The sequence below is a fragment of the Panthera leo genome, chromosome A3, assembly GCF_018350215.1.
Source record: "Panthera leo isolate Ple1 chromosome A3, P.leo_Ple1_pat1.1, whole genome shotgun sequence".
In the NCBI taxonomy this organism is placed as follows: Eukaryota; Metazoa; Chordata; class Mammalia; order Carnivora; family Felidae; genus Panthera; species Panthera leo.
The window spans coordinates 6,376,126-6,659,287 of NC_056681.1; the positions used below are offsets into that span (position 1 = coordinate 6,376,126).

The 283,162-nt window shown below is 48.9% G+C and overlaps 8 protein-coding genes and 1 long non-coding RNA gene across 24 annotated transcripts; 3 read left to right on the forward strand and 6 right to left on the reverse strand.

The window, feature by feature from the left end:
• Positions 1-22,726: 22,726 nt before the first annotated feature.
• On the reverse strand, positions 22,727-24,572 carry LOC122215379 (protein FAM209A-like). The gene is made up of 2 exons (XM_042930616.1): positions 24,244-24,572; positions 22,727-23,074 (listed from the first exon to the last, which is right to left on the reverse strand). Exons 1-2 carry the CDS (start codon positions 24,490-24,492, stop codon positions 22,811-22,813), a joined length of 513 nt encoding a protein of 170 aa, XP_042786550.1. The 5' UTR covers positions 24,493-24,572; the 3' UTR covers positions 22,727-22,810.
• A 91-nt stretch (positions 24,573-24,663) lies between these two features.
• LOC122215376 (beta-1,3-galactosyl-O-glycosyl-glycoprotein beta-1,6-N-acetylglucosaminyltransferase 7-like) lies at positions 24,664-102,353 on the forward strand. 13 transcript variants are annotated; one of them, XM_042930603.1, is made up of 5 exons: positions 24,664-24,886; positions 31,268-31,337; positions 43,903-44,929; positions 46,020-46,115; positions 100,235-102,353. In XM_042930603.1, exons 3-5 carry the CDS (start codon positions 43,963-43,965, stop codon positions 100,546-100,548), a joined length of 1,377 nt encoding a protein of 458 aa, XP_042786537.1. In that variant the 5' UTR covers positions 24,664-24,886; positions 31,268-31,337; positions 43,903-43,962; the 3' UTR covers positions 100,549-102,353. The 13 variants fall into 13 exon arrangements, with proteins under 13 accessions (XP_042786537.1, XP_042786534.1, XP_042786536.1 ...); XM_042930600.1 differs by lacking the exon at positions 31,268-31,337 and having other exon boundaries at positions 24,664-24,956; XM_042930602.1 differs by lacking the exon at positions 31,268-31,337.
• Positions 28,277-69,511, reverse strand: RTF2 (replication termination factor 2). 2 transcript variants are annotated; one of them, XM_042930615.1, is made up of 9 exons: positions 69,366-69,511; positions 65,479-65,573; positions 64,707-64,800; positions 62,573-62,712; positions 59,307-59,385; positions 33,167-33,280; positions 30,123-30,177; positions 29,918-30,013; positions 28,277-28,766 (listed from the first exon to the last, which is right to left on the reverse strand). In XM_042930615.1, the coding sequence occupies exons 1-9, from the start codon at positions 69,432-69,434 to the stop codon at positions 28,588-28,590; spliced, it is 921 nt and encodes a 306-aa protein (XP_042786549.1). In that variant the 5' UTR covers positions 69,435-69,511; the 3' UTR covers positions 28,277-28,587. The 2 variants fall into 2 exon arrangements, with proteins under 2 accessions (XP_042786549.1, XP_042786548.1); XM_042930614.1 differs by lacking the exon at positions 69,366-69,511 and adding an exon at positions 67,646-67,936.
• Positions 76,223-115,114, reverse strand: CASS4 (Cas scaffold protein family member 4). The gene is made up of 7 exons (XM_042930599.1): positions 113,721-115,114; positions 90,852-91,274; positions 84,564-84,665; positions 83,482-83,562; positions 81,258-82,583; positions 79,708-79,785; positions 76,223-77,447 (listed from the first exon to the last, which is right to left on the reverse strand). The coding sequence occupies exons 1-7, from the start codon at positions 113,754-113,756 to the stop codon at positions 77,037-77,039; spliced, it is 2,457 nt and encodes an 818-aa protein (XP_042786533.1). The 5' UTR covers positions 113,757-115,114; the 3' UTR covers positions 76,223-77,036.
• Positions 115,115-121,513: 6,399 nt separating this feature from the next.
• CSTF1 (cleavage stimulation factor subunit 1) lies at positions 121,514-133,005 on the reverse strand. Of its 2 annotated transcripts, none has more exons than XM_042930618.1 (6): positions 132,849-133,005; positions 129,279-129,479; positions 127,062-127,339; positions 126,713-126,910; positions 125,510-125,900; positions 121,514-122,332 (listed from the first exon to the last, which is right to left on the reverse strand). In XM_042930618.1, the coding sequence occupies exons 2-6, from the start codon at positions 129,445-129,447 to the stop codon at positions 122,073-122,075; spliced, it is 1,296 nt and encodes a 431-aa protein (XP_042786552.1). In that variant the 5' UTR covers positions 129,448-129,479; positions 132,849-133,005; the 3' UTR covers positions 121,514-122,072. The 2 variants fall into 2 exon arrangements, with proteins under 2 accessions (XP_042786552.1, XP_042786551.1); XM_042930617.1 differs by lacking the exon at positions 132,849-133,005 and adding an exon at positions 132,674-132,751.
• Positions 133,006-133,024: 19 nt separating this feature from the next.
• Positions 133,025-154,069, forward strand: AURKA (aurora kinase A). 2 transcript variants are annotated; one of them, XM_042930619.1, is made up of 9 exons: positions 133,025-133,236; positions 137,259-137,305; positions 140,313-140,592; positions 142,134-142,188; positions 143,500-143,691; positions 144,799-144,937; positions 149,330-149,478; positions 153,125-153,299; positions 153,432-154,069. In XM_042930619.1, the coding sequence occupies exons 2-9, from the start codon at positions 137,264-137,266 to the stop codon at positions 153,615-153,617; spliced, it is 1,218 nt and encodes a 405-aa protein (XP_042786553.1). In that variant the 5' UTR covers positions 133,025-133,236; positions 137,259-137,263; the 3' UTR covers positions 153,618-154,069. The 2 variants fall into 2 exon arrangements, with proteins under 2 accessions (XP_042786553.1, XP_042786554.1); XM_042930620.1 differs by lacking the exon at positions 133,025-133,236 and adding an exon at positions 133,253-133,327.
• A 2,083-nt stretch (positions 154,070-156,152) lies between these two features.
• FAM210B (family with sequence similarity 210 member B) lies at positions 156,153-165,628 on the reverse strand. Its single transcript, XM_042930621.1, has 3 exons — positions 165,408-165,628; positions 158,948-159,123; positions 156,153-158,493 (listed from the first exon to the last, which is right to left on the reverse strand). The coding sequence occupies exons 1-3, from the start codon at positions 165,591-165,593 to the stop codon at positions 158,277-158,279; spliced, it is 579 nt and encodes a 192-aa protein (XP_042786555.1). The 5' UTR covers positions 165,594-165,628; the 3' UTR covers positions 156,153-158,276.
• A 7,473-nt stretch (positions 165,629-173,101) lies between these two features.
• LOC122215386 lies at positions 173,102-224,892 on the forward strand. The gene is made up of 2 exons (XR_006200342.1): positions 173,102-173,461; positions 224,482-224,892. It is a non-coding gene; the product is annotated as an uncharacterized LOC122215386 (long non-coding RNA).
• Positions 224,893-238,659: 13,767 nt separating this feature from the next.
• Positions 238,660-239,646, reverse strand: MC3R (melanocortin 3 receptor). The gene has a single exon (XM_042930062.1). It carries the CDS (start codon positions 239,629-239,631, stop codon positions 238,660-238,662), a length of 972 nt encoding a protein of 323 aa, XP_042785996.1. The 5' UTR covers positions 239,632-239,646.
• Positions 239,647-283,162: the final 43,516 nt, after the last annotated feature.

Here is a 283,162-nt window from a genome sequence, read left to right on the forward strand (position 1 = left end):
TCAGGCATTCTGGGAATGGCATGCCCAGCATGGCCCCTAGCACTTCCTGCGAGGAAACACTTGCGCCTGAGTCCATCGTTCGGTTCAGCATAGCTGTCGGTCACACCACCCCCTCTCAGGATCGCTTGGTCTGGGAGAGGAGCGGACGACCCGGATCCGGCCAATTGTGGCGCCCCATGTCACCAGCCAAGGGGAACGGCCCAGGGCTGGGACATGTGAGCCAAGTGAAGCCCGTCAAATTTCTTGAAACGGGAGGAAAAGGGGATGTGACTTTGAGGTAGAGACCCGGAAAGATCGAGAGGTGGAACCTTGGCACTCCGTCTGGGCCCATCCCCTGTCCTGTTGTAAGCAGCATCACCTCGTGAGCGTGTGAGAAAACACAGGTTCCCAGGTGAGAGTTGCTGAAGCAGAGTCTCAGGCGAGGAAGGAAGTGGGAATCCAGAAGTTTTCATCAGCAACATGAAAAAAAAGTGGTTTTCGTGCAGCCTGCCTGGGTTGACCCGGGAATTTGGAATTTATGATACAAAGAAGCCTAGATATAAGGCGAAGAGTTCCATCAGCTGGCAGAATAGTTTTCTTATCAGGCACTGAATATCCGTATATCCCAGAACATGCTGTGTCTCCTCCTCGTTCGTGTTTTATTGAATAATAATTTTAAAACGTTTGCATGCAGGTTGATTTACGCGGGTTGCTTCTCAGGCACACTTTGCGCTGACAAGAAATAATATATCGGCTGTTTTTAATGAGTCTTAGGAGACTCTGTGTCTTTCAGTGTCACCTTGGGGCCCCTGGGTGGCTCGGTCAGTTGAGCAGCCGACTTCAGCTCAGGTCACCATCTCACTGCTTGTGAGTTCGAGCCCCACATCCAGCTCTGTGCTGACAGCTCGGAGCCTGGACCCGGCCTCGGAGTCTGTGTCTCCCTCTCTCTCTGCCCCTCCCCCGCTTGTACTCTGTCTCTCTCTCTCTCTCTCTCTATCTCTCTTTCAAAAATAAATAAACATTAAAAACATTTTTTTGAATGTCACATGACATGGAGAATGGATGATATGGGGCCCAACTTTTTATTCAAGTTTGGTTTTATTTATTTATTTACTTATTCATTTATTTAGAGAGAGAGAGAGAGTGAGCAGGGGAGAAGGGCAGAGGGAGAGAGAGAATGAGAGAGAATCTCCACGCTCAGCACAGAGCCTGACGCGGGGCTCGATCCCACAACCCCAGGATCATGACCTGAGCCAAAATCAAGAGTCAGATGCTCAACCGACTGAGCCATCCAGGCGCCCCTGTTCAGGTTTTGTATCTATATTTTCTGTATTTCCCTCACAGCCCGGGGAAGTGAGAGGGGCCTCGCTGGCGACCAGACCACTGTGTTTCCACCACACCATAGACGGCACGCGGAGCAGGTCTCGGACGAGGCCACAGAGACACCATAAAGATAATGAAACAGCCCTCTCCTCTCTCGTGAGTAACTGCGAACTCATCAGCCTCCGATCCGACCCTGCTTTGCTCCAATCTGGTCCTGCTTCACTTGTTAACATAGATGCCAAATGGCCCAGCGTTTCGGCAGTGCCCGGGGGGCGGAACCAGCCTGTTTCTCACATCCCTCCTTAGAATCTTCCAGGGCAAGCTCCAACTCCCCCCAGCCCCCCTTTCCTAGAATCTCCCGAAGCCTCCTCTGGTCCTTGCAGCAGCAGTTAAAGGAGCCCGTCTTTATTCGACTGCAGGAATGGTCCTCGCGGGGCCCGGTCGGTCCGCTTCGACGACATACCACACACACGCGTGTGCGCACACACACGAGCTACTCGGTTCGCACACAGTGACAGAATCACAAGTCGGCCTGGCTTAGAATTTGGGAGCGTCTTCTGCAGGGACGCGGCAGGCACGAGGCACTGGGGGCACCTGCTCTATTTCTGACTCTCTGGGCTCCATTTCTTCCCCACGTGCTCTTCCTTCTCAGGTTGAGGGCAAGCCGGCCATCGTGGTTGCAAGTGTCCTGTCTAGTCTCCCGAAAGAACAGCAGAAGGGCATTTCCTTCTGTGCGTCTCACTTAGGAGGAAGGAAACCTTCTCCAGGAGGAGCCCCTCAGCAGATAGCTGCCTTCTTACCTCATCGCCCATAGTTGCGTCCCTTCCCCGGGCCCAAGCCACCTGCCGGGAGGGAAATGGCCACCATGACAAATTAATCTCAAATTGATAACCCCCCTCAAAACACTCGTCCAGAGGGGTGCCTGGGCGGCTCCGTCGGTTAAGCATCCGACTTCGGCTCGGGTCATGATCTCCTGGTTCTTGGGATTAGGCCCCGAGTCGGGCTCTGTGCTGACAGTGTGAAGTCTGCTTGGCATTCTCTCTCTCTCTTCCTCTCTCTCTGCCCCGTCCCCACTTTTGCTCTTTCTCTCTCTCAAAGTAAATAAATAAACTTAAAAAAAAAAAACTTGTTCCAGAGCGGATGCCAGAACAAAACCAAGGGTCTCTTAGGGAAGGGGGAAGAGAATGGATGTTGACTGGACAACCTGTAGAGCCCGGTCGGGCTGAGGGCTGGAGGAGTCTCTCCTATAGAGAGTTGCTTGTATGTACCTCCTTGAACATGGGCTGCTGGCTAAGACAAGACAGCACATGTGTCCAGGCTAAGATTTCTCAATTCTCTAATGGCCATGGATCATTTCATAATAAGAAAAAAAAAAAGGGTTTCAAATAAATTTCAAATAAACTTCAAAGTCCAGAATTTAAAAAAAAATTTTTTTTAATGTTTATATTTGAGACAGAGACAGAGCATGAGCGGGGGAGGGGCAGAGAGAGAGGGAGACACAGAATTCGAAGCAGGCTCCAGGCTCCGAGCTGTCAGCACAGAGCCCGACGTGGGGCTCGAACTCACAGACCGTGAGATCATGACCTGAGCTGAAGTCAGACGCTCAACCAACTGAGCCCCCCCCAGGTGCCCCCAGAATTTTTTTTTTTTGAAGGAAGTCCTATCAATTTGAAACATGAGCAGACTGATTGCCTCTTATTTCTTTCTGGCTTTTCCAATTCATCTGAAAGTTGGTTGGAAAGTGACATGTGCATTTGGAGTGTTGAATGTGATAAACCCAGGGATACAACCAGGCTTGAGATGGGTGGCTTTTCAAACTCCACTATTGGTACATGAAACACCCTCCTGGCTCAGGTTCATATTGATCAAGTGAAAAATACCAGCAAGAAAACCTGGCAGAAGTCCGAGGTTATAGGGAGCAAAGACTATAATTCCTCTTTTATAAAAAAGGAAAAGCCTAGGAGGCAACACTTTTCAAATGATTGACTTCTTCAGGGGTTCCTGAGGGAACTCGGGTGACAAAGAGCCCCATGTCATCTGCAAATCCAGGCAGGGTTTCTGCCTGAGAAAAGAAAACCCACAGAAGGATCTGGAGGGTGCTTGGAACCAGAGAACCTGGCTCAAGGCTCCGTCTCAAGTCCTCTCCGTTGATCCAGCGGGAAGACCCCCAGCCCGGCTTGATGTACAGCGTTACCCAGCAAGCAGGGAATCCTTCGCCCCCCAATAAGACAAAGTTTAAGCTGCAATTAAGCAGGGGAGGGAAAGATTTCAAGATGCTCCTTGTATACTGCTGAAAAATAGCTCGGTGTGAATGAGACCATGTTTCGGGGAACCGAGGGACCGTCCTAGACTATCAGGTCAGGGTCAGCGGGTGTTCCTCAGCAGGGGGCTTAACTTGTGGGTTTGCAACGTTGCAAAAAGATCCAGAGGAGATCAGAGTCATGAGAAGTGACTCAGAAAATGCCCCCTTTTCAGCCCGTCAGAGCTTAGACACCAGGGCTAGGCTACCCGTCGCTTCCCAAGCTCAGAAGGGAGCTTCCCCTGGCAGACTCAGTTCCCAGGACGTTTTGCCAGGGAAACGAACGGCCTCAGTAGAGGAGCTTTGGAAACGTTGGTGGAAGGGAAGCAAAATACAGTCATTAAAAAGTGTGGTAAGGAAGGGTATGGATTGACTTGAAAGATATTCATAGTACAGGACGAGCTTGGCAAACTCTGTAACGGGCCAGATAGAAATTTTAGGCGTTGCGGTCCATATGGTCTCCAAAGCAGCCACAGGCAATATGTAAATAATGTGGGCGCTGTCACTGCAACAGCAGAGTTGAGCAGTTGTCACAGAGACCATATGCCCACAGAGCCCCAAATATTTACTATTTCTGGCCAATTAAAGGAAAAGTGTGTGGACCTCTAAGTATATCGGGTGGATTAGGAGCCTGTTGAAGGAAGGAACTCAGGACCAGCAACCTCCTCGAAGAATCCGAACCCTCATCATCATCAGAATGAGAGAAGGGAGCGCCGGGGTGGCTCAGTCGGTTAAGCATCCGACGCCTCAGCTGGGCTCCAATCCTGAGCTCACGGTTTGTGGGTTTGGGCTCCATGTCGGGCTCTGCACTGACAGCACACGGCCTGCTTGGGATTCTCTCCCCCTCTCTCTGCCCCTCCCCCCCAACATAAATAAATAAACTTAAAAAAAAATGAGAGAATGGACTGAGAGACAGAAACCGCCAGTCGCGCAACCACGTGAGCCAGGGAGTTCTGGCAGGTGTCCCTTCACGGGAAGAAGCTTAGATCTGGGGCCAGGCGACCTTGGATGTGACTTACTCCCTCTGGGACGCTGATTCATATTCCCCAGCTGCCTCTAAGCAGCAAGCCTGTCACCCTTCGAGTCCTCTGGGATCTGGTCAAAGTCACCCTTTGAGCCCTCTGGGATCTGGTCCCACCCACCTGATCCTGAACCCCACCGATTCAAGCTGTCATGTACATTCCCATAAAGACAGCGTTCGGTGTTCCCCTGCTCCAATTTCCATTCATTCTTCCCCTAAAGAGGAGCGCCCCCCGGTTCTCTCCCCAACCCCCGACAGGTGCCTCCCCAAGTTTACCCACCCAGAGGAAGGATGGGGCATGGGACCTCGGGCTCGGCCATTCAGCAGTCTGCAGCACCTTAGCTGCAGTGATGGGTCCGGGATGGGCAGATGATCTAGAAAGGGCCAAGGAGAGGTCAGGAGACATTTGACGAGGAAGTCGAAGGAAAGCCTCCGGGGCTGTGGCCCCAGGGGCTCCTGGGAGCCAGCTTGCAAGCACAGGGGGACCTGTCTGAGAAGGGTGTCGAGAAAGTGAAGCCAGCAAGAGAGAAAGAAAGAGACCCTGAGGACATCATTTGATAACTTAGCCACATGCCTACCCCCATTTGAACTTCTTCGTCTTTCTTTAAAAAAGATTCTTTTTACTGTTTATTTATTTCTTGAGAGAGAGAGAGAGAGAGAGAGAGAGAGACACGGAGTGCAAGCAGGGGAGGGGCAGAGAGAGAGGGAGACACAGAATCCAAAGCAGGCTCCAGGCTCCAAGCTGTCGGCACAGCGCCTGACGCGGGGCTTGAACTCACAAACCGTGAGATCCTGACCTGAGCCAAAGTCGGACACTTAACCGACTGAACCACCCAGGTGCCCGTCACCTTCCTTTAAAAAATTTTTTTTTAATATTTATTTATTTGGGGGAGAGACAGAAAGAGACAGAGCATGAGCAGGGGAGGGGCAGACAGAGAGGGAGACAGAATCGGAAGCAGGCTCCAGGCTCCGAGCTGTCAGCACAGAGCCTGATGCAGGGCTTGAACTCACGGAGGGTGAGATCATGACCTGAGCCAAAGTCGGACGCTTAACCAACTGAGCCACCGGTGTTGTGCAAAGTGCTCAAGGCAGTGGAAGGATTTTAGATGTGGTTTAAACACACACACACACACACGCACACACACACGCACACACACACATACACACACACAGACACACACACGCGGCTCTTCGTCAGCAGAAATGGTCTCTGGTTGATTTAGGCCAGAAAGGAATGTATTTGGAAGGCTAAAAAGTATCAAAGGAAAACTTCACTAGCTGGCCTTAGGCAGGACGTCGGCCAAGGTGTCAGGGTTCCGGGCCGTGTCGTCTGCGGGCTCCAGGCTCCGTGAGCAGCCAACATGTTGGGCCTTGGACTCGAGAGTCAGAGTTGGAGGGGAGCCCCAGCCTGGCCGCCCGGGCGCTCGGCTGCCGTTGCCACGGCAGGGCAGAGTGTGAGGATGGTGCCACCAAGAAGATGCACAGTGCGGGTGTGGGCGGGGGCGGCGAGGGGCCGGCTGTGGCTCCCCGGGGCAAAGTGGGCTCTGCCATGAAACGGACACGGATGCCGGCGAGTAACCCCCCAAACACGACTGTTTCCTCTCACCAGGAGCCAGAGGTCCTCGCCGGGCATCCTCCAGGCCTGGGCCATGTCTCCGCACCGGGGCCCGGCTTCGAAAGCCACACCGGCCGAGTCTGAGCTCCTCGCTTGTTTTTGCGTTAAGTTTTTGCCTTAACTACGTTCGATTGTATTTGTGAGTCGTACTTCAATAAAACCTCCTCGGTGCGGCCTCTTCTCTGCCGTCAGCGTTTCTATCAGGCTTCGGGGCGGCGTCTCCCCAGGGATTCACGCGGATGAGGGTGTCAAGCCGGTTGTCTCCGTGGGAGGAGGTGAGCTTCGGGCCCCCATCTCCCGCGAACTCTTCTGTTTTTGTGTTGACTTAAAAAATTAAGTTCCTCTGAACATGCCCAGCAAATATAAATGTAAATATACACATTTGTATGTGTGCGCTTGCCTAAACGTGGCTGTGCCATAACGATTTTGGATTTGGGGGAGAGTCTTTCTTCTTTTCTTGCTTGAATGCCTTCGGCCCTCCTCCCCTCTTGCCTCCACGTTGACCCCCGAGCCTGGAAGCGGCCCCGCCAGGCAATCTAACATTCTGTCCCTCCCTGTGACCGTAGAATCACGGCTCACGTGTGCCCTCATCCGCACTTACTGCCTTCTTCCTCATGCTTTTCCCAGACCGAGATTCCATTCCTCATCCGCACGTCTTATTCTCCTCACTTAACACTACCATGTGGGGGGCCGCCTGGTGGCTCAGTCGGTTGAGCGTCGGCTCTTGGTATCGCCTCAGGTCATGATCTCAGGGTTCACGGGTTCGAGCCCCGCGTCGGGCTCTGTGCTGACAGTGCAGAGCCTGCTTGGGATTCTCTCTCTCTCTCTTTCTCTCTCTTCCCCTGCCCTGCTGCTACTCTCTCTCTCTCTCAAAATAAATAAACACTTAAAAAAAGAGAGATTTTGTTTAGGTGGCTGGGTTCAAGATAAATACATAAAAATAAGACATTCCACAAAATAGGAACAAAGAAGGAGACGTGCCATGTGTTTGAGTAAGAACAGGTAAAAAAATTGTCATATAAATTGAATACAATTCCAATTAAAATTCCAATAAGGTTTACTTTTTCTCAGAGAAAGTGTGTTGTGAGTTGAATTCCGTTTCCCAAGAAGATATGTTGTGATCCTAGTTCCCGGCACTTGTGACCTTGAGAACTTGTGACGTTGAAAACAGAGTCTGGGCAGATGCCATTGGGTTGTAAGTGAAGATGGGGTCCTAGTGAGTAGGGTGGGCCCTTGATTCAACCTGCCTGGTGTCCCTGTAAAATGGGGACCAGAGGGGCGCCCGGTGGCTCAGTCGGTTGAGCATCTGCCTCTTGATTTCGGTTCAGGTCATGATCTCCTGGTTCGTGGGCTCGGTGCTGACAGCATGGAGCCTTCTTGGGATTCCCTCTCTTCTCTCTCTCTCTGTCCCCCTCCAAAACAAAAACAAAAGCAAGGGAAAGAGACCCAGGGAGGAGACCACCATGTGAGGTAGAGAAGATTGGAGCGCCTGTCTACGAGCCAGGGAACAACAAGGATTTCGCAACCACCAGAAAATGGGACAGATTCTCCCAGGGAGCCTGCAGAGAGAGCACGGCCCTGCTGACTCCTTGGGTCTGGACCTCTGGCCTCCAGGACCATGAGAGAAATAAATGTTGAATGAATGAATAACGTTTAAGGTCATGACTCAGAAGGGCAGATAGGAATTTCCTTGGCCAGGAGAGGGTGTACTTGGAAAATTCCCCCAAACTGCAAAAAAAGACAGATAAGATGATAAGATAAGATAAGATAAAAAGCTGGGCCGAGGGGATTGGGCAGGGAATCAGTTAAGATAGGGAGCTCTCTTGGGGCACCTGGCTGACTCAGTCCGTAGAGCATGTAACTCTTGATCTTGAGGTTGTGAGTTCAAGCCCCATGTTGGGTGTAGAAATGACTTAAATAAAGATTTTTTTTAGAGTTTATTTATTTTAAGACAGAGAGAGAGAGAGAGGGTGTGTGCGAGCAAGGGAGGGGCAGAGAGAGAGAGAATCCCATCTGAGCTGTCAGTGCAGAGCCCGATGTGGGGCTCAATCCCATGACCCATGAGATCATGACCTGAGCTGAAATCAAGAGTCAGATGCTTAACCAACGGAGCCATCCAGGCACCTCAATAAATAAATAGTTTTTTTTGGTTTTGTTTTTTTTAAATCTCCCCAGGGTAGCAGCTCTTAGACCTGGGGAGAACCTGCATCTGGCTGGAAGCTCGGGGTCTCAGGAATTGGTCCCCAGAGGCTGGTGGCTCCTCCCGCGCCAGCTGCCCTATGTCCCCTCACACACCCACCTCCACCACCTGTCCCAACACCCCCTTTCACGTGAAAGATTCAGAGGTGGATAGAGTTGACCCCACAGGCTCTCAGAGCAGAGAGCTGTGGTCAAGAGGAATGCAGCCTTCCAGGCCACACTAAAGGGTTTTTCCTACCTGGAAACTTTGAGAACCTTCTCCTTCTGCTCATGAGGCTCTGACTTCCCGGGGCCTGAATCCGTGGGAAGAAGCCCATTTCTTACCACTCTCTCCTCAGCGGTGGGCCAGGCATGTGGCAGTAGGATGCCAGGTAACAATACAAAATGCCTGGTTAAATTAGAATGTCAGATGAATAAGGAATACATTTTTAGCATAAGTATATCTCAAAGATTGCATGGGATATACTTATGCCAAAAATTATTCATTGAGCATCTGAAATTCAAATTTAAGTGGGCCTCCAGGCCTTTTATTTGCTGATTCTGGCGCCCCTAAGTGGAGGGCCACTGGAATCTAGAATCAGCTCCTGGTTCAAAGCCTCGTTCACACAAGCTCCAGATGTGTGACCTTAGACTTGCTAATCACCCTCAATCCTGGTGACTAGGATGGGATCACACGCCTGGGGCCCTGGGGCATCTGGAGTTTTACCCCACAGCAGATCAGAAACAGCAATGTGCTGGTGGTGTGGCCACGTCAAGCCTGTCCTTGTTTCTACAAAGAGTGGCTGCTGGCTGGGCTTCAGTCATTCTTTTTTTTTTAATGTTTATTTTTGAGAGAGAGACAGAGCACAAGCGGGGCAGGGCGGGGGAGGGACAGAGAGAGAGGGAGGCACAGAATCCGAAGCAGGCTCCAGGCTCCGAGCTGTCAGCACAGAGCCCGACACGGGGCTCGAACCCACGAACCATGAGATCATGACCCGAGCCGAAGTCAGACGCTCAACCGACTGAGCCCCCCAGGTACCCCCCCTTATTAAAAAATTGTTGAAACTACAGATGAGGTAGAACCTCCCCCCCCCCCAGGGGCCTGGAGCCCCTCAAACAAGCCGGGAACCTGAACCCCGGTCCGTGGGGCTGGTCACCCCTCAAGCCCGAAAGCACGGAGCCACCGTGATTGGGCTGCATGAAGATACGCAGGCAGGAGCGAGGGGCAGGGCAGGTCCTGAGGGCCCCTGCCATCACCTCCATTTCAGCCATGATGGAAGGCAGATTCGAGAAGGTGGGTCGCTAGTCCCAGGTCCCAAGGCAGGAAGTGATGGCGACCCAGAGCCCAGGGCTCTTTGCCAGAACAGCTGTGGGGTGAGGTCAATGGGATGAACTTTGTGGAGCCCGTGAGCCTGGCTCGCGGGAGGATGTGAGTAGATGGTGATGACGGTGTGTCAGCAGGGAGCAGGGGCGGGGAGGGGACACTGGGCGGGTCAAGGGCAGCCATGACTTCGGTGGAATGGCTTTTGGCGAGTGAGACGAGCAGAAGCCTGTGGGACATTCCCGTTCCCTCCACACGCTGACCACCCGGGAAGCTGCCAGTTTCAGCGGCGGCCTCAGGATGCTGCTGGAGGGGGTGCTGAGCTGACCACCAGGACACTTTGGCGAAACGGTCACCGAGCCGCACTTCCTGGGCTGCTCCCCAGACCGTCCCTTGTGAAGGCATCCCCTCTCCCAAACCAAGAAGAGGAGTGATGCCCATCCCCAGAGACGGAGCTGGCATAGAGGTGAGTCTGCGTGAACAAAGTTCACTAGCCTGACCTGTACCTTCCGTCAGTTTCCCCCATAAATCCCCGGTGCACATCCCCGTCTGAGCCTTGCTCGGAGCTCAGACCTTCTCTGTCTTTTGTTAAAATGGCATCTAACCCCCAAGTCGATACTCGCCCCTGACTTTCACTTTTTTCCCTGTGAACTCCAGTACATGCAACTATTAATAAGAATCGCATGCCTTTCCCCCTGTTGAGCGATCTTTTGCTAGTTTAATTCACAGGCCCACATGACTAGAACCTAAGAGGGTGGAGGAGAAATTTTTCCCTCAAACAGGGATCATGTACCAGGTGGTCATTTGCGCCTGGCTTCTTTCACTCAGCATAGCTTTCCAGGTCCATCCATTCTGTAGCGTCTGTCAGGCTGCGTTCCTTTCTATGGCCGAATAATGTCACGGACGGACCACATTTTATGAATCTGTGTATCGTTTGTAACGGGCATTTGAGTTGTTTCTGCTTTTTGGCTGTTATGAATAACAGTGCTGTGAGCATTCATGTGCAAGTTTTTTTTTTTTAATTATTGTCTATTTTTTAGAGAGAGAGAGACAGAGATAGAGCGAGCAGGCGTGGGGCAGAGAGAGAGAGAGGGAGACACAGAATCTGAAGGAGGCTCCAAACTCCAAGCTGTCAGCAGAGAGCCCAATGCGGGGCTTGAACTCACGAACCGCAAGATCATGACCTGAGCCGCAGTCGGACATTTAACCGACTGAGCCCCCCAGGTGCCCCCATGTACAAGTTTTTGTGTGGACATTTTCTTTCCTTTTTCTCAGGTAAACATACAGGAACGGAGTTGGGGGATCATATGGTGACTGTACGTTTAACACTTTGAGGAAACGCCACACTGTGTTCAAAAGTAACTGCATAATTTTACGTTTCCAGAGGCAGTGGGTGAGGGCTCCAATTTCTCTACGTTTTCCCCAGCACTCGCCATGGTCTGGCCTTTTAATCCTAGCCGTCCCCGTGAGTAGACACGGCGTCTTATTGTGGTTTTGACTTGCACTTGACGGCTTAATGATGTCGAGCATCTTTTCACGTAACTACTGGCCATTCGTACATCTTCTTTGCAGAAAGGTCTATTTATGTCCTTTGCCCATTTTCAGTTGGGTTATTTGTCTTTGTATTGTTGAGTTGTAAGGTCTTCATAGATTCTCAGTATTAGACCCTGGTCAGATATGTGATTTGCAAATATTTTCCGTCCTTTACCCGGGATCTCTTCTCGCTTTCTTATCGTTTCCTTTGAAGTGCGAAAGCTTTTAATTTTGATAAAGTCTTAATTTGTCTATTTTTCTTCGGTTACTTGTGCTTTGGGTTGCTTTGCTTTCGTAATCAGAAAAAAAGACAGGGGCACCTGGGTGGCTCAGTCAGAAAAATATCTGACTCTTGATTTTGGCTCAGGTCACCGTCTCATGGTTCATGAGTTCGAGCCCTGCGTGGGGCTCTGTGCTGGCATTGTGGAGCCTGCTTGGGATTTTCTGCCTCCCTCTCTCTCTCTGCCCCTCCCCTGCTTGCTCTCTCTCTCTCTCTCTCTCTCTCTAAATAAACACTAAAAAAAATTTTTTAGGAGCACCTGGGTGTCTCAGTCGGTTAAGCGTCCGACTTCGGCTTAGGTCATGATCTCACAGTCTGTGAGTTCGAGCCCCGTGTCGGGCTCTGTGCTGACAGCTCAGAGCCTGGAGCCTGTTTCGGATTCTGTGTCTCCCTTTCTCTCTGCTTCTCCTCTGCCCATTCTCTGTCTCTCAAATATGAATAAATTAAAAAAAAATTTTTTAAAGGCATTGTTTTACAGAAAAATAGGCCCAGATGAAATGCAGTTTATTTATTCAACCATATCCCTGTCCTCAGGGAGCTAACACTCAGCTGACATTTCAGAGGGACTTCCCCTCAGTGGTTAAGAACGTTTTTTTTTAATCTTCTTCTTGGGTTCTTTTCTAGGTTGCTGGGCAAAGTCTTTCATATTCTGATGAACCAGATGGCCCATTAAACAGCTTTGAATTTAAGTGGGATGAGTCATCATATAACTGTACTTAGGAGTTCTAAAATTAGTGACACGTAAGCCATTTCAGGCTTTTTGTTTTCCGCGTCTTGACTGGCTCTGGCGGCAGTGTTTGCTGACTGTAGAAGAAACCCAAACACTGGCAGATGGTGAGTTGTGCTGATTGTTGTGAACATCACCAAATCCTGCCCAATCTGGAGCTGTGTGTTCGTAATAACAAAACACTGGGGAGAATCTAGGCTTCAGTACAGAACTGGTTAAATTATGATACATCCAAACTCTAGAATGATAAGAGCCAAAATGTGTTGAGGGTAGCGAATTGAAAATGTTGAGGGAGGAAAAGCTTTTCCTCTACCCTCTTCTGTTATGTGCCTGGGGGCTGTGAATTAAACTACAAAGGACAGAATAACAGAAGAAAAGATGTACGCTTTTTATTAATATTTATGCGCATGGGGGTTCACAGAAAAGAAGGGAAATTCAAAGAAATGGTTAGAATTGAGACTTACACAGCATTTTTGCAAAAGTAAAAGGGTTTGGAGCTCAAGGGGTAAATTGTGGGGAAGCGGCTGGGACATCTGTAGGGCACTGATGGAAGAAGAGAACTATGTTATAAGGTCTGTGTATGCAAAGTCATCCTGGTTTCAACTTCTGTCTCTGGTGGCTTAGAGTCCCTCTTCTCTCCCTGGAATGGGGCAGGAGGGGACACCTTCGTCATCAGGAAATTTATGTCCTGCTTTGAGGCAGAAAAGGGGAGAGCAGAGAAGTCTTTCTGCCTCAATTGCCTTCAGCTCAAAATAGTCCTTAGGCCAAAGCAGCATATTTAGGTGATAACCTCCTGATGGCCTTCACGGGGATCTAATTATAGCACCGGGAAGCTATAAATAAGGATGACGATCCTCCGGAGGGAGGAGTGTTTCTAGGAGAGCTTCGGGACTTTGCACCTGCTGTTCCACCGGCCCAGAGGCTCTCCCCATAGCTGTGCCCTCACCTCCTACAGATCCAAAGTGTCCCCTGAAAAGTCTTCCCCGGCCACCGCCCCTCCTCTGCTGCATTTTTTCTCCCGGCGCTTGCCCACGCCCGACATTCATGTGTTTATTTCCATGTCTCTCCCCCGTAATCGTCTATAGCCCCCAATCGAACTGCAGAATTTGATGACCTCTGTGCTCCCAGGGCCCACACGGTGCCGGCCTTTTGAAGTCTAACGCGCCAGCACGCACCAGCCCCGTTTCGTTCACCCAGCCACCCCTCTGTGGACGTTTGGTTGCTTCTGCGCCCTGGCCGTCGTGAATCGCGCAGCGATGAGCACGGGTGTGCGAACGTGTCTCCAGGGTCCTGAAATTGCAATTCTTTTGGGTTTACTCTCCGAAGAGGAGTTGCCGGATCGCACGCTAATTCTGTTCTTCAGCGTCTGGGGAACCTCCGTGCTGTCGTCCGCAGAAGGTTCCCACGAGCAGGACATGAGGTTGCAGTTTCTCCACAGCCACGCCAACGCTTGTTATTTTCTGGGGTTGGTTGTGGTGGTGGTGGTTTTTCGTTTTGGTTTTTAATTTTTTTTAATGTTTTATTTTATTTCTGAGACAGAGCATGAGCAGGGGAGGGGCAGAGAGAGAGGGAGACCCAGAATCGGAAGCAGGCTCCGGGCTCTGAGCTGTCAGCAGCTGGAGGCTGGGGGTCACGATCTCACGGTTCCTGAGTTCGAGCCCCGCGTCGGGCTCTGTGCTGACAGTGTGGAACCTGCTTGGGATTCTCTCTTGCCTGCTCTCTCTGTTCCTCCAAGGCTCGTGCTCGCTCTCTCTCTCTCAAAAATAAATGCACTTAAAAAAATAAATAGATGCACACAGGGAGGTCATGGCGCAGCCTCCTGGCCCCCCAAGTCCCTCCTCAGCCTTGCAAGGTCTTCCCAAGCCCAAGCCCCATTGCCCACCAGGGGCTGGGCTGCTTCCTGAGAGGCCAGGAGTGAACCTGGCGGGGCCTCTGTCTCACAGAGACCTCAGGCCTGGGGGGAGAGCAGAGGAAGGACAAGGGGACGCAGGAGGGGGTGGGACCCCAGGGAGCTTAGAGCCTCCTGAGAGCCACCTCCCCAAGCAGAAGGGCATCCAGCTCACCTCCCAGAGCAAGGTGCAGTCTCCGCGGAGGGGACCTGAACCGGCACGACGGGTGGTTGTCCCAGATGTCAAACGATGATGTGTTAAAGATTCCCCCCAGCTCATTAGTCAAGGAGGAGTCCGGGAGGCATTCCGGCAGGTTCCAGAGACACCTGGAAGAACCACGGCGGGGCCTGCAGTGGGGACGGCCGCAGACACAGCTGCACCAGCGAGCCCATGCGTGTTTAGGAACAAGGGTGCTTCCGTATTATACATTTCGCAACAGTTTACAGGATCGTTAAGTAGCTCGAAGACAGGGAGGCAGGGGTGACCCGGAAGGGCCCTCTGGAAGATGCCTGGTTTCCCAGGGGAAGGCTGCTCACAGGGGTTTCCGGGCAGCAGGATCCCAACCCGTCCAGGGCCTAAAGTATGCGCCCCCCCCCCCCCCACCGTGGTATGACACCGGCTGCCCACAGATATCTGGGGAGGGGTGAATTACTGGCTTGGGGGGTGGGGAGGAGGGAGCCCTCTCTCCGGGGCCCTGAGCATCTGATATTCTCTCCCATGGCTCTCATCTATCACGGAGGAAAAGTCCAGATCCTGTGGATGGCCTGCAAAGCCTCCATGGCCCGCACCCTGCCGTCTCTTACCTCTTCTCACTCGCTGGGCCCCCCCCCACCCCCCAGTACACTGAGCACCCCTCATCCTGCCGCAGGCGCCTGCCTCAGGGCCTTTGCACTTCCCGTTATGTCTGTCCTCCACACCCTTCTGCCAGATTGCCCTCAGCGAGTTCCTCCCCGACCTCGACCGTAAACCAACCACCCCGCTCACTGACCCCACCCCTGCACGCATACCTCCTCCCTTACTTATCTGTCTCCTTAGTACATGCGTGCACCTGACAGGCTATGTGTTGGGCTTATGTATTTGTTTATTGCCTCTCCCCCCCGAGGCGGGATGTTTGGGTTGTTTTCCATTTTCACATCCCCGGGGCCCCAACAGGGCACAGAATAAGCCCTTGAGTGAGTAAATAGTCACACAGCAAATGTCACTTGTTGCTAAAATGATGGCATTGCTCCTGCTAGTACCGTGAATGCTGGTTGCTGTTAGCAATAAAAACATCAGGGCTACCCTTCACCTTCCGCGGTGTTGTTGCCAAGGGCCCTCGAAGACAGAAATCGTGGAAATCGAGGGCGCCCTGTTCTCTGAGGTGGGCGTTGTCTGCCACCTGGTGGTGATCTCTGGAACCGCAGGCCGTACAACAGGTTCCAAGAGGCCTTTCAGCAGCCGTTGCCCGCATTCGTTTATAAATCTGCACTGGCGTCCCCGGCGAGGGTGCGAACTGGCACAACCACCCCCCCCCCCGCCCTCCCTGAGGGAAATCTGGCAAGACCTAACACAACTACATGTGCACTGCCTTTTGACCCAGCAATCCCACGTCTGGGCATCTACGCCCAGCTAACCCTCCGACAGCACAAACATGCTTCCGTAAGCCAGGTTATTCATTGCACCACTACTTGTCTTTGCAAACTGTTGGAAACCACTTATATGTCCACATGGAGTGGCTGGACAGGCTACTCTTGGCTTTCGCATGCCCACCCAGTGGGGTACTCTGCGGGTGGAAAAAAAAAATGACGAAGGTCTCTGTGAACCACCACAGAGCCATATGCAGGGCTCGCTGTTAAACAAGAAAAGCAAAGCCCCGAAGCATATTGATAACAGGGTATCCTTCCGTGAGAAAGAGGGGCTACAAGAAAACACACGTCTCTGTTCATTTGTGCAAGAGACACGCAGGAAGGGTAAAACAGGAACCGACGAGGCTCCCGCCACGGGGGTCTGGGGGCTGTGACGGTCCGGGGCAGACCAGCACCTTCCAGCTGCCAGAGCCTGGTTGCTGAGTGCCGGTCTCCAATCCAAGGAACGAGGGCTCTTTGGAGAAGTGGTTGATCCCGCCCCCCCCTCCCCGGCTGAGGCAGGGAATAAACAAGATGATCCTGGAACGTCTTGGGTTTCCAGACAGTAAGAAACCACTCAAAAGAAGATGGGGCTTGTTCAAGGTAGGAGGGAGCCGACCCGGGGGCACTGGCAAAGTTTGAGCAAGAAAAGAAATACAAAAATACTGGAGTTTAGCACGAGGAAATAAGTACCTATGTGTCTATCCTGATATAAATAAATAATCAAATAAACGGGGGAGAAAACACAGGTCTTCCTTCCAGTAGAACTCCAGTGAATAACAGTAGAAGGAAAGAGGAAAATCGGCATCAGGCAAATACCAACACCACGGAAATAATTATCGCAGGAAACACCCACTGATCGGGGCTCACACTAGTGGGTGAAAGTTTGAAGGGCAGATTGGCATAGACACCATAGTATCCTCTAAGATATTTATTTATTTTGGGTGGCGAGGGACGGAGAGAGAGAGAGGGAGAGAGAATCTCAAGCAGGCTCCCCACTGTCAGCCCAGGGCCCAACCCAGGGCTCAAACCCACGACCGTGAGATCATGACTTGAGCCGAAATCAAGAGTCAGACACTTAATTGACCGAGCTCCCCCCTCCCCGGTGCCCCACATTTCTGGTGTTGTTGCCAAAAGCGCATAACCTTATTCCTATCCTGAGAAAACAAACACCCAAATGGATATCCTACTAAACAGTTGATCGCCATTCTTTAAAGTTGCCAAGGTCACGATAGATGAAGCTGTTCCACTTCGGAGGACAACGAGGCAGATGGCCGCATGCGTGGGCCGCTGGCCGGGATCCCAGAACAGAGAGAAATGAAATGAACTTCATAGTGAACAAACAGTATTGCAGCCCTATTATCATTTTTGGTTGTCACGATTCTCCCACGGTTACTAAGAGGCCAACGTCCTGGGAAACGGGGGGGAGGAGGGAACTTTCTGTGCTACTGTTGTCTGTAAATCTGAAACGAGTTCCAAGTAGATTTTTCGAAATCTGTGTGGAGTGCCCACGATGTGCCAAGCTCCGTTCTGACGCTGAGGACACCGCAGTAACCACAGCAGACAACCACCCTTGTCCGCATGAAGCAGGACAAACAAGAAACAGGTCCGTAAAAAGCATAATGTCACGCAGTGGTGGTATTGCAGAGAAAATAAGTGAAGTGGGTGATACGGCTGGAGAGGTAGGGGAGGTCAGCCGAGCGGTCAGTGGAGGCCTCCCCGAGCAGGTGGCCCTCTGGGCAAAGACCAGAAGGACGAACATAGCAGTCAGCGCTGTGACATCTGGAGGAAAAACTTACCCCAGGGAGAGAAGCCATGTGCAAAGGACCTGAGGCAGAAATGGGCTTGGTGTGGCATAGCTGGGAGGAGACAGGTCAAAGGGTTCAGAGGCCGGTTGGCTGCCTCTGTAGGTTTCAGGGGAGGGCACACGTCCAGCAGATTTACGTGTAAGAGCCCAACCTATAGCGGGTGGACGGTTCCAGATCCTCAGCAGGACGTGGGCGCAGAGAATCACGTGGAGGGAACTCAGCGCGTTATGCTGAGTGAAAAAGCCAACCTCAGGGGCCACAGGCTGGACGACTCCAGTCACGTGACATCTTCAAAACGACCAAGTCCTAGAGATGGAAATAGATCGGTGATGGCCGGGGGGCGGGATGGTGGGGCAGGCCGTTCTGGTGCCCTTGCAAGGAAGCCTCCCAAGCTGGGCCAGCCCTGGGTCTTGGCTGCGAGGGGGCTTCCTGCAAGCTGCACGTGGGACAAAGTGGCACAGAACTGTCCACACACGCGGTCCCGACGTCAGGCCCCTGGTTACACCCGCCGCAACCACCGGGGAAACCGGGTGAAGGGTACGAGGAGAGTTTCTGTTCTACCTTTTCAACTTCCTGGGGATCTGTCATTATTTCAAAGTAAAATCTTCAGAGGATGACTGGGGGCCAAGCAGACGTGACGGGGGGGGGGGGGGGGGGGGGGGGGGGCGGGGCAGGGAGAGGGTTGGTCCCCGAGCCAGCAGATTGGATCCTCTGGTGTCAGGGGACGGGACATTCGCATGCCGGATCCTTTGGCCACATGCCTCTGGTCCCAGCTCTCCGATTCCGAGGCCGATGCCGAGGTCTGACTGCGGGCATCAGAAACGGCAGGTGGAAAAATGCAGCTGCGTTAACGCTCTATTTCTGTGTAATAAATTGCTACCAACTCAGTGACCGAAAGCTTAACACGCATTTATTACCGCACGCTTTCTGCGAGTCAAGAGCATGAGTTCGGGCAGCAGGCTTCTCTGCTCAGGGTGTCACCAGGCTGAACTCCCAGCGCCAGCTGGGGTCTCGTCCGACGCGGGGGGCCTCTCCCAGGCCACTGGTTGCTGCTAGAATCCGTGCGGCCGCGGTGTGACCGCGAGAGCCCGAGGAGGGCGTCTTGGCGAGGACGGAGCCTCACGGACACGCCGCGACCATGGGGTGACCGCCCCGTCACAGTCCTGGCCCCCGTCCACGCTCGAGGGAGAGCCTGACCACACGAGCCCCTCTGGGTTCTGCCCACCAGCCACGCGCAGGTCCCCAAGAAAGGCCTTGCGGTGACCATGCCAAGCAGGGCACTGGCTGTCCTCTCACTCCTTGGTTAGTGTCCCCGTGAAGTCCCCATCCCCTGCGCGGGAGCGGCCTCCCTCTCTGCGGCGGGGTCTGCCGTGGGGCCCGTGCCTGGTGTCATCCCCTCCCTTGCAGGGACTTGTTTGTAACCAGTAGGTTACGTGGCTGCTGTCGCTCCTCTGATTTCCTTGCGTCACGTGAGACTGGACGCTTCCTCCTCCTCCTGCTGGCCTTGAGGAAGGAAGCCACCGTGAGTCCCACAGCCACGACCCCTGGGGGGCGAGCCCCTCTGACCAGGGTGTCAGCGATACGTGACCACGGTGAGTCGGCATTTACAGTTGGCCTGTCGACTCCTCTTTTCACACCCCAGAGCGTAGCGATGCTAGGAGTTTATGCCGTAACAGCAGAATTCAGGGGCGCCCGGGTGGCTCAGTCGGTTGGGCTTCCGACTTCGGCTCAGGTCATGATCTCACAGTTCGTGAGTTCGAGCCCCGCGTCGGGCTCTGTGCTGACAGCTCGGAGCCTGGAGCCTGCTTCGGATTCTGTGTCTCCCTCTCTCTGCCCCTTCCCTGCTCATGCTCTGTCTCTCTCTCTTTCTCAATAATAAATAAACATTAAAAAAAAATTTTTTTTTTAAGAAAAAAAAAAACCTAGCAGAATTCAGTAGCTTCCTTAAGGTCGAGTTCCTGAATCTACTGCATTTTTACATGAAAATATTGCATGGAAATGACTGGGCTGAGAAAATACTGTTGTCTAGGCAAAACCGTGGGCTGCAAAGCTCTGTATGAGACTAGGCAAAGACTCAGAGACGCTATTTTGTAGAAATTGCTGAATCCAAATGCAGAGCAGATTGTGCTCTAATTTATATCCTCTGCCAACTTGCTATCTATAAGGAATTGTGATGTTTTGCCTTTTCTTACGGTCCCCATCTCTAATGGCTAGTGACCTGGGCAGAACTACAATAAATAGGAATTATAAAATTACATTTTTGGGGGTGCCTGGGTGGCTCAGTTCGTTAAGTGTCCGACTTTGGCTCAGGTCATGATCTCACAGTTCGTGAGTTCCAGCCCCGCATCGGGCTCTGTGCTGACAGCTCAGAGCCTGGAGGCTGCTTCAGAGTCTGTATCTCCCTCTCTCTCTCTCTCTCTCTGCCCCTCCTCAGCTCACGCTCTCTCTTTCGCTCTCAAAAATAAATAAACCTTAAAATTACATTTTTGCCTATCAGACAAACGTGGGATGTTTGTGAGGGTTACAGGTGACTATATCTACTCCTCTTGAACACTCTTCCTGGTTCTTAACATGTAACTAAGATTAGAATAAACTAGGGGTTGGCAAACTTCCTATAAAGGGCCGGTCAGTAAACATTTTCAGCTTTGTGGGTCATAGGGTTTCGGTTGCAATAATTCAACACTGCCATTGAGCACAAAACCAGCCCTAGGCGATATGGAAATGAACAGGTGTTGCTGTGTGCCGATAAAAGTTATGAACGGAAATTTGAATTTCGTGTTAACTTCATGTCATGAAATATTACTCATCTTTTTTTCCATCATTTAAAAATATAAAAACCAAGAGCGCCTGGGGGGCTCAGTCGGTTGAGCGTCCGACTCTCGATTTCAGCTCACGTCATGTTCCCAGGGTCGTGGGATCGAGCCCCACATCTGGATCTGCCCTGAGCGTGGAGTCTGCTCGAGGTTCTCTCCCTCTCCCTCTGCCCTTCTCCCCAGTTGAGCGCGTGTCCTCTCTCTCCAAAAATTAAAAAATTAAAAAAATGTGAAAGCCAGGGGCACCTTGGTGGCTGAGTCGGTTAAGCTCAGGTCTTGATCTCAGCATTGTGAGTTCAAGCCCCACATTGGGCTCCATGCTTGTGTGAAAAAATGAAACAAAACAGAACCCCCCCAAAAAGAAAGGTGCTTAAAAATATAGCAATAAATAAACAAATAGATAAATAAATGCCATTATTAGCTCATGGGTAGTATGGAAACAGGCAGCAGGCTCGATTTGGCCTGTGAGCCATGGTTCGTTGACCCCTGGCTTTTTAGATTACCTCCACAGTCTGTGCCATATTGAGATCACAGGTTAAAACCCAAATATTTTTTGCTTATCTGAATGTCCTCAGTGTGCCACGAAAATAACTCATATAGTCCCAGTTGCTTGAAAAACTCAGACTACTGGAGTCATCCCAGCTCCTTCCATTTCTCCCCGTCCTGTTAGGTCAAGACGAGAAAAGTAAAGTGTCAGGAATGACAAGACGGGAAGACATGGGCGGGCAGCTTTTGTCTGAGGTCTGACTCCCACCTGAAGAGCCTGAAGACTTTGCCCCAACGATGGGGATTCACTGATGGAGATTCAGGACTCCTCTGTCAGGCACACATTAATTTGGACTGAACTAGGAATACAGAATCTCCATGGTCTTCCCCAGCTAGCTTCTCTCTCCTGGGCTGCACCTGCACATCTATAAAACTATGTGCTGACCTAGATTAGGGGGTCAGTAAGCTAACTGAACAGCCTCAGGTACATGTAGTTTCCATTAGCTACCCTAACATGCGAAAATATCCATATTTTTAATAAGTATCATAATTTTTTTTCATTTATCAAGTTTTGAGAGACAGAGTGAGACAGCAAAAGTTGGGGAGGGGCAGAGAGACAGGGAGACACAGAATCCAAAGCAGGCTCCAGGCTCCGAACTGTCAGCACAGAACCCGACGCGGGGCTCGAACTCACGGACCGCAAGATCGTGACCTGAGCCGAAGTCGGACGCTTAACCAACTGAGCCACCCAGGCGCCCCTAATAAGTATTATAAACATTCATATCAACTAATTTGGGAATCTCTGCTTAGCTCGTCTGAAGCTTATTCAAATTACCCTGAAAATATAGATCAATTCTCTGTTTTTCTTAACCCAATTAGACATATATAACTGCTAGTTTGGTAGAAGAAAAAGTCAGTATGTGTAATCCATGAGATGGAATGAATAAAAAGACTTTTCTGGTGGTAAGAAAATCAAATGATTCTAGAATCCACCATTCCCTGACATATGCACGCACACACACACCCCCCTTAATTCAATCACGTTCTTTTTTTTAATGTCTGTTTATTCATTTATTTATTTAGAGGGAGATTGCGAGGGGTGGGGGTGGGGCGCAGAGAGGGAGGGAGAAAGAATCCCAAGCCGGTTCCCCGCTGTCAGCGCAGAGCCCGACGTGGGGCTCAAACCAAGGAACCGCGAGATCATGACCGGAGCCGAAATCGAGACTTGGACTCCCGGCCGACTGAGCCCCCCGGGCGCCCCCCCAGCACTTTCTTTTACACCCGTAACTGAAGTTGGACTTTGTAATAAATTAGGAAGATAAAGTTTGGCTCCGTCTTTCGTGCAAACAGCTCCTGGAAAGACAGCAGCTCTGAAAACGGTATCGGCAGCTCATTCCACATTTCCCCCAAGCCCGTCATCCCATCGGGGTCCCAGCGACGCAGCCACACACGCCACCCTCTGCTGCCACGTCGCCGTGTTCTGCCTGCTCTCGAGGAGGCGAGGAGAGCAAAAACAACACAGGAACTGCTGTGGCCCCTGGTCTCACATTTATTCCCCCCCTCCCCAGTTTAAAAAAAAAGAAAGGAGGGGGGCGCCTGGGGGGCTCAGTCAGTTGAGCGTCCGACTTCAGCTCAGGTCACGATCTCGCGGTCCGTGAGTTCGAGCCCCGCATCGGGATCTGTGCTGATGGCTCGGAGCCTGGAGCCCGCTTCGGATTCTGTGTCTCCCTCTCTCTCTGCCCCTCCCCAACTTTTGCTGTCTCTCTCTGTCTCAAAAATAAATAAACGTTAAAAAAAAATTTTTTTTTTTAAAGAAAGGAGGGGGGAAGGTGTCACATTCGAGAATATCCTTTTTCTTCAGAATAGTTTTATTAGTTTGCATAGGGTCTGCCAACACTCAGCTTTTTCTCTCCTCCTCTGACACATAAGTCCATTCATTCAGAGTCTTCTTCCCCCCATATCTCATAGATGGTGATGTTATTGTGAGGGTCCGCAGGCGCCTCCAGGTTCTGAAGCTTGGGGTTACCGCCAGCTGCCATGGCGACTTTCAGGTTGCGCACCTTGGACACAAATTTCACAAGGTCCACCTCGAGCTGGGTTAAGGTATTGAACGCATAGTCTTTGCTGGGGGAAGTATTTTGAGTCTTCTTCAGCGGAGAGCGAAATGAGCAGCCTCGAAGCCCAGAAGGATTCTGCTCCTGTCAAGAAAGAGATGCGGGGTGAATGATACCGTTGACTTTGCTGGCTTCCACTCGGTTCCAAGAGAGTCGGGCTGGCCTCAGTAAGGATGGTTCCAGCATGGCACTCGAGGCCAGGGATTGGCCAACTGGGGCCCAATCCGTACCTCCCGTTGTTTTTGCTTTGTTTCTAAATATGTGAAATTTATTGTCAAACTGGTTTCCATACAACACCCAGTGCTCATCCCAACAGGTGCCCTCCTCGATGCCCCTCACCCCCCCTCCCCTCCCTCCCACCCCCCATCAGCCCTCAGTTTGTTCTCAGTTTTTAAGAGTCTCTTATGCTGTGGCTCTCTCCCACTCTAACCTCTCTCTCTCTCTTTTTTTTTCTCCCCTTGTTTTTGTAAATAAAACTTTATTGGGACACAGCCTTGCCAATTTAGTTACACATTACACAAGGCTGCTTTCAGGCCAACGCGGCAGAGTTGAGGAGTTACGACGGGGACCGTACAGGCTCCGGAGCTGAAAACATCGACCAGCTGGCCCTTTCCAGAAAAGGGTTGCCAACCGCTGCTCTACCGGTCTGGACGCAGTGCGACGAAGTGTTGGGGCTGTCTAGCAGAGAACGTGCCGTGTTTCCGTCCTTCTCCCCGACTGAGAGCTAGCTGTTCAGCCACTGTAGGAAGGACCTGTTACTTCTTCACAGCTTTACCCCTTCACGACCGGCCTTGTCCTTTACTGGGGACAATGACGCCACCTGCCCCCAGCTCAGCAACTTGTAAGAAGTCAGACGCTAGGGAAATCAAGAATCAGGGAACGAACCCGGCGGTGAAGGTGTCTCTGAGAGTAACTTTGACCCGAAACACGCCAAGTTCCCGACTCTATCCTTACTTTGAAAAGACTCACTTGACCCGATGAGTATCAGGCCAAGCTTTCATTCGCCCCATGAGCAGGAGGCCGTCCTCAATCGGTAGCCCATCCCCCCGGGGGTCTGGGGACTGCCATCCTCCCTAAGGACACGTCAGGACATGGATGTGCCCACGTCTAGCAGGACCGTGAGGGGGGCGCCCCGCCTCCGGCTCGGTTCCGCCTCACGACCCGGAGCGGAACCTACTAGAAGGCGTGCCTCTCCGGGGCGGACGCGTCTTGAGACCGAATCGGTGCGATGGAAACCCTTCCCACCCTTTTACCTTAGTCTTCTCGCGATCCCCTCGAAACTTTAGTATCACATACAGCACGACGACAAAAAAAAGCCAGAGCCATTTTCTCCCAAGCCAGCCTTGGGCGTGCTCTGGTAGATTCTGCCTGATCCGGAAGTGCCCTCCGCAAGGCACCTTGCCCTGGGGTTCCTTGGCTTTCTCTCTCAGAGACGTGAACATGAAGGCACAGCCGCAGGAGAGGCACAGAGGCAAGAACAAGACCCATGTCAGCGTCCGCATGGTGAGCAGAGGCGGGGGAGGGAATAGCTCATGGTGGGTCTGTGTGCCTGCACCTGGAGACTGGGTGCCCAGGGCTGGGCCGTTGGTGATGTCACAGAGGCGGGGGCCGCCCTGGCCATTGTGACGGCTCCAGGCTAGGCGATGAGGAGGCTCGCAGCGGTTGCCCGGGAGTGAGGCCTGAAGGAGGCGGGGAACTTTCCGAGGGGCGGTCAAGAGCGAGAAGACGGGCAGCCGGGGGACGCCAGCTCCCTGCCAGAACATTCCTTCCGAGCCCGGGGCTCCACCGGGAGAGGCCCTCACCTGTTTCTGTCTCTTGCCTCGCGGATCCAGACGCGGTGGGGAGCAGGGCAGACCCAGCACGTGCCCCTGTGGCACCGAGAGGCGACCGGGGAAGGTATTGAACCAGAGGCCACGAACTGGGGGCCGCTGATGTGTTTCGTTTGGCCTCCGCGGCGTTTCTAGCAGTATTTGCCACTATTTAAATGTTGGGAGGGGCTCCGCTTTTAGAGCCGAGATTTCTGGCTCCCTTTGAAAATAGGGATGATCTGGGAACACGGGGCCGCTCGAGGCTGGAGCCAGATGGTGGCCACACTCAGTCCCCGCACCCCTTGTCTCTGCCGCCCGCCTCCACTCGTGGATCGCTGCTGAGTGCGCACCGCTTGGGTCAACCAAGAATATAAAGTACTTCATTCCAAAGGTGATAAGAACAGAGTACTTTCCGAGGACAGAGCGAGGGGCCCGTGCTGGGTTAGGTTATGCGGGAAGGCTCTCCCGAAAAAGGAGGGGGTGGCCGGGTAAGTGGGGGAGGGGACTGAGGACGCTGAGGTGACAAGGACCCAGCCCGTGCGACAACGGAAGCCATCAGGTTTTAAAATGACACGAACCCCCAAAATCTCGTGCAACGCAACACGAGGCTGGCACCTGTTCCCCCGCGTCGTCGGACTCACGGACTCATTGCCTGGGAATGAAATGTTCTGAATGTCATCAAGGGATCCCCTGGGAACCGTCCCGGTGCCTCAAGCCGGGCTGAGCTCTGGGCAGTGACCGAGAGGTTTCGTCGGGGGAACCACGGGGGGAAGACGGCGCCTACCTGCGCACAGCCCGCTGGAGAGGCGGGGGCCTTCCTGCAGGAGGCGGTCTGCGCTGGGCGGGCAGAGGTGCAAATCCAAAGGGCTGATTAGAAGGCGGGCAGTGAAGGGAATCCACTCCTCACGAGGGGCTCCTTCGGGGAGCGGCTGGCCGGTGTCTGGCCGTGTGTTAGAGGGTGTGCCCCGTGGCCCTCAGGGGCTCATCCTGGGAACAGTCGCTCCGTCCTGTTCTCTCCTGAGCAGCCTCATGTGGCTCTCGTGGGAGAGTCACCCCCGTTGCTCAGTTATGGCGGCCGAGTATTTGGGGTGGCCCCGTGTCTGCGTGCACCCCGTGTTCTATGTCACCCGCCCCCCCCAAAAATCTTATGGTGTGATGTAGTGAGGGGCAGAGAGACTTGATTTACACAGACGACACCGAACAACGGGAGTGCTCAGCAAGTTTTGTCCCAGGCGGTTTCTGATTTGAAAACGTTCATGGACATTTGATGACAGGAATCACACTGTTGGGGTTTGTATCCTGGTCAGAATCTAAAGCACTTTTCAGTAAAAGACAAGTAGAAAAGCAGGCAAGGTATAGGCATCTTTTGTTTTAAATGTTTACTTGTTTTGAGAGACAAGGTGTGAGCAGGGGAGGGGCAGAGAGAGAGGGCGACACGGAATCCGAAGCGGGCTCCAGGCTCCGAGCTGTCGGCACAGAGCCCGACGCGGGGCTCGAACCCACGAACCGCGAGATCGTGACCGGAGCCGAAGTCGGACGTTCAACAGACGGAGCCCCCCAGGTGTCCCCAGAAGATCTTTGAGCCAAAATGCTCGTTGGGTCAAAGGGCAAGAATAGGTTCATGGCGTTAAGTGGGCGTTGTCTCAGTTCATTCCAGGGAGGCTCTAACTTTAGTTCTTGGCAAGAAGAGTTAAGCAGCCTGGAGACTTCCCCTCCCATGGCCCTCCTGGCTACAAAAGTGGCCGGGGCCGGGGGCGGGAACCCTTGCTCGGCTCCCACTGAGTTGACCCCTCTGAGCCGACTTAAGCGCTTGGCAAGTACTGGTGGGAGACAAAGGACCTGACAGATGAGCTGTGCCCACGCGTGCGGTGCTGTGGGAAGGCACGCTGGTCACCGGCCCCTCTCTCGGGTCACTGAGCCCCGAAGATAGACCGTCAGGTGCTCAGCCCTTCGGGTGAGCGCTCAGGACCACGGTAGCCCCGAGCCAGCTGGGAGCCTGCTCTCCTTCTCCAGCAGATCAGGCGTCCCGCCCAGGGGGACAAGGTTACACTGTCCCTGCCTTAACCAGGGGCAGGTGCGTCTCCTCGGGCCTCTGAGGACTCGATGCCTTGCTAGACACTCAAGGAATCTCCAAAGCAAGCTCTTCTCTGGGGGCTGCGGGGCTCTCTCGGCGGGGCAGCCTCAGGGGACCGAGACTGCAGAGTATAGCAGAGGCCAGAGGCAGGTGGGGGGAGGCTGGGGCACCCCGGGGAGGGGGGTGGGGGGGAGGGCGGGGGGAGTGACCTGCAGAGCTGGGATGTGACCTTGATCGAGGGGAAGCAGGGCGGGCTGAGACGCTCAAGTTCTGATGCTGGGGACACTGTGACCGGGTCACCGGGAAAAACCGGACAAAGTAATCGCTGCAAAATAAAATTAAGGCTAAAATCAGGGGAATCGAAGTTGGCAGAAACAATGGCTGTTAACATAAAATGCCTCGTGATGACTGAAGCTGTAATTAGTGACACCTGACTATAAGAAGACCAATGAATCAAGTTTTCTTCGTGAGATGAGAAAACTCCTTGTGATAAAAGAAATCTTAACCAAATAAGAAAGGTGCCGATTGTTAACAATAACAAAAGGAAAAAGGAGACAGGCAATAACTAAGAAATGGATTAACTGGGCTCTGTGGAACAGGGGCAACGGGTAGAAGACGGGTAATGCAGGTTTGTTCTGGAGAAGTCCACAACAAACCCGATGTTGATGGAATTCCGATGAAAATCCTTCTCTATTCACAGTATGGATGCCTCCTCGGGGGCTAAACTTCCCACCAGGTAGAGGCAGAGAACTTGGGGACAGGACCCTCCGTCCCGGGGCCTCCCCCAGCGCGGTTTCCTCCCTTTTAATGGAAGCCGGGCCCTGGACCAGCCGTTAACCAACCAGCCGATCACGTCCACGCTACAACCGGGTCCAGAAGGCCAGAAGGCCGTGTTGAGACCTGGATACTCACGGCTCCTCATCTGCTGTCTAACGGGAACTTTCAATGACTGATGTCAACACAGAGCACAGGTAAAGGTAAAACGCACCGATTTTACATAGAATTCCCTTCATCTTCTGGGAGGAAAAGGAATTCGTAGGACACGGGATTGCTCTGATCACCATCAATGGAAAGGCTGCAATTCCCTTACCAGAACATTACGGAAGACAGAAGACAGAAAACACAGACAGATGGAGGAAAGGCAGAGGTGTTTCATTCTGTGGCAAAACATCAGGTGTCCTAACTCCCTTCTGTCTTGAAACCGATAAAGGAAGCTGCCCTGAACCTCGAGGGCCAAGGCCCCGCTCCCCTCTGCCGGCACGGACCAGTTCCCTCAACCACACCTGCGGCACAGTGCGTTTAAAACTCGCTCTTTCTTTGTAAAGGTCAGTTTCTCTTGGCCTGTTTAACTGTTGGCAGCAAAAGCATGAGAATTTTGGTCAAAATGAGCCACTCACACACCCATGAGGAATCGGGAGTCTTTAATGATTTTCAGCATAGAAAGTGCAGCCCATGCGTCTTTCTGGGCGGTGGGGGGACAGGCGCATCTACAGGGCGAAGCGGGCGCGGGGCCTGCGGGAGGGGGCGGGCAGGTGCCGGCACGGCCACCCGGGGAACCCGCGCCCCTCGCTAGCAAGGGCGAGCACGCCGGCTCCGAGGTCTGGGAGGGCGACTTCACCACCGCACACACGCCAACGGCCGGCAGAGCACAAGGGACAGCGCCGCCCCCGCGGAGACCCAGCAGGGCCTGCGGGGCGCCTGGTGCGGTAGGGGCTTCAGAAGCAGTAGGACGTGTGGGTGACCCAGTGGGCCGACTCCTCCTTGGAGCGCTTGGCGGAGCTGTGGGAAGTGAAGAGGGACTTGTAAGCTTCAGATTCTTCACTGTTGGCGATGGACCTCTTTGTGGCTCCGCACAGAGGCTTCCCGACTTTTCCGGAAGAGCTCCCGTTTGCCGCTGGAAGAACGAGAAGCCAGATTCGTTAGGGTCGGGACCACAGGTCACCCCCAGCTTACACCACACTCTTACAGGAAACACGTGTGTCCGTCTGGGGAATCTGCCGCCACCTCCTCCGGATACGGTGGAAGCCGTCGTCCCGATGCCCGCTCCTTAAAGCTGCTGGGTTCACATCTACCACGTGAAACCGCACCAGTAACCGTCTGCTGCCTTCTCAGCTCTGGCCCCCGCCCCGTGAACGATGTGAACCAGATCGTCCTCCCAAGGGGGTGCTCTCTGCCTCCTTCAACGGGGGGCAGGAACGGAAGTCCCAGGAGGCGGGGCCACCTACGGCAGGCCAGGTGGCCGCTACGTGTAAGGCGGGGACTGGATCCGCTAACCACCGTGGACGCTACTTACAGCACAAGACTGCACATTCTTTTACCTGATAATCAATCTGTGTTTCTTTTTTTTTTTTTACATTTTGTATTTATTTTTGAGAGATGGAGTGAGACAAAGTGAGAGTGGGGGAGGGGCAGAGAGAGAGGGAGACACAGGATCGGAAGGAGGCTCCAGGCTCTGAGCCGTCAGCACAGAGCCCGACACGGGGCTCGAACCCACCGTGAGATCGTGACCTGAGCCAAAGTCGGATGCTCAACTGACTGAGCCACCCAGGCACCCCAATCTGTGTTTCTTTTTTGGTGAAATACATATCTTCTCTTAAAGGCAACGAGGAGAAACACACTGAATTCTGGACTGTGTGTTAAATAGCCCTTTGACACTTGGCCAAGAGGCAGGAGAAGGGCTGGCTCTGAATGCCACGCGGGATGCACATAAAACCCGAGCCTGAAAGGGATCAGGAACATTCCCGCCCAACACCCTGAGCGCCGGGCCACGACCCGACCCAGTGTCCGCAGCAGGGTCCTGCTCTCTGTGCGGGCTCAGTAGCTTGATTCCAAAGGCACACCCGGCAAGAAGACAACTGGCTCGCGTGCCCAGCCTCCCTCGGGCCGACCCTGGGGTAGAGGGGCTGTTTCTTCGCCTCTAAGAGGGCTCAACGAACTACTCAGAAACGTGACTTCGGACGACCCTGAGCTTTCCAACTCACTCCAAGAAAGACCGTGACATAACCAGCTGGCTGAACAGCGCCCTGTTGTCTCCACAGGACCCACCTGCACTTTTGGGAGCTGAGCTGGCTTTCTTCTCTCTAGAATCGAGGCTGGTTTCTTCGGGCTTCCCTGTCTTAATTTTTGATGGGCCTGGGGATTCTGTTAAAAAAGAACAGTCAGGCAAACAAAAACAAAAGCATATACTTTTTAAAGGAACAGCGCCACAGCCTTATTTTTGCTCAAATAAGGACCTTTTTAAGCGTCTTACCTTCACTGACATCTGGTTTCGAGACAGACTCTACCGCCTTGGGTTTCTTTGCTTTCTGTAAAAAGAAAGAGCAGACTGGAGCTGTGCTTGGATTCAGTCTACTCCGGCGCTAGTGTGGCTGTGCCCCGGGACAGGCCGCTGCAGTGTGTGGAGGGCGGGTGCACGTTCTGAAGGAGACTCGAGACCACGGTAACGGTGTGTGTTTCCAGCCAGGCACTTCTGCGTCACTCGGGAATACACCTGGAGACGCCTGCCTAGCTCTGCATTTATATTCCAGAAATCACATTCTCAAAAGTCTCAGATGCCAGATTTCAGGGCTAACACCGTCAAGGGTGGCTACAAATAATACCAAAGTACAGATGGGAACATCAAGTCCCACCAGCAGAAACATGGACCGAATCGAACCCATTCCAGTAACTTCTTCAAAGTTGTCAAACCGCTTTCATATTTGTTTATTTAACTATAAAGACTTGAGGCTGGGGGCACCTGGCCGGCTCAGACGAAGACTGAGACTCTCGGTCTTGGGGTCTTGGGGTCATGGGTTCGAGCCCATGTTGGGTGTAGAGATTACTAAAGTAAATAAACTTAAAAAAAAAAACAGCTTGAGGCTATACTAAAAGGCATGTTAGCCAAATCTCAACTCTGGATTACCCGTTAGATTTTTAGGCACCAAAATTCCATCACTCATAATAATTATACTGGGCAGCAAAAATTTTCCAAATGAAACTCACCATTCTAAAATCACACAGCCGTGTTAGAACTGAGTCACAGGAAGCACAAACAGAACTGTGTTTATTCAGAGAATTTAACACGCCATTTTCCAGAGCATCCAAAAGGTGGCACTAGAGACACACAACCCAACTACTTCAGAAGGCTCCCCTCAGTAGAAAACGTGGAAAAGGGACCCTCCTCGGGCACTGGCCTTGAACTTGTAATATATACGCGCAGAGGGACTTGTAATGCTGTACAAAATGTAAAAACTTCCTGTTCATTTCACACGCTCAAAGCATGCATTCAAATCCGTGAAGGTAACACCTAGTCTTTAGAAAAAGACTGACAACTGCCGATTTTGAAGCCTTTCGTTCACAGCTGAGGCTTTATATAAAAAGCAAGAGAAGTCAGGACGTGCTCTATCTTGTTTTCAGCTGTGAGCATATTTGGGAAACATTCTGGTATCCTGGTAGCAGTATCTCAGAGGCATTCCCAGAAGCTGCGGTGAGTATTTTGCAGAGAGGGGTGTGCTGGCTCCACTGGGCTTTGAACACCTTGGCAGGAAGCCTGGGACAGGAGACGACTCACTGAAGTGACATGGTTAACGACCATACAAACACCGGAGCTTCCTCTGAAACACATTTTCTTCCCTTTTGTGCTTTTTAAAAACCGAGCTGGGTCAATGATAGCAACGAAGAAAACGAGCAGCTCCTTTCTGGAAATCGTCTAAAATATCTCGAGCCTTCTGTGTTCTCTTTTTGTTCTCGTGATGACGAAATCCTAGTTAATTCAGAAAGCCAGCGCAGAATGCGTGCACTTACATGCCAGAGTTCCTTTCCCTTTTATGATTAAAACAACGGCAACTCCGAAAAATCTCTAACTATTACGTCACTGGTAAATGCACGCCACACAGAGGGTTTCCCCCATTTTATGCACTCGGGCTACTGCAACAAATTCTCTAATACTTCAAGCATTCCTTTGACTTAGTTCTAAATGGTTTTTTTTTTTAACGTTTATTTATTTTTGAGACAGACAGAGCATGAACGGGGGAGGGGCAGAGAGAGAGGGAGACACAGAATCGGAAGCAGGCTCCAGGCTCTGAGCCATCAGCCCAGAGCCCGACGCGGGGCTCGAACTCACGGACCGTGAGATCGTGACCTGAGCTGAAGTCGGACACTTAACCGACTGAGCCACCCAGGCGCCCCTCCTTTGACTTAGTTCTAATCACAAAATTTCTCCCACATTTACCCTGAACCTCACTTAGTTTTTTATTATTTTTAACTTTTTAAATAAAAATTTTTTTTTGTTTCTTTTTTTTTTTTTTGTAATCTCTCCACCCAGCGTGGGGCTTGAACTCATGACCCCCAGATCAAGAGTCGCACACACGACCAACTGGGCCAGCCAAGTGTCCCCAACGTTTTTTTTAAAGAATGAAAAATTTGCTATTCGTGAAAAGCCACAGGGATCATCTGCAAACACTTTAAGAAATAATAAAATTTACTGCTGGAGGCAGAATGGATGGCACATCGAAAGACTTCTTAGCCTATAAACTGTTTTCAGCCCGGTCGTTATGGCAGCTCATTAAGCAATGAATCCACTGCTTGTGGAATGTGATTTTAAGCCCAGGGTCACAAAACAGAGCCTTCACGTGGCACATCCACCCAGAGCTTCGGTCGCCGCGGTTGGGCACACGACCGGCCTCCGTCCCCGCGAGCGGTGGTACCACACTCCCAGCCAGTCCCCCGGCACAGGGCACAGGGAGGCCAGGGGGGCTCTAGTTGTGGGCAGGCTGCTTAGTTCCCTGCCACCCGGAAGTGCCTCGGTGGAGGGTGGGGATCGCAGGCTTCCAGGGTCGGGCCCCCCACCCACACCTCTGGGGGACTCCCGGGACCTGCAAACCTGAGCAGCACGGACTCTCCAGAGGTGCTGGGGTGACGGTAACTTTCCGCTTCTATTTTACGAACTTTGCACACCCAGCACGGACTCTTACCATCAGTGACGGCGCAGCGACCCTGGCGGCTGCCCCTCCCTCGGGCATCACCTTGTTGGCCCTCTCCCCTCCTGACGACACCTGTCCTATGCAGGAGCTACCGCCACCCCCAGGTCACCGATGAAGAAGCTGAGTGCAGGAGAGCAGAACCGCCCTGCCCGCACCGCGAGCCCCGACGGGAGTCCTTCCAGAGCCCCGGCCCCCGTAGGTTGCGAAAGCCACCTCGATCGCGGCACGCCCACCAGAGCCGCCAGCAAGGCCGCTCGGTGGTTTGCAACTGGCCCCGAAGCCGAGGCGGCCGAAGCCTCCGGAAGGTGAGGGGCAGACGCGAGGGCCGCATTACCTTCCCCAGCTTCGCCTTCTGCCGTCTCTCCTCCATCCTTCCCTTCAGCGTCTCCACATCCTCCTTGGTGCCATTGAGCACGATGACGTCGTCTTCCTGGAAGGCAGCCCCGCACTGGAGAGGGCAGGAAACAGGACATTCCGTCACCACGCGGAGGGCAGCTACCCCTGAGACCCTCGCCCGTGCCCAACCACCGCTCTGCAAACCCCCGGGAAATTCCTGGAGTGTTCTGCCTGTATCTCAGCTGAGCCAGCTTTTGAGTCAAGCTCTGCTTTGCCAAGTTCTGCGTGTGGAGCTAGCGTGGCAGGCCCGGGAGGGCCGGCTCGGAAAGGGCCTGCCTGCAGGTCAGCCTCCCTCTAGTCTCTGGTGTCTGCGAATCTGGATTTCGGGAGGGTTCCCAGCATTTTCTGTGTCGGGCCGCTTGCCACACAGGTCTCCCCGCCGGACCTCTACGTCCTAGAGGGACCGGACCTCCAGGTGTGCAGGAGGAGGGCCCCGTACACAGCCCCTAGCACGTGGGGGGCGTTCGGGAAAAGCCTGTGTAAGGACTCATCAGCCACATTTATGCAGCACCTGCTGGCTTGTCTCACGATGACTGACTTCACGAGAGCCTGTGATGTGCCGCTCGCCGCTGAGCCCGGCCTGGACGGGAAGCGGCCCGCAGAGCTCCCCTTCCAGGCAGAGCCGAGGGCTGTGAACTCGACCTTGCGTCAGAATCTCCAGGCCTCATGGGACCCCGGGCCGGTGTCCGACTCGGGGTCTAGGGTGGGGCCCAGGAACCCGCATTTCTCACGTCTTCTCAGGCGATGCGGACGCTGCCTGTGGGGAACCCTGCTTTGGGCAGCCTGCTCTGGAGTCCGGGAACAGGGCCAGTGAGGGGAGTGGGCTCCGTCCCAGCAGGAAGCTGGGGTGGGGAGGGGCGGGGGGAGACCCGTCTGGGGGCACAGGCTGCTGCCCATTGTTATTGCCACAGGGGGTCTGCCTGGGGAGCCCGCCCTGCTCGGGGAAGGATCCTGGCCAGCGTCTGTTTGGTGGCGTCTTCCTCTTCGTGTGGGTCCCAGGCAGAGAGAGACACTGGTGGCTTCTCTGGGCCTCGGTTACCTCCTCCGCTAAATGGGAAGTAAAACGAGCTCCCGGCGCGGTCCGGGCTGGGGCGAGACTTCAGGGTGACCACGCAGGGGATTCAGCACAGGGCTGGGCACCCACCGGTCAACCAGCGTTGGCCGCCGCGGCCGGTGCGCGTCTTCCCGTGGGAGAGCTGCCCGCACCAGCACAGGCCCTTCTCCGGGACACATGTCCGTGTCTCCAACGAGCCTCCCGGGAGAAGCCTCGCACGCGTGTGGCCGCATGTGCTTTGCTGGGGAAGGTGCCCTTTCGCGGAGGGGAGAGCACGGGCTCCTCCCGACTCTGCCTGAGTCTCTGTCCCTTACCGCCTGGCGACACAGCCTTACCGGACCGCCGTACGCGGGAGCCGTGAGCACGAGTCTGCGCAGACCTCAGGGGCTCCTGGAAAGCCTACCCCGCCCGGAACGGGAACCGGGACGGCCCCACGGCACCCAGAATGTCCTACGGGACACACTGTCAGCGAAGCCCTCTTCCTGAACGCTGCCGAGCCTTCCCCAGCTCCTCCCGACACACGGGAGCCGGCCAGCCCGTGCTGAGCCCTCAGCTGCTGCCCCAGCTCGCTCTTTACTGTGCTGCTCGCCTCCAAAACCACACAGGACCACAGCAGCTCCTTCCCTAGGGGCATCTGGGAGGTGCCACGACTGAAGAGACCCTCCTTTGGCCCACAAGGCGTGCCGTCGAGGCCACAGGGAAGCCACACGAACGACACAAGGGGGTGCCGCCAGAGCACCGGGCTGGGACGGCCTCGAAGAACAGGAGCTTGCTTTTCGCCGTCAGTGCAGGGAGGCCTCCAGGCTCTGCAGGATGACCCCCGGGAAGCCCCAACACCGTGGGGGATTTGGCGAGAGGATTCTCTTGGGGGGGGGGGGGTCCCCTTCTTGGGTAGGAAATAAAAAGGGATCCTCAGGACCAGAATCAGGCGGTGGCATAGGGCTCAGCGGTCTTGGGGCCACAGCGTCAAGAACCCTCCCGAGCGCACACAGGAGGCGAAAGGAGTCCCCATCTGTCCCGCTAGCCTTCCCCCTCCTCCTTCCCCCATCCAGGCTTGGTGCGCCTGCTTTCCACTGTTCCTCGGCAACCCCCTTCCTGGCGTGTCGGCAGTCAACCGTCTCTTTCCTCTACGTGTGACTGGTTGGTTGTCTAGATAGGACTGTGGACCCTGTGCTACATACAGTTGTGGTGGGTTGTGCCCCGAGTTGCATCTTTAAAGTTGAATTAGCCACTAACAATAAAAAGTCGGGAGCCTTTCATACTAAAAATCTTGCTTTCTCTTCCAAATTCAAAAGATCCATTAATACCAAACCCATGCTCTCAAGGCCTCAACTGCTGGGACCTGAGCAGGGCTGTCCCCTAGAGCCTGGGCACGGGACCCTCCCACTGGCTACAGGTCCTGTCACTTGCTCTTGGGGCATGCCTGACCTTGGCAGGCTTCTTCCCGGCCCCAGAAACTTAGGCGAATGGTCTACCCCTTGGGGACAAGTGAAACCAGGGCAGGAAGACTTCCATCCACAGTGGATGTGGCTGTGGCCGTGGACTGAAGGGTCTCTGTGGACTGAAGGGTCGAGGGAGGGTCACTTTTGAAAGGGAGGGGAGTTGCAAAGACATAGGTGGCTCAAAGGGACTGACCCTCTCTGCTTATAAAGTAACACATAGTGTAAGTAAAAAAACAACCATATTTTCCTTCAAATGCATTTTTCTATGTGTACAGTTACTACACAGCTGACATCATGCATTTTATTTTTTTTAAGTTTATTTCGAAAGAGAGAGAGAGTGCGCATGCGCAGAGGAGGGCGGGGGGGGGGGGGGGAATCCCAAGTAGGCCCCGCCCTGTCAGTGCAGAGCCCGATGTGGGGCTCGAACTCATGGACCGTGGGATCATGACCCGAGCTGAAATCAAGAGTCAGACGCTTAACTGACTGAGCCACCCAGGCACCCCAATCATGTATTTATCTTAAATTTGCTTCCTTTTATCACTTATAACTTAGATGTCCAAAAAATGGGGAAAATAGATAAATCATAATGCATTCTTAGAAAGGAGCAGACAATTATTTTAGAGTTTCTGACAACGTAGAAAGTGGTTTATGCTGCAAGAAAAAGACTACAAATTGTGTAACCATATGATCTCCGGATATTACCTTTTTTCTAAAGCACTGGGGGAAAAAAGCCAGTAGGAAAGTGCCGCAGAACAGAGGTAGAATGACGGGTCATGCGCTGCTCTGTCTGTGTATTCAGAAGACGAACAAACGGAAGCCGTCCCTCAGTCACTGTCCTTCCAAACGGCATTTGCACTGAGCGACCGATGGCATGCGTCTCTGGCCCAGAAACCCCACTTGTGGGACTCGCTTTGTCTCCATCACACAAGCCTCTTTCCCGCAGCAGTACTCTGGGGAGTGTAATGAATGAACATGTGCCTGTGTGTGTGTACTGACTTTTAAAACAGTGCTTCCCTCTGTCACGTCTGACCGAGTAAATCGAGCTCAAGTGTCTGGACACGGGCCAGGGGAGAAGTAGCTACCGTGTACGATTCCCATCTCGGCGTCCCTGTTTTTTTTTAACGTTTATTTTTCACAGAGCGCAAGCTGGGGAGGGGCAGGGGCGGGGGGAGAGGATCTGAAGCGGGTTCTGTGCTGCCAGCAGAGACGTGGACGCGGGGCTCGAACTCACGAACTTCGAGACCATGACCCGGGTGGAAGCCAGACGCTTAACTGAGCCACCCGGGTGCCTTGGCTTCACTCTTCTTGATAGATCTGCCTGTCTGTGGTAAGCCTGAAGAGACAGCAGCGAAAGAGAGAAGCTCTGAAACCAGAGGAGGGAGAGGGCTTAAGGGCACCGGCATCCAGCGGCGGAGAACGGAAGCGGCACCGACGGCGGAGCGGTGGTACGGCCCCCCCGGAGGAGCCGGAGGACAGGGACGGGGCACAGGCTCGCCTGCGTCCCTGAACTCAGGCCCTCTGGAGAGCGGGGCTGAAACACCTGGATTGTTCCCAACGCTATTCAGGAAGCACCCAAGATTTTTACGTGACTTTCATTCATCCCTTTAATGAACAAGGATCAGATAACCAACTTTGGCCTCCTAGTTTTCAAAGCATTTATGGAATCTGACCCACGACTGCCAAGATTCCACCCGGCTTTCAGAACACCAGCATCACTCTGCGGCCCTTCATCCGGACCAGGTGTTTATGGCCGTTGTCTCCTGTTTTGTGAGGCAGCGATCCAGTCCTGAAGAAACACTCAGAGAAGCAAGCGTGACTCTTTTTCAACCTACCGGTCAGAATCAACAAGAACAAAATCCTCCAGGGACGGAGGGGTAACGAAACCTGCCAAGCAACTCTGTTCATGTGATTTAAGCGGGAGCCGCGGGAAGAGAAGCAACTGACGGAAGAGAAAATCCAGGCTGGGCACGGACACCGCCAGCGTTTCAGCCCGTGGAACATGAGAACGGCTTTTGGTAAACGCTTCGTTAACTACACACAGATCACAAATGGCAGACGCCGAGCAGGTACAATTGCTAAAATGCTTTTCCTTGCTTCCTCTGTGGTTTTTTAAAACAGAAATATTGGGAGTATCAGTAACATTTTTAGGGGCACCTGGCTGGCTCGGTCAGAGCATGCGACTCTTCATCTCAGAGTCATGAGTTCAAGCCCCATGTTGGGTGTGGAACTTACTTAAAAAAAAAGGAGTACCGGGGCGCCTGGGTGGCTCAGTCAGTTAAGCGTCCGACTTCGGCTCAGGTCACGATCTCGCGGTTTATGGGTGTGAGCCCTGCATCAGGCTCTGCGCTGACGGCTCAGAGCCTGGAGCCGCTTCTGATTCTATGTCTCCCTCTCTTTCTGCCCCTCCCCTCCTTGCGCTCCGTCTCTGTCTCTCGAAAAGAAATGAATGTTAAAAAGTATCAGTAATAGTTTTATTTTTATTTTTTGAGAGAGTGTGCACACAAGCGAGCGGGGGAGAGGGGCAGGGGCAGAGGAGAGAGAGAGAGAGAGAGAGAGAGAGAGAGAGAGAGAGACCCAAGCAGGCTCTACGCTCACAGTGAGGAGCCCGACACAGGGCTCGATGTCACAACTGTGAGATCATGACCTGAGCCAAAATCAAGAGTTGGACGCTCAACTGACTGAGGCCCCCAGGCGCCCCCAGGCATATTTGTAAATGCAGACGTAGCAGGCATCTTTTTCTCTCAAACAGTCCTTACTCTTCGTTTCAGCCGAAGACGGCAAAAGTGGAGTCTTTTCAAGGATGCGATTAGAGTTTTAAATTCAAAATGCCACCATCTGTTCTTTCCCCACACGGGAGACAATAACTAAGTCGGCCTCAAGGCCACGTCCAAACGCTCAGGCCTCATTCCGAGCCCAAACATACTAATGTTATTTCTGTTGTGGTTTTGAGTCGGGTGCCCTGAAATGCACTTTTCCTCTTTGTATCAAAGCGGCTGGAAAATGCACGCGTGTTGTGACTAGGACATCTATGTTACTGGCCAGTCGGACAGTGTTCCGATTCAAAGTTAGTCTGCTCTTGTAAGTTGAAATACTTTAAGAAAACCTAATGTTCTACCTTGGGTGTTGGGCATCATTCTGAGCCCAGAGACAACAAAAATAACAGATACCAAATTTTTACTGCTGTGGCTAGAGTGACATTTTAAAGACAAACTTGCAGTAAATGGAGAGCGCTGGCAGGCACGGTCTTGGGGGTCAACACGAAGCGCCCCAGTCCTGCTCAAGCCGAGTACCTCCCCCAGCCAGGCTCAGTGGGGGCTCCACCTATCTGCTCCCGACCCCCGTCCCGGTGTTCCTATGGGACCGCATCGTGAGTCCAGCAAACGGAGACTAAATCATTTAATCTGGGTAAGCTAATGTAAGTGCTCTAAAACAGTAATATTCTAGAACATACAGCAAAATATTTTAAGTTCATCTTTAGACATGCCCATTCATTATCTGTTTACCCACAGAAATTATCTCTGTAAAACAAAAACAAAACTAAAAGAGTTCATTTATACAGGATGTCAACTCCCCTGAAAAGTCTTTCCTATTATTTTTTTATGTGTATTTATTTTTGAGAGAGAGAGAGAGAGAGAGCGCGAGTGAGCAGGGGAGGGGCAGAGAGAGAGGGAGACAGAATCCAAAGCAGGCTCCAGGCTCTGAGCTGTCAGCAACAGAGCCCGATGTGGGGCTCAAACTCACGAACTGTGAGATCATGACCTGAGCTGAAGTCGACGCTCAACCAACCGAGCCGCCCAGGCGCCCCCCCCCCCGACCCCTGGAAAAGTCTTTATAATCAATTAGATCTGTCCTAGCAAATTCAAAATGACTGCCCTTAAAGGAAGTGTTCAGTGGTAACGCACGATACCGAACCCGTGCTGCTGACTTGTGTTTCTGGCTGTTAAGGCTCGCTGTGGGGTGGGGAAGGGGGGACTGTGGATGGATGAAGAAAAGAAGAAAAAAATGTACACACCTGGTCTAATAATTAGGGCAGTAATGTGTTCTGAAATAATTTCTCGGACGTATTCTATGCTTGGACAAAAACATAAGAAGCCACACAATTCCATTCTGAGAACTAGAACCAAATCATCTGTCACTGTGTGGGGTCTAGCATTCTATAAGGGAAAACAATTTAAACACCATCCTTAACCACAACTTTGGTAACGACTTCTACCGGGAGAGACTCCCCACTATCCCTTGGACGTCGTGTGTCTTCAGCGAGCTCAAAGCGTGACCTTCACCAGCATCGCGCCTGGTGTGGAGGCTACTTCGCTCTGCTTCGCCCTGAGCGCATTGGGCACACACTGCCCACCACAGGCCCTGGCGACGAGGGCTGAAGGATTTCAGGGAACGTGAGGCCCAGGGAAGAGAACGTGAGTGACCGGCAGAACGCTCCCTCGCACGCACAAATTAGTACGTTTAGCAACCATCTGTGACTTCAGTAACACGTGAGCAAACAGGATCCTGGAGCGCTAAAAATGGGTCTGGTCCGGACAAAGAACCTTCCTGTCTGCCGCATGACACCCAAGGAGAGCTACCCCTCTTTCCTAAAGCCTTTGAAATAAATAAACATCTTAAATACGACTTTGTGTGGAGGAAACGAACGGTTCGGAAATCAGTAAGACTGCGCTTTTTAATGAGCTGTGTGTTCCCCACCACTTGCGCGTCTTGGAAATGAGTTCGGTGGGAGAAGAGTCACGTGTTAACGATTCCATTTTCATTATGGCAACAAAAGCGGACTTCACATTAGAGACAGAACCGTCACCAGTCGCCAAGAATCAAGGCCGGGACACGTCCGCCACGCTGACAATGGGCACACCCCCGGCATAGAGAGGAAACGCCGGCACGCCCCAAGAGGTGACAGAGGTGACGGGGATTTCCGGGGTCCCCGCTGGATGCTGGTTAGAGCCACGGCAGGAGCCACGGCGGGGGGGGGGGGGGGGCTCCAGGGCCTTCATCTGGGAGGCTGGTCTGACTGCCTTTAAGAGCTTGTGGTGAAGCAGTGACAATGGGGCTCATCTGCTGGGGACCCTGGTCCCCGCTGCACGTGGCACCTAGGGCACAGCGGTTTCTCAATCCCAGAGGGAACGCGAGCGGGAAGGCGGATCTACCCGGGCACCCGTGAGCACGCCACTAACACTGGGAGGTAGGAAGGCGGCGGACGAACACAGCCCAGCTCGCGTCCCTGTCTCTGCAGAGGGGACATAAACCGCTTAGCCCAGGTATCGCCCGAAGGACGAGGGATTCCACGCGGGACCTGTCCTCATTCAATTATCATAAACGACTGAAAAAATCTAATTCCCTGTGGCAGAGCCACGGTTTACACGGGGTGTAATCTGTCAGTGGAGTGAGGCCAACAACATTTCTATGATGAAACCAGAATGTTTTACTTTAACCACAAGCCTAGAAACAAAACCAAAGATGACAAGCCAGAAAACCTCCAAAACCTCCTCTCCATACTAAATGTAATAAACTATGGCACGTGGTTTCCCTTTAACCAAAAAAAAATTTGATTTGATTTGATTTTTTTTAGAGACAGAGTGCAAGTGGGGGAGGGGGGCAGAAGGAGAGAGAGGGAGAGAAAGAGAGACAGAGAATCTCAAGCAGGCTCTATGCTCAGTGAGGAGCCCGACATGGGGTCAATCCCATGATCCCCTTGGGATCATGACCTGAGCTGCAATCAAGAGTCGGATGCTGACCCAGGCACCCCTAACCAAAATTATTAAAAGCAGGCAAAAGCTCTGATTTCATTTCAAGAAGGTATTTCCTCCCTAGTGAATTTCTCCTTTTATGATACAGGTTTTGTTTAGAGACCAGATATGAAATGTGTCAATTACAGTGAATACAGTATTATACAATTTATAATATATAATTATATAATTTATAATACTGTATTATATAATTTATAAAAATGTCTTCAAAATTACATCATAAGGTTTCACGTTTGGGGCAATCAACAAACATTTACCAAACTGGCACAAAAAAACTTGGCATATTTGGGCAGTGGCTGCTTTTTATTTTTGAAGCAGGATGGGTGAAAAAGAAAACCACAGGGAAAATAAGTACATTCTTTAAATTCACAGTCCACGATCAGCATTTACAATTTTAGCTCAAAGTTTAAGAGAAGGATAGCTCAAAATGCTGCCTAGTCACTGCTTTATCCCAATGGCATGTGAAATAATGATGTGGAAGGGAAGGGACTAGTGTCCAATCTGAGACAAAACACTGCTCAAAAGCAAATGGGCTTTTTAAAAAACAGAAAAAACAGCAATAGGCAGAGATATGACTTTTTATGGAAATCAGGAGCCAGGATTTATAAGCAAGAAAAAAATAGTTACTGATAATGTCGACATCTTACATGATCAGTCTTCTCCCTAAATTCGAAAGGATGCTCCCTGCATGCACTAATAATTAATTGATAAAAAAATAATTAATCAAAACGCCTTGGGTCACCTTTGTTCCTATTAAACCTATTCGTGCATTTCTACGGGACCCCAGAAAGGCAACTAAATTATTACCAAATAATTTTATCAGGTAAAGACATCTTGTTTTTAATCAAGGAAGCCTTCTCTAAAAAATTCATAAACTCGTTTCAACAAATCAAATTCTGTGATGAACAAATTCTCTTGATATATTGCTTCCTTTACTGGAAAGTTATAAAATGATACAGGATACAGCATAAAATGAAGTCTGCATAACGTAGAACAGGACAGTATTCACGTCCAAAATAAGTATTTGAGATTTTTTTTAACCCGCCAACGTTAAGGGCAGTAACACATGAAAACATGCTCAACATCCTGAGACATCAGGGAAATGCAAAGTGAAACCGCAGTGAATCAGCACCGTATACCTATCAGAATGGTTAAGATGAATAAATGTGACCACGCCAAGCACGGGCCAGGATACAGAGCTGCGGGAGCTCTCCCACTGCTGTGGGCAAGTGAAACAGCACAACCACTCCGGACAGCAGCCGGCAGTTCCACTCTTAGGTATTTGCCCCAGGGAAGCGAAAACGCAGGTCCTGTTAACATCACCCCGAAAGCCTGCTCATTTAACATTCCAGAAGTTTCTACTAAGGGCTATTTTCGTAAAACTGCCATCGCTCCTAATTTAGAATTGTGTTTAAAAGGAAGAGAACATCCTTCCACTAATCACCCTACTGTGCCAAAAGAAAGCCTTAATCAAGCAACCTCGTAATTATGAGGTTGCTGAAGCAGTCATCAGGGTTTTCTGTGAAGTCAGTAAATGTGAAGAGATCCACAGTAGCGTTATAAACAGCTACTCACCGAGTACTACTCATGAGAGTAGTAAACAGCTACTCACCGAGTGCCGTGTGTGGCCCGAGTCCCTCCAGGATGGCTGTACTCAGTTCTGACACCATGTTACGCACGGGTGAATACGCGCTGGCCAATAAACCAAAGAACCACGGCAGATCTTTCTACTTTTGTAAACCACGTTTTGCGGCTACCTTTTCGGTTTTCCCAAAGGCTGATATATTTCAATAATCTGAACGCCACTGCTGTTAATTCTGCGTCAGCTAGTCACCTAACCAGCAACCATTACATTTTGGTACTAAGGACTATCCCTTTCGGAAGAGTTATTGAAACACAGAAACAAAACGTCCGTACAAAGACTCGCGCACGAAAGCTTACGGCACCTCGTCATATCCCAACAGTGGGAGCAATTCCGTGTCCTTCCACAGATGAACAGATAAACGGACTGTCGCCTGCCCACGGGACAGCGTACCGCACAGCAATAAGGAGGAAAGAATGGTCACAAATCTAATGAGCTGCATGAAATCTCAAAATCATTACCCAAAGTGAAAAGAGGCAAAAAGTACAGTCTACAACTCTGTTTATATGGTTCCAGACCACGCAGCTGACGTACAGAGACAGAGAGGGCACAGAGACTGCCCAGAGACAGGGTGCAAGGCGGGTGGCGTGAAAGGGGCACAAGAAATCTCTGGGGGGGGGGGGGCGGGGGGGGGGGGACATGTGTCCTGGCGATAGCGGTGATGGTTTCGCGGGCACGTACGTCTACAAAGCTGAGCACACTTGGTGCTTTAAATACGTGTACTTCGGCAAAGCGGCAGGCTGGGGGAGAGTTATGCCACCCTGAATCTGTCTGTTGTTCTCCTAGGAAGCCTAGAGGGAAAGAGATTCAAGCGGTGGTGGTAAGAAGGCACCTGGAGCTGAAGACATGAGCCAGCTGCGGGCCACGAAGCCCGGACTCCTCGTGTGCACAGCCGTGTGCGTGTGCGTTTTTCTTTATTTAAGGGATCCACCTCCGGAGGAACCAGAGGAGTCCACCTATCCAGCAGCGGTGGAATGTGGCTTTTATCCAGATGAACTGTGTTCAGCTTTATCTGAAGGGAAAGAGGCCGCCCCTCAAATTGCAACTTTTTGTAAAAACCCTCATGGTTCTCAAATACTTGCTCACTTGCACACACCAGGAAACTGCTCCAGGATTTCCCAGGAGGTGCATTTCATAACCAGACCCTTGTCTGCAGAAGAGGGCAATTTCTCTTTGGCATATATCGTAACTACTCACAAGGACCTGGCTATGTTTGTGCAGCTGCTCAGGTCTATTTATGTGCCTCAAAACCTTTACTGTATTCATGTTGACAAAAAGGCCCCAAAGAAGTATAAGAGTGCTGTGCAAACCCTGGTGAGCTGTTTTGAAAATATTTTTATTTCATCAAAGGGAGGAAGAGTGGCCCACACTGGCTTTACAAGACTGCAGGCAGATCTTACTTGCATGAGAGATCTGGTCCGTTCCAAATTTCAGTGGAACTATGTCCTTAACCTTTGTGGACACGACTTTCCAATCAAAACCAACAAAGAAATCATACGCTACATCAGGAGCAAATGGACCGATAAAAACATCACTCCTGGAGCAATCCAACCACCAAACGTTACATCCGAGACAAGTGGAAGTCGTCTTGAATTCACCCCTGAAGGAAGTATCTACGGATCTCCAAACAGGAGATTCAAAGATGAACCACCCCATAACTTAACAATTTATTTTGGAAGCGCTTACTACGTACTAACGAGGAAGTTTGTAGAATTTGTACTGACGGACATCCGCGCAAAAGACCTGCTCCAGTGGTCCAGAGACGTCCAGAGCCCAGAACAGCATTACTGGGTGACTCTGAACCGACTGAAAGGTAAGAACATCCAGCGATACAGCGTCTGTTCAGATCAGAGGCAACAACAGATGCTTATTCGTAGGTGGAAATTGTATCTCACGATTTACCATGGCTTGGCGAAGAGCTCTACGTTTTGCAAGACCTCTTCCACTTTGGGGAGTACGGGAGGGTCTTTAGGAGTCTCAGGTTTGCTGAGAGAGGGCCACGCGCCCAACTGGCCCAGCTGCTTTTGTTCCCTCTCCAGAAAGAAGTATGACCAACATCTGAGCACAAATCTCCAGAAACTTCTTCATTTCTTCATTCACTTATTAAATACCGCTGGGTACCCACGAGGGCCAGACATTGTGCTAGGGCCCTTTTAAGAATGGAAAACATTAGGGGTGCCTGGGTGGCTCAGTAGGTTGAGCATCCGACTTCAGGTTGATCTCATGCATGGTTCGTGAGTTCGAGTCCCACGTCGGACCCTCTGCTGTCAGCACAGAGCCCGCTTCGGATCCTCTGTCCCCCTCTCTCTGCCCCTCCCCCACCTGTGCTCTCTCAAAAATAAACATTAAAAAAAAAGAATGGAAAACATTAAAAGTAGTAATTTTGGGGGTGGCAAACATGATACCTCAGGTAGGTTTTCTGAGAGAGGGAAGTCTGATGGCCTCCCTTAAGTGGACTTACTTTCTCTTTGTATAAAGTTGATGTGGCTTCAAGTCTGAATGGTTATAATCGGTCCAGATGACCGTGCAAACACTGAATCCAGCAGAAATCGATTAGGATCTTAGTTTAATCTATCCTATCCACTGAAAATCCTATTTTCACATCCCCTCAGAGGGCTGTTATGGAGAAACCCAACATCATGATGCCAAGAGCGCGCTAGAGGCGCTCAGGAAGTTACTAGGGATGGAGACAGGGATGAAAACGAAAGCCAAGCCGGAACACAAGACCTTGGCCACGGCCGCCGCCCGCCCCCAAGGCGTAGCACTTGAAGCAGGGTTGGACTTCCCTCCACCTTTCTCCCACGACCACATCTGGGGTGGGGGGAGCACGGCCAGGAAGAGCTGGCACCCTAGGGCCGAGCAGCTGCCTGCCCGCTGTAATGCTCGTTCTGTTTCCCCCTTAGATGCCCCGGGAGCCACACCTGATGCTGGCTGGGAAGGAGACATTCGAGCCATTAAATGGAGGAACGAGGAGGGAAGTGTTCACGATGGATGTAAAGGTAAGACTCGAACCAAAGCAAAAGCAAAAGCCTTCCAATTTTATGAAAACTATACAACTGCTGCCTGGATAACATCGGGAGACGATCGTTAGCAGAAGTAGTGAAGGGATTCGTGAGTTTCCAATTACATGGGGCAATTTTTTTTTAAACTTCTTATTTATAATATCTAGAGAGAAAAGCTCACAAATCGTTTAAGTACTTGGGTTGATAAATTTTCACAAAGTGAACACACAACTCGGCTGCAACTTTAAAAGTTTTAAGATAAAAATACACAAGCTGGCGGGTTTCTTCCACCTGCCCCTAGAACTCAAACTTAAACATTTATTTTAAAAAAGCTGTGTCTCCCTGGACCTCTACCAGAGCAGACAAGTGAGAAATGCAGGCGATCGATCGATCGTTCCAGAGCTCAGAGGTTGGCAACAAACTCTTGCTGAAGGGAAGGTCTTTCTGCTTTGCCCTCAGGAGACTCTCCCTGGGAGCTGTGAATTCTTTTGCCCCTTTGTCTGGTGTCCCGGTGGTTTTAGTTACCAGGACAGTACAGAACAGACTTGGGGTGGGGACGTCAGTGTCCCTCTTTGGTGAAAAGGCTGGAAAAGCAGCAGCTGACTGCAGACTCAGGCACAGCCAATGGGAGAAAATGCCTAGGGAGTGGGAGACCCAGAACTGGCCTCTGGTCCTGCCATTCACGCCTACTCTCCCCACCGCTCCCCCCACCCACCCGCCACCCAGGGTGAGATGGCTGAGAGGAGCAGAGGTGACGGGAGAACAGTCACAGCACCATGCGGACAAGTCCGGTAGGGAGAGGTGTGAACGCTCTGGGAGCCCAAGAGGAAAGAAAAACAAGGTGTCTGATCTTTATGGGGCCGCAAACTGTGTTGGACAGAGAAGGCGGGAAGAGCGGGGCAGACGTGTGTGCAGGTGGCTGGGGCACAGCATCCTCTCTCCCAGGCATGTGGCCTGGCCTTTCTGTCTACACACAGCTTCCCAACCACCACAGAAAACAGCGCACAGACACAACCACTGATTTTAATAGCGCGTCTAGGCGTGGCCCCTCGGGCTTGAGTCACAGTAGATCAGAAATACAAAATCAACCAGGTTCACCCAGTTTCCCAGTTGTTTAAAGGACTGATCTCAAAGAAACAGGTTGTAGACAAATTCAAAAATGTAAAACCCAATACCAGAGAATAACTCAAAGACCAGCAACTCCTGGGGCCATGTACACAGCCACTCTCCTGACAGGTACCAGGTCGGAAGGGCTGGAATAATTTTCTACTGTTTTCAATAAATATTTTAGCCACGATTCAGTTAGGGGGCTCTTCACACAATAAGAAGGTGACAGTTACACAGGCTAAGAAGCAACGCTGGCCTTTCTTTAGAAAGCAGGGCTCACTGCCATTACACATGGGGTTGACAAGACCGGTGAACAAATGCTCAGGAAAGGCCGGGGTCGGGGCTCAGATGCTTCCTGAAAACATGATTCACTCACAGAGTAAGAAGTCATGAAGGGTGGCTGCTATCAATAATACAGTCATGATTTAGAATTCTTATAACGACAACCTGAATATTTCAATATTCTGTAATCTTAACAAAAATCATCGTTGCCCCAAAGCGAACACTTCAGCAAGTTCTTGCCGTTGCTCACTTCAGACTGCAAACTGCCCACTAGGAAAGCAGCGAGACAAGTGGCCACCAAGAGTCAGCCCCCGCCTTAGGCCGAGCCCCGGCAGTGACCGGGGTAGAACCTTCCGGAGCCCTGCGCTGGGCCCGCAGTCAGTCCTCACGATGACTCTCAGGTACTCACTGTCGTATTCACACTTCACAGATGAGGAACCCCAGGCTCAGAGAAGTGAGGTCACCCCCAGTGTCATAGGAAGCAGCACAGGAAGTGGCAGAGCTGGGTCTCTAAGCAGGTGCAGCTGTCTGCTGCCCCTCCAGTGGACGAGCATGCACAGAGTGACGGTCGTCCTGCTGTCACCAGCAACAAAGACTTTTGTTTACTTGTAATCACCCAAATGGCACGAACCCAACTCTGAGGACCTTCCGCATGCCTGTGCCCCCTTCCTGGCTCACATTCACGTGTATGTACAGTAGAGACCATCCAGCTACCACCGAGGCGCAGCTGATTCTTTTTTCACTACGTCCTACGCTGTTCACGCAGCCTGTCTTCACGGTCGTACTTTTCACCTGGTTCAGTGTAATTCTATTGAGAGTCTGGGACACTGTGCCAAGAACGTCTACCAGTGAGAAAGGTGTCAGTCGTGACAAGAGCCGCCGCTTACAGAGTGCTTACTCTGCTTGGCCCTTTACTAGATGAATGCGTGCTCACTGGGGGAAGGTTCTTTCCACCTTGTTCCAGTCTTAAAAACAGCACTGGACGGTTCTACGTGTGCAGTTCCGCCCCTTTTCTGTATTTCCCTCGGATGGGCTTTCAGAAGGAGGCTCGATGGGCTGGCGTGGAGAGAAAAGCAGGGCGGAGCTGAGCAGAGAGCAAGGTCCCCAAAGTGGGTCGACCTCCGCCTCACTCCTCTGCGAACCGGAGGTGGTAACGGGAAGCACCTCGCAGCACTGGCCGGGGGGTTAACAAAGAAGGAAGAGCCGAGTGCAGCGTCAGGCACCTAACGTGTGCGGCTGAGTTCGTCGCAAAGGAACCCGGCACTGGAGTCGACCTATGATTCCAATTTTAATGACTTGTATCTGTATCAAACGCTCACTCTGCACGGGCAAGAGGGCCGAAGCAATGCCACGTTAACACCGACGCAATTCCTGCAAACTCCCCACAACCGAGGAAGACAAACGTTCGTGGGGCCCCGTTCCGAATTTAGACTTGGCCCGGCAAATGCGTGCTAAGACGTCTCCCCTGTGCTCGTGACTAACGAACATTCCACAGTGTCCCCTTAAACAGAGTAGCCATTAAACAGAAAGAACGAAAGCGTCCCTGCCGCCACAGATTCAAAACCCAACCCAGAAGCCCCAATCAGAGCAATCGCGGAGATCACGTTTAGTCCGACCTCCCGTGAAGCAGGGGCCTTCCCGATGACCTTGGAAGAGCATCGCTTTTTGGGTGAACGTAAACTGACGAGACAAAGGCACTAGGTTTTTGTGCTTCTTTCTACAGGGCGCTACGTCCACGAGAGCTGCGTGTATGGACCAGGAGACCTGCCGTGGATCATTCGGTCGCCTTCTCTGTTTGCCAGCAAAGTGGACTCGACAGACCCCCTGGTGGTCACGTGCCTGGAGAGGCGCCACAGGCTCCAGGCGCTGCGGCAGGCAGAGGTCCCCGCGGAGCCACACTGGCACTTTCAACAGGAGAGTCATTTTAACACGAAACGGAGCCGCTGAGCTGGACCTTTGGAAGCGTCTGTGCTCTTACTGGTATCGCCGTGTCCCTGACTTGTGGTAAGAGAACGCTAACCAAAGAAGAAAGAATGAGAACTGGTTCCTTGGTGCAAGCTAGCCCTGAAGTGAACTCAGAGATACGCTATTGACAAGACTTCCCTATAAATCACAGGCCGCTCTTACAGCTTCGAGGAAGAAATCACGAGAGGAAAGGTATTGCTCAAGGCACCGTTGGGGGCTCCCGGATCAGCCAAGTGAGGTCGGACTGCCTCGGTAAATAGCTGCTGCAAATCGAAGCCTCAAGTTAGAACAAAAACAGATCTTGCTCTGAAGATACTACCGTGTATGAGATGCTAATCAAGAGCAAAGTCTCACTGAAAACAAAACTCTGCTGATCTAAAACAGTGCTCTTTGGCTGGGAACCATGTAACTTTGTTCTGGTAATCCTAGAAAAATACAGAAGAGTCCACTTCTTTTGGGTAAAACGAAACTAATCCAGAGCTGAAGCACACTTTCCTAAAAAGGATGCTATAAGCTTCTGGAGTCTCGAGGCATTAATCGTACCTTCTGCCCTGGTGGGTACGTACTACGTCTGGTCTGACACCAACCACAACCACAGGGGGCTTTGGGGCCTTTGAAATGTGGAGAGGATGCCTGATGAAGTGACTTTTTGCCTTTATTTAACTTATAAAATTTTAATAAACTGAAATTTTAATAGTCACATGTGGCTGGTGGTTTCCACATTGAACAACATAGGTCAAAGGCGGGAATGATCTTAATTCTGCCTGCTCAACAGACTCAGGTCTCTAAAGAGTCCATAACTTTTTCACTGTCCTGTTGAGGATTTTCTGTATATTCTCCTTCTCTAAAAGAGTTCATGCATTGTACAAGACTGAAAACGTACAACCATTAAGTGGCACCGCATAAAACAACTAAAATAAAGAAGACACTAAAAAAATAAATGTACAATTCAAAGGCAAAGTCTAAAGCCTCGGGAAACTGAAGCTTTGCAATGAAACGAAATCAAATCTACTTAGTCAATGAAAATAGCCCTTGGAAAGCACAAAGCTAGATAGAAGGAAAAGAGCCTTCGAAAGCGCAAATCAAATGTAACTAACCACAGAACGTTAACATCACCATTTCAACAAACATTTCTTCCACCTCGATGCCTAATTCCAAGGAAAGCACATGCTGAAAATGTTAAGACTGTCAAAGACAAGGCCACCAAGAGCCCCACAACAGCACAGTTCTGCTTTTCTACACGTTTTTTCTACACAGGGCTCACGGGTGGTATCAACCAGCTACGTTCTGACTGCCTGTTCAGAAAGCTCAAATTCACCACGACTGTGTCCCTATATTTTATAACAACTCACTAACAAGTTAAGTGCAAAACCCATTTTTAGGGGCTCCTGGGTGGCTCAGTTGGTTGAGCATCTGACTTCGGCTCGGGTCATGATCTCACGGCTCGTGAGATCAAGCCCCATGTTGCGCTCTGTGCTGACAGCTGGGAGCCTGGAGCCTGCTTTGGATTCTGTGTCTCCCTGTCTCTCTGCCCCTCCCCCGCTCATGCTTGGTCTCTCTCTCTCTCTCTCAAAAATAAACCTTCAAAAAAAAATTTAAAAAAAAACAACCATTTTTAAAAAAGCTGGTATCTTTCCAAGTCACTTGAAACATGAGCCTACCTTCATTTCCCTTCAATGTCCATTCACAGCATGGTCACATGACTATGAGTGGGTCCAATACAGGCGTCTACTTAAGAGATTTGCTATGAGGAGGAAGCACTTAGAATTCTAATGTCTGACATGTCTCACAGATGAGGAAACTGAGGCACGGGGCAACGATGGGACTTTCCAGGAGCACACGGCTAAGCAAGTGCAGCTGGGATTGGGACCCAAGCAGGCAGTCTGGCCCCACAGTCCAAGCCCTTACTGCACCACCTCACCTCGTACAAAGACACAATGGACTCAAACACAGAGCCGCCCTCAAAGGATCAGACGTAACAGAAGCCGCTACCTCAGCAACTTACTCGAGTAACAGATAAAGTAATAATAATACAAGTAACTCAAAGGCACGGGGGAACGCAGCAGCGGGAGGTTCAGGGAGGGGCAGGCTGGGTCGTAGTGGCGTGCTAGGGGAAGCGCTGGGAGCGAGTGGAGGCTGACAGGCAGGCAGCCACCAAGGCTGGGCCAGGCTGGCCAGGCCAACATGAAGCAGCAGCCTCCGCCAGCGTTAGAACCAACCGGAAACTGCTGTTCACTTGGAGTCAGACTCTTAACTGCATTCATTTGTTAAGAACACAATCCAATCACAAGCAAAAAATGTCTGAATTATGCTGCTACAGACTGTGTCTTAAAGGTGATGCATTAATAGGGATCTTGAGATCATTTCTCTTTCCAGGAGTAGAATCTTCTTGCTAATATGTAGATTCTACCGTTCAATTTTCTATTAGATTTTTCTTATACGTGAAAAAGTTTAAGGCGGCCTGTGATATCTATCATTCAGTTCCCTGAGGCTTAATACCTCTGAAGACCATGAAGATGGCAGAGAGCTCACCCTAAGGAGGCCAGAGCCTGAAAAAAAAAAAAATCAGCATCTGCAGACCACTTTTGAAGATACCCCTTCCCTAACATTTTCTCCCCTCTCCGTCCCACCTCTCCATGGAAGGACAGCAAAAGAAGGGCACCTGGCTGGCTCAGGCGGTGGCATACGCGACTCTTGATCTCAGGGTCTTGAGTCCAAGCCCCGTGTCAAGCGTAGAGCTTACTTAAAAATAATAATTAAAAAAAAAAAAAGAACCAGCGTAAGTTTTTCTTCCACTTCTGGCTTTACAACATGCACAGCACCCCACTCACCTACCACAAAGGCTAAATAAATGAAGCCAGAAAATGGCAAGTCAAATGCTCCTCATCATACCTCCGACATCTAAAGTGGGGACTCTCAAACTTCACTGTGCACGCAAATCCCCAGGGCGTCTAGTGGAAATGCAGATTTTGATTCCACAGGTCTGGGCCTGCGTTGCTTAAAAAGAGAAAAACAAAACCCTCCCAGGTGATGCCAATATTGCAGGACCACGGATCATGCTCTGAGTAACGAGCACAGAGTGTATTTTACAAACTGTAATTACTCCAGTGTGTTTCTCCTTATTACAAGAAGGGAAGAACACAGTGGGGAATACAATTAGGTTTCTGGCTAGTGACTTGTTTACAGTGAAAACAAACAAAACAACCTAGCAACTACCCCTCTTCGGACCCTGCTGGTGGAAATCGAGTGTGCGCTCGGTGCGTTTCAGGGCACAGAAGCAGAGCTGTCTCAAACCCTCGGGTCTCCTCTAGCAGATCGAAAAACCAACCGTGAGTGAAACTACCGAGTGAAGAGTAGAGAAAACGTCGACCCTGAAGATCCCGAGGGTCTCCCTGCCATCGTTCTTATGACACCGGTTTCTCTAAATTTCAGACGTTATTTTCAAAAAGGAAAAGATCTGTTTCAGCCTCGGACGCTGTCACTTTATCTCCCTTTGCTGGCGTTTCCACGACGTGCTGTGGCTGAAACTCCTCCATCATTCTTCCTGTTGGCACTCGGGCAGAAAGTGCTGGTGTTCCCTCGTCCCTGGGCATCCAGCTGGGCCACATTCCCCGGGCTTCCCTGCCGTTGTCAGGTGTGGTCACAGGCAGCGGAGGTGACGAGAGCCACTTCTGGGCCTGGGCCGAGAAAACCACCTACACTGGGTGCTCCCTCCGCCGCTCCCGTCAATGGGACGCAGCACACTCCCAAACCCAGACGAGGTCTGAGCCGTAACACAGCAGGAGCCTGAACCTTGACTCTGCCCTGGATAAGAGCTGCCGAACCAGGAACTTTTGCTGTATTAGCCACTGGAACTTGAGGGCTGTCCGTCTTAGCGGTCAGCCAGCCTTGATGGACATACTTAGTATCACTGAACTTCGGAGACTAAATTACAAGTATGAGCTTGATTCCTGGAAACACTACACAAATGTGTCATTCAATTTAATATTTTATTTTTAATTTTTTTTTAATGTTTGATTTTGAGAGAAAGAGAGAGAGAGAGAGAGAGAGAGAGAGAGAGAGAGATGAGTGGGGGAGGGGCAGAGAGAGAGAGAGAGGGAGACACACAGTCCAAAGCAGGCTCCGGGCTCCAAGCTGTCAGCACAGAGCCTGACGCGGGGCTCGAACTCATGGCCCGCGAGATCATGACCTGAGCCAAGTCGGCCTCTTAACCGACTGAGCCATCCCGGCGCCCCTCAATTTAATACTTTAAAATGTTATTGTGTGAAATCTCCATCTAAGAGGAGAGCATCTATGAACTCACTATAATCCTTCCTCTCACGTGTTAGAACCCGAAGCCCAGAGTATTCCTGAGCCAGCAGCGGTGTGTGACCTAAACCTGATGGGCAACGGATTCTCGCTGTTCGCCGTGTGGGTGAACAGCTCCCAAACACGTGTGCCCCCGAATGTCCACGCTCTTTGCTTTTCTAAATGGCAAATACCATATAGTGGTATATGCTGAATGTGTCCCCCACAAAGAGTTGAAGTCCTTGCTCTCAGTACATTAGAATATGACCTTTGGAAATCAGGTCACTGTGGATATAATTAATTAACACTGCAGTCACTAGGGTGGGCCCTAAGCCAGTATGACTGGCGTCCTGATAAAAAGGAGAAATCTGGACACAGAGAGGACTCCATGGAGAGAGCACTGTATGAAGACTCACAAGGAGTAGGTGGCCATCTCACAGTCCTTAGAAGAAAGCAGCCCTGCCCATACTGTGATTTCAGACTTTGGGGCCTCAAGAACAGTAAATTTCTGTTGAGTTGCCCAGTTTGTGGTGCCTTGTTAAGGGAGCCCTAGGGAACTGATAACATCAAGTATTCAACCTAGCTATGCAGGGCAGTTTTTACATGAATCCTAGAAGCTTAAAAGTGCTCACTATCTTGCTTTTCTGGCAACAGATTACTTTTTAAGCAAATTCTCGGGGCCCCTGGGTGGCTCAGTCGGTTAAGTGTCCGACTTCAGCTCAGGTCATGATCTCACAGTCTGTGGGTTCCAGCCCCGCATCGGGCTCTGTGCTGACAGCTCAGAGCCTGGAGCCTGCTTCTGATGCTGTATCTTTCTCTCTCTCTGCCCCTCCCCTGCCCACGCTCTTGCTCTGTCTCTGTCCCTCTCTGTGTGTGTGTCAAAATAAATAAAGATTAAAAAAAGTTAGAGGAAAAAAAGAAAATTCTCTCCCTGAGGTATTCCTGAATGACAGCCAGTGTCCTGCCTTGACTGCCGGAGGTTCGGACAGCGGTGGGGGCCGCCCTTATGACACAGGAAGAGCCAGCACTCTTGGTTCTCACCTGCCCTCTGCTCCCCTCGTCAGCCCTGCTGCCCTCAGTTCCCCTTTCCTCCTGCTTCCTTCCTTTCCCTTGAAGTGCTCAAGGTACTGACGTTTACAAGTTCACTAGCATCCAGGGGCACCTGGGTGGCTCAGTCGGTTAAGCAACTGGCTCTCGATTTCGGCTGAACTCATGATCTCCTGGTTTGTGAGTCTGAGCCCGTGCTGGGCTCTGTGCTGACAGCAGGGAGCCTGCTAGGGATTCTGTCTCTCCCTCTCCCTCCCTGCCCCTCCCCAACTTGTGTTTTCTCTCTCAAAATAAGTGAACTTAAAATTAGAAGTTCACTTGCATCCAGTCCAACTCTCCAAGCACCAAAACAAGGTCTCAGGTTCCCTTGCAACGTTTTAGTTCCGTGACATAAAACCAGCTTCTCGGTAACGCTCTGTGCAGGCAGCCCTGTTGTGCTACAAATGTGTCAACGTGGTCACCGACGTGGACCTGTGAGGTGGGCCTATGCAAAGGACAGCTTCACGCCGTCCCAGGGATGGTTCCCATTCCGGGCAGAAGAAGACAAAGGCTGGCTGCTGTGGACCACTTAGTCCCCCAAACCCGGTCGCCCACTGGAATCATTCCGGAAACTCCTGAATAAGAGCAGAAACCCATGGGGCGCTACTCCAACCGCGAAGATTCTGACTCAGTGGGCCTGACGTGGGCCACGGGAGCTTACACCACCGTGGCGACTCTACCACGCGGCCTGGTCTGGGAACCACGGACTTAGGGCGTTTGGCTCCTGTAATAAATTTCAGCTTCGTTTCCCACCTTCTCATATTTCTATGCTTTTCAGCAGACTTCCTGAGTCTTCTCGCGAACGCTCGAACACACAAAAAACAGCTTCCACACTCTGGGGGAAAACACACATACACCTGGACAGAAAGTCTACGTGGTTCCCCTCCTGCCCGAAGGGGGCCCAGGCGGGTGGAGTGCTGGGTCCCGTGGTGTTTCGCCCATGGCCGTCACCCGCACCTGACGCCACAGCCGGACTCCTGTTCCGCTGTCGCTCTCCATGCATCCCGCACAGGTCTACACGTCCGTGCTCCCACGGGCGTCAGTGGCTCTGCGCTGTAGGCCCACCTGCACCTGCCCCTTGGCCGGGCCGGGAACTTCCCGCCACCCCGTGGGACTCACTCCCCTGGCCGCTCCCCTTGATCCCACACCCTGCCCCACCCAGGCGGGACGACACCTCGCACCTCTGTCTCCACAGGCTGCCTGGGCAGCCTCCTCCCTCTGATGCGGCAGCTGCCCCTCCCCCTCCTCCCTCCGACGCGGCAGCTGCCCCTCTCCTCCCCCTCCTCCCTCCGACGCGGCAGCTGCCCCTCTCCTCCCCCTCCTCCCTCCGACGCGGCAGCTGCTCCTCTCCTCTCCCTCCTCCCTCTGACGCGGCAGCTGCCCCTCCCCCTCCTCCCTCCGATGCGGCAGCTGCTCCTCTCCTCTCCCTCCTCCCTCCGATGCGGCAGCTGCTCCTCTCCTCTCCCTCCTCCCTCCGATGCGGCAGCTGCTCCTCTCCTCTCCCTCCTCCCTCCGATGCGGCAGCTGCTCCTCTCCCTCCTCCCTCCAATGCGGCAGCTGCCCCTCCCCCTCCTCCCTCCAATGCGGCAGCTGCTCCTCTCCCTCCTCCGTCTGACGCGGCAGCGTCCAGCTCTTCCGCCACCCACACCCACACGCTGTGCCACCTACATCCTGTCGCGTAGCTTCAGGCCTCCCCGCCGATGCGCCGTCAGTGTCTCGATGTACTTCTGCGAACGTGCCCGTTTCTAATTTTACTCAGATTTACTTTAAACGTGAACGGGGCATTCTTGCCATAAGTATAAAAACGGCACCCCTGCCGCACACGTAAAGCAGACAAAACCACGCAGGACACAAAACAAGTCCCGCTTGACCCGCCAGCCGGAGCTCCGCGTGCAGCATCCTCCCCCCGCAGGAGCCCTGCACGGGTCAGAGCGCCAATGAAAACCTACTCGGAGCCTTGCCCCTCGAGGCACGCGTGAAGTCTGAAGGAGCCCGAAACGGGAGTCCCCGGGGCGCTCTCCGGTATCTCGCAGACACGTGTGGGGTCCCGTCTGCGCGCTGCCCCCCACCGACGCTTGCACCACGGGTGGTCACGTCCCGACCTCTGCGAAAGTCTGACCGATGAGAACCATGCTCTGCCTTCGAGGCTTAGAACGCACGTCTCCTCCTTCATAAAGCCACTGCTCACCGGCACAGTCAAAAGGAAGTTCTCTGGCCCCTGAGCTCCAACGACATCTTACCATCCACTTGGAAGCTGGCCTCAAAAAAAAAAAAAAAAGTAGGGGCGCCTGGGCGGCTAAGTTAAGCACCCAACTTCGGCTCAGGTCATGATTTCATGATTCATGGGTTTGAGCCCCATGTCAGGCTCTCTGCTGTCAGCGCAGAGCCCGCTTCGGATCCTCTGTCCCTGCCTCTCTCTGCCCCTCCCTCACGTGCATGCACACTCTCTCTCTCTCTAAAATACACACTTAAAAAAGAATAGGATCCTTCGTCTGACTTATGATTCCTGCAGGACTGCACTCCCTTGAGCACAGACTGGGCCATCTCTTTCCTAGGAGCGCCTGTCACCTCACCTTCCACACAAGATGTCATAAGCACAGGTGAATAAATGACATGAATCAATTTCTGAGCGCATTCTGTGGATTTCTTCTCTTTTGTAAAAGCTTAGCGAGGCAGATTCCAAATTCTGGGATGGCTTTATTCATAGTCACCCTAAACTGGAAACAACTCCATGCCCCTCGGTGACTTCTTCACCAGCAACCAACTACCTTTTGCCTGCACGCGGTCACCCAGGGTGTCCTCCACATCTGGCTTCTTTCACAGAGGGATCGTTTTGAAACTGCAGGACACCTGGTCCAGTTTAAGCTGCTCTCTGGCTTCCTACCGCACCTCGAACGAGATCCACAAGCCCCAATGTGGGCGGCTGGGCGCGGTATGAAGTAACCCCTACCTGTAAGTTTCTCCTACTTCTCCTCTCCTGCACCACCCCCCCCACCCCCGCTCGCCCCCCAGCCTTCTGTTCTCACACTAGCCACATCCTGTCACTTCCCAGCTTTGGCTCCAACTCTGCTTGGCTGGCTCCTTTGTGCCCTTCAGGTCAGCTCAAGCCCCCAGGGGCGCCTCTGTCACCACTGCGCCAGCCTCTCTCCCTCTGGGACGTCACCCCCTGTTTCTTTCCTGGCATCTGTCACAGTCGCTACTGCCTTGAGCCTCCCTCCCTGTTGTCTGAGTGCCTCTCCAACTGGGATGTGGGGTGAAGGCAGGGACTGTGACGATCTCACCCACTAGGCTCTCCCACCATATAGTGCTCAGGACACAGGCTGGCCCCTGACAGGTGTTCAGTGAAAGCTGTTCAACGAAAGGATAATTCACAACAGGGAGAACCAGAACGAGGGGCTTGAAATCCAAGCTGAGTTAACATGGGTGAAAGTACAATCGGGAGCTGTTGGCATCCACGGTGCTAAACTAAACGGTAAGTTTTCCGCAGGCGAACAGCACGCCAGAGACACAAATGTCTGGGGGCTGCCGCAGCAACACTGTGAAAGTGGGGCCATCGGTATTTGTGTCATGTGACCCGAACAGGTGAGCTCCTACATCATGTATTTGCTCTCTCGTGTGAGCACTTACTGAGGACACAGCACGTGCCCTGCAGAGAATAAGATCTGGAGGGTGATGAGACAGACAAGCCTCGCCCCCGCTCCCAAACGCTCACAGGAGGAGCACAGGGGAATTTTAGGGCAGCGGAAATACTGTGTGTGATGCTACAATGGTGGGTACACATCGTCCCACGTTTCTCCACACCCACGGGATGTGCAAGTGAAACTTCACGTAAACTGGAGATTCTGGGAGATGGTGTGTGAAGGCAGGGTCGTCAGTTGTAACAAATGTACCCCCTGGTGGGGATGTTGAGGGGGGGGGCAGAAGGAATAGGGGAAATTCTTTACTTTCCTCTTAATTTGCTGAGAACCCAAAACTACTCTAAAAAAAATAAATAAATAAAGTCTTATTGGGGGGGGGGGGGGAGGAAAAAAACAAAGTAACCGCCCCAGTCCTGTGGGAAAACCACCATGGAAATACCAATTACATTCTGATGAGGAGAGCGAGCTAACAAGGTGCCCGGGGAACAGGGAAGGAGGCTCAGCAGCAAAGGTTCACAGGGGGCATGACCTCCCCAGGCTGGTAGGTCACAGAAGACGGAACAAAGGCACAGCAGGGAGGTCAGGGAGCAGCCCAAGCTTGGCCTGAGCCGGACAGGCCTGCAGGGACTGGTCACCAAAGGCTGTCTGGGTCTGTTTCCAACAAAGACGAGCCATGGAAGGGCTTTGAGCAGAGAAACAACGAATCAGATCTATTTCAGAAAGAACTGAAGCATGTTGAAATGACACATGGAAGGAGGAACCCTAAACCGTGTGACTTCCTCAGCTACCAAGAAGGAACAACTGACATGTGTCAACAACTCACCGTGTGACAAACTTCTGCTTTTATCTCTTTCAAGGCTCGTTCAGAAAACACACAACCACAGCACCGCAGGAAGCAAAACCTGGAGAAAGAATCCAAAATGGAAGTTGACTTAAGTAATAATTTTTAAATTACAGCCGGATTATCAGCTAACATTTGTTCAGTTTAGACAAAGGCCAGGGACTAAAACAGAAAAATGGTCACATTTGATTCCATTACCGGAAAAAAACTAGTATGTCCTATATACCTATTTATACGTAGAAAAAGAAACAGAAATAGAGAAAAATACAGGCCACGGTCCCATTCCTGCTGCCTTGCAAAAATCCTTTAGAATCAAGTCTCTCCTACAAATAAGATAAATACATTAAAAATAAAACCACAAACATAAAAAGTCAAAAGACAGAATAGGAACTCAAAGAGAATATTTTATATATATATGAGATTGAGTAGGAGTATTCAAAATGCTCTTAAAAAGCAAAAATAAACAGTGTGCTAGAAAAATGGGCAAAAGACATTCACATGTGATTCACAAAAGAACTATAATTGGCCAAAACATAAAAAATGTTTAAGCGCAACTGTTACAGAAATTCACTGCAAAACGTCATATAATGTTTTACGTATCCGACAGTGACAAAAGAGACTGAAGGTGTCCAGCAGGAAACTGAGGAAACAGGCATGTCTGTTGGGGGGCGGGGGGTGGTACAGCACGGTGCATCTTAGAAGGACAATTTGGCAGAGTCCCGCACAAGAATCACCTTTCGGAATGTCTCCTATAAAACCTGCCCACGAGGGTACAGATGCGTAAATATGTATTTATGAAGCTGTGTAGGACAGCGCTGCTTGGAACAAGGAAAAAGAAAGCACCTAAATGTTTGTGAGCAGAGGAATGGGTACGTAAGTTTGGAACACTCACACAGCTATAAAAAGAGTAAGGTAAATCTGTATGCAAGGCTATAAAAACATACTCAAATTAGAGAAGTAGGACAAAAAAGAGGTTACGATATGTATACTGTGTTGAACACGTTTACATTTCTACTGGCAGAGGCGCAGGAAGTGTGGTGTATGTGCATTGGTGCTGGGCGGGTCTGCAGGGGGCATTAAACTCCAAACAGTCAAGAATGCTGCCGCTGGAGGCGAGGACTGGGGGAAAGGGGCAAAAATCATCAGGTGTACATTTTACTTTACCTGTTCCTCTAAAAATGCCACAATAGAAGGTCTCTCCAATTCCCTAGGGATTAGAGTGGATGCAGCTTGCCTCAACAAAAACCCAATTAACAACAACCATACTAAATTCACTTACTGTTGTTTACAACAACAACAAAAAAATTCTATTTTATGGATGCTTACTAACTACTAGTAATTTAAATTTGTTTATTTTTCTTTAAACAAAGGCTCATTGTTTTCATTACACCAGTCACTTATTTCTATTTTTCTCTATATTTGAATCTTTATTATATAACATTTAATAAATGTACAAAGTAACCCCCAAATCAATTTTCTAGTGTGGAGGCCCTATTAATAGCAGGAGGGCAAAGCCAAAACACACAAATTCACTGGGAAGAGAAAAGAGAGATTAGCCAGGGGATGAAAGGGAAAAACTAGGGAAACCACAGTTGAAGCAAAAGCTATAGGTAACCCCTGCTCAAGACCCCAGAGTTGAGTCTGTTTCTGCTAAGTTCCTCTTTCAGGGTGAACCATGGTTTTCTTTAAAAAAAAAAAAAAAAGTGGAAAGCCAGACACAAAAGGTCAAACACTGAATGATTCTATGTATAGGCAGTATCCAGAAGAGGCAAATCCATGCAGACAGACAGCAGACTGGCGGTGGCCAGGGGCTGGGGAATGGGAGGGACTGCTCCACGGTCAGGGGGTTTTCCTTGGGGGTGAGGGAAACCGAGGAAGGAACTAGGCAGAGGTGCTGACCTTTATGTTATGACTTTCACTTCGAGATAATGTGTATGTACCCATGTGCAGAAACACACACAAAAGTAGGACAAGCTTAGGCAGGTGAGTCGGCTTCCCCAGAATATTGCCTGCTTGACCCTAACAGTGAACTTTAGCTTTTTAACTAATTGATTAATTCTTCTTTCAGCTCTATTTAGGTATAATTGACAAACACAAATTATATACATTCAGGGTGCACAACTTGATGTGATACGTACACACACTGTGAAATGATCACCATCAAGCCAATTAACATATCCACCACCTCAGTTACCACTAAATGGTCAACTCTGAGGGGCTTAAAGGATTTAAATTCACACTGTCTGAAGAGTAGCATCTTTAAAAGCTCCCTGGGCCGAAAATTTTCCTTCTCTCCAAATCCATAAAGCCACAGGTTATTCCAATTCGGAGCACGGTGCTTCCTCCCTCAGGCACAGTTTGCCCCGCATGGCGCACACACGTCTGTTAAGCAGAAGTGTGCAAAGGTGCCAGAATGCTCCAGGTTCAATGTGGTTGTTTACAGACCAACGGAAGTTTTTACTTAGGTGAGCTACGTCTCCCCTCTGCCCCCAGCCTAACCCCATTTCCTGAATGAAAATGGTCAAAAATTACTACCTTCCACATGTAATATGTTAGGCAGAAGATTCCAGATGACAACTGGGACTACCAGCTTTTAAAGATATTTCTAAATGGTGGGAAAAGAGGTTAAACCTTTGGCTCACACTGAGGCATCCTATAAAAAGGCACCTACTGAGCCATTCAACACTCATATTTTTTAAGGCAAAAGTACACAGGTCACTTACGTTCGCTACACAAATGTCAACCTTAAGATTTCTGGTGCTCTGCTCAGAGGATTTGTTCGCTCCAAATTTAAAGCAAGTTACCATCACCAGCTGGGTCTTTAGCTGACTGACTGACCACACATCCGGTAAAACGATTTTCCGCTGCCTGTTTTTCGGCAGTTATGAGGAAATGGAAGTTGTCTGGTGGGCAACATTTGTCCTTTGCTTTCTCTCCCAGAGGAAAAGACCAAATAACGCACCTCCCGTGTCGCATGAGGAATTTTAAAAATCCCTCCCTACTCTCGGCTCTCCTCCTCTCAGGAACAGAAGGCACAGGCACCGAAGCTGGGTGCGCTTGGCCACCACGTCACAAACGGCCGCCAGGGAATTAACACGGCCTTGTGCCAGCTCTGTTGCCTCCGAGGCACCCCCAAACCAAAGGACGCTTTAAGCAGTCTGTGCGATCATAAAGCTACAGCGCAAACCCTAACAGTGCCCGTCCGTCTGACCGGACTCTCCAGCAGCTGCCCCACATCCATCACTGACCTGTGCCGGCCATTCATCTCCAAGCCCACAACGGGGCAGATGAAACGTGCCCGCTGGAGGTCATCGTGTTTGTCACCCTTTGTGTTTCCTTTATCCCCTTCCCAGGCGGGATTATCAGAAAGCCTTAGTTCTGTCACGTTCTGTGAAAAAACATCAATATTTTAAGAATTCATCTGATAAGTGGATCCTCCTCAGCCTCAACGACCGCCGAAGTCAGCAGAGAAATTGTTATTACAGTCCTTTCCCGTCCAAACCTCTTCTTCCTACTTTCCTTTGGCCGTCACTTATAATATGAAGAAAAACTGAAACCACAAATTGTGATAGGAAACGAGTTTTCCAATTCACTGACTGGCAAGTGAATTAGTTAATTTCTACTTTACAATTATTTTGACACTTAGGGAAAAGTAACTTTGGACGTGAAAAACTACGCCACTAAGAGAAAGCTCTGTATCCGTTTCATCCAGAAAGGAACACTTTCCTTCCCTGCAGATGAATCCTCACTGAGGTGTTCCATATTACTGGCCGCCCATGTTTATTTAATAACTGAACAGACAGTAAAATCTGTGAGACCACGGTCTAATATCCAAAGCAGAATATTAGCCAGAGAATACTACTAGATCCCAAGATCTGGCCATTCGGGTTTTCAAAAATTCACCTTCACAAGGAGTGATCTAATGGCTCCACTTGAGCATCTGACATTTAACCCACCATTTTGATTTCAGCACTCCGGACAGCAGCCGAGAGCCTTGAAAGGAAAGCCACTGTGCCTTGGGTCGGCTTCCTGGTTGATGCGGCCATGTGTCTCCTCAAGTTCTCGAAGTATGTGTGGACCAGTATATGACAGTAATGATAATCTGGCATATTTGCATCATTTTATCTGAATCCTTCTGCTTTTACAGTTCTGATTTCTTGGAATTTTTTTCTTTTTTGCATTAAAATTAAAAGTTCAACCATGTACCTTGAATATTATTTTAAATATAGAACTGTATAAATTAATTTCAATGATCATCATATTCAAACAAGATCACTACGCTACCATGGGTCTTTTAAGGAATGAATTCTCTTCCCAAGATAAAAGGTGACAGAAATCAACATGGTTATTTCTAAAGCATGACTTTAGCTACATCTCAGAATTACTAATTTGCCTGAAATTAACTGTTCTTGTATCCTGTAATCATTGCAAGAATTCAAACAAAAAACCTAATATCATAATAAAAATTTTAAAAAGAAAAAGAAAAGAAAAACCCGAAGCCTTACATGGGGAGTCAGGCATTCTGGTTCTGGGTTAAATGTGTCATTCATTGTGTGGCCTCAAAAAGTCATGGATAGTGAGAATTCCCACCTGTGGGATGAAGTGTTTGACAAGCTTGATGGTCCCCAAGTTCTCTGCCACTTTTCTGATTTTTCTCCCATCGACCAGATTTGAAAGATTTTGTCCTCTCAACCAACTTCCTTTACTTAAAAACTTGTTTTTCCATTTAAAAAAAACCTTTTTTTAATGTTTGTTTATTTTTGAGACAGAGAGAGACAGAGCGCGAGTGGGGGAGGGGCAGAGAGAGAGGGAGACACATAATCTGAAATAGGCTCCAGGCTCTGAGCTGTCAGCACAGAGCCCGATGCGGGGCTCGAACCCATGAACCATGAGATCATGACCTGAGCTGAAGTCGGATGCTTAACTGGCTGAGCCACCCAGGTACCCCCTTGTTTTCCCATTTTTATGAAAGAACTTTAACTGCCAATCAGAATGTCTAAGTAGCAAGAAATACTACACTGATTTCATAGTGATCTACCTAGAAGTCTCTAGTTCTATAAGAATTATAGAATTGAATAAAAAATTCAAGTAGCCAAGCTTTAAATACAAAAATGATGTCTCCAAACATTTATTCATCACATTAACAATTTTCAAAGTTCTTTTGCACATATTACATCATAACAGATTTATAATGCAGGAAGGCCAGGTGTGGGAATTTCTGGCTTGAGCTTTAAGTGACCTACCCCAAATCACACTCTTATTAGATGGTTGGGTGGGACTGGAATTCCAAATCTCAGCCTTCAGTCTATAATGTGCACGAATTCTACAAAATAAATCTTAACCACTGACACCCCTGGAGCACTTCAGAATCACCTGTCTTACCTTGATGCTTTTAATGTGAGATGTTGCCTTCCCAAGAGCCTTTTCGGAAGATTTGTCCAAAAGGAATTCAATGACGGCATCTTTGTTATAAAGTCTGCAACAATAAGGGTCAGTCCAAACACTGTGGCAACAATCAACCGCCACACAAAGGAGGAAGAACTAAACTGAGCTCAATCCAAAGTCATCTACACTGGATAACAGAAATGGCTTGCATCGCTAAAAAAGTAAATTAAATCCTGGTTCAACTATCTCCACAGTATACAAAGAAAGAAAGTAGTTTAAACCAAGGGTTGCAACCTGGCAATCTGAGGACTGATTGGGATCTGAACAGTATGGAAATTTAATATAAAAGTACACATTTTCAACTTTCCCTGGAAAAAAAAAAATCAGAGGTTCTGGAACCACTGGGCCCACTTTCTGGAACAGCAACAGCTGACTGGAAATGAGAAGCAGCTGCCCTTTCAGACAGGACACGGACTCTCCAGTTTTCTCCAGTCCCCACCATTCCCTACAGCCCCACATGGCTCCTTCATGCGTTTATGTTTATAACGGAGCTCCTACTGGCCCCTGAATTTTCAGATCATGAATTAAATAAATCAAACTGAATAGGAAAATGCAGAAACATGGTCAGAGACAAGGAATGATAACCTAGGCTTCACACATTTGTTTGAGATGATTCACATTTCATGAATCAAGAACCGTACTTACACACTGAAATTCTTTTAAAAATTACTGAATAAAAACTCATCTCAATTAAGTAAAGGAACCATACCTGCCAAGTTCACAGGCAACTATGGGTCGCCTTAGTATTTCCTGACTTAAAGTACAATAGTTCCACTGGGCCACTAGTTCAGCATCTTTGTCAACCTAAGGGAAAAAAAAATCCCTTCAATTAACTTTCACCTCCGAAAGACATATGGTCCCCAGTTCTACATATAAAGGCTAATTCAGTTTTACCACATGTGATGATTTTTGTCTTTGAAATCAAAGATAGCAACACACGAAGCTGGGACTTAAAAAGTCAAAGTAATCAACACCATGTCAAATAAGTTCCCTCTAAATGTGATACCTAAAACAAAACATTCACATCAAATAATTAAATTGCCTATGCAAGCTGCATATAAATATTAGCATTTGCATCCTTTTGAGTTATTTATTTTTTGTAGTAATCTCTACACTCAATGTGGGGCTCGAACTCACAACCCCAAGATCAAGAGTCACACACTCTTTCAACTGAGCCAGCCAGGCAGCCCTGGCCAGTATTAGCCCAAATACTAATTTGTATCTTAACTGTAAGTTAGAGAAGCCATACAGAAAACAATAAGCAGTACTGCTTAATTTCTATCAATGGGAAAGGCTCCAAAGCTTTAGCAGAATATAAGGACTCAGGACTCAGAAAATAGGTTTGTTGTTTTTTAAAGTTCAGCACAAAGACTACAGAATTCTTTTAATGTAGTTAAAAAAATTTTTTAATGTTTATTTTTGAGAGAGAGAGAGAGAGAGAAAGAGCGAGAGAGGGGTAGGGGTAGAGAGAGAGGGAGAGACAGAATCCGAAGCAGGCCCCAGGCCCTGAGCTGTCAGCACAGAGCCCGATGCGGGGCTCGAACTCATAGACTGCGAGATCATGACCTGAGGTGAAGTTGGACACTTAACCAACTGAGCCACCCAGGTGCCCAAAGGCTACAGAATTCTTAATAAAAATCACCAATTTAACACTGTTCATTAGGGAGCATATCAAATCCTTACCCACATTATGAAAACCCAAACATAAGACCTTCCATTGCCCTCAAATGCTATTTCACCTACATAATATTCCATGTCCCACTCTTTTCCCCTCCTAAAATGCCAAAGCTGAATAATATAATAGGATGGCATAAGTGGGACAAAATAGGAAAAGACAAAAATGAGGAAAAATTCCCTTCAATTTAATTTCTACAGTAACAACTGCTTAAGTGTTTATTGTGTGCCAAGCGCTATGTTAAGCAGTTTCTGTGACTTAATCTTTTAGCCCTCATAAAAACCCTGTAGCTTAGTATTTTTACTTTGTTATTGACGAATTGGGAGTACCAAGAGGTTAGGTTACATGTCCAAGGTCACACAACAAGCAGATGAAGGAGCTAAGAACCCAAGCAGGCCGGCTCCAGAGACCATGCTTCTAATCGCTACTTTCTATTGCCTATTATTTCAAACAGAACAAAATAAAAATAAAACCCGCATTATGGCAACTGTTATTCTATCTATACCCCAGGTCCAAGAGCCACACTTTGACAGCTTAAACAGCTTTTATCAAAATTCACACTGTAGCTGAGCCCTGAGAAAACCTGCCACCAGTGAGGTCAATTTACTACATTGTCTGCAGATGCAAAAAAGCCATTCAAGTCCAGGATCTACTTTCTGGATCCCTTACCTTCTTTACCCATAGTCCTTAGCTGATTCAAAAAATATCGGGAGAGGTGGGGGCAGGGAGAAAAGCCATAAACTAATCTTTACCCAGGGATCTAAAAATTGGTAACCCCCCAAAACTTCTGAAAACATTTTTTTCCCAAGGTCTGTCTTCTTTTCAGGGCAAGGTCTTAAATTCCAGACCAAACACACCATATGAGTAGTCAAAAATATTAAATTACTATATATCTGGGGCACCTGGGTGGCTCGGTCGGTTCATAGGTTCAGGCCCCACATCGAGCTCTGTGCTGACAGCTCAGAGCCTGGAGCCTGCTTAGGATTCTGTGTCTCCCTCTCTCTCTGCCCTCCCCGCCCCCCAAAATAAATAAACATTAAAAAAAAATTTTTTTTAATTACTATATATCTATCCGAAATGTAAGCAATGCAAAGGCTGGACTCTGTTCCCTGCTGTGTCCCCAGGGCCTAGAATGGTGCCCATGGCAAGCATTTAATAAAGTATTTGTTGAACAAATAAGAATAACACAAATCTATCCTGCCTGAGCGCTCCGGCTGTCTCCGATCACCCTTTCTTCTTTTCTGTCCCCTTCTGACACCCTGCCGAGCTTTTCATTAAGGTGCTCCTCTTCAGCCCTGGCCATGAGTTAACAAAACCAGCTGCATGCTTTTCTGGCAAAGCTCTTATGAGTGTCGACTCTCCAGCATTAGCCTATGCACATGTAGGTGTGATCAGAGGGCACCTCCAATCTCTTGAGTGCTCATTCATTCTTGCATCCAACACTTATCTACCAGGTGTTGACTGTGTGGCACAGGTAAGACACACAAGGTCTCTGTTCACGTAAGAGAAAGACAGACAATAAACAAATAAAAACTGTGATTAAATACCATAGAGAAAAACAAAGCAGCAGAAGAGGATAGAGAGGGAATGTATTTTGCAACAGTGGACTGAAATGACATTTGAGGAAAGAACTGAACGAAGTAACAGAGGTGAATGATATCTCGGTGAACGATGTATCAGGTTGTGGACATTCTACTCCAGGCTGAAGAACAAAGGTCTGTGTCGCTGAAACAGAACGAAAGACCTGGAGGGGGGGTGGGTAGAAGATGAGGGGTGAGAGAGACAAGGCATCTGATCACACAAGACCTGGTGGGATTTTCTTCTGAATATGACAAAAAGCTGCTGGGCGGTTTTAAACACAGGGGTGATATATGAGATTTACCTTTCAAAAAGCTTTCTCCAGCTGCTGAATGGAGAATACATGGAGCACCCACGTGTGCCGGGCGCTAAACTGGGTGCTTTACGTGCCTTCTGTTATTAAAAAGGAATTACTAACACTTCGGGGCGCCTTCTGTTATTAAAAAGCAATTACTAATGCTTCGGGGCGCCTGGCTTAGTCGGTAGAGCATGTGACTCTCGATCTTGATGTCATGGGTTGGTGCTCCATGACGGGCGTAAATTATTAAAAAATAAATAAATAAAGCATAAAAAAAAAAGTAATTACTAATGCTACCTTTGAATTCCTGCATAAATGGTTGGAAATCCCGGCCTCATTAGCTATCAGTTGTGTGATCTTGGTCATGTTACTGACTCAGTTTTCCTGTTAGCAGCATGGAAATTATATACAATGTTCTCAGTTACCTATGGGAATTAACAACTACCTGCTCATTCATTGGGTACTCACCATATTTACTGTGCCAGGAACTGTGCTAGTTGTAGAGGGGGAAAAGGCAAAGCCTCTGCCACAGGGAGCTTACCTTTCTCTGTGACGGACCTTAATCAACCACGAAGGCAGTGCACAGAGTGGTAAGATAGCTTTTTAGGAGAAGGGCCTGCTCTCGTGTGGATAAGGGAACCTTTGGGAAGAATTCCCGGAGAAAAGGAAGTTGGTGTGTACAAAACTCAATCAACAGCAGCCACCCGTATCCTTGTTACTAACTAACGGCAGACGGGCTTTAAATCCTGGCCCTGGCACTTAACTAGCGGGGTAACTTTGTCCTCCCGGCCCTCAATTTCTAGGTCCGAAGAGCGAGGATAATGACAGTAAGAACTGTACGAGCTACCCCATATAAAGCGTACCCCCAGGTGAACGGCAAAAGCAAGCACTCAATAAAGGTCTGATATTAATACTGTCGGTAATTCTGAGTTCTCCAAATGAGCACGGCAGCGTCAGGAGCCCCGCTGGCTCACACCACCCCCACCTCCCCCTCGCTCCCTGGGGACCCCACACCCCCGGCCCCCACCGGGCCCACGTCGCTGACCTTCTCAACCTTCTTCGGCCCCTTCACCAGTTCGTGTCTCTTGGGGATGGTTCCTCCGTCGCAACCCATCGCAGACCGGGAGTCAGAATCCCCAGCAGCGACCACTTCCGGGAGTTCCCGGCGACCGCCGCGGTCACTTCCGGCGCGCCTGGATGACGCGCCACGCCCGACGCGACGCAGTGGGGCGGATCCGTTGCCAAGCCCCGGTTGCCATGGCGAGCGTCGCTAGGCGGTGGGCGAGGCCCCGCGGCCCGGCCTGCCGGAGCGCGCGCCAAGCCTTGCGCGCCGAGGGGCTGGCGGGGCGTCCCTCCCTCCTCCCGGTGGGCGCTGGATTTCTGCCGCCCTGTGGCGGTCGCTCGCCGCGGTTCGGGAGCGGGGGTGACTCAGGAGCACCCCCGGTTCTCAGGCCCCGACCCACCCCAGCACGTCTGACTGTGGGTCTGGCACATCCCCGGAATGGGAGCGCCTGGAGGGAAAGGGGCGCATTTTATTAACGCAATTAATGATGCATGTGAATGACATCTGTTGTGTCAGAGAACCATCACGTGTGCAAAGGAGAACTTGTAACTGAGCGCCACCGTGACTTTAACACTCTCAACAAATCCCGTGAAGTGGTGTTCTAGGAGGTTCTGGGGGAGTAAGATTCTCTAGGCCTGCAACTTTCATACTGCCGTGTGGACCGTCTATAGATGAAATGTTGCAGAGTTGGTCCAGGAATGTATCCGATCCACAGCCCCCTTTATTTATTTATTAAAAAGCAGGTGTAGTGAACAGAGGCAGCTTTATCAAGGCTACGCTGATGTTTGCTTGCCTTTTCCAAGAGATAGGTTGTATTAGGTCCATAATGAGAGGCCAAATCCCTTGCAAAACCCCGGCTAAAATCCATGACTGTCTGCTTTCAGGCTCTTGACTCTCTTTCTAGTTTTTCCTTTAATTATGGTAAATATTAGGGGAAAGTCTAACCACAGCGAGTAAGGTGGACCTATACGATTGGATGTTACCTTGCTGACCACAGTGAGACATAAACAAACAAACAAACAAATATCCCTGAAAATATTCCCCAGTTGGGAACAGAAAACGTGGATATGAAAACTTCAAGGACTGTAACATTGGATTCTCTGTGACTGCAATTGATGGGAATTTAAAGAAAATAAACCTTTTAATCCGTTGGTCTCTCATTGCCTTATGATTTATTTTTATGCCAATCACAGGAATTGTAAACTGTGAGCGTGGGGACTTTGTTTTAGTCCCCATCGTAGCCTCGGTGCCTGGAAGAACCTTTGGCTCGCTCAGTATGTATTTCCACAATAAGCCCAAAGGAAGTACAGACACGTTCAGCGAGGGTGATAAGTCCAGTTTGGGCAGGCCCTAAAACTGCTAGGTACTAGGGGAATCCATTTACAAGTACAGAAATAGAGGCCTGGAAAGCTTACAAGTACAGAAATAGAAGTCCTGGAAAGATCAAAGGACTCGCCCAAGGTCCCACAGCTGGTAGGAGGGAGAGCTGGGACTGGGTTCCAAGATTACTTTTCTCCCCCAAAGGACGGACAATCAGGGACGGAATAGCATAAACCCAAAGATCTTTAGACAGACTCTCAAACCAGTGCTCTTTTCTGGCAACAGAGTCTGCCCCTCCCCTAGCTCATTTGGAGAAGTGAAAATAAAAATACCTGCTCTGCATTTAACCATGGCGGTGGACCGGGAGATTGGGAGGCACGGTTTCCTCTGTCTTTGTAACTTAGGAGCAGGGGGTACAGCGCCTTCCATTTTCCGAATGACAAACCTGAGACTGAGCTGTGCAAGGTGTCTTGGCTCAGGGGCACACGGCAGGTGAGTAACAGGAGTTCAAGATGAGAGGCCTTCTCAAGTGAGGCCCATGGAACTACAAATGCCATGTTCCTTAACCTCTCCCCCAAAGCTACCGTGACACCCAGCAAAGCAGTGACCACTGGGTGGGCCGTTGAAACTCAGGCAGCTGGATTCTTTTTTCTCTTCCTCCTTGGTTTCCTCATTTAGAGTATTGGCTATTAGGCTACGCTGTGCTACCGAAAATACACAGCTTAAGCTTTTATATAGTTAATATCAGCGGTAGCAACTCATTTGTGTTTAGAGCTGGCTAAGTATCAGGTACCTCACTCGGTGTTTCACGCGCTTTGTGCCATTTTGCTTGAGCCACATTAGACACACTGGAGTCATCAGCTGCTGTTACCTTCCACTGCCTTTGCTGAACGAACTGACACAGGATACTCCCTTGTGAGGATCTTTGACGACAGCTTTGCCCCAGCCGGGCTGTGGATGTGAAGGGCGGGAGATGGATGAAACCAACAGAAAGAAAACCATGAGCCCCTAGCAAAACCAGTATTTCTTAATCCCAAAAGGGTGTTGGGACCCACTGGAGAATTTGAGAAAAAGTCTGGACTCACTCCCCGTGGAAAAATATCCGGTCGTACATAGAAAATATTGCTGCAGTTAATACGAATATGTAGCTCATTCACCAGCCCCTGAGGCCCCGGCCAAGAACAAGTAGTTTAAATGTTCCTACTGCCTGTTGCAATTGTTTCCAAATGTTTTAGTCTTCTGAACCGTTGAGGGTTTGATTTCCTGTGAGCTCTCCCCCTGCGCTGTAGTTTGAAATTCTGTCCGGGGGCACCTGGGTGGCTTAGTCTGAATGTCTGACTCTCGATTTCGGCTCAGGTCGTGATCCCAGGGTCGTGGGAGCGAGCCCCACGTCGGGTTTTGTGCTGAGCATGGAACCTGCTTAAGATTCTCTCCCTCTCTCTCCCTCCCTCTCTCTCTCAATAAAAAAAAATACAAATACAAATAAATAAAATTCTGTCTGGACAAGGCTGACAGGCAAAGTGACTCATTTTGAGAGTTGGCATGAAAAACCAACAAATATGTGTTACGGTTCTTTAAGACTTTTACAGCCACATCATTCAAGGTTACACTTAAGAGGATGTCCGAAGGAGGGTTAAAGTAAAATAAAGTGGGAAATGGAAGTAATTGCTGAGATAATTCAGGACAAAAAAAAAGTTACTCTTAATTTGCAGTCTTAGGGAAATAGTAAACATATTCCAGGAATATACAGGCCTTATGTCTACCCATCCCAGCTCATGTCTCCCCCTTCCCCCCAGCACCCCCACCTCTCTTGGCCCCAGTCACACTGGCCCCTTCTCTCCTCTGAGGGCTCCAGGTATGTTTCTACCTCTGGGCACCTGCCTTGCTGTCCCCTCTCCAGGAACACTCTTTTCCCCTGTGTGCCAGGCTGGCTGGCTCCCTTGTGTGACTCAATGTCTGCTCTAGGACCCCTCCTCCGAGCTTCTCCTCTGACCACTACCCCCACCTTGATTTAATTTCATCATGGCGCCTACCACCCCTGGCATCATATTATAAATTTAAATTTTGACATCTTGTGTGCCGTGGATTTTTTTTTTTTTTGCATTGATTATGATTGTTTAAATATTGCATCAAAATAAAATGTATCTTGGTTGCTAGGTTTTCGGGTGCCCCTTTACATTTTGCGTTCAAGGAGAATGCCTCACTCACCTCACCTCTTCTCGCCCTGGTTTCCTGCCGCCCCCCCTTTCAGCTGGAAGGAAGGCTGCACGATGCAGAACCTTTGTTTTGTCCCCTGCAACACCTCTGGTGCTCAGCAGAGGCCTGATAAAGGGGAGATACTCCGTAAATATTTGTCCCACGAATGAATGGAAGGAAGAAGGCATTGGCAAATCAGCCTACCCTAAACGGGAGACTTTTGCACATGGGAAGCTTTGGGAGAGCTGGATGCATATTGGGGGAGAATATAAAATTTTTAAAAGCTGTTTTGTGTGTATATATAAAAAAGATAGTTGCCCCCAAACCAGAAACACAGCTCACCAGCGCTTGTCACACTGGAAGATCTCTTCACTGGGTTCCTCGTCACTTCCATCCCCCTGATGAAATTTAACTTAATTGAGGTCAAGTTGCTATCACCACGGGCACCACCACACCAGCCACTATTTCCTCTTCCTACCTTGAAAGGAAGCAGTACAGAGTTCTGGGCATTAAAGAAAACTACTCAGCAAAACATTGCTGAAGGTAAAAAAAAAAAACCAAAAACACACAACAACAACCGATACTATTCTACTTTTAAATGTTTTTCAGAAGTAATGGTCCTATTGAATTAGTGGAAACTCATCCCATAACTGCTCTCTTTCAAAAAAAAAAAAAAAAGGGAAGGAAACACATTTAGCTAACAGCAGCAGTTTTCAATTGTTTTAAAGCCAATGGTTTTGTACTTTGTCAACAAAGTTGAACTTGGTTTGAACTCATGTCAAATATATATATACACACACACATATGTACAAAAATATAGAGAGAGACAAATATGTCTCCAGATATATTTAAATTTAAATTTTTATTTATTTATTTATTATTTGAGAGAGAGAGAGTGAGTGAATCACAAGGAGACCCCATGCTCAGCGCTGAGCCCATCGTGGGGCTCGATCCCATGACCCTGGGATCATGACCTGAGCTGAAATCAAGAGTCAGATGCTCAACCGACTGAGCCCCCCGGGCGCCCCAACCACATATGTTTCTCTACCTGTCTGCCTACCTACGTCTGTAGTGTTCTGAAAGCAATGGAGGTCTGTTGATTACCTGTTAGAGCCTCTCACTTATGAAGGACCGAATGAGTTAAAACGTCTAAAGCGTTAGAACAGGGTCTGGAAGGTAGTAATCACTTATTCAATATGTACTGCTGTCATTACTATTGTGCGAAAATCATCTTGCCCGCTGGCGTGAACACCCATGGGTGCCTCCCCGCAGCCACCCCTCCTTCTTGCAACAACATTCCTGACTTGGGTCAGGGCCCCCGTTGGGACGCAGCTCTCCAGGGTCTCTCGCATTTCTGTATGTCCTCTGGGCAGAGGCACTGACGGCATTTTGTTCTGGATTACCTCTTCTAGGTTGTTTTCAGCAAACACCCTTGGAAGAGAGAGGTGATGTCTCCCTCCGGAGCAGAAAGAGAGCTCTGTTTGCTGCCCAGTAAAGGTCATGCTTCCCTCTGAGGCAAAACTTGGCCAGGTCTGCACAGAGGCCATTATAAAAGACCGGGGTCGCCTACGCTCAGAGTTCTTTGGCTTTGACACAAGCCCCCAGTGCGCACAGCATCACCTGTGCCCTCCTTTGCTTTGCCCTGGGACTTGGGGTCAGGTGGAAAGAAGGAAAGGTGAAGCAATGCTTGCGATGCTGTGAGGAAACTCCTTTGTCTCTGTGACATAGCTCGCCTGAATAGTGTCCTTAGAAGGCTGGCTCATGAGGTTGGCCTTTGGTTGCTTATAAAAGCTGGCATTTGGGGAGGGTTCCCAGCATCCCCAGGGTTGATAAGAACGGGTCAGTCTGCCTAAGCTGTTCATACAACGAGTGTCACTTGTGCTGGCTACGTGCTCTCCTTCTGGGAGCCTGGAGTTAGGGAAAATGCTCTGGAGAGGCTTCCGACCATAGGAACCCCGGGCGTGAGGCTCTCGCGAGCTTCCCTGGCTGGGAACATCGCACGTGTGCTGTCACAACTTGTTGCTGGGGGAATTAGAAGTGTCCCGTGTGACCACGGGGACAGGACTGTTGGCCACTTGAGCCTGGTGTCCTTGGTACCTCACTCTCTGAGCCTTTCCCTTTGCTGGCCCCGTTCGCTGCAATGAATCATAGCCACGACCGCGAACATAATGCTGTCTTGGGATTCCTCCTAGCGAATCATTGGACCTAGGGGTGATCTTGGGGACCCCACACATACCCTCTGATGCCAGCGTCTGTGTCTTCTCTCAGCATCTATGAAACTGGCAGGCTCACTTGTTGATTTAAAGCAGGGGGATCTCAGACACGTGATAGGTGTTGGGAGGGCCATTCTTCTCCCTCTCTCCAGACACATGGGACTGTGTGTGTGTGTGTGTGTGTGCATGTGGGTGAATCCCGTCTAGGTCAACCTGGGTATTACATGCCCTGCTTGTCGTGGGCTTTCAGGGGCAGGCACTTGCTCTAAGCCAGCCCAAGCAGAATCAAACCATTTTCTTCTCCTTTGGCTACAAGCCAAGGATATAACCTGGGGCAGCCGCCTTGCAATCATGAGTGTTAACACAGAGCAAGTGGGACTGAGAAACTGGGCACCCACACCAGCCGGCCTTAACGCCAGGCTGCCCCTGGGCTATTTTAAGATACTTGAGTCAATAAATTTCCTCTGTTGCTTAAGAAAGATTGGATATGGTTTTTGATCGCTTCCAACAGAAGGAGTTCTAACTGATACCGATCACGGCTGTTCAAAGAACGGGGCCTCCCTGTTCTGGCGGAGAGAACCAAGCCAGCCCCACAAAAGACGCGGTCCTCCTTTAGGGACCCTAAGAGTAACTCGGTGAAAATAACCAGCCTTCTAGCAGTCAACAATCTAGAAGTGCCGACCGGGCGAAGAGCCTGGATCTGGTGACACTTTGGGTCACTTGCAGCCCGAAATGCAGAAGGCGTTTAGTGGCTGAGGTGTGTGGAGGGGATGCTGTAACCATAGCAACAGGAGCTGAAGTCCCAGCTGCAAGAGCGGAAAAGGAGGTGGTTTGATTCGAGAGGCGCTTCCTGCACCACCTTCAGACCCGTGCCCGGCAGTCGGTGTCCTGTCCACACCATACCTCCTGCCTGCACCACCACGAGGGACGGCTTTGCCTTTTCCGTGCTAGCCTTGCGCATGAGCACTTGGCCTCTACTGCGTCTCCTTGCACACGTCCGGGAGAAGCATTTGAGTAAGACGAGTCAGTATCGGAGGCTTTGCTTTGGCCCCAGAACCCGGGTGATACGGATCAACGACTCTTCCAAGGAAAGGATTGCTACGAAGGATGTTTTGAGTCACGATTATATTTACGTAACGTTATAAACGGTGACAGATTTGAGACTGTTGAAGCATCAGCCTTTTCTGATTGGGCATGCTGAATTTACCGACACAGAATCTGTGATACACAAAATAAATTAACAAGGAACCCAACAGAACGTGTTATGTTGGAAACAGAACATGCGTCTTTAACTTGATTAAGATAAAACAGCAAATATGTACAGAGTGTAAGAGGCAGATACATAATTTGTACCAAATCTCACAGAATTAAGTCAGTCCAAAATGAAAAACAGAACAGTTGCTAACGGTCGCAATAGGAATTGATCATCTGAAAACAAGTCCCTCCTCCTTGACTTTCACCCTAGCATCTGATACATTGTATATGTATCTCTCCATCATTTGTCCCTCTCCCCACTGGATTGTAAACTCCCTGAGGTCAAGGGCTCTGATCCACTGCTATAGGCCCAGCACCTAGAATCTGACATATAGTACATGCCCAATAAATAAGTGTTGAATGAGTGAATTTAAGACAGGCGTGCATTCAACCAACATAAAATTGGTTTCTACCACGTCACTTGGTACGCCGACCCCACATGCTGTGCTAAAACCTTAGCGAGGTCCTTACTTAATACCTGGCTCTCTATGGGATAAGTCAATGTCCTGGGGTAGCTTGGCCCCTTGGCAATACCGGCTTTGGCCACCGTGGCTGTTTCTGCCCGTTGCTGTGGCCCCGGGCTGGCTTTTCGCATAGGACACAGTTGCACGGCTGGGGACTGGCAAGTTGAAGCTAAGAGGTGAACAGGGAGAAGGCGGGGGAAGGAGGCTCATTCCAGCGCCCCCCTGAATTGCCGAGTGTGTTGTTCCAGCTTCTGGGCCTCGGCCTGGAGGTGCCCCAGGGCTGCCGGGCTGGGGTACTTGAGCACGGCATGCTTGGTGGCCAGCGCGAGGTTCTTGAGCAGGCTGCAAAGGTGGCTGCTGCCACAGAGGATCTCATTGCGCATGTCCCTCTCCTGGGTCTCCTGGCACAGCGTATCCACCAGCTTCTGTCCCACCATGATGACCAGCTTGCTCTGCGCGATGAAGATCTCGGGGGGCTGGCTGTTGCTCAGGCTGCTGTTAAATACGCCGATGGCTTTGAACAGTGCCCCGAAATAGAGCCGGCAGTGTTGAGAAAGGTGGAATCTCTTCTCAGGGTTCTGCTGACTCAGAGGCCGGGGGGTGGGGGAACAAGGATGCTGGAAGACGGAGGAAAGTAGTCGATCAGAGGCAGATTTGATCGCCAGGCTGTGGGTGTCTCCCTTTTCCTGTTTTGCTCAACGTTCTAGACTTTATATCAGAAAAAGTACAGTTTTGTGTGGGGAGCCCCACCGTGCACCATTTGCCTAACAAATTAATGTAAATGTTTTCAAAGCACGGTTACATATAAAGTATGGTATTTACATATACAATATTATATATTGCACTGTATATATAATCTTGCGTGTTAAATACATAAAATCTCATTCAGTATTCTCAACAAACCATTAGAAGCCCGTTCTAAGAAGCAAATGGACAGAGGTGCCTGGGTGGCTCCGTTGGTTAAGTGTCCGACTTCAGCTCAGGTCACGATCTCACTCAAGCCTTGATCCCACGGTTCGTGGGTCTGAGCCCCGCATCGGGCTCTGTGCTGACAGTGTGGAGCCTGCTTGGGATTCTCCCTCTCTCTCTGCCCCTCCCCCTGCTGGCACTGTCTCTGTCTCTCTCAAGAGAAATAAAGAAACTTAAAAAAAGAGAGAAACACATTGACAATGAATAAATCTATAACCTTAAAGAATGCAAGAAAACTCGATGAGATTTAAAAATTTACTCAAAGAACGGAATTTTCAAAAAATCCTTTCTAATTTCAGCATCGGCAATAAACCTGATCCCCCCAAATTTCCGGAAGAAATCCAAATACGCTGACCTATCTGTCCTAATACAATATTTCTCTAACTTGCTAATAAGGTTTCATTTAGAGTTTTCCTTTCATGAGTTTTAGTTTCTGAAATATGGAACCGATGTCTTCCCAAAGCCTAGGCACTATCGAAGATTCTCAGCAAAGGGTGCCTGGGTGGCTCAGTTGGTTAAGAGTCTGACTTCAGCTCGGGTCATGATCTCACGGTTTGTGCGTTCAAGTCCTGCATCAGGCTCTGTGCTGACAGCTCGGAGCCTGGAGCTGCTTCGGATTCTGTGTCTCCCTCTCTCTGTCCCTCCCCTGCTCTCTCTCTCTGTCTCTCTCTCTCAAGAATAAATAAACATTAAAAAAAAATTTTTAGTGGCAACCACTCCAGGGGATCATCAAAAGCCTCTTTGTTAGGTTACAGGTGGGGAGATTGATGCTCCCTGAAGCAAAGGGCTGCCTATGGTCATTCATTTTGTAAAATAAAGATCCAGAGTTCTAGGCGGAGTCAGCTAAGTCTGAATGTCTTAGTCTTTTCATGAAACTGCATGTTCTCTCATCCACCTGTGATCTCAAAGCTCACAGCCTAGAAGAACTCAGCGTTAGGGTGTGACTTCATATGTTGAAACGCCACCCGCTAAGGTGAAGGTAGTAGGAGATGGGCCTTTGGGAGGTAACTAGGATTAGATGAGGTCATTTGGGTGGGGCCCTGGGATGGGATTAGTGCCCTTGTTGGAGCCCTTGTCTCTGCTCTCTGCCACCTGAGGACACAATGAGAAGACAGAGGAGAGCCCTCACCAGGATCTGCCCAAGCTGGCACCCTGATCTCAGACTTTCAGACGAGGGTTCTCGTCCCAATTTGCCCCCGAGATGTCCACATGATCAGACGTCTCTGTCCTTCTCTCTTCCACTCACACCCAGCCCCCAGCCAGGGAGCTGATCTGGTTCCCTGTTCTCCAGGCTCTAGGTACTCAGACAACCTTCACCAGGGATGCCCTGTCTGCTTCCTTCTTCACCTTGACTTGCTTCATCTTTGTCTTTAAAGGAACCCGCTGGTTTTACCTCTATTACCTTAAAGGGAACTTTTCAAATTGGTGACTGGAAAACCACTGTCATATGTCACCGGTAAGAAGAAACCAACAAAAATAAGCACCACGATAACATCTTTGAATGTTTTTGAAAAAGATAGAACATCAAGTGTCACAGAGGCGTTGGTGACACATAAGCCCCAAACCAAAATGGTTTTCCTGTTGTAACCAGAAACATTAAAAGAGAATGTCAAAGGGAATGTGCATCCATGGTATCGAACACCATGTCAGTCCCACCCACGCTAAACCTGCGACGCCCAGAGCTGTCACTCATGGTTCAAGGATCATGCTCCACATTCTGGGGCTCGTTGGACTTGTTCATCTCCGGGGCTCCTTCTACTGCAAATAGGAAGGACCATCCCAAACACCACATCTATTCCCAAGGCGTCGTGGATCACGGCTATCATGCTGACTTGTTCATAGCAGGAGTTATCTCTAGAGATGAAGCACGCGAGGCAGAAAGATGGGCGAGCCGGCCCTGTCACTTACCTGTGCTCCCAGGTTTTTGTTTTCATCCAACCTTTGTTCCAAGATGGGTTTTCCTGTCTCTTCTAGATTAGGCAACTTCTGAAAAATAAAATCCCTTCCGATTACCAACGTGAGTGGTTTCGACACGGTTCAGAGGTGTTTAAGTCTACTTTAAAAGGTGGGCATTTTGGGGCGCCTGGGTGGCTCAGTCGGTAGAGCGTCCGACTTCAGCTCGGGTCGTGATCTCCCTTTGTGGGCTCGAGCCCCGCGTCGGGCTCTGTGCTGACAGCTCCGAGCCTGGAGCCTGCTTCGGATTCTGTCTCCCTCTCTCTCTGCTATCTCCTCCCATCTCCTCTTGTGCTCTGTCTCTCTCTCTCAAAAATAAATAAACATTAAAAAAACACAAAAAACTCGAGGGGTGCCTGTGTGGCTCAGTCGGTTGAGCGTCCGACTTCAGCTCAGGTCACGATCTCACGGTCTGTGAGTTCGAGCCCCGTGTCGGGCTCTGGGCTGATGGCTCAGAGCCTGGAACCTGCTTCCGATTCTGTGTCTCCCTCTCTCTCTGCCCCTCCCCTGTTCACGCTCTGTCTCTCTCTGTCTCAAAAATAAATAAACGCTAAAAAAAAATTTAATAAAAAAAAAAAAGAACTCAAGCATTTATCTTTTTATTTTTGTGAATAGTTTTGCCCCCTGGTGCCTTTTTTTTTTTCAACAAAGGAAACTTTGCCAGACCCAGGGCTAAATTCTGCCTACCCACATGGCCTGATACAAGGACACATAGTTTAAAAATTATATATGCTTATATTTATGTATTTTATACCTCTTTATATCTATATCTATATTTTTAAAATAGGGAATGAAAAACACCCAGGTTTCTGCCTTCTCTAGAATGTGTTAAGCTGTTACACCAACCACCAGGCATTTTGACAGAATACCACACAAGATTGGGGCTAAAAGGGATCAAGTTGTGTTGACACAGCCCCCAGGTTACCTGCTGTACCCCTTGACATTCGCAATCCTCGAACCAAAGGCTCTTTTTCTATCGTGTCTGAATTCACGCAGCCAAGTATTGCTAACAGTAAATGAAGGCTGGAGGCTGCTAAGAACACACACGATTTGGAAGAGTGTTTACACTTCCTGTTCTGTTTCTAAGAAACACAGAGACAATGACTAAATCTACGACTTTCAAAAATGCAAGGAAACTCGGCGGTGAGCTTAAAAAATGTGCTCAAAGAACAGATTTCAAAAGGGTTTCAAAGGCCTTTGTAACCCTAGTGTTAGAGATAAACCCCAAGATACCACGTTTCCAGAAGACGTCCTATCTGCCTGAATGTTCAAATGCCTATCTTACTTCTTAATAAGATTTCATGTAGAACAGCACTTCCATGAATTTCATTTTCTGGAAAATGGAACCAGTGTCTCTCAGAAATTATCAAAAGATTATCATCATTCGATATTCAGTTATTGAACTGTTTCTAACAATTACTGAAGGATTCTCAGCATCTAACTGATGGGCGACGTCTCCAGATAAAATTTGAAGGGCTCTTTGTGTTATACCACTCGAAACTCACCTGTTCACAGATACTCGTCCCGTTTTTCTTTAGTATTTCAGGGGAGTGCTCCCTCTCCTTCTGTTTATCAAAAGGAGCACTTCTTTGGTATAATTCCATTTCTCTTCGGGGAAGCTGGATGCATTCGGCAAACTTAAATTGTGCGTCTGGGGTCACTTGCAAGGTGTCTCCCTTTTCACAGTTCTGCTTGAAAAGGAGCTTCCCGTTGGCAATGACCATGGAGGCAAACCTCTTGACGTCTTCCGGAACCATCCGCGCCACCGTGACAAATCTCTCGAGGTCGTCCGGGCTGTTTTGGGCTTCGTCCGTCACGAGGACTTCCAGGGACCAGTCGCAGCTATCCAGGCTCTCCTTCGTTCCGAGCAGGATCTGGTAGGAGTTGGAGATCGTCTGTAGCTGGTCCCTAATTCTGGCCTGAAGGTGAGTGTCACTGAGGTTGCAGGCGGGCCCACGGACCGTGTGGGCAAAATCCAGGAAAGCCCTCAAAGATTCCTCCACGTGGTCGGCGGCCCTGCGGATGGCACTGACGTTGGCCTCCAGATAGTCTCTGAACCTCCACCTCCTGCTGACAAAGAGCATCAGGCTTGCGACAGAGCCGGCCACCTTGTGCTGCAGAGACGCTGCTGTCTCTCGGGCCCAGTCCAGGTCCAAGCAGAGCTCCTTCCCTGCCTCCTCCGCGCAGGAGCTGGACGAAGAGTCCGTGGCCGTGGAGGAGCAGGAGACAATGCTGGCTCGGCTGTCGGAGCTGGAAACGGACAGGCTGTCCGGTTCCGGAGACAGCGATGGTGGCCGTCCCGAGAGCCACGAGGAGCCACGGTCCGTGACGTTCTCTGAAGCCCCGTCGGCACCCCCCAGCTCGTGCTGGGCCTGAGGGCCTCTCGGCGTTGCTTTAGGGATGTCATAAATGTTTGGCTTGGTGTTCTGCTGTTCCGCGCGGGGAATCAGAAAGCTGGAAGGAACCTTGTAGCCGACGCCTTCGTCCAAGGGGAACGTGTCCCTCGAGGCCAGAAATTTATACGTAGGAATTTCTGGAAGGCTGAGTTTTTTCTGCATGGGCACATTTTTGTGCAGGTATGGATCGAGGGACCTTGCTCTGCTATTTGGAGGACAGTGGAGGCTGGACATATACTGGGGGGAGCAGCATGTACTGGGGGGAGTGTGGGGCCCCGATCCTTCTGCAAAGCTGCTTAGAGATGCGTTTCTCGTACTAGCTTTTTCTGGAGATACCGGCGTGTCATAAATCCACTCAGATTTCTGAGGGCTCGGTAACGTGTTGTAGCCGCCTTGCCTCAAGGCGATCGCTGACGTCAGGGGAGCACCCTGCCCCTGTGAAGAACCAAACAAAATTGCCCAGCTTAGTAGCGATAAAGAGAGGGTGTGAGCCACTCCTTTGACGAACGTGTGTTAGGCTGAGGGCCTCCTAAAGGCCAGGTACTGTGCTTCTTAAAACTCTGATGGTCACTCCCCTACTCCAGCTTCTTCAGCGGCTCCCCATTGCTGTTTTTGCTCAAGGCCCTTCACAGTCTGGTTGCACCCACCTTCAGGCCTCCACACCACTCCTGCCACCACCTTCCTTGTGGGTCCAGTCGCCCAGGCTGTTTACTGTCCCCTGAACTCCCTGAGTACTCCCTGAGCCCACTGTATTTCATTTTGCCCAAACCAGCCCTTCTGTTCTAAAAGCCCTCCCCACCCTTTCCTTTCTACCTAACAAACTCCTATGCAACCCTCACGACCCTGTGGGGATGTCCCCTCTTTTGTAAGGCCTTCCCTGATAACCTTGGGTACAGGCATATGCATCGTATACATGGGACAGAATTCAACGATGAACACGGGTTCCAGATTTTCAAATTAAGGCGTCTCTCCAATAAGTAAAAACCTACTTTCACACATCTGTGAGGTATAGAATAATAAGCGTTTAACTGAGATCCACTGGGCTTTTGCTCTGTGGATCTCAGCTTCGCCAAGCACTGTAGTAGGTCCTCTGCAGGAATTTCTCAATTCTCACAATTAGTCCGTCATAAGAAACTGAGGCACGGAGAAGCTAGAGGACTCACCCAAACCACATCGCCCACCCTGTTCCTGAACATCACTGCCATCGGGTTTCCAAATGAAATAAGTTCTGCTGTGAGGCATTTGTATCCCTACTTTGGACCACGCTGATAAAACATCCCGGAGGAGGCCCACGTTTTCCTAGCAGCAAGTCTCTGCGTCTCATCATACTCACACTTGGTTGGCTGGCCAAGGGACCAAGTCCTGCCTTTTGGGGGCTGGCGGGTACATCATATAACTGCTGCTTCTCTGGCTCCTGGGGAGAGACGGAAAAGGATAGCTTGGATTTTTCCCTCCCGATGGACGCACATCGCAGACTCTGCCCACTCCAGTGTTTTTTCCAAATGAAAATGCAAACCACTGAAAACTTAGGGGCTTCCGGTCATGACGCTTGCAAGGCGGAAGCTTACGTGGTTATGTTCTCAACAACGGACCCTGTGCTTTAAAAAGCTCGCCTTCTCGACCGAAGATGGGGGCAAACTAGAGAGAGAACGAAACGCAGTTGGCCTGAGTTTAAAACAGTGGCTCATTTAGTTCTGTAAGTCAGCCTTAGGGTTGACTTTAAAAGGAATCAAGGAAATTGGGACTTCGTGGGGCACCTGGGTGGATGCTGAGGCATCCGACTTCGGCTCAGGTCATGATCTCGCGGTTCGTGGGTTCGAGCCCCGCGTCGGGCTCTGGGCTGACAGCTCGGAGCCTGGAGCCTGCTTCGGATTCTGTGTCTCCCTCTCTCTCTGCCCCTCCCCTGCTCATGCTCTGTCTCTCTCAAAAATAAATAAACATTAAACAAACAAACAAACAGGGTGGAGAGGGCCGGGGTGAGGGTGAGGTGAGGGAGATGAGTCCTGCATGTGTCTTCATTTAAGACTTCTGTGCCCAAGGCCAGCACCTCCTTGTCCCATGTGGCCCTGCCTGTGCTCCTGGCACCTGTCATGGCAAAGGGATCAAGTGTATTCGTCCAAGGGCCAGATGTGGGTCACACGTGAACCTGAACCTGAGCAAGAGCCAGACCAGAAGTGGGGGGGTGGGGGGGAGCATCTCGGGAGGCTGAGGCTGGAGGCGACCGGCCTGTCCCAGAGCCCAGGGAGGAGACTTTGTCCCCGAGCCGGTGATCACTGGCCCACCTGGGAACCTGCAGGTGGGAGATGTTCACAAAGGGGTGTGGGAGAGGCGGCCGGTGCCTGCGGGGATGCGGGGGAGCCATCTGGGTGGCGCGGAGAGCCTCACGTGTGGGGCAGGGCCACGGCTGAGACTCACCTTCAGCACCGGGGGGGCCCGGCTCTGGGTCGGCACGTCATACACCTGGGAACGCTGAGCAGGCAGCGAGGCCCGAGCGGGTCTGGGAATCGTGAAGAGGGCCTTGGGGAGAAAAAGAAGAGCCGTGGGAAGGAAACGTCACCGTGGTGTCCGCAGCTCATGCTCTGTGTCACCCTCACACGGCGAAGGCACCCCCGGAGCGTGGAGGTGTTCTCCCTGCACCCATAATGTGCGGCCCTTTGCTCAGACGGCGGGGGTGGGGGGGGGACCCAGGACATAAGAGCGGCGGGTCCCGTGGTGGAGGGCAGTCTTCTGCCTGCCCTCAGCCTCAGCAGGGAGCGGCTTAGAATGCAGAGTCCTGGGCCCTGAATCTGGGTCTCCGAGTGCCCCCGGGGAGTCCTGGGCCCTGAATCTGGGTCTCCGAGTGCCCCCGGGGAGTCCTGGGCCCTGAATCTGGGTCTCCGAGTGCCCCCGGGGAGTCCTGGGCCCTGAATCTGGGTCTCCGAGTGCCCCCGGGGAGTCCTGGGCCCTGAATCTGGGTCTCCGAGTGCCCCCGGGGAGTCCTGGGCCCTGAATCTGGGTCTCCGAGTGCCCCCGGGGAGTCCTGGGCCCTGAATCTGGGTCTCCGAGTGCCCCCGGGGAGTGTGGAGATACGCAGCACCAGCCAGCCTCCAGACGATTCTGAGTTCGCTCGGGATCTGAGGCTGTGATTCGAACCCGAGGTTACTAATGTGTTCACCCGATGATGCTGAGGATGTAGCTGTGAGCCAGGCAGGCAGAGAGGCTCTAAGGGTATAAAGTGAAGGGACTATCGGGGTGTGGAAGGGGCAGGGGCGGGTCGCGGGACTTGTCGCTCCAGCTGAGGGCTGATGGGGCCGCGGGAGGTGACCAGACCAATGGTGGCCTCAGCCTTGGAGTCACTGGATTGCAGTGAATGTCCACTCTAGACCGGGTACCCGGCTAGCTGCTCCTGGGCGACAGCTTCCAAACCCGGCCAGAGAACCAATCACCTGACAAACTGTAAAATAAAACATTTGCGGGGGCCCCACGTCAGCCCTCTCAAACAAGAGTGTCTCCGGGAGGGGCGCCGGAAGGGGTGATTTTCCAGGGGGGTGCGTGCCGTCTGCCAGGGTCAAGGTCTAAAGGAGGAAATAAAGTATGGACGGAGCCAGGACACAGGCTGGAAAGCGAGACAGGGCCTTGAGGAGAGCAAAAGGTCAAGTCCAGAGAGTCTGTCAGAGGCCGACTGCATTTCCCATCTGGCAGCCAGGAACCTGTCACTGCGGGGGGCTTTCCGGATTGGATCGAGTGGATGGTTAGGACCTGAAGGTGTGGAGACCGGGAGGGCAATTCAGGCTGGAAAGGACTAGATCGGGGTCCCTTTGTTCAGGGGGGTGACCCAGCTCTGTGCCCGGCATGAAGTGAGTGCTCGTATTTCCTAATCGACCTGCTTGTTTTGGGCGAAAGAATGTGTACAGCTTGAGACAGTAGGTAGTAGACAGTGGGGCCCCCACTCATCAGGCCGAATAACAGACTCAGATAAAGCAACTGGAAAGCAGACAGGACAAACCTGTCTCCCCCGGACGCACTCAGCTGCCCAGTGTCAAAATAACGTCCTTCTGAGTGACGACTATTTCTTACAGAGAAACCTGGTTCTCTAAAATCCTGGGCTCCCGGGAGCATTATGGCCTGAAGCTCTATCAGCAAGAAGGAAACATCCTACTCCCGTCCGCGAGGCAGGCTGGCTTTTCATCCCCAACACAGAGCTTCAGACGGCGGGTAGCAGGTGTCCCACATCCACCTCAACCTGGCAGTCCCCAAGGAAGGAGCAGCCTGCATCAGCTTTGCAGTCTGGGCCGATGCCGACCCTTGAGACACTGCCCTGTTTTGCTTAGAGCCTATCAAGACAGGCTTTGTTTACGCTAAACCCCACCTTTCCCCAACCTCATCACGACGTATGCTACCTTCTTCTGTTTGTGAGATGCCCCGAGGTCCCTATGCGACGTGACCCCTCTCTCTCCGGTGGGCAATGAACCTGACTTTGTCCCTGTCAGTCTCAGGCTGATTGGTTTAGGACGGTGGTTCTCCACCGCAGTCTGGGTTCAATCCCATATCCCACAGGCCTGCCCCATCCAACCCCAGGGACCACGCGTGGTGTGTCCCCAGCCATGCCATCCGCCATCACCTCCACTCTTTCTTCCTCCTGCTCCCACTTATTCTAAAACCCCAAGCTCTCCCCTACCACAGAGCTTTTCCAAATGGACTTCCATTTCCTACTACTCCCTGTGGCCCCAAGCCCCATTTTATTTATGTAGCTGCCTCTGTGGGTCACACATGCCTTGAAGACCACCTGCAGAGGACAAAGGGATTTTCCTGCATGTAGAGTTTCAGGTAGAGGAACCTGGTTCACAAACGCCCGTGTTTCTTGGAAAACATGGGTTCAAGATGGCAATCAATTCAGGAACATGTTTGAGAAATATGGTTTCGAAAGGTTTGGGGGGACAGATGGAAACTCCAGTTTGGGAACTAGTGGGTCTGAGAGTGATCCCACCAGGAAGTTGGACCCTTTTCACTTGAAATGTGAAAGATTCCCCTTTCTGAATTCAAACCAACATCAGATGTGTTTTTTGTATGGTGATTAAAAAAAAAAAAAAAGTCGGGCTAGTATATTATATTAAGGAAGTTGGAATAAAAAGTAAAACAAAGCTCAAGATAGTGGTTACCCTGGAGGAAGTGACTCAGAGAAGGTGGGAGGGGGGCTCATGAGGTGCTAGTTTTGTTCTATTTCTTGATATGGATACTAGTGACTAAGAGGTACCCTGAGGATCTGTAGATTAATCTCAATAAAAAGCTAATTGCGGGGGCACCTGGGTGGTTCAGTCGGTGAAGCGTCTGACTTTCGCTCAGGTCATGGTCTCACGGTTTGTGAGTTTGAGCTCCCCATCCGGCTTTTTGCTGTCTGCACGGACCCTGCTTCGGATCCTCGGTTCCCCTGTGTCTCTGCCCTTCCCCCAATCATTCTTTTCCCTCGCGCGCGCTCTCTCTCTCTCAAAAATAAATAAATAAACTAAAAAAATAAAATACAACCTAACTGCAAAGACCAGTGTCAGCCACAGAGTCAGGAAAACGGAGAGCAAGGGCATTCAAAGTCTAGGGGCAGAGTCAGCCCCACACGGGCACGAGGAAGCTTCAGTCTCTGGTATTCGACACCCTGGGACCCTGGCTGGGCCATTTCACCTCCCTGGAAACTAACGTTCTCATCTGTAAAATGAAGAGTTGTTCCCCAGATCCACAGAGGTCTCTCCCAGCCATAGAGATGTCTGATTCTGACATGTAGGGTCCTGGATCAGTGGACTTCAGAAAGGTGACCTATTTTCACCTTCTTGGTTTTTGACTTTTGGCCAAGCTTCACCTAGGGACAGTTGGCACAGGGACGAGGGGAGTCTGTGAGGTGGGCCACCTGCCAGTTCCCAGCCCGTGGGAAAACAGCTCCCAGCTAGCGGCTGGACCTGCCTAATTCTATAAACCAGTGCTCCACCCAGAATGCATTTCCCCGGCCGCCGCGGAGTCAGGCTAACTCCCAGGTTATTACACGAGCGGCGCAGAGAGGTCTGCCTTTTCCACGGATCAGAAGATTCCCAACTGGTTTTCATCCATTTCTTCTAGCTCCTTCCTTCTCGTAGCAGAAGAGACAGTGGAATTACTTAGAATCACCAGAAGGCACAACTTGAGGAGAACTGAGACATGGCAGGGCCAGACAGGTAAACAGGGTGTTGGGACGTGTCCACTCTCCCAGCACGGCCGTGGCTGCCCCAGAAGCCCGGTGACCCAGCCAGGTGACTCCGGACTGCTGATTCTCCAACTTAAGCAGGAGAAAAAGGCAGGAAAGTTCCCCAGGTGCTTTACTGGGGCCACCTTAAGAAAGCCTGCTCGAGTGGCCAAGGGCCCCGGGTTTCTGAATTCCCCTTTGGTGGCTGTGGTTTCTGTCAACGGCCACAGCCTCACACGAGCGAGGGCTCCAATCACAGACACGCTTCATGGTAAGGACAAGTCTCTGACCCTTTTCTGTTTATCACAGCGCCAGTCTAGAAGTTACGTCCACGGTCATGAGGTGCCATGTTGTCCCCGGTCTCTTCATTCACGTAACAAACGTTGAACTTGGAGGAGCCTGGACTGGCTCGGGCACTCGGGGTACCTGGTCAACAACAGTCATCGCACCTGTTTGTCTTTTACGGGGGGAGAGGGGGGACTCCAATCAAACTTTGCCTTCGGCAAAGGCCACTCGTTCTCGGAGGAACAACACCGTGGCCCTGCTCTGAGTCAGCTGCTCAGACAGCAGCTGAACATGCCAGGCTTCGACGTGGACCAGCTGTTCCAGAGAAAGGGGCTGTCACAGTAGGTTCGAGCAGCGTCCTTCTGGGGTTTGGAGCCAGCACCCCTGGGTGGCAGCTGTTCCGTGTAAAGGCTGTCTGGTCCTCTGCCTGGCAGCCCGGGGGGTTAGAACATCTGAGCTACTCAAAATATTTTAAGAAACCAACACCTTTCCGTTTGAAGAGGTCATTGGAAGTGGTGTGGAGGAGGCCTGGGTGGTTAGTGGAAACTTCCCAGGGCCCCCAGCACGCACACCAGGGGGAGAGTCCTTCCTGGACACACACTTAGCCAGGACCCCTGCCCAGAGCTCTGGCCAGGTGGGAAGTGTCCTTTGAGCCGAGAGCAAAGCGTACAATGCGGGAAACGCCCACAGTGGCTGAAGACCGTGCAGATGTGTTCTGCACGCCTAGCCCCTCATCAAGGCCTGGGCCTGGGGGGAAACGATACGCTGTTTTTCTCCTTTCTTCTCTAAATTGCTTTCATTCCGGGGAGCCTGGGTGGCTCAGTCGCTTAAGGGTCCGACCTCGGCTCAGGTCATGATCTCATAGTTCGCGGGTTCGAGCCCCGCATCGGGCTCTGTGCTGATGGCTCAGAGCCTGGAGCCTAAGATTCTGTCTCCCTCTCTCTCTCTGCCCCTCCCACTCACACTCTGTCTCTCCCTCTCTCAAAAATAAACATTGAAAAGATTTTTAAATTGCTTGCCTTCTTAAAAAAAGTTTTTATTCTGCATTTACCTAACGCTTCTTTTCCTCTGTTTTTTAAGTGCTATTTTTTAAAATCGCAGTTGTCATACAGGCCATATATAACACACAAATCCATTTTCTGATCTCTCTGCTCATTGTATATTTACTGAGTACCAACCTATGGGAGTCACGGTCCCAGGTGCTGGGGACACAGGAGTGAATGAAATAAAGGTCCCTGCTGGACGCCTTCTTTCACTTTCTCCTTAACCAATTCCACTTCCAAAGAGGAACCACTGTTGGTGTGTGTTTTCTTTCTTTCTTTCTTTCTTTCTTTCTTTCTTTCTTTCTTTCTTTTCTCTTTTAAAATATTTTAAATTTATTTTTGAAGGAGAGAGAGACACAGCGTGAGCAGGGGAGGGGCAGAGAGAAAGGGAGACACAGAGTCCAAAGCAGGCCTCAGGCTCTGAGCTGTCAGCACAGAGCCTGATGTGGGGCTCAAACTCACAAACCGTGAGATCATGACCTGAGCTGAAATGGGATGCTTAACCACTGAGCCACCCAGGCGCCCCGGTGTGTGGTCTTTCAATGTGTGAGCATGCACACATACATACACACGGGTCGTTTTGGTTTTTGGTTGATTTTTGTTTAAATGGCTCTTTTTTGCCTCCAAGAACGATTCCATCTGTTTTTCGCACATGCCTAATATGTTGCAGAGGTATGCCAAAACTTACGTAACCAATCTCCCCATCCAATCTCCCCATCGACAAACGTTTAGGCATCTTTGATTCTTCCCTATAACAAAAAATGTTACAATGGTCATGGCCTCCTCATCCAGATATAGCTTTGCCTTCTTGTGTAGTTCTGTAGCAATTCTGGGAGTCAAGTTTCTTGGTTGAAGGGAGTGTAGATGTTAAGCCTGTTGAGTAATTTCTCGCCCCTGAACCCATCCTAGTGCCGGGAAAATCCAAAATACTTTTGTGAGCGGGTGCACTCAACATTTGATTTCCTGTAAAGCATGGATGTCTTGGAGAGCGAGGGAATCACCGGGGTGTCGAGAATATCAGTGCTAACTGAAGTGGGGGCCAAATACAAGTTCACCGGATCACGCCTGGTTTAGGTCCCCACTTTGCACATTTAATCTCCTGAAGGACGCCAAGAACTCAAGGCAGAGGGAAGCCCCTGCCTGAGTTTAGACACCCTTTGCCCCACCTGTTTTACTTGGAAACACGCATACCTGTTGCGGAAAGCTTAGGGTCTTTTCACAGATGATTCCGGTTCTGGAGGGCGGGGCAGGGAGTTCGTAGACTTGGGCGGTGGTGGCCGGGGGCCCCTCCACCCAGCTCTTCATGTGCTCGTAGACGGGGCCTGGAGTCGGGGGCTTGAGCAGGGTGGGCACCTGGTAGGTCTCCTTGGAGCTGGTGAGGGCTTCCCCCGGGCCTCTCAGGGAAGGGGGGCAGGGCCTGTCTGCGGGGACCTCAGGGAGCAGTTGGAGGCGGTTGGCAGGGGCCAGACCTTGCCGCCCGTGGAGCAGACACTTCCACCAGCCCTCGCTTTCTGGCACATTTTGTTCTAGAATGGTCAAGATGTCTCCTCTGCAGAAAGCCAGCTCGTAGAAGGAGTCTGGGTGGTTGTCATAGAGTGCTCTGGCCAGGAGGGTCTGGGGGCGGGAGGAGAAAGAATTCATCGTCATTTCTGTGGCCGAAAACCATTCTACCCGCACCGCTGGCTGAGAAACACTAGGGCGCATTCGTGGGTTTCCACCACCCCACAGGCTCTCGGCCCTGCTCTCTGCCTGATTTAGTCCTGCCTCCCCTTTGGGGGTCCGGTGAAAGGTCATATCCTCGGGGAAGTCTAACTTGTGGAGTGTCCCAAACGTACTCTCACCGCACTGTTTTAATTTGGGTTTTTGTTGTTGTTTTTTTTAATATATGAAATTTATTGCCAAATTGGTTTCCATACAACACCCAGTGCTCATCCCAACAGGTGCCCTCCTCGATGCCCATCACCCACTTTCCCCTCCCTCCCACTCCCCATCAACCCTCAGTTTGTTCTCAGTTTTTAAGAGTCTCTTATGCTTTGGCTCTCTCCCACTCTAACCTCTTTTTCCCCCCCCTCCCCTCCCCCATGGTCTTCTGTTAAGTTTCTCAGGATCCACATAAGAGTGAAAACATATGGCATCTGTCTTTCTCTGTATGGCTTATTTCACTTAGCATAACATTCTCCAGTTCCATCCACATTGCTGCAAAAGGCCAGATTTCATTCTTTCTCATTGCCAAGTAGTATTCCATTGTGTATATAAACCACCACTTCTTTATCCATTCATCAGTTGATGGACATTTAGGGTCCTTCCATAATTCGGCCATTGTTGAGAGTGCTGCTATAAACATTGGGGTCCAAGTGCCCCTAGGCGTCAGCACTCCTGTATCCCTTGGGTCAATTCCTAGCAGTGCTATTGCTGGGTCATAGGGTAGATCTAGTTTTAATTTTTTGAGGAAACTCCACACTGTCTTCCAGAGCGGCTGCACCGGTTTGCATTCCCACCAACAGCCACTGTTTTAATTCGTGACGGCCATGACCTTTGTGCGTGAGTGCAGCCAACACATAGCTGAGTGGAAATCCTGACCCTGCCACTTCTTAGCTGTGTGCCTTGGAGCAAATTCGCTACTCTCTCTGGGCCTCAGTTTCCTGGTCTGTAAAATGGGACTAATGTTAATATCTCCCGGGGTAGGGGTAAGAATTCAATGGGTTGTTACGTACGCAAAGCTCACTGAACAGTGCCTGGCAGTCAGTTGGCGCTCTGTAGAGGTTGGCGGTTACTGTCCTAGCGATAACAGCGCCCTCTGTCTGGTCCTTATTCTCTTTCTCCTGGATTGGACTGGAAGTTTTGTGACTACCGGGACCATAGCTCACCTATTTGCTGCTCTGTCCCCAGCATCGAGCACACACTCAGGTGCATAGGAGATGCTCGGCAAATGTTCACTGATTGGTGAGTGAGGAAGCAGAGACACAGCGGTTAAGGACCGGTCTATCTGTGGTCACGCAGCCAGGATCAAAACCCAGTCTCCCTAATTCTCAGAACTCATGCTCTTTCTGTTCGCCCCCTGACCCTCAAAGGAAAATCACCTCGTAGCAATGGCAGCAATGGGTAAGCACACCTCCTTCTTATTTGAACTTTCTGCCGAATTAAATGAAGGCGACTTGTTTCTGTGGGGCTTGATGGAATCACCTGTTCCTATATTAGTGCACACTTAACACAGAGAAATTGGGAAATACAGAGAAGAAAAAAAGAAATCTGTGAAAATTACCCATAATCCCGCCACTCAGAGGTAACTTTTCATACCATTTTAAGTATTTACCCTTCCAGGTGCTTTTTTCTTTCTTCAATTGAATTTAGTTAATTATACTTTTGATGCTTGTTAGCTCCTAGTACATGCAATTTACAAATAAAACAAAGCAAAAATGACCAACGATCCCATTATGTCTGTGAAGAAGTGTGGCCTTTTTTTTTTTTTTTTTTGCATAAAGTTTTTCTGTTACAAAAATGGAATTGGATGTCCAACTGCTAAAAAGCATCACCTTAAACACACAGTCAGGTCAGTATGGATTTAGAGAAACACTGTGACATGTGTATGTATCTGAGAAGCAGTAAGTACAATGCAGACAAACAGGCACTGAGAAGTCCCACGTGAAATCTCCTGCGATTGAGATCCTAGGGGATTACGAACAATTTTTGTGCATGGAACGTTCTTCTTACTGCAAAGAAATAAAAATTCATTACAGAGGGGGTATAAAATAGTGATACACAAATAGAAGGGAACAGAAATGGCTGCCACAGGTAACCACTGTCACTTCTTTGGTTCATGACCTGACGTCTTGTGCACATTTGTTCATATATATGCACCTAGAGTCAGTCGTATTTCCTCTAATTAATTAATTTAGAAAGTACATGACAGAGGGGCAGAGAGAGAAGCGGGGAGAGAGAGAGAGAGAGAGAGAGAGAGAGAGAGAGAGAGAATTTCAAGTAGGCTCCATACCCAGCCTGGAGTCCAATGTGGGGGGCTTGATCCCACAATTGTGAGATCATAACCTGAGCCAGAATCAAGATTCGGATGCTCAATTGACTGAGTCCTCCAAGCATCGCATGTCAGTTGAATTAAAAAAAATTTTTAGGGGCGCCTGGGTGGCTCAGTTGGTTGAGGGTCCGACTTCGGCTCAGGTCATGATCTCACGGTCTGTGAGTTCGAGCCCCTCATTGAGCCTCTCTCTCTGCCCCTCCCCCGCTCATGCTCGCTCTCTTTCTCTCTCTCTCTCTCTGTCAAAAATAAATAAACATTAAAAAAATTTTTTTTAATTTTTTTAATGTTTATTTTTGACAGATAGAGACAGAACAGGGGAAGGTCAGAGAGAGAGGGAGACACAGAATCTGAAGCAGGCTCCAGGCTCTGAGCCGTCGGCACAGAGCCTGATGTGGGGCTCGAACCCACAAACTGTGAAATCATGACCTGAGCCAAAGTCGGATGCTTAGCCAACTGAGCCACCCAGGCCCCCCAAGTCAGTTACATTTTTAAAACTTAACGGGATCGTATGCTACAATCTGTTTTTCCCACTAATAATAGATTATGAACATCTTTGTGTTAATAAATTACTTTCTTCAGTATCTATCTATCTATCTATCTATCTATCTATCTATCTATCTATATTTAATGCTTATTTATATGAGAGAGAGAGAGAAAGAGGGCACAAGCAGGGGAGGGGGACCCAAAATCTGAAGCAGGCTCCAGGCTCTGAGCTGTCAGCACAGACCCTGACGCGGGGCTCGAACCCACATACTGTGAGATCATGACCTGAGCTGAAGCTGGACGCTCAACTGACTGAGCCACCCAGGCGCCCCTGTTCAGTATCCTTCTAAATAGCAGTCCTGTTTTCCTTTGTAAGGACGAATCATGCCTTCCCCTCAGGTTCTGGGACATTTTAGCTAATTCCAGTTTTTAGCTATGACAACGCTAAGATGATCATCTTCGTAGCTAAATATCTGCAACCCTCCTTATTTATTTCCCCAGAGAAATTTCTAGGTGGGAAGTTGGCAGGGCGATCATTGGGGCTCCTCCTTCCCTCACTGCCCTCAGGCCTGGCTGACCCATTTATACTCCCCCCGACCCCCCCCCCCCCACCCCCGGTGTGAGACTGCCCATTTCCTCACACCCCATGACCTGCACATGAGCTCTTTGTTCGATGCTGTGTTTGTTTTAAAATCTTTGTCATGGAAACTTGAAATGTTTTTGTAACACATTCTTGGAAATGCCCAGACTACTGAAAACTATAGAATTGGCTACAGCCTTCATGCCCCTGTGAGTGGATAACTTGGGAAGGGGTCACCTCCCCGCTACACTCCACCATTAACTCATTTCATTTAAAATTTATTTTTCAAAGATGTATTGTCTTTGAGAGAGAGAGAGAGCACAAGCAGGGAAGGGGTAGAAAGAGAGGGGGACAGAAGATCTGAAGCGGGTTCTACACTGACAGCAGAGAGCCCAACGAGGGGCTCGAACTCAGGAACTGTGAGATCATGACCTGCGCCGAGGTGGGACGCTCAACCAACTGAGCCTACCCAGGTGCTCCAACTTATTTTTTTTTAATTAAAAAAATTTGTAAATGTTTATTCATTTTTGAGAGGCAGAGACAGAGCGCGAGCAAGGGAGGGGCAGAGAGAGAGGGAGACACAGAATCTAAAGCAGGCTCCAGGCTCCGAGCCATCAGTACAGAGCCTGACGCAGGGCTGGAACTCACAAACCACGAGATCATGCCCTGAGCCGAAGTCAGATGCTTAACAGACTGAGCCACCCAGGCGCCCCTCCAACTCATTTTTAAAAGAGGGAACACGGTTCCGCAGCGTTACGGGCATGTGTGTTGTGAAGGGCATCCCTGCCCGTGGGCATCTCCTCTCCCATCCGTGGTGAACCGAAACGCTCACCTGAGAGGGATGGTGCAAATCCCACTGGTTGGAGGCAGAGTGAGTTTACGGGGTGACACTGAAAAGCAGAGAGCCCAGTTAGGGCTAATAAACACCTCTTGCCTTCTGGGGGTGAGACCCACGCAGTGTCCCCTTAGCCGGTCACTTATTCCTTCCCAAGCGCGGCCAACCTTGGCTCAATGTTCACGAGGTACAGCACCGTTCCCCGTGCTTGAGTTCGGGGATACCAGTTTTGATCATGGGATGGTCCGCTCTGTGAGCCTCCTGGGGCTCCCCTGTAGCCCCAACTCTGCCCAAACCCTCAGGGCCCTACACAATTCCACTCTCGCCTACATTTCCAAGGCTCAGGGTATCAGTTCCTCATCGCCCCACACACCCCGCCCTTTGTGGGGCCTGAGTCCTTCACACAGGCTACACCCTCCACCCCAAATAGTCAGCAGCTTTGTGCCCAGTGAGACCCGCTCATCTTTCTAGACGCGTCTTAGACGTCTCTTCCTCGCCGAAGGATTTCTTCACGCTCAGACTCTCCCAGACCCACCTAGTTCTCTCCATTTTTTTTTTTTTTTTTTTTTGCTCAATGCGTTTCCAGGTCCGTACTGACGACCTTCACATGTAATTCATTAAATCGGTGATCATCTATTTGGCGTCTGTGTCCGGGCACAGGCTCCAAGAGAGCACATCTCCCTGGCTCTCGCCGCATCCCCGGCTTCTGGCACCTGGTAGGTGCTCATCGTCTGCTTGTTGAGTTAGTGGGTAGATAAGGACGAGTAGCGTAATGTACCTGTGTTCAAGTCTTCGGGAGATAGAGAGACAGCACCAAGATGAGAGTCCCTGTTTCTGTCTAGACTAGGGTCAAAAAGGATGCTCTCCGTGACGCTCTGCCCAGCCCCTCAGGCGGCTTTCGGTGAAAACGACCACTGAGATGTCCAGAAAATGGGCTGCAGGACCTTGCTAATCTGCACACTCAATTCCTGTCCCGCAAATGTGTTCTAAGTGCATTTCCAGTGAATGTGGGTGCTCAGCTCGGAGAAGCTGGCAGAGATGAAGCATTTAGAGGGAACAGTTTTAGAGCCTCATAAAGAGGATGGATTAAGGGCCAGGATTGAGTGAAGCTCCGTGCTACTTTGTAGATTTTTTTCCTAAAGAGGCGAATCATCTCTGTATGGTAAGAAAAGAACTTGAAAGTTAGCGGTGTAATACCTTGTCAGACTTTCACCGGATTTAGAAGGAGCCCTGCAATCCCTTCTTAGTATTCCTTTATCTTTTAAAAAGTGTTTATTTGTTTTTGAAAGAGAGAGAGAGAGAGCGCGTGCCGGGGAGGGGCAAAGAGAGAGGGCGACAGAGGACCCGGAGCGGGCTCCGTAGGGACAGCAGAGAACCTGACGCGGGGCTCGAACTCACGAACCGTGAGATCACGACCGGAGCCGAGATTGGACACTCAACCGAGCCACCCAGGCACCCCTTAATATTCCTTTACTAAATTGCCTACAAATACCTAGATTCTCAAATGCTCTTTGACGTAGTTTTCACATTCTAGTGGGTTCTCTCATTCATTAATCCGTTTAATGAAACCTTTGACAGGAGTTCGTTTTATGTTTGCATGAGGGTCATGATTTTACCTTCCTGAAAATTATACTTCAACTGTCCACACTGGCAACAACAACAACAACAACAACACAGTCTCTAACCCATCATCACAATCTCATGAAACCCGCTTGATGCGTCCGGAAAAGAGAAAGCTGGTCGTCTGAGATGTGCTCGCGTGTGTCTGGAAAGAAGATCGTGTGTATGTCCAGACGGAGCAGTTGCTGCGTTTGGGCAGCTGCCGGGGAGTGTCCCGACTGGCACCAGCGTGGATGATGCACTTGCCTATTGTGAAAGGCAGTGGATTATCTTCCAGAGCACAGTGGGCTTGTATGATCACCCACCCACGGGCACCCACGGCGGTCCACGATGGACAGCCCCGGTCTAATTCCGGAGACAAGGTTTACTTCATGCTTCCAGTCTGCTGTCTGCAAACGCGCGTACCTTACAGGATGTAACCTCCCAGCAGAGGAAAATCCTACGTGTGCTGCTGTCAAACGATGCCCTTCTGCACGAGATTTCGTTACAATTGGCAAGGATGTCTCTGGACACCTCATGCAATCCACTGATGTCTCAGAGTTTGAATAACAAAGCGTATCAAAGTTTCTGTTCCAGAGGAAGAATTAAACACCAGAGAGGAACCTTGGGGGGGGTCTTTCTTCACCTAGAAAACAGTAGACTATATCGGGGCGCCTGGGAGGCTCAGTCGGTTAAGTGTCTGACTTTAGCTCAGATCATGACCTCAAGGTTCCCAAGTTCAAGCTCCGCATCGGGCTCTGTGCTGACGGTGGGGAGCTGACTTTGGATCCTTCGCTCCTCTCTCTTTCTGCACCCCCCCCCCCCGGCTTGTGGGTTCTCTCTCTCTCTCAAAAATAAACATTTTAAAAAAAAGAAAACCGTGGACTATATTGAATGGGGCCTTATTCTGTGTTGGGGGAACTGCAGTCATATCACTGAAATCTTAGAAGCCTCAGAGGTGGCTTTTCTTGTCCTCATTTTACAGAGGAGGAAACCGAGGCTCAGGGGGGTGAAATGACTTGTCTAAGGTCACTTTAGTCTCTAACTGCTCTCCTCACATCTATTATTGCGCATTCCCCTTACAATCCATTCTCCAGACATTCATACGCATAAATATTTACATACACAAATCAGATCATGTTGGTTTCTGGTTTAAAAACCTCCAATTGCTTAGACATACAGTTAGAACAAAATCTACACTCTCTGCCTGATCGCCCCCCCAATCCCCCCCCCCCCCATTAATTTTCCTTCGGCCACGTTGGTTTCTTACTTCTCCCAGATGCGCTAAGCTTACGTCCACCTCAGGACCTTTGCCCTTGCTATGCCTCCTGCCCAGAACACTCTTCCGCCAGATCTTTGCATGACTGGCTCCTCCTTCAGGCCTCCGCTCAAAAGTCACCTCCTGCCGAGGCATCCCTGACCACCCATGGAAGGCTAGCCTCCTTCTCCGCACCCACGCACGACTGAGACGCTGATGTCGTAGGCACTCTGAAGAAGGAGTCCAGACAGGGCAAGCCGGACTTCATTCGGGCAGGCTGGCAGTGGGGGGAGAGGAAGAAATAGCAACAAACACCTGTCCCACACCTGTGTTCCTGGTGCCGTGCCAAGCTCTTTACGGACAAGGCATGGAAACAACCGTAAGCTCCGAGAAGGCAACCCAACAACCAACGCGATCATCTCTGAGGCCACTCACAGGGTGTCTTTTAAATAGGGTGTGAATTTGGAAACGTTTGCGTAGATATTTAAGACATGAAGGAGGACATATGTTTATATTTTTGTTCCCCGTGGGCACGCTGGGAGTCGGATCCTGCGAGCCGTGGAAGAAACGGTGCTAACTAGACTCCAAAAGGGGCATTTCCCTCAAGTGCCCTTCTTCGTGCGGCAGCTGGAAGAGGGGCAAGGACAATGAACGTGCACTTCGAAGAAAGAAACAAAATGGGGCGCCTGGGTGGCTCAGTCGGTGAAGCGTCCGACTTCGGCTCAGGTCATGATCTCGCGGTCCGTGAGTTCAAGCCCCGCGTCGGGCTCTGGGCTGACAGCTCAAAGCCCGGAGCCTGCTTCCGATTCTGTGTCTCCCTCTCTCTCTCTGACCCTCCCCCATTCATGCTCTGTCTCTCTCTGTCTCAAAAATAAATAAACGTTAAAAAAAAATTAAAAAAAAAAAAGAAAGAAACAAAAAGGCAGAGAATACGATTCCCTTTCTGGGAGACCTTCACACGGCTGCCAGATGCAATGTGTTAATCTATGTTGAATCGGCAATGAGCTGGGAGAGTAGTTAGCTACAACTGGAGAAATCTGGGACGTTGTTCGTTCAGGCATTCGTGCATTTGTTCGCGAAGATTGTGTTAAGCATTTACTATACGCCCAGGGCTCTGCTGGAGACAGAGCAGAGCCTGATCTTACGCCAACGCATGTTGCAGCAGAGGAGATCAACTCCCATCAGATTTTCACAGAAATCAATATAGGGTTTCTACTTCTCTTAAGGGCAATGATGGAAAATACAGGAAGTGGTGAGAAATATTATTGGGGTAGGGAGAAAGTGGGGGCGTGCTCTGGGGGTGAGTAGGAGTTAGTCAGATCTCGACGGGGGGGACGATCATCGAGGCAGGGGAAGAGAAATGTGTGAGGGCTGGAGTGACGGAGTGTGTGTGTGTGTGTGTGTGTGTGTGTGTGTGTGGTGGGCCAGAGGAACTGAAAGATGAACTGGCTGGAGAGAAGTAAACAAGGGATGTGGGGCTTGATTCCCTACTGGCTGCTGCCTGTATATCGGCTAGCTGGGTGAAAGGGATTGGTGGGGGGCTACGGGGAGGCCAAAGAGCCTCATCGAAGCCAGTCACCCAGTCCGGGTGGGAGATGGGGGGCGGGCTGGATTTAGGATAGCTGTAGGGAGGAGGTAGTGAAGGATGGCAGGCGGTCTTTGAGGCGAGTCTTGAAAACCGGGCAGGATCACAAGTGCCGGAGAAGGGAGGAGGGACGCAGTCTGGGCCGGGGGAAATGAGAAGCAGATGGAGACAGTTGGTGCGTGTACTTTCTGTCTTCTGCAGCGGCACAGAGAGGCAGCAGCAGCAGCAACCAGTCTAAGCGGAACCGGTTGAGACGAGCCTACAGAGATGCCACCCGCCGAAGCTTCATTTCCATGCTTCTTCACCGCTCATCACTCTCTGGACCAGGAAGGCGGACACAGCTTGAGACCCTGCAAGAGCCCGGCTTGCCTTTCTGCTCTGCTCTCCGTTTTTTTATTTTCTTTAGTTCGCTTGGAAGAGCGAAGCGGCAGAAACTCGGAGCGCTAGGGCAGGACGGGGGACCCTGGGAGATGCTGTCTGCGGGTTTACCTCATTTCAGAGCGGCGTGTGCCTGAGCCCGGGAGAGATCACATGACCCGCCTCAGGTCACCCAGCAGCCCGCGGTGGCAGAGGGGAGTCAAACTCAAGTGTGCCTGACTCCTGAGCCCGAATGGCCTCTCCAAAGCCAAGTCAACCTCTTGCTCTGATCCGCTAAAGTCTACACGCATGTACTTTCAGAAGAAGCTGCTTGAAAGACATCCGTAGGCTGCAGCAGGCTCGCATGATCGCAGGAGTGGGTGTGAGTGAGGCAGGCCGAGTGCTGGAGACTGGCACGCTCACACAGATTTTAGAATATAACTTCTTGGGCCACATGACACGCTCTGGGGCTGAGTCCAGCCCGCTGCTGGGGTCTTAGAGGCCCCACACTGTTTTCCTTTGCGAAGCCAAAGTTAATGGGCAGGAGGCTAGCGCATTTTGACTCGGCGCAGGGCTCCTCTTAACAGGTGATCTGCCCTGAATCACCCCTGCCCCCCACCCTGCCCGGTTATGTTATAGCCAAGACTAACAGCCACCTGCTCGCAACTTGAGACTCTGTCTCTCTGCCCTTTCCTGCTTGCCTCCTCCTCCCCACCCCCCTCACGAGGGTCAGATCAGCATCACAGCTGATACAATTGCTATCCCCACCCTCTGGACTCCTGTATTCCTAAAATTAAAAGGTTCGCAGCCGGGGATACAAGAGACCCCGAGATGGTTTCTTTCAAAGTAGCCGGCATATGATCATTCCCTTGGGAACGTAAATCGTACCACAAGGTCACCAGCTCACAGCAGGAAGCAATAAATAAGTGAGTGCCCCAGACAACGATCGAGACGGTACATGAGGCAGGAACCCTGAGCAGCGAGTGACGGTTGGACCCCTGCTCTTACAATGTCATAGAACCTCATTGCTCGTAAGATGGGCACCTGTCTTCTACTAAAATCCTTCTTTGAAAAATGTCCACATGTAGCATTTTGGCTTCTGTCTCATAGGTTCTATGACTTGTTTCCAAGAATTCTTTAGGAGAAGGTGGCAGAATTGTTCCTACTTCCCCTCTGAGGATCTGGAGAGCATAGTAACACATAAACCACAATCTCTTTAAAAAAAGCATACAGTGTATATATTTCAAAGCTTTTGACATATGGAAAGTATGAATCCCTGAAGTTCACAAAGGCTTTCCCTGGGCGTGGGAGCTTTGACTTTCACATCGGTGAAAGTTTCTCTTGTATATCTCTACAGCGCAGCTGAGCCCAGACTCGGAAACTCAGACGTAGACCCAGAGCAGAGCAAAGCGCTTTGATCCTTGTTAGAGACAACCGTCTCTCCTTGGATGAACCGGAAGTGTTTCACACTATGTAACTACACAGACAGGCTTGGAGAGATCAAAGCAGAGAGAACCCGGGCTGTGGGTTGGTTTGTGCCTGTTTATTTTCCATCATTTTAAAAAGCACTTATGTTAAAAAAAAAAAAAAAAAGTTTCCAAGAGCGTAAGCAAAATCCCCTTACCACCTCCATTTTCCCACCCACACTCTCCAAAAAGGGAAGAAAGACAGAGGAAGAAGGACAATCCTGAGGAAGAAACAAAGTATCTTCATGATACTCCTGTGAGAGGTGTTGATGGGCCACAGCATTCTGTGAGGTAACCTCTGGAAAGAGGAGAGAGGGTAGACAGGCTCGTAAGGAGTTACAGCAGAGATGGTCTGGAAAGGATTCCCAGTTTGCAAACCCTACACAACAATGCAGCCTTCTTCTTACACATGGCGTGTCAGCTAATAGTAATTTCCTGTAATTGATCAAAGAAAAAATTCCCCTTTAATCTTCTTCTTCTTTTTTAATGTTTATTTATTTTCGAAGGAGACAGAGTGCGAGCAGGGGAGAGGCAGGGAGAGAGGAAGACACAGAATCCGAAACAGACTCCAGGTTCTGGGCTGTCAGCACAGAGCCCGACCCGGGGCCTGAACTTGAGGACCGCGAGATCATGACCTGGGTCGAAGTCGGATGCTTAACCGCTAAACCGACCGAGCCACCCAGGCGCCCCCTCCCCTTTAATCTTCTGGACGCATATTGAGCCAGGCATCTTGTTACTGTCATAGTTTACGACTTAGCCAATGGCTCATAGATGGGGTAGCCGACACTTTTTCAACATCTGCACCAGGCGCTGCGATAAGTAATTAGCCTTGATGATCTCCCTTGATATTCACCGTCCCATGAAGCAGTTAGCGTGATTAGTGTTGGAGAGATGGGAAAATTAAGGCACAGAGAGGGTGACTGAGTAGCGTAAGGTTGCTCAGAGGGCAAGGAACAGAACCAAGAATGGAACACAGGCAGTTTTGACCCTGGAGTCTGCCTTTTTGGCCCACAAATCGCAGAGCTTGGTACCGACTCCACCAGTTGGCATGTGCATTTTCACAGAGCAGCGAATAACAGAGTGTGCCCTGGGGACAGGAATGGTAAGCTGATAACTACACTTTAACTCAGTTGTGTAAGTTGTGTGGCCATTTATCAGAATTAGATCCTGCCTTAAGAATTCAGAAAATAGCTTAGGGGCACCTGGGTGGCCCAGTTGGTTAAGCGTCCTACTCTTGATTTCTGCTCAGGTCATGATCTCACCGTTTGTGGGATCGAGCCCCGCGTCAGGCTCCATGCTGACAGCATGGAGCCTGCTTGGGATTCTCTTTCTCCCTCTCTCTCTCTCTGCCCGTCCCCTGCTCACCCTCCGTCTCTCAAGATAAATAAATAAACTTAAAAAAAAATTTAGGAAATAGCTTGACTGTCATTACTGGTACATAATGATATACTTTTATAACGGAATACTCTACAGCTATTAAAAATAATGAGGTAGAGTGTATGTGAGTTGAAATGGAACAATCTCCAAAATTCAGTATTAATTTAATCAGGATGACCAACTGTGCATACGGTATGTCCCCATTTATGCTGTTGTGAGGATAGCATCTTTCTGGAAGATGACATAAGTTGTTGGTTGGGGCTTTCCCTCTGGCCAGAGGAACCAGAGTCCAGAAAATTATAGAGGTTTGGGATTAAAGGAAAACATGCTTGCAACCCACGCCTCTCGGTACAGTTAGAATTTTGTAAACCAAGAGCCTGCTTGGGATTCTCTCTCCCCCCTGCCCTCTCTCTCTGCCCCTCCCCTGCTTGTGCTCTCTCTCTCCCCCTCTCAAAATAAATAAATGAACTTAAAAAACAAAAAAAAGAATCCCTCTTTGAAACAATTGTCCAAGAAAGAGGCTGTTGCCTTAACTTTTGTCTTCCCTCGTGGATTTCAATAGCTTTCCACAGCAACGTTTACGTTTCCAAGTACAGTTCCGCCAGGTTTAGGGAACTAAGAGTCACGGAAGATAGCAAAATGGTGCATTTCGTAATCAGAACTTGCCCTGAGATTTGCAACGGCGCCCAGTTAATATCCTTCCACTTGTCATGCCTAATGTAGTGAGAGAATTCATTTGTGGTATCATAGAGCCCGAGACAGCTCTGGTTCAGTCATCTGAATTCCGGGCTCGGAAATATTCGGGCTTTTTTTGTTTGCTTGTTTTTTTTTTTTAATGAAGTGACAGCTGAGTGATTTCTTGCATCATCCTGCGACATAAGGAAGGGTTGATTCTCTTGGAGCTGGTTTTTAAAGACTTAGCCAAGTGGGTAAAGGAGAGAAGGCTGAGGAGAAGCTGCTGTTGTCTGCCGGGGAGGCCAGGGAAATCAGCGAGCTTCGGCCCCAGCAACCCCTCTGTACAAGTGGACAAGTTCTCGAATGAAGAGGCTCCAGGATGTGGAGAAAGGGATCCGAGGTCATTTAACTGAACGCGAGATACCGAAACGCGCTTCTCCCCCCGCCCCCCATTACCTTTATATTTAGAGGAACACGGAAGCTTAAAAAAATTAACCGAGCAGTATACAGCTCTTTAAACAAAATGTAAATTCTCTCTTTTTGGTTTCAAAACACGGAACACAGAGCACCTTTCAGTTAGTCCCACCGGTGCGACAGCTATCGGAGGACCGTCCTTCCGGGCTTCCCTGAGTTGGGGGGAACATTTGAAATAACACGTCACGGCCCCCTTCGCACGGTTAGAGTTGCAAAGAAATGGAGGCCAGCAGAGAGAAACTCAGATACTCACATTCACTCTCATCTTGATCCTTTAAGGAGATCGTGTTTAAAGGTGACCATTCCGTGTCCTGGAAAACACCGGCAGAAGCCGCTTGGGAAGGGAAGGTCTTCTGTAGCAGTTTGTGCCGGAGTGCCGACAGGTGTGGGTCTAAAACACTTGGGCGTGAATAGTGCTCTTTTCACAGCTGTTCCTGCGAGCAGATCCGGGCTGGACCCGACAGCCCTGGGTGCGGATGGGGCCGGCCACCCAACGCATTCCCTTGATCTGCTCCCTGGTTCCCTCCCATCCTTCTGGGTGCAAATAGCCACTATGGTGGGTGTATCTATAGGCACCGGGGACAAAGAAGGGAATAACCCTGGTGAACTTGGACATGAGAAGATATACGAGCGAAAAAGAAAAACTTAAAGAATGATTCCTTGTCTTCCTAACGCCCGTGAAAATGGCCCGGTGGCCGGGGATGACGGCGGTGTCTGTGAACAAGCACAAAGGTATAAGCGATTTCTCCGTAGACGCGTCGAACTCTGACCCCTCCAGCTTCGAATTCTTCCTGATGGTTCAGATGAAGAAGCCACTCATCACAGGACTTCCGTACATCGCCCAATAATGAGACTTTGAGGAAGCGATTGTGGCCAGAAAAAAATTCCAAAGCCACTCGGTGGAAGTGAAATGTTTTCTTCCCTGATGTTTGAATACCGTGGTTTTCCAATAGGTTTGGGTCTTGGCCAGATCAACATGTTTGAGTCAACTTCCCCTATTCATGGGAACCTTATTAGAACTCACTGTTAGTGCTTTATTAATCTGAAAATTATCATTATTTTTTAAGATATATTTTACTTTATTTTAGAGAGAGAGAGGCCATGTGAGCTGAAGAAAGGGGAAGAGGGAGAGAGAGACAGAAAGAGAATCTCAAGCAGGCTCCACACTCAGCTCAGAGCCTGATGTGGGGCTTGATCTCATGACCATGAGATCATGACCTGAGTCAAAATCAAGAGTTGGAGAGTGCCTGGGTGGCTCGGTCAGTTAAGATCTGGATTTTGATTTCAGCTCGGGTCATGGTCTTGCAGTTTGTGAGATCGAGCCCTGCATCGGAGCCTGCTTGGGATTCTTTTTTTTGTTTTGTTTTTAATGTTTATTTTTGAGAGAGAGAGAGAGAGATACAGAGTGTGAGCAGGGGAGGAGCAGAGAGAAAGAGGGAGAGACAGAATCCGGAACAGGCTCCAGGCTCTGAGCTGGCAGCACAGAGCCCGACGCGGGGCTCGAACTCACGGACCACGAGATCGTGACCTGAGATGAAGTCGGACGCTCAACTTAATTCTCTCCCTATGGATTCTTAATCTCTCCCTGTGTCTCTGCCCCTCCTCGGCTCACGCTCTCTCCCCCTCTCTCTCAAAATAAATAAATAAACTTAAAAAAAAAAGAGTTGGACACTCAACCGACTGAACCACCCAGGCGCCCAGACGATTCTTTATTAAGCACCTACTGTATGTTTGATAACGTGTGCTGGGGAGAGCGGTGCGCGAGGTTCCCTTGATCCAAGCTCAGGATTGAAATGCTGCAACATTTGATCAACCAAGCCTTGTAGTAATTGAGATCTGGCCCAAGACAGGTGCATGTTGTACCAAACTGCGTTCTACAGCTGGTTGTGCCCTGGAGATCCGGCATCTGTATTCCTGGCCGCGTCCCCTCCACCACCTCTAAGCTCGCTCCTGACCAGCCGCGTCCCTGACTTATCGTTTACATACCTAGTTCAGAAAAAGGAGAAGTTGGAAGCAGCTTCTGGGAGTGGTTGAGGCTCAGTCCCAGCTTGTGAGAAGCTCATCGATGGAGGAGAGTGAGAAACTAGGAACTTCTCGGGGCCTCCCTAACCTCACCTGAAAGCGGGGTGGCCGTGCAGTGTTCCCGAGTGGCTGCAACACCTCGCCCCCTGCATGATTTCTTTCCTTATACTTCTCTCTCACCCCAGGAAGGAGGGCGGGGGCAAGAACATCACAGGTAGGGTCTTTTCCTTCTTAGCTTCCTTTCCTCTCCTCCTCCTTTCTCTCTTTTTTTGGAGGGAAACAAAGACGAAAGGCAGGGGAGATACAAAAGTGTTTTGTGTTGTTCGATTGGTCCCCAGCGACTGTACGACCTCGGATGAGGAGGAAGCTTCGTCTAAGACTGCACTCCTTCGGCCTCGCGACTATTCACAGCACGTCATATCCGTGGGCCACCAGTACAGATTTTTACTCAAGTCACGTGTTAAATTAAGCCAATTAAAAACAACTCTCCCTAAGCAATATTACCTATAGAATTACGTTCAATGAACAAATCTTAGTTTTTCTTTTTCAATTTTTGAAAATGTTTCTTTATTTTTGAGTCAGAGAGAGACAGAGCACGAGCAGGGCAGGGGCAGAGGGAGAGAGGGGGAGACAGAATCTGAAGCAGGTTCCAGGCTCTGAGCTGTCAGCACAGAGCCTGATGCGGGGCTCGAACTCACGGACCATGAGATCATGACCTGAGCCAAAGTCAGATGCTTAACCGACTGAGCCACCCAGGCGCCCCTCTTAGTTTTTTCTGATGCACGTTAAAATGCATTATCTAGAGGCACCTGGGTGGCTCAGTGGGTTAAGTGTCCCACTCTTGGTTTCGGCTCAGGGCATAATCTCACAGTTCATGAGTTTGAGCCCCGGGTAGAGCTCTGTGCTGACAGCTCAGAGCCTGGAGCCTGCTTTGGATTCTGTGTCTCCCCTTCTCTCTGCCTCTCCACCACTCCTGCTCTCTCTCTCTCTCTCTCTCTCTCTGTCTCGAAAATAAATACACATTTAAAAAATTTAAAAAAGTTTTTTAATTAAAAAAAAGCCTTACTCAGGAGACTACGCAGAACGTTAGAGACAGGTGTGTGTAACTGGCCCTTGATCTCACAATGCTTGTTGATCTCCTCACTCTGGGCAACATTCGCGTAGGAAAAAAGCAACTTCAAGTACTCGCCATCTGTAACTGACTCTCGCGTTCTTTCAACCTCGGAGCGAGTTGAAATTCTGAAGCGGAGGGAACATCCCACAAAGCCCTTTGTACTTTTCCTTAACCAGAGGGCAAACATCTCCAAGGGAGGAAGGCCCCTACTGCTTTCTCGTCTCATTCCTTGTCTGCTCTTCTCCCCAAATGACAGACTGCCTGTGACAGGTGCGTCACACAAGCTGCTCTTGATTCTCAGGAGAAGCAACACTTTAAAGGAAAAAAAGAACAATTCTGTGTGTTCAGTAACTCATAAGCCGAGCTGCTGTTGCAGGTGTGGGACATACTGCCTTCTTGCCACTGGCTCTGTCCTCATGGTGTGGACACAGGGTCCTCCAATCGAATACACAGATGGCTTATGAGCATACATTTGGAAATGGCTCCTAAACTATTTATTTCCCCTTTTTCACAGCTCACGCTGGGGCAGTCGAATATCACTTGTACGGCATATTTTCTACCAGCCTCCCACCTTCCTCCTTTGAAGTTATTTCCTCTCCAAGAACTTGTCATTTCCTCCCTTAGTCATTCTATTTCCAAAATGACCATGTTCTGTTTCTACGGCTGCTTCCCCATTCGATTACCATGTAGGCCACTTTCCTTTGAATAGTCTGGTAAATTCTGGGATCGTGATGGTATTCTGTTTAGTTCTTATTTTTTTTTTTTTAGTAGTGAGCTCTATAGCAAATAAAACATTAAGAGAATAAAAGTTTTTAAACAGGAGTGATAATATAGTGTTATTATATTATACTCTATTTTTATATTACATGTTATATTATATATTCTATTTTCTATTACATTTTTATTAACTAAAATGACAGTTTATTTTATTGAGAAAGGGACCTAGACATTTGTGTTCTTTGTGGCATTTAGAATGGTGCCTGGCGCAAAGCGAGCACTCGATATTTGTTGGATGAATGAAAGGTATATTGTCTCAACAGAAAATGGAAATAGGGTTGATAGAAAACAAACATCAGTTTCCAAAAAAAGAAAAAGGTGTATATATAGCACATGTAGTTCAATAAAACCATTTACACCTTTATTTACTATTCTTTCTGTTTATATCTCCCGCCAGTTTCAAATGTCCAAAGTTTCTCTCTCTTTGTTTTTTTTTTTTTTTTCTGAAAGGCAGGGCAAGTGATTCTCGTCTGTGTCCATTGAGAACACCATGGTGGCATCTAAAATGTTAAGAGTTAAATAAGTGTTAAAAAATAAATTAAAAAATAAAAGTGGGGGGGCGCCTGGGTGGCTCAGTTGGTTGAGCGTCCAACTTTGGCTCAGGTCATGATCTCACGGTCTGCGAGTTCGAGCCCCACGTCGGGATCTATGCTGACAGCTCAGAGCCTGGAGCCGGCTTCAGATTCTATATCTCTCTCTCCCCCTCCCCTGCTCATGCTCTGCCTCTCTCTGTCTCTCAAAGATAAATAAATGTTAAAAAAAATTTTTTTAATAAATAAATAAAATGGAAAGAGAGGCCACCACCCTGGTCCCCTGATTTATCCCCCTCCTTCTGCTCTTCCTTGCCAACATTCCCTTTGTTGCGTAGCAGCCAGAGTGATCTCTTAAAACATAAACCGGACCATGTCATCTCCTGCTTTAAATGGGCCAGTGGCTTCCTTTGCAGTTAGAATGCACTTCGAACTTCTTACAGGACTGACAAGGTCCTATGTGAACGGGATCTTGCTTACCCCGTTGATCTCATTTCTGCCCACTCTTTCCCTTGGTCCTTCTGCTCCAACAACACTGGCCTTTCTGTGGATACTCCACAATGCTGAATTCATTCCTGCCACAGGGCCTTTTGCATTTGCTGTTTCTTCTGCCCTGAATGCTTCTGTCATCATTCAGGACTCCAGAGAGGCCCTTTCTGTCCATCACCTCTATCAGATCACCTTGTTTTATTTTTCTTCATGGCAGTTGTCACCATCTGAAATCATGGTGTCCATTTACTCATTTACTAACTTTTTTTTTTTTTAATTTTTTTTTTAACGTTTATTTATTTTTGAGACAGAGAGAGACAGAGCATGAACGGGGGAGGGGCAGAGAGAGAGGGAGACACAGAATCAGAAGCAGGATCCAGGCTCTGAGCCATCAGCCCAGAGCCCGATGTGGGGCTCGAACTCACGGACCGCGAGATCGTGACCTGAGCTGAAGTCGGACGCTCAACCGACTGAGCCACCCAGGCGCCCTCATTTACTAACTTTCTGACTCCACTAAAATATCAGCAATGTGTTGATCATCCGAACCCCAGGGCCCAATAACTACATGCCGGATGGATGGCTAAACAACGGGCAGTGAATTGTGTTTTCAAGCTGGCTGTGGTGTCTGGGCTCTTTTGTTTTGTGAGGCAGGTGAAGCAATGGAACTGATGCACAAGGTCAGAGGGAGGCCACGGGTCCTTGTGACCTTGACCTCAGCTGCAAAGGTTTAGATCTAAGGCAACATCTGACCATGGGAGCTGGAAGGGGGCCAGTTCCCGAGAATCTAGGCTGAGTGGCTCGGGTCGGGGCCAGGTAGGGGTTAGGGAGCTTAGAGCCGGGCAGCCTCGGTTCCCAGGGGTGTGACAACTAGGAAGTGCCGTGTCTGACCTTGTGGCGGGGCAGGGCGATGTCACAAGAGCTCCATCTGCACTCTCTGTAACCTCCCATTCATTCACACACACTCCAGGTGTTTATTGGGCACCTACTAAGTGCAGGCACTGCCGTAGCACTGGAGACGCAGCCCTGAATAAGAAAGCCCAGCTCTGTCCCTGGTGGAGCTGACTCTCCAGAGGGGAAGACACGTGATGATCAAAGGGACAAACGATTGAGAAAGATGATTTCAGATGTTGATAAATGAAGACGAGGCGGAGAATGAGAAAGACCAGGGAAGGTGTGGGAGGCGATTGGATGGGCGGTCCAGAAAGGCCTTGAGCAAGCGTGTGAGTGAGCAAGTGAGTGAGTGAGTGTGGACGATGCTGGTGGGGACGACCCACGGGACCCAACCCCCCTACATGAATGTTCCAAGGCAGGGGAAGGGGCGGGCAGCGTGGTGGGGGGCTGTGGGGAGGGGGTCAGGCACGCCTCGTGGCCACGGTAAGTTCTCCACATACATTCCCACTTGCCCTTCTTCCACAAAGACTGAGTTAAAATGTCTTACTTCCCATTCAGAGGTGCTAAAGGCACAAGGAGAACCTGTGATTGCTCCCCACCCACAAACAAGGTCCCGAGGTCCTGAGCACTCTTGCCCAGAAGCCCTGAAGTAAGTGTAGTCTGCGCCCGTGGGAGACACATCGCCGTTGGGTCTGTCAGAGTCTAAGAATTTTGGCGCCTTTACCTCTAAGTCTTTACCGCGACCCTCCTTGAGGGGCTCTACGACCACTCCCCCCAGGATTGGGATGTAAGACAGCCAGAGGGTGTTTGCTCTTTAATCGCGGCTGAATCTGAACTGTTAAGAATATCTGAGAGTATTTAAATGTGCTTAAAACATAAATATTATTTTGATCAATTCTCTGGACATCCACCCTTTAGTAATGAGGGGACAGACACTTGTTTGAAAACTCCCTTCAGAAAAGCAAGTGAGCACGCCGTCACGTTTACAAAAGAGAGAAAGTGCAGCTTGTAGAGAAAATACTTTCAGAAAGTAGGTTTAAAATAGAATTTCAGGGTGGCTCAGTTGGTTAAGCATCTGACTTCAGCTCAGGTCATGATCTTGAGGTTGGTGAGTTTGAGCCCTGCATCAGGCTCTCTGTGGTCAGTGCAGAGACCACCCGGGATCCTCTGTCTCCCTCTCTCTGCCCCTCCCCCACTTGCGCTCGCTCTCTCTCTCTCTTTCCAAAATTAACATTAAAAAATAATAAAATAGAATACCATTTCAGAAATTCTCAGAAAGCGAAGGAAAACAAATACCATGCTTATCTGACTCTGTGATTCTCCTTCAGTTCCTGGACATGTACCCCAGTGAGACAAAGGTGCTAATTTCAACGTCACTTCTAATGGTGTGTATTCATCTGCACACATGTGCACACACACATGCACATTCAGAAGTCAACACAATTTGTAACAAATGGGACTGCATCACTAAAGTACATGCAGACTCCATTTTCATAAATAAGGCACTTTTTGAAACTTCCCAGAATCCCAAACAAAGATTTGCATGTAATAAAATCACTTATGCACCCTGTCTTTTAGACTTGACTTTCTTGAATGGAGTTGAACAGGGAATCAATCAGCTACAGTCCAGTAAGTCAACAGATGAGGTGTTAGACGGACCACTTTGCCACACATGACGACTTCTACGTCTGTCGCAACCGTACTGTGTGAGCCCAGCGTTTCTCATCACTAGTATCAGCGTGTTTAGTTTTCAGTTTTCTCTTGGTTTTATAAGACATTAAGGAAAACCTCGTGAAAAGCAGACAACTACACAAAGGTGAACGCTCTACCGACATGAAACCATCGGGTGACAAAAAGCAGCAGCACCACGGGACGGCGTGACAGGGCAATCGCTGGTCACCACCCACTGTCCCCTGGCCACCTTCAAGGTACGAGAGGTGCTCTGGGTCCCCTTGGCTGAACATGAAGGTGCTTCAAAGCAAAATGCACCAAAGCAGAGAACCAGTTACGTGATATGACCCCTGACAGCATTGCGTGACCCTTTGATCAAAGAGAATTAATGAACAATAATCAAGGAGATCAACTGTGCTAAAACAAATGGAACTCCAATACGTATTGTTAATTGTGAAAGGCAAGAAGCTTGACAATGGATCAGTTACTGCTCCCATTTGTATAAAGCCTTTTAAACAGTGTATTATCTCACATGGGTGTCGACCCTTCTGTAGGGGTACCCAAGAAACCCTCTGCTGAGGTTGCCTGTGGACTAGGAGTTGAAGACGTGAGTTCTTGCCATAGTACTTACTGCCTTTATGTGGACTGATTGTTAGAAGGACATTATTAATTCAACATTAAATTTTCTTGTGTGTGATCATATTGGAGTCGTGTAGAAGAACGTCCTTGTTTTTAGGAGACACATGTTGATGTTTTGGGAGGGGGGGTGAAGGGTCATTATGCCTACCATTTGTTTTCAAATGGCTTAGCAACAGCAACAACAAAGTGTGTGTGTGTGTGTGTGTGTGTGTGTGTGATTGTGTGTGTGTGTAAATATACACAAATAGATGCAGACCGATGTGACAAAGTGCCAGGAATCGGTGAATCTTGGTGAAGGATATACAGGGGTTTACTGAATTACTTCCCCCCCCCCCCCCCGCCAGTTTTCCAATGGTTTAAACATTTTTCAAAGAAAAAAAAGTGGGCACAAAATTCTAGGGTAGCTTCGCTATTTACACACGATCCATACAAGAGAGGCATCATGGGTTACTCAGCCATAAATTCCACTAGTGACATACATTAGTATTACTTTAATAATCAATAGCATATATTTAATTCATATAAACAATCTTCCCATTTAGTAATTGTTTCATTTTCTTTCCTGCACGACTGAAGGTTTAAAAAAGGTCTAGCAAGATAATCCCTGAGCTTTATTTTCTTTGTGTCTGAGACATTTTTCTTTTTAAGCAGCCATTACAACGTTCTAGACAGCAAATCTTTTTTGATTCATGCCACAGACCTGAGCCCCACTCACACGTCCCAGTACAAAAATTACCGGGAAATGGCACGCAGAATGCCCCCTGTGGACTCAGCAGGGGAGGCTGAAGCCAGAGCTGGACTCTGCTCTTGGGAAGGAGCACAGAATCAACCTGGGAGTGACACTAAGTGTTTGCAGGGTTCAGAGAGAGGAGAGGTCAGGGTGAGCTGAGGCCAAGACCCGCATCTTGCTGGGAAAGCTGTTTGGAAGCTGAGCGGACACAAAGGGCTGGGCTGTGTTCTCAACCCCATGAACCGGTTTCTGCGAGAAGTAACCTTCATCCTTCTCTGAATCCAGGGTCAGGGGCTTTGGAGCACCCCTCTTTTCCACGCTTAGACTTCTAGTAAACTTTTCCATCTCCAACCTACATGTTACTAGTATTCACCCTTCGACTTCATCAGAAACTTGGAACTAAAGTCGGTCATTGTCCTTAACCATAACTGGTTGTTTGGTGAACTGCCCATCCGAACGGCCCCCCGTCACTCACCCTGGGCGTGCCATCCATGATCTCTGCTCCCTTCATGCTGGTGTGAAACAGCTCCCGTGAGCTCTCCGGCTGATATCTCTGGCTTCAGAGGAGGGATTATGCAATGTCACTGCATGCCTTGGGCTGGTTCTCAGAAACTGAATTCTATGGAGCTATCTGACAACACGGGAAATTGTCACAACGATTCTCCCAGCAGGCAAACTTTCTGCAAAGCGCGATAAGAGTAAAACGAAAGGGCTGACGGAGAGGGGACAGAAATCCAGGCCACACTCACTCTTCGATGCCTGGCATCTCATTTGGTCTATAAGTAGAGAGTGTCACACATTTGCTATGTGAAACCACAAACGAAGAAAAAAAAAATACTCTTCTGCTTTGTAGGGTGAAGTTCCTACTTTCAAAGCTCGGCGTAGGAACGCTCTGCATTCTCGTCCCACAAACACTGTGAACAACTCCCACCCGACACACCAAGCTCGTTTTCCTGACGAGAGGCCCCTAGGACAAATTTGTGACCATGGTGGCTGTCTCTTTCTTCCTGCTTTCTAAACTCGTCCTGCGAACAGCCGGGAGAAAACAAGCCAAGGGGAATGCCTTAAAGGACCTGGTCCCAGCACATCTCTCCTCGGAGGCACAGTCCTCCGTGCTCTCACCCCATACCCACCCCACCTCCTGGTCTTTGCTCACAAAGCTTCACCATGAACATCTCCTGGGTGCTGACTCTGTACCAGGGCTGTGCTGAGCACCTCTCAGTACAATTCTCTTATCTCTGAAATCTCATCCACCCACCGTCCGAACTTGAAGCCACACCGCGAATTCGTGCAGCTCAACACTGCTTGCTCGGTCTTTCTACTTTCCCTGAATTCCTCAACGTTGAGGGAAGACATATACGGGGAGGCAGACTCCTTGCGGGGCACATTCACGTTGTTACTTCATTTAAACAGACTGGCACCCGTTCTTCCGAGCCTGCCTCAGGTAGCACCTCCGACGGGTGGTGTCTCCCATTGCTACCTTCCTGCAAGTGCTGCGCTCACTGCCTGGTCTGCGTGGCACCCACTGCTGAGCAGTCAGTCCTCACGAGTCTGAGCACCAGGAAGGGTTTACTTGTGGACACGGCCGACTGATTTCTGGCTGAGACAATCCATGTTTTAAATTGGCATCGTTGTTGGAAGTTAACTTCCGGGGCCGAGTGACATGTTGCAGATGGGAGCAGATCACTGGGAGGGAACAGTGACCCCGCAGAATGAGGACGAACTGACTTAGCGACAAGTTCAGCTACAGTCCAGTAAAGGCGGAGATCCCAGGAGGAGAAGGCAGAGACGGGAGGATGGGGAGTAATTTAGGGAAGTCTTCATGGGGAAGGCAAGATGTGAGAGGCGGGGGCAGATCAGGATAGAGTGTTCCTAGCTGTAACACCATGAATATGCAAAAAAAAAAAAAAAAAAAAAGAGAGAGAGAGAGATGGAATTAGCAAGTTCCATTTAAGGAAAGCAAGCAGATTCAGAGGAAAGAGTAATGAGTCATAAGGGCTGAAGTTATGAATGACAGACAGCCTGGACTAGCAGAAGGACTTTATCTTATTATTTGTAGGTAAGACAAAGAAATCGTTAACACAGTACTCTCGCAATGCATATAGCTAGTCATATTTGTCAGGCAAAGGCTCTACAAAATGGCAGATGATTGGGGCGCCTGGGTGGCGCAGTCGGTTAAGCGTCCGACTTCAGCCAGGTCACGATCTCGCGGTTCGTGAGTTCGAGCCCCGCGTCAGGCTCTGGGCTGATGGCTCAGAGCCTGGAGCCTGCTTCTGATTCTGTGTCTCCCTCTCTCTCTGCCCCTCCCCCGTTCATGCTCTGTCTCTCTCTGTCTCAAAAAAAAAAAAAAAAAAAAAAAATGGCAGATGATTTCCATGTGGTTGAATGTGAATCTGGGCATTTTTCTTGGGTATGCCTCTTCGCCCCTGCTTTCTTCTGGCCCTACCTGCGCCTCTGTGCTGGTGGGCACGGGCCGGGCAGCATCTCGAGTAAGGAACATGGAGGCACTACTGAGCTAAGGCTGAGGTTCGTGTCTCCAGGGTGGGAATCTATTAACCTAAACTTGGTGCTTCCATGTATATTTAGATGTTATTATGTTATGATTCTGTTTCAAAAAGTCCCAGGGGCGCCTGGGTGGCTCAGTCGGTTGAGCGTCCGACTTTGGCTCAGATCATGATCTCGCGGTTTGTGGGTTCCAGCCCCGCGTTGGGCTCTGTGCTGACAGCTCGGAGCCTGGAGCCTGCTTCTGATTCTGTGTCTCCCTCTCTCTCTGCCCCTCCCCCGCTCGTGCTCGCTCTCTCTCTCTCTCTCAAAAATAAATAAATGTTAAAAAAAATTTTTTTTAAGTCCTTATCCTTCACAGATATATACAGAGATATTTATGGATAAAAATCCAAGATCTGCTTCAGAATAACTCAAGAGAGGGGAAAGTGGATAGAGGTATAGATAAAATAAGATTGGCTATGAGTAGCAAATTGGGGAATCTGGGTGATGGCTACATGCAAATTCATTGTACTGTGCTGCTGACATTGAATTAAAAAATTAAAGCTTTATTAAGATATAATTCACATACCACAAAATTCATCCTTCTAGAGTACAATTCAGCGTCTTTTAGTATATTCAGGTTGTGCAATCATCACCATTCTCTAATTTGAGAATATTTCATTGCCCTAGAAAGAAAACCCATACCCATTGGTGGTCACTCCTCAGTCCCCTGTACCCTGGGGACCTGGCAACCATTGTTTTACTGGATGATTGATTCTTGCATATATTTGAAAGAAAGCAAGAAAGGATGGACAAACTTGTTTAAGGTCATGCAGTGATGTGACTGAGGCAGAATCCAGACTCCAGTCTCTTAGAAAAAAGGTAGACTTCACACCTGGTCCAGTTTGAACTGTTCCCACCACCTTGGCAAACTTCTGACGGTGCTTCTTCTCAATACTGAAGGGCTGACCAGGAGTTCCCAATGCAGATTGCAATGCTGTGATTTGCATTTCCTCCTCCTCCTCCTCCTCCTCCTACTCCTCCTCCTCCTCCTCCTCCTCCTCCTCCTCCTCCTCTTCTTCTTTTTGGAAAAACCTAAATTAAAAAAACAGACTGTAGGGGCACCCAGGTGGCTCAGTCGGTTGAGCGTCCCACTCTTGGTTTTGGCTCAGGTCATGATCTCACGGCCATAAGACTGAGCCTGTGTTGGGTTCCACACTGGGTGTGGAGCTTGCTTAAAATTCTCTGTCTCTCTGGGGCGTCTGGATGGCTCAGTCGGTCAAGCATCCGCCTTTGGATCAGGTCATGATCTCCGGGTTCGTGAGTTTGAGCCCCGCATGGGTCTCTGTGCTGACAGCTCAGAGCCTGGAGCCTGCTTTGGAGTCTGTCTCCCTCCCTCTTTGCCCCTCCCCTGCTTGCTCTCTGTCTCTCGAAAATAAATAAATGCTAAAAAAAAAAAAAAAAAAAAGATTCTCTTTCTCCCTCCCCACTGCTCTAACAAAACAAACAAACAAACAAACAAACAAAAAGAAGGAAGACACAAAAGCCATAGATTTGATCCTGAAATGAAACAGACTCACTCCTACCTGGATACCTAGTGTAGTATTTTGTGAATGAGGGCCTGGCTTCTCAGTTTGGTGTTTTGTCCTGTCATTTTTCTGAATGAAAGCCCTTAGACATTCGTATTTACTTAAGGCAAATGCATCCTTCTGTGCACAAACGTTGCAAGATTTCACTATTCTGGGAAATTGGGTGGCTTTCGTAATATCCCACTGACTGCAGGTTGAAACAACTAGAGAGTTCAAGGGAACCAAGTATGAGAGACTCTAATGAGGTAATTTTTCCCCCTTAAAAAATGCTACTGAGAACAGTATTTTGGATGAATTTTCTCCTCAAAACGTAGGGCGTCTGATCACTTCACTCCTAGAGCTCTTAATAAATGTGCAGGAAGGAAGACTGCTTTTGTACATGGACTGTTGTTTGGTATGCCTTATACTGTTTTCACATGAACCTTTAGCTATCAAGCTCCTTGACGGTAGTCTTTGAATGCTAGGCACTCAGTACCTGACTTTTTTTTTTTTTTAATGTTTATCTATTTTGAGGGTGGGGGAGGGACAGAGAGAGACGGAGAGGGAGAATCCCAAGCAGGCTCTGCACTGTCAGCGTGGAGCCCGACACGGAGCTTGATCCCATGAACTGCGAGATCATGACCTGAACCCAAATCAAGAGTCTGATGCTTAACCGAGCCACCCAGGCACCCCAATACCTTACTTTTTAAAGTGCAGCTGGACACCAGGTGAACAACATCCAGATCATTAAAGGCTTGGCAGGAAATGTCAGACTGCACGGCTTTAAAATCATCTGATAATCCAGTAAGTTGTAACCTCATGAAGATACCTCTAATACAGCTCTTTTCGTCAAAGTAGAATTTCATCAATTGTCACCAAATTCAGCTAAATTCCCTAACGTACAGATAAAACAGGGAAGGCTGGGATTCTACAGCTCCAGTAATTGTCAGTGCTGACTCAGTTTTAATAACCTAAATCTTGAGGGGCACCTGGGTGGCTCAGTCTGTTGGGCGTCCGACTTCGGCTCAGGTCATGATCTCGCGGTCCGTGAGTTCGAGCCCCACGTCGGGCTCTGTGCTGACAGCTCAGAGCCTGGAGCCTGCTTCGGATTCTGTGTCTCTTCCTCTCTCTGCACCTCCCATGTTCATGCTCTCGCTCTCTCAATAATAAACAAACATTAAAAAAAATTTAAAAAACCCCAAAAACCTAAATTTTGACCCCTAGGTTGAGAGGGAAAAGGAACCAGAGCAAGACTTGAGAAACAGGACGCAAAGGAAACGCTGCAGGTGTCAAGATGCCGCTGGGGGGGGAAGGCCGGGTGCTAACAGGGAGCACCGGAAAACCCAGGGCAGAAAATGGTGCCCCAGGATAAGGCCTCATGGTGGGGTGAGCAGCCAGAATGCGAAGAGTAAATTCACCAAAGGGTGAGTGGGAAAGAGGCTTCACAGATTAGAATGCCCGCCAAGTGAGTTGGAAGGCGGAGAAAAGCGCCCAAAAAAGGCCAAGGGCATGAAGAATGAATGCTATAGAAATGACCATTTTCCCAAAGGTTTTGTTGTTGTTTCAATCCACCGGGTCACTTCCTAGTCTCTGTCCTCGGTCCCGTTTGAGATCTTCATATCGGACACATTCACGTATCGTGCGTCTGAGAATTCAAGTCTCCAAGTGCGACTCTAGTTTCTACTGCTTCTCGTCATGGCGGCTGTTTCCTCACATACTGGATTATGAACCCCTGATTCTTAGATCTGTATCTGAGAGAACGGAGGCCTGGGGGAAAGAGGTGTTCCTCCTTAAATTGTGCTGGCTTCTTTCTGTCAGGTGTCTTTGGCCACCGTCAATGGGAGTTGCTTTAAATTCTCAGCTTGCTTTTCTCCAAGCCACATAGGTAGTGTGAGTCGTTCCCACCTTACTTGGACAAATAGTTTATAGATGGGATTCTCGTTAAGATCTGCCCCACAAACCCGAGCCAGCATCCAGGCAGGCAGGTGTCCTCTTTCCTGGAGGCAGGGCTTTTGGCAAGTTCACCCTTTGGAGGGTAGGGGCTACCTTTTGGGTTCTGGGTTCTGGGTACCTTTCTTTCTAGGTCTTGATCAAAGCTCCCACCTTGTGGTCAGAGCTCAGGAATCATTAGGCTCTAGGGGAGTGACAAATGCCCTTGGTTCAGCTGGATGCCCCATCGGTCCTGTTGGTCTAGATTTGTGGGTTTTGGTTGTTTCTGCCTCTCAGGAACTGCCTGAGAAATTCTTGCTAGCTCAGCCATCTATTTAGAGATTAAAAATAAATTCTAAACAGGTATGTATTGAAAGGGCTCTCTAGAGTATCTGGTCCACTGTATTTTCAGAAACAGAAGTCTTCCCCCAAATCTGTTTATATCTTGCTGTGTTTAAAAAAAAAAAAAAAAAAAAAAAAATCACTTCATTGATTGAGTGCATGTTGGGGATGATTTTGATTAAGCACTTTAATCACAGAAAAGGAAGCTGTGACATTGAAATGACTTGCCTTACTACCTAACATGTCGCTAATACAGCTGAGGCTATTCCCATCATTGCCCTTCCGAAGGGAAACCAAAGTTTAAGGTAAAAGATTGGTTTCTTTGAATCATCATAAGAAATGGAATTATAAAGTTTTTAGATTTTAAATTTGTAGAGTAAAAGAGATACACAGCTAAAGGAGATCTGCTATAAAAATCGTACTTCTAGAATGAAACACTAAAAGAAGAGCATGAAGGTTTCCAGTCCAAAGTCATGATTGCTGTTGGAGAACACATGTTCAAATATGTAAACATTCAAAGCAAGGTCCAAAAAAAAAAAAAAAAAAAAAAAAGGACTAGCTTTAAATTATCATTATATACAAAAAGTTTATTTTAGAAATCACATATCTTTAAAAAATAACATAGAAGTTCTAAGTTCCTATCATTCACCGTTTTTGAAAACCAGGTGTCATGTGGGACAGTTAATGACATGCTGAGGCCGAGTCCATGTAATATTCCCGGCATTCTTACCGGTTCAAAATACTGATGTGATTTTTAGAAGAAAAAATGTGTCTATTTTGGAAGCACAGAAAAGTATCTTGATCTTGTAGACAGAAGTCCTGAAACTTCAGATCCATGGCTGAGACTATTCCAGAAACTGGAAAAGGTAGGCATCATTATTTAAATTCACGAACAGTTAAAAAGACCCAGTGGAGCTTCAATCAGGAATGCCATGTGGTCATTCTAGCACGTGTGCTAGAGCAGAGGAATGCGGAACATGTTCAGCCTCTGCTGTAATTTCGTACGTTGAAAGCAAAAGAAAAGCCAGAAAAAGAAGTGAGGGCTTTTGGTCTGTAATTTCCTTATGGAACTGGTTATTCCTGTTCCTACTCAGCAGGTTTCTTCTCATCCTATAAAGGAGCACCCACAGTCACGTGCAAATACTGGAGAATCAGGACACAAAACAGAAATAAATCTAAACTCACTACAGACCGAAAAATACAGCTTTGGAAACCTGAATGAAAACAGATTTAACACATTAAGAATGCTTAAAAAGGTTTCACAGGCCAAAGAGGTGAAATGATCCTTAAGGAGGATGACTAACACAGAATTTTTAGGCAATAAACTTCAGAAGATTTGAAAGTTCCTGTAAAATGAAACAATCAATCTATTTAGTATTTTTATCAACTGACCCTAGATTATATTTCTAGGTATTCCTACCCAGAGCATGAGGTATTTGCACTTGGGGATAAATATAAACCAAAGTCTATCTGGCAGAGGGGAGGTTAGGGTCCCCTCACCTAGCTTGAGCTGAATCCAGACAAATACCGTCACTTTCTAAATCAGAAAGTTTCAAGAAAAACCTCGATCAAGATTTAATTGCAAAAATCTTACAAGCACATAGCTGCCACGTGCATCCGCGACGAGTAGTGAATGATTCATGCTGAAGAGAACTGAAATATAAGATTTGAAATTATGTAAGAACAAAGTCAATCAATAGTAATCATCTGTGAAATAAGCTACGGTCGGAGAGCAGCAGCGGGCTCACCGAATTTTGATTAGATTGGCTTTATCTTCAATTACGTTTTCCATCCGCTGGTAATAACCTTACCAGAAATATTTGCTGAAGAGAAGCATTGCGGGCAATGAAAGGAGAATGCGGGAGGTACGACGAAAGATACGTTTCCTAGAAATCTTCGGGAAAAACTGGCCATTAATTTTATTGACGTGAAAAAGGTAGAACACTAAAGTTGCAGATCTGAGCTTTATTATCAGAATGGTATCATTTCAGGAGAGGACTGATGGATTCTCTCAACTGGTTTTAACACGGCACGACGCTCTGGATTCTCAGAGCTGCAGGCCTACCTACCTGCCAAAATGTGTCCTGAAAAGAAAGACACAAAGAGGGTGTGTGTAGAAGAGGCACAGAAGTCGACAGAACCACCGGATGAAAATCCCTCACGACAGATCCACTGGAGATCGAGAAAGCACTTGAAAACTCTACCTTTCCTCAAATGATCAAGAGATTCAAGAGAAGTGGCAAGTCCTGTATTTACAAAACCGATGAAAATCACACTGTGATAATCAGTGAATGCAGAGCAACCGCACGGATCTGCGTTTCCCACTTTTCCCACCATGATTCCGCATCAAGGTAAAAAAAGATTCTTTCGTACAAATCCAAGGACGGAGGGGTGGCGGCACAACCGCCAGATGGCGCGGTGACTTACTACCGAACCTGGTGACGGGACCCGGTGGGGGCAGGGGCACAGTCCTCGAGAAAAGAACCCCGGGCAAGGAAGGCGGGCTAGTCCGTGGTGGATCGCCGGTACCAGAACCGGGCTCGGAAGTCGTCGCTGCACGTCATGAAGCCGGGGTTGGTGGGCGAGTGCACTATGCAGCGCACGATGTTGTTGTGGCCCAGGGAGAGCAGGTTCCGACGCTCGGCGGTACGGGAGTCCCAGCAGCACAGACTGATGGTCCGCTCGTCCGGCAGCAGCACGTAGTCCTCGGTGTGGTTGAACACGGCCTGCGTCCGGTGCACCTGCCGCCCGCTCAGGCCGGCCCCTGCGCGGACACGAGAGGTTAAGGGTCAGAGTGGCAGGGCTAGCTCCCCAGGGCTACACTTTAGACCCTCACACTGCCGTCCTTCTGTTCGTTACCCTGTCGATGTAAAAACGGCGTCTTAAAACAGAAGTAATACGCATTTATCGTATAATTTTGGAGCCTCCACGGAAGCATGCAGAAATAAATCGCCACCGACCTACCACCTGAGGCAGCCGACTCCGTCAACGTCCCGACGTACTTCCAGGCACAGGGACGTCTTAAGAAAAAAAAATACAGGGGCGCCCGGGGGGTGGGGGGGGCTCAGTTGGTCGAGCGGCCAACTTCGCTCGTGGTTCGGGAGTTCGAGCACCACACTGGGCTCGCTGCTCTCAGCACAGAGCCCGCTTTGGATCCTGTGTCTCCTCCCCCTCAGTCCCTCCCCCGCTTGTGTTCGCTCTCTCTCAAAAAGAAATAAAACATTAAAAAAATAATAAAAAATAGAAAATTGGTGCCGTGTCATATAGGTCATTTCTGTCATAGTTTAAACCAACTTTTCATTAGGTACATTTTTCTGTGTTTTTTACTGGCCGCAAAATACACCACCATCTGGAAGCACCCTTACTATTTAGTAATTCTTTTCCTGCTAGAGGCATCTGGTTGCAAGTTATGCTGACAAATTCTTTATGCTGAACATACTATTTCCTCAGGATTAAATTCCTAGAACAGAATTGCTGGGATGTCTGAACGCCCGCTCTCCAGAAAGAAGCTCTAGGCTTTTTTATGACCGTGAAAATACAGACTTTATGTTTAAAATATCATATAAAGTCTAAAAAGAACAACTGCCTGATAATTCTACACCCAGAGTCAGTATTTCGATGAATCCTTTCTAAATATCTCTGTGAATACCTCTGTATTCTGTAATCGGAGCTCACATCACATGCTATTTTGATACAGCCGTGCAGCAGAGATCTATAAAGATGGAATACGGCTTAATGGCTAAGGAGAGAGGCGCTGGCATCACATCTGGGCTCAACACTTACTAGTGACGTGAACACGGACACATTACGTAGCACCTTTAAGTCTTACCTTTCTCTTCCGTTCTCTGGGGGACAGTTACAGCACCAACCCACACGATGTCGCGAGGACTGGCGTGAGGGCACATCCAGGGGCATACGTGCTCACAAATGTTCCTGTGTTTGTTTTTAAGGGCCGCACGCTGTGAAAAGGACGCGTGACAAGAGTGCCCTCGGTGCTTTCTGGTGGACACTTCTGCTGTCTCTAACGCTCCCCTCTTCGAGACTATGTTGGGACGGACATCTTTCTACGTGTGCGTGGGCATACCTGCCAGCAATCTTTTTAGGCTGAATTGCTAAGAGTCCAAAATATATACGTATGCTGAAAAATATGATTCATGACACCAACCCCCCTTTAGAAGGTTTCCAATCAGCACTCCTTAACAACGAAGTATGTAACTTCCCCAAATGTTGTTCAATACGAGAGAGTATCAACCTTTTAAATTCTTACCATCTGGGGAGTACAAAAAGATACTCTGACGTGCATTTCTTAGGTCTGTAGAACTGATGGTCATCTCTCTCTCCTTGAGCTCACTGCCCAGTGTCTGGCAGGTGTCTGTCACACGTGCTACACGGTGTCCCTAGCTCAGCATTTTATTTAGTCTTCTGAATTAATTTCTCACACTGAAATTTCTAATGCTCGATAGCTTTTCTTTTTCCTTCAGAATTTCAAAAACCCACTGAATTCTAACTAAACATTAAAACTGGAAACACAGACCTAAACATGCTGGCATGATGGGCTCTTAGCCTGTGAGTTAGAAAATAAGGAATTTGCGTATCGATTCACTATAATCTCACTTTAAAATCAAACCCCAATTCTCTGCCAAAGCAAACCAGGCAGCCCCACAGAAGCATAAAACATTCTGCCGTTCACAGGACAAAGCAAACGTAAGAAATGCTGTGAGAATCTGACGCGTGCCCTCCACACACATCACACCCGGACGGCGGCTGTTACTGCTGAAGATGGAGATGGCCCGCCCACTTTTACTTTGACCACTTTTGCATCTTCTTTTTGCAACAAGCACGCAGCCCTTTAACAGTAATAATTAGCAGAAGGTTTCCAAAATAGCTGCCTACAGAAGCGTTTCTACAAAGGACCAAGAACGAGGACGAAACTGACGCTTCCTAAGACCTGCTAGCCGTACGGTCTGTGTCAGAGCCAGAGAGGGACGGCAGGAAGCAAAGTGTCCCCAGGAGACGGATGTGAGGTGGATGATGCTGCACCCTGGTGGCTCCGACGTCCCCGCCTCTTCAATCTTCTCTAAAAGGAGAAGCGACTGCCGTAACAGCTGAGCCCTTACGACGGCGTGGCTTTCTTTCTTTAAAAATTTTTTTGATGTTTATTTTTGAGAGACAGAGACAGAGAGAGAGGGAGACACAGAATATGAAGCAGGCTCCAGGCTCTGAGCTGTCAGCACAGAGCCCGACGCGGGGCTCGAATCTCAAATCCACGAACTGTGAGATCATGACCCGAGGTGAAGTCAGATGCTTAACCGACTGAGCCACCCAGGCGGTCCTGGTGGTGTTTTCTTGTAGAGTTTTAAAGTTCTGGTTATGGTGATTTTAGTGTGGGACACAAACATCTCACAACAGAGGAAACTAGTTGAACTTTCCTGGAGGTTTGCTACCAAACAACAGCCTTTGCTGCCCCGAGGAACAGAAGAATTAGACAATATTTTGACAACATTCATTACCAAGTAACTGTCAGGGTAGCTGTGTTCTCTTACGAACAGGCCTAGATGGTCCCTCTCCGCCTTCCTTCCCTAATGTGTACACTCACTGACATCCACTGACTCCGCCTTTTCTCTGGACTGCTTTTATGTTTCTGAGGGAAAAGGGCAGACCACTGGTCTACAAACGGACCACCAGAGTCTCAATCTTACTGGCATAGACTCACATCTAGTTGAAGCTGTGACGTACCGAGAAGAACACAGTTCAGAAACTAAGGTTCTATTTCCAGCTCTTACCAACTGTAGCCTTGGCTAAACTACTTAACCTCTAAGCTTTGCCTTCTTACCTAAAAGAGGTGTAACATCTGCCTTGCTCAACGCATACATTTATCGTGTGGCTCTCTTCTGGAAGCCAGAAAATGCTACAGAAAAGGTAAGAGCAACTTTTCACGTACCTGTGTATCTGACCAGTGTTCGTCCTGTTGATATCTCCCAAAGTTTAGCTACGGAGTCTTTTCCACTGGAGAGAATGTACTTGGAATTTTTGGAGAAAATGGCAGAACAAACTTCAGCACCATCGTGCGCCTTCTCAAAGGTTGTGATGCATCGATTCGAGACACCATCCCACAGCTTGATGCAGCCGTCCTTGCTACCGGTTACATACATGTTGGCGCTGGGATTGTAATTAACGGAGCATATAGCATCGGTGTGTTGATCTTGAGGATTGCAAGAGACAAAACACTGAAACGTGTTGATATCATAAAGCCGAAGAGTAGGATGCTGAGTCCCAACGAGTATAAAGTCTCCGGAAGGATGAAAAGAGATCGAGCGTAGCATTTCAGCTTCCTGTTAGGACAGACACATTAAGCGGCTGGTGAATAATTAAATGCAGAGAAAATGTGGAAAATATCTGGTTGACGGAGAGAATACATAAAACAACGATCAGATGTCACAAGGCAGAAGAAGGAACGACGAACTTTGTAAAATACGTGAAGGTATCATTTGAACAGAGATTTTAAAAACCAGCTACTGGTGGGATTATATTCCCAGAACCGTGGAAGTGAGCTTCGTCATTTGCAAACGAGCACCGGGAGAACTCAGAATGGAGCATCATCAAGCTAGGATAGTTTCACACGTTAACGAATGAGGATAAACACAACTTGTACGTGTGGACAGCTTCTTTAACCTGTCCTACGGCTCCAAATACTGAGTAAAAAACTCAGTTCAATTACTAAAAGGTGGAAGCCACTACTAAAACATTAGTATTTCTTTACTGCACACTCAAAATATCACTTTTGCAGTATCGCTTTTCCAGTAAACGTCTGAGAGTTTCAACTGAATAATTTTTTGATTCCCGTTGAGTTACACTTCGGTGAAGTGACTGTTTCACCTTTAAACAGGGATCTGCGACTTTGAAAGAGTGACACAGGTTCTGAGCCCCTGTTGCATAAACTGTGACCAGAGAAAGTGGGTGCGTGACAGCGTGGGAACCACGGGCCAACGCACTGATTCCCGTGCCACCTGCAGCACGCGTCCTTGCAGCTGCTTCGTTTTGTAAGATGATCCCTGAGGCTACTTTAAGAACAGGAACAGTCATACAATAAGTGCTCTTTGCTTTTAAGAAGAAACTGGATAGCTCCTTTCTAAACATTCCTAACCTGAATGTACTTGAAGGCTCTTTTTGCAGATGGTTTGGAATAATCAAATAACTTCAGAGTATAATCCCTGGAACCAGAGGCAAGGATCTGTTCTGTTGGGTGGAAAGCGAGACATGTGACTTCATCCACGTGGTCATAAAGCGTTCGGATCACTGGGTGGTTTTCCATGTTCTGTTGTGCAGTCTCATTCATCATGACCTACACCAACGAGAAAAGAGATGCTCAAAGGGCAAAATCGGACTCAAAGCCCCCGATTATGCTAAGTTAAAGCTGGTCTAAACTAGTCTCTCACTCTCCCGACGAGCAGCGAGCGAAAGACAGACAGTACGTGCGTTGCTGGGATTTTTACCTCTATTGGCATGGCACTCTTGGCCAACATTCTTTCCGTGTCAAGTATCTTGATGGAAGCATCGGCAGATCCGGTGGCTATTAACTGCCCGTCTCTGCTGTAGGTGGCTACGCGGCAGGGGCCTTTGTGGGATGTGACATAGCACGTTTCGTACTCTGAAGCCTCTGGGGACATAGTTTGGACGTCGGCATCAAATTCCAGGTCAATCCCCGTGCCAGGGGCCACTGTATCTGAACGACCAATTGCATACTGAACTGCAGTATCGTCGTTTTCCATTCCTGAAATGAACCAAAATTAAGTGCGTGCAAAAATGTCATTTTAAAAAGCCAAGACAAAATTCTGGATCCAAACTGGGAAAGATGTTGGCCAACATCAACTTACTCTGTCTTGGAGTGGCCTGACACTTAACCCTTCACAAAATTATGTATATGTCAACCCGGGTGTATGTTCAGTGACAACACTGTAGGCAATAGAACATTGACTGCGGAAGGTCAGGCTCAATAGGTCACGTCACCTCCCCTGTTTTTTTGCTTCCAAAATTTTCTACTGTAACTACGACTACAGAAACTCAAAAAAAGCAGTTCTATAGTTAAGCTGCCCATTTTTTCTCGTTCTGAATTTTAATATTTTTAGTGCTGAGATCTGTTAGTAGCAGCTCTGGGGCTCATTAAGACAGATACGCTGTTAGCACTAACAGTAGTGAAATGTAGTTGAAAGACTGTTGATATTTAAATAAACAAGTTTTTCAAGAAAATGCATTTTAAATTGAAAAATAACTTCATGTACCATATAAACAGTATGTTTATTAGTATAAGAAAAATTAGGAATAGAGATGAACACAAAAATGACCTTGTATTAGATTACTCAGAGATAATTACTGTTAAAATGGTGGGATGAATTCTTCTGGACCTTTCTCCATGCACAGTTGTTACAATTCTTGCAACAAAAATAGAACCAAACCATATGACGTGTTGTAACTTACTTGTTCATTTACTCAAACAGAATAATAATCTGGCCAGTGTAATTTTTATCTACATCGTGTGGTTGGACCCAGTTTGAGGATACAAGAACATTCACAACGAATTTCTTATCGTTGGATATTTCAGTTGTTTTTGTTTTATTTCCTCGGAACAAATTCTCAAAACTGGCATTGCTAGGGGCACTTGGGTGGCTCAGTTGGTTAAGTGTCTGACTTTGGCTCAGGTCATGATCTCACAGCTCGTGAGTCTGAGCCCCACATCGGGCTCTGTGCTGACAGCTCAGGGCCTGGAGCCTGCTTTGGATTCTTCCACTCTTTGGAGCCTCTCTCTCTGCCCCTTCTCCGCTTGTGCTCTGTCTCTCTCAAAAACAAACATGAAAAAACATTGTTTTTTTAAATTAAAACAAAACGAAACAAAACAGAACACCATGGGGCGCCTGGGTGGCTCAGTTGGTTGTGTCTGACTTTGGCCTAGGTCATGATCTCAACGTTCACAAGTTCGAGCCCCGCCTCAAGCTCTGTGCTGACAGCTCAGAGCCTGGAACCTATTTCAGATTCTGTGTGTCCCTTGCTCTCTGTGCCCCGCCCCCCCCCCCCCCCCCCCCAACTCTGTCTCTTTCTCTCAAAAACACTGTCTCTTTCTCTCAAAAATAAACATTAAAAAAAATTAAAAAAAAAAAAAACACATAAAAACTGGCATCGCTAAGTCAAAGGGTATAAACATATTGGGATGTCTATATTTTACAGAGTGCTTTCTACAGCCCAGGCAAGCACCAGGATGTACTGTTGAACGAGACAGAGATCCTGATGTTTATTGCACGTGCTGTCCTTTCTTGGGGAAGGTGCAGACGTGTGGGAAACAACCTGAAACAATGAAGTACATTTCGGAGAGTGATTCTGTCACGAAGGAAATGGGGTTGTTGTTGTAGAATAACTGGGGAGGTCTGGGGAAGATAGCGGGTTATTTTCAAAAAAGTGAAAAGGACTCTGAGATGACATGTGAGTTGAAATCTGCAGTCAATAAAACAATGACAGAATGTTCCAGATAATTCTCAGAGAGATCCTGGGGCTACAGCTGGTTTGAAATCTTCATAATCTGAGGTTTGCTTACCCTTTCAGTACCTACCACTGTACCTGACAGATACTGGGCACTAAGACTGAACAAAAACCATCGGGAAAAATTCTGATCGCGAAGACCTCTGGAACCTTGTCAAGGAGTCCACGCGTCCCCAAGCTACCTAGTTTGATGAGATGCAGGAGCTGCTCCGAGGGCGCACAGACGGACTGCGGCTTGATTTCGTTGATGAGGCCATTAGCGATGCTAATATAGCCATCGTAGAGCAGCTGGCTGATGATCAGCTTGTACAGCTGCTGGCGGTCCTTCAAGCCCACTTTGGTTCTGTACATCTCGGAGAAGACGAAGACAATCTCCGTGGCAGCTGCAAGGGGAGAAAACAGGGATGGTGAAGGGCAGAGGCACCGGTAAATCACGGAAGCCACGCAGCAGTCCGGGCAGACCGGCGGGGCTTCCGTCCCGGCCATGCTGGTTGCATCATCTTTGGTCAGTGACCTCGTTCCTCCGAGGTCAGGTTCCTCAGCTGTCAAGCACGTTAGCAGAGGTAAAAACAGATGGCACGTGCGGAGCATTGAGCACAGTAGCACACAGAAATTACTCAAATCGCACCAGCAACTATTTACAGAACTTCTTTTCATCAACTATTCTCTGTCATACTACCCACCTGCCACTTTTATTCTATTCTGCTATCCCAGAATCTTCTGTTTCTTCTGTTAAGAAAACACCGACTGGTTTTTGCAGTAGGGAAGATGGCTACTATTGTTGAATGCCTAGACATTACTGTTTCCACCAGGTAAGCTGTATGTTTACTAATGTCAGCTATGTTTTTGTTTTTTTTTTTTTAAGTTTATTTATTTGAGAGAGCAGAAGCAGGGGAGGGGCAGGGAGAGAGAATCCCAAGCAGGACCCAAGATGCAGTGCTCAATCTTGCAACTGTGAGATCATGACTCGAGCTGAGATCAAGAGTCGGACAATTAACAGACTGAGCTATCCAGGCACTCTGAATTACGTTCATTCTTTTTTTGTTTTTTAAAGTTTTTTTTTTGGGGGGCGCCTGGGTGGCTCAGTCAGTTAAGCGGCCGACTTTGGCTCGGGTCATGATCTCGCGGTCCGTGGGTTCAAGCCCCGCATCGGGCTCTGGTGCTGATGGCTCAGAGCCTGGAGCCTGTTTCAGATTCTGTGTCTCCCTCTTTCTCTGACCCTCCCCTGTTCATGCTCTCTCTCTGTCTCAAAAATAAATAAATGTTAAAAAAAAAAATTTTAAGTTTTCTTTTTTTAATGTTTATTTATTTTTGAGAGAGACAGAGAGTGAGTGGGGGAGGGGCAGACAGAAAGGGAGACACAGAATCCAAAGCAGGCTTCAGGCTCCGAAAGGTCAGCACAGAGCCTAATGCAGGGCTTCAACCCATGAACTATGAGATCACGACCTGAGTGAAGTCGGCCGCTCAACCGACTGAGCCACCCAGACGCCCTGAGTTATGTTCATTCTTAAAACATGTTTTAAGGTAACCGACTTTGTTAAATTATATAACTTAATTATATAGTAATAAAAACATGAGGGCAAACAAGCCACCACGCTATGAAAACTAAATCAAGTTGAATGCTTGGAAAGATTCAAAAACAAATTGCTTAATAAAATATTGGCAAATAGGGTATGGCCAAAACGAGTATAAAAAACGGAAAGGGGTGCCTGGGTAGCTCAGTCAGTTAAGCATCTGACTCTCGATTTCAGCTCAGGGCATGGTTTCAGGGTTTGTGAATCATCACAAACATCAGGCTCTGTGCTGACACTGCAGAGCCTGCTTGGGATTCTCTCTCTTCCCTCTCTCTGCCTCTCCCTGCTCACTCTCTCTCAAAGTAAATAAACTTTAAAAAAAAAAAAAAGGAAAAAAAGGGCAAAAACCTAAAGGACTGTGCACTTGGATTGGTTTCCAAGTTTTTAAGCTCTCTCTTATAAAGTAAAATGAAAACTGTAGATGATGGTTTCTGGTTTATGCAAAAAAAAAAACAAAACACCAAAAACCTGCAACTGGTGGACAGTAGATAACTTTGACTTTCAAAAATCAATATTCGTATGTGTATGTGTGTCTGGACAGCTATCAGAAGGGCACGGGAGCCTGGGAACAGCAATAAAGAAGTCGAAGGCAGACAAGAAATTGGAAGTCAGAGTATAAGGCAGAGAGAGAGAGAGACAGGGTGGGGGGATGAATACAAGAAAGGAGAGGAGTAAGCAGTAACACCAGCACTGCCTGGTACTGCTGTACTTTACAGGACTGATTCTGGAAGGAGGGGTGTGTTATAGGAAAGAAGTGGGAAACCATGTTTTCTAACTCCCTCCGGAGAATAACTGGAGCTACTGATAATGAGAATAGCTAACATTTACTGAGCGTTCATTATGCTTTATCTCACTTAATCCTCAACACCATCCTGTAAGAGAAGCCCTGTGATTGTTGAGGAGGGAAAATAACTTGTTCAAGGTCCCACGACTAGTGCTTGCAGAAACCTGGACTAGAACGCAGGTGGTTTGACTCTAGAGACTGTGTGGTTCCTCACGACGACCTTTAGTGCTCCTTAAAAGCTTAATGACAAACTAGCTAAAATTAGACATTCAGGGTAGTGTATGACACCCATCACATAAGCAACTAATACGCGTTACCTCACTGAATACTCATCTAATCCTATTTTAGAGATAGGTAACATGAGGGCCCGAGAGGTTAACTTACATGGGATCAAAGAGCTTGTAAATAGCAAAGCCTGGATCTTTACTCAGGGTATTTGACCCCAGAGCTTGAGTCCTCTCCGTGCTGCACTGATGGGTGTTACTAACAACAGCTAACGTTTGTAAGCACTTGCCAGACACTGTGCTAAGCACTTTACAAGCATTAGGTCATTGAATGAAATCCTTCAAAGTATTCAAGCACATGTAGAAGCAAATGTATATAAATCTATGCTTGTGCAGACAGCACTAGGGCACGATAGAGATGATGAAATCGGCACAAAGAAGTTAGGAAACTGAAAATAAAACGTGGCCGAGTAACTCGTCAAGTGGCCGCCAGGACTGCCCAGACCAGAGCCCAGAACTTAACCACTATTCTATCCCGTCTCTGCACTCATGCCAGGAGCATCACGGCGTGTACAAAGATTCAAAAAGAAAAGGCCGAGCCCCGCTTCTCAACTCTCACAGAACGTTCGCTCCCTGCGCTAGTAGGTGCCTAATTACCATCCCCAGTTTGCAGGCGAGGCCCGAGGTCAGGAAGAACAGGACCTAGAAACTGTTTACACCCGGGAACTGGAAGGGGGGACCAGGGCGAGAACACAGACGCCCCCTCACTAGGCTCCGCCACCGTCCCGCCACAGAAGCGCACCAAGGATGGAGAGGGGGCGGGAGCGAGGCCTTGGAGGAAGAGGAAGGGGTGTGCAGGCCGAGCCTGGCAACTCAGGGGGCATGCCACCCCGCTCACTATCGGGCCTTCCCGCCGCGCTCGTCTTTCCGGGGGTCCCGTGAAGACCCCAGCGGACCGCACCAGCCGCTCTCCATGCATCCCAGCCCCCCAGTACCCGCTAGTCCGGCTCTCTCGGTCTCCCGCTCTCTCCCGGAAAAATGGAGGCACGAAATCTGTCCGATCGATCGCTCCGAGCGCACGTTCACTGCGCACGCGCACAGGGCGAGGCGCCGAGCGCTGCGCTATCGATCGGCCCCACTCTCGCCTGCCCTTCTCGCCATCTTACTTACTGGCGCGTTCGAGGGGTTCGTTAACCTCCTCCGACTTTATCTCTTGCGCGACAACGCTGACTGACGCCAAGGAAATGCTGTCTCGCTGACAAATGTCGGGTCCCGGAGGGCACCGCAGGCGCTAGAACGGCCACAGTCTGGCGGGCCGTTGGCTCCACCACTTCCGGGGCCTTACGGGGCAAGTGCGCCTGCGTGCTGTCACCGCCTTGGACGTGCCTCAAGCCGTGAGGGGCTGTGAACCAATCAAAAGGCAGTGCCTCTCTAGCCCGGGCCAATGAGCTTTCGGATTAGAGGGTTTAACTCCTATTTAAAATAAGGACTTTGAATCGTAACGGCTGAGCTCTCGGCAGGAGTCGGCGGCCTTTGGGTCGGAGACGGGAGCCAACGGGTTTGTAGACCCTGGGACTGCTCCGTGAGGCGGACGGGCGAGGGCGGCGGGCCCGGGTGGCCTTTGAGCGGGCGGCGGAGGAAGAGTCGAGGTCAGGCGTCCCTGGGTCTCTACCTTCGTCCTCCCTTGTCCTCCTCTTCCTGTCCCCCTGCATCCTCCCAGCTCCTCTCCTCTGTGCCCGGTGCTTTCGCAGCGCCCTCCCGTCTGCGCCTGGGTACTGGGGCGCCCTGTGAAATGCCGCTTGGGGGTTTGTTACACTCCTGGAGTGCATGGGGTTGTTGAGTGGCATTGGGGTGGGGGTGCCTTCTGAGGGGGTTCTCCTATCGGCCAGCACCTGGGTAAGAAAAAAATAGGGCTTTTGCCGTCGGGAAGTTCACGTTCTAGAGGGGGGTGGGGGCCAGACGACGCACTGGCGCGATAGCTTTCAATAGAAAACAGTAGTTGGTTCACCTGGGGCTACTCTGGAGGAGTAAATGAAAACTTCCTCGAAGATGTCTTCCTTGGTGCGTGCTGCTGAAACCACAGACCTTGGCCCACCTTTGTCGGGATTTCTGAGAGCCTTTGTTGAAAATGTAGACCCACCTCGTGAATCAGAAGTGCTCGGCATAGGATTCAGGTGTCTGTAGTTGGTCAGGCTTCCCAGCTGATTCTTGATGTTTCAGGGAGAACCGGTGGTGTAGACCAGCGAGCGCACATAGTCATGTGGGGATGGCAGAATGCTGGATGTGATTTGTTAGGTCTGTGGTTCGGCCTGACGGTCTCCACGTCTCACCAGTGCCGTCCAGATGGAGATACTGTCGCGGACTTTTAACGGGTCCTCCTCCTCCTTAATTAACCTTCCTTGTTCTTTGAACGAAGCACTTTTCAGCTGCACGTTCACTTCCACTCCCCCAAGTAAGTGTGTGCAGACACTAGCAGGTTTGAAGAAGGCGAAGTCTTCTAAATGCACGGTGACGTGAAATGTCAACAGGTTTCCTGTTTGGAATAGTAGGATGTGTGGTTTGAACTGCAGGGTCTTGTGAAGGTCATCGGGTTATGTGGCTCCGGGACCTGGCTGTAGACTGGAACCGCTGGGGACGCAGTCTTCTTGGGGGCTCTCTCCGGCGTTCCTGGAGCAGAACCCTCCTATTCCATTGTGTTGATGATTATTCCTCTGCCTGGGAAGGCGAAGTATGTTCCGTTGGAGCAAAGCTCTGGCTTCTGTCGAATGGATGTCCTTAGGCCTGCGTGATCTCATCAATCCGCTGCTCGTAATTGTTAGGGAAAGCGAAGAGAGCGTTAGAGTGTGTGTACGGCACGAGCTTGGAACTCCTTTTTTTTTTTTTTTTTTTTTAATTTTTTTTTTTTTAACGTTTATTTATTTTTGAGACAGAGCATGAGCGGGGCAGGGGCAGAGAGAGAGGGAGGCACAGAATCTGAAACGGGCTCCAGGCTCTGAGCTGTCAGCACAGAGCCCGACGCGGGGCTCGAACTCACGGACCGCGAGATCGTGACCTGAGCCGAAGTCGGACGCTCAACCGACCGAGTCACCCAGGCGCCCCGGAACTCCTTTTCCCTTTCTGTCGTTTCTACTAACCGCCGTTTGATATAAGGACTCCTGGCCGTGGTTCCGTCTTCAGCGTGGAGTTACTTGCCTACTTGTGGAATGGACGTGGAAGTGTGGGGGTGGGGGGGTGCTTGCTGGCTGGGTTCTGGAATTCAGAGAGTATCTGGGTAAGAAAAGCACAGAAAGGTTTCCGTTTTCTTGGGGTTTATGTTCTACTTACTTGATGGGGTGTTGTACCTGCCTCACAGCATGGGCCTAGTGTGATGAACCGTTTTCATTGCTGATTTCGCTTCCTTAGTGGATTAAGTCATTCCGCAGACACTGGTGGGTGTACCGACTGTGTGCCAGGCATGTTCCGGGGAGGCCGCAGTGAAGACAGTGGGACTAAGGCCTTGGTCTTCCTTGGAGATACTGGCAGGGGGTGGGATATCGCCTGGGGAGGCACAAATAAACAAGCACAGTGAGGTTCTGTAAGATGTTAAGGGCTAAGCAGAAAAATAGAGATGGTCAGAAAGGAGACGTCTGAGCAGAGACCTGACCGTAACGAAGGAGCAAGCCACACTTCCATTTGAGCGAAGAGCCAAATGGTGAAGAGAGAACAGGAAGTACAAAGGCCCTGTGGCCGGGCGCTGCCTTGAGGAAAGAAAGAAGTTCTGTATGACCAGCATGCAATAGATAAGAAGAGGAAATAAGGCCAAGAAGGCGGTCAGGGTCCACACTCTAGGAGATTGTAGGCAAGGAGGATTTTGAGGGACCGCGAGGGGCTTCTGAACCAAGGGCCAACATGGCTGACTTGTTAATGGGACCACAGGGCGCCGTGTTGCGAATGGGCCATCACGGGGCAAAGGTGAAAGCAGGGTGACCATCGGGAGCCCGTGGCAAATAATTGGGGGGAGAGAGCCTTGGTTTGACCAGGTGGTGGTATTAAAGGTTGTGGGCAGTGGTTTTGAAGGTAGAGCCTCCAAGGTGTGCTGATGGATTAGATACGGGCTTTGAGGGAGAACCGTGTAAAAGATGAGGGGACCCGAGCGACGGGCAGGATGGGTTTGGCAGCAACTGAGGTGGGGTCATCTATGAGAATAGGGCTGGGGAGATGGGGACAGGGAGGGAGCAGGAATTCAGTTTGGAACTTTTTTAAATTGAGATGCCTCTCCGATGACAGATTCCGGGTCGAGATGTTTCGCAGGTGGCAAGGGTCAGGGGAGAGGTCTGGAGATGGAGGTTTGGAGGTCTCAGCCCGTGAATGGTGGTGGGAGCCAGGAGACTGGATGAGGGAGTGAGCACAGCTGCAAAAGGAAAGGTGTTTCTGGGCCTGAGCTCAGGCTTCTCCTGAGAGCAGAGGGGAGGAGTAGCCGGGAGGAGAGAAGAGGGTGTGTCTGGATGTGTTGGGGTGGAGATGCTTGGCAGACCTTCCTGGGGGGGATACTGAGCAGGTAGGTAGGTAGGAGTCTGGCAGTCAGAGGAGAGGTTAGGGTAGAAGATGTAAATTCAGATCATCTTAAAGATGTTTAGAGCTCTGGTGCTGGATGAGGGGCCCTAGGACGGGTATGGATGGAGAAGTGGGGTCCAAGGACTCATTCTGGGTCCAGTCCGCCCAGACTCTCAGGTTGGCAAAAGTGAGGCTGATCGAGCAAAGGATGTTGTGGCAGGACAGCTGGTGGGGGGGTGGGGGGGTGGGGGGAAGACAAGCCTACAAGCTAGTGGAGGCTGGGAGTGGAGTAAAAGTGACCTTGTCAGACGCCGCTGGGGTCGCAAGTGAGCTGAGGGCGCGGGATGGACTTTTGAATTTGCTAACAGTAGAGGTCAGTCATGAGCTGGCCACCCGAGCAGGCCAGTCTGTGGGATGAAATCCTGATGGGGGAGGGCCAGAGGGTGAGAGACACGTGGGTGCGGTGAGTGTGGAGGGCGAGATGCTGTCGTAGCTGGAGTCAGTTATGGGGAAGGGGGGACCTGTTTGTAAAAGGCGGTGGCGGGGGAGGGGCGTCTGGGTGGCTCCGTCGGTAGAGCATCCGACTTTGGCTCAGGTCAGGATCTCACGGTTCGTGGGTTCAAGCCCTGCGTGGGGCTCTGGGCTGACAGCTCAGAACCTGGAGCCGGCTGCGGATTCTGTGTCTCCCTCTCTCTCTGCCCCTCCCCCGCTCGTGTGTGCGCGCACGCTCTCTCTCTCTCTCTCTCTGTCAAAAATAAATGAACGTTGAAAAATAATAATAAAAGGCAGCAGGTATTGAAGCAGGCTCCTGCATTGATGGAGCAGGAGGACTCTGGGAGTGAAGTTGGGTGGAGGCCCCACATCTGTCCCTCTTGTCACTTGAGAAAATAAGACACCCTTGTCAGCTTCACTGGGACAAAGAAAAAAAATGTAAAATTTTTGTGTTGTGGAGGCTTTTTCATCAGGAGCCATATCCCTGACCTCGCATAACAACACTTTGAAGCGTGAGGATTTGTGTAAATTAAAAGTCGTTCTTTTTCTTTCCAGGCATCATGGACAAATCTAAAGAAAACTGCGTTGCAGGGCCTGTTAAGGTAAATCGAATAATCGTAATCTCTGTCACATTTAGAAAACCCAAATGGAGGTTGGTTTTAGATCTGGAGTTCTTTCCACCGTCACTTTGGATTGTAACTTTAGAGGCGTCTGCTACATTCCTGGAGGAGTTAGTCCCCTTTCTCGGCATTTCATACCATGTTGTTGATGGGTACCTGATATTTTGTTCTGCTTTGTCTTCTAGCTAGTTCTGTAAGTTTCTGTTCCTCCATTGTGTGCAGGACAATAATGTATACAATAGGTGCTCGATACTTGCCTGTATTTGCTTGCTTGCCAGAAATTAAATTGCTTCGCCACAGCTTGTTCTGGTCACGCTGCAGGACATGGTAAGCTCCTAGGAATGTCGGGCTGTGTTTTCGTGAATATTTCCTGGGAATCCACTTTGAGCCAGGTTCTGTGTCAGATGCAGGGATTACAATGATGCAAAGCACATGGTCTTTGACTAAAGAATTTAACCCTTTTGGGGAGTTATGGGAGCCAGTACTGCGCCTTCACAAAATATGTGTGCGTAAGATGACCCGAGTAATTCCGTGGAGGGTGGGTGCTCCACTCAGGTTGGGATGGGCTGGAATCCAGGAAGGGCTTCCCCAGGGAGGACCCTCAGCCTATAGTATTTGTGGAGCGGCTGGGGGAACGAATTTTTATACAAAGATCTTTTAATATAAGCAAGCCCCAGAGTTTTTTCCTTCTAGGAAATCAGTGTAAAAATACATACACACATCAAGCAAGATTTGTGTGTGTGTGGGGGGGGGGGTGTCTTATTTTTAGAAATTTTAATTTTCTTCTTTTTACTAAGTTTTAAATTTAATGTTTTTAAAAATGTATTATAGAGAGAGTACCAGTGAGGGGGAGAGAGAATCCTAAGCAGGCTCCACGCTCAGCACAGAGTCCAACTCGGGGCTCAATCCCATGACCCTGAGGTCATGACCTGAGCTAAAGTCGAGAGTCGGATGCTCAACCAACTGAGCCACCCAGGCGCCCCAAGTCTTTTAATACCAGTGTAATTAACACAGTATGGTTTATTAGTTTGAGGGGTACGTTACAGGGATTCAGCTCTTCTGTACATTACCCCGTGCTCATAAGGATAAGGGTCCCCTTTGTCCCCATCCTGTTTCACCACCGCCCCCCCCACCCCCCCCCACCCACCTCACCTACCTCACCTCTGGTAACCACCAGTTTGTTTTCTGTAGTTAAGAGTTTGTCTCTTTTCTTTCTTTCTTTCTTTCTTTCTTTCTTTCTTTCTTTCTTCTTCTCTTTTCTTTTTTCTTTTTTCCCCTTTGCTTGTTTGTTTCTTAAATTCCACATATGAGTGAAATCATATGGTATTTTGTCTTTCTCTTACTAATTTTGCTTAGCATTGTACTCTCTAGCTCCATCCATGTCATTGCAGACGGCAAGATTTCATTTTTTATGGCTGAGTAATGATCCCTTGTATATCTATACCGCATCTTCTTTACCCATTCCCCTATCAGTGGACACTTAGGCTGCTTCCATAGTTTGGCTCTTGGTTTGTTTTTGTTTTTAGTTTTTTAATGTTTATTTTTGAGAGAGAGGGAGGGAGAGTGTGAGCAGGCAAGGGGAACAGAGAGAGAGAGAGAGAGAGAGAGAGAGAGAGAGAGAATGAATCTGAAATAGACTCCAGGCTCTGAGCTGTCAGCACAGAGCCCAATGCAGGACTTGAACTTGGGAACGGCGAGATCATGACTGAAGTCGGATGCTTAACCAACTGAGCCACCCAGGCGCCCCTTTAATTTGGCTCTTGTAAATAACGCTGCTATAAATATAGGGGTGCATATATCCGTTTGAATTAGTGTTTTTGTATTTTTGGGGTAAATACCCAGTAGTGTGATTACTGGGTCGGAGGGTGGTTCTATTTTTAACATTTGGAGGAACTCCCATCCTCTTTTCCACAGTGTCTGTACCTGTTTGCATTCCCACCAGCATCGCACAGGGGTTTCTTTTTCTCTACATGCTCACCAACACTTGCTGTGGTCTTTTTGATTTTAGCCATTCTGACAGATTTGAGAAGTTTTCATTTTCAAATAAATGGATACTTCTCCTTTATTTACTGACTGAAAGTCTAAAATGATCAATTAGAAAAAGGCTAACTTGAGTCATTGTATTTGATTCTCAAGTCCTACGATAAAGATCATTTTAGGAAACTGTTGTTTAAAATGTCACTGCCTGAATGCCTACTGTGTTGTGGGCGTTGCTAAGCTGGACATTGTGACCTGAGCTGAAACCAGGAGTTGAACACTTAACTGACTGAGTCACCCGGGCACCCCCAGATGATCTTCTAAAACATCTTCACTGAGGGGCGCCTGGGTGGCTCAGTTGATTAAGTGTCCAACGTCGGCTCGGATCATCATCTCGCAATTTGATTTCTAGTCCCACATTGGGCTCTCTGCTGTCCCCATGGAGCCTACTTCAGTTATTTAGATACTCTGTTCCCCTTCTCTGTCTCTGTCCCTCCCCCACTTGCTCTCTATTTCTCTTTCTTTCTCAAAAAAAAAAAAAAAAAATACCAGAAGATAACCACTGTTGAATATTTTGACATAATTCTTCGTCTTTTTTGCTAAAAATATGTATGATATTACCAAAGAAATTTCAGTGGAATTGGGATTTTGGTATAAAGTTTCTGCATTGTAGCTTTTTGCTGGGTAATAATTCTCAAGCCATTGAGAATTCTTAGGAAGTGTTTAATGTCTCCCTCTTTAGATGGGAATTTAGTTAATGAACATTTGTTTATGGGAGCATGATTTTTGGGAGTGGGGTGTTGGGTGCGTAAGAGGATCATTCTGGTATTCCTTTCAGCCATCTACTAACCACATCCTTTGGAAGCGCTGATGACCATTGCTTTCCCCTTCCATGTACTATCAGTGACCTTTGTTATTTTGTTGTATTAGAAAAGAGACTTTGTGGAATTCTCAAAATACCCCGCTTTTGTTCATGAAGACCATGACGTTTATTTTTTCCCTCTCCATCTAGACCACGATTCCCCTTGGCGATGGTCCAAAACGTGTTCCAGTGACTCAGCAATTTCCTTCTCAGAATCTGTTATGTGCAAATAGTGGCCAGGCTCAGCGGGTCTTGTGTCCTTCAAATTCCTCCCAGCGAATTCCTTCACAAACACAAAAGCTCGTCTCCGGCCATAAACCGGTCCAGAATCTGAAGCAAAAGCAACTGCAGGCAGCCAGTGTCCCTCGTTCTGTCTCTAGGCCGCTGAATAACACCCAAAAGAGTGAGCAGCCCTTGCCATCGGCCACTGGTAAATCAACTTTTTGAGACTATTAGATTGTTATTCCTTCCAGTTGCTTAAAAAAGGGGGGGGTGGGGGTGGAGGATAGACTTGGCGTTTATTGTTTGGAGCCCTAGCTTTGATGTCATTTTTATTGAGGATACGGAGAAAAATCTGATGTCAGGTTGAGGTAGTAGGGTCTCCTGTGGGCCAGCCCCGCGCTCAGGATGGAGAACTTGATTCCCACCCTCGTGGTGTGATTGAGGAACTGAAAACTTCCAAAGTCTGGAGTGTGGAGGGCAGTTGGGGAAGCAGATGAACTTGGATGGACTGAGGCCGGTTGGGTGAGGTCACGGTGGAAGCTGTTGGCTTGTTGAGGAGTGGGGCTTCATCCCCTGGGCGTGGGGAAATTGCCAAAAGGTTTTCCAGCGGAGGAGGGACTGGCCTTCCAGAAATCTTACTAGATTGGCTATGTGGAATGAAGCGGAGAGAAGCAGAACTGCACTCAGGGGCAGCAGACAGGAGGCAGGCTGCCGGGGGTTAGGTCAGAGATGGCAGGGACCTGAAGTGGGCAGGGACAGGTGGATGTTAATAGTCCTTATTTACCAGCCTGGCATGCCCACACTCAGGAGAAGTGCTTCCTTCATCCACGTCGTCTCCTTCAATTCTCGCAACCACTCTGTGAAGGTGGTCGGTGACCAACTCTGTTTCACAGACGAGGGAGTGGAGCCTCGGAAGCATTAACTTGCCCACAGACACAGCAGGATGGAGGAGTGCAGGCAGATCCAAGGGCTGACCTCGGATGCAGACTGGGTGGAGCCGGGCAGTAAGCTGGATGTGGGGATGGTGGTTATCTTGCCGGCATTAACTGAGATCGTGAAGCGCGAAGGGAGAAAACCGGTCTGGGCTCCCGTCACGTGTCTGAGCAGAGCACACCCTGCCGTTTTGGAGTTTGAAGTGGAAATGTCCAGCCTCTGGCTGATGAAACGATGACTTTAGCACCGTGTTGTGCAATTGGTTTATGGTACATTTTGCTGAATCGGGGGCTTCTATTTTTATATTTCCCCTTGGCAACTAATGAAGGAAGGTGGCTGATTTATGTTTTGTTGCACGCTGTTAATTTGTATGTAGTCGATGGAGAGTCCGCTGGCCCACTTGGGGGGGGGGGGGGCGAAGGTGATGAGTGGGTGCTTATCATGGGTCGAGAGATTGGCAGTTCTGCCTTAGAAGGTCTTCATTTGGAAACTGAGGCTTCTGGGAGAATCTGCATAGTCTTGAGCTTTAAATTATTGGAGGGCCTAGCTGTATGTATATGTATCTCTATATAGGTGTATATCTGCTCATCTTTAGAAATCTAGAAAAGGCTTCACCAGGTGGGAGTCAGGTTAGGGTGTGGTAATCTTTTTTCTATAAAGAAAACTAAGAAGATCTTCCATTCTGGACACACCATTAATATTTTGGTGACCATTCTTTGATTCGTTTCTGTTCATAGGTTTTTAATTTATTCTGTAGAGTTATTCTAAAGTAATTATAATTATTCTAAAAGCAGGTTTTTGACTTATTCTATATAGGAAATAATTCTGAAAAGGAACTGACAACAAAACAGAAAAATGAAGAATCAAAAAAGTAAGTTTTATTTTACTTACAAAGTCCTGTGCTATTGTGCTGTTAGAATATACTTTTATTTATTTATTTATTTATTTATTTATTTATTTATTTATTTATTTATGTTTATTTATTTTTGAGAGAGAGACAGTGTGAGAAGGAGAGGGGCAGAGAGAGAGGGAGACTCTTGCCATCTGAAATAGGCTCCAGGCTCCGAGCTGTCAGCACAGAGCCTGACGTGGGGCTCGAACTCAGACCATGAGATCATGACCTGAGCCTGAGTCAGACACTTAGCCTACTGAGCCACCCAGGTGCCCCTAATTGCAAGTTTAATTGTGGGAACTTGTTAAAAAATAGAAAAGGTCTTTATATTTTCACTTAGGATATATAAATGTTTCCAAATTCTAACCTTTGGAAAAAGGGAATTTTAATGATGTTTACTCGTGACTCAAGCTTTTCTTACTGCCTTCCAAATTTAGAACAAACTTGTATGAATCAGTTACAGAAATGTGTAAAATAAGTTCCTCTCTACCCTCAGAAGTAACCACTACATATAGCTTAGGTATGTTTCTATACTATTTCTATTCTCCTGTTGCAAAACTGTATACACACGTGTATATGACTATATGAATATTTCAACAGTGTTCATTGAATTGTTCTTTATACCATCTTCCCCAGATATTTTCCAAAAGCTTGTTCCCAACTTCTGAACTGTGTAGACTCTACAACGTAGAACGTAGTGTCTATAATGGAGGAGGAGGAGGAGGAGCCAGGAATGAACCCACAGGCTTTTTTGCCTGACTGCCTAATAGTGGCTTTCTGAGAATCGAAACCCAGCAGTTCTCGCCCCAACTGCCTTGTAGGATCCATCCCGCCTGCTTTGGCAGACTGCTTGTCCACCCCAGAGAGTCAGCATCTCTAGGTTGGAGGAGGAGGCTGTGGTTAGCCTGCTAGAGGCCCACAGACCGTTCTGAAGGCTTCCTCCCTCCACTTACTTACCTAACCTTTCCTGTGCTCTTTAACGGTGGTGGCAACAAGTGTGCATTTCAGAGTGTAGTACCGTCTTGGGACACTTTGCGTTAATGCTTCAGCTCTAAAAGCCCAGATTGTTCTTTGTCTGACTCATACAGTCATTGGCAGATAAGGGAGCGGGGGGATTTAATGCCTGTGGAGACTCACGTAGCGTAGTTATTGGCTTGGTTCTTGCCGAGGTTACCTACCGAATACAACATTAAATATAAAATTATTTAGAGGTCTACCTACTACCCGTTAATAAATTGTTAGAAAAGATTTGTTTTCTTCATATTTTAAAATATTCAAAATTTTTCCTAGAAGGCAGTGGGCTTTGGAAGATTTTGAAATCGGTCGCCCGCTGGGTAAAGGAAAGTTTGGTAATGTTTATTTGGCGAGAGAAAAACAAAGCAAGTTTATCCTGGCTCTTAAAGTATTATTTAAAGCTCAGCTGGAGAAAGCAGGAGTCGAGCATCAGCTGAGAAGAGAAGTAGAAATACAGTCCCACCTTAGGTAAGTTTCCAGATTGATGTTCGAGAGAATGTGGTACAGAACCTAGTTACTAAGAGTTAAACCATGGAAGGCCTTCTCCATAGTACTGCAAAGAGTGGTTTAATTCATCATTTTTCAAGGATTTGTCTAGAGAAGTGCTGTGGTCCTGAAAAATCACTTGGAGGTTTATGCTGTGTTAATGAAGTAGTTTATATGAGTCAAATTTGTGTGTGTGTGTGTGTGTGTGTGAGAGAAAGAGATATTAAGGGAAATGATACTTCTGAGTTCTTTTTTTTAAAATGTTTATTTTTGAGAGAGAGAGCGAGCACAAGGAAGGTCAGAGAGAAAGAGGGAGACGCAGAATTCGAAGCAGGCTCCAGGCTCTGAGCTGTTAGCACAGAACCCGACAAGGGTCTTGAACTCACGAGCCGTGAGATCATGACCTGAGCTGAAGTCGGATGCTCAACCCAGTGCCTCGATATTTCTGAGTTCTAAGCAGAGGTTGCAAACTGGCAGCCTGCAGGTTGACTTTGGCCAATGGGTCTTTTTCCTTTCTTTTTTTCCTCTTAGTATTTTTTTCAGACTTGAATCACTTGTTAATACTTAAAAACCTGTCCAATCAGGCCTGTAACCCTCCCTGGCAACAACTAGCTGGAGCTGAAGGGCCACTGTCCTGGGCCGTGTTCTCAGCTGCCCGAAGTCCTCAGCAGCAAACATCTGCTGCTGTTGAACCCTGCTTTTAAGTTGTGTCTCCTAGTGCTTGGGAATCAAACTGCTGTGGGAGTGCCGTGCCTCTCCCTCCTTCTCTCTAATAGGCAGAAAATTAATATTTAGCTGAATTTCCCCCCTAATAATAAAGATGACCTGAAGGAAGGAAATAGTCTTAACCAAACCTGAGGTCCATTAATACCTTGCATTGCTTGTAAACTGATAGGCAGATGTGTGTATTTTTCTTCAGAGCAGGTCTGTAGTTTCAGATTCTCAAGTTTGGTGAGGGGTGCGGTAGGGGGTCTGTGACCAGAACTAATTTTCACTGGTTTTACATGAGGGGTTTGATTGGAACTTAGTACATATTCTTGTATCCTCTCCAGAAAGCAGGTGTTAAAGAGTATTCATCCTTTGTTGCAGGCATCCGAATATTCTCAGACTGTATGGTTATTTCCACGACGCCACCAGAGTTTACCTAATTCTAGAATATGCACCTCTTGGAGCTGTCTACCGAGAACTTCAGAAACTGTCCAAGTTTGATGAGCAGAGAACTGCTACTGTGAGTTTTCATTTACTGTCCTAACTCTTGTTCCCTCTGTTCCACCCCACATAGCAACGCGCCCTTTCATTACAGTCCAGTGGGTTTCATCTAAAGAAAGATTGCTTAATAGGATCAAGTGTTTGAATGAATCAATCAGAATGCCTTAGTTGTACCATCCATGCACATAAAATCAAGTACCAGGTGGAATATTGTGGATGGTGTGTTTCCACAGCGGTTTCCTAGAGAAATGTATATGTGAATAGTTGCCTCTTTTTTTTTTATTGTATTTTTATTTTTTAATGTTTATTTTTGAGAGAGAGAGAGAAACGGAATTTGAGCAGGGGAGGGGCAGAGAGAGAGGGAGACACAATCTGAAGCAGGCTCCAGGTTCCCAGCTGTCAGCACAAAGCCCGATGTGGGGCTGGAACCCACAAACTATTAGATCATGACCAAAGTTGAACGGCCAGCCGACTGAGCCACCCAGGTGCCCCTTTATAGTTATCCTCTTTTTAAAAAGTTTACAATAGTTTTAGATTTACAGAATGTGAAGATCGTGCAGACTTATTTTCTCCTGTTTATCTTACATTAGTGTGGGGTACCTACTATTCACCTGGCTTATCACTGCGGGTGTTGGCCTTGGTCCCCTGGCTGAGGTCACGTTCATTAGGTGTCTTTGCTGTGAAGTTACTCTTTTTCTCTTTGTATACTGGGTTCTTCTAAAGCGTGTCACTATGCACAGCCCACACTTAAGGAGCAGGGATTATGTGCCACCCCCACCCTAATCTACATAAATGTTTCGAATTCTTCTGCATCAGAGATTTGTGTGTTCTTCCTTATTTATTCAGTCATTTACTAATGTGGACTCATGGATATTTTATACTTTGAGTATAGTCCAATACTACTTTGGCCCTTGGGATCCCTTTCACATGGCTCCTGTTTTAGGTGTTTTGTTGTTGTTGTTGTTGTTTGTTTGTTTTTTTGTTTGGTTGGTTTTTTTGACCTACTCCCATCATTGTGGGTGTGGTGTTTGAGCACTTCCCTGCATCTGGCCCTGTAGGATGCTGCACCTCATTTTGTAGATTTCCTATCTCCGTCCTAGAATCAGCCATTTGTCCAAGGAGCCCTGGTTCCTTTTATGGGAAAATGGTATTAGAAACCAAGACCTGGGTGCAAGATGTGCTCATTGCTAGTGGGGTGTCGTGTCTTCTGGGTGATCTCAGCTGACAGAACAGGGACTAATCTATGTATACACGTGTATCTGTATTTTTATCCATTTGCATCTATATTAAGCAAAACATGAGTCCATTACCACAGGATTCATTCTACCCTCCTCCCCTTGTTTATCTGTAACCTCCCATTGCAGCCTTGAAAAACCTGAATTCTGTCCACCAACAGTTTGATTATTCAGTTCCAGTGTCCATGTGCAGTGGTATCCGAATGATTAACCAGTTACCCCAGTGGGGAAACAACTAGATGCATTTAAGATTTACCTGTGTCTTTTCAGGGTGCGGTAGCTCATTTTTTATTGCTGAATGATATTTTGCAGCATGGCTACAGTACAGTTTCTCGCTTCATCGATTGAAGGGTATCTTGGTTGCTTCAGTTACTGGTGATTATGAATAAAGCTGCTATAAACATCTGCATGCATGTTTTTGTGGGTCATACGTTTTTAACAGATTTGAAAACTAGCTTGTGTGGTGAGTTATGTGTAACTTTATAAGAAACTGTTAAACCGTCTTCCAGAGTAGCTGCACCATCTTTGCATTTCCACCAGTGAGTGTGCAAAGTTCCTCCTCCTCACCAGCGATTGGTACTGTGTTTTGGAGGTTAGCCCTTCTTCTCGGTGTATGTGGTAACTCATTGTTTTAATTTGTAGTTCTCTAGTGATCTATGACAGGTATCTTTTCATGTGTTTATTTGCCATGTGTATTGTCATCTTTCCAGTGCCTGTTCAGATTTTTTGCCCATTTTTAATCAGGCTTTTGGTCATCTTGAGTTGGAAGAGTTCTTGTATATTTTGGATACAGGTCCTTTATCCCACGTGTTTTACAAACGTTTTCTCCCAGCTGGTGGCTTGTCTTTTCATTTTCTTACTTGCATCTAATCTTAACATCCAACATAATTGGGTTTTTGGTTTGGGTGTTTTGGTTTTTTACCCTATGGATTGTGCTGCTTCTTTATTTTGGATGAAATCACTTGTTTGAAGAAGTAGAGAGTCTTTGGGCAGTTTTTTTTTGTTGAATCAGCAGATGATGGGTGGTTACTTTGATTACACTCATTCTTTTTGGCATTGATGGAAATGGTGTTACTTTCAGGTGGTTGTACTTGTGAATTCACAGCACGAGTGGTGAATGACCCTTTGGTGTGGTCTCAGGAAAATGGACATACTATTTTAAACTTAATGTTAAATGTTTGCTTTGTGGATAAGTAGAAATAGATTCATCTTGGGGCACCTGGGTGGCTTGGTCGGTTAAGCATCCGACTTCGGCTCAGGTCATGATCTCACAGTTTGTGAGTTCAAGCCCCGCGTCGGGCTCTGTGCTGACAGCTCAGAGCCTGGAGCCTGTTTCAGATTCTGTGTCTCCCTCTCTCTCTGCTCCTCCCCTGTTCATGCTCTGTCTCTCTCTGTCTCAAAAATAAATAAACGTTAAAAAAAAATTAAAAAAAAATAGATTCATCTTATTACTTTCAAAATATTAGCTAACCAAATTAGTTGTCTTATTTAATTGGCAGTTAATATTTCTACTACTACGTTTTGTTCAATCCAGATGGAGTTTATGTTGGTGTAAGCAGTAGTTATTTGGAAGGAAAACTTGGTTCTTTCTAGATTCCATAGTAGTTAGAATGAATATGTATGCACAGTTTCCCTTTTCTGATTAATTCAAATAAAAGTAATTGTAGAGAAATGTTGGGGCCCTTTATACATATTCACAGTGTGATGTGGGAGGTTTGAAGGAGGCGGCTGCTGGAGAGCCCTGGTTGAACTAGCTCCTTGGCCTTGATTTGAGCGGAGAAAATGCCTTGCCCTCAAGAATCTAGTATATGATCTTTATGTCAGTAGCTCAGTTTGGTGTAGAAGAGCTCTCTTTGCCTCCACTTTCAGTTTATTATTGTCTAGATTTTGGTCTCTGGCTTTTGCCCGAAAAAAATGAAAACGTTTCTTCTGACCATGATATTTGCTTTTTACAGCAATTTGTCGAGTAGAACTTTTTGGTGTAAAATAATGTGTTCAGTTCTGTCTAGTGGTTGCTTTGGAAAACCTTTCTTCAGCCAGAGTGGGTGGCTCAGTCGGTTTAAACATCCGATTTCGGCTCAGATCATAATCTCACAGTTCATGGGTTCGAGCCCCACACCAGGCTCTGCTAACATCTTGGAGCCTGCTTCAGATTCTGTGTCTCCCTCTCTCTGCCCCTCCCTGGCTCACGCGCGCTCTCTCTCTCTCTCTCTCTCTCTCTCTCTTTCTCAAAAATAAATAAACATTAAAAAGAAAAAAAAAACCTTCAGCCAGAACTAAACATATTCTTTCAACACGCTGATAACAATTCTTATCTTTATGCTAAAACAGATTCTGGACTTGCTAGAGCTCTCTTTGGCTGAGATGAAAAGAAAACTAACAAAAGGACTGACATGCTGTGTGTGCTTTTTAAGCTGACTAATGAATACGTATACCCCCAAGTTTAACACTATGTAACACGCAAATGTACCTGCTTTTAATTTTTTTCAAGATTGTTTTTTCCCCTTAAATTTTGAGTTTCAAACAAATGCTTGTGTTATAAATTGATCTTAGTTTTAAAAATGGGAATTAAATGGGAATGGACTGTACTTGAAAATTAAAAAAAAAATTTTAATTGTTTACATGTCTGACTCGCTAATTTGTGCCAGTTTTTCAGTTGTTATCATCATTCATTGCTACTAGTATTTCTAGCTCATCAGTTTTCCCCCCTGTCCTTCAATGTCCTATCTGCTATATTAGCAAATAAATAACTTAGTATGGAATACTCGTATTTTATGCTAAACATGAATTTGGCTCGAAAAAAAATTTCTTTTTAGAGTCCTCTGTTGTTTCTAGCCTTAAAACCTATAAAACATATTAAAATCGATGTTGGCTTTCCTTTCAGAAGAGATGTCTAAAATTGTGTTATATGGGGGCGCCTAGGTGCCTTCGTCGGTTAAGTATCTGACTTTGGCTCAGGTCATGATCTTGCAGTTGGAGCCCTGAGTCGGGCTCTGTGTTGACAGCTCTGAGCCTGGAGCCTGCTTCCGATTCTGTGTCTTCCTCTCTTTCTCCCCCTCCCCTGCTGGTATTCTCTCTTTCTTTCTCTCCCTGTCAAAAATAAATAAAAACTTTATATAACACATTTTATTTTTAAAATGTATGACGCAGACTCTCCATACTTTTTGTTTCCGTAGTATATCACGGAGTTGGCAGATGCCCTGTCTTATTGTCACTCAAAGAGAGTCATTCATAGAGACATTAAGCCAGAGAACCTGCTCCTCGGTTCAGCTGGAGAGCTTAAGATTGCAGATTTTGGATGGTCGGTACACGCCCCATCCTCCAGGTATGTAATCTTAGAGGTGGAACTTACTTAGTGTTTAGCAAAAGCCTTCGGGGCTTTCAGGAATGAAATAGTCAAATACTTAAGGATAGAAATGTGGAATTGGGGCTGGTCACAGTTACACATACTTGGGAGAAACCTAGGCCCGTTAAGTGTCTTTGAGAATATTTGATTCTCCTACTGTTGTGGGGTTATTGTGTCATAGGCCTGGGTTAAAGATGCTTCATGTCCTCAGAGGCTAATGGAGGGGACATACGGGACAAGTGAAGGACAGAGGAAGTGCAGGATGTGTTGGGTGGTGATGCCTGGGGCAGTGGTGAAGTGGAAACTCCGCTGCTCCCTGGACAGGAGACCGGTTTCAGAGGGCCGCACACAGAGATCTAGAGCTGAGGGCACAGAGCTTTGGGGAATTAAAAAAAAAACAAAACAGATTTTATCCAAATTGGTTTGGATTTTCCAGGTGGTGGTTGGATTCTGTGTGGTGTGCTTTTGTCAGTAGCATAGTCCTTTCTTGTCCCCTCTTAATAGAGAGATCTTAATTATGCAAACAAGAACTAAAATCTTCTGTACTGTTTTAATTTAATTTGGGTCTAATTGAGATTTTGAAGCCTCGTGAGGTGGTAGGGCATTAAAAACCCTCATCTACTGGTAAGTTTGTCAGCTTTGGCAAAGGACTTACAAAATCAGAGCCATAATACTTTATACATTTTTTTAAACCACCTATATCTTTTAACCTAAAATAGATGACGTGGTGGAGGTGGGGAGCTTTATTTTTGCCAGATCACTTGTGATTGTTCGCAGCAATGCATTGAATCTGCTGTTGCAGTGTCTCTTTTTTTTTTTTTTTTTTAAAGCTGGTTGTCTGTCACTAGTGGGAGCTGTTGGCACCTAGTGAGGCAAATGATGATGAAGAATTGTAGGTTTTATAAAATCGCAGGGCTAAACTGGACCTTAACCTGTCCAGTGGTGTCATGTGATAGGAAAGATAAACGTCCTTTTCAGAAAGGATACGCCAGCCATGTCGCCCCGCCTCCCCAACACGAGTAACCATAAGAGCTCCCGGGAGTGCTGTCGTTGGAGGAACCTGCTGACTCGGTCCCTTTTCAGCATCTCCGTGGTGATGAGGGTTTCACGCGTGCTCTCTGGGTGCCGGGCGTGCTGAGCATAGGGCCCGCGTGACCCCCTAGGAGAGCCAGTGGCAAAGAATAACTGATAGGAAGCAACGAAGACCTACGCGTGTTCGCGCCTAGTCGATGTTTGCCACCCCCAGCGTATTTCTGGCCTTTGGTAGAAACACGCACAGAAGTGCCGAATCGGCGGCTTCATTGCTCCCATCTAGGGCCTACATACAACAAGTGCCAACATTTTGCCATATTGGCCGTGTCGATTTTTTGGTGAATAGACCAAAATAAGTAAATTTTCAAAATTGTATTGCAGACGTTATGCTTCGTTCTCTGGCCACTTTGGGATGAATCTCCTAAAAATAAGGACATTGTCCCTATAATCACGACCGTTATCACTCCTCAGAAAATTAACAGCCTTGTCAATAGCTGTTTAGTCCATGTTCACATTTCTGCAGTTGTCCACAAAATTTAGAGCTGCTCTTTAAGTCACAATCCAACTAAGGTCTGTCCATGCATTATATTTGATTGTGTTTCTTTTGTCTAAATTTAAAGCAGTTGCCTCACAATTTAAAATGGATTTTTCTTTTTTATCCCTTTTTTCCTTTTTAATTTAAAAAAATTTTTTAAATGTTTATTTTTGAGAGAGACAGAGTATGAGTGGGGAGAGGGCAGAGAGAGAGGGAGACACAGAATCCGAAGCAGGCTCCAGGCTCTTAGCTGTCAGCACAGAGCCCGATGTGGGGCTTGAACTCATGAACCGTGAGATCATGACCTGAGTCAAAGTCAGATATTTAGCCTACTGAGCTAGCCACCCAGGTGCCCATATTTTTTTATTTAAAAAATTTTTTTAATGTTTATTATTATTTTTTTTTAATTTTTTTTTTTTAACGTTTATTTTTGAGACCGAGACGGAGCATGAACGGAGGAGGGGCAGAGAGAGAGGGAGACACAGAACCGGAAGCAGGCTCCAGACTCTGAGCCATCAGCCCAGAGCCTGACGTTGGGCTCGAACTCAGGCGGTCCGTGAGATCGTGACCTGAGCTGAAGTCGGACGCTTAACCGACTGAGCCACCCAGGCGCCCCTAATGTTTGTTATTTTTGAGAGAGAGACAGACAGAATATGAGCAGGGGAGGGGCAGAGAGGGAGGGAGGGAGACACAGAATCCAAAGCAGACTCCAGGCTCTGAGCTGTCAGCACAGAACCCGATGTGGGGCTTGAACTCATGAACCGTGAGATCATGACCTGAGTCAAAGTCAGATATTTAGCCTACTGAGCCAGCCACCCAGGTGCCCATATTTTTTTATTTAAAAAATTTTTTTAATGTTTATTATTATTTAAAAAAAAAATTTTTTTTTAACGTTTATTTTTGAGACAGAGATGGAGCATGAACGGGGGAGGGGCAGAGAGAGAGGGAGACACAGAACCGGAAGCAGGCTCCAGACTCTGAGCCATCAGCCCAGAGCCCAACGTGGGGCTCGAACTCACGGTCCGTGAGATCGTGACCTGAGCTGAAGTCGGACGCTTAACCGACTGAGCCACCCAGGCACCCCTAATGTTTGTTATTTTTGAGAGAGAGACAGACAGAATATGAGCAGGGGAGGGGCAGAGAGGGAGGGAGGGAGGGAGACACAGAATCCAAAGCAGACTCCAGGCTCTGAGCTGTCAGCACAGAGCCTGATGTGGGGCTTGAACTCAGGAACCGCGAGATCATGACCTGAGCCACCCAGATGCCCCTCTTTTTTTTTTTTAATGTTTGTTTATTTTGAGAAGGGGGGGAGGGGCAGAGAGGAAGAGAGAGAACCCCAGGCAGGCTCCACACTTAGTGTGGAGTCTGACACGGGACTCGGATCCCACGAAGGTGAGATCATGACATGAGCTGATGGCAAGAGTCAGACGCTTACCCACCCATGCGCCTCTAAAATGGGTTTTTTTGATTGTGGTGTCCCTTACCTTGGTCCTTTATCTTCTGTGGTTGCTGAGAACTGGAAGTAGGTCTAAGGACCTGACCAGTACTTTTGGCAAGAATACTTCCTAGGCCACCCTCACGTGTCAGTGTCTCTCTTGTACCACTGATGTGTCAGAAGGCAGCATGGATCTGTCACGCCAAAGCTAGTGTTTTCACACTGGGACAGTTTTTTAGTGTTTTTGTCACTAATGTCACAGGGCTGTTAAGCTTTTTAGCATCTCTATAATATAAAAACAACTATGGAACTCCAAATTGTATTTAGAGAGAGCTTTCCTTTTCCAGCTACTTTGATATAGTAGTGATACTTTTCATCATTTACGGAGGTTCTGGAGGGGGACAAACTTGGGGCGTGGCTTGGTTGCTAGCTGCGTGATCTTGCACATCTCCCTCAATCTGTTTCTTGTCTGAAACTGGGGATTTAAATAGTTTCTGCTTCATAGCCTAGGATCTGGCCTAGGAAGGGCACTCCGTCGATGTTAGTGTAATCGTTAATGACGTTTAGCAGCAATTAGGGTAATAAAAACAGGTGCATCGACCCGAGCCTGCCTCCATTTTTAGGAGAACCACCCTCTGTGGCACCTTGGACTACTTGCCTCCAGAGATGATTGAAGGCCGAATGCACGACGAGAAGGTGGATCTCTGGAGCCTTGGGGTACTCTGCTATGAATTTCTAGTTGGGAAGCCTCCATTTGAGGCGAGCACATACCAAGAGACCTACAAAAGAATATCGCGGGTAAGACCTTAACGAGAACTGATCCGTTGCTTCTTGTCGAATTCTTATCAGCCTTCACCTTGGCCCTGAGCTGAATATTCATACTGTTCTGTCTTAAGCCGCGTTTTGTGACTGTCACTTGTCGTACTCCAGGTTGAATTCACGTTCCCTGACTTTGTACCAGAGGGAGCCAGGGACCTCATCTCAAGACTGTTGAAACATAATCCCAGCCAAAGACCGACTCTCAAAGAAGTACTTGAACACCCTTGGGTCACGGCGAATTCATCCAAACCATCAGGTAGCCAAAAAAGCAAAGAATCAACCAGCAAACAATCTTAAGAATCCTGCAGGGGGAGAAATCCACGAGGCCCAGCTGGCGACACTGTTGACGGCCTGGCCGTGACCCATGACCGAGGGCACTGCAGACAAGGGCCCACCGAGCAGGCGGTGCCTCACCCTCCCCGGTCAGTCCGCTTCCGCGAACAGTGCGCTCTGGAGTGAAAGTAGCCACAGGACTTGTGGCCACTTCACAGTCTGGAGGCGAAGTTCACCTGCAGCCTCCCCACGGCCTGTCTCAAGTAGGGTGTCCTTGTGGAAGGCAGCTCGGGGCCCGACTGCGGGGAGAGTGGCCACTCCGCCCCGACTCCATCGGTGAAAGAGGTGTGCAATGACCATCCGGTCCCTACGTGTGCATCTGCCTTCCTCGGTGGCCGACTCTGGGAAGGCTGTCAGGATGAACATGTGATTCTTTCTTTTAAATGTCAAAATAAAGATTTCTGTATAGACTGCTATGTCATTTCCCTGGCATCCCTTCAGGACCGTTCGGTGTCTGTCCCACACTTGCGCCAAGTGGACGTGGTTAAGGACCAGATCAGGCTTAAGCCCTCGGTGACTGTAAACTCGAACGCGTGCTCCACCTGTGTCTTGGGGCTGGCTGGACGAGACCTGTCTCTGCTGTTTCTAAATGTCAAAGGGCTGATCTTTCCGGGGTTTTGACGCTTTAGTTATACAGTTTTGGTGAAGCACAGTATGTCACATATAAAATGATTAAAGTTGTCACGTGTCTAACCTTGAAATTATAATGCATTTCCCAGTTCATTCTACCCTTTGGGAAATGCTGGGCTAAGCGTGGGCCCGCTGGGAAGGCGGGAAGGCCCCCCAGCGGTGCTGTCAGGGCTCTGGAGCCGGGCTGGCCTGTGAACGCACCTGCCCTGCGATGACTGGGGACAAAGCAGTAGGGGTGCCCCTGACAGTAGTGGGGGCAAGTCAGGGAGCTGGCGAACTGTGATGGGTAATTAGGTAGGAGAGGCGTCCAGGGAAAGTGACATCTGAACTAGGCTTGAAGGGCAGGGAGGACTTAAAGGCTGGGGGCAGGAATGGTGAGACAGCCCTGTGGCCCCGGGAGGGGGCGGCAGGAAACCTGGCACCACGGGGACAAGCATGTGACTGAGTGGCAGGGCAGGGGCACCAGGAGTTGGGCTGTGGGGGCTGCCAGCGCCCTCTCTCCAGCCTCCACTCTTTCCGCTGTGCCCAGTAAGTGGTAGTTCCTGCAGTAGGAACGTTCCGTGCAACAGCCCAGCTCGGGGAGCCGGAACCCTTGGTGGGTCCTCATCCTGGGGGACCACCTGATGAGTCAGTAGTACAGAACTGGGTGTGCCTGGCATGGCCTGGTCACCTCTGGGGTTCTCTAGAGCTACAGGAGGTCAGGATGGACCAAGGGCTGAAGGAGTTGGTCATCTACGCCCACACCTGCCCACCTCTGGGCTCTGACCACGTTTTCGAGAAGATGCAAAGCAAAGAATTCTACATGTGGGGTGAACTAGTTCTTTGCAAACTGGTTTTCCAAGTGTGGCCCTTAATTCTCTGAAGGAATGTTTGCTTGGCTGGAATCCCTCCTTCCCAGCCGCGTGGGGATTTGAGCACAACCTGTGTTCAAGCCTCCTGCCCCTTCAGCACAGCTGGTGGAGGCTTCCTTTGCTCTCCTTGTTATCCGTCTCCCAAGGGAGCCAGTATCCCAAGGGATACTTGGCAGGTTATTTTTAATATTTTTATTACTTTGGAGTTTTGCCATGTATGTAAACGTTAAACGTGAGTGCACGAATACAGCGAGGCTACGTGGGTAATTCTTTCCACCACTTGTTTGCTATTGGCCTAGACGTGAGCAGGTGCCATGCAGGTGTATCCCTTTGATTTCTTGTACTGTGTGCTCCTAGTGCATCAAGCTACGTGTTTGTTTCTAGCTGCCAGCATCCTCTCCTCAACCAAAGATGGTGAACTTGACAGTGGAAGGGCTGAAGTTCCTGACCTGTGCTTTCATGGCCAACTTTTGACATAAGGAACTAGATGCCAGAGGCGTCTAATTGTAAGGAAGAGGCCAGCACAGAGAAACTTGTCCGCTGTGCTGATGCAGTCACAGAAGCTTCAAAGCACAACTGAGCAGGGGCGCCTGGGTGGCTCAGTCGGGTGCTGACAGCTGAGCCTGGAGCCTGATTCTGTGTCTCCCTCTCTCTCTGCCCCTCCCCCACTCGTCCTGTCTCAAAAACAAATATTGAAAAAAAATTCAAAACATAGTAGAGCTTCAGTGGTCCATCCAGTTAATCCCCGAGGGACAAAGGAGGCTTTGCTCCTCAGTCTTGACCTAAACCAACCTCTCCGTCCCCAGGATATTTCACACACCATCCACCCAAGCGTCGTTCATACGACATGACTAACTTCACCAGTGACACCGGCTAAACTGCCATTTCCCCAAACCCACACGAGCAAAGAAAATAGCTCATTGTGTTAGCACAACATTAACACACGAGTCACACGCCGCGCTGCTTCATAACCGGCAACGGTTCCGGCTCCCCCGGAAGAGGAATGCAAAGTTCTCTGTAGGCTACAAAGATGTTTATTCGTTTTCACGGAACTTAAGTGGCTCCTTTTGTCAGATAAAAAATTAGGGCTGAGCAATGGCTTACATTTTTAAAATAGATCATGTTTCATTCCCCTAGTTCCATAAAAACAGTGTTAAGTACGAGCAATCTGTACATCTTGCTGGTGAATTCACATAGTCCCTGACCCTCTGACTTCATCGTCTCCAGTGTCTCTGTTCTGTTGGGACCACCGGCTGGAGTGGAGTGGAGTGGAGTGGAGGTGGGGCTCACTTAGGAGAGAAGGCCATGGCTATTTGGTTTGATGATTGGTTTTATTGCTTGCCCTGTCTTTCCACTTCCTCCATGGAATCAGAGTTTCAGATTTCAGCTCTTAAACCTGAGGGACTGTCAGCTTTTCTTGCATAGGCATTGCTGGGGATCTGAAAGGTATGCAGACCGGTAGAGAAGGTGGTTGGGAGCACGAAGCCAACTGTGTAGACGGACCAGGCCACAGGAGGAATTGCCCACATTCCATGAGGCCTCTCACTGAGCCGTGTAGATGTCCTTGGAATTAGATCCCAGAAAGGCAGTTCCAACGTTAAATGGGTAAAACCTTTTGGCAAGGGGCTCATTGCTTTAAAAGGGGAGAAAAAAAAAACCACTTTAAAGATGTCGCAAGTGGAGAATTTGTCCCACAGAGCTTCTTGGAAGAGAACTGAAATTACGGACATAGGTTGCTAAGGCTTAACCAGGGAACTGTCAGCAGCCAGGTGGTAAAAGGATGGTCAGTTTATGGTATCTTGAGTTCTCTGTCACACACATAATCAGGCAAACAAACAAAACCTGGAACTCCCTCGACCATGGTGGCAGGGCAGAATTTGTTGAATTGGGTTCCTAGTGTGGACAGTGCTTTGTGTGTGTAGGGCCTGGAGGGTACATAACATGGATCCCACAGAAAGCAATTCTCTCTGGTTTGCCTGCTCCTATCTGCTTCAAGGACAAAAGTCTCCATTTGGACCTGTGTGCCTGAGTTTCTGTTCTTAACTAATATCCTTAACAGCAAAAGGGAAGACCTCAGGTCAGGTCAAACACCCTTTACCGGGTAAAACTGGCTCAACGGAAAGTAATTACACATCCCCTCCCCACCCGGGTTGTATTATTTTGCATTATTTCCGCAGTTGCCTCCCATTTACAGCAAGTGCTACTAAGTTTCCTTTCTAGACAGTGATACAAAATCTTTTCCTATAGAACATAATTTCAACTCAATTAAAAATGGGAATAGCAACACAATGTAAACATTGTGACCGTAGGTCTGGAATGTCTGAAGCTGGAGATCTAGATTGAGCAAAGATTGTCTGAGCTTTCTGCATGCGCAGTGTCCGAATTCACCCGTGGACCAGCCCCGGCCGAAGCCGAGTGATGCCATTAGGATTGGACAAAGTTTCTGCATTTTACCTAAACAGGGACAAATGGCCTAGTTTCACGAAATGAGAGAAAACCTGCCTGAGGTAGGCGTCCACCCTGTCCAGATGTGAAGGTTGTTGAGGATCAAGGAAACACACCAGAAATAGTTGTGGGTTTTCTTCCCCCCGAAACAAGTATAACCAGTGTCAAAGTGTTGATGCTAATTTAGATCCTGATGACCTACTGGGAAATCTTAAATCCTGCTTCATTAATTGTGGCCCCGGCAGCTGTTTTGCAGAATATTGCTTATTAAACCGCAGGCAGCCTGACAGCAGATATTGGAGAAAGGGGAATTTCTGAAACCAGCTTAATGAATCACTGCCCTTTGCGAAGTGGAGCAGAGATGAATCCCTGGGGCTTCTCCAGACTAGAACCTCACCACCGATCTTCCAGAAGGAATGTTTTGTGGAGGTGACAACTCGATTTGTGATGTTTTGCTGACATTTTAGATTAGGTATACAAGCCCTGTGATAAACAGCATTTACAACATGTGTGGAGCAAAATGATTACAATTATTAACAGAAACCCTGGGTTTTGCTGGGAAAGGTAAAACTTATTCGTGAGAACATAGCAATTAGCTTCCTGTCCCCACCCTACCCCCAAAAAGCTATATCCTAAGACTAACCCCAAATTTCTATCTAAAAGAACTAGGTTTGCAGGCCCACAACTGAAGAGTTCATCAAGGCTTTGCAGCTGGAGGCTTAAAAAATCCCACTTTGCGAAAATATCTGACGATGAAGGGCACGGAAACCAAGGTAATGCTGATTCTCACGGGTGCAAACAGCTTGTGGATGGCGTAGGCCACCACGAAGGTACTTGTGCCCGCCGCCATTTTTGACTGCACCAGTGACTCCTTAAATCCGAGTTTAAGCAGGACTGCAGACATGTCCACACCGCTGGGGGAAGAGGCAAAAAACGAGACAGAGAGAGAGAGAGAGAGAGAGAGAGATTGATTATTACTGCAAGGGATTAGACAATCAATTTGCCTCTAAGATTTATGGCATTTAAAAAATTTGGGGCGCCTGCGTGGCTCAGTCGGTTAAGCGGCCGACTTCAGCTCAGGTCATGATCTCGCAGTCCGTGAGTTCGAGTCCCGCGTCAAGCTCTGTGCTGACAGCTAAGAGCCTGGAGCCTGCTTCGGATTCTGTGTCTCGCTCTCTCTCTCTCTCTCTGCCCCTCCCCTGCTCACACCTCTGTCGCTCTCTCTCTCTCTCAAAAATAAACAAACGTTAAAAAAAAATTAAAAATTTAAATGTGCTGAAAGTTGCAGATGTATAAAAAATTCATAGGAAAAGTGTTCTCATTCACCAAGAATCCTACATGATAGTCTGTTACTGTCAGAGACCTTACCTTGAAATGACCGTGTAAAATACGCCCAAGGAGATCAAGGAGATTCCAATGTGCAGCGACACTCCAACAGCACCATACTCTTGAAAAATCTTTCTCAGCTGCTGTGACTTGCTTGGCTTTTTCTCCTCCGTGCTGCCGCCGTCCCTGCCTGTCGTCGCAGTGATTTTGCCGGGGTCCTGTGCACAGACCACAGAAGGGGAGATGTGCTGGGGCAGGAATCGGCGGCTTTCGTGTCGCACAGGGTTCCGCTCTCCTTCCTACCCAGTGAGAGACCAGCTGCTGTCCTTCCTCAGTCAGCCGAGGCTCCTGCCCATGTCAACACTAAGCGTGCCGAAAGGCTGGGTATCGGGTATGATCAACAGAATGATGGGCCCCCAAGATGTCCAGGTCCTGGTCTCCGGAACCTGTGAATATGTTACCTTACGTGGTAAAAGGTAAGATTTTGCAGATGTGACTACGTTAAGGGTCTTGAGATGGGTAGATCATCACTGATTTCCCGAGTGGGACCAATGGAATCACAAGGGTCCTTATAAGTGAAGAGAGGGAGGCAGGAGGGTCAGGGAAGGTGTGAAGACAGAAGCAGAGTCATAAGCGCAGGGGCGGCCCTGTGGCTTTGGAAGCCGGAGGAAGGGGCCCCAGGCCAGTGAGTACATGTGGCCTGTAGAAACTGGGGAGGTCAGGAAGTGGATTCCCCCTCAGAGCCTCCAGAAGGAACCAGCTCTGCTAACGCCTTGACTTTAGCCCAGCTGAGACCCATTTTGGACTTCTGGCCTCCACACCTGTGAGGTAATACATGTGTGTCGTTTTAAGTCCCTGGATTTCTGGTGAGCTGTTAGAGCATCAACAGTAGCTAAAACCTTGGGTTCACACACTTGGGGACGGGGATGATGCTTTATTAAGCACCTTCTCTGAGCCAGGCAAGGCTCAGATGCTTCTCTCCACCTGCTGTAGACTTTCGTCCTCACAACCGCCTTCTAGGTAGATCCTGACTTTCTTCCTAAATCACACAGGAGCAACACAGGTTTCCAGAGGCCAAAGAATTGGCCCCAAGTCACCAAAACTAGAAGCCAGGTAATCTGGGTCCACAGCCGGAGCACATGACACCCATCCTTGACTCCACAAAACAAGGGCGGTGTGTGCAAAATAAAATGGAGTGGAAGCTATGGTGTATTTACCACCAGAATCGAGGTTTACCCCTGAGCTCTGGACAGAGGGAGGGATGATTCCTGGGCCATAAATGCCCTGCCCGGGGTTTGCATAGAAAGGACGCATCTATTAACATTTATTGAGCACCTACAGGGCCTGGATTGTTTTGGAGAAACAACCCAGGAACACTGGATTTCTTTAAAAAAAGAAACCTCCAGGGCTCCCGGTGGCTCAGTCAGTTAAGCGTCTGACTTCTGCTCAGGTCATGATCTTACGGTTCACGAGTTCGAGCCCTGCGTCCGGCTCTGTGCTGACAGCTCAGAGCCTGGAGGCTGCTTTGGATTCTGTGTCTCCCTCTCTCTCTGCCCCTCCCCAGCTTATGCTCTAAGTAAATAAACATTAAAAAAAAAAAAATGTAAAAAGCTCCTTCTCAACATGGAGAGTGCCTTGTTTATGAAAGGATTTCTTGAATCCTAATGACCTGTCTCACAGCTCTTCCTGGGAGAAAGTATCTGGGTCAGTTAGCTCCAGTTCTTGGCTTGTAGCAGGATGGCTTTTGCCTCGTATTTTTAGAGTGTGCAGCATATGAGCCACACTTCAAAGGCAAGAGGGAGGAGGGTGACAACCCCGCGTCCCCAGGAGGTAGGAACAGGACTCCCTGAGGGAAAATAAAACAACACAGGGACCCAGAGCAGCACCTCCACACCCTGCAAGGTTCCTCTGGGCCGCAGGGGACCTCCCAGCCCGCTCCTACCCTGCTGCAGGAGTCCCAGCCCTGCGGGCTTAAGCTCTGACTCAGCAAGCGGGGTGGGAGCCTTCGTATGAGTTCCCAGGTGACCCAGATGCTGCTGGTCCGTTTGTACCTCTGTCCAGGGGTGCAGCGTCTGATTCTGTGCTTTGGGGTGAGGCCTGGGCATTGGGATTAGTTATCACTTGCCCGGGGTTGCCAGGTAAAGCCCCTGCTTCCCAATCCTGCTTCACCTCTCTCTGCTCTTTCCTGCCCTCAGCATGTTCTCCAGGAGGGTCTTCCCTTGTCCTCAGATGCACCTGCTGTGCAGCTCACTGGGGGCTCCTACCCATAAGCCTCGCTCTTGGAATTAATCTCAATTTCATTAAATGTTCGCATTCCTGGGAATCAAATGTGCAGGCCACTTGCAGAGTTACGAAAACAAAGACTTAACCAAAGGGGAGGGGCGGTTGAGATCCAGTACTGGGTCATGGGTCTCAGAGGGTGCATTTTTTTTTTTTTTAATTAATTAACCTCTACACCCAACGTGGGGCTCGAACTGGCAACCCTGAGATCAAGAGTGGCATTCCGCCGACGGAGCCAGCCAGGCACCGCACCCCCCCCCCCCCCCCCCCCCGCCCCCGAGAGTGCATTCTGATGGGCAGTAATGCGTCACTTATGAGAGGTTTTAGGAAAACCATCTGTGTCCTCAGGATAGGCCCCTTCTACTGAGCCAGGCCCCAGGCTTAGCACTTTAAAGGTGTCATTTCGTAAAACCCCTCATAGTAAACCCATGCATGAGTAGGCACCTCTGTGGCTCCCACTTAGACAGATGGGGAGACTGAGGTTCTGGGGAAGCGGCCAACTGGCTGTGGGTGCCTGGCTGGGTCACTGCACGGGCCACCATGAGGCCACATGACTTCTGCAGTCAGACTCGCCTTCTTGTCCTTTAAAGGCTGAACATTGCTAAAGTTCTGGAACACTTTTCCAGGACTTAAAGGCTTTGGTGGGGAGAAGGGAAACCAGTCAGGGCCTTCAGGCTGGCCAGCACGTGTGATTGTCCCTTCCCTCCGAGCTTCTGTCTGGCTCTGCCACCCACCGGCCAGGAAAGCTGCTCAGAGCTCAAGTTCTTTCCGATAAACAAGGCCCCACCCGCCTTGTAGCTGCTGAGGAAGCCCTGGGACGGGAGCTGCCAGATGGCAGGCGCTGATAGGACAGTAATCTACAATCTACCGACCAAGTGCCAGACAACGTTCCGAGGCTGAGGAGGGAGAAAGCCCCTTTCATTTTCCACCCTTGACACTTGGCCCGACCGAACTTAATCATGCCCTGTCAGTCCATTCACCAGAACTGAGCGGAGCTGTCTCTGTTGAGGGCTCTTTTCTTTGCAACCTCTATTTTGGCAAAATGCCTTTTGGCCAAAAAAGAAAAATACAGAGGCAGCCAAACTTCCAGCTACAGAATAAGCAACATCTACTGCAAAACAACGGGAGGGATAAACTATTCAGACACGATGGACAATCTCCTGTTAGGCAGCAGCAAGGTTCAGTGCTAACTTTCTAGAGTTTGAATCTTGGACGGTTTTCTTCCTTTCATCGTGGTAAAGGGAAGTATCTTTAAGCATTGTGAGCCATTCGGTTTTCTTCCTAACCCTGAGGGAGGCTAAGAGCATAAAATAAAGGAATTTGGGAGGGGGTGACTTGTAAGAGTGGGAGTTTCTCAGGCATTCATTTCTTTGTGAAATAACGCTTCAGGTACCTGTGATATGATATGTTAGGCACTGCCCAGGGTGCATACAACAGTATACATCCCCTAGCATCTGTGCTTAGCCAAAGTGCTTTTACATCCTTGCGTGTGTGTGTGTGAGTGTGTGAGAGAGAGAGAGAGACTCCCTCCTCCCCTCAATCCTAATAGTTATTAAAATACAAAAGGCTATTTGAGAAGGGGCAGGAGGGTTTGAGGAATGAGCCAAAGATTTTGTTCACGAGTTGCTCACATTGTTTGGAGTGACACCTGTTTTCACCGGGTCGCTAGGTAACGATAATACCAACCACTACGTTGTATTTACTTTGTACCAAGCATGGCTCCGAGTACCCTGGGAATATCGATGCAGATCATGCTCACAACGACCCCGTGACACAGGCCCTACTGTCATCCTCACCTAACGGAAGAGGATCCGGGAAGCCCAGAGAGGTTGAGTTAACTTCCAGAAGGTCACGCAGGAATTATCTGTCAGAGCTGGAATCTGAACCTGCCCAGTCTGGTTCCGAGGCTTCCGCTCTTAATAACTAGGCTCTGCGCCTCACTTACGCCCGGATAACAGCTCTACGCGAGGCACTGCTGCAAATGTAGGGGACGGCAATGAACGAGATAGACAAAACTCTACCCTCAGGGGGCCTAGGGTCTAGTGGGAGGGTAGGGGCAATAAACAGAAGCAAAGCATCAGGGCAGCCAGATGTGCCACGTGCTGTGGAGAAACACCAAGGAGGGGAGGCAGACGGGTCGGGCTGTGGGCAGGGACGCTGCCGGTTTAAATAAGGTCATCAGGAAGGGGCTCCCTGAAAAGATGGCACGTGAGCAGAACCGACAGAAATGAAGACACTGGGGCTCAAAGCGAGCCAGTCATCTGCCCGAGATTTCCCTCCCGTAGTGTGAGTGCAGGCAGGCTAGGCAGCTGTTAGGTGACACGCAGGCCACGGAATTGGGTTAAGTGAAAAGGGCAGGATTCTCCCAGTTACAGTGGAGACTCCCCGCTGAAGGCAGACGCGGGTGCGACTCTCAGGTACTTAAATTCCTGGCACATTTGGAGACCCCAGCCGCACTCCCTACTCCCAGCGGCCAAAGCCAAGGTGCCTGTGAGTAACCAGGGGCAGTTGACAGGGGCACCCCTCCACCTGCTCTCAGGCCCCCCCGGGGAAGTGTCTTCTCAGGGAGGTGACACTTTGAGTGATGAGTATGTTCTGTCCTAGCATCCTGTTAGGTTCGATCCCACTTGGATCCTGCCCATCTACCAGTAGCTCATGGGGCCCTGTGATTTACACATTTACCGTGACAATGACAACAATAGCTAACGTTAATTTAGAACGTACCCGATGCCAGGTACGCACATTACCTTGTTTCACACTCAAGCTCCATGAAATGTGAATTATTAACATCCCATTTCACGGGCGAAGAAACTGAGAAATAGAGAAGTGAAGGAATCTGATCAAGGCCACAGAACTAGTGAGTAGAGACAGGAATGCAGGGACTCTGCGACCACACTCATCACCACTGTATACACACATCATGCACATACATACACACGTTCGCACATGCTCACATACACAAACCTGCCAGTGCCTGGGCCTGGGCTGGGGACAAAGCTAATGCTGGCTGACGGGACACACAAGCAAGTCAGGAGACCATTCCAGGTGGTAAGTGCAGGACCGATGGGGGCGGGGGGAGGGCAGTGGAGGTACCCAAGGTATCACTGGTGGTCAGGGAAGGCTTCCTGGAGGAAGGGACAGGTGGGCTGATCCACATAGAATCACTAGGAGGCAGCCAGATATGTGTAGAGGGCTCAAGACTTAGAGACAGGATCTACTGGCTACCAGACGGTGGAACAGGAGGCAGAGTCAGGGTGTGAGTCCCCAGGGAACCATCATTCAGGAAGCTCCACTGGCACTGTGCTCAGGCCTGCTTCCCAGCTCTTCTGGGGAAGGTCCGACTTTTAGCCCTTTGAAAGGTCAGCAAGCAGGCTCAGAGCCTTCAGCTTCCTTGGGGTGAGGTCGCTCACACAGCTGGGGAGTGGAGGGGCTGAATCCCATCCCCCGGTGAAGGGACGGAAGCAGGCAAGGCCTGAGGCACTCCTCTGCAGGAGGCCGGGTTCTTCAAGTCCCAGCTTGTTAGGTCCTGTGTCTCCAGACCGCCCTACTTTACTACTGTTTTTCTTTAAGAAGATGAACTTAAAAAAAAACCAAAAAACAAAAAAACTGTAACTTTTTTTTTTTTAAAGGAAGTCCCGTATTACCACTCGAAGGGAAAGAGTTTTCACTTACCACCCATAGAAGGCAACTGAAATGAATCAGGATGAAAAACAGTGTGTTTCTTGCCCGAGTCTTGCCTGAAGTCTGGCAGGGAGGCCTGGTCTTTTGGTTAGATAAAAAGGAGCAGCTGCAAGTGCTGGGAGGTGTTCAGGGCGGCAGCACCCCGGCAGCACTCCCGGAGCCGTTCTCCCCCGCCCAGTGCGGAGGACGTTCCAGAGCCACTTGCAGAGGGAACAACTCTGACAGCCAAGTGAAGGCCTTAATACCAAGTTCAAGCCCCAGCTATAATACTCTGGGCTACCACCACTGTGCCGGTCGACGCTCTGGGAACCTGGGGCTCTGCCAGAGACCGTGTGACCTTGGGCAGATCACCAGACCTCCCTGAGCCTCAGTTTCTCCGCCTGTCAACTGGGAGCCTCGCTCCCTCGGCTCGTAGGGATTGGGGCCTTGGGAACCCTGGAGGGGCTCGGCCTCGCACAGCTGGGCGAGCCAAGCTGTCCTTGCGCGGAGGTCGGCCGGGATCCGGGCGCCCCAGGAGCAGGGTGGGGGTGGGGAGGCTTACCTGATGGCCTTGGCTGTGCCCACGGGCCGCACGCAGCAGCGGGGCTTCGGGCCCGGGCCGGAGCAGCGGCAGCAACAGGGGCGGCGGCGCGCAGGGGGCAGCGGCACCCAGGAACCAGGTAGCGCGAGGCCGGACCCGGGCGCCCACCCGGCCCGCTGGGCCCAGCAGCGCCAGCAGCCCGGCCATGGCGCGCGGCGAAGCGCTGCGGCGGGCGCAGCGGACCCGAGTGGGAACGAGCGCCGGTGGGCGGGGCCCGCCGGGGCCAGAGCCCAGAGCGACGTGGGCGGGACCGGAGCCGCGCGAACCCTTCCAGGCCCCGCCCACCCACCCGGCCCCTCCGGCTCCCGAGCCGCCCGATCCCTCCAGGCCCCGCCCACCAGACCCGCCCCTCCGGAACTCGAGCGGCACGCGGGGTGGGAGGGGCGGGAGCCGAACGCGGAGTGGGCGGGGCCGGCCCCGGAGGCCCCGGCGGAGTTCGCGGGGCGGGAGATTCGCGCGTGTTCCCCACTTTTGGAGTTTATGCGGCGTGGATTTCTGCCGTGTTCTGTAGGTTACAAGAGTCAGGGGGGCAGCCCAGATTCGAGAGTAAGGGGGTTAGACTCCTCCGACGTGATGGAAAGTGGCGAGGTCACGTGAGGAAGGCTTATGGGATGGGAAATATTGTTGTGACCATCTTTGAGAAATACAGTCGGCCACAGTTTTTAATAACTATTAATTGATGATAGTGATAATAATCATCTTTGATCTCCATCCTACAGAAGAAGAAACTGAGGCTCAAAGAAATAGAGCCTTCCCTGAGGCCTCTTCGTACACTTCTCAGGCTTGACATCTTTAGAATTTCTTGGTTGAAATTAGAGGATTCTAAATGTTTCTAAATCTTTGCTAATTTAGGCAAAAAAGAGTTTAGCACGGGGAATCAGTGCTTGGAAACTCATCAGAAAAGCTAGAGGAGTGGGCAGCAGGCTGAGCCCCCAGGAGACTCTCTGGACACACTATTGAGCGGCCGGCCAGAGAAGCAGCCCCCTCAGCCACAACTGGGAAGGTGGGCGTCAGGAGTTGGCCGGTGGAACGAGTGAATTCTAGAACGCACTGCCAGAGCTGTGATCCGGGGGGTCAGGAAACTGCTGCCACCGCACCTGCTTTCCAGCTCCCACAAAACAGGTTACTGGACTCTGGAAAGGGGGAGTTGTGTCTCTGCCACAGATACCCGCCCATACCCACGGCCTGGCGACCGGACGCCTGAATTCTGCGGCAGAAGGCCTCCGCGTCTCTGCAAACTTGTTTCCCAGCACCAAAGAGCCCAAGCCGCAGGACGACGCCTTGGCCCCGTGTCCGCCTTCAGAATATCGTGTGAGTGCAACCAATTGGCAGAGACAAATTCACATCCAGAAACTCAACTGCAAAGGAGTCTTGGAAACCTTAGCCTTTCTGCCTGGAAGGTTCTGGAAGGAGCTGGGAATGGATGTGCCTAGATTCAGTTGGGCAGCGAATGAAAACTCTTTCCGGAACCCTCACGCTTCCACCCACCATGAAAAGCCCCTTCTGTCCCATTGGCTAGAACTGTGTCACATGATCGCTCTTAGCTGCAAGGGAGTCTGGAACCTGAGGATCTGGCAACCGCAAGCCGAGCTGGCTTTGTTGCAGGCACGTTGTCTCCCCGAATACAGTTGAGGTTCTGTTGGCAAAGAGGTGGTGGAGGGTGGGGGGTGGGGGGTAACTCACAGATGATGCCACAGGACTGTGTGCACGTGCAGCAGGGAGTGGGTAACGTGAGAATGTGTGCAAGTGGGAAGCGGCAGACGTTGACTGTGTGTGTGTGTGTGTGTGTGTGTGTGTGTGCGTGCGCGCGCGCGCGCGCGCGCGCGCACGCGTGTGAAGGGTTGAGATGGAAGGGGGTGAGGTGCTGAAGGACAAAGATTCCTCCCTTCCAGCAGAGAAGCCCCTTTTCCCAGTTTCCAAGGGAACACGTTATTAATCCGCTCTGGGGTCCAGGGCCTGTGATTACTCACCGTGACTTGTGTCTATAGGAATGTGGGGGCTCCATATGCCCCCACACAGGCAGAGGGACTGTGTTAGGATGGAAAGTGGGCAGTTTTTGGGACCAACTGCTGCGTTTTTTTCCCAGTGCATATTCTCTGGCCATACCTGAGTCTTCCTGTGGACAAGAGCATTTTTCTTCTCCTTCTCTTTCTTTGTTAGGTTATGCAGTGACTGTCGCAAATGTTTTCTGCCCAGAGGGGAAGCTTGAGTCTTGACTCATTGCCCCGGCCACCTCCCTGTATCCCTCCAGGCCATTCCCCACCTCCTTCTGTTTCTGCCCCTTTTCCCAAGGCAAACCCAAGTGCCCCCACCCATCCATCACTTCGTGCATCCCGTCTGTTCCTTTCCAATCAGCATTTATTATTCTGAACACTTGCTGTGGGCCAGGTACCGTGCTGTGTGAAAGGAAGGCCTTGTTGTTTCAAGATCTGGTGGTTAGATTCATGGCTGTGCTGTGGTACAGGCCTGGCTTAGAACCTGGCTCAGCCCTGAGCCGGGGCTCCAAATAAGTCTTTGCTTCTTTCCTTGTAGGAGGTGGGAGTCATAGCATCCATCTCAAAGGGTGCTGTGAAAAGTGTACGTGAGAACATGTTAAAAGCTGCAGAGCATTCTATGGTGTTGGTGCACCATGATTTACTTAATCCAGTCTCCTAGTAATGGATGTTATGGACTGAATGTTTGTGTCCCCTCATCCCACAAGTTCCTATGTCGAAGCACTAACTTTTGGTATGATAGTATTGGGAGACGAGGAATTTAGGAGGTAAATAGGGTGAGGTTAGGTCATAGCGTGGGCTCTTGTGATGGGATCAGTGCCCTTATAAGGCGTGGAAGAGACCCTGCACCCTCTCTCTGGCTGCCATGTAAGGCCACAGCGAGAAGGCGGCCAGCAAGCCAGGAAGATGGCTGTCACCGGCCCCGGACCAGGCTGTGGCACCCTGATCTCAGACTTCCAGCCTGCAGCACTGTGAGGCAGAAGCTTCAGGTGTTCAAGTCCCCTGTCTGTGGTATTTTGTTAAGGGAGCCCAAGTGGACTCATACAGATTATAATGGATATATATAGGCGATTTCCTTTTTTTTTTTTTCTTTTTGCTCTTATAACGTGGACTTAATGACCAAGTCTCCCAGCCCTTTTTTCAATACCGATTATGTGTGATGTCTTGCAGCAACAGATGGTATTAGTAACCCTCTCCGTGGAATAATCTCATCCCTTCATGTACTGGCGTGTTTGGCGTGTCCTTACGGGGTACTGATGATGTGTGTGGGCTTTGCTTCCGTCAGGCAGCACCTACTGATTCTTGTCCCTGTGCGGAGGGAGATGTGCATTCGCTCATTTGTTCAGCATCTACGCATTCAGCATCCATGTGCTGCTAAGTGTTGTGCCAGGCATGAAGGAGGTGGAGAAGTACAGGTCCGGTTCTAGTCATTGAGGCGACACACACGGAGACAGCCCTCGACTCCTTCATTCCTAGGATGTGGGGCTCCCCCCGCACCCCTTAGGCCGGTGTTGACAAGGGTCACCAGCGGTAGCGGCAGCGTCTCACTTCAGAGTGACCCCTTTCTCCTTCTGGCTCACCCCGTGGGAGCCCTGCCCCTGTTTGAACTTGGACTCACTTTGGGTCGTGTTCTCTGCTTTTCTCCATCTCTCTGGGGAAGAACCCGGGCTGAGAACGTGGGCTGTGGGGGCAGACACACCTGGGTGTGATTCTGAGTCTGCCACTTACTACCTGTGGCACCCTGGCAAATCATTCCCATCTCGATGCCTTGGGGGTCCTTGTCTCTGAAATGTGGACAATGACGGTAAGCACCTCAGTGCTGGTGCGAGGCTTGAGTTGGACACCAGCGTTCAAGTGCTTCGCCTACTGCCTGGCCTGTGGCGGGAGCTCAGAAAACGTGCGTGGTGAGGAGATTCTGAACCCTCCCGCCCCACTTCCTGCCTTGTTGGGTTCTCTCTTCTTTTTTCCACTAGTAAGTAGAAGACTGGGGACTGACGACACTTTGGCGTTTGGGGCCAAGATCTTGGGGCTCTGGGGTCAGATTTCCTGGGGGCGTGCCCCTGCTTTACTGTGCACTATGTGACTAAAGAAGTCACTCAATGTCTCTGAACCTCAGTTCTTTGTGAAATGGGAACGATGACTATACCCACCTGACAGGGTTGCTGTGAACATTACGAGGAACTATGCACACAGGGTACTTGGAATGGGGTCTGGAGCACACAGTGCCCTCCAGAAAGCTAGTCATAGTGCACATGGTGTGTACTTCATCCATCCATCCATCCATCCATCCATTCATTCATTCTGAGGAGAGGGTGATTGATGTGGGGGAGACACAAATAAAGGCTTGGAGGTGGGGGGCTCGGGGCGTGGGACCTGAGCTGTCCAGTTCAGTGAAGCCACTCAGGGAGAGACACTACTCATAAAACCACCCCTGAGAAAAAGGGTAGCTTGTTGGAGGCTGGAGGTGCTGAGATGCACCTGAGACTCTCCCCTCGATTGTTTTGGAGACAGAAACAGATCGCTGTTTAGTGCTTAGGAAGGATCTGGATTAATCGGGACTCTGATCTCTGAAGATTTCTTTCTTTTTCGTGGGTGATGTCTGAAATGGTTGCTAATGAGAACGTCTGAAGTAGTTCCTAGTAACGATTTACTGACTACTGGCTTTACTGACCACTGTGACTACTGACTCACATCTGAAAAGCATGGGGTCTAACAGGACACAAAATCAATATCCATAAAGCAAACCAGCGCCTACCTGTTCTGTTGGCAATTGTGGTGATTTTAAAAGCTCGATTGATTTTTTTGTTTTGCCCCTAATAAATAATACTTGCTCACCGTAAGAAATAAAATTCAAGTGAGGTGGCGGGTAACTTTGTTTATTCCTTCAACAAACACGTTTTGAACACCTGAACTCAGTGCGGGGCACCATTCCAGGTGCTGGGGGCACACTCGTGACCTAGGAAGACACAACGTCCCGCGGAGCTTGTGCTCTACTGGGGAAGAGATGTTGGGGACCTATAATTTAAAACAAAAGCTCCTGACAATCCAGAAAACCTTTTCACAGAAAGGAAAGAGAAATAAAACAGTTTTATTATTGAATAAACATTACGCCAGGATGGGATACGTATCACAGGCAATTCACCCAAGACTGAAAGAAATCTCACCCTTTTGTGCCACTGAGCATTTGCAGCCCATTACGCCCGTCTTCTCGGGATAAACGATAACTCGCTCTCAAGGAAGAGGGTTTGAAAGCACCGTGTGTCACACACAGTTCATCTCAAATCCACCGGTAATTGGGACGGCCACTGTGATTGCTAATTGTCTCTCTCCAAAGCGATAGAAAAACTTCTCGTGTCTCTATGACAAGCCTGAGATTCTAACAGGGAGCTAGTCAGCTAAGTGAGCCCCTCCCCTCCACTGCTATCTTTCAGTAGGTCCACATGTCAAAGAGATGGCTCTCAGACTCTGAAGAAACACATTTCTGGGTTGTAAAACTGGCAAGAGATGATCTCACCTTTAAAAAGCTTTGCATGCATCTCGCAGGGGCAGAAAAGGAGTTTTCAACTTTTCTAAAGGAAATGCTCTAAGAAAAGGAGGGGTCTCCTTTTGCACCATGGAAAATTCATTAACATTTTTTAAGAATTAGTTTTGAGAAAGTGAGCAGGGAAGGAGCAGAAGGGGGGGTGGTGGTGGGTAGAGGATCTGAAGTGGACTCTGTGCTGACAGCAGAGAGCCTGATGCTGGGATTGAACTCATGAACCGTGAAATGACCTGGGCTGAAGCCGGTCGCTTAACGGAGCCACCCAGTTATTCCAAATCCTTTTTTTCCAACTTGATCTCACCCTTATCTAGACAGGCATTAAGTAAGTATACTCTGATGTCGGGCAGCAGTAAGTGCCATGTGGAAGAGAGGTAAGGGATTGGGGAGTAGTGGGCGGGGTGATTTTAGATCGGCTGGTCTGGTAGATGTCATGGAAAAGTTTCTTGTGCCCTGAGCCTGCAGCAAGAGAACCAGGGAGGGTCCTCCCAGGAGCCAACAGGGTTAGGGCCTTTGTGTCCTTCCAGGAAGCTTTCTACATGTGAATAGTCCCATCTAGTTTTGTCTTTTTTGTTTCTTCCAAAAATGGGATTATAATGTGTCCTTCGTTTGCTTTTTTACCCACTATCCTATCAAGGACATCTGTCCATGTGGGTAAATACAGAGCAGCCTAATCGTTCTTTTTTTTTTTTTTTTTTTTTTTTTTTTTAACATTTATTCATTTTTGAGAGACAGAGACGGCATGAGCGGTGGAGGGGCAGACAGAGGGAGACACAGAATCCGAAGCAGGCTCCAGGCTCCAGGCTGACACAGAGCCCGACGTGGGACTCGAACCCACAAACCATGAGGTCACGACCTGAGCTGAAGTGAGATGCTTAACCGACTGAGCCACCCAGGTGCTCTGACTTGATCTTTCTTTAAATGGCTGCATTGCATTCTCTGTGGTGGCCGTGCCAGAAGGGGGTTTACCCCTTTTCCTATTTGATGGACATTTAGGACCTTCCCAGTGGCGGTGAGAGTCAAGTTCTGGAGCGAAGCCGAGGTTCAAGCTGAAGCTACGGTCACCTTCTTCCCGTAAAGCAGGAGGCAGGTCCTTACCCTGTGCCTCTGTTTCTGCATCTAGGTGACGCGGACAGTGATAGCAGGTACATGATGGGAGAATTGTGAGGATTCTGAGTATTAACACATGGAAAGTGCTCAGAATACTGTGTAGCTCAGAAGAGTGGCTGTTAGCTATTATAAATTATATCAATAACTAATGGTTGTTCTCTTGTTGGGTTATAACTGTTTTCTCATTCCCTCCTTCCCCTCCTCCCTTCTCTCCTCCCTCAAATATTTCTTGAGCATCTGTGATCTGCCCCGTATTGCGCCTGTTACCGGATGGAGGGCTCGGCGCGGTCCTTGCTCGTCCGGAGCTCCCATTTTGGGTGGGGTTGATGGACGGTGAACCAATAGCCAAGCGAGGATAGCGTCATGAATTGTGGGCATTGGGTGGTTGGAAAGGCCTCCCTGAGGAACAGGCATTGGCCATCTGAAGGGTGCAAAGATCAGTGGGAAGAGGCTGCCAAGCACAGGAGGTGGCAGGGTGGCCTGTCCAAAGAGGTGAGCTTGGCGTGCTGGGAAGGGGGGGGGGGGGGCAGGGAACTCAGAGGAGCCTGAGTGGCCGGAACAAGGAGTGAGGGGCATGACCGGGCCAGAAAAAGTTGCCAGGGGCCAGAGCAGTCGATTTCATTCTCGATGCAGTGCTTTCAGCCCACGAGCGCCACAATCCTACGAGCGTGTTAATCAGGTCCCTCTGTGTTTCTGGTGTGCAGATGGGCTGGGGGAGGAGAGACTGAAGCAGAGAACCCCCGGGGGGGGGGGGGGAGGAATTTGCAGGCCTAAGGGGGAGAGAGAGAGAGAGGGAGAGGGAGAGAGAACGTGCCTTGGGCTCTGCTGGTGACGTGGGGGCCACGTGGGAGGACACCAGATGCACGAGGGAAGACTTGGGCTGGGGCGAGGACAGAGAGGACTCCGGGATTGTCGGGCGAGGTCGCGAGGTCGCCGATAGCACGTGACCCCGGATCGACCCGGCAATTGGAGAGCCCTGGCCCCGCCCCTGACCCTGGAGTTGGCCCCGCCCACCGATCTGGGGAGGGAGCCATTTTCACCGTTGCGGCCTGGAGGGCGGCAGGTGGTGTTGAGCCCGTCCTGACGCTGGCTGAGCTCGGTTGAGGCCTCTGTATAAACTGCAAGCTTCTGGCGGTGGGGGCGGAGAGGTGCCCCTCCCCAGGTTCCCTGGCTGCTTAAAACTGCCCCTGGGGTGGCCTGCCTCCGTCTCCCGTGTCTCTCTGTGCTGCGTGCGCTCCGTGCGCTGGCCGGTTTCGGATGCCAGGGGGACCCGGGCGTTGGCACCTGCAGGGCTCAGGACTTTACCCCCAGCTCCGGAGGGGCGGCGGGCCATCAACTGAGTGGGGAAGACGAAAGAAGAGCCGCCTGGTGGGGTAAGTCAAGATTCTCCCTTTGGAAAGGTTATATTCCAGGGTTTGCGAGAGACATCAGTGGGAACGGAGTCCCATTCGTCCGGGAAGCCAGCCACGCTGGGCCAGTTCTCAGGCTTCCACACGCAGGGACATTTTAAAGTGATGTTGGTACTTGGATGACCCGGAAATGCGTGCGCGCGCACCAATCGCTCATTTGTCTCCTAGCAATTTGGAAGTGTTGCTCGTTAGCCTTCCGCGGTTGGCCTCGAGCTTTGGGCACCGTTCCGCCGTCCGGTTTTGACCTGGGTCAGTGTGTCCTAGAACACTGGGCTCTAGCCTGGCACCGCCACCGACTGGTTTGTGGGAGTGACAAGCAAGTGATTTGAAGTCCTTTAGCCTGGTACATCCTCACCATGTTCTCTTTGTAAGACGGTGACAAGTACCCAGGACCACCACGCCAACGAGGAACTCAGCAGGCACGGAAAGCATCCTGGAGGGGTCTTGGGTGGGTGGGGGGCAAAGCCATTTGATTTGCTTAGTTTCCCCTTTGTTAATAGATTTCCAAGAAAAAGGGTGGCAGGTGGGGAGGCATTTGACCTGCCAATACGTCTCCAGGAATGACGGTTTTTATCGCTTCCAGATGCGGGCTGCTGGCGTTTGACTTTTAGTACTGCTAGTGCCTTGTTAGCTGGCCTTGGCCAAGTTACTTAACCTCTCCGAGTTTATTTCCTTCTCTGTGAAATGGAGATAATAATATTATCGACTTTATGGGAATGCTTGAGGTTCGGTGGAGGTAAGGTTCTTGGAAGAGAGCCTAGCACATAGTAAATCCATGGTGTTTGCTCTTGTACTCCGGGAGGACGGAGGATGGGAGGACCACTACTCCTCATTCTTGTTATTATATTACTATTCCGTAGAGGAGATTCCGGCCTGACGTTGATAGCTGCCAGGCTCTGGGTGCTTTTTATGGATCGTCACGTTTACGCCTCAATGCAACCCCTGGGGTGGGTATTCTCATCATTTCCATTTTGCAGACGAGGCAGTTAAGGCTTAGGGAGGTTAGGGGAAGGATATCTGGGGCTGCAGGGCCCTCCCTGACGTTGGGGGTCGGGGGGGGGGGGGCTTCCTTTCTTCCCAAGCTATGCGAGTTCATTGAAGCCTTAACCCGCAGCATCTGGGGCACGCTCCGGGGCTGACTGCGTGCTCGTGCACGAGGGCAGTCTGCACTCGAAGGTGGCTCGGCCTCAGGACGGGCGTCAGGGCACCTGAGTCCCGCTGTTTTGCAGCCAAGTGGTACGTGCAGGTGGTTCCCAGTGAGGGACCCTCGAGTTTTTTCACCCTCTATAGTGTGGCCCGGCGCACGCCTAACCCTGTTCTGAGCGTCCTTGCCCAGCAGGTGGCGCTGCAGGCCCTCCCGAGGCTCCGAGCGCGGAGAGGCGAGGCCCCTGCCAGGACTTCGGTTTGGGGCGAGTTTCTTACCGTTTGCAGATGCGGCTGCTGAATTCAGTTCCCTGGGCAATGGAATCTCTGGCCCGTTCAGCATTCCCTAACGCAGACGAGTCGCGAATTCCCTTTTGTAGGAAGCCCGTCTTAAATTCAGGGCTCAACGTGGAAATAACCTTACCACTCATTCCTCTGAGTGCTTTTTTGGGTCGTTGTCCTTTTGTGTTTAAATTTTTTGTTACACCAGCATGGGTCCACGCTTAGGCAAGATGAATAGATCAATTGACATAATGTCTTCAGGGAGAAGTATGTGAACGCAGCAGGTATGATTTTCCAGAAGAGGACCTGAGTCTCAGACAGACAAAGTGAACGGAGAGGTAGAGCCAGGAGGGGACCCCGAGTGGTCTGGCTCCAAGGTCGTTTTTTCCCTAAGTCTCCCAGCTATTGGGTAATTATCCTCCTTCCCACTTTCCATGTCCCCCCCCTCCCCCTACTGAGTCTCCCAGCAGAAAATGGGATCTTTATTGGCAGCAATGAGGGGGTGTTGGAAGAAACAGGATAAAGAGAAAGGGGATGTTTTCTGAGGAGCGAAAAGTGACTCTGGGGTACTGCACAGCAGCTGTGTTCGTGGCTGGGGACGGGTCTTTGGGGTATATGGGGTGGGAGGTCATCCTGGGATCAGGAATAGCAAACCCTACCTCCCCCACAGGGACAGACCCTGTGTAAACCACCATACCCATCTAAGGGGGCAGCTGCCTCTGGTTCCGGTACGTCGTGTGCCCCAGGTGGTCCTGTCTCCTGAATTCTTAAGATAAGCTGCGTGGCAAATTGCAAAGGTGGTTGCAGATTCTCCCCCTCTCGTTCCGTGGTGAGGTCTGTTTTCCACCCCTTGATTCTGGCTGGCCCGTGACTTGCTTTGGCCAGTGCAATGCAGCAGGGGTGGTGGTGTGTGTGTGCACTTTGAGCCGGAGGCTCAAAGGGTCTTGCACACTCTGCTGTTGCTCCTAAAAATGGTCACCGTGGGAACAAACCCGGCTGGCCTTTCTGGAAGAGGAGACCAGGGAGAACAGAGTGAGTCATCCCAGCTGAAGCTGTCGTAGACGTCCCGCCCCCATCTGAGCTCCAGAGGACTGCAAACACCTGAACAAGCCCAGCAAGACAGCCAAGCCAGCCCAGACCAGCAGAGCCATCTGGCCGAGCCCGGTCCGAATTCCTGAACCCCAGGGTCACAAGACCCTGCACAGAATGCTGCACAGAAAATGCTGACTGACCCAAGCCTGCTGTCTGCATTTAAAGAATGTAAAATCTCATGGGGTGCCTGGGTGGCCTCAGTTGGTTAAGTGTCCGAATCTTGGTTTTGGCTCTCGTTGTGATCTCATGTTTCATGGGATCGAGCCTTGAATCGGGCTCTGTGCTGACTGTGTGGAGCCCAGATTCTCTTGGGATTCTCTCTCCTCTCTCTCTCTCTCTCTCTCTCTCTCTGCCTCTCCCCTGCTCACGCTTGCTCTCTCTCCCAAAATAAATAAACATTTGGGAAAAAAAAAAAAAAAGGATGTAAAAAATCTGATTTTTAAATGTTGGCAATGACTTAGAAACAAACAAGGAGACCAGTCCTCTCAAGTCTTTAGAGGTTGAACCAAATATTTCTGAGTTCTGGATGGGGCCCCAGGAATCACCAGTTGGCAAACACTGCCATAAAGCCTATGGAATAGAAACAGATCTTGGTTTCCTGCTTCCAGCAATCTTGCACATGTAAATTGTAGTGAATTTATAAATACTAACCGAATGTTAGTGTGGAAAATGATTTATTGTGCTGCCCCTCAAAAGGGCACTCATCAGGGTGGGCTCTCCTCTTGGGATATGGAGTTTCAACTTTTGTATCTATGGGTTTCTTTGTTTGAGGTGATCTCTTGGTCTCGTTTAAAAATAGAATCTTTATGCTTCAGTGAGGTACAAAGTCCTGATCTCGTTACCTACTGCAGTGAGCCTGGACACCAGCAGAGTTTAAGCTTCTGCACATCAATCTGCTTTAATAACTTCTGTGGTAAATAATCAAGGGTATTGACTTGGCTGAGGAAATGAGTATTTTGAATCAGCGTCCCTGAGCAGAACCAGGCGAGGAAGCGGGAAGAAACCAGACTCTTGTTTCACACTTAAGATTTCCAAGGTTTCCAAGTTGTTGTCCCCGCATTGTCTGGGAGACATTCAAGAGCCATTAAAAACAGTCTTGGTCCTAAACAACTGATATAATGAGACAGATGTAATTCCCTCCGATTTGCAGAACTGGGAAAGAAAAGAAAAAAACCCAAGGGGTAGGAGTAGCCTCTGATTCTTTCAGGGGAATTTATCTCCGAGTTATATTCACTGGTGGATCTTTTATGAGGCTGAGAAAGGATTGTGATTGTACGTAGTTTACATAATGGAGCTCAGCTTGCTGTCCTCTGCCTTCAGACTTGGAGAAGGCCTGGCTCATTTGTGCTCAAATACTTTTGATTTACTCCCATTTCACGAGCCGCGTTCAGGTCAGCTAATGGATGGGGGAGGGGGGGAGGAGAGACACCGTTCCATAGAGCATCTTTTCTCTGAGTGTGGAGAGGGACTGTCCGCATCAGGATCACCTGAGTGGGGGTAAGGAGATGGCTTAAAAAACAATTGTGATGTAATTGACATACAACATTGTATAAGTCTGTGATGCGTTGGTTTGATGGGCTCACGTACTGCAGTATGATGACTATAGTAGTGGTAGGTAACACCTTGATCATGTTACATATTTATCAGTGTGTGTGTGTGTGTGTGTGTTGAGAGTGGTGAAGATTTAGCTTGTCAGCAACTTTTTAAAGTGTTGTCTAAGTTCTTTTAAAAAAAATTTTTTTTAAGTGCTTATTTTTGAGAGAGAGAGACAGAGAGTGAGAGCAAGGGAGGGACAGAGAGAGAGAGAGAGAGAGAGAGAGAGAGGGAGAGGGAGACACAGAATCCAAAGCAGGCTTCAGGCTCTGAGCCATCAGCACAGAGCCCGACACGGGGCTTGAACTCATGAACCTTGAGATCATGACCTGAGCTGAAGTCAGTTGCTTAACCGACTGAGACACCCAGGTGCCCCAAGATTTAGTTTGTCAGCAACTTTGAAGTTTATAATACAGTATTGTTGACTGTAATCACTGTGTTGTGCGTTAGATCACCAGACCTTATTTATCTGCTAGTTGTACGCTTGTCCCCTTAAAGAACATCTTGCCAATTCCCATACCTGCTCCCCTCCCCCGCCCTGCCCCAGCCCCTGGTGACCACCATTCTATTCCTGTTTTTGCAAGCTCATTTTTTTTTAGATTTCACATATAAATGATGTCCTACAGTATTCATCTTTCTCTGTCTGATTTACCTCACTTACCATAATGCCTCCAACAATCCATTCATGTCACAGATGGCAGCTTTCCTTCTATCTCATGGCTGAATGGTATTCCACTGTGTAAGGCCACATCTTCTTTATTGATTCATCCATTTATGGATGCTTAAGTGGTTTGCACATCTTGGCTGTTGTGAATAGATCTACAGTGAACATTACCTGATATGCAGATATCTCTTTGGGACACTGATTTCAGTTCCTTTGTGCCCACCAGTGGGATTGCTGGATCACGTGGTAGTTCATTTTTTTAATTTCTTGAGGAACTGACATACTGCTTTCCATAATGGCTGTACCAATTGACATTCCCACCAGTAGTGTAGAAGTGTTCCCTTTTCTCCACATCCTCACCAACATTTGCTATCTTCTGGAGGATGGCTCCTTTAAAAAGCAGATTCTTGAGTCTCGACTAAAGCCACTGATTCAGAATCCCTGTGGATGGGGACCTGGGACCTGTAGTTTTAACAAACCATTCAGGTAATTTTTTGCAGTGCAGAAGACGTGGGGAGGGGGAGCAGCAGCGTGGTAAAGGGTGAGCTCTGGAAAGCCTTCCCTTTTGTCGCTTTGTTAAAATGTCTACGCTTAAAGGTCTCAGTGAGCTGCCGACGTGGAGCCTAGAATGCGCGGGGAGTTGGCTTTGGGTTTGCCACTAGGATCAGGAGACAGTTTTGCAGAAAATTTACACCATGTTTTTGCTCAGGCTAAAAGTCTTAGCCTCTGGTTGCGTGTCTTTATGTTGCCTGAAATACTGCCATTCAGAGCTAGCCTAGTACTGTGAAATATGGTTCTTCAACAGGATGGCTGACTCTGCGATAAGCTACAGGAGTTATCTACTGCTGCAAGATACGTTACCCTGACACTCAGTGGATTAGACAACAATTGACATTTATTATTGCTTACAGTTTCTGTGGGTCAGGAATTTAGCACCAACTTGGCTGCGTGGTTCTGGCTCGCGATTTTTCATGAGGTTGCAGTTAACATGTGGGCCAGGACCACTGTCATCTGAAGGCTTGATTGGGGCTGGAGGATCCGCTTCCAAAGTGGCTCCCTAACATGGTGGGCCAGTTGGGGATGGCTTTCCCTAGGTCAAGTAATCCCAAGAGAACAAGGCAGAAGTCACAATGTTCTTTATAACCTAGCTTTGGTAATCATACAGTGTAATTTCTGTGATATTCTATTGGTCTAATAGGTCAACCCTGTTCACTGTGATACATTTTGGAGTCACACAGACGTGAATACCATGGGCGCCCAGGTGGCTCAGTCACTTGAGCGTCCGACTCTTGATTCCAGCTCAGGTCATGATCCCACAGTTTGTGGGATCGAGCCCCATGTTGAGCTTTGTGCTGAACAGTAAGGAGCCTGCTTGGGTCGGTCTCTCTCTCTCTCTCTCTCTTTCTCTTTCTTTCTTTCTCTGCCCCTCCCCCACTTGTGCACCATCACACACACTCTCTCTCAAAATAAATAACTTAAAAAAAATGTGAATACTGGGAGGTGAGGATCACTGGGGACCACACTGGAGGCTGGCTGCCACATGAACAGCATTCACCTTGTCATAAAAGTGACAACTGCTATTGGTGGAGGGCTTCCTGTGTGCTAAACATTGTACGTGCTCTTTACACACAGTCCTGTAATAGTATGCATGCTATTTATTGGTTTTCAACATTTCGAATTGATTCCCAGGCCAAGCATGAAAGACTTAGCTTTTGTGTTCAGAGGTCAGCAGGAATTGAAAATCAGAACTGTTTCGAAACATAAAACAATGGCATAAGCATACTATTTAGAGCTATAGAGGTGAGCAGTGAGGTGTGTTAGTTGGAAATTGGTGCCGTGTGCCCAGATGGAAGGATTCTGCCGAGGGGAAGGTGTGGAGGAGGGGGAGACATTTCCGGGACTTCCCAGGGGGAGCAAGCGACGGTCTCAGACTTGAATTTCCACCAGTGTCACCTGTTGATCGTTAGCACACAGACTGCTGGGCCCCATGCCCAGGGTTTCTGCTTCAGCTTTCCTGGGGTTGTGTAAGAGAAAAAACTCATGTTTCTCTGCCACTGACACAGAGCGCTTCTGTGACCAGATGGGTGGGTTTTTTTCTCATATGGACCAATTCTCCTGACGCCTGCTGGATGTCCTACAATTCAGTTGAGTTCTGACACCATCAGCTTGGAGTTAATGTCAGACCCCACAGGTTCAGGGCTCATTTCCACAAGACTCACCCTCTTCAGATGCCAGTCACAAGTAAAAGGTTGCCACCTGTGCTCTAACCAGCTGGCTATACATTGGGGTTCTCATTACCCCCCTGCCTTGGGTTCAGTAATTTGCTAGACAGCTCATAGAACTTTGGGAAACACAACCACCCTGTCCCAGACATGGTCATGTCTTAAATCCCCCTGCCACCCTAGCCTCTTCCCCTGGGGAGCTCTCAACCTGATGAAGAAAATGGCAAGACAAGCAGAGACAACATACAGTTGTTTTTTTTAAGACTTAGAAGAATGCCAACTGTGGGACTGGTATCTCCCCCCCTTTTCTGTTGATATATGGAAGCATGAATACTTTTGAATTGACTAATTTCCCCCTGTAATTTTATTCCAGAACAATGGCTTCTTAGAAGTCTCCATGGTACCCGGGGAAATGATACAGATGAGCCCAAGTGCCACCCATTGTACAGTGACAGCATCTCTGCAAAATATTACCCCTTGTCTGGAATACATGTTGGATGTTGGCTTCTTGCATCATCCATTTATTTGTTCATTCATTCGTCTAGTGAATATTTACTGGGTGTCTTGTATGTATCAAGCACCGTTCTTGGTGCTAGGGCCACCACAGAGATTGACAGAAGACAAAATACTGCTCTGAGGGAGCTGATGTTCTAGTGGGAAGAAGTGGGACAGTAAATAAGTAGATACTACAGTATGTGGGATACACGATCGGAAGACTAGCTGTAGAGAGGAAAGACAGCACGAGGGAGCGTGGGTAGTCCGGGAATCCTGAGCTGCTGTGGATTGGTGACATTTGACCAGAGACCTGAGTGGAGTGTGGGAGTGAGCCATGTGGCAACTTGTTGGAAAAGCATTCTGTGTCGAGAGAACAGTAAATACAAAGGTCTGGGGCCAAAATTATGGTTTTTTTTTTTTATAAAGGTGGATGAGAAGGTAAAAGATCCTGGTTTTCAGAGCCATCTGTGCTTTCTCAATCTTTAGCTAATCAATCCAGTTTTTCCTTTCCACTTTATCTTCTGAGTTCTTTCCATTAAAATTGTATAATTTCTGGGGCGCCTGGGTGGCTCAGTCGGTTAAGCATCTGACTTCAGCTCAGGTCATGATCTCGCGGTTGGTGAGTTCGAGCCCCGCGTTGGGCTCTGTGTGGACAGCTCAGAATCTGGAGCCTGCTTCGGATTCTGTGTCTGCCTGTTGCTCTTCCCCTCCCCTGCTCATGCTCTGTCTCTCTCTGTCTCTTAAAAATAAATAAACGTTAAGAAATTAAAAAATATATAATTTCTATCACAATAACTTTTGTAAGTAAAAGGAAAACATAAACCACAATTGCTTTTTTAAAAACGATTTTCATTTATTTTTATTTTGAGAGAGAGAGAACCAGCAGGGGAGGGACAGAGAGAGAGAGGGAGAGGAAGAGAGAATCCCAAGCAGGCTTCACACTGTCAGTGCAGAGCCCGACCCCATGAACTGTGAGATCATGACCTGAGCTGAAATCAAGGGACTGATGCTTAACCAACTGAGCCACCCAGGAGTCCCAACCACAATTGCTTTTTAATTAGGGTGGAATCTTGTTAAATAGAAGGCATTTTGTTTCTTGATCCGGATACACAAAAATGAGTGTGGTGCTGAATTGGGGCACAGGGCCTCAGGGGAGCGGTATTTATGCGACACAAAGAGGGACATTTGGAGTTGGAAGGGAGCCACCTGGGAGGGGACGGGTATAGATGAAGGCTCTGCAGGAGTGAAGCAGACTCTGAACAATCCCCTGCGGTGGGAGACTGGAGGAATGGAAGAACAAAGACTTTTAAATCTGAAATAATAACTTAATGTTTTTTCAATTTATTTTAGTTTATTTGCTGAACACTTCCTTAGCACTTAGCCAAATACGGTTTTAAGTGCTGTTCAAAATATGTTTTTGAGATACAAGTCATATGCCACATAAAATTCACCCTTTTAAAGCCCACAATTGAGTGGTTTTAGTATATCAGGAAATTGTGCAACCATCATGGCTATCTACTTTCAGAACATTTTCATCACCCTGAAAAGAAACCTCATACCTGTTAACAGTCGTTCCCCAGATGTGCAAAATATCTACTCATTTAAGATTCATTGCAGCTCTCTAAGTTAGAGACTGTAATTACCCATCTCTCCCCGAGGAGGAACTGAGCTTGGGGTTCATAGGAGCTGGAATTTGGGTTCAAATCCAAGTCATCTAGTCTTGGAGGCAATGACCTTAACCATTATCCTCCCCCCTGCCCTGATAAAAAGTAACTTACTGATAACGAGTGAAGGTGTTTATTACACATCACAGGGGGAGGAGATTCAAAATGATCAGAAGCAACACTGGTCAGCAAATAAGAAAACAAGCTTCTAAAACAACCACTGTGTCTTGCTATCCCTCTTCTCATCCTTGATTTTTGTTACAGACCTGTTTTACATTAAAGTTTTAAACCAGCTTTCCTGTACTTTTCTCCATCTCTTTAAAAGAACATTTTTTAACGTTTATTCATTTTAGACAGAAAGAGACAGAACCTGAGCAGGGGAGGGGCAGAGAGAGAGGGAGACACAGAATCTGAAGCCGGCTCCAGGCTCTGAGCTGTCAGCACAGAGCCCGACGTGGGGCTCGAACCCACAAACCGTGAGATCATGACCTGAGCTGAAGTGAGATGCTTAACTGACTGAGCCACCCAGGTGCCCCATTCTCCATCTCTTGAAATGCCACCTTCAACTACCTGGTTTCTCAAGTCAGACTTTGAGGTTCCTTTGACACCTCCCTTCTCCTCACCCCTAACATCCAATCCTTTTTCAAGTCTTGCTAACTGTTCTCTCCAGACATCCTCAAAGTGAGTGTTCACTTCTTTCCATCAGTGCTACTACCACTTTAATACAAGCCACCACCACTTTTCTTCTCAGTTCAGCTAATTGCAGTGTGTCAGATGCGCTATTTTGTGTTCTGCTGCTACGTTTTTGCAGATGCTGTTTGCAGTGTCGGGAATGCTCTTTCTCCTTTGTCCACTTGGTAAGTTCTTTCCTTATTTTTAAGACTTGCTTGAGGCCCTTCTCTGGGCATGCTTAATGGCAGAGGTCTGAGGTCCTCTGGAAATGCTTTATGGTGCCCCACCACCTCTGGGTCCAGCTGGCTTCAGCACCGCACTGGTGGACAGTTCCCTGCCCTAGAAGGCTTGCTATGCCTGTCTCTGGTTTGCTGCTGTAGGTCTTTCTACAGAGTCCCAGGAGGGGGCGCCAGTGTGGCCTACGAGTGCCAGGAATGTCATGGCCCAGGAGCAGCCCGACTTCATTCTCTTTCAGGAGGAAAATTCTGAGGCACATTCTACAGTTCTTCAGTAGACTTTATTCTCAAAATTAAAACCCCCTGTGTTCCAAAGGACACCATCAAGAAAATAAGGTAATCCACAAAAATGGGAGAAAATATCTACAAATCCTCTGATACAGGACTTGTGTCCACACTGTGTAAAGTACCCAACAACAAGAAGACAGCCTAATTTTGAAAACAGGCAAAGATTTGAATTAGACGGATCCAAAGAAGATGTACTCATGGCCAGGAAGCACACAAAAAGATGCTTAACACCATGAGTCTTCAGGAGAATGCAAATCCAAATGACAACTCGTTACCACTTCACATCCACTCAGGTAGCTACAATAAGAAAGATGAACAGTAACTAGAGTTGGCAAGGTTGTAGAGAAATTGGAACCCCCGTGCATTGTTGGGGGGAAGGTCAAATGGTACAGTCCCTGTGGAAAAGAGTTTGGCCCTTTCTCAAAAAGTTCAACATGGCATTATCCTATGATCGGGCAATTCCACACCTAGGTATACGCCCAAGAGAATTGAAAAAATACATCCGCACGATACCTTGTACATGAATGCTTCTGCCAGCATTACTCATCATAGTAAGCGATGGAAATGAGCCAAATGTCCATCTGCTAATGACTGGATAAAAAATGTGCTATACAGAGGTGCCTGGCAGGCTCAGTCAGTACAGCATGTGGGTAGAGCATGTGACTCTTGATCTGGGAGTTGTGGGTTCAAGCCGCATGTTGGGTGTGCAGATTACTTAAAAATAAAATCTTAAAAAAAAACACCCCGCTGTATACATACAGTTATTCAGCCAAAAAAAGAAATTAAGTATTGACACATGTTACAACTTAGATGGGTCTTGAAAACACTGTGGTAGGTGAAAAGTAGCCAGACTCAAAAGGCCAAACATTGTATGATTCCATTTTTATGAAATGTCCAGAATGTGCAACTCTGCAGAGACAGAAAGTAGGTTGATTAGTGGTCACCAGGAGCTGGGGGACAGTGACAGTGAGGAGTGACTGCTAATGGGCATGGCGTTTCCTTTTGGGGTGTTGAGAATGTTCTGGAACTAGTGCTGATGCTTGCACAGCTTGGTGACTACTCTAGAACCTACTGAACTGTACACTTTATAAAAGGGTAGGATTTTATGGTATGTAAATTATGTCCGTTTAATGAAAGAAGTACTCTTTCTTGCCTTTTCTACTTTGATCCATTTTGGTCAGCGTGCTTCATTTTTCTGAGTTGCCAAGGTTTCTGTTCATGATTTCTCCAAAGGTGCTGGTGATGGAGTGAGCACACCTGTGTTGATAACTTCAATTACCCTGACCTCTTAGCTTCCTTCTGCAGAGAACACCCTTCTGCCCAGTGCAGCTAAGCTCTAAAGCACCGTGATGTGTTGTGCCTACTTAAAGAAGTGACTGGCATCATCTCAAATGGGGGACCCAGGCCACTTTGTTCCTACACCCCAAGTGGTACCTAGGTTCCTGTGCTAACTAAACATAATTGCATTTTTCTGTGTGGACCCCGAAGGGGAGAAATGAAGCTTGCTCATAGTTCACTGCAGCTCAGAGCCATTCCGGGCTGGGAAATGATGGCAACCTCAAAACGAGGACACTGCCAAATTGAAACCTCAGATAGCTTGGGTAAAATGTAAGAGGCTGCATGCCCTAGTGGAAAGGGTTCAGGCTTTGGGACCATAAACACTTAGGTTCAAGTTCTAGCTCTCCTAAGTGACTCATTTGTAAGCCTCAGTTTCTTCATGCAGAGTAATGCTGCTTCCCTTGGGAGTTTGGGGAGGACTCTTGGGAGTTTGGGGAGGACTCCAGACAATGAATGGAACATGCTTAGCACAAGGATGATGCTCAGTTAACAGTGGTCAGGCTTAATATGAAATATAAAGTCACGGTGACCTCGTGGATCTGATCCATTAAACCTTGGGCTGGAATTAATTTAGAATTTGGTAGAAAGCACAGCAAGAAATTGATATAAATGAAATCCATCCCCTTTGTTTTCTTTTTTTTTTTTTTTTTTTAATTTTTTTTTTTTCAACGTTTTTTATTTATTTTTGGGACAGAGAGAGACAGAGCATGAACGGGGGAGGGGCAGAGAGAGAGGGAGACACAGAATCGGAAACAGGCTCCAGGCTCCGAGCCATCAGCCCAGAGCCTGACGCGGGGCTCGAACTCACGGACCGCGAGATCGTGACCTGGCTGAAGTCGGATGCTTAACCGACTGCGCCACCCAGGCGCCCCCATCCCCTTTGTTTTCTAAAGAATTGGCTAATGAAAGGGAACTTCCTAACCTGTGATATAGTGAGGCCCCAGGGAACTCAGTGTGGGGTAAATAAGCTTTTTGCAGAAAACCATCCAAGCCCTCTTAACATTTAAATGGTACAAAGCAGTGCATTTTGTCTCTTAGGCAACCAACATACTAGCTTCCACTTTCAGGTAAAAAAATGTGAATGTTCTTCAGGGACGGCTTGAACTTAACGCACCTCCATATTGAGGATCACATTTCTCAACTCCAGAGCCCAGCCAGGCGGTTGGAAATGTAAGCAGACTCAGAAAATTGTGGTTATATGGCCACAGTTCAAAAACAGCCATGGGGCGTCTGGGTGGCTCAGCCGGTTAAGCCTCCGACTCCAGCTCAGGTCAATGATTTCACGGTTTGTGAGTTTGAGCCCCATGTCAGGGCTCTGTGCTGAGAGCTCAGCCTGCTTTGGATTCTGTGTCTCCCTTTCTCTCTGCCCCTTCCCTGCTCACGCTCTGGCGCTCTCTCTCACTCTCAAAAATAAACATTTGAAACAAACAAACAAGCAAACAGCTCAGTCCCTGAGCTGACTATGCCAGGGAGCCTGTGGGGAAGAAATGCTGTGACTGCTATCTCCTCCTGGTGCCCTTTGATCGCCTGCTCTCGCCTCCCACTGGCCAAGCTGAAGGGAACTTGGGCCAGTCAGTCCCTAGAATCAGTTTCCAGGCCACTTGCAGGGTACAGGAAAGAAGGTGCTGGGAACAGGGGTAGGGTTGGGGTGGGGGGGTGGTGGTGGGGGTTGTGGTGGTCAGACTGAGTAGCTCCAGACTGAAGCACAGTCAGTCTCTGGACGTCCAGAATGACCTGAATGTCAAGGAGAAAGCCAAGTCCCCCTGGGGCAGGGAGCTACAAGTTGTTCGGGCAGAACGTGGTGAGGTTTTGTGGTAGCTGCTTGGCTGAGTGTTGCTTGGGGTGGCTTTCTAGACCTTACTCTTCTCTGAAAAAGTCTACTCGGCTCTGCTTTTCTATTGAGATGAAGATTTTGCCGAAGATTACATCAGAAGAAAATGCTGCATGCGTTAGAAACCTATTAAAAATTTTTTTGTTTTAATGTTTTATTTATTTTTGAGAGAGAAGCAGAGAGAGAGGGGGACAGAATTCCAAGCAGGCTCTGCACTGACAGCAGAGAGCCCAATGCGGGGCTCAAACTCAGGAACCGGAGATCATGACCTAAGCTGAAGTCAGATGCTTAACCAACTGAGCCACCCAGGTGCTCTGATTAGAGAGAAACCGATTTTGAAAGTCAGCCTCTGGAGCCCTCTGACCTCTGCAGGCTCCCTTGCCCATCAGCAGTAGGTCATGTTTAAGCAAAGTGCCCCACAGATTCCAGCTTGAACTTTTCTTTCAAAACCTGGAAGGAAGATTCTCTCTTGTGAGTGGTCTTTCTTCTGATGTCCTGCTGGGGAGCGGAGCTAGCGGCTCTCGTGGAGAAGGCCTGACATTTAGGATGAAAACATGTTTTTCCTCTTTACATTTGAAAGCGGGGAGAAAGGGCAGGTGAGAGATAACTGTTTTGGATTCTGTGCCTTCACCAGATTCTGGGCTGTTCCTTATAGTTCCGTAGGAAGAGGCCACGTTTTCTGCCAGATGAGCGTGTTTAACAATTCAGATAAGAAACTCTTCTAGGGAAATGAGATTCCAAATATAAGAGGTTTCACAATGGCACTTAGAAAATTCTTTGATATATGCATATTTTCTGTACTGCTTTTTCCTAGAGAATATCACACACCCCACATAGGGACGCCTTGATCTTTATTTTTCTTTAATTCAGCAGCATTTCTGACAGAGGGAGCACCCTCCCCCTACTATTTTTTTGTGGTTTGTGGTATGGCTGATTCCTTCTGTTCCAAAATCTCTCATTTTGAGTGTTAAATACCCCAGTTGAAGCTGAAAATTGTTTTTAGCCCAAGGTGAGAAGACAGTGGAGCCTCATTTCACATTAAATCTGGATGTTACCACAGTCCTACAAACTAGGAACTTGAATTTGACGAGGGCTTCGGGAAAGGGCATGTCTTGGGCTCCCGGGCCCTCGCCGGCCCAGCGATACCTCCAGGTGACCTGCAGAGTGTTCCTAACTCTTTCCTCCTGTCTCTCCTGAGGCAGAGTCTATCAATTTTATACAGGATAAGAAGGCAAGCAGAGTGTCCCGTTCCGGCAAAAATGTCTGAGATTTTTCATACTTTCTAGCTTTGTGCTAGATCACATTTCAGTAAGGATTATTGAATCCTTAGGTCCTGCCGGATATATCTCAGCGGATCTCACTGAGTCCAGAAAGTGATTTTGCCCTCCCGAGTAGACGTTTGGAACCGTCTGGAGACATTTGTGGTTGGTACAACTTGCAGGGGTGTGTTGAGGTCTAAAGCGTGGAGGCCAGGGATGCTGTCAGCATCCCACAGTGCACAGGGCAGCCCCCACAGCAGCGAAGTGATCTAGTCCCAGAGGTCAGTGGTGCCCATGTTGAGAAACCCCAATAGAAATTGAAAGCGATTCGGCCGGCATCCTCCTATGCGTTAGGATTCTACCCAAATTGGGACCCTTGCTATGTACCTACCCATGTACTTCTGATATTTTTATATTACCATTTTAATTCATTCAACAGTATTTATTGAATGCCCATCACATACTGGGTACTGTTCTTAGCTCTGAAGACACAGCAGTGAACAGGATGGGGCCCCTGTCTGCATGGAGCCCACAGTCTGCAGGGAGTACTTTTCTCGAGTGGGGACTCATTCTCTGCCTCTTGCTTTGTAACCTGCTGCAAGTTCCTTTTAGCCAGATTTCTCTGACCCTCTTCTCCTCCTGGGTTGGGCATGGCCTGGATGCCGTGTGTATGCAGAATGTTAAGATTCGCTAAGAAGCTTTCTCTTGAAGTCTGGAGGCAGTAGATGCTGGCAAAAGGAATGTGGACTTTTGAGCCAGACAGAAGTGGATTCAGATCTTGGCTGTGCTCATTAAGAAGCTGTGTGCGCCTCTGAATCTCTCTGTGTCTCACTTTTTCATCTGTAAAGTGGGGCTAATAAATATGCCTACCTTGATGACTGATCACCAGGGCTTGGGTAGAGCATGTCTGGGATTCATAAAGCACAGTCCTGAAGTCTCTGCACCTTGCTGGTCTTACGACGGGGTGGGGGTGGGGTGGGGGGTGGGGGTGGGGGGGAGGGGGGAGGGGGGAGGGATGGCAGAGCAGCCCTCTGCTCAGGTAGGAGGCAGTCAGCCATTCTTCCATTCACACTCCTTGAGTGCCTTCTCTGGCCTGGCCCTCGGCTAGATGCTGGGGAAACAGCGAGTAAACAGGCAGACACATGCCGGCCGCCAGTGGTGTATACGTGCTGGTGTTGAAGACAGAGGGTGAATGAACAAACAGCCAGCTACCTGATCTAAGCTCAGGTTCTCCTGTGTGCTAAACATGGGCGTGAATAAAGCATGGCATGGAGGGGCCTCCTTTGGATTGAGCATTTAGAGAAGGTTTCTTGGAAGCCTTTTAATAAAAGAAGAAATGACATCGCAACTGAGCCTGAAGAAGGAGCCACCCAAGGCACGGGCCAAGGGAAGTGCGTTCCGGGCAGAGGAAACAGAAATTGCGAAGGCCCAGAGGTGGGAAGAGATTGGCTGGCTCCTGGTACTGAAAGAAAGCTGAAGAGACAGGGATGTATTTGATAAGGAGGAGAATGGAGAGGAATGAGGTCAGGGAGGTCAGCAGGGCTAAGAGCGGGCAGGGGCTCGCGGGCAAGGTAAGGGATTTGGCCTTAGGATAAACCAAAGGCAAAACAAAGACAGTATGGATGTGGATATTCTTAGCCCTCAAAGCATATCTGAATTTATAATTTTCCTTATGCCATATGCCCAGCTGTGAGGCTCCAGGGTCTCAGTTTTCATCCTGTTCCTGGTGGTTGCCTTGTAACTCACATTCAGTACATGTTAAGCTCAGTAATTCAAGGGAGGTTCATCGTAATCAGCAGTCAATCCCTCCTCAGCAAACTGGGAACCCAGAGGTTCACAGAGCCTTTTGGAAATCCCCCGCTTCTCAATGTGCGTATATGGGTTTTCTATTACTGGGTAACAAATTGCCAGAAGCATAGTGGTGCTCGGTATCACTAATCATCGAGTAAATGAAAATCAAAACCACAATGAGAGATGACCTCACACCTGTTAGGATACCGGTTATCCAAAAGACAAGAGAGGACAAGTGTTGACGAGAAGGCAGAAAGAAAGGAACCTGGGCTCACTGCTGGTGGAAATGTAAACGGGTACGGCCATTATGGGAAAACAGTATGGAGGTTCCCCTCGAAATGAAGATGAGGACTCCCGTATGATCCAGCAATTTCCCTGCTGGGTATTTATCAAGAGGAAACGAAAGCTGTGTCTTGAGGAGATCCCTGTACTTCTGCGCTCACTGAAACTTTATTTACAACAGCCAAGATACGGAAACAACCTGGGCGTCCACTGGTGGGTGAATGAAGAAAGGAGATGTGACGTGTAATGGAATATTATTCAGCCACAAAGAAGAATGAAATCCTGCCATTGGTAACGACAAAGACCCTCCAGGACGTGATGCTAAATGAAATAGATGAGCCGGATGCAGAAAGACACTCCCGATTTTGTTTGCGACGCAATTTGACCAGCTCACGGACTTGAGTTACTCTCAGGCTTCCCTGCGGCAAGCTGGTGGCCGTGTGACCCGGGCCTGGCCGGTGGGACGTGAACAGGGCTCTGCTGGGGACTTCCGGGAGAGTTTTGGTTTCCTGATGCACGCTGTACCAGAAGGAGGCCCCGAGCACAGATTCAAGTGCCAGTGGTTTATTTGAAAGGCGATCTCCGCAAACAGCGGTCGGAGAGTGGGGAGGTGGGACAGGGAAGAGGAGACCGTCAGTACAGGATGTGTCCTCACACAAGTTACCACGGTGGGCGACGCTGGGAGATAGCGTAGAGCTATTCACGTCAGTGCTGAGGAGGATGGGTATTATTTATACACCGACTCCTACTGGTTATTGATGGAAGGCTGTTCTTGGGGGTGTTAATCTCCTACTGTTTCCAGCTTGCCCTGTACAGGCTGAGCAGGCTCTAGGGGCCAGAGAAGAGAGTCGCCTGTCGGGTCTTCGGGAGTCTTGGCCAGAGACCCCGGAAATGGTGAGGCTGAGTGGAAGAGGGCAGAGCGGGGGCAGCATCTGCTCTGTGTGCAGCCTGGTATGTGTGACAGGCGTCTCCTCTGGCCGGGGGCTCCCTGAGCTTTCAAACGTGTGGACCACCCTCACCTCCCCCATTTTCCCCGGCCCCCCAAGTGCTGCTGGAGCAGAAGGTGAGTGAGGGAGGGTGTGGGAGAGCTTGTCACGTGTGCACTTGGACCTGTGGAATGGTGCCCGCCTCTGGCCCAGAGGTGCTTGAAGGCAGGTGGCTGCCCGAGGAGCTCTGAATGGCAGGCAGCTGGGAAGACAGGACACAGAGGAAGCAGCTTACATTTGCTGAGCTGGGGAGCGACAGGGCACCCTGTCCCGTGGGTTGAGAGGGTGCTGTGGAGGGGAGCTGCGTCTGTGTCGCATGGGGAGGTCGGCCAGAAAAAGGGATCCCAGGGGAGTGACCGTAGGGCAGAAGTTGCTGGAACATCATAAGTTGCAGGCCAGGGAGTGAGCCATCAGCCTCAGCGGGGAACGATGCTGTATCAGAGGCCCTAAATGGAGTCAAGGGGAACCTTCTCTTTCTGAACTCTGTTTTTCTTTTCCTCCTGGAGCCAGTTTGAGCTTGAGTCTCTTACAATCATCAACAGAATCTTGGCTGTTACGTCCAGTTTCAAATTTATTTTTCTCCTCAAATGAGATCTCTGGTTCATTTTAAAATGTACTTGGTACGATGTGTCCAAATCTGAAAGCCTGGGATGTTCTGCTCCCATGAAGGGAAAGTGGCAGGACTGAGCCTCGTCTCAGTTTGCTCTAATGAGTAATTGCTTTAGCAGCATTGAAAACTATGATTCAGTAGTTCTTTGCTGGGACTAATTGAAATGAGAATGCATTCTGGCCTTGACATTTTTCCTTTCCCTTTCAGTTTCTTTTTTTTTTTTTTTTTTTTTCCATTTTTATTTTGTTTTGAGTTTTCAAACTTTCCTCTCTGTTATTTTCTCTCTGTTCTCTTGTACGAGGTTCCTTTGGAATTGAAACAAACTTCAATTCTGAGAAGATCTCAGTTCTATTTATTAATAATGGAATGTCTGTTCATTAATAATCAAGAAAGAATCAGTCCTTCATTAACTGATAAGCTTTCTGAGACTCTGCTTTTTGGCCTGAGCTAATTAGCTTTGTAAGTATATGGGTTAGATTACTGTATTTATTTTTATTTGTGAGAATAGTTTCTGGAATGATCTCGGACTACTCAAGAGAAGACAGGAAGCATTTTATGCAATGCGTTCCTTTTTTTAAAATAAAAAAATCAATAGTTCCAGTTCTGGGAAAAATGTGGCCATGTTATTATAATACTTGGTGATTCTGTTGGTGAGTGTAAATTGGTAGAATCCCTTTGGAAGGCAATTTGGAAAATCTATTAAATGTAGAATGCACACGGACCCTCTTTGGATCCCCAATCCCATTTCCGGGGGGCTGTTGTTACAGATATGCTCCCAAATGGGCACAGACAGGGATGTTGAGGGTTATTCAATGCAGTATTTTTTTTATGGCAAAGAAGGGACGTTTGAGAAGTCCCTAAGTATTCCAACAATAAAGGCCAGCTATAAAAGGCAAGAGCATTAGCAGAACTTTAAAGAATGCAAGGTGTTTCTAGATCTTGTTAAGGAACGACCTTCAAGATAGGGTATTTAGTGAGAAAAACTAAGAAACAGGATAACGGGTATAGTATACTCCTTTCTGTAGAAAGAGAAAGAGGCTCTCACCCGCGAACACACACACACACACACACACACACCCCATCTCTGGATGTCTATAGAAGGAGTGGGCACATCTGGTCAGGGGCACTGAGATGCTAACAGGTAGGTGTGGGAGGGAGGCCATCAAATACCCTTTTGTACTCCTGCATTTTAGAATTTTTTCCCCTACATACGTAGCACCTATTAAAAATAATTTGTATCATGGTAAATTAGTTATTCTAATCCTAGTTATTTTCAATTTTGCTTGTAGCTTGAGGCTTTATAGCCCAGGAATCCTGAGTGGGTTTGCAGATTAGCTTTAAGGGGAGGGTCTCCAGAATGGTCTGTGTAGCTGTGTATGTCTAGGTGCATTTGCACAGTTTTCATCAGGTTCTCAGAGTGGTCCAGGATCTGCAGGAGGTTAAGAGTTGCTGCTTTTTTTAAATGTTTATTTATTCTTAAAAAAAATTTTTTTTCATGTTTATTTACTTTTGAGAGACAGAGAGACCTAGAGCAAGAGTAGGGAAGGGGCAGAGAGAGAGGGAGACACAGGATCTGAAGCAGGCTCCAGGCTCTGAGCTGTCAACACAGAGCCCGACACGGGGCTCGAACTCAGGAACCGTGAGGTCACGACCTGAGCCGGAGTCGGACGCCCAACCGACCGAGCCACCTGGGCGCCCCAAGAACTGCTGCTTTAGATAGAGATAAAGCTCCATCCATGGCAGGCAGGGTGAGTTAGTACAAGCTGAAAGTCCCACTCTGGCTTGCTAACTTTAGCCAGCTTAGTCCAGAAATTAATGCTGAGTGGAAAGTGTCTTCAGTACTTGGCTGTGGACTGACTTGCTAGCTTGGGCATGGTGTGTCCGGGCTGTCGCCGAGGGACTGAGGTTTAATTGTCAAGTGATGAGTGGGAATATGGTGTGGGGGACCAGTGCACACCACCTTTGGCATTAGATGAGAGTCCAGATCAGGGCCTGGAATGTTTCATTATAAACAGTAAAAAAGAACAGACTGGTTGACCTAATGACCCAGGAAGGGGCAACAACAATCCTTTTCTTTGTTCAAGACGAAATCTCGGAATCAGTCCCACCCAACTTCTTTTTCTCTCGTATTCCACGTTATCAAACCCTGCTAATTTTACCTTGAAAATATATTACCATTGATTACTTCGGACCCTCTGACTGTTTCTTGAAGGTGTCAGGGATTCTCCTGCCTCCGGACCTTGGCACTGGCTGATTTTTCCTCCTGGAACACTCTTTCCCCCAGACATTCCTATAGCCCACTCCATCATCACCTTTATTAGAATTTTTTTTTTTTGTAATTAAACTTTTAGCTTTGAAATAGACATTTTGAGGTATTTTGTAGATCCACGTGCAGTTGTAAAAAGAGATACCAGCGGCCTTAACCAACTTCCCCTCAGTGAAACACGTCGCAAAACCATAATCCAATTTCACAACTTGGATATTGACGTTGACCCAGTTCAGATGCAGAAGAGCCCCATCAGCAGTGAGACCCTGCGTGTTGTTCCTTTCTTTGCCACCCCCTTCCCTCCTCCAGGCAGCCCTTGCTTGACCCTGGAATCCACTACTTTCTCCAACTCTCTACTTAGTCATTTCTAAAATGTCGTACACACGGATTCATGCGGTCGATCTGAGATTGCATTTGTTCATGGACACAGTTCTCTGAAGATTCATCTGGGGAGCTGGGACTGTCTGTGGTTTGTTCCTTTCTGACGACTATTCCATAGTATGGATGGGCTAGGGTGACTTAACCACCCAACTACTGAAGGGCATCTGAGTGGTTTCCAGTTTATAGCTGTTAGGAATAAAATTGCTATAAACATTCACACGCATGGTGTCCATGTGATCATGTTTTCACGTGTGTGCGAAAAATGAGCAGATGTACAATTGCTGGGCAATCTCCCATCATTACCTTTAGCTCCTTGCTAAAATGTCACCTCAGTGAGATCTCTGTGACCATCTTGTTAAAATTGTAATCCCATCACTTACTGGCAGCTTGGATTCCTCATGTCTTGCTCTGTTTTTTTTTTTTTTTTTTTTCCTAGTATTTATTATTGTCTAACATGCTCTATGGTTTGCCTGTTTGTTATTTTTACAGTCTGTCTTCCCCCAAGTAAAATGTAAGGTCAATGAAGGCAGAGATTGTTGTGTGCCTAAAACAATACTTAGGACATAGTAGGTGCTCAACAAATACTTGTTCAATAAATAAATGAATGCCATGTATTGCGCTAAATGTTTTATGTTCATTAATTCATTTAATGTCCACAACTCTGAGGTATGTGCTATTCTTCTTATTATTATTATTATTTTTTTAACTTTTTTAATGTTTATTTTTGAGAGAGAGAGAGCGTGAGCGGGGGAGGGACAGAGAGAGAGAGAGGGAGAAGACAGAGAATCTGAAGCAGGCTCCAGGCTCAGAGCTGTCAGCACAGAGCCCGATGTGGGGCTTGAACTCACCAACTCTGAGATCATGACCTGAGCCAAAGTTGGGCACTCAACTGACTGAGCCAGCCAGGCGCCCCGTGTATGTGCTATTATTATTTCCATTTCATGCACGAGGAAACCGAGGCCCAGAAAGGTTAAGGAATTTGCTCAAGGTCATATTGTTAAAAAGTGGTAGGGCTACAATTTGAAGCAGGCACTCTGGCTCCCAATCCAGATGGAGGTGCAGAGAATTGAGGTGGCTTGGCAAAGGCGAGGTGAGAGTTGAGTAACGCTGGGCACCTCGGGCTTTATTGCTATAAATCGCTCAAGCTTTTATAACTTCAGTCGCTGCAGGTTTACACAAATCACCGGGTGTGCCTGGTACCAGATTACTGATCACGAGAAATGAAAACCTTCCGATGTTAATGATCTTGATAGCAATCTTATGTTTTGCATTTTAGTGTGGGTCGGTGTTTTGGTTTTCAAAAACCCCGCCTTTGCTTTCAAGGGGACGGGATCTAGAGAAACTTCCCGTAGGAATCCTTTCTACTGAAACAGCTCTGACCATTGCCTTCCTCAGACCACATGGTCAAGCCTAACACTTCTCTTCTCCCCAGATTTTGGAACAGGCCTGGGGACAAATATCTAACCAAGTATTGCATCAGTTTCAACAAGTTTGGGGCAGGAGGTTCTTTTTAGAAAAATCATTTCCATTTTGTAAGAGGTTTTTTTTTTCCCTGTAAGGCAGTGAATATTATATCAAGGCACAGACTTCCTCAAAAAATGAAGAATTTCTTGTTTTAAATAAATTTTTAAAAAAGTTTATTCATTTTGAGAGTGGCAGGGAGGGTGTGAACGGAGGAGAGGCAGGGGGAGAGAGAGAATCCCAAGCAGGCTCCGTGCGATCAGCACAGAGCCTGACATGGGGCTCAAACCCACGAACCATGAGATCGTGACCTGAGCTGACATCAAGAGTTGGATGCTCAACCGGCTGAGCCACCCAGCCGCCCCAAGAATTTCTTTGAGAGTGTGCGGTGAACACATTCAGTCTTGAGATGACTTCTTTGGCAAATTTCTTGCTATAAATCTATAAATAAATAAATAAATAGATGTATAAGCGAATGCCAATTCCTTAGGCCGTGGTAAGATGGGTTTTCGGAAAGAATTGATTTCTGTAGTTGTTTGAAAACATCGGTGTCCATATTTCAGTGCTTCAGAGGTACATGGATTATATGAATTTATTAGTAATCCTGCAGTAAGCTGATAGTGGTTGAGTTTGTATACATGTGCTAGAGACTGTTCTTTTTTTTTTTTTTTTTGATGTTTATTTTTGAGAGAGAAAGAGACAGAGCATGAGTGGGGGAGAGGCAGAGAGAGAGGGAGACACAGAATCTGAAGCAGACTCCAGGCTCCCAGCTGTCAGCACAGAGCCCCACGTGGGGCTGGAACCCATGAACTGTGAGATCGTGATCTGAGCTGAATTCGGATGCTTAACTGAGCCACCCGAGAGCCCCAGAGACTGTTCCATATATATATATATATTTATTTTTTCATGTAATAATCAGGACAGCTCTATGATGAAGGTGCTGTTCTTTTTTTGTTTTTAATATTTTTTATTTATTTTTGAGAGAGAGAGAGAGCGAGCATGAGCGGGGAGGGGCAGAGAGAGAGGGAGACACAAAATCTGAAGCAGGTTCCAGGTTCTGAGCTGTCAGCACAGAGCCCGATGCAGGGCTTGAACTCACAAACTGCGAGATCATGACCTGAGCTGAAGTAGGACGCTTAACTGCCAGAGCCACCCAGGCGCCCCCCCACATTCTTTATCTCAAAATAGCTTTGCAAACCATGAGAAAGAAGAAAAAACATGGAAAAACAGGAACGGTGGCTTAGGTCACAAAGCATGCCCTACTCCTATAAAAGAAAACCGTAAAAGCACAATGTTCTCTCATTTCTTCTCTTTTTTTTCTTCTTTCTCATGGTTTGCAAAGCTATTTTAAGATAATGTGTGGGGACGCCTGGGTGGTTTGGTCGGTTAAGCGTTCGACTTGGGCTCAGGTCATCATCTTATGCTTCGTGAGTTCGAGCCCCACGTTGGGCTCTGTGCTGGCAGCGTGGAGCCTGGACCTGCTTTGGATTCTGTGTCTTCTTCTCTCTCTGCCCCTCCCCCACTTGTGCTCTGTCTCTCTCTCTCTGTCTCTGTCTCTCTCAAAAATAAATATTAAAAAAATAAAAAAAACGAGCAGTGTCAACCTTCCTCAAAGGTCTCTCTCACATGCGCGTGCGCGCGCGCACACACACACACACGGATGGCGATGTGGTGGGGTATTAGCTGTAGCTGTAATGTTTTATTTTTTATTATTTTTTTTATTTTAGAGAGATCTTGAGCAGGGGTGAGGGGCAGGGGGGAGAGAGAGAGAATCTTAAGCAGGCTCCTTGCTCACTGTGGAGCCTGACGTGGGGCTTGATCCCACAACCCTGAGATCATGACGTGAGCTAAAATCAAGAGTCCAATGCCCAACTGACCGAGCCCCCCCAGCACCCCTGAGGCTGTAATGTTTTATTAATGAAAAGAGTTGAAGCTAATATGGCACAGTGTTAAATTTTGTCAAATTTGTGTGGCTGGTACACTATCTGTTATGTCATTTTTTTCATATAGAATGTATTTCATAATTACAAAATGTTCAAAAAGCAACCGTTCCTAACACCTAAGATTTTGGCTAGAACTGTTTCTGTGAGTTGAGTGCTTCTCAACTCTCTCTGTGTCTTACGGTACGTGACTGATGCTAGCTCTGTGTCTGCGCCTCTCCCAGGAGTACCAGCAATTGTGGCGGGTGTTGGTCGGGATAGGGGAGCTGTGCTGAGGCAACAAGCAACTAGCAGACTTCAATGACTTAGCACCATAGGAGGTGATCTCTCCCTGCACACGTCCAGCCTGACTGGATGGTGGCTTCTTCTAGTTGCTACTGACTCAGGCTGGGGGCCTCCGCTGTGTTGTAGGCACATCATCTGGAGGGTCATCCACCAGCCCTTGTGTGCTGTGGCTTCAAAGTGACACATGCCACTTTGCTCACAGTCCATTGGCCAGAACTAGTCACACTGCTCCAACCTACTGCCAGGGGGCTGGAAAATGTGAAAAAGCACATAGATATTTGGTGGGAATGAAGGTCTCTGCTACATCACAAAAACAAGGGAGCTGGGGCTTGGACTTTATTTTAGGGACTCTTGCTGCAATGTCAGTCCTCGCCCCTTTTGAGGTAGCATTTAAAAATTAAAAAAAAATATTTATTCATTTGAGAGAGAGAGAGAGAGAGAGAGAGAAAGAAAGAGAGAGAAAGGATCAGAAAGATAGGGAGATACAGAATCCAAAGCAGGCTTCAAGCTCTGAGCTGTCAGCACAGAGCCCAGTGTGGGGCTTAAACCCATGAACTGTGAAATCACGACCTGAGCTGAAGTCAGACCCTTAACAGACTGAGCCACCCAGGCACCCCTTGAGGTAGCAGTTTTGAATAGAGCTGAGGAGAGGACATGTTCTTGTAAGGAGAATCTTGGATCTGATGCAATTTGGGAAAACTTGTAAATCAGTCACAAACTTCAGAGCTATAACTTATGATCCACCTAACAACTGATCAAAACACAGTCATGGACTCTGCCTTAACCGTTGAGAACTGTTGAACTGTTGTACTATGCTGCATGCATGAATTGTTTAAAGGGTAAAACCTACAAACATTGATCCTGAGATGTGTTCATCTTTTATCCATCCACCTACCCACCTATCCACCCATCCATGTATCCACTTATCCATCCATCCACCCACCCACCTATCCATCCATCCACCCACCCACCTACTCATCTATCCACCCACCCACCCATCTATCCATCTACCCACCTACCCATCCATCCATCCATCCATCCATCCATCCACCCACCCACCCACCTACTCATCTATCCACCCACCCACCCACCCATCCACCCATCCATCCATCCATCCATCCATCCATCCACCCACCCACCTACTCATCTATCCACCCACCCACCCATCTATCCATCCATCCATCCATCCAGCCACCCACCCACCCACCCACCTACTCATCTATCCACCTACCCACCCACCCACCCATCTATCTATCCATCCATCCATCCATCCATCCATCCATCCATCCATCCACCCACCCACCTACTCATCTATCCACCCACCCACCCACCCACCCACCCATCTATCTATCCATCCATCCATCCATCCATCCATCCATCCATCCATCCACCCACCCACCCACTCACCCACCCACCTACCTACTCATGTATCCACCCACCCACCCATCTATCCATCCAGCCAGCCACCCACCCACCCACCTACTCATCTATCCACCCACCCACCCATCTATCCATCCATCCATCCATCCATCCACCCACCCACCCACCCACCCATCCACCCGCCCACCCGCCCACCCCTTTATCCATCCATTCACCCACCTGCCCATCCCTCTATCCACCCATCCATCCGTTCTTCACCTATCCAGCCAGCCAGCCAGCCAGCCAGCCAGCCAGGAAATACCCATTGAATGTCTACTATGTGGCAGGCATTATGTTAGGCAAAGGAGATATAGAAGTTAAAAAGACATTGTTCTTGTTCTCATGGAACTTGTAGTCTATTGGGGCAAAGGAAGATAATCTCACAAGCAGGTATGTAATAACATTTGTGGCAATTATTAAGGAAAAGAGATAGGAGTGGACTTTTTCCTCGATAGCTGCTTCTCCAAGTGCCATGTCTATATTTTGATATTAATTTAATGGTTTGGTATTAATTGTGATCTGAGAATTCCAAAAAGTGGGAGCTACCTTAATAATGAAGATTATTCTCTTGGAGACCATGGAAATTAGTGGTGTTTACCTTATTTTTTAAATTGAGCTATTGATTATATGATACATCTTTATTTGCAGATTGTACCTCACATATTAAGTAAACAGAAAAGTAAAGATTAAGTAAACAAAAGTTTCTTTGCAAATGCCATACATGAGGAATTTTTTTTTTTTTTTTTTGCCAGTTTCTCTGCAGTTTTCTCCTGGAACGTCTGTATTTCCTCCTCCCCCGCCTCACCAACTTCCAGACTTGGGAATAATTGGGAGGCCAGGAGGCCAGTGCTAGGCTTAGTTTTGTGTTCTACTTCATGACTGGGGCATTAAGTAGAACACAAAATTTAAACCTGATCCAGACACTGGTATAAGCACTTTGAAAACCTTAACTCATTTATTCCTCATGAGGTGGGCACTATTATTATCCCTGTTTTACAAGAAGGGAAACAGAAACAGAGAGGCTAAGGACCTTTCCCAGGGTCACAGAGCCAGACTGCCTGCTTCCACTGAAATGCTTTTGGTTTGTGTCACAGTATTATCGTAGTGACTCCTTTGGGTTCCTGTACCCAGACCTGAACAGGAGCCTCCTTAGTGCCAAGCACCGTGCCTTGGAGGCTGTGGGCCCTTTGCGGGCAGGCAGGTGCCTGGTCTTACCCATCCTTATACCTGCTACAGCACTCAGCCCACGGTAGGTCCAAAGAAGTGTTTGTCAGACTCACAGGTGGTGACTCTTTGCTATTGGCCTTGGAGGAATTTTTCTCACAGGCCAGATTGCCTGCTCCCCCTACTTGCATATAAAGTTTAAGGTAACACCTTTTTAGAAAAGTGTGCGGCACCAAAAGCCCCTGGCATCGGCACCCCCTCCTCCAGCACGTGTCCCATTATTCTGGTGAGTCTAACCTGGAGGCTGATTGATTGATTTCTGAAGCATAGAAATTGTGTGATTAGGAGACATAATTGGAACTCTGCAGAGAGGGCCATTGTGAAGCAGCATCCCAAGGGAGCAGGAGAAAGTCTCCAAAGGGCTGAGCAGGTCCAGGTACCCCAAACAGTCTGTCCTCTAACCCCTGGAATGCCTGGGGCTCGAAAACCAAATCACCATCCTTTCCAAAGCTTAAAGGCTCAGTCCGCTCTACACAATGCAGTGAAACTACCTCAAGGCTATAGATTGTTGAAATGAACTGATTAAAGGAATCCACACCACAATTTATGAACCACATTCTGATGGCGGAAATGAACACTGGCTGCGTGATTTAAGATGCTCTCCATTCAAGTGTAGAAACAGCTGTGTTATCCAGCAGTGCTTTGGTTTTAACTCCTGCATTTCGCTTAATGACCGTTGGACACATTCAGCCTGGTGCTGACCTCTGAATCATGACCAAGTCATAGAAATTGAGGCGCGGGGGTGGGGGGAATAGAATGAACTGTGGATGTTACAGGGGCAAATTAGGAAAGAATTCTTGAAAAAGATACCAGCCAAAGAAACGTTCGCAGGCTGGCATTCACAAAGAAATTATTTTGTTTGTTGAATCAAGTGTTTGTTAATTTAAAAAAGAAGAGAAGAGAAGGAAATGATTATTCACCATCGGCCAGAATTAGGGCTAGGCATTTGGACACATACCTTATCACAGGGAGATTTTATCTAGCTGGTTGGAGCAGAAAGGTTTCTTGAGTAGGGAAGGACCCAAGATGGGTTTTGTGAGGGGGTTAGGGTTTGGGGTTCAGTGCTGGGAGAGAGGGTCCATTGTGCTGGTAGTAGCTTTTACATGGGGAAGGAGAGGGTGCAGGGAGACAGCGACAGAAGCCTGGAGACAAATGTCTCTTGTCACTTCTCTGGCCGTTGTGTCGTGGATGATGGAGTATTGCCCAGAGCAACGATGGGGAAAGGGAAGACCACCATGCTTGTGTTTTCACAGCATGCCATTAGGAGCTGACATTATCCAAGTTACTTGGTTAAAATAGACACATCAGAAAATTCAGGGGCCGAAATGAATCATCCTCACTCTGCCTTCCACCGCAATGAACACCTTGGCTGTTTTTTTCCATTAGTATTTTTCTGTTCCTCTGAAAGTACTAGGTGCTTTTATAAGACATTTGAGAAATAAAGTAAAGCAGAAAAAAAAAAAAACCCAGTTGTACCACTGAAACACAAATGCGCTTACATTTTGGTATATTTTCTTCCAAACGTAGATTGTTTTAACACAGGCAGAAACCATACTATATGGCCTATTTGGTGTCCTCGTTTTTCACTTATATTAGGTCATAAACATTTCCAACTTACCATACTTTAGAACCATTATTTTTAGAGGGAGGTAATACTCACCCAGGGTATGTATGAGAATTGACTTTCTTATTCCTTTCCCTACTCTGGGTAGATCAGTTGTCCTCTATTTTTTCCCCTAAATATAACAGCTCTGACTAATATGACCTTTGTGCATTTTCTCTTAAACTCTTTCTTGGAATTTTGATTCCACTCATCAAGTGGCAGAATTAACAGCCAGAGAAAATGAGCAAATAGGAAGTCCGTTTAATAGAAAGAAGAGTTAACTGGGATTGAGATGGCCAGGCCTGAAAAACATCCGATATATGTATTCGGTGTTTTTCATTTCTCCTTCCAAGTCCCCGTCCCATCCGTATCCACCTTGCTTCCTACCCCTGGATGCACATCTGCATCAACGGGCTTCCTTCCCTCTGGCTTCAGGTTGGTTTGACAAATGGGAATCCACAGCAGGGAACTGGAGGAGGGGATGAGAGTGAGGAATGAGGTCAGCGTGAGTGTCTATTCCCCTGACCCATTCCCTGCAGGTTTGATTTGGGGTGGCTGCATTCTTCGGCTAAAGAATATGGCTCCAGGTAGGCATTGGGCAGCCCTCTCCACATGGAGCTCTCCTTCCAGGTGTGATAACTGTTCTCTCCTCATCATTCTTCAGCCCTAAAGGTGTATCTGTGCATTCCCTCTAGAGCTGGGGCATTTCCTATCCTTTGTGATTTCCTTCACCTTTGCACATGGAGTTTTTTATTACTGCTTCTAGAAATCACCCAACTCGAGTGTGCCTGGATGCTGATGGATATGATAGCCTTATCTTTAGTTTTGATGGAAATTCTCAAAACTCTCAAATTCTTAAAGTTATAAAGCCTTATAACTTTATTAAGGGATGACTTTCTTTTGTGACATTTCAATATTTTAATTTTTTTTCTTTGCAGCTGCACTCATTGAAAGCTAGTACTGACTGAGCAAGCAATAGGTTTCAGAGGAAGCTTCTCTCTTGCAGTCACTTAATTAGAAAGGAATGTCATTTTTTTTTTCTTCATAGCCAGCCAGCTCCAGTGGAAATAACTTTTCCCCATCTTTGTATTTGGATGAAAGAATTAGCAGAACTCCTTGGGGAAGAGAATGTTGCCTCTTTCCATGACCGGGGGAGGTTGTACTTGGCTGGGCCTTGGTAGTCATAACCACCCAATAAGAGCGGTTTCATTTATTGATGTCTTTGCTTTGCCGATACTGTGCTAAGCCAGTCACAAATATTTATCTCAAATGAACCACACGGTGAGTTTGTGACCGCAGTGACATTATTATCCCCAATTTATAGCTATTTAATGTTATTAGTAATAATCTAGATAATCTTCTATATGGGCTGTCAGGATTCCTCCCCTGTCCCCAACGAGGCAGAAAGATCCTGAGCCTGAATTTGTCTTCTGGCTACGGTGATAGCCCCATGTGTCTTTCCACAAAGGTAGGGGTCTCTCCACTGTAGGAAGCTGTTTAGAATGTCTCCTTTGGAGAAAGTGTTCAGTTTTCTCCAGTCTGTTTTGATCCCCCCCCGCCCCCCATTCTTGGTCCTAAACAGAGAAGCTGGCTTTGCCTCCTTTTTCTTACTGGCACTTCTGCCTTTGTTGGAGACATAGGCACCGTGGTGGTGGTGAAGATTGACTAGGTGGTACTTGCCCTCAAATCTTAAATATGTATTTGTTGACTCAGAGGATAAGCCTGTGGCCTCATTTAACCAGATGGTCCCCATCAACCTATGCCTTTGTTTCCCCCACTCAAGGCGACCATCTCCTTGAATGTCGTGTTACTGGTTAGTACTTCCTTTCTCTCTGTTTATGCAGTTTTATTGCATCTATATGTACTCTTAAGGAGTGTAGCTTTAATTTTAGTAGTTTTTAACTTCATAAAGGGGGTATCTGCCTTATGCGGTCTTTTTGGACTTTTTTCACTTACTTACGCCGTGCTTCGTGCAGGTTACTTCAGATCACTGCAGTGGATAAATTTTTACTTCCATCCAGTATCTCGGTATGTGAATACACCATAGTCTGCCCATCTGCTGTCCAGTTGGTGGCCAGTTATTTGGGTCACTTCCAGGGTTTTGCTTTTGAGAACAGAGCTGGTTTCTGTATATTAATCTCATATTCGGTTACCTTGATAACCACTCATCTCACATTTCAAAATCTCTGAAAACATGAGTCTTGCAGTCTTGAACCGGTGTTTTAAGATTGCTCTCAGCCAGACAACAGGTGTGATGTGACTGTCCTTGTCTGAATGTGTGTGAACTCGGTCTTGACTGCTGATACAGCTGTCAACTGAGTGATGAGCATCGTTACCATAGGTCTGGTTGCCATTTAAAAATGTCTGCAGAACAATCACACCGTAATTTGGCATCAAAGTGAAAAGTTACGAGACCCACGGAAAGGGTTGGACACGACAGCGGGTGTAGACATTTCTTAGTAGTGGGGCAAATGTCTGCCATTGGAGCGATGAGTGTAACGCCATATCTTGTTGCAGAACAACGAATAAGTGTGTTAAAGGACTTGAGAAAGGAAGATGGACTCAGCTGATGCTGTGTCTAGTTTTGTGACCAAGATATGCGTGAAAGGTTTTGATTTGGGGTCTTCACACTTGCTCTTCTTCTGTGCAGATTGCTCTCTTCCCAGGTCACTGCCTAGCTCCCTTCCCGATGTCCTTCACATCCGAACTCGTAGGTCACCTTCTCAGCCCGGTCTTCCCTGACCTCACTGTCTCAGATTGCGATACATCTTCTCCCTATTCAGACCCTTCTCTACATGAGTCACCTTCTTGTCTCTTTTTACTATTGGATATAGGATATATTTTATCTTTCTTGTTTATTATCTGTCCCCCACTAGGATTTTTGTCTGCGGCCCACTGCTTTGTCTCAGGCACTGAGGTCAGAGCCTAGAACAGAAGAGCCAGTACCCTCCAAGATAGGAGCACTCGAGTTCCTTCCATGCCTGCTGAGGCAATTGGCCTTGGGAGGCTTCTGGTCTGAGTATCAGAGACAACTTGTTGTAATGTTGTAAGTAATGTTGCTTCTGCCTGACAAATACTGGTAGCTTCCCAGGTGGTCCTGGAAGGCTCCTTCCTGCCCTCCATCCTGTGGCTTCTATATTGATTAGAACTAAGACTCCAAGCCCAGTAAAGCCCAGGATGTAAGGCCTTCCAGACTCTGTCTGTGTGGGCATGTTTGCAGATACTGGGACCACGTGGGAAGGGACAGTATGGCTCTATTCTCTATCAGGACAGAGAACTGGAGTTTTACTGAGACATGGCCGATTTGGTTTTCAGCCCAAGACTGTATTGACTCTTTTTTTGTTTTTTTAAAGTTTATTTATTTATTTTGAGAGACTGAGAGTGAGAGGGAAAGAGGCAGAGAGAGAGGGGGAGAGAGGATCCCAAGGAGGCTTCTCACTGTCAGTACAGAGCCTGGCACGAGGCCTGAACCCACAGACCGTGAGATCATGACGCGAGCCGCAGTCAAGAGTCAGACACTTAACCCACTGAGCCACGCGGGTGCCCCAAGACCCTGTTGACTCCTAACTGTGGGTGGCGGCTGTGGGCTTGACGATTGGCCCCAGAACTGTAGCGGCTTTGCCTCCCTGGGACACAGGTTGGTCTGTCGTGTTCGTTCTCCGGGTGAATTAGGGCAATTGCCGAGACTCTTTCCCTGGCTTATTGATTGAGTCGCTCTGCTTCCCTTGTCTGCCTTCCCAGGGCTTCTGAGGATGAGAGGGTCTTTTTATTAATAAAATGAGCCTCTTGCACAGAGAAGCAGCAGGCAGAGCAGTGGATTTTCTCCTACTTAAATCCTTGAAGCAAACCGAACGAAGGTGGTTTTAAAAGAGTTCGGGGGCAGACTCTGCAGAGAACGTCACAAATGGAACCGAGATGCTGCAGAGAGTGTCTGCAGCCATGTGGAGACATTTTCTGGCTTCTCTTCTGGGGGAGGGAGGGTGGGGCATCGATCCCCTAGTTCTTCCCCCCACCCTGCACGCCTTCCTAAGTCTCCAGCCCGATGCTGGAGTAAGTACCCGTCTCTGCAGCAGAGGGCTCTAGCTGGGGCCTCTGAATTCCTGGGAGGAAGGTGCCCTCAAAAGCTCAATAATGTGTACACCTGCCACTCAATAATCAATAATCAAACACATCAGAGGGAGAGTGGCCCTGAAGATCAGTTGGCGGTGGCTTAGAGAGCTGTGGGTTTTGTGAAGGGATGTTAGGCCATGTTTGGTTCATTGGACAAGAAAGGAACAGATTCACTTGTTTGGGGGTGGGTGGTGGTAGTTACGGACCTTGATTTTTTTTTTTTTTTGTAGGGAGGGTTTTTATTCCTTTTAAGGGGGTGTTTATTTATTTCTTTAAAATATTTTTTAAAGTTTATTTATTTAGTTATTTATTTTGAGAGGGGAGGAAAGGGCACAGAGAGACACGGAGAGAGAGAGAATCCCACATAGGCTCTGCACTGCCAGCACAGAGCCTGACGTGGGGCTCGAACCCACGAACCAACTGTGAGATGATGACCTGAGCCGAAGTCAGACGTCCAACCGACTGAGCCACCCAGGTGTCCCGCCCCTAAGAGGGTGTTTCCCAGCTCAGAAACAGCAGACAGGGTGCAAGGTGTAATACCTGAAAAACTGGAGTTGAGACTGGGAGGAAAGATTATTCTATCTGAGCCTCATACAAATCCTGTAACATAGATAGATACAAAAGGTATGTGGCCTTGACCCAGAAAATTAAGACCCAGAGGGGGGCACCGATGGCCATGGAGCATGTGCAGTAGCCGGCAAACGTGCAATTTCCATTCAGGTCTCACTCTTGAGTTACAAGGGGGCAGATCGAGAGCCGCTGGAGTCTGGGCTCAGCCTTATTCTGTGCTTTGCCAACACTGGGGTGAAGACACGGAAAGGTGTGTGGCTCTTTGCTTTAGGTCGAGTTGGAAAGACAAGGCCGCCGTGAGGAAATTCAAACAAATACAGCAGCTAAATAGTTTTGAAACCCAAGGCACAGTTCACGGTGGTGGGGATCAGTGAATGACACAGGCCGACAGCCTCCGTAGTTTCTTGCACGCGTACCAGCCTAAAAGTATTTTGAAAAACAACGAATTCCCTTTATACACCCTGAGGCTGACATTCAGATTTTTCTTGGGAAGTTTAAGTGGTTGTGAAGAATATTACTTTTGGCATATTATGAATGGTTTTATTTTTTTTTTTAATGTTTATTTATTTTTGAGACAGAGAGAGACAGAACATGAATGGGGGAGGGGCAAAGAGAGAGGGAGACACAGAATCTGAAGCAGGCTCCAGGCTCCCAGCTGTTAGCACAGAGCCTGACATGGGGCTCGAACTCACGAACCGTGAGATCATGACCCGAGCCGAAGTCGGACGCTCAACCGACTGAGCCCCCCAGGCGCCCCTGGATGTTTATGTTTTATAATAGAAATTTTACATGTTAAAAACATTGTATCTAGTGGAATCTAAATGCCATAACAAGTTGATAGCTGCCATTATTCATTTAGGAATGGGTGGAAAAAAATTCCGTAAATTTCCCTTTGGCCTCCCTTTTTCCTTGAGTTTACAATTTTTATTTCCACAGAGAATTTTATTCTAATGACATATATTTTTATGCTTTCAAAACTTTTATTGACCTTTTTAGCATGGTTCTCTGTAGGCAAACATATATACATTGAAGCCAAAAACATGGCTTCTTGGCCCTCTAAGGCTGTTAGGACTTAAAGAAAGTCTTCTAGATTGAATTTGCAATTTAACTATTATTAATATAATTGGTCCACATCACAGAAATTCTTATAAAATATGAGAATTATTGAGCATAAAAAGTAACATTTTATTGGACAGCATCTCTTAGGAAGATGGATAGGGCTTTTTAGAAAGGCTGTCCAAAAGAAGGACTGATTACCATAATGATGCCGGGTTCAGCATTAATTCTGTTCTTAGTTTTCATTTTTTTATAGATGTAAGTTCTGAGAAACCTTGCTCACACGTGAATAAATTGATGGGAATAAGAGAGGTTTGCTACAGCAGCGTCACTCAATTATTTAAACTCTTGAGTTATGTGCCAAAAATCACACGGCAGTTTGTCAGGAAATGTATTTTTGATTATCTGTGAGCTGACAACCCAGTTAAGTCCCGCTGTAATACTGTCGCAAGCTAAGAACTGGAAGCCGCTGGACTCATGGGGGGCTCTGACCCCGACATTAAGGGGCCTTCACTTTCTCAACACTTAACCTCCTTTTCTGATGATCCTTCGTGCGGTGCCCCCGGAGTGCTTGGACTTGGGGACGGTGTAGGACATTCAGGGCGACGGGAGGCGGGCTTCCCTTCTGTAAAGTGGGGTGGAAGGGGGTGGGGGGGGGGCGGGTGAGCGGGGCGCTGGGAGCATCTCTGGGCGCCAAGAACGTACTCCGCTCGGATTTAGAAAGAGAGCACAGACGAACTTGGAGAATGTGGAGGTGGATGGCTTTGCAGCCATCCGTGAGGCTGATCGCAGAGCTTCTGACGCGCTCACGGCCTAGCGTGGTCGCCGACACAGAGCACGTGAGCTCAGGGCTGCGCGGATCACAGGCAGTGGGGGGCCCGGGGCAGGTTGGCTGGGGGGCTGAGGTCCCCGGGCCTCGCGGAGCCCCGTGTGAAAGGGATGCGGTTTAGACAGAGGGAGGGGAGAAGGTGTCACGTGTCAGTTAACAGCGTGGGTTTTGGAGTTTGTGCTCCTTTCAGATCTTGGCCCTGGCCGGCGGGCGCAGAATCTTGGGAGTTCCCCGTTTGTCACGTGCGGCGTGGCGATGAGAACAGCACGTCGAGCTTTCCACTCCTGGCAAGGCCTCCCCTCCCGGAAAAGACGAAGCGTCTGTAGGTCGGGAGGGTGCGTAGGCTGAGGAAGCCAGGAGGCGGCCCAGCGAGGGAGCCAGAGGCTGTTGGCGATCAGTCCGCTCCTCCCGTTCCCACTCCTGCTCCAGAGCAAATGACGGTCCTTGGCAGAAAATGAAACTTACTTCAAACTTGTTCTTCCCACACTTACTTGGATAGACTGTTGCTTTACAAGTGTTGTGTTTCCTTTCCGTTTCAGTTGCTGGGTGGGTGTGTTTGTCAAGCTGGGAGGATCAGGGCATGTTTCAGGTCACAATTTGTTACCTTGTAACTTCAATACTGAGACTTCGGCCGTGCGTGCATGGTCCTCAAGAAGTAGCGGAGGTGGGCAGGTTCTGTTAAAATACGTCATTCCCAAATGGTGGCTCTTCCTCTCGATGGTGGCCAGTCAGTTACCACAGTCCCAGGAAGCGTAGGCCAGACCCGGCAGGGTCTCAGCCTCGATCCCACACGGCAACCACCCGGACGGCTGTATTAGACACTGATGACTGGCTCCCACCTAATAGGTTCTGAGTCATTGGTCCGGGGTGAGGCTGGGGCACCCCGATATTTATGAGCTGCCCAGGTTATGACAATATGTAGTCAGGGCTGAGAACCCGTGGGGCTAGAAGAACGCTCGGTTTCAGGTAAGCCGAGTAAAGGTGTACTTCTTTTGGGTGGGTTGTGTTATGCCTGGTGAGAAAAACAGGGCTAGTCGATTCTCTCGGGGCTTGGACTTTCTGACCATTGCAGTTGCCTTTAGCCAGTTGCCGACTAGTGATGTTGCTAGGTGTTAATAGAGCCCTCTGTCCGTTGGTCTGACCCCCTCCGTGATGGACATAATAACGCTTTCTTTCAGAATTTTCCTGGGGATTAATAGATTTGTGAAATGTTTAGAACAGTTGCTGGCATTGACAAAGAGCTACAGAGGTGCTTTCTAAATAAAAGCTAATTTGTTCCAAATGCACTCAACATGACTCATTTCTTTTGTGGACGGCCTGTCAGTGATAGATCCCCAGGACCTTGATTCATGGGCCCCGGCCTCTTTGGCAAACTTCTTCAGCAAAGGTACACAAAATGGCTTGATTTGTTTCTGGACATTTATCCATGAGAAACAAACGTGTGGCACAGCTCAGTCTCTACCATTTCAGTGATGACGAATGTCAGGGGAGCAGTAGAGAGCAGAACAACATATAATTAGCCAGATAGGCAATGCGGTAGGGTTTTTAACATTGGCTTTTAGAGAGCTTTTATTTTCCTTGACTATTGGCCAACCTATTTTATTTATTTATTTATTTATTTATTTATTTATTTATTCATTCATTCATTCATTCATTCATTCATTTATTTTTGGCCAACCTATTTTAAACTACTACTTTTTGAGTCTGTTGTTTCTGGTGGTGATGACGGGGTTGAAATATCCAGAATAACCCAGAGAATGTCCGTGTCAACATGAGGGATGCTGTGTCTCCTGAGGTCTGGGCAGGCCGGCTTCACGGGCAGTTAGTTGTTCCGTCTGAGGTCATGTTCTCGGAGGGGCCCTGAGCTTGGTCAAAATGCCCTACTGTCACCACCTTGAAATTCTTAACTGTTTTTTTTTTGTTTTTTTTTTTTAAGTTTATTTTTGTTTATCTTGAGAGAGGGAAAGAATGGGGAAAGGGCGGGGGGAGAGAGAGAGAGAGAGAGAGAGAGAGAAAGAGAGAAAGAGAATTCCAAGCAGGCTCCACACGGTCAGTTGGAGCCTGTTGAGATCGTGACCTGAGCTGAAATCAAGAGTAGGACGCTTAACCGACTGAGCCACCCAGGCGCCCCTCTTAACAATTTGTCTTTGAACTTAGGTTTTGTAAGTGAAGTCTGACTGGACAGCGACGTGTCTGTATGAGTGGAGGAGACACGTGTGTGTATCTGCTGTGGGTCCTGTCTGCCTCGTGGGCACATAGGTTTCATGATGCCCGTGAGCACAGGATTCCAGGGGACACACTGCACACGGGCCTCAGCAAGACTCCAAGAGGGACAGGATAAGCACCTTACATCTATGGCTGAATCAGCAGGGACACTGATAGCTTTGAGAGGCTAATTCTTGTCTTCAAACCAGAGCCTGCTTTGAAGGCAGAAAGAAGGCGATGTTGTTCTAAGAAGCACAAATGACCGTGGGGCTCTCTCATATCTTTTTTCACTTCTCTGTGTGAGCAAACCATTTATGCTGAAAATGATGCACTAGAAGGAACGAGGAGGGCAGGGGCACCCCAGAGTTCCTTTTTCTTTCAGTCCTCCTGCCTTGTCAATAGCCGAAGGTAGACAGATATCAAAAAGTGAGCTAAAGACAGTTAAACTAGTTTTGTGCGGCATTTCTCCTGCTCTGGTAGGAATGTAATGCATGTGTACATTTGAGCTACAGAATACAAATTGGGTCATTCTGGTAATTCTGCAGAGGAGTTAAATTGCATTTAAACTGGCATTGCATAGGGGCGCCTGGATAGCTCAGTCGGTTAAGTGTCTGACTTCGGCTCAGGTCATGATCTTGCAGTTCATGAGTTCGAGCCCCGCAACGGGCTCTGTGCTGACAGCTCAGAGCCTGGAACCTACTTTGAATTCTGTGTCTCCCTCTCTCTCTGCCCCTACCCCGGTCATGCTCTGTCTCTCTCTCTCTTTTTCAAAAATAAACATTAAAAAAAAAATTAAACTGACATTGCCATAAAGTAAAGATCAGCGGTAAAATTCATGGTCACCATTTAAAACTTAGGTTTTCTCTGGGATGTTACACAGCAAATGAAAGGTACCATGATCATTTGAGAGACTGCAGAATAAAGGGAAAGCTTTATATTTTAGTCCCTTCATATTTAGTCCCCAGCATTCCCCCCCACCCCAATCTTTTGACCAAGACATCTCATGTTTTCCTTTTATACTGGCCCCTGCAGATGAGGTAAGCTAGACTATGTCAGTGATGGCAGGGGGCGGGGGGGTGTCATTCTGCACTGGTTCAAAATTGTTAAACTTCTCTTAAGCATCTGTGCAAACAGATTTTTCAGTCTCTTATGGTGAACATCTTCTGCTTTCTCAGCATCTATTTGTTCATTTTTCAGATTTCTTTTGGCAATCCTCCCTCCCCGCTTCTCCCCCGGGGGTAGGGCCATGCCTGCAGCTCAAAGAGGGAGCAGGACCAGGAGTGAGGTCAGTCACCAGGACATAATCTCTTGGCCTTAGTGATTGGTTCAGGGATGGGCATGTGACCCAAATCAGAGCCAATGGAATGCAAGGAGCCTCAGGAAGGCTGCTTGAGAAAGAGATTCTCATTCATATTTGAACCTGGAAGCAAGTTCCAGGCTGCTGCTGTCTTGCCACCGTGTGCAGCCTGAGAAGCCAATCTAGCTTCTTGGAGAGAAACCGAGTTTTTGTGACAATGTCTGAATTATTATAAAATGGAGCCTGAAGCCACATCTATCCTTTTTTGTTACACAAGCAATAAAATCTCTTTGTTTTTACCTAGTTTAAAAAAATTTTTCAAGTTTATTTTGAGAGAGAGAGAGAGAGAGAGGGAGAGAGAGAGAAAATGTAAACGAGTGGGGGAGGGGAAGAGAGAGAGGGAGAGGGAGAATCCCAAACAGGGTCTGTGCTCACTGTGGAGCCCATCGTGGGGCTCGATCTCATGACCATGAGATCACAACCTGAGCTGAAATCAAGTATTGGATGCTTAACCACCCAGGCGCCCCTTAGCTAGTTTTTTCTTGTCACTCATAACCAAAAAGAATCTGGATAAATAACATGTGTTAGATTATGGCGTTAATGTTCTCTTTGAATTTCTGTAGCTTGTACAAATAAGACAATAATGGTGATGTAGCAGGATAATTTTTTTTTGAGATATTAAAATTATAATTTTTTTTCTCTTTGTTTTTCCCATTCAGTTAGGGAGAAGGTTTTAGGTTTTCCTTATTTGGGGGAGTCATCTGGTACTGCAGGAAGCAGGCATTGTATGAAGAATATCTTGCTTTCCCAATTTCTTTCTTTTCTTTCTTTCTCTTCTTTCTCTATTTTCTTTCTCTCTTTTTTCTTTCTCTTCTTTTTCTTTCTTTTCTTTCTTTTCTTTCTTTCTTCCTCTTTCTTTTCTTTTTTTTCTTTTCTTCTTCTCTCTTCTCTTCTCTTCTCTTCTCTTCTCTTCTCTTCTCTTCTCTTCTTTTCTTTTCTTTTCTCTTCTCTCAAAGCCTCAGTTAGCCCAGGGTCACAAACTGGCCTTCATAGGGCCCATGTTGGCCTGAAAGGCATTTTTAGGGGAACCTCTATAGCATTTTAAAGATTGAACAATTTCATCTAAGCATCTGGATTTCTGAAATCTCTCTCCAGGAAATCTGGTCCTGAAATTCTTGTATGACAGCTTTGAGCTGGTGCTGAGGAGCAGGTCTCCCCTTTGCTTCATCCCCTGCTGATTTCACTCACTTATGTGCTCTCCTGGGCCCTGAAGCCATTTTACTTGGTGGCTGCTGACTGAAGCCCACTGGAGAAGAATGAGTTGGAGGAGAGTAGGGACGCTGATGGGAGACGTTTTAAAGGAGATGAAAAGATTTACGCAGATTTAAGAAGAAATTCCACAGGCTGGGGCAGGAGAAGGGAAGCCTTTGTTCTCAATGGGATCCTGAGCAGGATCCTGAGCCTTGCTCTTTTGGAAACGCTCCAAAAGTCTTAGAGATGATGGCCGCCTTTACCCCAGGGGGAGTGCATCGTAGGCAGGGGCAGTGGGCATCCCAGAGATGCCTGGTGCTGCACTTGGTGTGGAAGGGGCAGAGCGAGTAAAGCTGAGGGCAAGAAGTGTCTTTCTGCAGCTGCTGTGGACGGACAGCCAGACGCAGCAGCTTCCCAGTTAGGGCATGGCCCTAAAGGAGCAGGCAATGGTGGTTAATGGTTGTGATTTTAGCGAAACACTAGGAATGATCAGGGCTGAATTTTGTAGCCACCCAACAGAACGAGGGCTTCGACTCAAAAAATCAGTTGATGGCAAATAAAGAGATCTGATGCGTTCTGCATATCTGAGTTTTTGGAGGGCAGGCATCTCCTTTCAGACTCAGGCTTGAGCGTCAGATGGGCTTGTGTTGAGATCTCAGTTCTTCCAGTAACAAGCTCTCTAGTGTGGGCTCGTTTCTGGTCTTTCTGTGACCGGTCTCTTCGTTGGTCATCTGGTGCTTGTAACACCTGGCTTGTGGGAATCCTGACGGTTAACTGACCCAACGAAGCTGAACGCACTTAGCACAGGGTCCAGCACACGGACACTCCATAGACAGGACCACTTTCCTTCTAGTCCTTATGCGTGTATGTATTTTTATGTTTTTAATTTTTAGAAATAAAAATTGCCTATGTTTAAAGTATATGTGATGTTTTGATGGATGTAGGCATCATGAAACACTGACTGCAGTCAAGGTCATACACATCCATCACCTCACAGTTACTTTTTTTTTTTTTTTTTGGTGTTGAAAGCACATTAGATCTGCTCCCAGAATAGTTCAAGTATACGATACAGTATTATTACCTGTAGTCACCATGCTGTGTTGTATCTCTAGAGCTTCTCTCTATGTAAGTGAAACTTTGTGCCCTTTGAGTAACAGCCCCTCATTTCCCCCAGACCCCAGCCCCTGGCTGCCCCCATCCTGGTCTCTGCCCCCATGAATTTGGCTATTTTAGATTCCATGGATCAGTGCGATCATGCAGAATTTGTCTTTCTGTGTCTGCTTTAGTTCACTTAGCATAATGCCCTCAAAGTCCGTCCGCGTTGTTGCAAATGGTAGGATTTTCTTTTTTAAGGCTGAATAATACTCCGTTGCCAAGTACATGTTTTTGTGAAGCAGTTATCTCAGTTACGTCTTCTTGCGCTTTGCACTTTGTCGTTTCGTGTATCAATTTTTCAGTGTTGTTGCAGAGTGTTTACAGCTGTTGCAGTGAATATTGGCATCATCCTTCTCTGAATGGAAAGAATAATAATAATAACCAGAGTGATCCAATTAGTCCTCCGTCATAAACATTGTGCTGGTCACTTTGAATATATCATCTTGACCTTTAAAATTCTGTGGGTTCATTTTCATTGCGTTTATTTCTGGGATTACTGTCCCTTTTGGCATTTAGAAGGCATACTTTTCCATCTCTGGCTCCTCTCCCCTTGGCAGGCAACAGCATCTAGCTAGAATTTAGTAACCAGGCTCATTCTTATTATATTTATTTTTGGATTTACGGTCTGCTCGCGATTTATATGGGCAGGCGTTTCCATGACTCGCCCCTGTCTGGCCTCCTGCTGGAGACGCAGGGGGATTGCGTTCTGCTGTCCTCTTGAAGTCAGGCATGGGCACGTGACCTGCTTTGGCCAATGAAATGTGAGCCGAAGGCACCCTTGAGACGTAGTGGGAAAGCGCTCAGCAGCGCCTGCTCCGCCCTCCAGCTGGGGACCGTAGAGTCACATGTTAATTTGGCGGGTGTTAGGTGGACGCAGCCTGGAAGTTCTGGGTCTACAGAGCACTGCGGGACCGGAGAGGGTGGCCTGGGGTCAGCCACGAAGTGAATTTGTAGTGTGTCGGGGCGCTGAGAATTTGGAATGGCTGGTTTCTGCCGCAAAACTCAGCCTATCCTGACCAATGCAGCAGGTGGCAGTGGTTTTGCAGTTCTAGGAATGGATATCCATTTCCCATTAAAATATATATATATATATATTTCGGTTTAAAAAGATACACTCTTAAAAATGTTGACTCGATTTCAAGACCGGTTGTAAGTTGATCTGGCAGTCACCACGAAGATGATACAAAGACCACTAAAATTTGGGAAAGGCAGGTTTAATGGAAAATAGCAGAAAGTACGGAGTGCCCAAAGAACTCTTGGCTTTAGGGGAGACAGGGTTGTCTTCATCTCGTTTTTGTACATTGTGCTTAAGCTGGACATGGGTTTGGGGGAGGCCGTTGGGAAAAGCAGTGACGGGGAGGAAAGTGGCTGAGTGCGGTTAAAAGTTTGAGGAGGGAGTAGAAGCTTCTGGTGAAGTCTGATGGGATGTGATTTTATTGAAAATACTGAGAAGGGTTAGATGGATGAGCATAGATATAAATAGGGCTCTCTTGGCAAATGCTTTCAGCCAGACATCCACTGGGTTTTTCTACTATCCTTATAAAATTGTGCTCGCTGTAGTTTGTTACCTACACTTGGATGCAGGAAAGCGCCATTCTTTAAAATGGCAGCCTCAACATCTCAGAATCCAGGAAGGGCCTTGTGTGCCTGGCTGCTGGGACCGAGCCCAGCCGTGGTGACAGAGGTAAACCTGTTTAATCAGAGAGCAAGGATTTATCCGAACGTTCTGGATGTGGGCAGCGTGGGACGATATTCAACAAAATGACCCGTGAGGGTTTCTGCTCTTTTCATCCCCCTCACCCAGTTACTGTTTTGAGTGATTCATTGCTGCTTGTGCAAGTTTTAGCCAAGCTGCCTTAGGTAATTTTTACATAATATTTATAAAACCTTCCTGTAATTGTGACTCATGGTCATACTTCTACTCAGAATTGTGTTAAAAGCTGAGCATTTCAGGGAGAAAAAAGTCTGAGCGATGAGGAAGGCTTTCAGAGAATTCAGTTAAGGGAGACAGGAGAGTCAAGGCCATTACCTCTTGCAAATGCCCTTAGTCACTGACACCCCAGTGACACAGATGCTGATTATATTTCTTTTATATTTCCTCCTTTTTTTTTTTTTTTGGTATGAAAAATCAGTAACATATGCATGTCTGTCAAAATATTCAGATACTACCCAAACAGACAAAGCAGAAAGAAGAGGTTTTCTTGTCCCCTTCACTTTGCAGATGTGATGACTCTTAACTCTTTAGTGTGTGTCCTTTTATGCCTGTCTGTATGAACACTTAAAATTTTTATTATTATATTTTATATTATAATATATTTTTATTATTATTTTTATTAGCTGATTACAACTATGTTTTCCCTAAAGTAACACATAGTCCATATGGAAAATACCCAGAAGCATTAAAAAAAGAAAAAAAACACGTATCCCCAACTTTTTTTTTTCAGCTCTTTCACTTATGTGAAATTTCGAGTAGGATCATAAAATGGCTCTGTGGACTGTAACACTTTTATTACCATTTTTCAGATAAAACCATTTGGGCTTACCTCTCCCAAGGTCACATAGCCTACAAATGATCCAGCTGGGATTTGCACCCAAGTTTGTCCGATTTCATAGCCCCTATCTTTGGTAACCATGCCATATTAGTACCTTTATTCTTTTTCTTTTAATGTTTATTCATTTTTGAGAGAGAGAGAGAGAGAGAGAACAAGCTGGGGAGGGGCAGACAGAGAGGGAGACAGAGGATCCAAAGCAGGCTCCACACTGCCAGCACAGAGCCCGATGTGGGGCTCGAACCCACAAACCGCGAGATCATGACCTGAACTGAAGTCGGATGCTTACCCGACTGAGTCACCCAGGCGCCCCATGTTACTACCTTTTTTATGTCAACAAACAGACCCACCCCATTAAAAAAATCTGCAGTGGGGGGCACCTGGGTGGTTCAGTCGGTTAAGCATTTGACTTCGGCCTCAGGTCATGATCTCATGGGTTCATGAGTTCCAGCCCCATGTCAGGCTCTCTGCTGACAGCTCAGAGCCTGGAGCCTGCTTCGAATTCTGTGTTTGCCTCTCTCTCTGTCTCCCCCCGCCCCTCCCCCCTTTCAGAAATAAATAAACATTAAAAAAATTTTTTTTAAATCTGCAGTGGTACAAGAAATGCAAATCAAACCCACAGTGAGCTATCACCTTAAGCCTGTTATAGTGCACGGCTATTCTATGCGCATTTCAGGGAGAAAAATGAGCGATGTGTAAGGCTTTCAGAGAATTCAGTTAAGGGAGACAGGACAGTCAAGGCCGTTATAAAAAAGTGTTGGCGAGGATGGGGGGAAAAAAGGGAACCCTTGTGCCCTGTTGGTGGGAATGTAAATTATGTAGCCATTATGGTGTAGCCATTATGGAAAACAGTATGGAGGTTCCTGAAAGAATTAAAAATAGAGCTACAATATGATCCAACCATCCCACTTCAGGGCATTTATTCAAAGGAATTGAAGTCACAATCTTGAAGAGATATCTGAGCTCCCGTGTTCACCGCAGCCTTATTCACAGTAGCGAAGATACGGAACCAATCTAAATGTCTGTGGATGATGGGTTGTCATTCAGCCTTGAAAAAGAAGGAGGACCTACCACTGGCCATATCACGGATGGGCCCGGAGGACATCACGCTAAGTGAAGTAAACCCAACACGGAAAGGCGAACACTGTATCATCTCATTCATACGTGGAATCTACAATAGTCAAACCCACAGAAGCAGAGAGCAGAGTGGTGTGTTTGCCAGGGGCTGAGGGGAGAGGGGAACAGAGATGATGGTCCAAAGGTCCAAAGTCTCGGTTGTACAGGATGAGCAAGGCCTGGAGATAAGGTACAGCACGGTGTCTGTAGCTGCCAGTGTGTGTTGCGTACTTGAGCTTGCTGGAGGGTAGCTCTGATGTTCAGGGTTCCTGTCGCCCGCGTGCCCACACACGCCCCCCACACAGTAATAATGATAAAGGGGATGAGAGGGCACTGGGGAGATGGTGGGTTGTGGACCTGGGGGTGGTGATGGTCTCACGGGCATATACTCGTCCCCAAACTCATGGCGTTGTGTACATGAAATACATACACCTTTTCCCTTGAGTCATACCTCAAAAAGTGGTTTAAAAGCTAAAATGAAAATCTCACTTGTCAGGGTACATGGGTGGCTCAGTCAGTTAAATGTCTGACCCTTGATTTCGGCTCAGATCATGATCTCACGTTTCGTGGGTTCGAGTCCCGTGTCGGGCTCAGTGCTGACAGCTCAGAGCCTGGAGCCTGCTTCGGATTCTGTCTCCCTCTCTGCTGCCCTCCCTCCCCTGCTCATACTGTCTCTCTCTCTTTCTTTCTCTCAAAAATAAATAAACATTAAAAAAATTAGGATTAGTGTCTTACCCTCTGTGATTCATTTTGGGGGCTCGGGCAAGAGAAACTCAAATGGCCCCTTTATTTTTTTTAAATATTTAGTTTGAGAGAGAGAGAGAGAGAGATTGAGAATCTGAAGCAGGCTCTGAGCTGTCAGCACCGAGCCTGATGCGGGACTCGAACTCGTGAACTGTGAGATCACGACTAGAGCCTAAGTTGGACGCTCAACCGACTGAGCCACCCAGGCGCTCCACAGATGGCCCCTTTAAAACTTATTGTTTGCCAAAGTACACACAAGCGTGAGGAGTTTTCATCCTCTGTCTCCTGGACCACTCTTACAGCTGCCCAGATGCTCTCTCTGCTTCTGGTCGTGTTCCTCCTGTGGCCCATTCTCCCAGAGGTTCCTAACAAAATCTTCCATGGCTTCCTGTTGTTATGAGACTGTCAACTAAGTCACCTCTACCATCCACACGGCCCTGCCCAGTCTGGCCTCTGCCTGTCCTCCAGGCCCGCCTCCCTCCACACGTCCCCTTCCCCTAGTGCTCCAGCCCCACCGACGTCCTCTTCCTCCCACGCCCAAGGCCCTTCTCCCTTCAGCATCCTTGCACGGCTGGCACCTCCTCGTCTCTCTGGTCTTATTGCAAAAGCACTTGTCCTGAATGGCCCTTCTCCGTCCCCCTTATTCATGTGGCACGTGGGAGCTTGCCTGTCTGCCTCAAGAGAGTCCATGATTAAATTTCCAAGAGGGTTGCAGACATAGTCCCTATTCAAAATAAAGTCATATAAAGTTACGATGAAGTAAGTTGCATTAAAAACAAAGGCGATCGGGGCACCTGGGTGGCTCAGTCAGTTGAGCGTCCGACTTCAGCTCAGGTCATGATCTCGCGGTCTGTGAGTTCGAACCCCACATCGGGCTCTGTGCTGACAGCTCAGAGCCTGGAGCCTGTTTCAGATTCTGTGTCTCCCTCTTTCTGACCCTCCCCCATTCATGCTCTGTCTCTCTCTGTCTCAAAAGTAAATAAACGTTAAAAAAAAAAAATTAAAAAATAAAATAAAAACAAAGGCGATCAACACTCAAGATTCCTTACTTCCTAGTTATCTTACTACATTTTAGTATTATCTGTGCTCTATGAGGTTCTGCAGTGCTTCTCCCTGTTTGCTGGACCTCTCCTGTGATGGCGGACTGCTGCACATCTCGTCCCGAGTCCCGTGACGCCATGTTGGTAGCTTGAACTCAGCCGTGGTGCTGGTGGTTAAACGTGTATCAGCCGGCCACCGCCTCGTCCCGGTCACTTTCAGTGGTATCCACTGGTTTATTTCCACCATAACTGTTACCACAGTTGATAGGGTCTTGTTATTTATTTGGTTGGGTGAGAGCCAGGAGAGCAGGGCCCTTCTTCGTCTTCCCTGCACTCTGCTCCTGTACCGAGCACAGCAGTTGGTGTGGGTAGGTGCTCACACAACTAGCTGCTTTGATGCAAGAACTGAGAGTTGTGTGGAACAAATGCTCTGGGCATTCGGAATGCATCGATCACTGGTGCCCAGTGCCCGACGCAGCCAGCACAGGATTCCTGCAGAAGGCGGGCCTTTTCGCCAAAAAGTTAGCTCTTGATTAACAAAGAGAAGGGAGTTGGGACACCTGGCTGGCTCAGTAGGTGGAATATTGTGACTCTTGATCTTGGGGTTGAGAGCTGGAGCCCCATATAGAGGTCAGTAAAAAAATAATTAAATAAACTTTTGAAAAAGAAAGCAAAGGAGTGGTTCGTAGTCCGCAGTCACCCCCAAGATGTCGGGGAAACTTGGGTTCTACCGGGAAACTCTGTTTGAAAATGTAGTTGGGTTTTCAAGGCAAACTTCAATTTTTTTTTTTTTACTTCCTCCCTTGAGAGGAATTCATTGTGTTAAACAGAAGGATTTTCGTCTTGTGTTAAAGCACAAATGCCAATAATTCTAAACAAATGCTTTTAAAATATGGCCTTTTAATGCACCTGTTGGGCTGTGTTTTTCTTTTACAGCACATAAAAGACCTTGTCCATTTCATTTTAAATGTTAAGGCACTCCATGGGGGTTACTAAATGTGTCATTAACTTGCTCCTTACAGGGTCTGGAGCCATGAATGTGGCACCTGCTAGATGTTTTTGTCGGTGCTTATGAAAGAAAACATGTTAATAGCTGTTTTGACACATTAGCAGAGTGGAGGCATTTTTACCTTAAAACCAGAAAGTTATTCTCAGTTGCCCTTGCCCAGTACTTTCACCCACAGGGGAGTGTGCCCGTGCCCCGCTGTGTGGGCAAACCACGGGTCAGGATGCACAGGGCTCTAGAATCAGATCCTGACTCCAGCTTACTGTGTGGCCTGGGAAATGGACCGAGGCTCTCAGAGCCTCAGTTTCCTCACTACTGAAGGTGGGAAATGGCAGGTACCACGCAGTGGTGTGGGACTCGGTGAGATAAGCGCTTAAAGTTTCCGACAAGGTGTCCAGGGCTTTCCTTCTGTCCCTCCCGCTTATGTTTATCAGCTCCTGCTACATTACTAGCTTCTGTTGTTATTAAAAAAATTTTTTTTAATGTTTATTTTTGAGAGACAGAGCACGAGTGGGGGAGGGGCAGAGAGAGAGACACACACAGAGTCCGAAGCAGGCTCCAGGCTCCGAGCTGTCAGCACAGAGCCCGACGCGGGGCTCGAACCCACGAACCGCGAGATCGTGACCTGAGCTGAAGTCGGACGCTTATCCGACTGAGCCACCCAGGTGCCTTTTTTTTTTTTTTTTAATGTTTGTTTATTTTTGAGAGACAGATAGCTTTTGTTGTCTGCTGACCGTGCAGTGTGACTTATAAAAGCATCTCGTCCTCATGCTCCCCAGCGGCCCTTGGAAGAAGGCAGGCAGGGGAGGTCTGGGTTTTCTCCCTCTGGACTATAGTCCACCTCTGGGTCTACTTGGTTCCAGACATTGGACGTTCTCTGGGGACTTCCCACCGTAGAAGGTGAGGACTTGGCTCTCTCCTCCCGCTCCGTCACCCCATTACATTATTGCTACCACAGAGTTTACTTATAAGTCTGTTCGGTGTCTGTTGCTGGGATTATACTATTACCGTTCACACTGAAGGCACCTCCTCTCCCCTTACCCCCGCACCCCCGCCACTCAGCCCATTTTGTTTGCAGATTAATCCCAGGAGAGGAATGGTCGCCTCTAAGAACTCAAGAATTGCAGTAAGGTCTGTTGGAGAAAAGCACAAACATGGGGATGTGTTAAACAAAAGCTCAGGGACCCCCAAGAATGCCTCTCGTACAAGACTACAGGTGGATCCTGGGAGGGGCGTTAACTCATTCGGTCCGTGAGTTTTGCTCGGGTCGCTGTCTTTGGGCGTTTGACAAGGGAGAAGCTGCAAGTTCCAAATGACAAAGGAACAGTATGTGTCAGGTTCAGCGTGTTTGCTCTTAAAGGCCTTGTGTGGGCCGGTGGTTTGCACCTGTCTCGGGTGGGTCTGTTCCTGGCACAGCCTGTGGTGGCCGTGGAAGAGGAAGGCACCGAGCACTCGGCAGCTTTCAAAGGTGATCAGAACACTGAAGACACAACTTGGCTGGCTTAAATGCCTAATGGCTCGTGTGACAGTTTCACTCGGTAGGACGGCCTGACCTTTCATTTTGGAGGGGAATGTATAATTATTGAGGTTCTTTATTCTAGGCGGCAACAATCACTTCTGGTCCCGTTTAATGACGTTAATTCTATTGTGTGTGTACTGAACGCCCAATCATTATCCAGTCATAGAAACATAGAGCCAGAAAGAATTTGGTCTTTTTCTTTTCAAAAGATTCGATTTATGCCTCTAAAAAGTGTGTCCATCTTAACAAAAATTGCTTCTGGATTTTAGGTAAACATTTTATACTCCTAGATTTGATTATTTTCTTTTTTAAACAAATGCTAGCTTTTCTTTTTTAAAAATGGTTTAAACTTTAAAAAAAAATTTTGTTTATTTGAGAGAGAGAGAGAGCGCGTGAGAGAGAGCGCAAATGAGAGAGCAAGCACGAGCTGAGGGAGGGGCAGAGGGAGGGAGAGAGAGAATCCCAAGCAGGCTCCACGCTGTCAGCACAGAGCCTGATGCAGGGCTTGAACTCACGAACCGTGAGATCATGACCTGAGCCAGAACTAAGAGTCAGAGGCTTAACCGACCGAGCCACCCAGGTGCCCCCAAATGATGGTTTAAACATCTATTTCAAATTTGTTAACTATTTTTTTATTATGAAATGATTGAGACCCCCCCCCCCCCCCAGCCGCCGCCCAGGTATGTCTTACGAATCGTATTATTGTGCCATAGTGGAAACAGCTCAGGCTTCTGGCTCCCATCTGGGTGCCCATCTTGGCTTTGGTACTTTCTAGCCTTGTGACCCCCGGCTAAGTTACTTGCCTCTCTGAGCCTCAGTATCAGCATCGATGAAACGAGGATGATTTCAGATGTGGCTTTGAAGATGAAATAAAATTAAAGGAGCAGGTGACATCACCGTTTCGCATCTGTGTGATAAGTTTAGCACGGTGACTGGCACGGTCAGTCCCCAGTAAGCAGTGGCCCTTTTGGATGATGTTTTGGATGATGCCCCCGGATCGTGGGTGCTAGACTCCAGGTCCAAATGCCCCATAATGTGATTCTATAGTACAAGCCCTTTACTAAGGACGACTGACGTATGCTTCCTGTACCAGTCTTTGGTCAGTCCGTGGTTGATTCCTAGAATTTCCGGTGGTTAAGCATGCGTCCACTCACTAGTCGCCTGTCTTTGGCATGGTTCCTTACTTGTTCTGTGCCTTAGTTTTCTTGTCTGTAAAAGGTGGAGAGTAGCAGTTTCTACCTCCAAGGGTGTGAGGGGATGAAATACGCATGAAATTGAATAAACTGGTACATTGAAAGCATTTGGAATGGTGCCTGGTGTGCAGCCCGCTCTCCCTAAATGTTGGTTCTCTTTCTTGCTGTGATCCTCCTGGGGGGCCCTGGGTCCTGACTTCACAGCCTGGCGCAGTGTAGGCACTTTAGAAATTGCAACTATTGGCACTAACGAGTTTTCTGCGGGCAGAGTGCCGGCCCTGCACAAAGATAGAGCATGTGCTAATTCTTCTTTTCAGCAAGAGAAGCTGCTGTTTTGCTCTCCACATGGATGAAAAGTCACAGATGCTTTCTGTTCCTTGAAGTTCCTCTGAGTTGTGCCACTGCGAGGTGAGGAGGTGTTGCTGGCCCAGAGGACGACGGGAAAGTGGAGTTTTTACTGGACTTCCCGACTGCCCCGACCTTTGCCAGTGTAGAGCTCAGGGGAAGGCAGACAGGTTAGCACAAGAAGCCGCAGAACCTTCTGGAAGGGAAAAGGTTGATAACACAGCTGCCTCTCCCTGGGATTGAAGTTAAGAAGACCTACTGTGCGTGTGGGTTGGGGTTTCCATGAACATCCAGAAGCAGGGAAGAGAAAGAGGTGAAATAGCCATGGGGCTACAGCTGCCAGATTTAAAAACTTGATTGAATAAAAATATATCTCATTAGGACCATCTCATTCCCCGTGCGCGGTTACAAGATAAAATCACCGACGGATAATTTTTTTTTTAATTATAAATATGTCCCATTCAGTGTTTGGGATATACCTCTATTGAAAAAGTATGGGTTCGTCTGAAGCTTAACGAAGTGAGCCTCCCTTACCTTTTAAATCTGGCAACCGGCATAGCAGGCGAAAGGAAGGCCCCCTGGCGGTTGGGTCTGACATGCAACGGAGAGTTCATTGCGGTGCTGGGTTTAGGTTGCCGTGGGAAGTCTGTGCCCCACGAATTTGCAGCTTGAGTAAGGTCACGGGGTCAGGTGTCCCTGACGTAGCGGGGGTCTGGGCCACTGTGGGGTGAGGTATGCTGTTGGCGGAGTGGGGCTCCTCACCGCGGTCATTGGTCACCCTTGGTCTTACAAGGGCACGCATCTAATTTGTTCTTGCAGATGGGCGTCTTGCAGGACTGACCCTTCCCTCCCAGACACTAATGAAAGTAGAGGGTGTTGTTGGAGTATCTTTGGGAGGTGGTCTGGACTTCCTGCTAACATAAGTAGCTAGCTGGATCTCTGAACGTTGTGTGCTGGGACAGTGTGTACAACAACTCATGTCTTCTCCCTATTTCCTGGCAGGTTTGCTTTTTTGAACAACTTTATTCAGATGTAATTAACAAATTATTTTTTAATTTTAGGGAGAGAGAGCAGGAGTGGGAGAGAGGGGCAGAAGGCATGTGCATGCGTGTGCTAGAGAGAGAGAGAGAGAGAGAGAGAATCCCAAGCAGGCTCCGTGCTCAGTGCAGAGTCTGACGTGGGGCCCAACCCTGGGATCACAACCTGAGCCTAAATCAAGAGTTGGATGCCCAACTGACTGAGCCACCCAGGCGCCCTGAGATGTCATTTACATACCATAAAATTCACCCATTTTAAGTGTGCAGCCAGTGATTTTTAGTAATTTTACTGAGTTGTGCAATGAGCTGTTTTACTCACAACATTTCTGGGGTGAAATGTATGGGATTCCCACTCCCCCCCCCCCCCGCCCCCGCAACCAATTCTCCAACTCTCTGGACACCCACTGGGTGTCCTACAGTTCAATTCAATTCTGGTATTAGCTCCCTGGAGTTGGTGCAGACCCACAGGTTAAGGGCTCCCCCGCAGGACTGCCCTCAGGTCCGATGCTGGTCACAAATCTCAGGTTGTCACCTGTGCTTCTGACTGCCCCGCTATAAATTGGGGTTCCCGCAGCCCCCTCTTCAGGTGAGATAATTCACTGGAACGACTCACAGAACTCAGGAAAACACTTTACTCACCGTTACCAGTTGATTCTAAAGGATACAGCTTAGGAGCCGCCAAACGGAAGAGATGCCCAGGGCAGGGTGTGTGGGAGGGAGCCTGTGTCACGCTCCCGGGTCCTCAGTATGGTTACGAACCTCCCTGAGCCCCCACCACTTTAGGGCTTTTTACGGAGTTTCCATTACGTAGGCAGGACTGAATAAACCGTCGGTTACTGTGAGTAACTCAGTCTCCAGCTCCTCTCTCCTTCCTAGGGTTGCGGCTGAAACTTCCAACCCTCTGATCACGCCCTTGGTCTCTCTGGCCAGCAGCCCTCATCCTGAAGCCATCTCCTTTCATCCCGAATGAGGGTGGGGAGAGGCCGCCTTGGCAGAAGGAGCCTGGGGAATGATTCCTTAAAAAGAAATACTCGGGATGATTTCCACCTGCTCATCGTCCCTTTTGATTTTCTGGTGGCCTCCAGGGTGGAGTCAGTGAGATTCTTTTGCCAAGAAGCTGCCTTAAACTGGCTTTCAGCTGTGGAAAATCATCCTCGGTTGTGATGTCTCTGCTGCGGGAGGCATTGCCACGCCAACTGTGGGTCTGAGACCTGCAGCATTGGTATCAACGTGGCACCTGTTAGAACTGCAGAGTCCAAGCCCCCACCTCAGTGCTGTGAGTCAGATTCTGCATTTCAGCAGGATCCCTAGGGGGTCTTGGGTGCATATTCCTGTCTGAGAAGCCCGGTGGGGTATGCCCAGAATGGAACAAGATGACCCACTAATTTTCTTTAATGATAATGTCAGCAACGGGAGCAATGTTGACGGGCCCCAGGCACTATGACAGTGGGTGCTTTGTGTTTTATTTTTGTTTTTAAATTTTTTATTAAAAACTTTTTTTAAATGTTTATTTTTTAGAGAGAGAGACAGAGCATGAACAGGGGAGGGGCAGAGAGAGAGGGAGACACAGAATCCGAAGCAGGCTCCAGGCTCTGAGCTGTCAGCACAGAGCCTGACACAGGGCTCAAACTCACCAACTGCGAGATCATGACCCAAGCCGAAGTCGGATGCTTAACTGACTGAGCTACCCGGGTGCCCGTCACCTTCTTTAAAAAAATTTTTTTTTAATATTTATTTATTTTGGGGAGAGACAGAGACAAAGCAAGAGTAGGGGAGGGGCAGAGAGAGGAAGACACAGAATCTGAAGCAGGCTCCAGGCTCTGAACTGTCAGCACAGAGCCTGATGCAGGGCTTGAATCCATGAACTGTGAGATCGTGACCTGAGCCGAAGTTGGATGCTTAACTGAGCCACCAGGTGCCCCTGTGTTTTATTTTATTGAAACATCTCAACTCCTCCTGGGTGCTGGTATTATTCCCATTTTTCTTGGTGAAGAGACAGAAATAGAGTACTGTCTTTGGTGAGAGGCTGTGAGAAGCAGGGCCCTGGGCCCAATTCAGGTCTTGCCTGCCTTCTAACATTCATGGCCGTGGGCCCTGCCCTACGATGTTGATCTCTTTAATGTTTTTTTTTTTTTTATTATTATTTATTTTTTTTGAGACAGAGAGAGACAGAGCATGAACGGGGGAGGGTCAGAGAGAGAGGGAGACACAGAATCTGAAGCAGGCTCCAGGCTCTGAGCTGTCAGCACGGAGCCCGATGCGGGGCTCGAACTCACAGACCATGAGATCATGACCTGAGCCGAAGTCGGATGCTTAACCAATGGAGCCACCCAGGCGCCCCTGTTGATCTCTTTAAATGAGTTAAAGATGAGGCCCCGTTTACTCATGTCCTTTCATTTGCTCACTCCTCAGATGTTTTCTAAGTGTCTGCTCTGGACCAGGCCTGGGGGGGCCTTGGAGAAGCGAGATGGATCCCGCCTCTTTGCAGTGTTGCCAGTTACGGGAGGGGAAGGGGGGGACGAGGGATGGGAGGAGACGTAAATAAGGGTTGATCCCCTCCTGCTCCCTGTGGGCACCCCAAGTCTCTGCCCTGGGCCCACCCTTAGGTGGAAGTCAGCGCTTTGTTGCCCCCCACCCCCGAAGGGTAAATCCCTTGCTCCAAGCCCTAGTGACTACGTGCATTTCAGATTTTGTCCCCACCAGACTTCTAGACCCTCCTTGTTCCTTCTGCAGAGACTCAGCTCTCTGCTGGCTGGTCCCAGACCCCGGGGACCCATCCATCTCCCCTGTAGTTTCTCTGAGCATCTGCCTGACAAAGGCATATCTTCCCTCTGAATCCGGCTGCCAAGAAAACGTGGGTTGTGTTGCTATCATCGTGTTCTCTGGTTATGATAGCACAAGAGCAGGGCTCAACACATGTCCGTCTAAAGATGGGGGAGTCACTGAGGAGGAGGTGAGTGGCCGAGCATACTGGAGACCTTGGTTTTGTTGTCTAGTTTTCTACCCTCCTTTTCTTTTTCCTTTTAGAGAGAGAGAGAGAGAGCGAGAGTGAGCGAGCCTGCACATGAGTGGAGGAGAGGGACAGAGGGGGAGAGAGAGAGAGAGAGAGAGAGAGAATCTTAAGCGAACTCCACGCTCAGTGTGGGGCCCAACTCGGGGCCCAATCCCATGACCCTGGGATCACGACCTGAGCTGAAATCAAGAGCTGGACAGTCAAGCAACTGAGCCATCTCGGGGGCCCCTCCACCCTCCTTTTCACACCTTAATTAGAACTGTTTCCATACCCTTCTGCTTGCCTTTAGCATAACAGGGTGGCAGATCAGAAGTTCCCCTGGAACACCTACTCTACCGGTTGGTCTTTGTTTTCAGCTAATTCTTTTTGCGAATCTAATCTTACCTGGAAACCCAGTACGCACTCCGGGTCATGATGGAGCAGGTCTCGTTGAGCTTGGAACCCTTCCCTGTTCTTACTTTTCTCCCCTTCTCTGCCCCTCCTCCCTCGTCACCGCAGCCTACACCTGACGACTTCTCCCTTGGCCTCTGAGGAATGCACACATTGGCCTCTGTATTTGTCGGAATGCTGTTGCTTGTGAACACAGCAGTTCAGTGATGTGAAGACCGGGGTTAGGACTGGTTTCAGGCATAGCGGGATGCAGGCACTCACATGATAACAGTGGTTGGCGGGGGGGGGGTCTCCTTGCTTTCTTCTGCCTGCTTCCTTTGATGCTGGCCCCATCCTCAGGCAGACTGGTCCCTCACTCCTGCAGCCCCCGCAGCTTGGTACCCAGGGTTCCAGGGGCCGCAGGGCCTCTGTTTCTCAGGGGCTCAAGTACAGGTATTGAGTCCCCCCTAGGCTGCCTTGGGTCACAGGTGTGGCTGCTGTGCTAAGAGGCTGGAGTATCCACATATGGTCAGGTGGGGGCCGGACACCTCCTTTGTGGCTGATGTTGGGGGGGGGGGTCTGTGTCACGTGAGCCACAGTGCTTGAAGCAGCAGGCACCTTTGACTGCCAGGGACAGGGACAAGGGTTGAAAATCACCCACTGAATCTAGCTCCGCCACTGGCATCGGTGTGTGCCAGAAGCCCAGAGAAGGTGACAGACGTGCTCAGAGCCTGGTCCCAGGCTCTCCTGAATTTCAGCTGAGAGCTTCCTCCCTTTGCCACCAGCCCTCCCCCACCCGCTGTCTTTTCAGGGCAGGGCACACAGCGTTTCCTTTCCTGATAAACAGAGTCCTTCAAAGCCATTCTCGTGGCACTCACTCCAGAGGACCATCTGTGACATTGCTCTGTGTCCCCTCTGATGTTGAGTGGGATGTGCCAGCCTCTTCAAAATCCAGCACATGTCAGAGCACAGACAATAAACTCAGGGAAGGATCTTTTCCTGCTACAATTGAAAACAAAGAAAGCACACCGCCAGAACACGCATGTATCTGTCCCGGTCAGACATGTACTCTATAAAGTGTTCAGAGAAATGAGTTGATGGATTTTTCAGGTATTTTATGTGAAATGCATTCCTTTGGCTCAAGCAACTCCTACCATTGTGCTTCTCCACTGCCGATCAACTGCTGGCTCTGGGGTAGACACACTTCCGGTGGGGCCTGTCACAAAGCCTGGCAAAAGAGAGAACTTGCGAGACATTTTCTGTAGATCTATTACACTTCCATTAAAAGGTACATAAATGATAAAGCTTAATGAATGTTCACAAGTGGATTGAGAGATGGAATGCTTCCAATGCCTCTGGGAGCCCCCCTCCTGCCAAAGGAAATAATTTAATTATAAAACCAAGTTCCAGCTCGGTGCCTGCCAGATTTCTACTGGGTTGATGAGAATTTACATCCTGCGGCAAAGAGGAGACACAGGCTTGGAACCCAGGTCTGTCCGACCTCAGAGATTTGGAAAACAAAACTCACACGGGAATTCTGGGAATCAGGGTTTTCTGGTACGTCCGTGCAGCGAATTGCAGATTCCTTTGTCAGAAGCCCATGCTTAGGTTTGTTTTGCGGCTAGTGCCCTCTCTGCCTTGCTGCCTTCAGTGCAGCTCACAGCCTGGCAGAAAAGGGAGAGAAGTTAACAGAACATTTACACAATGCGGTAGGTTCTCTGGGAGGTCTACGGGGCTGGAGAGCTTTGGGGAAGGCCACTCAACCCCATCCCTGAGCTCTTGAGAAAGTGGTGTGTGTGAAGGGGGCACGTAAGCCCCAACACGATTTGTCTCTCCTCTTGAATTAGAGATTACTTGACCTAGTACAGCAACACTGTTTTCTGAGCCCTTATTGTTTTCAAGTCTCCTCGATCGGATGTTCGCGTATATTTCTTGGCAGCCTGCAGACAACAACACTCAGTTCGGTCTCCACGTGGCATCACAAAGGAACAAGAGGCAGAGGAGACACGAGTGTCCTTCAGAGGTTCTCCACTGGGGGTGGCCCTGCCTTCCCCCGCCCTGGGACATCTGGCAGTGTCTGGAGACGTTCTGACTGTGCCATGCGTCACGATGTGATGGCGCCATTGATGTCTAGAGAGTAGAGACCAGAGATGCTGCTAAACCTGTCAGGTACAGCACAGCCCGTGACAGAATTACCTGGCCTCAATGTCACTGGTGCCAAGGTTTAGCAACTCAGGTGGAATTCAGTGGCAGTGACTGCAGTCTCCCGAGAATGCCTAGTGACCGGAGAAAACCGTGCCAGGAGCGTGGCCAAAGTCCTGGAGATGCCTCTCTAAACGCACGTGGATGGACATCACCTTCTCACTCCCTTCTTGCCCCATTTCTTGACCGTTTTCCCTCTCCCCTCATAGTTTTCTTTTCACAGTGAAAATCTTTGGGCTAGATTTTTCTCAAACTTCGCTCATTCATATCGGCCCCTTGTGATTTTGTCATGCCTGTGACCTATTTGCGGAACAGCTTCATTATGGGCCACTCATGCCGTTATATGTAAACGCTAAAGTCTCATCTCGAGCAACACTATTTAAGAAATCTTGAGTTTCAGGAACGACGTAGCTTTCGTTTAGACATACTTGTAGTATAACTATAAATCCAAATATTTAAGTTGTGCTTTACTTGGGAAAGTTTTCTTTTAAAATAGAAATAGTTGAGGGGCACCTGGGGGGCTCAGTCGGTTGAGCGTCCGACTTCGGCTCAGGCGTGATCTCACGGTTTGTGAGTTCGAGCCCCGCGTCGGGCTCTGTGCGGACAGCTCGGAGCCTGGAGCCTGCTTTGGATTCTGTGTCTCCCTCTCTCTCTGCCCCTCCCCTGCTCACACCCTGTGTCTCTCTCTCAAAAATAAATAAAGATTGAAAAAATAAAAAATAAGTAAAATAGAAATAGTTGACAGGTGTTGATATGCTTCACAGACCATCTTGCCTCCAGTGGAACCCATTCCGTACTTTGGAAAACACTGGGCTGACTTTCACCTTATCCTTCCCTCCCCCTCCCTAGGGACAGCCATTTGCAGGTACCTGGGGGATGAGAGGCTGGCAGCTTGCAGGCAATTCGAGAAATTTCCAGAGGCAAGCCAGTGGGGGAAAGGGTCTGTGAAATTCATATGTTGATTTTTTGGGGGGGCCGTGTTACATTTCATTCCGTTGTCACAACTAAATGCTACCAGGCAAGTGGGTGGAACTCCCTTTTACACATGAACAGAGCAGCATTCAGAGGTCAGAAGATGGGCCTTAAGGATTCACAGCCAGGCTTGGGGTGATCACCCCGTGTTGTCTGATTGCCCTGAAGCTTCTTTTCCCTTGCTGCCACGGTAGCCCAGCCTTGAGTATCCTTGCATGTTTTTTAAAAAATCTATTTGTTCATTCTTGGGGGGGAGGCAGGGGCGGAGAGAGAGGGAGAGAATCCACACTGTCAGCACAGAGCCCGACGTGGGGCTCAGATTCACGAACCTTGAGATCATGACCCGAGCTGAAACGTGAGAGTCGGACGTGTGACCGGCTGAGCCACCCGGGCTCCCTTGCGTGTTGGATTTTATCTGCACCTCCCTGATCTGCCTCCACACCGTGGCAGGAAGGGGGCTCCGGGAGCTCGAGCGGTAATCCTGCAGGGCTGGCGGGCATGTCCCACGGGACCTACCGCGTGGGTCCTGCGACCGGTCAGGTGCGTGGCCTCTGTGCAGCGAGGGACGCACTGGGAGGCTCGCCCGGGAGAGCTGCAGAGCGACTTGGCTTAGGGAAGCTGGTGTTTTCTGACACTGTGTCTAATCCCTTTTGGGCCTGGAAGGTTCCCAGGAGCTGTGAATAGTCTCTAGGCGGGGGACGATTCCAGGACCTGCCAGAGGCCCCCGGGCGCCTATTCTCGAGGTGGCCGGTCAGAGAAGCCAGCCATGTAGCCTGGCACAGCCCTCGGCCTCCAGGCTTGCCGAGACGCCTCCAGTTCCTGGCTCGTGCCACCTCTGGTTTCTTCCATTTGTTTCTCATTCGTCTCCCTCCTGACTCCCACCTCCTCAAGGGCGTCCCTGGCTGGGGGAGGAGCCGCTGTGTCCCCTTCCTACCTGTCAGGTGTCACTGTACCTGTCGTCTCCCTGATACCCTGGCAGTCTGGCAGGGCAGGGCCACATCCGCCTGCCCACCACGGTGGCCCGCTCACCCGGGAGGTGCCAGCACAAAGCAGGCCCCCTCAGCGTGCTGAACGAATGGTGGGGGTGAGTCTGGAACCTGGGTTCTGTGGTGGGGCTTTCGGGAAGCAGCGGAACCCCAGGCGTGCTCTTTTCTGAGGCTCCTTTTCCTCATCTGTGAAAGGGTGAGAATTGGCAGTTAATTTACGTGACGGCGAGGTTTCTTAACCTCAGTGCTGCTGCCCTTTGGGGCCAGGTCATTCTTGGTTGTGGGGGCCTGTCCTGTGTGCTGTGTTCAGCAGCGTCTCTGGCTGCCATTTATTAGATGCCTTTACCACCTCCACTCTAGATGTGACCCACAAAAACATCTACAGACGTTGCCAAGTGATCTCTGAGGTCAAGATGGCCCCGGGTTGGAGGTCCAGTGAGCTAACACGTGAAGCACCAAGGACGATATCTGGCATATAATTAAAATACTCTCTAAGCATTTGTTACTGTTGTTCTTAATGACCTGTTTACCCAGAGCAGCCAAGCTCCGGGCACCCAGATTTTTCCTGAGTGAATGGATCTGAGTCACAGGACCCCACTTGGGACTCACTGAGCTCCAGTGACGCAGCCCCGCTCTCGGTGAGGACCAACAGTGTATGAATTATGCTCCTCCCAGCCTAGAGGGGACGTAGAGTCTGTGCCCCGTCGTGCCCGATGCCAAGTCAGTTAATGATGAGTGTGGAACACGCACGGCTGGGGTGCTGTGGTGAGCACGCGGGCTGTGAGCCCGACGGCGTCTGTGAGGCCCAGGGCTGCCCTCACCTTCTCAGTGGCCGGGGCCAAAACCATCCAGCTGCCTTCTCTATAGGCTACGATGGTAGTGTGCCTACCTCCTAGGCTCTAGGTGAGAATTCAGCAAGTTAATGTGTCAGGCTGCTTAACACAGTGTCTGGCCCATATTACACCTTGTAGTGTCTTTCATTATTATTATTGATTTGGCTTCCAGGTAGGTGTCTTTTTTTTTAATTTGCTTTATTTTTAATGTTTATTTTTGAGAGAGACAGAGAGAGAGAGAGAGAGAGAGAGAGGGAGAAAGCACGAGCAGGGGAGGGGCAGAGAGAGAGGGAGACACAGAATCCAAAGCAGGCTGTGCTGGCAGCTCAGAGCCCTGCGTGGGGCTCGAACCCACGAACCATGAGATCCTGACCTGAGTCGAAGTCGGATGCTTAACCGACTGAGCCCCTCAGGCGCCCCTCCGGACGGGTGTTCTTAGGTGAGAAAGGTTGGCTTCCCCTTTCATTCCGCAGCGTGTCATCTGATGCTCTCAGCTTCTAATTTGATGCTGGTTCTTGGACGGCCCATGTTTACCCACTGGTGCTTCACACCGTGGCAGGAAATGGTGACAGGAACGAGACTGAAGCTCCCGGGGTGCTGGTTTTTGTCATTCTTCAGAAATGAGCAGTGCCTGTAGGTGGTTCTCATAGTAGGGTGTGCATCGTAATCGACAGCGGATCCTGAAGATTTCAGATGCCTGGCATGACTTCTGATCTAGTAGGTCGTGAGTTTTCGAGATTGGGCTGTTTCTCTGAGACTCCACATTCGGTACTGATACTCACCAAATCTGAGGATCACTCGCAGATTTCCTTCTCTTTGGTTAGACTTGAATTCGTATTTGAGTGTATGCGTGAAGTCACTTCTTCATTTAACACGTAATTCTTTATTGACCAGTTCTACATGCTGGTCCCATAAAGAGTATGGTGGGAGAGATTGATGAGAATTAAATGAATCAACTAACAAGAAAGTATAAGATAGCAACAAGGTCTGTGATAAAATAATACCTCGTGTGAATACCTGGGGTCTTCTTGCGAAAGAGTCGTCAGTGAAGGCATCTCTGAGGATTGGGCTGGAGCCTGAATGACAAGAAGGTGCCGGTCATGGGAAGATACAGGGTGAGGAGAATTGAGGTAGAGGAAACAGCAGGTTCAAAGGCCCTGGGGCAGGACTGAGTCCAGTGGGGGTGGTTGAGTAGGGCCAGGGGAGCACTGGGGATTTACCAGAGGAGATCAGATCATTAAGGCTTTGTAGGACCAGGTAAGGAAGTGAAATTTTATTTGAAGCCACTGAAGAATTTTAGTAGGAAGGTGATATGATGTGATTTATGTTTTTAAAGGATTGCACTGGCTGCTGCATGGAGAATGGACTTTGGTGGAGGTGAGGGCGGGTGAAGGTTTTCAGCCAAGGAGGCTTGAGTATGTTGTAGCCCGCAGCCCCATCGGAAACGATCAGAATTAAACTCAAAAGTTCAACTTAAGTAAGGACAATAGGCGACGATTCCTAGAGACCCATGGCATCAACCACTGCAGTGATCCTGCCTAGAATCATGATGAGCTTCTGTATCCCCAAATTAGGCTTGCTTATTTATTTATATTTATTTGTTGATATACTTATTTATTTTAAGATTTTATTTTATTTTATTTTTTTAAATATATGAAATTTATTGTCAAATTGGTTTCCATACAACACCCAGTGCTCATCCCAAAAGATGCCCTCTTCAATACCCATCACCCCCCATCAGCCCTCAGTTTGTTCTCCTTTTTTAAGAGTCTCTTATGCTTTGGCTCTCTCCCACTCTAACCTCTTTTTTTTTTTTTTTTTTTTTTTCTTCTCCTCCCCCATGGGTTCCTGTTTTAAATCTGACTCCTGCTGCTTAAAATGTCCAATGAGTTCCCACGTGAAGATGTGGGAAAGTGGCCCTGGCAGCCTAACATTCAAGGTCGTTCCCTGCCCCCCCCCCCCCCCCCCCCAATAAGGGATGCACTTCCCAGGGCTCCCCACAGGCTTTGGAAAAGGAGAGCAAATAAAATGATTAATTGGCTCTTGGTTTTTACGACATTTCTATGGAAACTCTATTATGAAATCCTGGATTCTTGAGTTGTAGAAATACGCATTAGTTTCTCTCCATGGCAGTACGTGCCTCTGAGGTCATTGGGTCATGGCTCAGCCATCTATACTGTTCCCACGAGAGGTGCTGGGGCATTGGACTTGGGGATGTGGGCTGGGCAGCTTGAGTATGGACCTCTGCTTCTCTGCTTGCTAGCTGGATTTTCATAGATAAGCTCCTTAATCTCTGCATTTCAGATGTCTCATCTGCAAAATAAGGGTGATCATGGTATCTGTCTCGTGGAGTTATTGCAGAGGTCAGAGAAGCAAATGCCTGTATAGCACCTAGTACACTCCTTGGCATGGGGTCAGCAGTCTGTGCAGACAAATACTTTTGGGTTTCCGTTATGCTCATCTGAAAGTCCTCTCTGCCCTTGCTTTGTGAAAGGTGGTCCCTAGACCAGCAGTTGTATCCCACTGGGGGCTTGTCAGAGTCAGAAATGCAGAATCATAGGCTCCACCCCAGACCCGCTGATTTGAATTTTTCACTTGAACAAGATCCCAGGTGATTCTTGCGGGTGTTGACGTCTGGACATGCTACTTTAGGCAACAATGTATATAGCAAGGAGAGCTGAGTCAGGTTCGAACGTAGAAACCCGTTGCCAGCATTGTGTTGGTGCAAAGAGACATCAGCACCGGGACGCAAAATGCACTGTGACCCTAACGAGCTGGGTGTTGTCCAACAACCGCATAAGCCCTCTGGGACTGTTTCCTCATCTGTAAAGCGACTCATCTGTGTTAGAAGTTTGTTGAGAGGATAAGCAAAGTGATGTGAAAGCTGATAGCAGAGAGTGAAAAGTTATTTTTATCTTGTTTACACAGAAAAAGGGCATCATAATTTTTATAGCTATTAACACAATTTTCAAAGAACCTGATCTCTCGTTTTCCACATTTGCTGGCCGAGAGTGGCAATGGACAAGACCTATTATTTGGTGTCTCGATGAAAATAATGGAGAGTGGCAGTGGCCCAGGAACGACAGCCTGGTATTTTTGGAAGCTAAATGGGAGAATTTTGTGGTTTGGCTAAAAGGCATTGCCCTGCAAGGGAACAAGATCCCAGGTGATCACTGTGGTCAATGGCAGTGTTTATACCATTTACAAAATACTCAGAATTGCCGTGTAAGGTTTGATGATGGCCAGGTGTGGAAGTCACCAGGGCACTTCCCGGTGGTGTATTTTAATGTGTCACACGTTTAGCAGCCACACAAGCCTTTTATTGTTTCCAAACATCACAATCAAAGCGAGAGCCCCACGATGTTGCTTGTGTTAGCAGGATGTCTTCAAGTACCAAACACAAAAACAAAAAACAAAAACCCACAATATATTCCAGCACGAGAAAAATACACGATTGTGCACCAAGGACACAGCATATTATAGGAATCCATTGGTGGGCGCAGTGTGAGGACAGCCAGAAAGTACAGCCTGAAGCCGTCTAGGGCAGGAAAGGGTCTGACAGGTGTGGCCAGCACGCAGTGATGTATGGCCCGGAGAGACAGTGCCGGTCAGCAAAGCTCGCCCAGTGCTCCCAGGATTGAATTGCTGCGCTGGTAAGGTACAGGCACGGACAGCGGGGTCGCCCCCGCTTTTACAGCGTGTTGGACAAAAGGAGCAGTGAACCAAGAAGTTTCCCTTTCGTAGGGTAGCATGCAGGAAGCCGTGTGATAGAGACACAGCTGCTACGAGCCAAAGCAGAGATTCCGAGAAAGCCCCGTGCATTTCCACGGTTTCTGAAAGTCTCCGAAGCTACCGTGAAGCAATTTCTTGAGATGCATGCCCCTGCCCCCAATCCGTGATTCCCTCTCTTGCTTTAATGATGGAAAAGGAGTAATAGGAAATGAAGATTTTTTTTAAATAGGGAAAATTATACCTTCATAGCAAGGTATCAAAATACTTTGTACACAGGTATGTGTTGATTTTGCAAAAGCACTCTATCTGTCTTTCCTTAGGATTGTGAAAGCTGCCTTCGACTCCGTGCATAAGAACCCCCCGACAAAGCAGCAGCCAAAATAGAAGTGGGTTACATCCCCTTGCTAGTTTTCTTGGGGAGCCTGGTCTGGGGGTCAAGAAGAGGGGCATCCATAGCATCGCTTCTTTGACACAGAGCTCAGTGTTTTTAGGAAACTGTTTTTACTGGAAACAGTAATAGAACAAATGCTCAGTCTCTTATGAAATACAGGCGAGGCCATCCGAGCAGCTGACAGCCAGAGCTGAGACAGGTCTGCTTGGGAGACGTCGGAACCCCTCTTAGAGTCAACGAGAGTCCTTCTGTCCGGTCTGGCTGGTGGCAGGGAGACATGGGGAGGAAGCTGGTGAGGGAGGTGGGCATTCCGGACCCCAGGTGCACAGAAATGAATGCGGGCGGCACCCTCCCCGCGTTCTGCCGGGGCCTCTTTGGGAAATCAGTGACTTACCCCCTTTGGAATCCTTTCGGAAAGCCTGTCACGTACCACGTCTGTCTTCAAAAGGCTTTGCGGGGGTAGAAGCGAAGAGACACGGGCGGTCGTGGCTGTTGGCAGATTTTGCGTCTTCCGGGTATTTCTTCTCCTCTTTCATTTTTCCCCTTCTGAACACCTTGGCCGGGCGGAGGGCCGACGGTGACGGAGCCCAGGTGCGCGTCCAGGGCTCCGGCGCCCTAGCGCAGGTTCATGCCGTTGCAGCTGCAGAGGATCTCCTTAAAGGTGGTACGGAGCTCCAGGCTCCGGAAGGCGTAGATGAGCGGGTCGATGATGGAGTTGCACATGATGAGGACCAGGTAGGTGTTGAAGTGGGCGGCGTAACAGACGCAGTAGGGGTTGGTGGGGCAGGTTATGATGAGGACGAGGTGGAGGAAGAAGGGGGCCCAGCAGCAGATGAACACCCCCAGCAGGATGGTGATGGTCACAGCCCCCTTCATGCACGAGTGCTGCGGCGGGGGCGCCCCGTCGGCGGGCGGCAGTGCCGCGATGCGCCGGACGTGCAGCCGGGCGAAGAGGAACATGTGCACGTAGAGGGCGCCCATGAGGAGCAGCATGGCGAAGAACATGGCGATGAGGCACACGATGACCATCTTGCTCTCGGAGTAGACGATGAACACCACGCCGCAGACCCCGCAGCTCACCCAGATGGCCGCGATCCAGGCGAGGGCCTTCCGCGCGGTCATGATGCTGTGGTAGCGGAGCGCGTAGAAGATGGTGACGTACCTGTCCACGGCGATGGCCAGGAGGTTGCAGATGGAAGCTACCAGCGAGATGCAGATCAGGGAGTCGAAGACGTTGTCCATGTGCTGGATGAGCCGGTCCCCGAGGGCCAGGGAGTTGCTGTTGACGACGGCGATCATGACGGTCTCCAGGGCGTTGGACACGCTCACCAGCATGTCCGCCGCCGCCAGGCTGCAGAGGAAGAAGTACATGGGCGAGTGCAGGTTGCCGTTCTTGACCACAGCCAGGATGACCAGGATGTTTTCCAGCAGGCTGACGATGCCCAGCGCCAGGAAGACCTCGGGCTTGATGAAGACCTGCTCGCAGAACCCGCTGCCGCTCTGGTTGCCGAAGGCAGGGCTGGCAGGGTGCTCGGAGCTGTTGGGCAGCGTTGGGTGCACAGACGGCAGGCAGCACGAGGCGTTCATTGCTAACAGACGGGCTGATCCGAGCGGGGGCTCCAGCGACGTCCAGAGGCTGCTGCTGCTGCTGCTGCTGCTGGCTGCTTCCTGGAAAGAAAAAAAAAAAAAAAGAAAAAGAAAAATCTCCCTCCAGATGCTTGCTGTGGATGCCCGTCCAGTCCAGACCGAGGCCTGGTTCTCCCCCAAAATAACAGGATGGAGAGAGGGAGAGAAAGTCAGCCTGGAGACAGACAGGAGAACTTTTCCTCTGCTTCTCCAGGACAAGCAGTTTTACGGACACTCTTCTCCGTCGCCTTCCTTCTGTCTCCCTCTTACCTTTTCCCCACCTGGGAATGGCAAAACCCGCCTCTGGTTGCTACAGTTTCGGCTGTCTTCATAGCAGGACCGGGGACGTGGTACCTGTTGCTAGGAGGGAGGGGTGAAGTCTCAGTCTTCATACGCTGGCTGCAGGCAGCCAGCTCCTACTTTGTCTTCAGTGCAGTGAACCGACCACTGAGCATCGGACGCCTCTCTTGACTGGCAGCAGGTACCCGCTCGGGCAGGGAGATGAAGAAGCAGGCTGGTGCCCTCTGCAGGCCAGACTGCTCACCTGTGGGCTGGCTTGGCTGAGCACTTCGTATTTGTCATGGAAACTGCCACAGGCATCCATTCATCCAGTTTGTTCATTCATTCATTTTTTTTTTTTAAATAGCTGTCGCTTATGGAGCACCTACTCTGTGTCAGCTCTCTGCTGGGTGCAGGGGACGTGGTGGTGAGTGAGACCTCCACACCATCGTGGTTTCTCCCGGACTTGGTGGGTGTCCGAGGTGGGAGAAGGGAAATCAGGCCGGTGTGTTTCATTGTGATGAATGCATGGTGATGGCGGCAGGGGGTGCTGGGGGGCGCGTGGGGGGTGGGGTTCCGGACCTGGATGGTCTGCGAAAGTTCTGGAAGAACGGGCATCTAAGCCTTGACTTGGCGGAAGAAGAGACCGTATCCCGCGGTGTGGTGGGGCTGGGGTTGAAGGAGGTAGAAAAGGGTCCCAGGCAGAGGGAGTCACATGCCCCAAACCTGGAGACAGAGAGCACTGGCTCTCCACCCTGGCCGTGGGGATCATCATAAACTAGGGGCGTCAGGACCCACCTGACCTCCTGAATCAGGATCACCAGGGAGGGGTAGGAGGACCCGCGCAGACGTGTGTTCGATTTCGACAGGTGAGCTGGGGCAGAGCCAGGATTGAGGTCTACTGAGAAGGGAGGTTGGTGTGTGTGTGTGTGTGTGTGTGTGTGTGTGTGTGTGTGTGTGTGTGTGTTTGTGTTTAAATTGAAGTACAGTTGACACACATTGTTATATTGGTTTCAGGTGTACAACATAGTGACCCGACAAGCAGTGCTCGGCTCAGGGTCTGTAGTCACCCTCTGTCACCAGACGATGTTATTACAGAATTACCGACCATATTCCCTATGCTGTGTTTTTCATCCCTGTGATTTAGTTATTTTACAAGGAGGCTTGGTGTTTCTGAGGAACCGAAAGTAGTTTGGCCGGAGTGTGGAGTTGGGAGACACAATTTGAGAAATGAGGGTGCAGAGGTCTTTATTTCTTCTATTATTATTATTTTTAATATTTATTTATTTGGAGAGAGAACGAGTGGAGAGAGAGAGAGAGAGAGAGAGAGAGAGAGAGAGAGAGAGAGAATCCCAAGCAGACTCTGTGCTGTCAGTGCAGAGCCTGATGTGGGGCTTGAACTCACGAACTGTGAGATCATGACCTGAGTTGAAAGCAGGAGTCGGACGCTTAACTAGTTGAGCCACGCAGGCACCCCTGAGGTTTTTATTTTTAACAAAGGGTGAGGAGTGCCTGGATCCAGAGGGACGGTATCCGCCATATGTGGGAGTTTGGACCGTCTGCTGAAGGTGGTGGGGGCCAAGGGAGGAGGGGCTTTAGGCAGTGGGGGGTGAAGGGGGGTCCATGCTGTAGAAAGACTCTAGGTTGCAGGGTGGAGAGCGGATTGGAAGCGGACTGGAGGGAACCAGGGAGGCCAGGGCTGCGGAGGCCTTTCGAGCTGGAAAGTGTGGAAGGCAGAATTTAGCAGTAGACTTCACTGCCTGGTTCATGTCACGTCCGGTGCTGCACACGAGGATCTTGCGAACTCGGGAAGCACAAATCCCTTTGTGCGCGCACGCACACACACACACACACACACACACACACACACACAAACATTCCAGATGGATTTAGCGATCATCTAACTATCGTCTGCGTGTGGGTGTATAGAAGATAGAAGAAACATGCATAAGGAAATAGAAGAGCTTGTTAAATATTTATAAAACTGTGGAGAGATTTCTTAACAAGATGGGCAATCCAAAATTTAGAGTATGAAAAAAAAGCACCAGAAGCAAAGCAAAAAAGACAGACAGGAAGAAAACATTTGCCGTAGACCACGAATGGTTACTGTCTCTTACAGAAAAAGAATTCTTTCAGATCAGTAAGGAAAGAATGAATTACCTCTTAGAATATTGGGCAGAAGATATGAACAGAAAACCAGTGAAGAAGAAATACAAACGGATAATAAACATGTGAAAAGATGTCCGTCCTTCTGGGGAGTTGGAGAAATGCAAATCAGAAATGAGACTCCGGTACCATTTTTCTGGTTAGATTAACGAGAACTAAAAAGATATCAAATTCGGGAGAGAATATTGGGAGAACAGTCAACAGGCACTCCTGAGGTTTGTGAATAGTCTCATTGTTGGCAGTTTCTACTAAAATGAAAGATGCGCCTGGGTGGGGACCTCAGTCTGCCTCGGGGCATAAGGAATACCACTTCTATTTATTCTCAATAGAGCAACTTAAATTTTTTTAAGCTTATTTATTTGGGGAGGGGGGGGGCAGGGACAGAGAGAGAGAGAGAGAGCTCAAGTGAGCGAGCAGGGAGGGGTAGAGAGAGAATCCCAAGCAGGCTATGTGGGGCTCAAACTCACAAACTGTGAGATCATGACTTGAGCTGAAATCAAGAGCTTAACCGACTGAGCCACCCAGGCGCTCTGAGCAACTTAATTTCTGATGTGAAGCCACTCATCTTCCAGGTTGGGGAAAAAGACAATCTTTATCCTTTTTTGGGGGCTTCTCCTCCTCCCCCTCAGGACGCATCCCAGGGTGTATTCGTCGTGTCTTGTCTGTGGTTTCAGGGACACCCGTGTTACCTGCAAAGCCAGATTATCAAGCAGGGGACCGTTCCTCCTCTGCTGGGCCCTTTGCCCACTGAGCATGACTGAGCGGACGGAGCCTGGTGCTTCAAACCTGCGTCCCCAGAGGCACCCTCTCTGCTAATGAGTGTTGATTTTGTGTTCCCTAAACACAACCCCCCACCCCCCACCCCCTGCTTTCCTGGGGGAGCTGCACAGATGCCCCATTACTTTTTAATCGAATCTTATCTATCAATGAGTTGGCTCTATTAATAACAATTGCAAGACACGATAGGCTCCCGCAGCGTTTCCGTCCATTGTTGGAGGAGGTGGGGGGCCCTGTTTTGGATGTCCTAACAAACTGTAACATGGAGAGGCTTGTCCTCATCCTCCTACCTTTCCTCTCTGCCCAAAGGGCTCTTCCCACGACTTCCTTGTACATGCATCTTACCCTTTAAGACCCGGCTCCGATGAGAACTGCCTTTTTTTTTTTTTTAACAGCTTTCCTTAAATCTTAGGTACTTTATTCATTTTATTCCCTCTTTAGCCACTGCCTCCCCAGCCCCCACACTGACAGAATTCAGCTTTTCCTCCTCGCTGTCACGGCACGCGGAATGTTCTATAACTGGAAGTCACGTCCCGTGTCCCATGCCACTAGACGGGGACAGCGTTGGCCAGAGGTCACGTTGGAAAGGATGATGAGATTTTATCATTAACGCTAATTATTTCTGGGGAGGAGACGGCTCTCACGCCTGCGTTCCCATCCCCCAGCCTGCCCCTGCTTTCGGCCGCCTCTTGCCGGGCGGGTCCTCGGGAGCTGGGTGTCCATTCGCTCTGCCGGGTCCCACGTCCGGGGCTTCCCCCACCCCCCATGGTGTCTCGGGATCTCCCCTGATGTGGGGGGAGCGGTGGTGGCCCTCCCAGACTGATCAAGTTCGGTTTGGAAGTGAGGGCGGTGGGGGGACACCGTCTGGGGTGATGCACCCCGAATAAGAGCTGGAGCCGTGGAGGGAATTCTCCGGCCTCCTGCCCTTGGGGAAGACATGCAGGGGTGCCCCACGTGCTGCCCACGCCTCCCTGTGGCCCTGCGCCCGATGGCTTCATTCATCTCTTCTCCCTTCTCCCTCACGCCCGCCCGTTTCCTGGGCTCCTCCCCCAAATGAGTGACCTGCTCCCAAGTCTGTCACGGGTTCAGCCCCGAGGAGGAAGGGAGAGGACCCCCCCGCTAAGGTGTACCGCAGGCCTGCTGTGTGCCACGTGTCCGGGCTCTTCTCTCCTCTTGGTGACTTCCTCCAGGAAGGACAGAAGGCAGGGCCGTGGGCTGCTCCCCGGTACCGATTCTCCCCTTCTTCCTCACTAATGGGCTCCTCATTTACTGAGGACAGCAGCATGCCTGGCCGACACACTCATTTCCCAGCCTCCCCTGCAGGCGACATGACCCGATTCTGGCCAGGGGTTGTAGGGGAAGCCCAGGCAGGTGACGCAGCTAAGCCAACTAGCAGACCCAAGTAGCACACGCTCTTTTGCCCTTGACTGTTTTCCCTTTTTTGCTGCCTGGAATGATGACGTGAAGGCTGGAGCTCCGTCTCCTGTTTTGTAAGTCTGAGGACAAGGGCCAGATCCTTTGGGGGCCCCCCAAACCTGGAAAGTGGCCTGAATCCGTGCTGACTTTACACAGAGGCCGTCAAAGTCCTGAACTTCTTGCCTCCAGGTTTCTAGTTATGTGATAGAAAAGCAACGTTTTATTTATGTCAGCTCTGGCAACGTCAGGTGTTCTGTTCCACACAGCTGCACAAAACCCCTGCAGCGTGACCATACTCCGTCATCTCTGTTTTCTGCCAGAAACCTGTTAGGTGCTTAATAAACGTTTGAAAGGAAGGAGCCCAGTGTCTTTCTCTTTTTCCACTCTGGACGATCTTAATTGTGTGATACCCCGACAGACCCTCCTTTGTAGGTGCTGTTAGGAAGTGACTCCATCAGACTGTAATTTGATTGATAATCTCTCTCCCGTTAGACCGTGTGCTGCTTGTCTTATTTATCCTATACACCAGTACTTGGTATAACCAACAGCCTCTCACATCCATAGCAGACGCACTTTGGACAACAGCTGATGGGTTTTGAAAGAAAGCAAAACTATAATCTTATCATCTGACTCTGAGTACTTCCTCTCTGAGAGATCTACCCAAGAGAAATGAAAAGAAGCGGTCACACAAATTCTCGGAGGTGGATGTTCGTGGCAACCTGACTCCTAATAGCGAGACGGTGGAAACAGCCCGATGTCCCTCAGCTGGGGACCAGATAGACCAGCTGTGGCATAGCCACGCCGTGGAACGCGACTGAGCAATAAAAGGGAACAAATTACTGCCACATGCACAGCATGAATGACTCTGTGAGTGGAAGAAGTCGGACATAAAAGACTACATTTTGTGTGTTTGCTCTTACGGGAAGCGCGTGGGAAAAGCAAGTCTGTATCGACAGGAAGTAAATTGGTAGTTGCCTCGGACTGGGAATGGCAGCGGGGGCGAACTGTCAGTGGGTGCACTTGGGGTGATGAAAATGTTTGAAAACTGGATGAGGGTGATGGTCGTCCAAGTCAGTAAATTTACCAAGAATCCTTCGCTTGTACACTTAAAATGGGCGAATTTCACGGGGTTTAAGCGTACTTGGCCAGGTGGTTAAAAATACGATTGTGATAGGTGTTCCCCGTGCCTTAAATGGAGTGTGGTCGCGTGAAGACTGGCTACTGGCGTGTCCCTTCCCAGAGGAGACCAGAAGGATGTCCTTTCTGAAAGCAGACAGTGGCGCTTGGGATAGGTACGTTGCGTGCACCTGTCTCCAGACTCCAGACTCTGCCCTCACCCCCCGGAGGTTCTGAGAACCGCGCAAAGCGAATGGTGCTTGCGTGCTCCAGATGGGTAGCTCGAGGACCCTTCCTGAGCTGCTTTTCAGCTTTATGCGCATCTTCCATTGCTTCCTTAACCTGGACAGACATCTTATTCCTGTGATCACCAGCTCCAACTTTATTTCCTTTCTTGGAAGCCTTTCCCATGGTTTTTATCCTGTCCGTTGTTTTCACCGCCCATCCAAATGAAAGCTTCCATTTTCCTTTATTTTCTTTCTCTGTTCCAGGCAGAGACTTTAAAGCGTATTTTATAATTTTATCCCTTTATCTTTTTGAGGAAGACACTATCTTAAAATTACTGGAAGGGGGGTGGGCAGAATGTGCCAGGGTCTTGGGGGGACTTCCCGATTAATTCTGACCGTTCTAAGTGAACATTGACTGCTTTCTCTACTCTTCTTTTTTTTTTTTTTTTAATTTTTTAAAAATGTCTATTCAGTTTTGAGAGAGAGAGAGAGAGCAGGGGAGGGGCAGAGAGAGGGAGACACAGAATCGGAAGCAGGCTCCCGGCTCCGAGCTGTCAGCACAGAGTCCCACGCAGGGCTTGAACTCACAGACCGAGAGATCATGAGCCGAGCCGAAGTCGGATGCCCAACCGACTGAGCCACCCAGGCGCCCCACCACTCTTCAACCTTCAAGCCACACGCCCTGGCTTCTGCCTTGGTCACTCCATGGAAACGGGTCTTGCAAAGGGCACCTGTGACCTCCTTGTCATTAAGGAAGGGGGCGCGTCTTCACCTGTAACCGTGTCCACTTGACTTAACGTTTGGCACCAGCGACCTTCCTTTCCTTCTAGATCCCTTCTCTTCCCCTGGCTTCCATTGCACTGCGTCCTCCCGGTTTCCCTCCTGTTCCCGTGGCTGCTGCTTCTCCACCCGCTTCTCAAACCCCTCCTCCCCTACACCCCTGAGCATTGAAGCTCCCCTCTGCTGACCCCAAGCCTGCCTTCTCTTCTCACTCAGTTTTTCTCCCTATGGAGTCTCATCCTGCTCCCCCCTCCAATGTCCTGCTCTCTGCCAGTGGCCCCCAAATGTATACCTGTAGCTCAGCCTTCTTGGAGCTTCAGACCCTTTCTCTGACCTCTCCTCACGGGTGACTCGCGCTGGCACGTCCAGTACTGACTTTGGGTTCTGCCGCCTCGGGTCTGGCCCAACCTTCAGTGTTTCTTTTCCCGTGAATGGCCTCACTCTCCAGCCAGCTGCGCACACCAGACAGCCTCCGTTGTCTTTGCCTCCCCGGCAGCCCTTTCTCCTCCTCCTGGGATTTATGCCTCTGTCTTCTTCCTTTTCTCATTCCCTGTGGTTGGAGTGGGTCTGGGAAAACCTCGGACACGTGCCCCATAAAGACCTCATAAAGAGTCTCTGAGCAATATGGTGGCCGCTGAAATTTAAATGACTTAATGTAAAGCCAAGTTGAAAATCCCCGTCTTCAGCTGTCCTTGCCATGTTGCGAGCGCTCGGTAGCCACATGTTCTACCCTTTTAGCCATAGCGATGGGTCAGGTGCCCATTCAGGAGCCACCCTTGGGGTGATGAACGCCCTGTGCAGGTGGTGACTGTGGAGTACGAGATGGGAGAAGAAGGGCCTGCATGAGGATGAAGCCAATGCAGAGGAAAGAAAAGATTCAGGCATCCTTCGAGTGTTTGATCCAGCCGTGTCTGGAGCTTAGCATTGCTTAAATTTTCAGTCACGCGTCAGTCACATCACCCCGATTTTTGTATCTCGATCCAGAGGGTTTGAGTTGCCCATCTGACATTTGCAGTTGATTAAAAAAACGAATGTCCTGATAGTAACGACGACCTTCTGAATGTGGAAGTAAGGTCTTTAATCGTCATCTTGAGCGTGCAGTCAGTGCGCCACGGGGAGAAGAGAGCCCTTCTTACGCCCGTGGAATCAAGGTGACTTCTTTTCTGCCGGATCTCGGTTTGCTGGAATTTGTAAATTAAGGTGGAGGGTAGGAGGGGCGCGAGCGCCAAGAGACAGAAAAGAAAGAGGGGAGAGACGGTTGTAACTCAGACTGGTCGTCCGCATTGCGTTGGGAGAGCCGTTGAAGCTCTTGTGCCTCTGTTTCCCTCTGTCGACGATGAAAGAGCAATAAAGAGCCTCTTGTTCAGCGAGTGCAGAGTATCTGCAGTTTCGTTCTTAGCGCTTTCATTGTCGTTGGCTCTAAACGGCTCTGTCTTGGGGCCCCTGGGTGGCTCAGTCGGTTGAGCGTCCGACTTCGGCTCAGGTCACGATCTCGCAGTCCGCGAGTTCGAGCCCCGCGTCGGGCCCTGGGCTGACGGCTCAGAGCCTGGAGCCTGTTTCGGATTCTGTGTCTCCCTCTCTCTGACCCTCCCCCGTTCATGCTCTGTCTCTCTCTGTCTCAAAAATAAATAAACGTTAAAAAAAAAAAAATAAAGACGGCTCTCTCTTTCTTGTTAACGCGTGCTCTCTTTGTGATTGACATTCTCCAGAGGGGGCTGAATTCATGGGCCCGAATTCCCATCTAGGCACACTGCGCGTAGAGGGAAATAAAAACAGTGTTACGCTTTTGCCGAGGTCCCGGGTCCTTCTCATTTTACCAGCACCCACCAGACCCAAGACTAGGCCAGTGTCAGGGGGCGGTGGGCCAGGCAGGGATGAAGCAGGTGGCAGGTGGACCCAATATTCGGGTGAAGCTTGAGGCCACGGAGCACATTTCAGGAAGATGATGAGCCGTGGTCTCCACGGGTGGGCACTGAGGGTCCCGCAGTCCTGCTTGGTGATGGGGAAGCAAGAATGCAGGGGGGTCCAGGCCAGCACTTCTTGTCCGAGCGTGGACGGACTGGATGTAAAAACAACAGTTCACATTTGATGGAGGGCTTGTTGTGTGTGAGACCCCCTGGCACCCTCTTTGTGGGTGAGAATGGAAATTGCTGCTCTGTGGACGGGGACACTTGAGGCACAGAGACGTCCTGCGATTTGGGAACGGCACACAGATAGAGAATGGTAAGCTCCTGTCTGGCTGTGGAGCTAAAGAGCTCAACCCCAATGTTATAATGCTTCTCTCCGTATTGAGAATAGCTACTTGGGGCCCAGCTGTGGGACTGGAATTCTGGGGAGAACTCCAGTTCCTGGGAGACATTGCGAGGGGCCAGACAGGACCCCAGGCCTATAGAGAGCATGGCTTGGGGTGGTCATAGCAATGAGGGCACACAAACTAAGCTCAGAGTTATTCCACAGGGAAGGGGCTTGGTGATGGAAGACGTTTACAAGACTCTCCTCGATTTGTTTTATTTTATTATTTTTTAAATGTCTATACTTATTTTTGAGAGGGAGAGAGACAGAGTGCGAGCAGGGGAGGGCAGAGAGACAGGGGGACACAGAATCCGAAGCGGGCTCCAGGCGCCGAGCTGACAGCACAGAGCCCGACGCGGGGCTCGAACTCACGAACCGCGAGATCGTGCCCTGAGCTGAAGTCAGACAGTTAACTGACTGAGCCACCCAGGTGCCTCTGTCCTCAAATTATTTAAAAGCAGTGTGAGAAGTGCACGCTTGGCCTAAATCCTCACCCACTATGACCAGCCATTGTCCGTCACTATTATGGATCGTCTCTTCATTTAACCACAGAGATCCCAAGAGTAGTTTGAATCAGGTGCGCGGCTGGCCAGTCAGGGCCTGCGCTTCCCAGCCTGCCTTGCAGCTGCGCGGCCACAAGACCGTGGACGTGAGCCGACGTGAGAGCACAGCTTCTGCGTTGTGCCGTCCGAAGGGATGAGACGTTCTCTCAAGCTTCCTCCTGGCCGTGATGAGGATGGGGTGGAGATACGAGAGACTACTCCTGACCCAGGAGTGGAAATCCTGTATTAAAGTCGGCCAAGCTTCCTCATCTGCCTTGGACCACTTCCTTCAGGACCGTTCCATGAAAGAGGAATGAACTTTCAAGTCCCCAAAAGTTGCGACGCTTCAGACAAGTCTCTACCTGACACGCAGCTGACTCTTGTATCGTAATGTAATTTTATTTTCCCCACCAGAGAGCAGGCTAAAGATGGAGTTGTTCTTTCGTAGACTCACAGAGCGGCATTGGTGGAATTCTGAGTCTGGCCGGAAAGACTGAGATGATGTGAAAGCGTGGTGATAGAGCTATAAAACAAGCATTAGGGGAGCGCTGGGATTCCTCAGCCTGGCGTGGCTTGTTGGAGGCAGTACTTAAACTCTAAGGCACATGGGATCGCACACACCTCACGTGGCCAGTACTGGTGAGCCTACACGTGGCTGGCCTAAGATGGCCAAACACTAAAATTGCACTTGGCTGTACTTGTGGAGGAGGATTTACATGATAAACTGGAAAGTATCGCTAAGTGACACCTTGTTCGCTCCGGGGGTCCTTTTCGAAGAGGACGAATCATCTTCCAATCTTGCCAAAAGAAAGAAAGGCCATGTGGCTCCTTCTGTCACCAGTCGCACAGAGCTGTCCTCCCGAGGAGCTTATAAGGTCCTGGGGTGGGGAAGAACTTCTGGCAACGAATCCAAAATGGTTTAGGTACAAAAAGAGGGATTTACTTTCTGTCTCATATCAATGGAAATTTCAGGGGGTTTACGGATTCAGGCATGGCTGGATTTAAGGCTCAGCGAATTTAACAAGGACCCAGGGCACGTTAGTGCGGGCTGCCATAACAAAATACCAGAGCTTGGATGGCTTACATGATGGGAATTTATTTTGTCACGGTTCTGGTGGCTGGAAAGTTTAAGATCAAGGTCTGGCGGAGTTTCTTTTCTGGTGAGAGCTCCCTTCCTGGCTTGCAGGTGTGGGTTCTGGCTGTGTCCTCACATGATGGAGAGACAGCGAGCAGAAAAGCTCTCTGGCATCTCTTCTTACAAGGACACCAGTCCCATCGGGGGTGGGGGGCACCCTCAAGACCTTATCTAAACCTCATTATTTCCCAAAGGCTCCACCTTCAGATCCCATCTCACTGGGGTTAGGGCTTCAACAGAGGCTTTTGGGGGAAGCACGAGTTAATCCATTGCATGGAGTCACTTCATAGCTTGGCCCTTTCCTCCTTCATGTTGGCCTCAATCTTAGGTTCCGTGTTGGGGTAAAGGTGGCTGCCGGCAGCTATAGGCCCGCCCGCTGTGAACTCAAGTCCAAGAGAAAGGCGTGAGGGCCTCGCTCAATCAGTGCAAGACGCGCAGACCTCGTCTTCTTGAATCTGTTTGGACCAGGAGCTCGTCCCTCAGCCATCTGTTCGGGGCAGGGGAATGCGGTGTCTGGATTGGCCAGGGCTGAGTCCTGGGCTCCGTTCTGGGGCTGCGGGGAAGTTAGCTGCCCCTGAATCCCATGCACCAGAGAGCGGAGGGTGGTTCCCCCGAGGAGAGTGTAGCGGGAAGGGAAAGGGGGGGGAGCAGGATTGGGCCGAGGGAGGAGCCGAATGGCGATGCAGGCTGGCCTCAGCCCATCCTGGGGAGCTCTGGAGATACATGGTCTGTCAGAGTCATCCCTGTTGGGCTGAATGGTTGGGCCTTTATACCGACCATGTCAGTCATTGGCTGTGGGCTGGGCTGGTGCTCCACTTTGAGCTTGGGCACGATGGCATTCTGCAGCTGAGGCAGATCCTGAGGGAACTAGACAGCTAGAGGCTCCTAGCTGACAACTTGAAGGTGCTTAAAGGGGGGCCCGGCTGGCGCAGCACCTTGTTCACCCCAAAAGAACGGGTGAATATGTGCCAACACAGAGATGTGGGCAGGCCAGTATCAGCAGGGAGTGTGCTTACCGTGTGTACCCAGGAATTGAGTTTTACAGCACTACCAATGTTGTGGGAGAGCCGGAGGGGATGTGTCCCTGACCTCCCTCACGGAGTGACACAATGTCTGCTTACACGAGGGTGCTGACTGCAGCGGCTCCTGTGACAAAGGTCTGGGTTAGGTCTGTCCTTGGCTGGAAGCTCATGTTGTTACGGTGTGTGGTTAGAACAATCAGAGGGAGATTGCTCACCGCCCGAGTGTGAGTTGCCGGCAGGGACAGCCCCGGGGAAGGAACGAGAAAACAGCTCCTCTATGAGTGGGGCACATTTTATGATGATGTACATCGAATCAGGAGTTTCTGATATCTATTCGTAACGCTCCCATCGTGGCCAGCCACTTCACTGTGTAGCTGGGTTTTAAAAATCATACTTTATGTATTTTATTTTGGGATAGTTTTAGACTTACAGCAAAATTGCAGAGACAGCGCAGAGAGTCCCCCACATGTCCCTGGTCCCCCTTCCCCCATCGTGAACATCTTGCATCATCACGGTACCTTTGTTAAAGGCTGGGAAACCAGCTTTGGTCCACTGCTGCTCACTGCACTCCACATTTTGTTTTGATTTCGCTGGTTTCCCGTTAATGTCCTCTTCCTGGTCCAGGGTCCCATGTAAGAAACCACATTGCATTGAGTGACCACGTCTGCTTGGTCTCTTCTGGTCTGTGACAGTTTCGGTCTTCCCTGGCTTTTCATGACTTTCGTGATGGTTTTGAGAAGCACCGGTCAGATTTTCTGTGGCAGGTCTCTTAATCTGGGTTTCATTTTCTGGAAAGAATACCACAGAGATGAGAATATCACATCATATCAGGGGCACATGGCACCCACCTGGCATCACTGGGATGCTAGCCTTGGTCGCTTGCTGAAAAGGATCTTCTGTAAGTGAGTTTTGATAACTCAAACTTGGCTTCAGGGGGTCTTAACATTTTTATGTGAATTTCTCTTGGGGTCTTAAATCTCAGCTTTTACTCACGGAAAGGATGTGGGTTGTGATACAAGAGTATTAATTAGCTGTAATACTGATGGGAGGGCAGTTTCTACATCACTGTCTGATGGCCTTCCTTCTGTTCCTTCCTATATACTGTTTCCTGCCCTTTCTCCACCAGATTCAACACTGCTGAGTACCCAGACACCTACTCTGCCATGACATTAACAGCATCTGCCTAGGAATATTCCAGTGTGTCAGGCACTTTGCTTCTTCCTTCCTTCGTTCCTTCCCTCCTTCCTTCGTTCCTTCCCTCCTTCCTTTTCATTTATCTGCAGGTTTTCATTTTTATGTTTACATACAAGTATATAAATATATTAATTTGGCTTGCAGTTAATCTGTATTAATTAAATGGTATGCAGAACAAAATTAGCTCTGTTTTTCCAACTCCGTGTCCAAATATTTTAATTTTTTTAATGTTAATTTTTGAGAGAGAGCGTGAGCAGGGGAGGGGCAGAGAGAGAGAGGGAGACCCAGAATCTGAAGCAGGCTCCAGGCTCTGAGCTGTCAGCATGGAGCCTGACACGGGGCTCAAACTCATGAACTGTGAGATCATGACCTGAGCCAAAGTCGGACGCTTAACTGACTGAGTCACCCAGGTGGCCCCCCCCACCCCACCAATATTTTAATGCTGTGCATTGAAAAAGCTTTTATTGGGGCGCCTGGGTGGCGCAGTCGGTTGAGTGTCCGACTTCAGCCAGGTCACGATCTCGCGGTCCGTGAGTTCGAGCCCTACGTCGGGCTCTGGGCTGATGGCTTGGAGCCTGGAGCCTGTTTCCGATTCTGTGTCTCCCTCTCTCTCTGCCCCTCCCCCGTTCATGCTCTGTCTCTCTCTGTCCCAAAAATAAATAAAAAACGTTGAAAAAAAAAATTAAAAAAAAAAAAAAAAAAAAAGAAAAAGCTTTTATTTCCCAACTTATTTTAGGATTTATTTTTACTCATAATTAGGTTCCTGATATCTTATATGTCTGTTAATCTCTATCTCTTTACTTTAAGGTGAGCTACACATACCACAAAATTCATAGTTCTAATACAGTGATTTTTAGTACATTCGTAAGGTTGTGCAACCCTCACCACTGCTAATTCTAGAACATTCTCGTCACCCAAAATGGAAGCCTCAGCCCCTGGCAAGGACTAATCTACTTTCTGTCTCTGTGTGACAATAACTTCTGGATCACAAAACCTTCCATTTTCTCACTTTGTCATTTTTCAGCTTCAGAAACAAACAAACAAACACACAACTATAAATTTTCCTGTTTAAAGTTCTGCGTGAAAATTATAAGAACATTCAAAACCACAAGACCACAAATTTCTTCTTCTTAATCTCTTGAATTTCAAGGAGACTCTGAATGGCGAGTGAGTTGTTTTCTGAGCGCTTCAATGCAAGGAACAGGTCAGGGTACTTTTTATGTCTTTTTTAAAAGAACATCTTTTCTTTGTACTCTGCTGGATCTTCTTTTGAAAACTTAGAGTAAAATCCAATTTGCTTCTCCAAGTCTATTTTCTTATGGCTGATTCACAAATTGTAGCAAATTAATGACAGGAGGCAGGGGTTTCTTGTGTGCAGAAGACAAAACGATCCATGTTGTTCTAAGTTTGGCTCGATGCCACCAAGTCTGGCTGAAGGACCAGATCTGATGCGTAAAAAAACCCTCTGCGGTGTCCAAACATACTCTCTGTATATTTCCTGGTTAAAAAAAAAAAAATCTTAGCACATTAGAGTTGTGTTTCCTTCATTAATCACGAAATGGAGTGCTTTTAACTTTCCTCCACTCCCCCTTTTTTTCCCCTTTGCTTGGTTAACACTTGGGTCTTCTGTTCTGAATGTTGTGTTTCTGGGGCCATTACCTAGGTGAAGTTATGGCTGTAGGGTTTGCACCGTTGAGTTGTTTCACACCAGGGTGGGCTGGTGCAGAGCAGGGCTTTCCCTCCGTAGATGGGCATCTGGATCACCCAGGAAATCTTGTCAAAATGCAGAATCTGGTTCAGTAGGTCCGGGGGATAACGATGCTGCTGATTCACAGACGACCTGGAACAGCACGGAGAGAGATCTAGCCATTTTTAGACTCTGGGGAACAGTGCTCTGAGGAACAGGCCCAGTGTGGAACGCACTCTGATGATGGTGGGGAGCAGTCCACGCCCAAACAGCGGATGTTCCCAGCTGTTGTGTTCATATCAGTGCTTTTCATGTGTGACCAGTGATGGTGGCCAAAGGCTCCACACTGGGGCTGCTGCCTAAAAGGGTAATTTGGGCCCAATGTCCTGCCCTTCCTGGGGAGTCTATGCCTCACTTTCACATCCTTAGTGAATTCCTTTGTATTTAAATTGGACAGGGTGGGTTTTGTTACTTATGTTCAAGAATCTGGCCCATCCTTACATTCCAATTTGGGTCAGTAAGTGCTGGCCATCTGGAGATCTGGGTGGTGAGAAATCCCAAGGCTTCGTCAACTTGGAAGAAGACTGCTGGGATCGATTAGCAATGCCTGCACTGATACAGACCTAGGGAACAGGACCACGCGCATCCTGCTTTTGGCATCCCTGTGCCATGGTCTGTATTCGTTTCCTAAATGTCGTAGCTTAAAACCACAGGAATTTATTCTCTCACAGTTCTGGAGGTCAGAAACCCAAACTGGGTTGGCAGGGCTTCGTTCTTCCTGGAGTCTGTAGGACAGAATCTGTTTCCCTGGATATTTTGGCTTCTAGAGGCCCAACTGCTCTCTTGACTCATGGGCCCTTCCTCCGGTCTCAAAGCCAGCAGTTAGAATCCAAATCTCTCTCTGACCTGCTTGTATCGCATCTCCTTTTCTAACTCTGGCCCTCCTGCCTCCCTCACATAAGGACCTTCTGATGACATTGGGCCCATCAAGATAGTCTGTCTTAAGACCCGTCACCTTAATCATATCTGCAAAGTTCCTTTGGCCGTGTAAGGTAACAGAGTCTAGGGATTAGGAGTGGGCATCTTTGGAGGCCACTATCCTGTTGGTCACATGTCTGTTAATCAGCGTCTCAGATCCTCTAGGGGTCATTCTTAGCACACCCATAGATGCTCAGTTCTTTGGCAACTGACTCACACTAACTCAAGATTAATGTATTCATTTATAATGATGACACCCCTCTTCAGAGACCAAGGTACTTGAGTGTTGTGTATAGAGGGTCCCGTCTTTCTGAAATTCCTGGGAATGTAGACTGTTACCCGGAGGGTTCTTGATGACTTAGGAATCAGAGAAGAGGAAGCAGGATGGTTGGGAGGGTGCACCTGATTCCATGAAAGCCTAAGAGAACCCTCTTGCCCTGTTGGTGGGAAGGCAGACTGGTGCGGCCGCTCTGGGAAACAGCGTGGAGGTTCCTCAAAAAATTGAAAATAGACCTACCCTATGACCCAGCCATAGCACTGCTAGGAATTTACCCAAGGGATACAGGAGTGCTGATGCATAGGGGCACTTGTACCCCAATGTTTATAGCAGCAATAGCCAAATTATGGAAAGAGCCTAAATGTCCATCAACTGATGAATGGATAAGGATGTTGTGGTTTATATACACAATGGAGTACTACTTGGCAATGAGAAAGAATGAAATCTGGCCTTTTGTAGCAACGTGGATGCAACTGGAGAGTGTGATGCTAAGTGAAATAAGCCATACAGAGAAAGACAGATACCATATGGTTTCACTCTTATGTGGATTCTGAGAAACTTAACAGAAACCCATGGGGGAGGGGAAGGAAAAAAAAAAGAAAAAAAAAAGAGGTTAGAGTGGGAGAGAACCAAACCATAAGAGACTCTTAAAAACTGAGAATAAACTGAGGGTTGATCAGGGGTGGGAGGGAGGGGAGGGTTGGTGATGGCTATTGAGCAGGGCACCTGTTGGGATGAGCACTGGGTATTGTATGGAAACCAATTTGACAATAAACTTCATATTTAAAAAAAAAGAAAATCTTTATCCTTAAAGCAATTCTTCTCCCTAGAGCCTGGGAAACTCCTTTCCTTTCGATAGAACAGAAACTGGTAAACTATGGCCCACCACCTGTTTTTATAAATAAAGTTTTATTGGGACACAGCTAGACCTGTTGGTTTATGTATGGTCACGGCTGCCGTTATACTAGAATGGTAAAATTTAGTGGTTATGACATGAATGGCCTGCAAAGCCCAAACTATTTACTCTTTGGCCCCTTGTAGAAATGTTTGCCAGCCCCTGAAACCTTACTACACACCTCTGCCCCCCAAAAAGGTGAGTCTCAATCTTCAGCATGTGTTAAACTTGCCCGAGGGAAGACACAAATCCTGGAATGGGGTCCAAGAATTTGCTTATCTATCAAGTTCCCAGAGGATCCTGATGATGCTGTCTGAGGACCACACTTTGGGAGCTGCACCACCAGGCTGTAAACTCTGCGAAAGCAGGGACTCCGGTTGGTTCTCTGGCGTATGCGGTTGTGACATTGCGGGCACTTAATGCATGTCGTAATAGCTGAGTAAGTAGCTGGTCCTGTTGTCTTTCTCTTAGAGCCGATCAATGCTGATGCACCAAAAACACCTTTCTATGTGTGTGGTGAGCGAAATCCTGCCCCCTCCCCAGAGACGTCCGTGTCCCAATCCCCGAACCTGTGACTATGTTACTTTCCGTGGCAGAAGGGACTTCGCAGTGTTGATTCATACAGTGGACTTTGAGATGGGGAGATAATTCCAGATTATCCAGAAGGCAGGCACGGAGACCCGCCCCACAAGCACGCTTCTTGGTGTGGACACCCTTCGGCTCTGCGTCCTGATTTACAGGCCCCCCTCCCCTTCCACAAAAGCAGCTGGGCCTGCTACGTGCTTGTGAGCCCGGAGTTGAATTAGGACGCTCCTCGCACAGCCTTGCTCTCCCTGTTTAGGGAAACAGAAGTCAAACCGCTGTTGGCAGAAGCTGAGAGGAGAGAGCGCTGCTGTTCTTGGTGACACGTGAGGAGAACGGTGCGTGTCACCTCTGCTGACGCCAGTGCTCTGGATTGGAGAGCAGCGTCCGTCACCTGCACACCCCTTCCCCTCATTCTGCAGGAGGCTGGTCGGTCCTCCGGGCAGACACCTGCTTTCAGCCGGAGGCCGGGATCGGATGAGGGATCGGCACAGTGCGGTGGCTTGGTGCAGGGCCACGCGTCCGGCTCTCGTCCTGGAACCTCTGCAGGAGCACCATCCGGGGCCGGCCTCCCCCCACCCCGTGTTCGCCGGGATGGAGACGGGCAGGCAGAAAATGCACCTGTGTGGGGCAGTGAGCCGGGGAAGGGGGTTGCGGCGGACGGGTGACCGGCACCCCCAGCTGGACTGACAGCAGCCCTGGAGCAGGCAGGCCCCGCAGACACGTACTTGTCTGGGGCGAGGGGCCCAGGCCACGTGCCAAGGTCGGTGGTCATCCGCTGTGCAATTCCTCCGCCCCCGTGGGTAGACCTAGGCGAGATGTCTCTCTCTCAGCTGGAGGCAAGCAAGCCTCAGAGAAGGGCTCGGCTGCCGGCTGTTGGCCACTGTGCTCTCTGCAGCCGGGGAGAGTCTCAGGCCTGGAGAGGGACAGGGCAGCGCACAAACATCCACCGCAGCCCTTGTCCGTGGCCTCTGGATGATGCAAACGTGTGATCGCGTCCGTCCGTTTCCATCAGTCAAGTCTGCTCAGGCCGAGCTGCGCTCAGAGTGGTCAAGCTCTAAAGCCAAACAGGAAAAGAAAATTATGAGGAGCCAGAGTCACCCTCTCAAACCCCAGTGAGAGGCTCCTGCCAGGAGAAGCCATGGGAACTTAAACCAACCAAAGGAACAGGGAATTTCATGTCTTTCGTGTCCTGGGTACCAAGCTTATCCTCGCGGAACATTGCACCGGCTAGGATCTCCCTATTTAGATGATCTCCCTCTCTCTGTAGAAAAATACAGAACATAGAGAATTGAGCTTGCGTGTGTTAGATGTATGTATTCCTCACACCTGTCAGAATGGCTAAAATTGACAACGCAAGAAACAGCAGGTGTTGGTGAGGATGTGGAGAAAAGGGGAACCTTCTTGCATTGTTGGTGGGAATGCAGACTGGTTCAGCTGCTCTGGAGAATGGCGTGGAGGTTCCTCAGAAAACTAAAACTAGATCTACCCTACAGTCCAGCAATTGCAGTGTTAGGTATTTACCCAAAGGACAGAAAAGAAATAAAGATTTAAAGGGGTACATGCACGCCGATGTTTATAATAGCATTATCAGCAATAGCCAAACTATGGAGAGAGCCCACATGTCCACGAACATGGATAAAGAAGGGGGGTTCCATGGTTTCACACATGTGGAACTTAAGAAGCAAAACAGATGAACATATGGGAAGTGGGGGGGGGGGGGAAGAGAAGAGAGGGAAACAAACCTTAAGAGACTCTTAACGATAGAGAACAAACAGGGTTGAGGGCAGGAGGTGGGTGGGGGATGGGCTAGATGGGGGATGGGTATTAAGGAGGGCACTTGTTGGGATGAGCACTGGGTGTCGTATGTAAGTGAGGAATCCCTGAATTCTACTCCTGAAACCAGTATTGCACCGTATGTTAACTAACTTTTAAATTTAAAAAATGTATCATTGGAGCCCAACACAACACTGGTGTCCTTGCCATCAGCCTGCCCACGGCCCCCTTTTGTTCCTGTAGAATATTAATCCTTGTATGCTCTGCCCTTGAGCCGCCAAGAAGTGGTATCCGTGTGTGGGGAGGATGGACGCATAATAAATACGATAGAGCACGACAGATGCAATAAAGAGGTCACAGTTGAGACCAGAATTAGTTCTGACCGTTTGACATGCTTTCACAATGTTCCTCTGTTCCTTTGGCTCGCTCTCCTCTGTGGAAGGATTTTGTAAGTGGTGGGCCCAGCCACGGAAGTTCTCTCTTACTGAGCAAGATCTACAAATCACAACCGTTGGCCTCCTTCAGAGTCCGATGAGGTTGACCGTGAAGATTTTCTCGTTTCGCCGAATTCATAATTTAAGGGAACATTGGCTGACAAAAATAGATACGGACATCATCTGAAATGGAAGGGGGCAGGAGAACATTAAGTGCTCCAAGGACAGGTGGGTTGACTATTTTGTGCTGGAACATCTCTCCCTGAAGCAGAAGGAGAAAATAGCTCTGTATATATGATCCGAACCATGGTAACATGAGTGTTTTCTTTGCTAGGAATGGCTTTTTTTTTTTCCCCTTAAAGCCAAGGCTTTTATAGAAAACATTTCTTTCAAAGAAAAAACAAGAGTGGGCTTCTTGGTTGGCAAGGAATAGTCCAGGTTTGCCTCAAACGCGCTCATACTTTTTTGAGAATGGAGATTGGCCTGGTGGCGGGTCCGTCACGTGCAGCCATGCTTGACGTCCAGGTGGATGCATTCTGCGTGAACGTGCGGGTGGCCGAGAACAGTGCGTGATTGCTGGGTGCAGTTGCCACTGGCCGTTCTGTCCTTCCGGTGTCACCGTGGGCTGGCATCCGCAGGACGTTTGCCCCCAAACCTTTCCCTCTCTGGTGCTGCTGGGCTCATTAGCTTTTTTCCTTCTGGGGATCGGCCGCATGTTTTGCTTGGTAATGTCTCCCAAGTTCAGAGAGATTAACACTCAGTGCTGTTGATTCATTCATGTTCCTGAAGGGAGGAAGTACATTTCCAGGAGGGCTTCCGGAAGTGAGACCTCAGTGATAAAACCCGTATTTTGGCCCTAGATCGAATTGCAAACCATTGATTCCATGCGTACTGAAATGCTATCTAACTAAATCCTTGCCTCTGTTCATGTATTTGATCATTCATTCATTCAGTCACTCGTTGGCTCCTTCATTTGGTCACGTATTCTTTGGTGTTTGCCATGAACTGAGTTAGGTCCTTGCAACATTCACATACTGAAGCCCTAGCCGCACTGTGACCGTGATTGGAGATAGAGGCTGGAGGAGGCCATTAGGTTAAACGAAGTCATCAGGGCGGGTCCCTAATGCAGTGGGATGACAGCCTCGGAAGAAGAGGAAAATCTCTCTCTTTCTGTCCCCACTCCATGAGGCGTGGTCATCAGGAAGCCAGGAGGAGGGCTGTTACAAGCACCTGACCATTGCTGGCATCCTGATCTTGGACTTGAGCCTTCAGAACCGTGAGAAAATAAATTTCTTCTGTCTCAGTCACCCAGGCTGTGGTATTTTGTTACGGCGGTGTGAGCTAACTAATTAATACCGTCTCTTATTCCCTTAACAAACATTTGCTCAGTATATGTCAGGCACCACGAGAGATACTAGACATGAAATGACAGACGTGTCATTGGGGCGTTCCCTGTCGGGTGCCTGCCTACAACCATCCCTCTTGTTCCTGGCAGCAGAACCTAGACTTTGTGTTGGTGGCGGTGGGCCCCGTCCCACGATGTGGATTGTGGTGGGTCTGAGCCTGGCACGACACTCCTCTTTCTTCATTAATGGCTGAGGTATGGGCATGTGACCTGGTTCTAGTCCATGAGTAATAGGGAGAAGGGGCTACTGGTAATTAGTTCCCTTCCTTGAAAGAGAAAAGCACACAAGAAGAAAGGCTTTTTGCCCCTCCTAACTTACTTTCTGCTTTAGATGCATTTTGGTGAAGATACAGTATTTGGCGCTAGGGCAGCCATGTTGCAATCTTGAGGCAAGGGGGGGGGGGAGAGAGAGAGAGAGAGAGAGAGAGAGAGAGAGAGAGAAGGAGGGGGGGAGCGGAGATGGAGAGAGGTTGATCCACTGTCACTGAATCACTGAACCTACAGATGTTTGTTAGGTAACATAATTAACTACTTTTCTGTCTAAGTGACCATGTGTAGGCTACTTTGTTCTTCGTTGCCCAAAACATCCTTATAGGGGCTTATAGTCTGATGAGGTGTATAGACTCTTAGATACTGACAATAGAACATCATGAGTATTTTAACAGAGGCATATACAGAATGGTACGTACACACATTGTATCATAAAACCAAAGGGTTCTTTCTACCCTTTAGCCTCTGTTGAGGAGTGATATTCAAATGTATGTCTTTTCTCATTTCTAATGTCACTTCTTCAAGATGACCCAAGATTCTCTTTTTTTTTAATTAAAATTTTTTTCATGTTTATTTATTTTTGAGAGAGAAAGAGACAGAGCACGAGCAGGGGAGGGGCAGAGAGAGAGGGAGATACAGAATCCAGGGCAGGCTCCAGGCTCTGAGCACAGAGCCCAACGTGGGGCTCGAACTCACGAACTGTGAGATCATGACCTGAGCTGATTTCAGACGCTTAACCGACTGAGCCACCCAGGCATCCCCACGGTTCTCTTTTTTAATAGTAATTTCTTTTTGTTTTTAAGATTTTATTGTTAAGTAATCTCTACACCAGACGTGGGGCTCGAACCCACAACCCCAAGACCAAGAGTTATGTTCTCTACTGACTAAGTCAGCTGGGCGCCTGTCCCCACCCAAGATTCTCTTTTTAAAGACCACATCAAAAAAATTAAGACCACATCCTACTTGGAGGCAGAAGAGGATGTCAGTATCGTGTATGCTTAAGGATGGGGATTGTGAGGGAGACTGTCTGGTTCCAGTTCTGCCTCCATCTTGTACCACCTGGGGGATCTTGACCAAGATATTCAAAAAATTTTTTAATGTTTATTTATTTACTTATTTAGAGAGAGAGAGATAGTGTGAGTGGGGGAGGGGCAGAGAGAGAGGGAGACACAGAATCCGAAGCAGCTCCAGGCTCTGAGCCGTCAGCCCAGAGCCCGACGCGGGGCTCGGACCCACGAACTGTGAGATCATGACCTGAGCCCAAGTCGGCTACTTAGCCGACTGAGCCACCCAGGTGCCACGTGACCAAGATCGTTTAAACCCCACTTTCATCATCTGAGAGATGGGGATAATGCTAGAACCTGGCTGAGGCACGTGGAACACAGCAGTCTCTCAGTAAAGGTCGGTCGTGGTTATCTGTCCAACTTCACTGGTTTCCGTGAATGCCCGTCACGTGTGGGGTAGCCTTTGGTAAGACCCTGTTGTCTTAGATGAATCTCTAGATGCATTTAAGGAGGGTGGACATCTTCATAATGATGAGACTTCCTGTCTAAAAAGAATATGCTTTACTATTTCTCTCCTTTACGTGTCTTAATAAAGTTAAAATGTTTTTCTACCCATTTCTTACACTCATCTGTACATCTTACATTTTGTTCTGCGGATGCTGCTCTGGTAAATGGGGCATTTCCCCCCGCTATTCTCTAGGCTAGTTCCTCTCTAGGTTGCCTGAGAACTCTGACAGTGTGGCCGAATTGTTAAAAACCAGACTTTTGAAAGGACCTCAGCCACAGGCTCCAAGATAGATGTACTTTGCTATACCCAGCCTCTAGGAAGTCCTTTTTATAAAGTGAAATCCGAATAGAAACCCTGACCCTTACAGCAGGTTGCTTTACTCTGAGGCCAGGCAGGGAGGAGGGAAGAGCTGAGCTGGGTGGGCAGCCGGGCCTCACCTGAGAGCCTCCGATTCCTTATCTGTAAGGTGGGGCCAATCATCCCTGCCTCTCAGGTTGGAGATGATGTTAAGCACTGAACGTGATGCTTGGCATGTTGTTGGTACTGAACTAATGGCTGAAAGTGCAGGTTCTGGGCTCGTCGTAGGGGTTCAGGTTCCTGCACCCAGACATTTCCTAGCTGTGTGTCCTTCGGCAAGCGACTTGACCTTGCTGAGCCTCAGTTACTGAGGATAATGAAGATAACGATAGTATGGGATTTGGGGGCAGCTGTGGGAGTGAGGTGTGACAGTCCTTACGTGGGGCCTGTGGAGGTCCAGTGCGTGCCGAGTGCCAGGCGTGCATGCTCTGTGAGGCCAGAGACCTTCTGTGCTTTGGCCACTCCTGCGTCCCAAGGTCGCTGAATGAATGAATGATCGATGGGGTGAAAATATTAAGCCGAGAAAATACAACGGTCTTTGACGAAAGCCCAGATCCATAGTTATCAGCTTTGAGCCTCTGTTTCAGAATTCGGAAAGAGGATCAAAGCCAGTGGTTCCCATCTGGAGACTGTTTGGGCCTCATGGGACATTTGTCAACGTCTGGAGGCATTTCCGGGTTGTCACAACTGGGGGTGATGCCGCCAGACGCCCCACAGCACGCAAGCGCAGCCCCCACGACAGGAGTATCCGGCTGCAGGGGGCAGTGGTGCTGAGGCTGAGAAACCTTGATACGGGCACAGAATTACTTCTGGTTCCCTAGAGTTTATCAGATCATCCAGTGCTGGGTGAGGCAGTCTGACCCAGTAGTTCCCGGCGATAACAAGGAATTTCCCAAACTGTAAGGCAGGTAGTAGCTGGTGCCTGCAGTTGCCCAAGGATGCCGTGGTTTCGGTTCGATTTGCTAATCCTCCAGATATCCTGGTGGTAGTTTATTGGCTCAACTCCTTGGATCAAATACTCCTTAGGCATGAGATGCGCGGTAATTAAAGCTCAAGGAGATTGAAACTTTCCCCTTTGAGAAAGAGCTCATGAGGTGAGTGATTCACATTCTCCAATGAACCATCGGCCCCCTGGGATTTTTCTTTTTGCTTTTGCTGGCTTTGCTACTCCCTCTGATTCATCCCGGCCTGGCTCCTTTATTTCCCCGTCTCCAGTGACCGCTAAATTGTTGAAGAGCAGCAGAGAAGTCTCCTCAAAGCCTGGAGAATCCTTCTGGCTACGGGGGCTTCAAGAGGATGCGATGGGTGAAGGAGCCTGTGAATGACACCGTCACTAACTACTCCTTACGCCCAGGGACTGGGGAGGGAAGAGAATGTGAGAAATCACCTTTACATTTTAAGTGCCACTCGGAATGCAGGGAATACAGCAGCGAGCATGTTCTAATTCATCAAATGCTTTCTCAGCAGTAGCCTAAGATCTCAGACTGACACGCCGTGGCATCGACTGCTGGCTCGCCTTCCCCAGTGTGTCTTTGCACCACATCACAATAAGAGCAAGTGTTACCCGTGGCCACTTAGAGCAGATACTGTTTCTCAGCCTTCCTCACAGCTAGAGTGTCCATGTAGATGAATCCTGTCCAGTAGGATGGGAATGGAGGTTCTGTGGAGCATTTCTGGTAACACTTCCTAAAGAAGAGCTGGTGAATGCTTTCAGCCCTCTGCCCTTTGTTCTTTCTTCCATCCTGCTGCTTGAAGACAACTGTGATGGTTGGAGCTCCAGTCAACATCTTGCACCATGAGGTCTAGGGCTTCCGTCCAGGGGCAACAATCTGGAAAGAACTTGGGGTCCTTGAGGACTAACTGGTACAGAGCCGTCTTACCAGCCCTGGACCGGCCACATCTGGACTTTTCCCTGAGAGTGAGAGCATTTCCATTTTTTATCAAAGCCACCATCAGTCACCCCCCGTGGAATGTCATCCTCACCGCTCCCGAGATCAAGAGAACGCAGCTACAGCTCTCATCTTGATTTCTGTACTTGAGAGAGTGTTTTCTTCCATGAAAACTCTTCTGACTTTATCAAGCGGTTTCAGAGGCTCGGGAATGTTGTCCAAGGAAAGTGCCTTCGAAATGACAGAGGACGGGGAGGTTTTAAGCTGTACACATGGCAGGTGCTCAAAAAATGTGTGAATTCCATGAGTGATGTAGGATGTTTCATCTCCCGTGGACCCGGAGTCTTGCTGGGCTCCAGCAAGGGTATCAGTGAATGAAAGTAGAAATCCAGTGGCTTATGAGAGCACACAGTTAAGTGGAGAGAAGCATTTACAAAGAACCTTAACTGATATATATATGTGTGTGTGTGTGTGTATGTATGTACACACACACACATATATATATAATTGGCATATAACATTTTATAAGTTTAAAATGTACAGCATAGTGATCTGATACATGTGTGAAACGATCACAAGTTTAGTGAACACCTATCACCTCTCCTTGTTACGCCTTTTTCCCTGGTGATGAGAAGTTTAAAGATCTACTCTCTTAGCAGCTTTCAAATGTATAACCCAGTATTGTCAGCTATAGTCACCCAGAACCCGTCTCACAACTGGACGTTTGTACCTTTTAACCACCTCCGTCCATTTCCCCCAGCCCCCACTCCCTTCCTCTGGAAGCACCAATCTGTTCTTTGTTTCTGAGTTGTTGTTTTTTAAGATTCCAATATAAATGAGATCATTCAGTATTTGTATTTCCCCATCTGACTTCCCTCCCTTAGTGTAGCACCCTAAAGATCCATTCATATTGTTATAAAAGGTAAGATTTCCTTTTTTAAGGCTGAATGATTCTCCTCTTTATCCATTTATCCATTTGTGGCCTGTGGGTTGTTGAGGATATTTGAAATCTTTTTTGGAAAGTTTATTTAATTTGTTTAGTGACCTCTATGCCCAACGTGTAGGGCTGGAGCTCATGACTTTGAGATCACGAGTCGCCTCCTCTGCTGACCGAGCCAGCCAGGCACCTCAGGATATTTGAAATCTCAATCAGCTCCTCCGTTTCTGACCCCTCCCATACTCGGACCGATGCACTGTCACCCCTGTGGGGCTCCCCAACACCATCCTCCCTTCTTACAGGGCAGCACAGCAGGCTCTGTCGCCGGACCCCTGGCTTCCAGCTGAGGATGTCTTCTGGCCCGGCAGCTAGTAAAGTCACAGGACTGTATTCTGGCCAACAGGATGACACACAGGTGCTCTCCACTTCCACGGTGGCCCTTGAGAGAAATGCCTCTCTGCCCCCCCCCCCTTTTGTCTCCTTCTTGGGGACAGGCATGGGGAAAGGGTGGTGGGAGCTCCCAGAAGGCCTCTTGGACCCCACGTTGGAAGCTGTGGGTTGAGGTTGGCAGAAGAACAAAGCAGAAGCCATCTGTGCGTTGCTCTGATGGTTACGGAGTTTCCATACCAGCCCTGCTCACTTACTTTTTATTTAGTTTATTTAGGTGTTATTACACGGTGCCTCTTTCCCAAAGAAGAGTGGAGGTTGGCTCGCTTGGGCTTCTGTCACAAAGCGCCACAGACTGGGGGGTCTTAAAGAACAGAAATGTGTTTCCTCGCCGTTCCGGAGGCTCACGTCCCAGGTCAAGGTGTGCACTCGGTTGGTTTCTTCTGCGGCCTCTCTCCTTGGCTTGCAAAAAGCTGCCTTCCTGCTGTGTCCACGTGTGGGCTTTCCTCTGTGTGTGCCCATCCCGCTGTCTGTGTGTCCAAATGTCCTCCTCTTGGAGGGACACGAGTTGCACTGGGTTAGAGCCCACGCCCATGGCCTCATTTTAACTCGATCCCTTCTTTTAAGGTTTTGCCTCGAAATACAGCCACATTCTGGAGAGGGGTAGGGCTTCAACATATGAATTTGGGGGGAACACAGTTCAGCCCATAACAGCCCGTTAGCCGCAGCGTTAAATGTGACTTGCTGTTGTGTCAGGTTCCTCCCAGTGTCCAAGGACTGGACTAGAGGCTCTGATCGCTGCAGAAATGCACCAGCTAGTGTTTTCTTCCAGCAGCCCCTGCCCACCCGCCTCCACACCCTGAGCGACAGTATGAAAATCCCCTGGGAGGACGTGTTTGGAGAGGGTTGCTGTGCTTCAAGGAAAGCATTTTGGGAGAGTTACCCAGGTCGCCAGGGGCTTGAAGGTCACAAGGACTGGAGTCTGAATCCTGCATGGGAAGTCTAAGAGCCCAAGGCTGTGGGTGGGCTGGAGGGTAGGCTGAGACCTGAGCTTGGAGGCGGGAAAGGTTGTGTTTTCTGTCCATCATATGCTTGTCCCAGGGTTTCTCAGTCTCAGCACCGTGGACTTTTGTGAGTGGATAATTCTGTGTGTGTGTGTGTGTGTGTGTATGTGTGCGTGCATGTGAAGGAAGCCTGTCCTGTATAGTATAAGATGTTTAGTGGCATCCTTGGCCTCTATCCACTTAATGCCAGCATCCCCCCTCCCGCTTGGGGCAACCAAAAGTGTCTCTAGTCATTGCCAAATGTCTCTTCTGGGCAGAATGTCCATGGTTGAGAATTTCTAGAGTATCCCATGGAGGTGATCTACACTGCATGAACTTGAGATAGACTTTGTCCAAGAGGACCACTCGGGCGGTGGGTTGGGGGGGGGGGCAGCTGGTGAGGTGACTCCCCAAAGAGGAGGACCATGGAGTCCCTTAAAGCCCAGGAGGAGAGCTGTGTGGTCAACTGAAGGGTGCAGGAGGCACTATGCGTGTGGTGGGCAGTGCGGGGGAGAGAGCCCCCTTGACACATAGAGTGCGCCAGGGGAGTCTCTGAAGAACCCAGTTTGTGAGTGAGAGACCCAGCACTTGGAGTCTGCCCCCCATAGGGGGCACCCAGGCCGATATACACTGTAGAAATCCTATGAGAGATCTCTGCTCTTAGGCAAGTGTAGGGAAGGCCAGCTGAGCAAATCGTGAGGAGCTGGGTCAAGCGATTTCATTTCCCCTGCCCACCGGCTTCCGAGCAGCAGGCAGGCCCCGCTGAGAGGGGAGGCGTTTCTTGCAGAAGAATGAAAGATTCTGAAATGGACTAGAGAGAGACAGAGAGAAGGAGGCAGAGACTGGCAGTTCTGTCTGTGTATCTCCCTGGGTTATCTGTGCCTTTCATCGTCTTTGAGCTATTTTATAACTCTGTACGTTGTAGAGATTTGAGAGAAAGGCAAATGAGCTTTGTCCAGGGGAATACAATTAATTACCGCCCCAGGGATCTAGGCTGTTTCTGCACCTTGCTGTAAATTTATTTCAGCACTCTTGGCTGTCACTATGCGTGCGTGTTCTTTACCCTTTCCTCTGAAACAGCGGTGTCCCCTTCCTGGTTCCTCCATTAATTCCCGAGTTGTGGACACACGTTCATTTTACGTTTGTATGAACGTCATGATTTTACTTTCGAAACAAATGATTCTTTACCACCCGGCGACACTTTTGGTGAATGTGGGCTCTGGGATTCCCGTCCGCGTTCATCGCCGTGAGCTGGGGTCTGAGACCCCTCAGTGCCTACGAGCATAAGGCCCTCTGAAGCGTGAGCTTCATAAACGCCACTGTTCTTGGGAAGAAGGTGGCTTCGTGAGGGTCTTCCGGAGAGCCCCCGCTTGATTTACTCACCAGTGACTCGTACAAGAAGGAGGAGTTGGCCGAACGGCACCGTGACCCGCCTCCGTCCCTGCCCATCTCCCCTGGAAATAAACAGAGCTGTGCGTTTGCTCACCCGCATAGTCCGTCAACTGGATCCCCTCCTGCAGCTCTTCCCAGGGCAGAGTTCTGACACGCCGATGAGGGGCGGGTCTCAGAAAGTTGAGACAGAGCCTCTCGGACGCTCTGCTTGTGCAAAAAGCAGCAGGAAATAGGAAAAATCCACCTAACGTCCTGTGTGTGCCTTAGGTTGACCTCAGTGAGACACCAGCCGTACGTGTGTTTTGTGAAAGCCCAAGAACTCAGCAACACGGGCTTGCAGTTGGTAGTGGGGACTTTTGTTCTTAGTAACTCATGCCGAGAGCCCATTGAAACAACCACCTCAGCTTTATTGGAATTTCCTGTAATTTGTGCATTATTGGTAAAAGGAGAGACACGACCCAGTTGGCAGATTTCTCCCTCTTTCAGTTACCATGTAACCTCTCTCTCTCTCTCTCTGTCTTTTTGTGTTTATTTGTGAGAGAGACAGAGAGAGAGTTGGAGCCAGGGAGGGGCAGAGAGAGAGGGAGACACAGAACCCAAAGCAGGCTCCAGGTTCCGAGCTATTAGCACAGAGCCCGACGCGGGGCTCGAACCCACAAACCGTGAGAGCATGATCTGAGCTGAAGTCTGACGCTTTACCGACGGAGTCACCCAGGCACCGCCCCCCCCCCCCCGCCTTTTTCTTTAAAAGCCCAAGCACCCTAACAGGAAATAGGATTAAAGGAATACGTTCCAGTGCACCGAGAAGACACGAGATCAGCCTTTTGAGCAATCCGGCCAGCTTCTCAAGTAGATGCAGGTGACCTGTGCCCTCTGTCTAAAAACTTGCTGCTCAGCCCTGCTCTGGGGTGCTGCACTTTGTCATCTCATTGCTAGGTTCATTTTGCATCTGTGTTTCATCCACATGAGTATATTCTATTAACAAGTGTTTAGTTGTTTTCTAATTATAAATGGGATTATGTTCTTTGTGGAAGAACGATACAGAAAGGTTGTAAAGCAGAGACTTAAAATACGATACAGTGCTACTACCCAGAGTTTAATTATGGTATTTTCTTTTTAGGCTTGATTTTATGAAGAATGAGATCTATTTGACTAGAATTTATGCTCCCTCCGGTGAGTTTTCCCCTGCTTTTCCTTTATTAAAGCAGGTACAGGCCCCTAGTCTTTCCTGACTATGGGGAGGAGCTCCTGGAAGGGGCAGGACTGCGGACTGATGTTGCCTAAGCCCCTCCCTCTGCTGTCTTTATTTCCGCATCAGTGCTCGCTGACGGAAATAAAGAAAAGCCTCTTGGGACCAGTGGGTAATTGTCCAGCCCCAGGTATTCTGGAACGGCCCCAACCTGGCAGTAACAGGCAGATCCGGTCAGACCTCCCAGGACGGTGCTTCCAGACTGTAATTTGCACAAGCATCGCCTGGGGATCTGGTTGAGAGGCAGATTCGGTCCAGCCGTACCCAAGCGACGGGCACACAGCTGCTGGTCCAGGCTTTTGGGGGTGGTCCAAGCCTGTTCCTGAGGATGCTGGCGTAAGGTTCTTCCAGGCTCATGATCTTCCCTGGTCCTTACAGAAAGACCAGAGCAGCAGATCGAGGAGAGCCATGGGGCCTCTGTGATGTGCATTTGGGGGATAATCATTGTACACACACGAGCAGAGACACTTGGGTCCTGGGTGAGACCCAGAGCCTTGATAAAAAGTTGGCGGGGGTGGGGGGAGGGAGGAGGAAGATCTAAGCCTGACCAAGGCCAGATTTCTTAACAACTCTGCAGGCTCAGGACATGGAGGTAAAACTAAGCTGATTTATGAAAACTAAAGATGTGGGGATTTTCTTACATGCGCGAATTTGAGGACTGAAGTTGTTCATGCTGTATTTATAACGTCCGTTTAAATAAATGCACAGCATGGTGCACATTGATATTTAAAGCCTGTTTTCCTTTGACTTACGATAGCATGAACATTTTCCCTGCTCGTGAAATATTCCCTGAAAATAGCACCTTTAATAATTCCGCGACGGCAAGGACACGGTCCCCTGTGCCGAGCACTGTGTCCCCAGTACTCAGCACAGTGTCTGACACAGGGTAGGAGCTCAAGAGTTATTGTTGATTCACGCAATGGGGGCCATACCTCGATGAATGATTGCTTTGCTGCTGGCCGCTGAGACTGCGTTCAGTTGTATAAACAGTACCGTGGTGGACATCCTTGATGGAAACCTTTGTGCACGATCTTGATCCTTTTTTTGGATATCTGTACAGGTGGATATACTGGCCAACGAGGATGCACAATTAAAAGAGCCTGGATATTTACTGATAACTTGCCCTTTGGGGAGACCTCATACCCGTTTGCGTTTCCATAGGCAGCGCCTGGGAGTGATTGCTCTTGCCAAGGCTGGGATCATCATTTCGGAAAAGCGAAACCTCGCGAGGCCCAAAGGGTGTCTTATTTTAATGAGCATTTCTTTGATTACCAGTGAGCCTGAGCAGTGGTTTTGAGAGCGCTCACTGATCTCTGTGTCCCTTCTTTAGTGAATGGGGCCGTTTGGGTCTTCTGTTGGCTGCACCCACACGTCTAATCGGAGGGGTGAATATGGTTCATCCTCCATTTTCCCATCTGATGCCCTTGCTCACAGCTCTGGCCGGAAACACAGAACGTAGATGTCGACTTAATGTGAAGCAGGTGCTTCTTGAAACCCTCTCAATAGGTTAGACCGTGGAGATACAGCTCTTTGGTTCCTAGAAGGCTAGCTGAACGTATGGTGTAAAAAGAACAACTTACAGATTTGGGGGGGTCGGTGGTGGTGAGAGAAATGGTTTTTCTTTGTGAGGTGGCGCCATCTAGTGGTTCTTAAAGACAGTGCAGGAGCCAAAACGACTTTTGGGGTTAAAACCTCTCATTTAACTTTGCCTTCTCTAGTCCAGGCCATCCTCAGTTTCTACCTCATTATTGGTACCTCCCCCCGCATCTAGACTCCCCCTCTTCATTCTTTCCCTCCTTATTGCACCCTTTGCGTTGCAGGATGGTTGTTTTAAAATCGTGCCAGTTCTCTGTTCAAATCCATTCACTCGCTCATGGTTGTTTTTACTTAGCCCCTTAACCTGGTTTATGAACTCTTCCACGATCCAGGTCAAGGTTGGCAAACTTTTTCTGTGAAGGGTCAGACAGTAAATCTTTTGGAGTTCGGGTGGGGGGTTCATGGTGTTGTGCTTTCTCAGCTCTGCCTACGGGCTCTTCCTTGTGCTGGGACCACTGTCTTTCGCTCCTCAACCTTCGTGCTCTGTGCTGCTCTCAGTCCCCTGTGCTTCCCACTCAGGTGTTCAAAGACCCAGTGTCCTTGTTCAGTTGTGAGCAGAGAGAGGGCAGCCAGCTGGTTTGGGGATAAGAGCTGAAAACAAACGATGCAGTCTTTGGAAGCTTCTCTGGGCCCCCCATAAACTGTCTTCCGTCGGATTTTGCCCACTGTCCCTCAGCGTGTTTGAGTGCAGACCCACCAACACTTGTGGGGTCCGGGCCGAGACTACAAACGGACGCCCACCAACTAGGTGTCTCAGTTATTTAAAGTCCAGAAGTTAAGCTAATAACTGCTAATTAAAATAGGTCCTGTCTCGCTCCCTGGACATATACACCTTCCTAGGAAGAACCATAAACATAGTAAAAGTACCATTCAATAATAAAAACCAAAAATGCATGTTTTATACGAGTGACTTGGCAAATTCTTGAAGATGATGAAATTTTATTATTACTGTGCTAGTCTGGATGTTCCTTCCCTGGGCTGGCGATGTTTGGGGACTGAGCGGTAAAATAAAGGTAGACGTAACTCATCAATTATATTTTATCCCACAAAATTTACTTTCGCCTTCTTTTCAGCCAAACTACTATGTTGTTGAACTTAAGGTTTTCACATAAATCTTACGTTTTATTGACAGTGAAGGTTGGCAGTGCTATTCCAAGCATGCTCCCAGGCCCCCAGTGGAAGAGACTTATCTCTCTAAATGGTCTCCAGTGGATGGTGATGTAAGATAAATAAGATAGATCCTTACTGTCAGTTTCACGTCAGTCTCCATGCTCTTTGGTAACAAAGGTGACATACCGGCTGCACCCAACACTTTGAGAATCATGGACAGAAGTTTTTCAAAGTATTTACATTTTTTTATTTTTTTAAGTTTATTTATTTTGAGAGGGTGAGAGTGAGAGAGAGCGAATGGAGGAAGGGCTGGGGGGGGGGGGAGAGAGAGAGAGAGAGAGAGAGAGAGAGAGAGAGAAAATCCCAAGCAGGCTCTGAGCTGTCAGTGCAGAGCCCGACATGGGACTTGAACTCACAAACCATGAGATCATGACCTGAGCCGAAATCAAGAGTTGGACGCTCAACTGAGCCACCCAGGAGCTCCTACAAAGTACTTTTTAAACCAAAGTGCAGCGAACTTGAATATATTTCATAAAATTATAAATTAAGCAAAATTTAAGAGTCTCGTATATATACTAAAATTATTTTCCTTCCAAAATATTAGAAATACCTGTTCCAAAGTAAAGGCAAAATAAAACATGTAATTAATGACTATGATAATTTGAAACAAAATTATGTAAATAAAGCTGGCATTTGAAATTTGAGAATTTAATAACTTTTTTTTTTAACGTTCATTTTATTTCGAGAGAGAGAGAGAGAGAGACAGAGCACAAGCAGGGGAGGGGCAGAGAGAGAGGGAGACGCAGAATCGGAAGCGGGCTCCAGGCTCCGAGCTGTCAGCACAGAGCCCGACGTGGGGCCTGAACTCACGAACTGGGAGATCGTGACCTGAGCTGAAGTCAGACGCTTAATGGACTGAGCCACCCAGGCGCCTGGAGAAATTAACGTTTTAATCCAACATTTTTATGTAAGTGGATCGTAAGTAAGTAGGTGTGTTTACGTAAGGCAGCCTGCTTGCAGTTCTCGCAGTAGGCACCCACCTGGCTGCCAGTACTGACGACAGGAATAGCTTCGCTGCATCCTGTCCAGACCCACGCTGGGCACGCGCCCACACGGAAGGGTGCTGTGAGACGGTGCATGGAGCCGAGCCTTCTTCAGCCACCCTGCGAACTGTTGTGGTCTCCTCCTGATGGACGAGCTTACCTGGAGCCCCAAAACGGGCGCCGGACGCTCCCCCATGCCCGACACCCGCGTTGGTGGTTTGTGACGCAGGAAGGTGTTGCGGGGAGGGGCCCTTTTCTCTTGCCTGAGCGTTCTTTGGCTCACACTCTCTACACTCGGCCTCCGAGGCGGCACCAGCCCCAGACCTTCTAGGCGTTTGGATGCAGGTGCCTTTTGGGTTAAGGACCAGGGCAGGGGACACTGAGAAGCATTTCCCAGGGGCCTGAACGGTGTCGGTCGTGAGAGCCAACGGCTGCAGTGTGAGCCAGAGGGACCCCGTCTGCTCAGGCCGCCCCGTGTGGTGATGACTGTTTATATGACGTGCGGGGTCTGCCGAGCTGAGAGCCAGGACCCCCTTACTCAGATCTGCGTGTGAAATAGTTGATGCACGTGAAGGATTGCTTTGTAGGCTTGCTTTTATTTTTGGCTTTGGTGTAAGAGAAGGGTGGCCTGGAGCTTCCCTAAAGAGAGGAGAAAAGAGGGAGGCGTGTGACAGGAGGGATGGCTTCGAGACCGTCTCCTGCCCGGCCTTGTCCTTGGACCGGTTTACAGCCCAGATGCAGAGGGCACAGCCAGAAGCTGAACGAGCGGTTTTCTCACGATTGCTCAGCAGTGCTGCTTCGGGCTTCAGAGGACCGGAGGAAGCACTGATGTTCTCTCTTGTACTTGGGGGGCTTCCCGAGCCACCCAGGATTGGTAGTGTTGACAGACCCCCTGTAACAGGTACCGGTCCTTCTGGGGAGGACGCTAGAGCAGTGACAGGGAAGAAGCATGTCGCAAAGGGCAGCGGCTTTCCTTAAGCTGAAGGCTGTGGAGGAACATGGAAGCCTTGTAGCAGAACCTTTCAGGACCCCAGACACAGGGTGGTGGTGGTCGTTTATGTAGGGGAACCCGGAGGTCTTCTGTGGGCAGCTTACCGGCGACATTTATATCACTGACTTCCCTCTGATCGTCCCCCAGGCATTCGGATTATACAGAGCAAGCCGCACCTGCAGCAGGCACTGTGCTAGGCATCGTAAGAAGGAGAGATGTGTACACATGTGAATGTGGAAAGCGATGCTCGTTCCTTTCCCATCAGAGATCCAGTGATGGAAATTTGTGTGGGAAATTAACGTTGCCACCATTCATCCACAGCCATTGGATGATAGCTGGGAAAAAAAAAGAAGTTAGATATGTGAGTTGGAGGCCAATTTTCTAAGCAAAGATACTGGTTGCAGAGCGGGAAGGGTCCTCAGAGAAGGGGGATGCCTGTGTGGGGAGGGAACGGGTCTGGCAGTGAGAGAAGGATCTGCATTTTATTTAAAAAAAAAAAAAAAAAAAAATTTTTTTAATGTTTATTTATTTTTGAGACAGAGAGAGACAGAGTATGAATGGGGGAGGGGCAGAGAGAGAGGGAGACACAGAATCGGAAGCAGGCTCCAGGCTCCGAGCCGTCAGCCCAGAGCCCGACGCGGGGCTTGAACTCACGGACCGCGAGATCATGACCTGAGCCGAAGTCGGACGCTCAACCGACTGAGCCACCCAGGCGCCCCAGGAGCTGCATTTTAGTTCCAGGAAGAACCTTGCGGAAGCAGGGAGCACAGGCACTGTTGGGGGGGGGGGGGGGGGGCGAGAGTATCTGAGGGGTGGGGTAGGCAGAATAGGGTCCCCCCTAAGATGTCCTCATCCTAATCCTTGGGACATGGGACTATTTTAGGTTACATGGCAAAGGGGAACCGACGTAGCAGATGGACTTAAAACAGGGAGAGGATCCTGGATTATCCACTTGGGCCCAGTGTAAGGTCCTTTTTTTTTTTTTTTAAAGTTCATTTATTTATTTTGAGAGAGAGACCGCACACTCGAGCTGGGGAGGGGCAGAGAGAGAAGGAGAGAGAGAATCCCAAGCAGGCTCTGAGCTGTCAGTGCAGAGCCCGATGCGGGGCTCGAACTCACGAACCGTGAGATCATGACCTGAGCTGAAACCAAGAGTCAGAGGCTTAACAGACTGGAGCCACTTCACAAAGTTCCCTACAAGTGGAAGAGGGGGCAGGAGGGAAGGGCCGAGAAAGAGGCATCACATCGGAAGCCGGGCAGACAGAGGCCATGCTGTTGGCTCTGTGCACGGAGCCGCGGGAACCTGGGAAAGGCCAGCCGACGGATCCCCCCCAGGAGCCTCCAGAAGGCGGCACAGCCATGACCTGAGCCCGTGAGCACCCGCTTTGCGCTTCTGAGCTGGGAAAGATCGCGGCTTTTGTTGTTCTAATTCTCCGACTCTGTAATCTGTTAGGGTGGCTGCAGCAGGAAGCAGATGCTGATAAAATTCTTGTGCTCTGGGGTTTGCCCGTATCCAGAACCGTCTGCTCCTCCAGAGGCACGTCGGAGGGTCCCTCGGGTGCTCTGGGTCCCTGCACTGTCCCCGCACACGGGCGATACGCTCACGCTTGCTGGCGGCCAGCCCCGTCCCTCAGTCCTGGTTCCGGGGGTGGTTCTCCAGCCTCTTCCTGGTTCCGGGGGTGGTTCTCCAGCCTCTTTGCGATGTGCTTCCTCTACTTGTATCCGCGCTGTGGGCAGAGATCCTTCCAGATGGTTCCGGGCTCTCCGTGGAGACCTCCTGGCTCTCGGGCAGTATGTGTCCTCATCACCCCCAGGCAGCAGGGACACAGCTGCTTCTGCCGCCTTCTCTTCTTGCTGTCACATGCCGACCGCTACAGCTGTCTCCCCCGCTCCTTCCCAGCCTCAGTGCCTTGTGCACCCCAGAAGATTTGGGGTGACAGCTGTGCTGTCTGGCTGCTCTCAAGTCTCCTGTGCTTCCCGCTCAGGTGTTCAGAGACCCAGTGTCTTTGTCTGGTTGTGAGCAGAGTGGGGACAACCAGCCGGTTTGGGGATAAGAGCTGAAAAAAAAAATCATGCAGTCTTTGGAGGCTTCTCTGGGTCACACATGGGACATGTGACACGTGTCAGAGGCGGGATCTGAGCCCAGCTCGCACCCAAGTCCTCGAACTCCTTGCCCTGTGCTAGCTCCGTACGGCACTGGAGTCTGGCGTCCACAGGGCCATTTGGTGGCCCGACTCACCGGTGGCCTGTCCTCTGCCAGTCTCCGTATTCCCAGAGTGCCGTTGTGCGGTTGGGACCAGATCGGAAGGCGAAGCTCCAGCATATAGGGAGGCATCGATTCGTGCTCCCGACAGCAGCCCCAAACCCGTGACGGAGTTTTCTTTTGAGCTTTGGGATTCCTCTTAGATGTAGAAATATTCATCATGGAGTCTCTTCTGTTCGAAGGGAAAATATGTGTGTTGAGACAGTAACCCAGACGACAAAGCCTTCACCTTCGGAGTTTCTTCCAGTCTATGAAATCTCCTTTCCTTGGGGAGCCGAGCCTGTGCACGTGCCTGGCACACAGATGAGGTAGAATTTGGTGCCATTTCTGGCCCCGTCACTTCTTTGGATTTCTGAGAATTGTTTGTGAGGAATCCAGGGAGGGGATCGCTTTTTCTTTGCTAATAAGGCAGAGGTGCCCGGTGAATTTGGGCAATTAGTGGAGACAGTCGGCTGCACACGTGGCTGGGCCCTGGCTCCTAGGTGTTTAAATTATGCAGGCACGCTTCTTAATTAAGGAGGGATTTTGCCACAGGGAGAATACCGCCCGAATTCCCATGATGCCCTTCGTGCCTCGAGGGGTGGCCTGTAGTCTTCTAGACTAAGCAGGTTGGCCTCTAAAAGCTTCCTACAAAACAGACAAACAAACAAACAAAACCAAATGGAAAGAAGCTGTTGTTGATCCTTTATCAGTAGAAGAGAGGAAATGAATGTGCGGGATCACAGAGGGATGCCGGGAGAGAACTCATTTTTCACATTCTAATGGCTTCATGGTCACGGTGCTCATTACCGTGTGAAAGCCAAGAACCGTGGCTGGGGAGTTAATTACTGATCGGAGATAGTTTCAGAAAACATTGTAAAGAACTTGCCTGGCGACAGATAATGACAATAATTGATAGGTAGGAGAAGGTGATTTTGTACAACGGAGATTCTGGCTGTAAACAATAACATCCATCTATTTCCAAACTGAGAGGATTCAGAAGACCCGGCATAGATTACCTTGTCGCAGGCAGATGAGCCCCAAGGGGCTACTGCAAGGCGAAGAGAGGAACTGAGATTTGAGGCAAAAACCCTCTTGAATCTCTCTTAATCTGGGTAGGTTGATTTACCCCCGCTGGATAATTTCATCTGTTCTTCAGTTCGTCTTTCAGGTATAAATACAATGTCAAATATAAATGGAGACATAGTTAGAGAATAAGAAAAGCACTTTATGTGGTGAGTGGCGATGTAAGGGCTTATCCCAAAAAGCTCAAAGAGGATGAGAGCGGGGTGCGGTGGATAGCTGTGCAGCTTGCGCACTGCCCAACTCTAGGAGGCACCGTGCACATCATGAACATCTGAGATTTGTATATTTGCTAGGACATTTTTTTTTTCTTACTTCCTGGCATGAGGCAGTGAAATAACTGTAGGGGAGCGGCTACCTGTAGATAATGTGCATTAAAGTGCAGGGTAGGCTGGGTGCCGCTCCTTTGAGAACTATAACCACAGAGGCTGTAAAAGTCATGTTCCAAGGGCAGAATGTGACGCCCCTGTTTGCTTGGTTTTGCTTGTCTGTTTAAACTGCAACGCATGGGCCTGAATGGCATTAAAAAAAAAATGAAGCTCTGAATAATTTGACAACAGTTGCAAATCAGATACACTCACGGAAAAATCTAGACTTCTAGTTTCTCTCAGAAAGAGACTTTGGGGAACCTGATGTCTCGCGTAAAAATAAATAGCGGTAGCTGGTGTTGAAGGTTCCCTTCGGATCGGGACGGGCCTCTCCATCTTGCCATAATCCCACCACGTTGTCCTTGACGGCAGGGTCAATGTCAACCGCTCTTTCGCACTACGCTCGCCCTTTTCTTTTCTCAGAGAACTAAGAGGGAAGTGGTAGTGATACTCCCTCTCTTTTCTGTGTCTCCGTAAAATGCTCGAACACCAAAAATAGAAGAAGAGGGCACAGGTTTTCCATAGAAACAAATGGTAGAGAGCACATTTTTTAGTGAAGGGGAGACTATTCCTGTGTGTTTAATGTCCAGAATTTGTGCTAAGTGAATAAAATACCTGGCCCCCATGGACGTTTGAGTTTGTAACCTCTGCAGCGGAAAGGCCTTTAAAAATCTAGTTTAAGGGGCTCTCGACGGAAAAACCTGAGACAGAGGAATGGTGCATCTTGATGGGCAAAAGTGGTCCAGCGGCATCTCTGAAGTCACACTCTGTGTCCTAACTTATCGCTCCACTGCAGGGTGGGGGTGGGGTTCTGGAGGATGGGACCCCCTCACCCGCAGGTGTCAGGAGTGAGGCAGGCATTCTGCTGTGTGTCCCCAGCACCCAGGGCGTCTCCCCTCAGAGCACGCAGCTACTCGTTTTCATCACTGCTGCATCCGTAACGCTGCTCATTCCCGCGGGGTCCACCGCCACCCCGACAGCCTGATGCGGGACTCGGCACCTAGTAGGTGTTCATTAAAAATCATTGAATGCGATATCGCCCTGGGAGTTAGAAGCAGGAAGGGGGCTGTTGATGGTGGCCAGGCCTACAACACACAGTTGACCGGTGGGGAGAAGAGAATGACACCATTTGGGATTTTTTAGTTGCAAGAGATGAGAATCAATCTTGCGTAATGTATGTGTAGAAGAAACATATTACAGGTTGTGGGGTATTCCTAGAATGAAAGGAAAGTCCGTAGGAACCTTTCCTCTGAGCGGGGTGGGGCCTCAGGCAGCCCCAGGCACCTAGGTAGTGGGTATCAATCTTCAAGCCACTTCTGTGTCAGGATCCGTTGGCTGTGACTGTTTCCTGTGGGGGAAGCAGAGTCTGATTGGTTTTAGTTTTGTCACACGCTGACGGGGGTTGGGGGGCAGGGGCAGGGCCACTCGATTGATGGTCTCTGCCAGACTGCAGAGGCGGATGGCAGAGTGGGTCTTACAAGGAGCAGGTCTGCAGGCAGAGGAAGCGTGAGCTTAGTTAAGAGCTAAGTCGACCCGTCTCCAGCCTTTCTACCCTGGGATTGGCAGTCTGGGTGCTGTTCTCCCCTCTGCACCTGCAGCCCACCGTTCCCCACAAGCTGCTGTTGGACCTGACCCGGCCATACGCGGCCAGTGTCCCCGGATGGGGAGGAATGCCGGAGTGCTTGGTGATGCCACCTTCTGACCCCCACCCCCACCCCCCCACCCCCACCACCCCGCCTGCTCTATCTTGGCTAGGTCTCCATCTGCCTAGCTGGAGAAGAACTCTAAGCTTGGGGAATTTCGTTTCAGGAATAAAAGAGTAGTACCAAGAGCTATTCTTTTATAGATCGCTCACCCCAAGAGCTAGGTACTGTGCTGAGTCGTTGACCCTGCGTCCCTCCATTTGATCCCCGTGGCTCTGACAAGACGCTCTTGCTTTGCTTATGGTAGATGGTGAAACTGGAATGAGAGGCTGCAAGTCCCTGGCTGGTGGGGCTCAACTCAAATCCAGTCTGATGGGTCCAAAGCCCGGGGTCGTGTTCACCACACAGCGCTTTCCCGCACTCTGCTGAAAAGTCTGAGGGCTCTGAAGAAACTTCGGATGTTTCTCGGGCTCTGCGTTCTAGGATTTTAGACGCAGCCTTTCTAGTGCATTCCAATTCATTTGGAGCTTTGGTTGTCAAAGAGGAGTTATTTTCAGTTAACGTTTTTAAAATTTTTAAATTTTTTCTTTATATTTTGAGCAATGGTGTATATTTCCTCCCTGAACAGATAAGGGAAACCGGAAGTCTCCGTTCAGGCCAACAGTGTGCCATGTTGTGCTATGCCCTGTCCGCAGCCAGGTGACGTGATAAAAAGCCCAACCCCCAGAGTTCAGCTGTTTCCTCAAATGCCAAGTTTGTCCTGGTTGTTCAGATGATAGCATCTTCATAAATCTAAATGTATTTCTGTATAAGGGACTGCTTTTCATCCGGGACGATAGCCATCTATCTGTCCTCTTAGGTGATAAAATGTCTTTTCTTGTGTGAAAAGATGACACAAGTAACTAACGTCCTATTTTTTTTTTTTTTTTTTATGTAGTAAAATAAGAAACTTACGCCATTTCCAACTGTGCTTGTGTTATATTTTGGGGGGAGGTGAAATTTTGAAATGTTACCAGTTCATCAAATACAAGTTAAAAAAATTTTTTTTAATATTTATGTATTTTTGAGAGAGAGAGAGCATGAGCAGGGGAGGGGCAGAGAGAGAGAGGGAGACGTAGAATCGGAAGCAGGCTCCAGGTTCTGAGCTGTCAGCCCAGAGCCCGACGCGGGGCTCGAACCCACGAACAGTGAGATCATGACCTGAGCCGAAGTTGGACACCCAACCCACTGAGCAACTCAGGCGTCCCTCAAATACAAGTTTTGAGCCACTATCCTGGAGAGCCTTATCTGCTAAAGCTTAGTAAATATGTGCATCTCTAAGATGCCAAAATCTAAGAATATGATGAGTAAAATAAAATATGAACAAACTTTAGAAATAAGTACACATCAAGTAGAGAAACACTTGTCATTTTAGTGCTTGCCAATACTTCATAGAACCAAATGTTCTGTCTCTTTTGTCTTAACTATTCTGCTGGGTGTGAAGTCTGTTTATCAAGGTCGGTAATTTATTCATTCTGGTGTTGAAAGACATTTAGATTGATTCCAAATTTTTGCCCTGATAAGCAGTGTTACATTGAATATTCTTGTACAAGTCATCATATTTTTTTCCTGTATATCATTAGTTTTTTAAAAAATAAATTTGAAGCCCAGAAAAGGAGAGGGAATAGAATAATGAATGCCTATGTTCACATCTCCTATGATTAACAGTTGTTAATATTTTGACACATTTGTTTCATCTGTTTTGTTGGAGATTTAAAGTGGATTAGCATCGTAGCATTCACCCCTAAATATCTCAGTATGGGATTCTAAAAAATGAAGATGACCTTACTAGTAGCTCTTGGACATCATCTGATGTCCAGTTCCCGTTACATTTTTCCTAATCGTCTCCTAAATGTTTTCCAAATCAAAACCCAATCAAGGACGACTCATTGTATATTACATCACACTGTTTTACTTTGTCCTGAAGCAACTCTTTTAATCTAGGATGGTAACACCCCCCACCCACTTTTTTTTTTTTTTTTTTTTTTTTTTTTTTTTTTTTTTTTTTTTTTTTTAGTGATACTGTCTTGAAGACCTAAGACCATCATCTTATCTTTTGGGTTTGAGGATTGCTTCTTTATGATGGTGCTTAACTTGTTCGTCTATCACCTAAATTTTCTGCAAACAGGAAGTTATACCTAAAGGCTTGAATAGATTCAGGATGAACTTTTTGGCAAGAATATTTGGTAGGTATAGCAAAGGTATATTCCACATTACATGACAACAGAAAACATATAGCATCTGGCTGTCCCACCATTGGAGATGCTATTATTATCATTTCTAATGTTTGTTTATTTTTGAGAGAGAGAATGAGCAGGGGAGGGGCAGAGAAAGACAGGGAGACGGGATCCGAAGCAGGCTCTGCGCTGACAGCGGAGAGCCTGATGTGGGGCTCGCACTCACGAATCGTGAGATCATAACCCCGAAGTCGGATGCCCAACCAAGTGAGCCACCCAGGCGCCCCTGGAGATGCTGTTATTGATGACTGGCCTGAGATTGGGGCGGTCACATCTCTGCCCTGCGAAGTCACACATTTCTCCCTTGCAAACAGGAACGAATCTGTGGAAGGGTATGTCGGCACTGTGCACGTGTCAAGCTCCCCATCATTTTCCCTCTGTGTTGGGCCTGGGGTCAGTCACTGACTTCACTTGGGGTTGTAGGATGCTGATTTGCAAATTCTCCTGTGTCCTCTACATGGACGTTTTTCTGTAAAGAAGAGATTTCTGTCATTTCCTGGAATTGTGGGGTGACCCTAAATTATAGTCCCCACTAGGAATGTAGGGTAAATGCTTAGTGCTTTCCCATTAATTGTCAGTGATTAGAATAAGGAGACGGTATAATAGTTATCTCCAGTGATGGCGGATAAATTTAAGTTGTGTTTTCTTTGACACCTTCTTGTGTATCAGTAAGGATTTGTGGACTTTTACATATTTTCTGTTTCAGTTATAGCCCATTGCTGTTTTTGAGGTTCTGCTCATCTCGACTTTGGCCATTAGGCGCCCCCTTCTGGTCGGCTCATGGACATGAACTCATTACTCCTCGATTTCTAGTACATGTCCTGGATAGTCCTCACGTCCTGGCACAAAAATGAAAATTAGGGTCTAGGATTAATTGTGGAAATCAGAATTATGGCATTGTGCACATTTAATATTTTGTAAAAATAACATCCAGTGCATCTCCAAAGTACAGAACTGATGTATTTGTTCCCCCTGCGCCAGGAGAGTACTGGGATACCGAATCTCTCCTAACTTCTGTTGGTTCTTGAGATGATCAAACTTTAGTGATTTTTCCAATCAGGTAGGTGAAAATGGTTGTTTGGGTGCTATTTTAATGTTTTTTCTCCAATTACTAGTACTATGGA

Bases quoted from the DNA above. Each gene is read 5' to 3' on its own strand.
- LOC122215379 (XM_042930616.1), bottom strand. From the start codon at position 24,492: ATGCGGACGCTGACATGGGTCTTGTTCTTGCCTCTGTGCCTCTCCTGC. The intron at 23,075-24,243 runs GTAAAAGGGTGG...CTTTCTTGACAG, and splicing joins GGGATCGCGAGAAGACTAAG to GAGCAGAATCCTTCTGGGCT.
- LOC122215376 (XM_042930600.1), top strand. From the start codon at position 43,963: ATGAGCCAGCTGCGGGCCACGAAGCCCGGACTCCTCGTGTGCACAGCC. The intron at 44,930-46,019 runs GTAAGAACATCC...TTTCCCCCTTAG, and splicing joins GACTCTGAACCGACTGAAAG to ATGCCCCGGGAGCCACACCT. The intron at 46,116-100,234 runs GTAAGACTCGAA...TGTCTTCTGCAG, and splicing joins TGTTCACGATGGATGTAAAG to CGGCACAGAGAGGCAGCAGC.
- RTF2 (XM_042930614.1), bottom strand. From the start codon at position 67,747: ATGGCCAGGGCTGAAGAGGAGCACCTTAATGAAAAGCTCGGCAGGGTG. The intron at 65,574-67,645 runs GCAGGATAGATT...TTTTTCCCTTAG, and splicing joins GAGACAGCCGGAGCGCTCAG to GTTGACAAAGATGCTGAACT. The intron at 30,014-30,122 runs GTAAGACGCTTA...CTTTTTTAACAG, and splicing joins GAAACCAGATGTCAGTGAAG to AATCCCCAGGCCCATCAAAA.
- CASS4 (XM_042930599.1), bottom strand. From the start codon at position 113,756: ATGAAGGGAGCAGAGATCATGGATGGCACGCCCAGG. The intron at 91,275-113,720 runs GTGAGTGACGGG...TCCCGCCCCCAG, and splicing joins TCATGGATGGCACGCCCAGG to ACCCTCCTGGCCAGAGCACT. The intron at 79,786-81,257 runs GTGAGTTTCGAG...TTTATTTTTCAG, and splicing joins GGACGAGTATCTGTGAACAG to AAGTTGCCTAATCTAGAAGA.
- CSTF1 (XM_042930618.1), bottom strand. From the start codon at position 129,447: ATGTACAGAACCAAAGTGGGCTTGAAGGACCGCCAGCAGCTGTACAAG. The intron at 127,340-129,278 runs GTAGCTTGGGGA...GGTTCATTTCAG, and splicing joins CCTGCATCTCATCAAACTAG to GAATGGAAAACGACGATACT. The intron at 125,901-126,712 runs GTTAGGAATGTT...CTGTCCTAACAG, and splicing joins GAGCCTTCAAGTACATTCAG to GAAGCTGAAATGCTACGCTC.
- AURKA (XM_042930619.1), top strand. From the start codon at position 137,264: ATGGACAAATCTAAAGAAAACTGCGTTGCAGGGCCTGTTAAG. The intron at 137,306-140,312 runs GTAAATCGAATA...CTCTCCATCTAG, and splicing joins GCGTTGCAGGGCCTGTTAAG to ACCACGATTCCCCTTGGCGA. The intron at 149,479-153,124 runs GTATGTAATCTT...CTCCATTTTTAG, and splicing joins GTACACGCCCCATCCTCCAG to GAGAACCACCCTCTGTGGCA.
- FAM210B (XM_042930621.1), bottom strand. From the start codon at position 165,593: ATGGCCGGGCTGCTGGCGCTGCTGGGCCCAGCGGGCCGGGTGGGCGCC. The intron at 159,124-165,407 runs GTAAGCCTCCCC...GTCTGTGCACAG, and splicing joins GGCACAGCCAAGGCCATCAG to GACCCCGGCAAAATCACTGC. The intron at 158,494-158,947 runs GTAAGGTCTCTG...CTCTTCCCCCAG, and splicing joins TTTTACACGGTCATTTCAAG to CGGTGTGGACATGTCTGCAG.
- MC3R (XM_042930062.1), bottom strand. From the start codon at position 239,631: ATGAACGCCTCGTGCTGCCTGCCGTCTGTGCACCCAACGCTGCCCAAC.